The sequence below is a fragment of the Chlorocebus sabaeus genome, chromosome 13 (genome assembly GCF_047675955.1).
Source record: "Chlorocebus sabaeus isolate Y175 chromosome 13, mChlSab1.0.hap1, whole genome shotgun sequence".
Classification (NCBI taxonomy): Eukaryota; Metazoa; Chordata; class Mammalia; order Primates; family Cercopithecidae; genus Chlorocebus; species Chlorocebus sabaeus.
Window position 1 is genome coordinate 66,705,545 of NC_132916.1, and position 237,323 is coordinate 66,942,867.

A 237,323-nucleotide genomic window follows, 5' to 3' on the forward strand; every position below is an offset into this window, starting at 1 on the left:
AATCAGAAATGAAAAAAGAGACATTACAACAGGTACTGTAGAAATCAAAAGGATCATCAGTGGCTATTGTGAGCAACTATATGCCAATAAATTGGAAAATCTAGAAGAAATTGAAAAATGTCTAGATACATACAACCTACCAAGATTGAACCAGGAAGAAATCCAAAACCTGAACACACCAATAACAAGTAACAAGATCAAAGCCTCCCAGTAAAGAAAAGCCATCATGATGGCTTTACTACAGAATTTTACCAAATATGTAAAGAAAAATTAATAACAGTACTACTCAACCAATTCTGGAGGGAATACTTCCAAACTCATTCTATGAGGCCTGTATTACTCTGATACCAAAGCCAGACAAACACACATCAAATAAGAAAACTACAAGCCAATATCTCTGATGAATATTGATGTAGAAATCCTCAAAAATACCAACAAATCAAATTCAATAATATAATGGAAAGATCATTCATCATGACCAAGTGGGATTTATTCCTGGGATGCAAGGATGGTTCAATATAGGCAAATCAATCAATGTAATACATCATATCAACCAAACAAAGGGTAAAAACCATATGATCATTCAACTGCTGTTGAAAAAGCAATTAATGAAATTCAACATCCCTTCATGATAAAAATTCTCAAAAAACTGGGAATAGAAGGAACATAATAAAAACTGTGTATGACAGATCCAGAGCGACTTTTCAATTTTTTCAGAAAAACTGAAAGCCTTTCCTCTAAAATCTGGAACATGACAAGGATGCCCACTTTCACTGCTGTTATTCAACATAGTACTGAAAGTCTCAGCTAGAGCAGCCAGACAAGAGAAATAAATAAAGGGACTTCAAAGGGAAAGAAAGAAGCCAAATTATCTTTGTTTACTTATAAGATCTTATATTTGGAAAAACCTAAAGACTATATAAAAATTATTAGAGCTGATAAACAAATTTGGAAAATTTGCAGGATACAAAATCAACATACAGAAATCAGTACCATTTCTATATGCCAACAGTAAGAAATCTGAAGAAGAAATCAAGAAAGCAATCCCATTTACTGTCATCACACATAAAACTGAACACCTAGGAATTAACTTAACCAAAAAAGAGAAAAACCTCTATAATGGAAATTTGAAAACATTGAGAAAGAAATTGAAATGGACAACAAAAAATGGAAAAGTATTCCATGTTTATGGATTGCAAAAATCAATATTGTTAAAATGTCCACACTCCCCAAAGCAATCTACAGATTCAAAGAAATTCCTATCAAAATACCAATGACATTATTCACAGAAATAGAAAACAATACTAAAATTTACATGTATCGACAAAAGACCCAGAATAGCCAAAGCTATCTTGAGCAAAAAGCACAAATCTGGAGGAATCTCATTACCTGCCTTCAAATTATACTACAGAGCTATAGTAACCAAAACAGGGCGATATTGGCATAAAAACAGACACATAGACCAAGAGAACAAAATAGAGTATTCACAAACAAATCTGCACACCTATAGTGAACTCATTTTCAATAAAAGTGCCAAGAATATACATTGGGATAAAGATCATCTCTTCAACAAATGGTGCTGGGAAAACTGGATATTCAAATGCAGACAAATGAAACTAGACCCCTGTCTATCACTACATACAAAAGTCAAATAAAAGTGGATTATTAAGACTTAAATCTAAGTCCTCAGAATACAAAACTACAATCCAAAAACATTTGGGAAAATCTCTAGGACATTGGTCTGGGCAAAACATTTTTGAGTAATATCTCAAAAGCATAGGCAACTAAAGCAAAAATGGACAAATGGGATCACATCAGGTTAAAAAAACTTCGGCACAGCAAAGGAAACAATCAACAAAGTGAAGAGACAACCCACAGAATGGGAGGAAATATTTGCTTATTCCAAACTACCCATCTGGCAAGAGACTAATGACCAAAATATATAAGGAACTCAAACAACTCCAAAGGAAAAAAATCAAATCATCTGATCAAAAAATGCACAAATGATTTGGATAGACATTTCTCAAAAGAAGACATACAGATGGCAAATAGGTATATGAAAAGGTACTCAACATCATTGATTATCAGATAAATGTAAATCAAAACTACAGTGAGATATCATTTCATGCCAGTTAAAATGGCTTATATCCAAAAGACAGGCAATACCAAATGAACAAATACTGCCAAGGATGTGAAGAGAAGGGAACCCTCACACACTGTTGGCAGAAATGTAAATTAGTATAACCACTACGGAGAACAATTTGCAGGTTCCTCAAAAAAACTAAAAATAGAGCTACCATATGATCCAGCAAACCCACTGCTGGGTGTATACCCAAAAATAAACACATCAGTATTTTGAAGAGGTATCTGCACTCCTGTGTTTGTTGCAGCTCTCTTTACAATAACTAAGATTTGGAAGCAATCTAAGTGTCCATCAACAGATGAATGGATAAAGAAAATATAGTACATATACACAATGGAGTACTATTCAGCCATAAAGAAAGAATGAGATCCTGTCATCTGCAACAACTTGTATGGAACTAGACGTCATTATGTTACATGAAATAAGCCAGGGACAGAAAGACAAATATTGCATGTTCTTACTTATTTCTGGGATCTAAAAATCAGAACAATTGAACTCATGGACATAGAGTAGAATGATGGTTACCAGAGGCTGGGAAAGGTAGCAGAGTGTGGTGGGGAAGGGGAAGGGATGGTTAATGCAAACAAAAAAGAGTTAGAATGAATAAGACCTACTATTTGATAGTGCAACCTGGTAACTGTAGTCAATAATAACTTAATTGTACATTTTTTAAAAGAGTGTATTTAGGTTTTTTGTAATTCAAAGGATAAATGCTTGAGGAGATGGATATACCCCATTCTCCATGATGTGCTCATTTCACATTGCATGCCTGTATCAAAACATCTCATGTATCCCATAAATATATGTACCTACTATGTACCCACGAAAATTAAAAATCAAAATATAAATAAATAGATAAAAATAAACTAGAACCAGACAAACACTGTAATTGGAAAAGAAGAAGCAGTTACTCATGTTAGCCTGGATAGAGGGCTTTGGAGTAATTTCTGTGGCTTTGACAATGCGCATGCTTTGTGTTCAGATATTACTACACCATGGTATAGTTTTTTCTCTGTTCATCCCAGTCACGGCACTGCCTTGTCTGATGTTAATATTTTGCCAAATTGTTTATGTTCAACAGAAGAACACTGAGGTCTAGCTAAGGGCACCTCCTGCATATCAGACAATATTTTTGTCTTTCTCACAAGTTATTCTATATAGTTGCAGTGGATTTCCATAGCTTAGTTAGTTTGTTTGAATATACACAATAAGTTTTCCCCAAAGCCCTGTTAGGACAACAGTGGCTGCCCCTCTTAGAGGTAGGCATATGCACCAAGTCTTATACATAATGTTTAATCACTATTGCACAATTGACACCCAAGAAGAACTTATCAGAGCTCTTCTCAGAGACTATGTCTGGGTGAGGAAATATCTCTCATTCCTCTGATGTTTTTAACCTGGGGCTGCCTGAGATCTTGTGGACTGACACTTAAAAAAAGGATAGCAGTACATTTTTCTTAAAAGAAACAGAGATAAGAAATTAATACTAAGTTTGGAAGTAATCTATAGGCTTGGATACAGCTTTTCCTAAAGTCCTAACCCACCCTTAGATTTCCCAATCATATGAGACAATATGATTTATCAGTAAATTATTTTTAAAATTGCATTTTAATTAAATTTCTGCCATTTGTAGTCAAACACATCTAGAATAAAGTATAAATACCACATACATAAGTAAAAGTTCCCCATTCAAGAACTGAAGGTTAACTGTTAACACTGGTACATAATCTATCAACCAGTACTGGCATATATACTTTCATTTATATCTTATATTTGACCACTTCTCCCTGCATTGCCCCCATGCAGATAAAACACATTAATGATACATCATTTTCATGTGCAGTAGCAGTGGGCTCCTTACTTCACTATTTCTTTCTACTCTATTCTCCACACAGTAGTCAAAATAATCTTTAATAAATATAAATAATAAAAATCCATTGGCTTGGTTAAAATTCTTCAAAACTTCCAATTTCACCTCAAATAGATTCCAAAGTCTGTCATGACCAGATCACTCTTCACCTCCAAAACCTCATTTCTTTTTACCCTTCACCTCATCCACTCTGCCTCAGCCACACTGGGTTCCTTTTGACCCATCAAATATATACTAGTGTTTTTTGCCATCAAGACAGTTCCCTCATCCCCATCTCTATCTGCCTAGGAATCAGTCAGATTTCCTAAAGGTGCAAGTGATGTATAAAGCAATATCGATAACAAAAGGATTTTCAAAACAGCCATACTGTAAGACTTCTTCTCATGCTTCCTCTCGATTTAAACATCAGCATTTTTCCCATCCCCACTCCCACATTGTCATTCTCTTTCACAGCCACAGCACTCTATTTTTTTTTTAAAAGCACCAGTCTCACCTCATAATTATAAATGATATTTTGGGAATTTTTTGGTAATAGTATCTCTCCCACACTTATTTATAAGGTCTGTGAAGACTGGACACTTTAGCTATTTGACATTTGCTTCCATCTATATCTCTTGCCTAGCACTCCAGTTTCCATTTAGTATAGAAATTCTTAATATGTTTGCCAGGGTGTGTTGCTGACAACTAAAGATTCTCTTACTAAGTCTATTTTTTTCACACCGTATACCCAAACTTAATAGAGCACCTATTGTAGACTTTTTGTTCCATAATATTTTGCTGTTTCTTATAGAAAGTGTAAATCTAAGAGTTGTTGCTATAATACTTCACCAAAAAAACCTAGAAAAGTAATTAAATCAACATAGTTGAAGACAGACTCTATGAACAAGTTCAGGCAAAGAAACTCATTATAAGACTTTTTTATCTGAGGCAGAGAGAGATTTTGAAATCCAGGAAACTAGTGATTTTGCATCTGGTCAGGCCTTTTATCATCTGGAGATTTTGAAATTAAAATCAACATGATCAAATATAAGTAGTCATAGTAGACCACTGTGCAGAGTAACAGTTGGTTTTCAAGAATTTCACAGGCTTAAATTGTATGGTTTGTACATGTTTTCCTTACTACTTGAGTCTCCTCAGTAGTTTTATGTTAAAAAAATGTTGTCTTGAGAGATTTAACCTTGGAGTTCCAAAATACAGTGTTTTTTTATCTCTAACATGGATCACAACAAAAGAAAAGGAAAGATGATCTATCAAGAAAAAATGTTCCAGACACTGAAGCTGTACACTATAACATGTTACTAAGAAAGTTGTACAGTGGTTTCTTATGGAGACTTTAAGGGTGAGATACCACAGTTCTCCTACTAGTGGTTTAGGTGTCATCTAACACTCGGATAAAGCCTCACACAGATTATGGTTCTAGAAAACTACAGTTGTTGAAAACCTAATGCAATGAACCTGTAAGTAACCACTGTGCTCAAAATTGTTTATCAAAGCTACAATTTAAATGTCATTTTACCTTGGAAGATTTAAGGATCTGAAGAGGAGACCCTAAGTTAAACTTGCAAAGGACAGACCCTAGTTAATCCTGATGTGTTCTATTTCACATTTATCCCAAGGTTGATTATTTCCCCCTCTTACTAGCATTTTGCCAATGTTTACATCTGGGAAACTTTATTTTTGTGTTTTTCATTACTTAAAACAAGAAAGTATAAAAGAATAACAGACCAGTCATGTTTATCTTCACCTTCATTTTCTGTGAGTTAATGAAACAGTCTCTCTAGATCAAGAACACATCTGGTATCCATATGTTAAAAAGCAAGAATTATAATTTTAGCTGTTCTCACTGCTGTCGCTTTATTATCCCTCAGCATTTTTAGGTAATATGCATCCTAGTGACTAAGAAAACCACATTTCAGTAACAAAAAGTGGTAAATAGTGCAAAGTATGAAACTTACAGCATTCAGAATTTCCTAATTTTGGATACAAGAACTAGATCAGATAGCTAAGTAATCACAACAGCAAATGCCACAGCTGATCTAAGTCTCTGGCCTATGAATTCTAATCAGTCAACAATATTCAACCATAAAACATTTGAACTGGAAAATATATAATAGATTTTTTATAAATTTTATATATTACTTAGAAAGCAGATTGATCAATTTTATGAGTACCTTAACACTATCCTAGATTATATTGCATACTAACTCTTTTTTCCTTTTTTTCACTTTGTAGAACTATCAGAAGAGAATACAGTCGTTTTTTAGTTATAAATCCACAGAAAGGGAAGGGAACCTTCATGCAGGTATAATGGGAATCTGGATTGCCTTCCAGCTTCACGGGAAGCATGATTCCCACATCATAAAGTGACTGCTTTAACCTACACAAAGGATTTTCAGGGGCATAAAAAGTTGCTTCCTGATGAGCAACTGTGAGCTTTCTTTCACTATAAACCACAAAGTATTTAAGAATAAGGCAAATCTAAAGGCAAAAGCTTCTCATGTGGTTTTCAGAACAAAGGTTCCAGTTGCACTTTATGCCCTTATTGTTTCTCCTAAAAGATATCATCCAAATGATATATTCTAAGAAACTTTAAGCTTTGAGAGGCCAAAAAAACAAATCTGTCAAATTCTATGGATTCCTGACCTGAAGGAATCCATGTTTATATCTGCATAGTACTGAAGAGGATATAGGCAGGGTATAAAACAATGATTAACTCAATACTTCATAGAATTGGATCAATTAAATCTAATTTCTATTCAAAAGAAGTGCTTCTGTTTTACATCAGGTAAGAAAGAAGGTTGTAGAATAATCCCTTGAGACATTCCACAAAATGTTTCTATCTTTTATTTTCAGGTTCTTTATCTCCCAATCCAGTACCACTCAACACTTTTTTCTTTTAAATTATACCTTAAGTTCTAGGGTACATGTGCACAACGTGCAGGTTTGTTACATAGGTATACATGTGACATGTTGGTGTGCTGCACCCATTAACTGGTCATTTTCATTAGGTTTATCTCCTAATGCTATCCCTCCCCCGTCTCCCCTCCCCTCACCCCATGACAGTCCCCGGTATGTGATGTTCCCCTTCCTCTGTCCAAGTGTTCTCATTATTCAATTCCCACCTATGAGTGAGAATATGCGGTGTTTGGTTTTCTGTTCTTGCGACAGTTTGCTGAGAATGATGGTTTCCAGCTGCATCCATGTCCCTACAAAGGACATGAACTCATCCTTTTTTATGGCTGCATAGTATCCCATGGTGTATATGTGTCACATTTTCTTAACCCAGTCTATCATTGATGGACATTTGAGTTGGTTCCAAGTATTTGCTATCATGAATAATGCCACAATAAGCATACGTGTGCATGTGTCTTTATAGCAGCATGATTTCTAATCCTTTGGGTATATCCCCAGTAATGGGATGGCTGGGTCAAATGGTATTTCTAATTTTAGATCTTTGAGGAATTGCCACACTGTTTCCACAATGGTTGAACTAGTTTACAGTCCCACCAACAGTGTAAAAGTCAACACTTTATAACATTTACAATTACTTGGTGAGCACCAACTACATTAAACTACATTCCAGGAACTACTTAAGCCTTGGGGATATAGTATACACAGACAAGTCCCTGCTCTTATAGGATTTATATTTAAGATGAAGGAGAAAGACCATACAAGTAAGTAAAGAGACAAGATAAGTGCTATAAGTACATAAATCAGGGCAAAATAATATGATGAAATAATCTGGTTGGGCGCAGTGGCCCACACCTGTAATCCTAGCATTTTGGGAAGCCAAAGTGGGTAGATAACTTGAGCCCAGGAGTTTGAGTCCAGACTGTGCAATATGGTGAAACCCTGTCTCTACAAAAATTACAAAAATTAGCCAAGAGGGATGGCATGCACCTGTAGTCCCAGGTGCTCAGGAAGCTGAGGTCCGAGGATCACCTGAGCCTGGGGAGGTCAATGCTGGACTGAGTCAAGATCACACCACTGCACTCCAGCCTGGGTAACAGAATTAGACCTTGTCTTAATAAAATACACATACGTATTTTACAACTGATGTGAGAGTGCTACTATAGATTGATCATGGATAGCCTTTTTCGCAAGAGTTAGTCATGTGAATATCTGAGCAAAGAGAGCTATAGACACAAGACACAAGTGCCAAGGCATGGAACTGGGAACTTTTTATGTGCTTAAAGAATACAAAAGAGTTGTGGTGAGACTGCCGTTCAGTGAGCTAAGTGGGAAATGAATTTGAAAAGAGAGTCAGGAATCAAAATATGTAGACTAAACAAACAGCTTTCACTTTATTCTAAGTGTATTGAGAAGCAAAAATGTGACGTGCTCTAATTTAGGCTTATCATGATTTTGGTTTGCAGGGTGGAATGTGGATTTAATTTGGGACTGGGTGAAAGCAGGGAGATTAGTTAAAAAGTTGTTGCATTAATCTAGGCAAAAAATAGGTCACTTGTGTGTGACAACCATGGCAATGAAGAGATAGTGAAAATCTCAGGATACACATACTTTGGAAGTAGAGTCAATCAACAGGACTTGCTGATAAATTAGATGTGGAAGGGCAGAAAATGAGGAACTAAAAATGACACTCCTGAACTGAGTTTATATTCCTTCAGTAAAGGGTAGAAGTCATGACATTTACTAAAATACAGAAGAAAGGATCAAGTTTGAGAACAATGAGTTAGCTGTAGACACATTAACTTTGAGATGACTGAAATATTCAGAGCAGATGTCCCAGTAGACAGAGGAATTTGCAGGTCTGAACCACAGTTGTGCCCTCTTCAAGGCTCCACCCAACATCCTTGCCCCTTGCCTCTTGGGCAAATTGGCCTCTGAGCTATAATTTGAAAATGAGTGTTACAATAACTCAACAACCGCAACCCATTTTTTCTCTTCTATTTTCTTACCCTTTAGTGGAAATCTTCCTTTCCTTACTCCCAAAGACTTGAACTGTTCAGCTCAGGACACTGGAACATATTTCAGCATAGCTTTGAGACTTCGAATAATTCATTAGTTGATGCTAAACATACCAACACTATGAAAAAGAGTTCAATCCTATCTCTGTTGTCTTAGTAATGACTGATGGTGAGTGCACTTCTGTTGGACTCCCTTAGTTTATACATTGACTTTGAGAGACCCAAACACAACTCATCTCTAGTTGGTTAATTCTACTTAAGTCTTATGTTCCTCTTCTAAGTCTTCACTACAAATAAAAACAGTAAACAGTGTCTCCTTTATTTGTTTCATAAGTTGTGAGTCATTTTATGAAACAACCTACTGACTGCAATGATAAACAGCAGTTTCTAAAGTTCTCTAGAACCTTCATAAAAGAATACATCAAAGACAGCTAACAGTCTATACTAAAACAAGAGAATGCTCTTTGAAATACATAAAAGCTATCATATACAACATTTTGTATATACTTCCCTGATAAAGAAAAACACCCAATAAAATAAGCTCTCATTAGTTACATTTCTGATTTTTTTACTCTGACTTTTTTTTTTTTTTTTTTGCTTAAAAAAGCCAATTTCTGCCTTTTCACAAGGAATTGTATATATAGAGGCAATTTCTTTGATATACCTGTTCTCGTTTTTGTCTCTTACCTTCTGTATCTAATTAACACATCTACAAAAGCATCACTGATTATTTGTAGTGGTTATTCTTATTCCTAAGAGATCTTACATACTGAATCTTAATTATTTAGATTTTTAAAAATGTATTCTTTATTTTTCTTTAATGATGATTAGCAAGTGACAGAGACATTAAGAAAAAAATTGATTTCGTATACTTTGAGGTAACTGACTCAATTAAGAAAAGAATATAAAACTTATACTAATAAAATAATTTATTTGTATTTAACCTAGCCACTAGGATCTAATAAGAGATTTTAATCTGCATCAACAAGAAAATATTCAGATAAGATGAAAGTTTCAAATAATCATATAGTGGTTTCATATAAACACCAAATATTAAGAAACAGATGATACGTGAATATTTTGTTTTCTAGGCAAGTGTTTTGACTCTCCATCAAAATACTATTGTTTTAAGTCTCTAGAGAACAAGCATGCTATCCTACCATAAAGTATGTGGGCAAAAAGGAATGAAATATTGTCTTTAAAGATCAATCAAGTGCAGCAATTTTTGCTTCAAGATTCCAGACCCATCTTTCACTTTGCAAAGCAATAATTACATTATGAAACTTGAGTTAAGACACCTAAACATTTGTCACCACTTTTGCAGCCTTTCTATTAGAATAGCTTGAGAGTGAGTATACTAATATATATTAAATCCTATAATAATTTTTAAAAGTATACTCCAAGAAATACCTTATCTAACAATAGTTTAATCATTTCAGAAGACAGTTACATCAACACAAAATGATGCAAGTAATCCCTATACTCGACAAAACATGATACATCAATTAAACTGTTGAAGCTGAGTAGATGTCACACATTGAATTAAAAACTCTCAAAAAAGTATGCTGAAAGGGCAAGATTTTCTGTTTTCATAAAATATGCAGTTGAAATCAAACCCAAGATTTTTTCATTCAAAATATTTGTGTCTGAAAAGAGCAACTTCAACTTTATTTCATTTCTCTCTAATCTTTGCAGATTTCAAATTTCCTAAATGTGACTTTTCTCCTGTTTGTAAACAAATAAAAATTTACATTCAAATACAATTTTTTGTAAGTACTTCTCAGATTATATGCCCGTAATGAAGTTTTGTAAACTAATGTTTATAAACTAATGTTTATTACAAGAAAAAATTATTCATGCTACACTAAGATTTTTTATTAAATTAAGAAATACAAAATTAATTACATGTGATTTAAATAAATAGAATAAGTGCAATCAATAACTTCCGTTTTATCAGTGAGGATTAACTCATTAAAAGGCACAATGTCAAAATAAATTCAAGCATATTCATTTCATAAATTTTGGGATGAAAAGGAAAACATGATTCTGAGATAGACAGGGGGAAAAAATCCTGTTGGAATTGCTTCCAATTTTATTTGAATTAAACTTATTATTTATTTAAAATAAAAGGAGACAGCAATGCCAATATATCAAATACAATTATTAATTCCACAATTTCACACAATTCTACAATCCATATGTTGTCAAATATTAAGTCAAAGATTTAAAGACATTTATCATCAAGTCCCATACTTATAAAATCTAATTATTTAAGGTTTAAAATAATGGAAAGAGTATTAATTAAAAACAGAAAAAAATTAAAATCATGTTAGTTTTAAATATCGTAACAATCACAACATGGGTTTGTTTATTATTTATGGTATTGTTTTCCCTCATATGTACTTCAAGTTGCCATTCCTCTACCACCATCACCTTGAAAAACATACAATAAAAGAAGAGCTGCCATCTTAGAACCAAAGGCTCAATTCTTTGGCAAACTGTTCTCATGCATACTTTAGAAATCTAATTGGCATAATATGGTTGAGACAATAACATTAATGCTCTAAATAATTCTAGGATAGGATGGTATGTCACTGAATCGAAATACACCTGAATTTTTAACTTTGAAAAACTTGTGTTCAAATAAAAGAAAATTATTCTATTTTCATTTTTAATTTTTGTGGGTATATATTAGGAGTATATATTTACGGGATACATGAGATAGTATGATATAATCATACAATGCTTAATAATCACATCAGGGTATATGTGATGTCTATCACCTCAAGCATTTATCCTTTCTTTGTTTTACAATCTGATTACACTCTTTTAGTCATTTTTAAATGTACAATAAGTTATCATTGGCTGTAGTCACCCTGTAATGCTCTCAAATAACAGATCTCTTTCATTCTAATTTTATTTTGTACCTATTAACCATCCTCACTTCCCCTTCCCCTTCCACTACCCTTCCCAGTCTCTAGTAACCAACTATTCTACTCTCTAACTCCATGAGTTCAAATATTTTAACTTTTAACTCACACAGAAAAGTGAGAACATGTGAAGTTTGTCTTTCTGTACGCGACTTATTTCATGTAACATAATGACCTCTAGTTCCACCCATGTTGTTAGAAATGACAGAATTTCATTCTTTTGTAAGTCTGTATAGTACTCCATTGTGTACCTGTACCACATTTTGTTTATCCGTTTCATCTGTTGATGGACACTTAGGTTGCTTCCAAATCTTAGTTGTTGTGAACAGTGCTGCAATAAACATGACAGAGTAGATATCTCTTCAACATACTGATTGTCTTTCTTTAGGTTATCTACCAAGAAGTGGGATTGCTGAATTATATAGTAGGTCAAGTTTTAGTTTTTTGAGGACCCTCCAAACTATTTTCCATACTAGTTGTGCTAATTTACATTCCCACCAACAGTGTACCAGGGTTCCCTTTTCTCCACATTCTTGCCAGCATTTGCCTGTCTTTTGGATATAAGCCATTTTAACTGGGGTGAGATGATACCTCATTGCAGTTTTGATTTACATTTCTCTGATGATCATTGACGTTGAGCACCTTTTCATATGCCTGTTTGCCATTTGTATGTCTTCTTTTGAGAAATGTCTATTCATATCTTTTGCTCATTTTTAATCAGATTTCTATTTTTTTTTCCTCTGGAGTTGTTTGAGCTCCTTACATATTCTGGTTATTAATATCTTGTCAGATGAGTAGTTTGCAAATATTTTCTCCTATTCTGTGGGCTGCCTCTTCATTTTGTGGATTGTATCCTTTGCTGTGCAGAAGATTTTTAACTTGATGTGATACCATTTGTCCACTTTTGCTTTGGTTGCTTGCACTTGTGGGGTATTACTCAAGAAATCTTTGCCCACTCCAATGTCCTAGAGTTTCTCCAATGTTTTCTTGTAGTAGTTACATAGTTTGAGGTCTTACATTTAAGTCTGTAAACCATTTTTATTTGATTTTTTTATATGGTGAGAGATATTTGATTTTTATATGCAGTGAGAATCTAGTTTCATTCATCTGCATATGGATATTCAGCTTTCCCATCACCATTTATTGAAGATTATATTGCTGAGAGCTTTCTTACACTTTTTTGCTTGAAGAATCTAACAGAACACCACACATTAGAAGCAAATAGATAGATTTCTAACACCCAGCAGAAAACTAGAAGTTTTAAGTTGCCCATGTTTCTCAATTAAATTTTATCAGCATATGAAAAAAACAATTTGAAGATTCTTATGCTTGTTTTTTTCATATTTGATTATCTACAATACCAAAATACCTCAAATGTTTACAAATTTCCCCTTTAAATAGTTCTGTTAAGTATCATTAAATATTTTGTAACATATGTTTTAGGTTCCTAAGTGGGTTAAATTTGCATTATTCATCCACCATGAAGAATAATGAGTAATTATTATCTCATTCTTGCCCAAAAGGAGAGTTAGTTCCCAGAAATGAAATCTTGGTTAAGTTTTGCTGTATACCATTTCCAACACAAATTGCCCACCACAGATTAAAATTTGGCTCTGTATGTAAGAACATGTCCTGTTTGAAATTGCAGTAAGATACAACATATGGGGAAAAAAAATGGAGCACTTGGAATAACTTGGCAAAATAATTTAGAAAATGAAATGTTATAAAATACAATGTATATGTAATGTTTTCTCTAATGATCACTTAAAGATGCAGTTATGACAAGACATTCTTTTGCTCTCTTCTTTTTACTCTCTTATGGCTTTACAAAAATGACTTTCTACACGAAAGCTGACCTATTTGCTCACACCTTTTCCATTTGTTTTGAAAAAGTCTAAGAAAAACATACATACATACATATATATATAAATTTACTCAAAGTTGAAATACACATGCTTACTCTTTCTTAAGAGAAGCCTAATGGTTGAAACATTTCATTTCTCAGAAACTTTGTGTAAATATTTTCTGAGTGAGCAATGAAGCCAGTAATAAAATATTAATACATGGAAATACATACTTACTCAAAATGTAAATTTAACCCACTTAAAGCTGTATAGGATCGTATAAATATTTAAAACTTGTTCTAACAAGCAAATAGTCAAATGAAATATGTTTCAATATCCAAAACGTTCCATTAATTTTTATTCTCTTCCTCCTTTTTTAATATAGCATGTGCAAAAGGAAGAAAGAAATTTAGGAGCAAAAACTATGCTCCTACCTTTTTACATATGAAATTTATTTCTATAATGATATTCACATGACCCAGAATTTAAGCTGCTATCTTTCCCTAGGAAAGACAAAGGCAAACTGAGAGTACCATTCTTTTTTGTCCTCCATTGTCAGGGAACCTCTGTATTTCAGTGAGGAAAATGTTGACATACATACTCCTGTGCTTCAATGAATTACCTGAATTCCAGACTCCTGAAAGTATTGACTATAGATAAAATATATGAATTTAAAATCAAACAGATAAGAGTTCAACAGCAAGTTCTTCCTTCCTTATCTGCCTCAAACACAGGATGGAAACCAGAATAGCTTCTGCCTTATAAGCTATTATGATGCATCACTATAAAATAATATAGCACAGGGTCTGCTACACAGGATACGTTTAATCAATGTTTATTATTACTTTGTTACACGAGGGACAATAACTTTAAAATATAATGATAAATGCTATATTCACTGAATACTTACTTCAGACATTGAGTAAGTACCTTACAAGTGTTACATAATTTAATTCTACAATGTTATTAATCCATTTTACAAATGCCATGATTCACAGGTAGCAGTCTCTGATTCAAAGTATTCCAACATTTTAATTTGGAAATTAAAACCACAATGAGATACCATCTCACACCAGTTAGAATGGCAATCATTAAAAAATCAGGAAATGACAGGTGCTGGAGAGGTTGTGGAGAAATAGGAACACTTTTACACTGTTGATGGGACTGTAAACTAGCTCAACCATTGTGGAAAACCGTGTGGCGATTCCTCAAGGATCTAGAACTAGAAATACCATTTGACCCAGCCATCCCATTACTGGGTATATGCCTAAAGGATTATAAATCATGCTGCTATAAAGACACATGCACATGTATGTTTATTGCAGCACTGTTCACAATAGCAAAGACTTGGAATCAACCCAAATGTCCATCGGTGACAGACTGGATTAAGAAAATGTGGCACATATACACCATGGAATACTATGCAGCCATAAAAAAAGATGAGTTCGTGTCCTTTGTAGGGACATGGATGCAGCTGGAAACCATCATTCTCAGTAAACTATTGTAAGAACAGAAAACCAGATACTGCATGCTCTCACTCATAGGTGTGAATTGAACAATGAGATCACTTGGACAGAGGAAGGGGAACATCACACACCGGGGCCTATTGTGGGGAGGGGGAAGGGGGGAGGGATAGCACTGGGAGATATACCTAATGTAAATGATGAGTTAATGGGTGCAGCACACCAACATGGCACATGTGTACATATGTAAAAAACCTGCACGTTGTGCACATGTACCCTAGAACTTAAAGTATAATAATAATTTTTTAAAAAGTATTCCAAGGATCCCTTTTTTTTTTTTGTATTTTTTAACAACTCCTGGTTTAAAGAGGAGATTCACATGAAAAGGCATATATATCTTGTATCTACATTAAAAATAATATTTTATAGATATTTATCTTTGTTATGGCAGATATTACCAAATTAGACATGTTTTCTGAAATATTTTCTTGGATTAAAATATTACTAGATTGAGTTACAAAAATCAATAAATTAATTATATTTTTCAAAAGGCTATTTCAATGTATATATGCTTATTTTAACAGATGCTTAGCATTTTTGTTCTATTTCTGACTAATAGGCATCATCAGTTTGATTTACTTCTGTAGTGTGATTTTGTAAATAAATGTGAGATTTATTTCTTTTAATATTATTATTATTATTAGTTTTGAGACAGAGTCTCACTCTGTTGCCAGGCTTGAGTCCAGTGGTGCAATCTCGGCTCACTGAGACCTCCAACTCTGGGACCAAGTGATTCCCCTGCCTCAGCCTCCCAAGTAGCTGGGACTATATTTGTGCGCCACCACATTGGGCTAATTTTTTTTTTTTTTTTTTTTTTTTTTTTGCATTTTTGTAGAGACAGGGTTTCACTATGTTGGCCAGGATGGTCTCGATCTTCTGACCTCGTGATCTGCCCATCTCAGCCTCCCAAAGTGCTGGGACTACAGGCATGAGCCACCACATCCAAATATTATGATTTGATAATAAGAACAATGAAATCTTCAAATACCCAGAAACAAATATAAATATTTATAAAAATAAAGTGTAAAACAAATGTATATGAATATACGTAAAATTCAACAAATGCAGAAGTTTAAAATCTAATTTTAATATGAACTCAACATCATACTGTGTGTGTGTGGGTATGTGATAGTTTGCAAAGCAAAGGAATAATGATATGGTTTGACTGTGTCCCACCCAAATCTCATCTAGAATTCCCATGCATTGTGGGAGGTACACGGTGAGAGGAAATTGAATCATGGGGGCAGGTCCTCTCCATGCTGTTCACATGATAGTGAATAAGTCTCATGACATCCGATGGTTTCATAAGGGTTAATTTCCCTGCACAAGCTCTCTTCTTTTGTCTGCCACCATTTGAGACATGCCTTTTACCTTCCACATGATTGCGAGGACTCACCGGCCAATGGAATTACAAATCCATTAAACCTCTTTCTTTTGCAAATTGCCCAGTCTTGAGTATTTCTTTATCAGCCGTGTGAAAATGGATTAATACAGTAAATTGGTACCAGTTGAGTGGGGTAGTGCTGAAAAGACACCTGAAAATGTGGAAGCATCTTTGGAACTGGGTAACAGGCAGAGGTTGGAATAGTTTGGAGGGCTCAGAAGAAAACAGGGAAATATGGGAAAGTTTGAAACTCCCTAGAGACTTGCTGAATGGCTTTGACAAAAATGCTGATCATGATACATAGGAACAATGAAATCCGGGCTGAGGTGGTCTCAGATGGAGATAAGGAATTAGTTGGGAACTGGAGCAAAGGTGACTCTTGTTATGTTTTAGCAAAGAGACTGGTGGCATTTTGCCCCTGCCCTAGAGATTTGTGGAACTTTGAATTTGAGAGAGATGATTTAGGGTATCTGGTGGAAGAAATTTCTAAACAGCAAAGCATTCAAGAGGTGACTTGGGTGCTGTTAAAGGCATTCAGTTTTAAAAGGGAAACAGCATAAACATTTGGAAAATATGCAGCCTGACAATGTGATAGAATAGATAATCCCATTTTCTGAGGAGAAATTCAAGCTGGCAGCAGAAATTTGCATAGGTAACAAGGAGCCGAATGTGTCACCAAGACAATGGGCAAAATGTTCCCAGGGCATATTAGAGAACTTTGCAGCAGCCCCTCCCATCACAGGCCAGAGGCTTAGGAGGAAAAAACGGTTTTGTGGGCCAGGCCCAGGGTCCCTCTGCTGTGTACAGTCTAGGGACTTGGTGCCCTCCATCCTAGATGCTCCAGCTATGATTAAAAGGGCCAAAGTACAGTTCAGACTATTGCTTCAGAGGGTGGGAGCCTAAAGCCTTGGCAGCTTCCATGTTGTGTTGAGCCTGCGGGTGCACAGAAGTCAAGAACTGAGGTTTGGGAACCTCCGCCTAGACTTCAGAGGATGTATGAACATGCCTGGATGCCCAGGCAAAAATTTGCTGCAGGGGTGAGACCCTTATGGAGAACTTCTGCTAGGGCAGTGCAGAAGGGAAAAGTGGGGTCAGAGCCCCACACAGAGTCCCTACTTGAGCACCACCTAGTGGATCTGTGAGAAGAGGGACACCATCCTCCAGACTCCAGAATGGTAGATCTACCAATAGCTTGCAACATGCTCCTGGAAAAGCCACAGATAGTCAACATCAGCCCATGAAAGCAGCCAGTAGAGGGCTATGCTCTGCAAAGCCACAGAGGCAGAGCTGCCCAAGGCTGTGGGCACACACCTCTGACATCAGCATGACCTGGATGGGAGACATGGAGTCAAAAGGGATCATCTTGGAGCTTTAAGTTTTGACTGCTCTGTTGGATTTTGGACTTGCATGGGGTCTGTAGCCCACCACTTTGTTTTGGTCAATTTCTCCCATCTGGAATAGCTGTATTTACCCAATGTCTGTCTCCCCACTGTATCCAGGAAGTAACTAACTTAAACGTTTAATTTTACAGGCTCATAGGCAGAAGGCACTCGCCTTATCTCTGATGAGACTTTGGACTGTGGACTTTTGAATTAATGCTGAAATGAGTTAAGATTCTGGGGGACTGTTGGGAAGACATGATTGGTTTTGAAATGTGAGGACATGAGATTTGGGAGGGCCTGGGGCAGAATGATATGGTTTGGCTGTGTCCCCACCAAAATCTCATCTTGAATTCCCACATGCCATGGGAGGGACCTGGTGGGAAGTAATTGAATCTTGAGGGCAGATCTTTCCCATGTTGTTCTCGTGGTAGTGAATAAGTGTCATGAGACCTGTTGGTTTTATAAGGGGGAGTTTCCCTGCATGAGTTCTCTTCTCATCTGCTGCTATGTGAGATGTGCCTTTCACTTTACACGTGATTGTGAGGCATCCCCAGCTACGTGGAATTCTCAGTCCATTAAACCTCTTTCTTTTGTAAATTGTCCAGTCTCAGATATATCTTTATCAGCAGTGTGAAAACAGACTAATACAACTAATATGCAGAATCTGTAAGGAACTTAAAACAAATCAATAATAAAAAAACTAATAACCCCATTAAAAAAGTGGGCAAAGACATGAACAGACATTTATCAAAAGAAGACATACAGGCAACCAACAAACATGAGCAAATGTTCAACATCACTAATCATCAGAGAGAGGCAAATCAAAACCATAATGAGATACCATCTCATACCAGTCATAATGGCTATTATTTAAAAAGTCAGAACATAATATGTCAGAGACGTTGAAGAGAAAGGAAACACTTGTAGACTATTGTTGGGAATGCAAATTAGTTTAGCCACTATTGAAAGAAGTTTACAGATTTCCCAAAGAACTGAAAATAAAATTGCTACTTGACACTGTAATCGTATTACTAGGAATATAGCTAAAGGAAAATAAATTGTTCTAACAAAAGGATACCTGCAATCATACGTTTATCACAACAATATTCACGATAACAAAGACATAGAATCAACCCAGGTACACATCAATGGTGGACTAATGACAATGTGGTGCAGATACAACATAGAATACTACATAGCCATGAGAAAAGAATGAAATAATATCCTTTTGTAGCAACATGGATGCAGCTGGGGCCATTATCTTAAGCAAATTAATGCAGAAACAGAAAACCAAATAATTCATGTTCTCACTTACAAGTGGGAACTCAACACTGGGTACACACGAACACAACCATGGGAAAAACAGACACTAGGGATGCCAACAGTGGGGAGGGAGGTGGACAAGGGTTGAAAACTACCTAATGGGTACTATGTTCACTACTCAGGTGATGACATCATTTTGAGCCCAAAGGCAGAATTATGCAATATACTGATGTAACAAGCCTACACATGTACCCTCTGAATCTAAAATTTTTAAAAAGTAATAATTTGCACAGATAATCCTCTACCTGCTTACTTTGTTAACAGAGCTACTAAGTGTTGACTGGATCTCCAAAAACAAAAGCTCCATATTTTTAAGTTATTTAATATCTCTGAACCTCAATTTCCTAATCTATAGAGATAATAACAAGACCTTCTTCAGAGGTAAATTTACAATGAAATTAACAAAGCCTAAGTTCAGGGGTCTCACATGATCTGTTGTTTCTGCAAAATTTTCAAAATCATGTACTCTTTCAAATAAAAATACCCAAAATTGCACAACTTCATACCTTGGCAAAATTAAATCCTTCTCTTGTTCACCTCAGTGATTATATTGATGACTAAATTAGATAGTATATGTAAAGCTTTAGGACTATGCCTATAACATAGAAAACACTTGATTAGTATTCACTATCATTATTATTATCAAATATTTTAATTTGTATTTATTCTAATTGTTATATACAATTGAATATGTTGTATCTTAAATAGCATGAGTTGTGGGTGTTTAAAGAAAAGCTTAGTATACTAATAGAGTCTTCTCAATTCTGGAAAAGGAAATAGTATGAAATATATTTATTTAAATATTAGATTTATTGATACATGCTTTTAAAATGGTAGTTTTTAAAATGTAATCAATACATTTGAATTTTCCTAAAAAAACAAACACATTCATTCAGAGAAAACTGTGGTATCATGCAGGAAAAGCAGAAAAAACTGCCTAAGTGTGATCCCACATACTTGTCAGTTGGATATTGCAAGAGAGGATGAGTAAATGGTTGAACTCACCGGAATTATACAAATCTTATCATATCTATACAAAATCGTCCAAATATTCAAGGATTTAGCAATATACTAAGCTGGCCATGCAAACTTGTGAGTTGTAGTTTTGCAATTTGGGACATATGATACCTATTTTACATTCATAATATAAATCATATTCATATCATACCTATTTTACATTCATAATGTAAATCATATTCATATCATACCTATTTTATAATTCATAATATTAATTTCATTATATCTGTTAATCACATACAAGTTACAGACATGAATTATTTCTATAAATTATGATTAATCACAGAATCACAATAAATACTGATGTGATTAAGCTCCACCTTTGAATTTTTTATTTTCTTCAAATGAAGGATGTGTGTGGGTGTGTACATATATGCATATATATATATACACACACACATACGTGCAATAGTTGTGAATTGAATGAAATTCACCAGGACAATCTGACTTGTATTTCAAATAATAGGAGTTTGAATATTACCTTCACTGAATCATTGAGTCAATATAGACATTTATTTCATGTTTCCAGATAAAATGAAACTTAAGAGAAATATGCTAGAATTGGCTTTAGCAACAGCCTAAATAATAAAGCAATGTTAAATTATACATATTGCTTTGGTTTGGGGATCATTTTTAACGTGAAATACATATAATGTACATGTGTGTATGTGTGCGCAAATACATATATACACACATATATGTATTATATGTAGTAATTTAAAGTCTTTTCTCATATTCTAATAATTAGGAAATGAAAAGAGAAAAAAATAAAGTCTAGTGTAGAGAAAAAATGTCTTGCATTTTCTGAGTCAATCATGCAATTGCCTAATAAATTAGCTAAGCAACAGCAAGAATAGGATAATTATTTAGTTCTGATCTGCTGAAGAGGAATATTAACAGTTACTAAGTTCTCTCCAGGTAGTGAGTTGAATGGCCAAAATCACAGTGCCATTTCCTGCTTCATGCTGTGCCCATTTAGTAAAACAGAATTGGTCACCATGTTCTTAGCATTGCTTTTCAGAGATGTCATACGCACCGCTGAAGAGCTGAGTAGGTAGCTGATTCCGCTCTCTTGATAGGACTTCCTCCCACAGCAGAGTTGGCTGTTGAAATGCTTCCTGAAGCTTTCACTGAGTAGGTAAAGAGCAAATGGGTTGACACAAGAATTGCAAAAACTGAGAACCCGGGCAACTAAGGTGACAATCATGTGGCCTAGAGATGGATCAATCTCATTATAGTTGAAAGACCGATACATGTAAAGGATGTGGTTTGGGAACCAACAGAAGATGAAGCAGCCCACAAAGACAAGCACAATTTTAGCCAGGCGTTTCCGTGTTTCCATCTGCAAATGTAAGAAATTAATCCCATCGGTTAAAGTGAAAATGGAACCAGCCACATCCCAACTTTATCAAGTTGGGAAAGAGCAAAATGTACAGCATGATAATACATCCAAAATACATAAATTATTTATTTTCCTCACCAAAATGATAATGGATTTTAACAGTTTGAGAAAGTTCATTTTGGTCACTACATTATTTGCATTAAAAAATATTTGACAGCTTATACAAAACTAGGTGGTAAATTAATAAATGCTATGTCTTCATATGTCTTCATATTATTTATTTATTTTCTTTTTTCTTAAAGCCTCATTGTGTGTAACATAAATATAAATCATTTCTGTTTGTATTAAATCCACTAAATTAATAAATCATAGAATATATTCAAGCTTTGACTTTTTTTAAAAAAAAAAAAAAGGTGTTTTAAATAGGAAATACTGATCTAATGAGGCAGGGCTTGACTTTTTTTTTTTTTTTTTTTTTTTTTTTTTGAGACAGAGTCTCGCCATGTCGCCCAGGCTAGAGTGCAGTGGAGGGATCTCCGCTCTCTGCAAGCTCCGCCTTCCAGGTTCAAGCCATTCTGCTGCCTCAGCCTCCCAAGTAGCTGGGACTACAGGTGCCGGCCACCACGCCCAGCTAATTTTTTGTATTTTTAGTAGAGATGGGGTTTCACCGTGTTAGCCAGGATGGTCTCGATCTCCTGACCTTGTGATCTGCCCGCCTCGGCCTCCCAAAGTGCTGGGATTACAGGTGTGAGCCACCACGCCCTGCCAGCTTGACTTTTTAAAACTACCACTCCATAGGAAAACAAAACAACTTGAGATTTAAACTCCTGACTTACACAAATCAAAAGCATCTGATATAACTGTGAGTCCTGTAAACATTACTATATTGTCACATTTACAAATAAAAATAAATTTTCCTTCTCCATAAAATTTACATATTATGTTTACTGTTTCTAAGAAGGTATTCAGGAATGTAATAAATAAACAAAATTCAAAGATTGGGCATCAATATTTTTTAATCTAAAAGCAATTTCCTAACATCAGTAGTTCAAGGGGTAGCTTTCATCTGTCTAATTTGTTTAAATGTTTAATTAAGGCAATATGAAAGTGGAATACTAATTTATTGAAAGACATTCATTGTAGGTATCATAATATTTTCTGAGTGATTACTATTGGTCGTCAACTAGAATATTCCAAAGAAGACTGGAAAGGTTTCGGATTGGAACACATCTAATGGTAGGTAGCAGTACAGGGGTGATGGAGGAAGCAGAGAAAGGTGCAACTGAAGAGGAACCCAGGCCAGGAAGCAGAATGTGATATTCCACATGGATCCCAGTGGCATAAGTTACGCAACCCAACAATCAATCCTAAGAAAATCAAATGTGAAATTTATCTTTCTAAGCAGTGTCATCCCTTCCAGGTGGAAGATGAGTGAAAGAATGTCACAGTGGTCTATACTTGGAGATTCAAGTGCACAGGCAGGCTGTTGGCATTGAGATTATTTCTCAGCAGATGTCAAGACCCAGTTGCCCTGCCAGAGTTTATAGGTCCCAATAGGGAAATTCACGAAAACAAGGCAGACAGGCCAAGGCCATTAAAAAATTCAAAAGTGAAGCAAGGGCTGTGTAGATGAGAAAAACTCAACTTTAGAAACCAAAAGCAAATACTCAAATACCTAACTGACATACAAATTGGATCACAGGGCTCAGATAAAATAACTGATTATATAAAATAGAAAGCACAGTGAGACAATGATCTGAATACATTGCCTCACTGATGCCAAATATTTAGATAAAGTCTGTGAATTTATCAATGCCTTCAATAATTGGGTGATTTTTTAAGTCTTTAAAGCTGATGTGGATCTTTGATGCTGATGGCCACCAATTCATAAAGGTTACCTTCCATGCAAGAAATCTTTACTAGTTTCTGCTGCTGCTAACATACCCAAGGCCCCAGCCTAATGCTCCATCTATGTTCCAGTAAATTTTAAATGATCCGTGATTCAATTTCTTTGTTTTTAATTTGGAAACAAGCATCAGTAACTACTCTGTACCTGCAAAATTCATTAGAAGTTCTTTTCTAGCTGTACACAAATGTGTAACCAGACACTCTTTCTCACAAGAACACTATTTCTGTCTCTTTGTGTATTAACAAAGTTGATTTTTACCTTAAATTAGTAGTGCATATTCTTGAAGAAAGAAAAAGTACATAAGGTGCATAATGTAATTTTTAAATGAGCATATTATCTTTGTAGGGAAAGTTACAAATTTGAGTTGGGTCACATATTGCTTCAACACCAGCCCACCTTTGGATTGCACCTTTGGGTTCCTTTTCTGCTACTCCTGCTATTCTCCTCATCTCTCATTCTGACTTCCACCCAAATCCCATCCCCAGATCCCAGGCAGTGTCCTATAGTCCTTTTCTGGTGCATCCTTCTTTTATACTCCCTGCTATCCTTAGTGGGTTAATGGGAGAAGAAACAAGAATTAAATTAATGTACGCTCATATGTGAAATTTTTCTGGTTTATTATGTTGCATTTGCATGCATTACTCTGCATGTAAAACAGGTCTTTCAATACATTAATTTCTAATGGTGGAATGTCAGGTCTTATCACAGATCCAGATAAATGATAAACTGAAACTAAGTGGGCCTTTGCGGGGCTCTGATATGACCATATATTAGAGATCTCCACATATCCCTTCTACTTAAGGCCTGTGAAGGCCCAACTCTGTAATCATCAGTCATAGGATTAAAAACCCACAAAATAAAACAATAATAGCAGTTACTTGTTCTGACCAGCACACCACCAACCCACACCTACCAAGCTTACCTGTTTTTTGGTATGTTCATTGTATTCTCCAGGAAGATTGTGTGCACTCTTAATTAAGGTCTTTGCAATATGATAATAATAAATGCTAATAATAGCAAGTGGTGTGAGGAAATAGACCAAGAAAATGAGTACTGAATGAATCTTTGGATGTAATTCATCTGTTTGAGGGTAGGGGATACATGCTGTGAAGCTGCTATTATCCAAGCCACTGATGCGTGCCACTTCTGAAAACACTGCTTCGGGAACTGCCAACAACACGGAGACCACCCAGATACCCATGGCCTTCACACAGGTCCACAGCACTGCCCCTGACGTCTGCATGTCCATGGGGTTAACGATGGCTCTGTACCTGGGAAAATGATACATCTCAAGTTATTCCAGAAAGAAAGAAAGGAAAGAGAAAAGAGAAAGAAAGAAAAGAAACAAAGAAAAAGAAAGGAAGAAGGGAAAAGAAGTAAAGAAGGAAAGAAGGAAAGAAAGAAAGAGAGAAAGAGAAAAAGAAAGGAAAGGAAAGGAAAGGAAAGGAAAGGAAAGGAAAGGAAAGGGAAAAAAGGAAGGAAGGAAGGAAGGAAGGAAGGAAGGAAGGAAGGAAGGAAGGAAGGAAGGAAGGAAGGAAGGAAGGAAGGAAGGAAGGAAAATGAAGAGAATGACATCCTGCTTAGTAAGAGAGATGCCAACAATATTCTGTCTTTCTAGCTCAAATTTATTTATTCCCTGGCTGCTTAAAAGTGTATGTAAGACCTAAGGTTCCTGGTGTCTCTCAGTCTACAAGTCATTCCACTACTTATTAGCACAGAAAACAGGAAGGGAGAGAAAAATATTTTAAATTGGCATTTCCTAAATCCTAGTTATTTCATTTCCAAAATCCTGGACATTTGTTTACCTCTTAAATTCTTCTAAATCTATATATGTTATATCTATCATAATGTATTGAATGCCAAAATATAAGATGTTCACAAAATAATGTTATTCAATCCTTCCTTGATACTTTTCCATAACTTCTGAGTGTGAACCCTTTCACTCTTTTTCTAAAGACATTAGTGAATTTTAGAAACTAATCTTGATTGGTCATACTATATTTTGACAAAATAAAATAAATAAAAGACTAATCTAGATTGGAATTTTCTCCATAATCCAATAATAAGGACTGAAAAACTTGAAAGCAGAACAATATTTTGTCTTTATAGCTCAAATTTATTTCATGTCAATATCCCATAAAGTTATTTTCTCCTCCAACCTAAAATATTAATGACAATATACCAGCAATGTACTAGTGATAAAGGAATCACACTCCAGGACACAGTAAACAATCCAAAACTTTCTGCAGCTAACTCAAACGCACACATTGAGTAAGGCAATGATGATGCAAATAATTCAAAATGGTATGTAAAACTCAAATTTTTTCTATTTCTCTTTAAAGTATTTCAAATGATAATATACCTATCAAATAAGATGCAGTACCACATGATTTTAGTTAGACAAATCTGAATTATTACTCAATCTCTGATATTTTTTGGAAAATCACATTTATCAAGCACAACTTCACCTTCTTCTTGATTTTAATTTTAAGATATTCTGTAAGTTTTACTTTCCATCATTTTTTCTGAATTTTAAAATTTCTGTCATCTTTTGTTGATATAAGTTCCTATAAGTTTTTTTATGTTTTCAAATTTTTTATAGTGTCCTATTCCTATGTTATATGTGCACATTCTTGCCATATATCTTTTTTTTTTTTTTTTTTTTTTTTTTGACAGGGTCTCACTCTGTCACCCAGGCTGGAGTGCAGTTGCCTAATCTCAGCTCACTGCACCCTCCACCTCCCAGGTTCAAGCAATCCTCCCACCTTAGCCTCCCAAGTAGCTAGGACTACAGGCATGTGCCACCAAGCCTTGCTAATTTTTGTATTTTTGTAGAGACGAGGTTTTACTATGCTGCTCAGGCTGATCTCAAACTCCTCCTGGGCTCAAGTGATCTGCCCACCTAAGCCTCCCAAAGTGCTGGGGTTATAGGTACGAGCTACTGCAACCAGCTCTTGCTATGTATCTATAAAACTAATATAGAAATAAACATTTAATCTCTTTCCAGCCTAGTTCCAGATTTGTTTGTTTGTTTGATCTCTTTGTACTGTAATCTCTCCCAATAAATTTGCATTATTATTGACTGACAATTCATATTTAAGAGGAAAGTACCAAAAAACTAATTGCAATTTCTTTTTTCCATGGAAGAAGACAAGGAAAGGGCAGAGAGGTTATCACTATAAAAAGATCAAGCCTTCCTTCTAGATTATCAAAAACTGTGAAGGGTATTCTGAACTTTCCTCCACATATTTAAAAAGGAGAAGAAAATGTCCCTTCTCTACCTCATATCTAAGCACATATACTATTGTAGAGGTACTGTCGTAGTTTACTTGGGCTGCTCTAATAAAGTACCATACACTGGGCAGCTTATAAACAACAGAAATTTGTCACAATTCTCAAGACAAGGAAATCTAACATAAAGGCGTTGAGAGATTCAGTGTCTGGTGAGGGTCCCCCTTTTTTAACATAGATGGATCTTCTTGCTGCTTATTCAAATGGTGGAAAGGTCAAGGGTCTCTTTGGAGTCTTTTATAAGGGTATGAATCCCATTCATGTGGGCCCCACTCTCATTACCTAATCATCTCCCAAAGGCCCACCTCTTAATGCCATCATCTTGAGGAGTAGGATTTCAACATATGAATTTTGGCCAACATAAACATTCATACCAAACAGGCATTATAACCATAAAATATATAGAGAAATTTTAAATAGAAATTAAAACAATAAATCTCTCATTTTGATAAGATTGCTTGAAATGGATACAGAAATCTTGGTTTAAGGAAAGCAAGAAACCTAGCAGAAATGTTGGCCTTTCCAACAAGGAGGATTATGAACCACCTCCTGCAAGAAAAGGATAGACCCCAATGATAGTCTCTAAATGATACACATTTGAATAAAAGGGCAGAATTGAAAATCCTACAAAAACAGAATTATAGTTGAAAATACTATAAACACTTACCAAAATGTTATTAGTACTGAGACATAGCTTACAATTGTCGAAGAAAATGTTGTATACGAACTGTGTGTATCTTTGAAAGAATTAAAAAGCAAAAATTAAAATGAGATAGTGCAAATTAACGTGGACATGTTTTATCATGCTTCCTTCAAATATTTATAGAAATGTGAGGAAAAGTATTTCTTAGTATAAAAAGTGTTTCACTATGTATATTAGCATAGGAGGTATGTGTAAAAAGGTACATTTTCCCTTACAAATGGTCTCAGGAGGATATCCCTAACTGAAAACTAAATACTAGAGAATTTTGATCAAAAGGCATATAAAGAGAAAAATAATCACTATTCATGTATTAAACCTCAATAAATAAATAGATTTCTTCATCAATTCTTATTTTGGATCTCGTCTGTAACATCTGCATAGTTTAAATTTTAATGTAAAGAGCTAATTACATTTAATCATGAAACAAAATACATAATAAAAATGGGATCTTTTTACCTCTTACAGAGTCATCATAGCATCTCAAAAATCTCCATCTACACTAATCTTTCTAATGACACTACCCAAACTTTCTTTCTTTCTTTCTTTTTTCATTAAACTTTCATTTATCAGGCAAGGAATAGGTCCACAAAAAGTCTGAGTGTAAACTGTATGATAAGAGAAAGGTCTTGCTCACTGTTATATCTCTAATACATAACACAATGCCTGGCCTGGCCAATAGAGTCCATAGGGTCTCAATAAATGGTTGAAACTATAGCCTGAGCAACAAGGAGATCCTTGTTAGGAACAATTGTGGTAGGAGTTGTTGGGTATTATGTTGAAGTGGGAATGGCAATGACAAATGGAGACTGAGTCTAATCCAGTGATGCCTAAGATGCATCAATATTCAGAAAAACCTAGAGAAGTAAAAAAAAAAAAAAAAAAAAAAAAAAGAGAGAGAGAGAGAGAATATGATTAGGCTTCTCTGTAGGCTTACTAATGCAGAGTCCCTAGAATGTGAAGTGTGGGATTCTGCATACTAAGATTTGCAGGTGATTCTGATGATAAGTTGGGTTTAGAAACCATGTTTTAAGAGAGTTGTGTGCAACAGTGAACATCTTTGCCACAGGCTTCCAGCAAGACTGTCCAGTGCAATGGGTGCACATTCAGCAACAGAATGGATAGTATCCAGAATCCAGCAGAAATTAAGTATTTGAAGAATCAGATGCCTGCTCTTTAATTATGATAAGTCACATCATGAGGAAGACATGAGTCTTATTTTGCAAATAAGGAAAACACCACCTTATGGCCATGAGTTTTGTGCTGTTTTATCATTTTTCTCCAACTAAAACATTTGGATGTAATGGATACATGGTCAGCACCCAGGAACCATAAACCCAAGCCTGATGCAATCCCTCCTTATTTGTAGTGTGCCCCAAAAGTTTCAGATCAAGATAGATGGATAATCTTCAAAAGCTATAAGCAACATATAAATTATGGCAATATTATGAATCTTGTGAGAATTATACAGTGCTTTTCTAATTCAGTGTGTGAAATTACTTCTAAGTATAAAAGAAAGAGATAAACTAGAAGTGTTCAAGATCAATGAGTAAAAGATATCTAATTTATTTGAGTCAAATATAATAACATTTATTCAACAATAAGGCCTGTAAATTCAAATTAAAAACTAATAAATTATGTGCAGAAACTACAATGGATTCTGTTTCTATGGTTATATAAAAATAACAACAGAGCATTTGTTATGGAAAGCAATTTTTTCTTTTTGAAAAGGCAACTAGAAAGCTGTCAGAAAAACCTATGACTCGCATTTTGTGAAAGTAAGGGTCATTTTATATTTTCCAACTTTTCTTTTCCCCACCCTTGATTTCCTCCCTTTTTAGTCCTGTGGTGTGTTGTTTGTATCTTTATTTTTAAGCTGCCTTAAATTCTCCTGTCACAAGTTTGATATGGTTTGGCTCTGTATCCCCACCCAAATCTCACGTAGAATTGTAATCCCCAGTGTTGACAGAGGGACCTGATGGGAGGTGACTGGATCATGGGGGCAAATTTCCCTTTTCTGTTCTCGTGGTAGTGAGTGAGTTCTCGTGAGATCTGGTTGTTTGAAAGTTTGTAGCACTTCCCCCTTAGCTCTTTCTCTCCTGCCACCATGTGGAGACATGTTTGCTACCCCTTCACCCTTCTGCCATGATTCTAAGTCTCCTGAGGCCTCCCCAGCCATGCCTCCTGTACAGCCTGTGGAACTGTGAGTCAATTAAACCTCTTTTCTTTATAAGTTACCCAATTTCAGGTAGTTCTTTACAGCAGTGTGAGTAATACAAAGTTGAACAAAAATAAGTTTAACATAAATAAGTCATCACTCTAGTATTATAGGGTGAATGTGAACTATTCTTCTAAAGAGTTAGAAGCACACTCTTGGTGCCAATCTCACTACCAATTAAGAGACTGAGGGGCAAGGGCTATGGAGCAAAGGAGAAAACATCATCTCCATTCAGGGGCAGCTGATTAACCTGAACCTGAGCTTCAGTTAGGAGTTTTGATGAGAAAGCAGCAAACAGATAACAGCATGCCCTCCCACCACTGGATGAAGACTGATGGAAAAGTCCTATTAATCCTAGGGAGTGTTAGACCCAGGGCCTGTATCCAATCTATTTCAGTATCTTAACAAATAATTACACTCAATAGAATATCTGTTTGCATTGATATAATATACAACTAATATTAATGATTCAAGAATTTGTCTACTGACCTAGTTATGGAATAAAATCTGATTATCCTAACCAGCGCACAAAAACTTTGATTTTTTATTAATAATTATTAATACATTAGAAATTTAATCAGATTTGGTAAAATATTATTTTTGCATTTAATCCAACATTGGCTATTTGGTATCAGAAAAAGATGTCACCCAATATGTTAAACTAATATTAGTTTATTTTTTATAGTTTTTATAATTTGTATTTTAAAATTTAATTTATAAGTGCATTTTGGTTAGCATATAAGAAGCCAGAATAAAGAATTGATATCTAATTTTATATTTGTTAATACATGAAATTATAAAGTTTACAGTTTAGCACTAGGAATCTGTGAGAATTTTTCCTATGAAGGAAAAAGGAAAACTCCATTCCTAAGGGTTATTTGCATTTTAATAATGTGCCATCAGAGGCCAAAAGGTCTTCAAGAATCAAAGAAATAACATTCCAAATTTGGAAATGCAGCTACTCGTAGATAGAGAAGGAGATCACTATAACACCAACCATAAGTAAATATGGCTTATGGGGCACCACCAACCTGATGTCACAGCACACACGTCCCAATACTCCACGGTGGAAGGTGGGAATGTGTGTGTGTTTGTGTGTATGCGTGTATGTATAAAACTGTCAGAAACATCATACAACATAGAATATAGAAATACTTTTAATCAACTACTTTATGTAAGCAAGCAAACAATGTACATTTTCAAAATTGTAAGAAAAATGTCTATCAAGATAACAGTAAAAAATGATAATAAATTAAGATCACCACTATCACCACTTCGTACCATGCACTGTCTCTCCTCCAGCCATACTAGTTATGATGATGTGCCTCTGAGGCACGACTACAGTGGGCACAAATGCTGTTGCCTAGGGATGTGTCTGCTGAAACTCCTTGGAAGAGTATGGAAAGTCAAGGATTAATAATCACAGACACCAGTCGGGCGCGGTGGCTCACACCTGTAATCCCAACGCTTTGAGAGGCCGAGAGAGGCAGATCGCTTGAGGTCAGCAGTTCGAGACCAGCCTGGCCAACATGGTGAAATCCTATCTCTACTAAAAATATAAAAATTAGCCAGGCGTAATGGTGTACACCTGTAGTATCAGCTACTCAGGAGGCTGAGACAGGAGATTTGCTTGAACCCAGGAGGCAGAGGTTGCAGTGAGCCAAGATCACGCCCCTACACTCCAGCCTGAGCGACAGAGCAAGATTCTGTCTCAAAAAAGTAAAATATAATAATAATCACAGATACCAGTGTCACCTGACCACTCTTTGGCCTTATCAAACAAAGTGATTTAGGCCTCGAGGTGGATTCAAAATATTTGTGTTTTTCATTTTAGTCTCTGCAATCTAATGATACTGACATCTGACATCACTGAAGTATAGAATAAGAGTGTCCACTTCACGTTAGAATATGCTTTCTGAAATCTAATTACCTTCCTGATTTTTACTATGAACTGTGATCTCTATTTTTTAACTCTCTACTGTTACTTTATTAGCAAAGACACTTAGGCCATGTATGAAGACAGGATACATATACAAATAATTGAATTTATTGTTTAAAGACTCTAATAACAGAGTTTTGTTTATTTGTTTATTATAGTTTTATTTTTGGAACTACTACTTAATTTTGAATTCAGGGCACTTTTTTTATTTTGCAGTTACATTTTATGATGTTTTTTCACTGTAATAAATCTCATGAATCAGCTCCTGTACTCTTTTTTTTTTTTTTTTTTTTTTATGTTTGGGTGCTTTGTTTTAAACTCAATTTTTAAGTCCGCAGGTAAATAAAAAATACTATTAGTAATTTCTTACACCCAGAATTGTAATAATGTGGATTAATGGTGAAGAGTTCAGACTTTAAATGGCGTTCAAATATGTTGGCACCATGATGGCTAGCTGTGTGTTCATAAAAATGGTACTGAATATTTAATCTCAGTTTCCTTAACTTTAAAGTTTTTAATTTAAAAATAATAGTGCCTATCTCACAGCGTTGTGAGGATTGAAAAATCACACACACAAAAAAATAGCACTGTGCTAAGTGCAATTAATCCTACAATTGATTCCACATCCACAAGAAATCATAGCGTTTGGTGAGATGTAGTAAGAGGTTATCAAGTACTAATCAACTACTGATTGCTATGCTCTAGAAGAAAAACAGAAGTGTAGACAATATATAACAAACCATTTCCAACCCATGTTAAGTGAATCATGGAAAATATTGCTAACTTCATCAACAGTTACTCAGGTTTCCTAGTTTATATTTCCTAAACACATTCGTAGACAAGCGTAGCCTACAGACCAAGTAGAAGAGGCATCTCACTTTTCCTTATCATTATTACTAAATTATTCATTCTGTATTCACAGAGTATACGACACACAAATGAAACAGAAAAAGTCAGTAAATATGTGAGGATTATTATTTTTCTCTGAGCTTGGCCAAGGCAAATTTACCTGTGTAAATCGTCATGTGTCGCCATGGCAATAGATTGTAAAACCCAGTGTGAAATAAACTCCAACCCTGGGTCTTGCTACCAATGCCATGTCTTTAAAAGGAAAGCATAATGATAGTAATTTAAACTATTGTGGTTGCTAATCATTAAGTTTTATTCTAATCATTAAGTAGGTTTTTTAAACTTTCCAGGTAAAATAAGATTGCATAAAGAGGGGCAGCTAAACTAGTCATGTTTTTGCTTTGGAATTCAGAGAAAACATTTTAAAAGATAATAGAAATGCTGCCACATAAACAAAATTAGGTACATAATTTATACAAAAGGCACCTAAATTTCCAGGAGTGTGGTTTTTAAGAAAGTGAATCACTTTCAGTTTCTCAAGTCTCTGTTGAATGTCATGTTTCCCTCAATGAAGATTAACTCTTCAATGCCAAAGTAGTATTCCAGTATTATTGCAAATACCAGGAAATTCAGATACAGACTCATTTTTCATCAGCAATTGAATATGTAAATTAAAGAGGAGAGTGAATACCAGCTTAATTATCCAAGTTAATTGTTTATCTAAATAGTTTAAGTCAGTCCTCCACTCCCACTGAGGCAACTAAACCACAGCTCCATGTAAAGATAGTTAACTTTGCATTTTCCCTCATCCCTATCCAAACATTCCCTTCTGCTTAAATGGACCTGGAGTCAGGAGACTTGGATTTTCCTCCTTTGTCTTCCATTAGAAATTACATTCCCTGGGCCTCAATATGCACATCTGAAAAATGACAAAGTTGAACTAGTTGATCTGCAAAAAGACACTTCACACCCTTAAGATATGTGAAAAGCAGATTTAATATCAAAGATGTATTTTGGGTACCTATCTGTGAGGGAAAAAAAAAAATCTCTTAGCTTCAGGTATTAAACAAGAAGGAAGTGAGAAGTCATCTGCTTAAAGAATATTTATTAATGTAATTGGTTTTACTTCTACGAAATAGTAAAATTCAGTTAATAAATGTAAGTTCCCCTCCTACTTGAAAAAAAATCAAAATTAAATATTTCCCTGATATTAAGCAGATATTCTTACCTATTAGATTCTTATTCTACTGCATAAAGGAAAGTACACTTACAAGATTTTAAGCACACAAAACAAGCTTCAACAAGATACTCTTTTGCACACTTTTTCTATAGCTTTTCTATGAAATAATATTCCCTAAGTGTCAGGAGTCAGACTAGGATATGCAATTTTAAATGCAATTTTGTTTTTTAAAACATAGTAATTTTCATATAATTTTCCAAGCCTCACATCTCAGTCCATTTTAACTCTGTTTACTCTGCTTCCCAGGTACACACTCTCTCCCTCTCTTCCTCTCGACACCCAACATTTCCTTGAGTCCTTCTGCCAGTAGGTGCACTCGGGTGAGTCTTCTCTCCCCGCCCCTCTCCACGACTTTTCCAAGCCACCCACAGCTACCTGTGCTCTTACCTGTCGGCGCTGAGGGCAGTGAGAGTGAACACGGAAACCCCCACGGAAGTGAGCTGGATGAGCGGGATCAGTTTGCAGCCCACCTTGCCAAACATCCACTCGTCGAAGAAGTAGCGCGAGGCGTCCACTGGGACGCAGGTGAGCAGCAGTAGCAAGTCCCCGGCCGCCAGGTTAGAGATTAAGATGTTGGGGACGCTCCTCATGGCGCTGTTGGTGACGAAGATCTTCACCAGCATGATGTTGCCCAGCAAGCCCACGGTGATGATGAGCAGGTAGAGGGACGGGATCACACAGCGGATCACCAACTCCGCTGTAGTCCCGTCCGAGGCCGGCAGGAAATCCCTTTCCCACCCCTCTGGAACGGAACCGCTCTTGTTCGCGCTGGAGGTCACCGAGAGGTTGGAAAGAGACTTAGAGGGCATGATCTCCTTTCCAGCAGAGTCCGCTGGAGTTTTCACGCACTCCGGTACCCTGAGGACTGCACGCCCACGATTTGGGTTTAATCGATGTTCCTCCCTTTCCCCCCTGCAAGTTTACTGCCTGCGGGGCGCGCGCCACTGCGCCCCGTCCGTAAGCGTTCAGGACCTGGGGAGGGTTCTGTCCACACACTCGGGAGCTCCGCTTCTAGAGGGAGTAAATGGCTCCGGCTAACTCGGAATTTAAATTAAAAAAAAAAAAAAAAAAAAAAAAAAAAACCCAAAGCGGTTGCGCCTTTGTTCCGTATTCAGTGGTTTGTTCTCACGGTTAGCTAGGGGAAAACAGCCTTTCAGGAACAAGGAGCTGTCCCTCGGGGATCAGTAGAAGCACCTGCCCGACTGTTAGCCCAGAGAAGCGGAAGTCATCCTGGAGCTGTCCAGCGGGCCGCGGCTGAAATCCTGAGAACTAGCGCGGGGCCACCGGCAACCTGCTTTTCCCACAGCTTTGCTCTTGTTTGTGAAGTTCCTGTTGTATTGTGTGGAACAGGACGGGAGCTCAGTTCTCCATGTATGTGTGCGTGCCCCTGTATACGTCCATCCTCACCCGCCTCCAAGCGGGAGGAGCCCCAGGCAAGAACTTTGGAATCTCTGAGAATTTAAGTGCTGAGTTGGCAAGTCCCTAATGCTGAAACACAGAATTTAGGGGGAAATAAATGAGTGCCAAAGAATAAAGTTCATAAATAAAATCCTCTCGCTACTCTTTTTCTGATCATCTACTTTTCTTACCTAAATGTGAAAATTATTTCCTATAGTTGGTGTAGTATTTTTAAATTTACATTTTATTGAATTATATAACATGTATAACGTACACATTTCTTCATCGTTCTGCTAATCTAACCATCATTCAGAGCCCACAATCTAACCACCATCTCCCAAAATAACCACCATTTGGCTTGTTATTAGATACGTGTGCCTCCTATTGAGCATCGTATAAATTGAATCATTCAGCATACCCTCTTGTGTCTAGGTTCTTTCACTCGACACCATATCTATGAGATCCACTCACGTTTTCTCAGGTGGCATTTTTGATTACCGTATACTATATCATTTTATAAATATACCACTGTTTGTTTACCTATTCTATATTGATTAACATTTGGGTTCCTTACAATTTTAGCCAATCTGAGTAATGTTTCTATGAACATTCTTTTACATGTGTTCCGGTGCACATTTGAATAAATCCCAGGTGTGGATTAGTCAGGTCATAGAACTTGAGAACGTTCAGCTTTACTGGAAACTGACAATTTTTCAAAATAAGTTACTATATTATTTTCTCCTTGGGAACCTTGCTTGACAATTTTAATTGTCAATTCTATCTATTAAGACAGAATATATGTATGCTTATGATTGAGTAATGCCATTCGTAGATATATATTCAATAAACATCTGATATGCTGTTTTAAATAGGCCGTCCCTAAAACAAAACAGCTTCCTAAATCACCACCATCTGAGTCTAATGTAAACTGATCAGAAACAGTGGCTCAGTTCTGGAGCTGGCTAAATATCACTCTTCGTTAGGGAAAACATTTGGCTAGTTCTTTGTTATTAAAGGATAAAATTGAATAATAGCATTGTAACTAGCCAGGGACTACCTATGATGATCTAGCCATAAACTGATAAAATGTGTATATATGCAACATCATTTATACATTAAGAAACTTTTTCAGATATTGCCCACTAAGAGCACTGTCACCTTATAATTGAATTAGACTAGGTAAACATTTGCATTGTAATCAATTTTAAGTTTTGTGTTTTCTATCTCAAATGAAAGTCATTTTTGTACTTTTCTGGAATTTCACTACATAAAATAATTCATTATAAAATTAAGATTAGTTAAATAGAATATTCATATATAAATATCTTCAAATATATAAATATTCTATAGTTATAAAAATTATGTACATATGTAGAGGGAGAAGGAACCAGAGAAAGAGGGAGAGCAAGGAAATTAATATTACATATAGGTTGAGAAATGTGTCTAGGAATTTTATCTCCAAAGTTTTTTGTTTTCTTTTTAACATCCAATCTTCCCATACAAAGTAAATTACTAGAGCAATCTTCTAATTATGAAATGTCTAAAATTCAAACTGCAACTATGCGATTTTAATATACTTTATATAAAATGTATTGAAATCGAAATTACTGCATGAATTTTTATATTCTTCTCTGATTGTGCCTGTGTGTTCTTAATCACTTAGATGAGAAAAAAATGTCTAGTCCAAAAGCTGGATTAATAAATATCCAATTGACAGGCATTGTAGAAACAAGACATCTGGATTGAATTTTCTTCATTTTAACTAAATTTATATGTATTTGCTTAAAGATTTGTGTTCATTGTAGTGAAGAATATAATGAATATTTTAATAATATTTATTTTATTGATATTTTATTGAAATACTATAAAGTTATAATAATGTATTATTTAAATTCATCACAAAATTACATATAAGAACACAGTATTGTCTCATATTTATAGAATGCATACACATCAAAGGTAAACATCTACTGGAATGAAATACTATTCGTTTCTTTATGTTTTGAGACAAGGTCTTGCTCTGTCACTCAGGCATATGCAGTGGCATGAAGATGGCTCACTATAGCCTCAACCTCCTGCATTCAAACAATTCTCCGGCCTCACCTTCCCCATGTACCTGGGACTGCAGGTGTGCCAAACCATGCCTCGCTACGTTTTCTAATTTTTTGTAGAAATGGGGTCTCACTTTGCTGCCCAGGTATCTCAAATTCTTGGGATCAAGCAATCTTCTTGCCTCAGCCTCCCAAATTTCTATAATTATAGGCATGAGCCATAGCTCCCAGCTATACAAACCTTTTTGTTGTATTCAATGTGTCATATACCATATTAGGTTCCTTAAACTCATATACTTAATGTTTATCAATATTCTTGGATGAAAATACTTGAGTCTTAATTTAACATGATCCACAGAGACAAGATAAATTGTTTAATTTCAAAGAGACCTCATAAAATTGCATTTTGGAATTTATTGTACTTGAAATCAGTGTGTGTTATGTCTCTTTGTTTCTAGAGAAAACAATTGTGTGAAAAAAAATGTGGTTTTTGTATAAATGAAGTATACACTTTTAAACCTGAGTATTCGATGTTTATAAATACACACTTTATATTTTATTACCCTAATATAGGAACTGTTCAGAACCATATTGATGCCGTTTCAAATCCATTGACATGAGTATTATTGTTGTAAGTGAATATGAAGAATTTGAAATGTAAACCAATTGCATAATCCTCATCTGCTTCAATGTATCTATCCTTCAGTGTATTATGAAAAAATATAAAATATTATACTTATGGAGACATTTTATAGATTTTTCTTAAGATCATGACCAAGGCAAGAATACCCACTATTATCATTGTTATTTAACACAATAGAGGAGATTCCAATCAATGCTATTACAACAGAAATGGAAATGAAAAGCATAAAATTTGAGAGAAAGGAGATACTAACACAAGGATAGAATATTAAAATCAAAATGGAATTGGCAAAAGAACAGAAAACACATCAACAGAAGAGAAAAGAAAGTTCAAAGGCAGTTGAATGTAGATAAGGAAACAACACTAAAATGTGTGTTGCAACAAATACACACTTAGTAGATAATACTGGGAAAACTGGTTCACAGGCAAGGAGAATAAAATGGAGTCTGTATGTATTACTATATGTAGTATTACAATTCTAGTGCATTAAAGGTCACAGTATGAAAAAGTAATTTGGGGAACATAATAGAAGAAAATCTTAAAGAATACATATGAGACCATGTGGGTGGGAAGTGATTCCTACTTCAAGTCAAGATGGAGTAACAGAGAATACACTGAAAAAATAAACACCAGACAAAACATATTAAAGAGTAGCTTTTATACACTGGCAGCACAAAAGAGGCAGCACAAAACAGTGATCCCTAAGACAGGGTTAACAGATGAGATGAGCTCTACCATTGCTCTATCTTACTGCCTAGAGAAAGAGTTTTCAACCCATGCACAAGGATAAGGAATCCACACTGAGCCTGGAATTTTCTCTTACTTGAGATGGAATTAGAATCAGCAGAACAGAGAAAAGTGAGTCATATAGAGAAAGAACTCTGGAGATTCACAGAATTTCCCCTTGGGTTTTCAGCTAAATACATGTTTCTATCTGCATGTGGGAAAATTAACCAATTCTCAGGAAAACACTTAACCAAAAGGGGTCAATTAGTGATTTAAAGAAGCTATGTTCCTACCAGCCAGAGTATAACAACTTTGTAAGGGACATAGTTTCAGGTACATTACTTAGAAGTGTATTGTATCTGTAGTTAGGAAAAATTAACCATAGACCAAAGGCTTCTCTGGTCTTTCCCTCAAAGCTTAAAAGCAAAGATTAAAATGGGAAAACTAGTTCTAAGAAACCTGATGGTATATTAGAACAAACCCTAGGAATATTTAAAGTACTGATGCTCCTTGATTTATATTTGGGCTACATCTCAATAGATGCATCATAAGTTGAAAATATCCTAAATGGAAAATGCATCTAATACCCTAACAAACCCACCATAAATAAAGTTTAAAAATCATAAGTCAAATCATTGTAAGTGCAGATGCTCCTCAACTTAGGATGGAGCTACATCCTGAGAAACCCATGATTAAAGTCAAAATATTGTAAGTTGCACTCTAGTAAACTGGGGCTCTCTATAATGTTTAAACTATGTAGAATCCAATAAGGTAAAATTAAAATGTCTGGCTGACATGCTCTTGGAAATTACCAACCATGAAAATCAGCAGGTAATTACATCTAAAAGTAAGGACAAAAGTCAGTTAATTGAAACTAAACCAATAATGGCACAGATGATATATATGTAAGGACAAAAGTCAGTTAATTGAAACTAAACCAATAATGGCACAGATGATATATATGTATTTAAGAACATTAAAAATGTTAACAAGACTCTGTTCCATGTGTTGAAGAAGGAATTTGCATATTAAGGAGAGACATGAAAAATATAAAAATACATACATTAAATTTTAACAGAAGAAAAAAGTCATAAAAGTAAACTTCATAAAATTAACAGCAGAAAAAAAAAAAACACTGCAGGAGAAAAGGTAAGTGAATTTCTCAATGTAGTAGTAGAAAGTACGCAAAACAGAATATAGAGAGAAAAAGACTGGGGTAAAAATTGAACAAAGCGTTCACTCTGGGAAACTTTAAGTAACTATAGTTGGATCTTCAAAGGACAGAAGAAAAAAGAATGGAAGAAAAAATATTTGAAGAAAAAGCAGCTCCAAATTTTTCATAGTTAATGAAAGCTAAACCCTTCACATCCAAGAGGCTCAACAAACCCCAGGCAGAAGAAACACAAAGAAAAATGTGCCAACATGAGAAACTAGAAACTATTTTGTTAACATCAGGAACAAAGAAAGGATGTGTACTCTCACCTTTCCTTTTCAATTTTGTACCGGAAGTTCTCATCAAAGCAATAAGACAAGAAAAAGACATAGGGTGATAATGATTGTAAAGGAAGAAATAAAATGTCTTTGTTAACAAATGACATGATTATTTATTAGAAAATCTGAAAGAATCAACAAAAGACTTTTGCAACTAATAAGTAACCATGGAGAGGTTGCCAAATAAAAATTAATATACAAAAGTAAATCACTTTCTTACATACCATCAATTACTAAGTGGAATTTGACACTGAGAACACTAAAAAATTTACAGTCACCCCCAAATATGAAGTACTTGACTAACTCTAACAAAATGTGCATGATACATAAAAGGAAAATTAAAAAACTGAAGAAAATTGGAGAACTAAATAAAAAGATATTCCACATTCATGGATCTGAAAACTCAAGTTTTCCTTGTCAAGTTGTAAGTTATTTTCACCTTCATCTATAAATTCAATGCTATCTTAATCATAATCCCAGAAAGGTAATTTGTGGATATCAGCAAAGTGAAAACAGGCACAAGACTCAGAATAGCCAAAGAGAAAACAAAGTTGGAAGATTGACACTACCTTATTTCAAGATTTATTATAAAGCTGTAGTAATCAAAACAGTATGGATATTAATGAAAGAATAGACAAATAGATCAATGGAAGAGACAAGAGAGCCCACAACTGGACCCACATAAATATAGCCAACTGCTCTTTGACAAGGAACCAAAGGCCAAACAATGGAACCAAGAAGTCCTTTCAACAAATGGTGCCTGAAAAAAAGGATGTTCTCATGCAAAGGGAATGAATCTAGACATAGAGTTTAAACCCTCCACAAAAATTCACAAAAAGTAGATCATAGACCTATAGGTAAACTACAAAAATTATAAAATTCCTAGAAGAACACATAGAAGAAAATCCAGATGAACTTGTGTATTTGTCTGTTTTCACAATGCTATAAAGAACTAACTGAAACTGGGTAATTTATAAAGAAAAGAAGTTTAATTGACTCATAGTTTCACAAGCTTAACAGGAAGCATGACTGGGAGGCCTCAGGAAACTTACAATCATGTCATAAGGAGAAAGGGAAAAAAGGACCTTCTTCACATGGTAGCCGAAAAGAGAGAGACTGTGAAGGGGAAGTGTCACACACCTGCAAACAAGCAGATCTTGTGAGAGTTCACTCACTGTCATAAAAACAGCAAGGGGGAAGTCTCCCCCATGATTCAATCATCTCCCACCAGGCCCCTCCCCCAACATGTGCAGATTACAATTCGAGATGGGATTTTGCTGAGGACACAGAGACAAACCATATCAACTTGAGTATATCAATGACTCTTCTTTTTTTTTTTTTTTAATTTTAGAACAAGCTTCTCCAACTGACGTCTCAAAGGTTGCATGAGGCCCAGGATTTGAATGCAGCCCAACATAAATTTGTAAACTTTTTTTTTTTTTCTGAGACAGAGTCTCTCTCTGTCACCCAGACTGGAGTGCAGTGGCGCAATCTCAGCTCACTGCAAGCTCTGCCTCCTGGGTTTATGCCATTCTCCTGTCTCAGTCTCCCTAGTAGCTGGGACTACAGGCACGTGCCACCTCACCCAGAGAATTTGTTTGTATTTTTAGTAGAGATGGGGTTTCACTGTGTTAGCCAGGATGGTCTCGATCTCCTGACCTCAGGATCTGCCCGACTCGGCCTCCCAAAGTGCTGGAATTACAGGCATGAGCCACTGCACCCCGCCACAATGACTCTTAAGATACAAAACTGAAGAGATAATCCATGAAAAAAATAATTGATCAACTATACTTAATAACTTATTCAAAACTAAAAATTCTGCTTTGCAAATGACACTGTTAAGACAATAAGCAGGCTAAAGACTAGGATTTATGATCCAACACATACAAGTATCACAAAGAATTCTTACAACTCAAGATATTCAAAATACACAAAGAATTTTTTAAATTCATCAATAAAAAATAAAAAATCCAATAAAAAATGGACAAAACACTTTAATAGACATCTCACCAAAGAAGATACACAAGTGTAAATAAGCATATTAAAAGTTGTTTACATCATGTCATTAAGCAATTGCAAATTAAGACAACAAGATACCCCTATACATTGATTAAAATGGCACGACATTGCAACTTTATTCAAAACACTGCCAACCTTAAATGCTGAGCAGGATGTAGGACAACAGGAATTCTCATTCACTGATGGTGAAAATACAAAATTTGGAAGACAGTTTGTCAGTTTCTTACAAAATTAAACATGTTCTTACTATGCTATTCATCCATCACACTCCTTTCTATTTACCCAAAAGATTTGAAAGCATATGTCCACACAAAAACCGACACATGGATGTTTATAACAGCTTTATTTGTAATTGCCAAAAGTTGGAAGAAAAGATGTCTTTTAGTAGGTGAATGAACAAATTGTGGTACAACCAGATGATTGGGTATTATTCAGCCCTAAGAAAAATGAGATATCCAGTCATAAAAAGACATGGAAGAAACTTAAATGTATGTTACTAATTGAAATAAGTCAATCTGAAAAGGCTGCATACTGTATGATTTCAACTATATGACATTCTGGGAAAGATCAAACTACAGAGACAGTAAAAAGTGCTTCCCAGGGGAAGGGAGGAGGAAAGGACAAATGTATTTATTGCAGAGGATTTTGCAGTAGTAAAATTACTCTGTATTATACTATAATTCTAGAAATGTGTAATTACACATTGGTTCAAACCCAGAGATTGTACAACAGGAAGATTGAACTCTAATGTAATCTATGACTGAGTGATAATGATGTCTCAATATAGGTTCATCTAATTGTAACAAATGTGCCACTTTCATGAGGAAAGTTGATAATGGGAGACTATGTATGTGTAAGGGTAGAGGGTACATAGGAGACATAACTATACTTTCTTCTTAATTTTGCCATGTCAAAGTAGATTTTACTGTCTTAGTCTGCTCAGACTGCTATAACAAAATACTATAAATTGGGTAGCTTATAGAAAAGAGATTTTTATTTTCTACATTTCTGTTAAAAGAGAATTCTTAGTCAAATTAAATTTTACAGAGTTTAAATGAGCAGAGAACAATTCACAAATCGGGCAGCCTCCTGAGCCAGAGTAGGCTCAAAGAGACTCCAGCTCAGCCATGTGGTGGAAGGAGATTTATGGACAAAAAGAGAAAAGTGATATACAGAAAACAGAAGTGAAGGAAGAAATAACCAGATTGGTTCTAGTTCAGCATCTGCCTTATTTGAACATGGTTTGAATAATTGGGCCCCTTTGATTGGACCAGTCTCAATGATTAGCACAAGAGCAGGTTCCAGTCTTCTATTCAGGTGGTAGTTCACTAGGTACAGAGAAACCTTTATGTCAAACTTAAAATATGTAAGGAAGCAGCTTTCAGCTACACTTGATTTAACAATTCCTTGTTTTGGGTCATCCTCTCAAAATTGATCATTGATCAAAACTTTATCATTGACGTCACTAGCACCATGATAAATATACTTATTTGGTCTCAAACCCCATTGGGAAATGCAGAACAGTGGGTTTTTTAAGGTTAGAACAAGGACTTCAGATTAATTTCTTTGTAGGGGTTAGGTTAGAGGGTAGCTCTTTATGGTGGAATCTCCTGTTTACAGGAGAAAAACAAAACTTGGTTTGTTCTAGGATCTATCTTTTTCTTTAAGGTCTTAGTTTGATAATGTCAGATTTAGCATAAGTGACTCTAATTTGGTTTAAAATGGTCTATTGGGGCCTAGGGCATGAGCTCAGTCCAAAACAATGGCCTCTCATAATTTTGCTTAAAAATAACCCTCTTTGGTCAAGTTCTCACTTAGGTGAGAGAACGACCAAAACTTCAGGCCTTAGCACCACTCTCAGTTACCATCACTTTGGGTTTCTGGTCTCAGCACATCATTTATAGGCTGCAGTGCCCTCATGGTCACAGATTTTTTTTCAGCTCTTGTCATTCCAATTGAAGAGAGACCATTTAACACTCTAAAGATGGCTGTATGCAAACATTTAAAACTTTTAAGAGAACACAGTGCACCAGGGAAACTACTATTATGACTATCTGGGGATAATACCGAGAACTTGGAGTATGCTCCTTAGCCAGGATTGCCATGAACCAAGCCAACTACAATCAAACAGATCAAGGAATGAGCTAACAAGTCTGCTTGCTTTACTAAAGCAGCCTGTTTATTGATCCACTACAACTGAATCTCTATAATACCAGATTTTTTTATCCATGGGAAACAAGAAGTACAAGCAACTGCACAAATACTTCTGCTTAGCCAGTAAGTAATTTAAAGCAATTCTATTATGTAGTATAACTTTCACAAGAGAATTTAAAATCTATTCTGCAACCCTTAAAGCCTCCTAACAATGTTCTCTTTAACCTGTGATGTTGGTTAAGAGGAGTGGAACCTATAATGTAGGTTAAGAGGAGTGAATCAGTGTTTGCTTCTGACTAATTATGAGGCGACAAATGTACCATTAAAATTTCTCACCTACGTTGTCCCTTCGTCTTCCATTTATCAAGGCATAAGGTTGTCCAGGTATAAAGCTGACTGCAAAATTCTTCACAAATAAAGATAGATCCCATGAGTGTACACAACAGACCCCCTTTTCAGTTCTATTGTTCAAAAAGACATAAGCAAGGGAAAAATGGAAAGATAAAAGTCTCATGATAACGGAGAAATCTTGATCCATGATTATGGGGAAGAGCTGTCCATATCAAAGATGCCATCTGCTTCTGGGGAGAAACTTCCCTGGTTAGCTTTACCTTAAGGTTGTAAATGAGTGTACAGTTGCAAAAGCGCAAGACACCTATGTGAATTGTGAGATTATGAACCCAAGGTTCAAGGTGCCGAAGTTTTGCTGCAATGTGCATGGCTCAATGGCAGCCTTTCTCTGATACTCTGAGAAGACCATGGAGTCTAATCCTTGGGTTCTAGATTATGAAGGGGTTGATTGTCCCCAGTCAGTAGACCATGAAATGCATTCATTACCTGGTGAAAATACACTTTGGCAAAATGACCTTCTGTTATAAAAACAGCCCTCTTGAATGGGAAAGCTTTTATACAACCAGAAAACATGCATTAAAAATTGCAATTGAATGAAATCCTTTCATAAATGTTTAAAAGGCCCATCAGGTAACAGAAATGTATATAAAGTTTTAAAACCCAGAAATGGGTTTGATAACAAAACATTGGCCAAAAACTATTTGAGCAATTTAGAACAGTCATCAAAATAATATATTTTTTAATTTGGATAATTTTATTTATTCCATGATGGGTCATGGAATGCAGAGCTTCTAATAGCAAACAGTTGAAGGACTCAGGGTGAGGTGGCTGTCCAGAATCTCCATGAATCCATTCTTAACACTTGATTTACATTTTTTAAAATACCAGTTGTTTCTCCTATTTATATGCATAGCACTGATAACTGATGGGCTATCACAAGCAATTTGACTTGCACTATGGAGTTTATTCAAATTGTATATCTAAGTATTTCAGTACTGCGTGGTTTACTATGAAAATCTCACAAAGTATTTTCTTGGTATTCAGTTAATTTTTGCCCTGCCTGTGTTAGCAGTTTTATAAACCAATCAATCTTTTCATCAAAGTGTTGAAAATTCTTACCCAGTCCAAATCATGTATTTCTAAAGTTATCAGAAACTTGTATTCAAGAGTGCTTGTCAGGGTTCTTTCTATACTTTCATGAAACTCCTTAAAGATAACATACTCTGGGATTTTGTGAGCAAAACCAGAAACTGCATTAGAAACTGCATTAGAATTAGACAATCAACTGTGAAGATAACTGACATGGAGTCTCACTATGTTGGCCAGGTTGGTTTGAGCTCCTGGCCTTAAGGTATTCTACCGCCTCTGCCTCCCAAAGTGTTGGGTTTACAGGCATGAGCCACCACACCTAGCATAAATGGTCATAGTTAAAGACACAACTGACTAGGAAATGTGGTCGTTTCTGTGGCCTGCAAAAACTAAACCATAATTACGGTTGATAGCATATAGCTAAACATATTAGAATTTTAGAAATTTTATACAATTTTGGAACATCTATTAATAATTTCATTAAAATATAACTTGAAGAAGGTTGAAGTCATTTTTTATTTGGCAGTGGTTTCCATGTAATTTAACATGTCAAAAAATCGGCCTGTCTCTCCTTTGGATGTTTTAGGGCCTTCTGCAGCATCCCAAAGTTAGAGATCAAAAAAGACTTAACTTTGAATCTGAAACTTGATTTTGGAAAGCTCATCAAATATTTCAAAGTATTAAAACACTTGACCAAAATAGAATCACAGGTCACCATAAAAATAAGTCATTCATTTAGCCAAAGTGATAATTAAAAGATATTTAAAAATCAAAAACCTGTACTCTTTAATAGAGAAGGCTGCTTTCCAAATAAGGAAAAGACTTAAGACAGTGTAAGAGAATCTCTCTCTTCTTCTCTCCTCTCTCTCTTTTTTTCTTTTTACAGTTTACTCAAAAAGTGAGGAAAAATGTTTGAATATGTCTGATTAATGTCATGCACATCCATTCGAAGAGACCACCCAACAGGCTTTGCGTGAGTGATAAAGCTTTTTAATCACCTGGTTGTAGGCGGGCTGAGTCCAAAAAGAGAGTCAGCATAGGGTGGTGGGATTTTCATTAGTTCTTATATGTTTGGGATAGGCAGTGGAGTTAGGAGCAATTTTTTGCGGGTGGGGGTGGATCTCACAAAGTACATTCTCAAGGGTGGGGAGAATATTACAAAGTACCTTCTCAAGGGTGAGGAGGGTGTATTGTACAAAGTACATTCACAAGGGCAGGGGAATATCACAAAGCACATTATTGAAAGGGCGGGGAGGGTGTATTGTCACAAAATCAATTGATCAGTTAGGGTGTGGCAGGAACAAATCACAATGGTGGAATGTCATCAGTTAAGGCAGGAACTGGCTATTTTCACTTCCTTTGTGGATCTTTAGTTGCTTCAGGCCATCTGGATGTTTAGGTGCAGGTCACAGGGGATATGATGGCTTAGCTTGGGCTCAGAGGCCTGATAATTAATACTGTGTAAAATTTTCGTTCAAAAGAGAAAACCAAACTTTAGTTTCGTCTTGTGTATTATCAATGCTAAAGCTTATTTTAATAAAACCCTATAAATAAATTTATAAAATCTGTCATCTTTTAACCACACAAGATTTCCATAAAACTTTTGTTTTACATTTTCTCCAACTTTATATAGATTTATCTATTTTTTTACTCCTTCAATTTGAAACCTGTAACTTCAAACTAGACAAAATTTTTAAACAAGCACACATTTTTATGCCTTTATATATTTTCTCATCAAAAACATATTTTTGTTTATACTTTTGTTTATATATTCTGTATACAGAATTGTTTCTCTAATATTTAGTAGTTTTAGTTATGTATATTAACTGCAGTTTTAACTCAGCAATCCCAATTTGTAGTGAAAACTCTAGAAAGTAATTTTGAACTGTTTGTTTTATATCACCATTTGTAGATAAAAAACATTTTATAATTTTTTTAGAAGGATAGTTTTTCAAATTATTGTTTATTGACAGTTTTTTATAGCATTTAAAAATAGCATGTGAAGGTATATAGACTTAAACTCAAGTTTAATAATTAATATTTCAGCATTTTAACTTACAAATGATTCAGACATTTTATGATTATCTATTACTTAATCTAACATAATATGACTTTAAGATTTTAAATTACTGAAAATGATTTGGAACTAAACACAAGAACCCTCCCAAGTGTCTTCCGCAGTCATCCAGGGTCCCAAGTAACCATGCGGCATCCAGGAAGGTCAGGACTATGAAGGTCATGAACTGTCTGAGTCCTGAATTCATGTGCTAGGTCTAAAAGGATCAGAACAGAAGACAGAGCTGTGAAGACTACAACTGCACAATCTAACTCTTCCTAAAATAGCCAGGAGGCAAAACAGGGACAGCAGGGAAGAATGGCCTTATTGGGCTTGATTCTGGCTTGCAGTTGCTAGTCTGGGTACTGAGAACTTGCCTTGTCTCTAGACCTCATGTCCACCTATCCAGACCTCCAAATCCCGAGGCTCTAATCTGAAAACATAAACTCAAAATCAAATCAAGCGAGTTTCTAATTATCTTTAACTGGTAATTTTGAAACCATTCCTGTTTACCAAAAAATTTTTAAGCGGCTTTATTTACTAAATAATATCACATACACATAACACATACAGACATACAAACACAGAGAAGCAATTCTTATAGCTTTTATAAAGGATTGCAATTTGCTGGCTTTTAAATAGCTTTTCTTTTCCCCGTTCAGACTATCAATCTCCCAATTACTGCCCTAAGCAATTGTTAACTAGACAACAAATTTGCATTTCTAAAAAGACAACTCTTAAGTGAAACTAAAAGAATTATATTTTGTAAGCACAGAGCTAAGATTTTAGGCTTAAATATTGTATCATCATTTGCTCAAACTAAGGGAAAAATACAGTGCCCAACTAAAAGTTAAGTCGAGAAAAGATGGCCAGAAAAGCACCTTAAACAAAGGTATGACTTGTGAAGTAAATTTAAAACAATGGTAAGAGTTTCTAAGGTATACCAACACACATCCTTAAAAATGGAGACTTCCTTTATAGAAGCAAATTTCTTGTACCAAGGTGTTTCAAGATTGCCAGTTAAATTCCAGAAAGGTGTATTTTAGGTTCATAAGTGTTCTTGTTAACTTAGCTACTGTTTGTTAGCTAGAATTACAAGTTCAGGACAGAGCTCATCAGGAATAGGGCAAGATATTCTCTGCCTGAACTCAGCATGGATAGATCTGAAAAAGAAGCAAGCCTAGTTTACCTGAGGGCCTATATTTTATAAGCACTGTCTAGGAGACCTTTTTTTCCTCTTGGGGCAGAATAATAACTAAGCCAAAATGTTAGCAGATTTAACTTTCCTTATCAATGAGTCGTTTAAGCTTTTTATTTACCTTTTATAAGGAGTCTTTAAATAAAAATGTTGAAATCTTTTTAGAAGATTCTGCATATCAATAGGCATTCCTAGATGAGACTAATTTGGGAGCCCTCATTTTCAAATGCACTTTTTTAAGTGCAGTGTTGTTCATTTGGAACATTCCCTTGTAACTTTATTTTTTTTAATTATTTTGTAACGGTTTTCTGTTTTTGTTTTGTTTTGTTTTGTTTTTGTTTTGTTTTGAGACAAGGTCTCACTCACTCTGTCACCCAGGCTAAAGCGCAGTGGCATAATCTCAGCTCACTGCAACTTCTGCCTCCTGAGCTCAAGTGATCCTCCTTGCCTCAGCCTCCTGAGTAGCTGGGACTACAGGCATGTACCACCATGCCTATCTAATTTTTGTATTTTTTGTAGAGATGGGGTTTTGCCATGCTGCCCAGGCTTGTCTTGAACTCCTGGACAAAAGCAATCCACCCACCTCAGCCTCCCATAGTGCTGGGATTACAGGTATGAGCCACCATGCCTTGCCTCCATGGTAACATTAAATTATCTTTAGTAAGAGTTTGCCATTTCTATAAGTCTTTGCTGCTTCTGGAATTTAATACTTATGCATGTGTAAGCCAGGACATAGTCCACTGAGAAATTCAGGATCCCATTTGTACCTCAGATATTGGCTTTGGCTCTCAGATCTCCTTAACCAACTTAACCAATTATTCATTTCCCTACCTAAGTGTTCAAGAACAAAGAAAGGCGATAGGGAGCACAAAAATCCCTTCAAATTTCCAAAAGCCAAAGTTCACAGCCCCTGCAATATTGCCACTTAACTACCAGTTTCTTTCTGACCTAGTTAAACATAAGAGGACTCTAACTGGATCCAAGCCAGTTAATTATCAGAACCAATCTGATCTTAGACCCAGTCTAATTTCCACTGGAACTTCCAAATCCAGTTAGTATCAGAAATTTGCTCAAACAAACCTGGAGAGTTCAAAACAAATCCATGGAGCTTGGGAACCCAAGAGAGAATTTACCATGATTCCCAGCTGCTGCAAGAGAATAATGAACACAATGGGCCCGGCAGGTACCTCACTCGGTTACTTGATGATCCTGGGGGTCATTAGAAGCTCTAATTTGGATCTCACTTCTGATGCCATCTGTTAAAAGGAAATCCTTAGCCAAATTAAATTTAACAGAGTTTAATAGAGCAAAGAAAAATTCACGAATCAGGTAGTTTCCTGAGCCAGAGAAGGTTCAGAGAGACTCCAGCGCAGTCACATGTTGGAAGAAGATTTATATACAGAAAAAGGAAAGTGACGCTCAGAAAATGAAAGTAAGGTACAGAAACAGCAATTGGGCTGGGCGAGGTGGCTTACGCCTGTAATCCCTGAAATTTGGGAGGCCGAGGCGGGCAGATCACCTGTGGTCAGGAGTTCGAGACTAGCCTGGCCAGCAAGATGAAACCCAATCTCTACTAACAATACAAAAATTTGCTGGGTGTGGTGGTGCATACCTGTAATCCCATCTACTCAGGAGGCTGAGGCAGGACAATCACTTGAACCCAGGAACTGGAGGCTGCGGTGAGCTGAGATTGTGCCATTGCCTTCCAGCCTGAGCAACGAACAAAATTCCACCTCAAAAAATAAAAGCATAAAAAGAAACAGCAGATTGGATACAACTCAGTGTTTGCCTCTTTTGAACACGATTTAAATAACTGTTCCCCTTTGATTGTCCAAAACTTGGTGATTGGCATAAGAGTAGACTATTGTCTGTTTACACTTTCATTTAGGTTGTAATTCACTGTGTACGGAGAAATCTTTAGACTAAACTTGAAATATGTAAGGAGGCAGCTTTAGGCTAAACTTGATTTAACACTTCTGAAGGTTGAGAGGTCCCAGGTTAAGTCACCAGCAGATTTGCCATCTAGTGAAAGGTCATTCTTCACAGATGCTGCCTTCTTCCAACATCTTTACATGGTGGAAGGAACCAACAAGCTTCCTCAGGCCTCTTTTTTAAGGGCACTAATTCTACCCATGAGGTTTCTGCCCTTATGACCTAATCACCTCCCAGAGGCCCCCCAACCGTCACACTAGGAATTAGGTTTCAACATATAAATTTGAAGGAAACAAAACATTCACATCATGGCAGTTACCTTTTTTTGTTTTTTAAGAACAAAATGTAGAGATACTGAAGCATAAAATTCCCCATGACAATGTGGAAATCACGAATGGAGTCACGTACTCGGTACTACAGCACCTATAACCCAGTTGACCTATGAAAGGCCCTCAGGCAAAAACAGTTAAAGGTATATTGGGGTAGTCTTTACCACTTAAATATGTCTTGAGAAACACAACATTTATGTGTGTAAATAATGTTTCCTAATTGCCCCAGGCAGTTAGCAAACAATGGATAAAGCATATATATGGTAGATAAAACAAAGCCATACTACCAGATTAAAGAGATATTTTAGGGAAATAGAACATGGCATAGGAAAATTAAGGCAAATAGAATTTACCTTTAAGGTAAAGAGACATTCAGGGGATAGAAGATTCTTGCAAGAATGTGATGGCTATCCTATTGCAGAAGGAAGGCAAATAGTGGCAAGCTTCTTAGTCTGATAAAAAAGTTTAACTACATGTTTTTTCCAAAATGAAAATAAAATGTGAAAACAACATAGCCAAATGATAGAAAGGAGATTGTACTCTAAATTAAGCAGGAATTTTATATATACTATTACAAAAAAAGAAGCAGAAGTAGCCCAGGGTGAAAGAACTAATTCTGAAATGGCAGCATAAAGAACTCCACAAGCACCATCCCCAGTGAAAGAATTGTAACTGGTGAAAATTATAAACATGCTTAACCATTTAAAAGCTTTAGAAATTGTCCAAAGAGCATACAGCAAATGAAGAAATGTTTTTCAATAATATCTATTAAAATCAGCCAAAGTCTATGGCATTTGAGACTTGACCCACTCTCTTTATTCCACACAACCCCAGCTCAGCATGACAGAAGCTTCTATTCATGTGTGTTCAGCCAAGAACACAGGACTCTCTCTCCCCTCAACCCTCAGATATATACTGTAGTATCCCCCGGGGAGGGGAGGGGCAGCCACCACCAATTCTCATTCTCCCTCGATCTATGCTCTATTCCAGGCAAAATCAGTTGAGTGGTTTGGGCTTTCTTACTGTATACAAACAACATTAATAGGCCAAAAGTTCTACTGCAGGTACAGTAGCCCATTAATCAGCCTCACCCCAACTCACTTGTAGCGGGTAGATTCCATGCTGGGAGAGACAAGCTGAGGAGACGGGAGGCTACCACCCTAGCCTGTGACTCTATTTGTAAAGCAGTGGTGTCACTCAGAGAAAACAAGTCACTAACCCTGCCCCCAGGGTTGTAGCAGAAATTTTGTGGGAGGGTGGGCAGGAGCAAGTTCTAAAAGCAGAGAGTTCCAAAGCTCTCTCCAAGAGAACTGACTTTATTTGAAACAGCGTGGGGAAGTTCAAACTGAACACCACTCTTAAAAACAATGAAGATTATGGTGGCAAGAAATTTTGAAGAAACTGGTAGTTCCATGAGAAGAACTACCTAAATTATAAACCAGCTATATGTTTGTCAGAGAGAATTAAAGAAAAAGATAGCTAAGAAGAGCCCTCCTATGGTTGGAGCAAATGTCAAAGAAAGGCCTCACAAACCAGTCTTTCAAAGGGAGCTGAATTTAATTGGATTACACTGTGGAACAATTAATGCCCCCAAGGCACTATTGAAAACTATGAAGCAATCAGTCAGCAATTCAAGGAGGCTAATAACTGGATGTAATACAGTGGCAGACAAATTAATAACGAAATTAGAGAAAGAAAGAATCAAAGATAATATTGCTAAAACCACTTCATCCCAGGGTAACTATGCACACACCCAAGGTTTCACCCTCTGAGTAGTGACATCAGAGGTTGAACATTGTGGGAAAAAATAGATATCATTGAAATGGTACACCATGTTACTAAAAAAAATCCAACAAGTTTTAAGGGATCCACATACAGATTTACTACAGTATGTTTTCTAAAATGTCTAGGTTTCAACCCAAAATTATGAAACATACAATGAAACTGAGTGTGACCCTTATACTGAAACAAAGTAGACAACAAAAACTGCCTTTGAGAGAATCCAAATGTCAAACTTAGCGGAAAAAAGACTTCAAAGCATCTAATATAAATATATTTTTAAAAACTTAAGAATACCATAAAGAAGTGAAGAAACGTATGAGGACAATGTCTCAAAAAATAGAGACTATCCATAAAAAAGTAAAAGTTATTTTAAAAAACAAATGGAAATCCTGCAGTTTAAAACTACAGTACTTGGAATGAAACATTTACTAGAGTGCTCAGCAGTAGATTTGAACTGGCAGAAGAATCAGTGAAATTAAAGATGGATTGACAGAGATTATATAATCTGAAAAACAGAGAAGAAAAGAAAAAAATAAACAGAGCCTCATAGAAATGTAGAACATAATTAAGCAAACCAAATATGCATAATGAAAGTAACAGAAGTAGAGGACAAAGAGGAATGAGCACAAACGTTATTCAAAAAAGTAATGACTGAAAACCTTCCAAATTTGACTTAAAACAATCTATACATCAAAGAAACTCAATAAATTCCAAATAGGACAAAGAAACCTACACTTAGACATAACAAAGTAAAAATATTCACGGACAATGATAATAAAAGCAGCATGATAAAAATGACTTCTTACATAAAAGGGAACACCAGTAAGGTTATGTACTAGTCTGTTCTCACACTGCTATAAAGAAATACCTGAGATTAGGTAATTTATAAAGGAAAGAGGTTTAATTGACTCATAGTTGTGCATGGCTAGGGAGGTCTCAGGAAACTTACAATAATGGCAGAAAAGGAAGCAAACACATCCTTCTTCACAGAACAGCAGGAGAGAGAAGTGTCAAGCAAAGGAGGAAAAGCCTCTTATAAAACCATCAGATCTCGTGAGAACAATTGCAGGAACAGCATGGGTGCAACCACTCCATGATTCAATTGCCTCCCCCCAGGTCCCTCCCACAACATGTGGAGATTATGGGAAGTACAATTCAAGATGAGATTTGAGTGGGGACACAGCCACACCATATCATTCTGCTCCTGGCCCCTCCCAAATATCATGTCCTCACATTTCAAAACCAATCATGCCTTTCCAACAGTCCCCCAAATTCTTAGCTCATTCAGCATTAATCAAAAAGTCTACGTCCAAAGTCGCATCTAAGACAAGGCAAGTTCCTTCCTCCTATGAACCTGTTAAATCAAAAGCAAATTAGTTACTTCCTAGATACAATTAGAATACAGGCATTGGATAAACACACTCATTCCAAATGGGTGAAATTGACCAAAACGAAGGGGCTGTAGGCCCCATGCAAGTCTGAAATCTAATAGGGCAGTCATTAAACCTTAAAGTTCTGAAATGATCTCCTTTGACTCCAGGTCTCACATCCAGGTCACGCTGATGCATGAGGTGGGCTTCCACAGCGTTGGGCAGTTCCAACCTGTGGCTTTACAGGGTACAGCTCCCTGCTTCAGCTGTTTCCATGGCTTGCATTGAGGGTCTGAGGCTTTTTCAGGCACATGGTGCAAGCCATTGGTGGATCTACCATTCCAGGCTCTGGAGGACAGTGGCCGCCTTCTCGTAATTCCATTAAGCAGTGCCCCACCGGGGACTTTGTGTTGGGGCTCTGACCCCACATTTCCCTTCCACACTTGCACCCATGGTCAGCAACTGCAAAAGTCACTGGGATTCAAGGATATAAGGTCAGAAGTAAGAAAAATATGCCTTTTTTTTTTAATCTCCTTCACGTACCCCAGGTATTACTTGGAAAGAGAAAGAAATACATTTCTCCAAAGAATATACATAAATGGCCAATCAGCACATGAAAAGATGCTCAACCTTATTACCCATCATGAAAATGCAAATCAAACTCACAGTGAATTACCATGTCACACTCATTAGTATGACTACAGGGATGAAATGCTATGGTCTGAATGTTTGTTACTCTCTTAAAATTCATACATTGAAACCTAATGCATAGGGGTATTGTATTAAGAGGTGGGGCCTTTGAGAAGTGATTCAGTCATAAAGGTAGAAACCTTATGAATGGGATTGATGCCCTTATAAAAGAGGCCCAAGGGAGTTTATTTGCCCTTTCCCACATGTCAGAACGCAGCAAAATGGCACCATACATAGATATGAGCCTTCACCAGACACCAGAAGTCGCCTTGATGTTGGACTTCCCAGGCTTCAGAACTGTGAAAAATAAGTTACTCTTGTTTATAAATTACTCAGTCTAAGATATTTAGTTAGAGCAGTTTGAATGAACTAAGACAGATGGCTACAACCAAATACGTGGACACACACACAAAAAGCGTTGGTAAGCATATAAAGAAATTCAATCCCTTACACATTGCTAGTGGAAATTTAAAGTGGTGCAGCCACTTTGAAAAACAGTCTGGCCATTCCTCATAAGGCTAAACATAAAATTACTATATTATCCAACAATTTCGCTCCTAGGTGTATACCCAATACAATTAAAACTTTATGTCTACACAAAACTATATACAAATCATCACAGAATTGTTCCTAATAGCCAAAAAGTAGAAACAACCCAAAAATCCAATCAACTAATGAATGGATTAAATAAAACGTGTTAAATTCATACAATGGAATATTGGCTGTCATTAAAAAGGAATCAATAAGCAATAATATAGGTGTATCTTGAGAGTATTATGCTAAGTAAAAGAAGCTAATTTTGAAAGGTCACTACTGTATGATTACATTTATATGAAATGGAGTGCATGAAATTTATATGAAATGTTATAAGAGGCAAATCTAGAGAGACAGAAAGATTAGTGGTTGCCTACGACTAGGCGAGTTGGGGGGAAATGCTTACAGATGTGGATTTTCTTTTGAGGTTGATAATACATTTAAACTTACTATGGTGACAGTTGCACACTCTGAACATACCAAAAACTATTTAATTATACACTTTAAATGGGTAAATGGCATTTGATATGAATTATGTATCAACAAAGGTGTTAACTAAAGGAAGAAAGAGAAGGAGGTGGAGGAGGACCTGCCCAGATCATTAGCTTTTCGTCTTAACTGCCAAACTCAATTATAGAATGTCTATCAGAAACCCCTAATAATGGAGGTTTCCAAATGAGTAATATAGCTTAAAGTGTAATTAGACATAGATCAAATAAGACATACTGGCTGGGCACGGTGGCTCACACCTGTAATGCCAGCACTTTGGGAGGCCAAGGTGCATGGATCACTTGAGGTCAGGAGCTTGAGACCAGCCTGGCCAACATGGTGAAATCCCATCTCTACTAAAAAACAAAAATTAGCAAGAAGTGGTGGCGTACGTGTGTATTCCCAACTACTCAGGAGTCTGAGGCAGGAGAATTGCTTGAACCTGTGAGGCAGAGTTTTCAGTGAGCAGAGATCGCGTCACTGCACTCCTGCCTGGCCAACAGAGTGAGACTCCATCTCAAAAAAAAAAAAAAAAAAAAACAATGTCTTACACATTGAAATCACTAAATCACTGAGACACAGGCTTAGCCTTTATACCACCCTACACAACAAAACCTGGTACCTAAGAAGAGGTCATTTCTATTAGCAAGGGGCAATGAATACAACAATCATAATTTCTGATTTATTGATAAAACCCAAACAAAATTAAATGATTTTCTTAGTGAGAAAAGTTGTTTTGGTTATATAATAATATGATTTCTATGAATTTTCCAGTTATTAATATTACTTGTAAAAAAAACCACTAGCTTGTCACTTATGTATTCATCTCTTAACCTTAGTCATATTTGAGGGAACTTCTTTAAAATAGTTTTATCCATCCACCAGTTTCAAATACAATTATAAAAAAGTGAATAAATCATTTTATGCAAATTGAAACATAGAACTGAGATGAGATTGGTTTTTACTGGATGAAAATTGAATAGTGAAAAACTTAGGATACCAGAAATGTCAATGCTGATTTAATCTGTGTAGAAAGGTGACCAGAGAACATGCATTAGTATGCTCTAAGTAAATGCCTCTGAATTCCCATTTAAAACGTAGCCGTTTCTTTCTTGGTGAGATGGCACCCAAATAGCTTGTTCAGGAACCATCAGGGCACTCCCCAACACAAAAGCCAATGTCATGTTTGCAGCTTAATTCTTAAATTGACAAGGTAAGCAAATACTTCAACCCTGTCTAATTAGGTAGCATTTGCTTATTCAAAATATGTATTTAATAGCCATAGTACATCTGATTTTCATTCCAAATGTTTAACAGAGTCAAAAAACGGTAATTTTCTGGCTAGGCGCGGTGGGTCACACCTGTAATCCCAACATTTTGAGAGGCTGTCAGGAAAATCACTTAAGGCTGGGAGTTCGAGACCAGCATGGGCAAAACGAAAAAGAAAATAGTAATTTTTAAACTTGGAACACTTGGCCTGAATGGGAAACTGGTAAATAACCTGCTAGGTATTTTTCAAAGATAAGCAGGAGTCTAATTTCTAAGCAATTAGTAGTTCCCAATAATCTCATTTGAATTCGATATTTCATGTTTAACAGAATCACCACAATATAATCTAGTTTTTCTCCTCTTGCAGCATATGTCAGGGAAGCACTTCATTTAGGTGAAAAATCTAGGCTTAGTTTTCAGTGGAAAAAGATGCTTTTTTTTTTTTTTTTTTTTTCCCAAACATTATGAAGTAGACAAGAAACAATAAACATTATGCTCAAATTAATATAAAGCATGGATTGGATAAATCTCTCAAATAATTTGATGTGGCATCTGCACTCCTCAAATGAGAGACAGTACAATCAGCCTGCCTTTACTCCCAACATCCTTATTACTAAACTCAGTGATAAACCTCTGTGGCAATAGAATTTGACAATTCGATATTGTGCGTCTCGTGAGCGCCACCTACTGAGCGCTGGTCACATTTTGTAAATCTCAGTTACAAATCACTGGCTGAAAATGCAAAACGAAACAAATCAAAGTAACAAAAGGATGACAATAGAATGATGACATTTCCAGCTTTTTATTTTCATCAGTGTTATTTCAGTATAGGTACAGTTACCAGAGCAGTGAATGTCATATCAGAAAAAGAATTCGTTATAAATTACAGTTATATAAATATGACTGTTACTTTGATTAAAAGAGGATTTACATTGACAAAAGCAAATATTATTAAGCCGTATCTGCCTTACCCATCTCACAACGTATAACAAAAATTATACAAAATAATTTATGTGAAAAATCCTTGGGAACCACAAAACATTAAAAATGTAAAAGCATTATTCCATAATGCAATAGCATTTTCATTTTATACATTTTTTCAAAAATTTTTTAAAAGCCACAACTGAATTTGTGACACATGCTAGATGCTACTTTTAGGTGCAATTAAGCTTAGCATTCGGAAAAGCTGAAATACGTACTTTCAAAGGCTGAAGATGTTCTACATTAAATGATTTAGAATCCCTTTTATACTGTTTTCTCATTTCTATAAAAATAGACAAGCTATTTTATAGTCTAAAGTCATACTTATTTTTCAGTTCTGAAAATAGATTGAATCATACACACTGAGAGTGGCATATGAAGACTTCATTAATAAAAATAAAGTTGGTGATTCAAACTTCTGGTTTTGCTGAAACTGCTAAAGTATTCATGAAGCGCATGAGGAACTTAATGTGATTAAGTATCAAGTTTACTGACATTCAACTGTTGGTGAGGTCTATAAAATAGATTTATTCTATATAAGAAATGTTCCTCTCACAAGCTTTGACTCTTTCATCACCTTTCTGTAGGTCTTATCTGAAATAATAAAACAATATAAAATAATTAAAAATAAAATAGAAATTAGGTGATTCCATATATCTGATTAAATACATTCACTACATTTATTCTTTGTATCATATGCATAGGGCAGGTAGAGCACAAGTTTTCAAGTATCAAATGATGCTCACTTTGCATGTTTTCTTATCCACAATATACAAGAATATCAAGCAGCCTTACCAAATTTGGAAACATCTAAATATCTGCAAACCTCTAAATGATTGTCATAAACATAAAAGATAACTGCCTGAAATGTTACCCTTATGTGGAGGCTTTGACATTTTGTAAATATAAATGTAGCCAAAATATTGAAGTCAATCCCACTTCCCACATGCAAATATATTAATGTGTAACAGAAATCATCCTTTTGCCCAATTCCCTGTACATGGCATCTTCGTGGCCATCCCTCCTGAACCCCAAGAGTTTCTCAGCATGAAGAGCCCAATTACCAAGTAGGAAAAGCGCCACTCAAAGCCTATATATACATGCAGTTGCAAAGTGTTCTGGAGAGGTTAAAAGACTGGTATAAATTTGGTCCACTGCATATAAGCTGCGGCAATATTGCCAGAAAAGAGAATTTGAATGAGCCCAGGTTGGAAAAATAAATTACCTTTATGCCTTGAAGGCAATCTCCATGGGTCAAGGCTAATGCCTTTTTCTTTGCTATTGTGTGAGATAATCATCTCTATCACCTTTTTTTCTTTTCATTTTTTAAGATAACTAGGTGGTTTTGACATTTTTGTGGTTGGTAATCTAATACTTTTTCACAAATTTTCTTTCAGGAAATGGAAATTTTTTTCAGTAATTGAATGAGAATGATGGATCATGCTAATAAATGTCTTTCTCAAAACCTGTCATAACTTTAAATCAAAGTCAGGGTATTAATATGAGACTCCTATATTCCTCATATTTATTTCATGTGTCTAGCTGATGTCAACAGCAGAGGAAAATAACATCAGGGTTCAAGAAATGTGGTACTGTTAATATTTACATGAGATATTGACTTGATAATGAACTTCAGTAAACATTTCAGTCAAATATAAATAAAAATGTATTTGTGTCTCTAACTATATTTAATATACAGAAACTTTAAGGAGAAAAACAAGTGAGCCTTGAGAGTAAAGGTGGTAACGTAACACATAATTGTTGTAATAGTCAGTGCAATTTAATGATTAGAGTTTATGAGCCAGATATCAAGCTGCTAATTTACCTGCATTATCTCTTATCATATTCATGGCAACACTGTGAACTCCATATTATTATTCCCATTTTACAGATGACAAAAGTAAATCTAGAGCAGTAAAATAATATATTCAAGTCCACTAAGTTAGTGACAGTAAAGAGAACTGAACCTTAGCAGATCTCTAATCAATAACTCATACATACTAGCAAGGAGCTAAATCTGCAAAGATTGAGAGAGACTCCTTTCTAATTCACTCAGAGTGATTATTTGCTCACCAAGCTGTGTGCCTTCAGGACTTTCTGCTCAAATCGAGTGGTGTTTCTAATTTATACAAATATGTCAAGTGACCTCATATTAGCCTGTGTGTTGCCAAATGTTCTAAAATTTCAAAAAATTTGCTTTTACTCAGTTACCAGGAATGAGATCATAGAGAAAAGAAATTTAAATTCAACCTAAAAAATAAATAGGATTTTAATGGGGAAGATGGAGAGTACATTGGGAAGGTAAAATAGGATCTTTTAGAACATGCAAAGGATCCACATGCAGAAAAAAATAAGGCATATTTGAGGTATAGGAGTTAGGATTGGCTGAAGCATAGATTTTCTAGAAAGATGGGAGATCAGACTAGAAAGGCCAACTTGTAGAACACTCAGAATGCTAAGTTAAGGTGTGTAATCTATTGTCATGAAGCTCTGGAGAATTAGGAAGGAAACGGCAAAGTCAAAAATAGGATTATTACTCTGGTGGTGGGTGTAGATATTTTTGAGCAGGTAATATGACAATAAGAAGACAATGGAGAAACTTTTAAGGCTAGACCTGAATTACACTAGTGTAGAAGTAGTAGAAATGGAGAAGAGAGGTAATCTATCACTAAACATAGAAGTATTATTCTTTCTTCCTGTGAACAATAGCTGTTTTTCAGTTCTTAGACTTAATGTTTGCTTCTGTGGTCATCAAATTTAAACACTAAAATGTTTTGGTATTTGATAATAGTTGTGAAAATTATCTAACGACTTTGCTTTTATTTTATTTTTATTTTTATTTATTTATTTTTTTGAGATGGAGTCTCACTCTGTCACCCAGGTTGGAGTGCAGTGGCCAGATCTCAGCTCACTGCAAGCTCCACGTCCCGGGTTCACGCCATTCTCCTGCCTCAGCCTCCCGAGCAGCTGGGACTACAGGCGCCCGCCACCTCGCCCTGCTAGTTTTTTGTATTTTTTAGTAGAGACGAGGTTTCACCGTGTTAGCCATGATGGTCTGGATCTCCTGACCTCGTGATCCGCCCGTCTCGGCCTCCCAAAGTGCTGGGATTACAGGCTTGAGCCACCGCGCCCGGCCAACTTTGAATTATGATTTTAAGAGTTCAATCAAAGAATGAACTTTAATAACTGATACGTTTTGGCTGTGTCCCCACCCAAATTGGAATTCCCACAATTCCCACATGGTATGGGAGGAACCCGGTGGGAGGTGATTGAATTATGGGGGTGGGTCTTTCCTGCATCATTCTCTGATAGTGAAATAGTCTCATGAGAACTGATGGTTTTAAAAATGGGAGTTTCCCTACACAAGCTCTCCTTTTTTACCTGCCGCCATCCAAGTAAGATGTGATTTGCTCCTGTTTGTCTTCCACCATGATTGTGAGGCCTCCCCAGCATTGTAGAACTGTAAGTCCAATTAAATCTCTTTCTTTTGTAAATTACCCAGTCTTGGGTATGTCTTTATCAGCAGCGTGACAATGGACTAATACAATACCCATTCCTCTCTTCACCCTCTTAGTCTCCCAAAAAGATACCCAAACACATATGCCCACATTGACACAAAAATACCTCTTCAGCCTGCAGTTACTGTAGGATGTAGTATATAAAATGGCTCTAAGAGGATATGTAAGTTATTAACATCTTGTTTGGACACAAATAGAGGCCCTCAAGGAGCTCTATTTTCAGTCTTTTAGGAAGAACTCAAGGATAAATTACTAGGACCATACATCCACGAAATAGCAGTATTGAAACCCTACACGGGTATTGATGCTTTTGAGTACTGACATCTTGATATCAAGAGAAGTCCCTTATATCATATCTGTAATATCATTCGATTCCAAATTGTTCTGTCTACCACTTCAGGGAATTCATTCCAGCAGAATCTTCCTTTTCGTAAAGATCTTTTTGTATCATTTGACAACTGATAAGCAATTTTTAGCCAGGTATTATTTAGGCACATTCTTTTTATTTCTTACCTGTTCATGTTTCATTAAAATTTGTTATAAATTTTTGCCAACTGATTTATTGGTATAAATCATCTTTCAGCTTATTATTACTGTAAATGTTATTCACTGTTAGACAAATAAGTCATAATTATTATTATTGCCATTAGCATAATTGCGCTAGTATGATCATGATTAATATTATTAGAAACCTGCCACCCACCTCACTGAAAATGTTAAGAAATCCTATGTTTATTTTATAGATAAAAACTGTTATTAAAAACTTTCAGCACCTTAAACTCATGTCTTAAATTGTTTCCATTCCCATCCCAATAACATAAATAGTAGGACCGGCTTCCATTTATTTGTGTGTACAATAATGCTTGATGAGGTCACTAAAGGTCACCAAGACATTTACAGAAACTTTCACTACTCCTTGAAAAGTATATAGTCCTAATATATAGAGCTAGAGAAATCACTTCTTTTGGAACTATCAGAAAATATGTGATGGTTTTAATAGTTTTAGTTCATATGACTCCAAAAAGTCAAATAATTGTAGTTAGCAGCATATTAATATAATCACCTCGCATATGGTTTTATATTTTGCCAGCTCCAATAAATCTACACCCTTATATCTATACTTATATTTTAAATATAAATTAGCACATCTCAATACTTAATAAGTATAAATTCAAGGAATAATGGACATCAACTTTTCCTTATAAAAGGAAGCAAAGGTGTCTCATAAATTAGGTGTTCACAACAGGAAAAGGCATTAATCAGCTTTCAAAAGCTAAATTTGTCTCAAGTTCATTATTATTCAAAGCAGTGAATTTTCCCTGGTAACATGTCACAAAGGGAATAAGTAACGGAAATTCTAATGATAGCCCAGCAATTTAGCATGAGGTTTTAATTAATTAATCTGGAGTTTATGCACATAAGACTGATTATATGAACCAAAGTTCAATTCTACAAGTATTTCCTAAATTAAAGGAATGCTATGTATTTCAATGATGTCAAATATGAAAAAATAGTACAAAATATGATTCAGTATGTACCAAAATTAAGAAGTAGTTATAGTACACTGCTTTGCCAAACAAGGCAATCATTAATTTTTCTCACACTAAAGTATGCAATAAAAGCATTTACAATTTCTCATTATATCTAACATTGAAAAATGATAACAAATTGATGATGTATGGGATTTATATTGATGAAAATTGGGATGACATGAGGAATAAGCACTGATATAGGAGTAGTATTAAACCTGGGCTTTCTGAGTTTGACTCTGGTTACAAATAACTTCACAAAAACCATTGACTATTAGATGTATCTGTCCCTACACAGAAAAAAAGAAAAGAAAACTGGGCATGCACAAATTTTAAAATCAGTATTTTCCAGAAAGATGAGTATAATCTTCCTACCAATAAATCTAATTGATTCAGTTCTGGTGCCATAATGTTCATTAACTCCTTTTGTATTAAAATGATTTGAAATAACATAAAAACCTGAGCATGTTGAATCTTATATGCTAACAGTCCAGTTCTAATACACTTATATTTGTGGTCATTACTAATAACATTCATCACATACACATAGCCAACCTTAATGCAAATGTTTCCCATTTGCTAATGACAGTTTTTGATTACTTCAGATGAGAGCTCCCAAAGTTAGGTTTATATGATGCAGATTGTCTTATAATGGAAGAACTTGTTAATTGAAGAATCACACTTATATCCCTTCAGTTTTAGGTAGGAATATCTGAAGGACTGACCTCTAAGTTGCTTAGAGCTATCATTTTTTTAATTTCAGAAGGCACTGTGCTAGTTGCCTCTGCTTCTACACTTTTTCTATAACCTTTCTTTAATCTTTCTTTAAGCTCTTACTCAGCAGGCATGAAACGTATTTAGGAACACATGTTTTGTAAAAGTCTTTCAGTTTAAAATTAGAAAACATTTACAGACTTGTTAAGGCAATAGAAGGTTTTGGTTAAGAAACCCATGGAAGGAAGGACATAGAAACCATCTTAGCAGTTGTACAACTTTTTATCTCAGTACTTCTAATTGGCCTATGTCAAGTCTCACGAAGGGTGAGAGTAGCGGATTGTCAGCATTCAGAATACAGCGTTCTCTTATTTGTGTGTGTCTAACATTCATGCTCCCCAAGGGCATTAGATTGGGTTCTGTAGGAAAAGATTCTGAGATAATAAGCTCTCTGCAGAAACTTTATTGAAAAGTATTCTCAGGAATTGCCTGCATAAAGAAATGAGGAAGGCAGGACTGAACAGAGAAAGAAACACCTGCAATGTCATTGCAACGGAGGTGTTAGGCAATGCCAAGGGCAAATGGAATGAACCCTGAGTATTGTTCCGAATTGAGATGGGAGTAGGCCGTTTAGCACCACATCAGCCAGTTACTGGTTATGTGTCAGCCTCTAGGAAGTGACATAAACTGGCTGAAATATTTCCCTGCAATGGAGGGTTATTCTCAGTGAGTGAAATAGTTGTACACTGTCACAGCCAATATTCCCAGCAGTAGAGAAATGGCGCTTAGGTGAAGGATCAGAGCATTCATCACACCAGGAAGGGACATATGACTGGGTCAGGATACCCTCATCTAAATAGGACCATCTCATTAGGCTTGGCTTATTATACCAAGTCTATTCATGGTTGCCATTGGTTGGTGCCCTAAGAGCTGGTCTAACCAGTTATGCGAAGTAAATTGGTCTGTTCTCACCCAAAACATAAAGTGTGAAGGATTGCCAAAGAGTCTACATGTGGCAGGGATGTAAAGGTTTACAAATTCATCTTCAATATAACAAATTACCAGCTTCTCAATAACAACACAGAAAGAGCAACAATATAATATTGTATGTTAATTTGGCATCTACAGTCTAAATATTATGCTAAATACTTTACACAATTTATCTAATTTAATCGTAACAGGAACCCTATGAGGTAAGTGTTATTTTACTGTTACAGAAGGAAAATTGAAACCCAGAAAAAAACAGAAAACGTATCCAGTAACATACAAACAGTAAATCACCAGCCTTGAAACAAAGAGTTTCAGAGTCTTTCATTTTAAGAATTTTACTAAACAACCCACAGAGTCTGGCTTATTAATGACTTTATACTACTTGCCACTTGCATGGAAATCTGTTGGCTTCATTTTACATATAAATCATTTTAAGTGTAAAGCCATGTGTACTATATTACAAATATTATAAAATTGACATTGTATTTATTCAGAGGTCCTATATCCAATGATCTTAACTCTTCAGAACATTATTGAGAACCACAAGACCAGTTTAAGAGACTTTTGCGTTCTGGAAGAAATGGAATAATAGGGATTGAATAATCTCTTCTGTCCTAAACAACCAGATGATTGGACAAAACCTATAACAGTCATTATAAAAGATGAGACTGCTATTGGAAAACAAGTAGCACAGGACTGTAATCTCTGAGAAAAGGGAAACAAATTGAGTGATCCCTGAATGTATCAGCTTACTCCAGAGGCAGTTTTCACACCACCTTTTAGGAAGATGGAACCCTAACAGAGCCCAGTGGTCTCACTGAATTGAGGAACCAGAGATCAACGTTGGAGGAGTAAAGATAGTTAGAATTTGCTAAGAATATGGTACTGTAGAGGTAGAAGCTAAACAGGGAGAACTTCAGAGATCTGCAGAGAGGTCTACTTGAGGCTCTGAGTATTGACCTGTTCATGTGTGACAAGTAAATACCCAAGGCCAGAGAGACACTTGAAAACATTTGAAATACAAACAGGGCTGAAAGTAATTTGTCTCCAGAGCAGAGTGGAAAGGCCTTGCAATGTAAGGTCTATCCTGTAGAATGCTCACAAATATGTTACTTTGGTTGTGAGCCTAAATTTGCCCTATATGACAAGCTAATCTAGACCTACCTTGCCAATGTTTAAATAAAGCTTCAAAGATATCTACCTGATTCCTGTAAACTACTGCATGCCAGAACAAATTCTAACATTATTTAAAATTCAGCAAACAACAAAATAAAATTTACAACATCGGACATCCAGTCAAAAATTACCTGTTACAGAATTACCTCATTTTATTGTGTTTCATTTTATTGTCCTTTGCAGATAGCGCATTTTTTACAAATTAAAAGTGGGTATCAACCCTGCATCCAGCAAGTCCATCAGCACCATTTTCCCAATGGCATGTGCTCATTTTGTGTCTCTGTGTCACATTGGGGGAATTCTCACAAAATTTCAAAAGTTTTCATGATTATTACATCTTTTATGATGATCTGTGATCAGTGACCTTTGATGATACTATTGTAATTTTTTTGGGACACCTCAGAAACTGCCTATACAAAATGGTGAATTTCATTGACAAGTGTTGTGTGTGTTCTTACTGCTCTACCAATTGGCTATTTACCCATGTCTCTACATCTCCTAGGGCTCCCTATTCCTGAAGACTCAACAATGTTCGAATTAGGCCAAATAATAACCCAACAAAGGCCTCTAAGTGTTCAAGCAAAAGAAAGAGTCACGGGTCTCTCATTTGAAATAAAAAACTAGAAATGATTAAGCCAAGTGAAGAAGGCATGACCAAAGCCAAGCCAAGATAGACTGAAAGCTCGATCTCTTGCTCTAGTTAGCCAACTTGTGAATGCAAAGGATAAGTTCCTGAGGGAAATTAAAAGTGCTACTACAATTAATACAAGAATGATAAGAAAGCAACAAAACCTTATTGTTGACATGGGGAAAATAATAGAGGTCTAGATAGAAGATCAAACTGTAACTCAGTAGCTTAGTTTCAAAACACATTTTAAAACCTTTTTTTCATTTTCTATTTTCTCCCAAGTCTCAAGATATAACCTTGAAGCAAATGACAGAAATCTTTTATTCCCTTCTTAGTCTTAAAAAAAAAAAAATGATTAAAACATGCTTTAAAGCTCTTTGTTTCCCTCCGTTTCCCACTCTACACTCTGTTACACCATGCACATTTACCTAACTATATACTTGTTTTTAATTTTGTGCTTACTTAGAAGTTCCAGGGGCTAATTTTGAGACAGGCCAGGAATGGAGATCTAAGCTGCAAAATTCTAGAGATTACCTCAAGGTGGTAGTCAATACCCAGCCATTGTTGATATGACCCCAGACCACACTCCAGGTGGACCATGACTCAAGACAGCTGCCAGAATAAGACACACAGACCCTGTACCCAGCACTACTCCCCACATGCCTCTCACTCCCAATTCCCTTTTTAAGTCCCTCTCCTTAGCATAAAGTTTGAAATGGTTCCTTTAAGGCATGAGCCTTGGCCATTTCTCCCATTGTTAGCTCTGGAATAAAGTCACTTTCCTTTCACTGAATTTTGTCCATGTTATTGGCTTTGCAAGAAGTGAGCAGCTGAGTTTGTATTGGGTTACAAAACCAGCCACAACATTCCCTTAAGCCAAAACCTAATCCAGAAAATACCCTCTCTTCAGTCCTATGAAGGCTAAGAGAGGTAAAGAAGCTGCAAAAGAAAAGTTTGAGGCTAGCAGAGATTGGTTTATGAGGATTGAAGAAAGCAGCCATAAAAATAACCATGCAATGCAAGATGGTATATTGCCATACCATATTGTCATACCATAAAAATGCAAAATGAAGTGGCAAGTGCTAGTGTAGAAGCTATAGCAAGTTATGCAGAAGATCCAAAATAATTGATGAAGGTGGCAACACAAAACAACAGATTTTCCATGTATATCAAATAGCCTTACACTGGGAGAAGATGCCATTTAAAACTTTCATAGCTAGAAAGAAGTCAATACCTGGGCTCAATGCTTCAGCAGACAGGCCTGACTCTTGTTAGGAGCTAATACAGTTGGTAACTTAAAGTTGAAGCTAATATTCATTTGGAATTCACAAAAATCTTATAACCCTTAAGAATTATGCTAAATCTACTCTGCTTGCATTCTATAAATAGAATCACAAAACCTAGATGAGACAACATCTGTTTATGGCATAGTTTACTGAATATTTTAAATGCACTATTGAGACTTACTGCTCAAAAAAAGGGATTCCTTTCAAAATATTATTGCTGATTGACAATGCACCTAGTCACCCAATAGCTCTGGTGTAGAGGTACAAAAAGATTCATGTTGTCTTTATGCCTGCTAACACAATATCTATTCTGCAGCCAATGGAACAACGAGTAATTTCAACTTTTAAGTCTTATTACTTAAGAAATACATGTAATAAAGCTATAGATAGTGATTCTTCTGACAGATCTGGTCGACGTAAATTGAAAATATTCTGGAAAGAATTCATCATTCTAGATGCCATTAAGAATATTTGTGATTCATAGAAGGAGGTCAAAATATCAACAGGAATTTGAAAGAAGTTGATTCCAAACCTTGTGGAAAACTTGGAAAGTTTCAAGACTTCAGGAGAGGAAGTAACTGCAGATGGGATGGAAAGAGCAAGAGAATTAGAATTAGAAGTGGGGTCTGAAGTTGTGACTGAATTGCTGTGATCTCATGATAAAACCAGGAGTTGCTGCTTATGGATGAGGAAAGAAAGTATTTCTTGAGATAGAATCTACTCCTGGTGAAAATGCTGTGAATATTGTTGAAATAACAACAAAGGATGTAGAATATCCCATAAACTTAGTGGATAAAGCAGCAGCAGGGTTTGAGAAGATTGGCTCCAGTTTTGAAAAAAGTTCTACTGTGGGTAAAATACTGTCAAAAAGCGTTGCATGCTACAGAGAGATATTTTATGAAAGGAAGAGTCAGTTGATGTGGCAGACTTCATTGTCTTACACTAAGAAATTGCCACAGTTACCCCAAAGTTTGGCAGCCAACATCCTGATCTGTCAGCAGCCATCTACATCAAGGCAAGATCCTCCACAGTGAAAATGTTACAACTCCCTGAAGCCTCGGGTGATCATTAGCATTTTTAAACAATAAACTATTCAATTCTGACCTTGTGACAAAAAGCAATCATAGACAATACGTAAATGAAAGGATATGGCTAGGCTACAGTTAAACCTTATTTCACAGAAGAGGTGGCACCCCCATGAGCTATAGTTTGTGGAACCCCTTCCTAGAGCTAAAAGTACCACATTGGATATTTTTTTAAAAGCCATGAATAGTATTAACTTCAGATGAGATTCTATAGCGAAGAGATTAGTGAAATTAACACAGTAACTCTTCATAATGAAATATAATGAGAATGAAGATGGAAAAGGAGGAATATAGAGAGGATCAGTTACCTTTGAAACCATATGAAGCAGTCTAGCTGAAAAATTGGAGTCCCTGAAGACAGAAAGGGGACAGAAAAAATATTTTAAAAAATAATGGCTGATTATTTTTCCCAAAATTTATTGAAAACAAACCCACAGATCAAGACAACTCCAGAAACTCCAAGAAGATGAGGAAAGTAGGCTTAGACATGTTAGGTAATTTTTCCAAAGTTTTTTTATTACAAGGTATGTACCTATTCATGTTTGTTTATTCAAGAACTCAAGTTTATACCTCTTTGGTACACTTTCTCCCAAGCTTGCCAGAATGAGTCTAGTCTCCATAATAAGAGTGAAAATACTGCTTTTGGAGAAACCCATATGTATCGGTCACTGTACAAGATATTATCTCATGTACTATCTCATTTGGTCACAACATATCTAGTAGGTAAGAATCATTTTCTCCATTTTACAGATGGAAGAACTGAAACTAGCAAAATGAATATTGTGTGTTTAAATAATTGCCAGTAAAGTAGCGAAAAAAAATGCACTCTCAAGTCTTCTGGATTTCCAGGCAGGGCTTTCCTATGGAGATATGTGGATGGCATATCGCTCGCCAAAAATAATAGCTGTAGATATGTGGGTGACCTATCCAAAAAAGAAACTGTTTTATGTGTTATACAACTAGAAATCATTCAGTTTAGGAATATTTTAAACACGAACTCATTGAAAAAGGAGGAAAATAAGACCTTCAATTTAACCATTAGGTCAAGCAATTGCTGGCACCGTCTAAATTACTGACAATAAATCTCAGAGCAAGTACAATACTTCTAAGTATGGTTATAAGAATTAGAATCATAAAACCATAGAATTGTGAAATTACTTACACATCATAGAATCCAATCCCTTCTTTTTGGAGAAATGGAAACATACCCCAGAAGGTTAAATCATTTGTCCAAAATAACATGATTGGTTATTGACCCTTTCTACTAAGCCATCCCCAGTTTCATTCCAGAAAATATAAATTATTCATGCAGAAAGACAAACCTAATTTTGGCAGGTCAGAGATTTCAGTGAGATGTGAATTGGCTAAGGGTTGTGATTTATGAATCTAGGCAGCTATTCAGATTGCCTTATCTCAGCTGTCCCTCTGTGAAACATACTATTCTGAGTACCTAAATTGACCTCTATTCAACCCCACTTTACCATCATTGGGTATGTCATGAGAAGAAGGGTAAATTACTCTGACACAATGCAAAATACTGAGAATCAAAAAATGGTAGAGAGGAAACATATATACAGATTACTTTCCCTTGTTTTCCAGATGTAAAATAAGCCAAGACAGCTTGTGACCATACTCTGAAGGATTAAATATAAATCATGCTTTATTTTAAGCAAATTATCAGCAGCATACATTTCAACCATATACACATATACATGTATATGCACATACACATATACATACATACACAAGTACTCATGCTATTATGTAAGCCCCATGGAGGCAAGGGCTACACTGTACTCACAAATTTCTAACACCTCGTACAGCAGCTAGTATTATAGATATTCAAAATTTATTTAAATGAAAAAATGGGTGAATAAGGACAAACACATAGAAAAGCACAGCTCTAAAGCAATGAATGTAACTTGCTTTTTTATTTTCAGATTTATTGTGGTATAGCTAACAAACAATTGTGTGTATTTAGGGTGTACAACTTCATGTTTTGATATTCATATACATTGTGAAATAATCACCACAGTAAAGCTAATTGACATATCCATCACCTCCCATAATTATCTTCATGTGTGTGTGCACACATATTCACAGTAAGAATATGTAATATGTAAGAGTTACCTCTTACCAAATTTCAAGTATACAATACAGTATAGTTAACTATAGTCACATTGCTGTACATTTGATTTCCAGAAGCTATTCATCTTGCATAACTGAAACTTTCTAGTCTTTGACTATCTCCCCATTTCCCATTCCCCACTAGCTTCTGGCAATCACCATTCTACTCTCTGCTTCTATAAGTTTGACTATTTTACAGATTCCATATATAGTGAAATCATATAGTATCTGTCTTTCTGTTTCTGGCTTATTTCCCTTAAACATAATGTCCTTCATTTTTATTCATGTTACAAACGGCAGGATTTTCCTCATTTTAAAGCCTTAATAATATTCCTCTCTCTCTCTCTCTCTCTCTCTCTCTCTCTCACTCTCTCTCTCTCTGTGTGTGTGTGTGTCTCTCTCTCTCTCTGTGTGTGTGTGTGTGTGTGTGTGTGTGTGATTTCTTTATACATTAATCTGTGGATGGACATTTAGGTTGTTTCCATACCTTGGCTATTGTTGAATCAGGCTATAGTGAACACTGCAGTGCAGATAGCTCTATGAGATAATAATTTCATTCCCTTCAAGTGTATACCTAGAAGTAAGATTGCTGAATTATTAGGGTAGCTCTATTTTTAATTTTTTGAGGAATCTCCCTACTGTTTTCCTTAATTACTATATCAATTTACACTCCCACCAACAGTATGTACAAGTGCTCTCTTTTCTCCACATTCGACCAACACATCTTTTTTTTAATAATAGCTATCCTAACAGGTGTGAAGTGATATCTTATTGTGATTTTGATTTGTGTTTTTCTGATAATAAGAGATGTTGAGCACTTTTTAATATACTTATTGGCCATCTATGGTTCTTCTTTTGAGAAATGTCTATTCTTCTGCCCATTTTTGAGTCAGGTTATTTGGGGGAATTTTTTTTTTCTGTTGAGTTGTATGAGTTCTTTATATATTTTGGATATTAACCCTTATCAGATATACAGTTTGCAAATAATGTTCTCCCAATCTGTAGGTTGCTCATTCAATGTTGGGTTTTGGGTGTGTGGGGGAGGTTATTTGGTTTTGGGTTTGAAGGTTTTTTACTTTTGTGTGTATGTGGTTTTTGTTTTGTTCTGTTTTGTTTTGTTTTTGCTGTGCAGGAGCTTTTTAATTCAAATAACTTATCTTTTTTTTTTTGTTTCTGTTGTCTGGCTTTAAGTGTCCTATCCAAAAATCCATGCTCAGACCAACGTAAAGAAGCTTTTGCTTTATGTTTCCTTCCAGTAGTTTTATGTTCTCAAGTCTTACACTTAAAACTTTAATTTATTTGGAGTTGATTTTTGTATAGGGGATGAAATAAAGGTCCAGTTTCATTTTTCTGCATGTGGATATCCAGTTTTCCCAGCATGATTTGTTGAAGAAACTATCACTTCCCCCAATGGATTTTCTTTACATTCTTGTTGAAGATAAGTTGACCTTCTGGTGGACTTATTTTGGGGCTCCCTTAAGTTCCATTTGTCTATATGTCTGTTTTTATGCCAATACTATACTATTTTGATTATTGTAGTCCTTATAGTATATTTTGAAATCAGGAAGTATGATGCCTCCAGCTTTGTTTTTCTTGATCAATATCGCTTCGATTATTTGGGGTCTTTTGTAGTTTCATATAAATTTTAGGATTATTTTTTCAATTTCTGTATAAAATGCATTGAGATTTTAATAGAGATTGCATTGACTCTGTAGATCACTTTGGATAGTGTGGACACTTTAATAATATTAATTTTTCCAATACATGCGTATGAATGTCTTTCCATTTATCTTTTTTCTTCATCCGTGTTTTATAATTTTCATTGTACAAGTCTTTCACCTCTTTGGATAAGTTAATTCATAAGTATTTTTTTTCTTTTTACAGCTACTGTAAATAAGATTGTTTTATTAATTTCTTTTTCAGATAGCTCATTTTTTGTTTGTGTGCAGATATGTCACTGATTTTTGTGTGTAGATTTTGTGTTCTGCAACTTTACTGAACTCATTTGTTGGTTCTAACAGGATTTTTTTGGTTGAGTCTTTAGTGTTTCCTACTTGTATAATTATGTTATCTGCAAACAGAGATAATTTTACTTCTTTTTTGTGATTTAGATGTTGATATGGTTTGTATTTGTGTTCGTGTCCAAATCTCGTTGAATTATAATCCTCAGTGTTGGAAGTGGGGCCTGTGGGAGATGTTTGGCTCATGGGGGCAGATTTCCTCCTCAGTGCTACTCTTGTGATAGTGAGTGCTCGTGAGATCTGGTTGTTTAAAAGTGTGTAGCAGCTCCCCACTCTTTCTCTCTCTCTTCCTCCTACTCTGGCTATGCAAAGATGTGCCTGCTTCTCCTTCGCCTTCTGCCATGATTTTAAGTTTTCCCCAGCCATGCTTCCTAAAAAATCTTTAGGGCTGAAAGAACAGAGGTATATTTTGATGATTAAATTAACTAATAGCCATAAGCCTTTCTGGGGTTCAATCCCACTAGTCCTTACTGACAAGTAGATGTCTTGGTATCCTGATAGACTCAGAAGGAAAATGTACTCAGTTTCCAAGTACAGAGACAGAGAGAGAGAGAGAAAAGATATTGAAAACAGACATGGAATTTGTATGTATTATTTATTCTTCCAAAAAACACTCTTACTCTGGCTAACACAAAGGTTCTTTACCCTCAAGGAAGTAGTGACTTTTCTTTGCTTAAGGAGTATTAATTTGTTAATATATTGTAGCCTGTATAACAAGGAGACCATAGCTGGTCCAGGCTCTCATTAACGACAGGATAAATGTTTTCCAAATCCTTTAATAATCCACATACAACAATCATTTGAGGTAAATACAATTTTCATTGCCAGTTTGAGAAACTGAGATTCAAAGGTGTGAAATAATCTGCCTGAGACCTCAAATCTCTGATTCCAGAGCCCGTGATCTTAGGTACTGTGTGCTCCCTCCCACTCACATTGATGCCATTCATTTATATGAGGTCCTTTGTATTTCTCAACTACACCCCTGGTATATATTGTACTTGGTTAGTTCTCTGCTTGGCCTTTGTTCTTCATATTGAGATCTGACGAGGAGTGTAGATAAGGGTCAAGCTCTGCAGCACCATCCAGGTGCTATGTACCCCAATAATTTTCTGAGCTCTTCAGAGGAGAAAATAAGGTCAAAGTTTATTTCCCCCTCACTTACCCATGTTTCAGCAATCAATCAACATTACCTTGTAAAGAGACCTAGAAATGAGTTTGCAGGAAAAACTTGGAGAAAATATAGAGAGGTCGGGACTGGCTACATGTGAATGTTTTTTCTCATTTCTAGTCTCCCTAGCCAATAAAACTTTCTAATGTAATAAACGGTCTTAGGGTAAAAGTCAAATCAATGGTGTGGCTACAATGTCCTTTGATTAGACTTTTTAAATATTTAAGGCATGACTAATGACTATCTCAATTAGACAAAAGATTTCTAAATATCTTAAGAGCACTTCAGAAAAGTCTAATCCAAAAACAGTCGTAAATATATTTGTAGAGAGAGATATTTATTTAATTATATGACTCTTACTAAAACTAAGTATATTAAATCTATTACACAGAAAGCCAAAGAGTTATTAAGAGGTTTGTATCAGCAAAACAGCTATTACTTTGGCTTAAAAGGCCAGATATTGGTCAAATTATAAAAAAGCTTCTGGCCCCCCAGCTTTTATCTAGCAAGAAGCAGCCTGAGCAAGTTATTTATTCAAGCATAATCTTTTCTTTTTTTAAAGAAAAAGGGAAGATGCTTTCAGCTAAGAACACAGAGAATGGAACTACAGGCCACTGACAACAATGGACCAGGGAACCACTTCCATTAAGGAGAGTATAATATACTGTGGAACAGCTTTCAGGGTAATACAACCATGCCTCAATCATGGAATGTTCCCTGCCTCCAGAGTAGGGACAACAGGCAATATTTTTCCTTGCAAGATTTCAGAATTGTTACGGACCAGTGACAGTTACATATCTCCTGTTCTTCTATTTTTGGAGTGGAAGTGTCTATTGTAGTCATCCTATTCCTGTATCACCATTGTATATTGATGTCATGTAGAATGTAACTTTTTCCTTTGTTTCTCCAGATTCTAGATCAAGAGTAGCCACATCCAGATATAATGCAAATCACAAAATCCTGGACTTCAATTTTAATTCTACAATTAGATGATAGTTTTGGCATCCTGTAATGAAAGTGAAGACATGCGGGAGGGATGTTAATATTTATAATCAGTGGGCACATTGTGATAGAATATAAAGTTGGCCACAAATACTTTCTTTTCATACATTCACACCTCTGCAACGTGACTTCACAGATCCATCAAGAGGTAGATGATGTTTCTCAAACCTGGGTTCATTTTGAAACTTTCTTTGCCTAATGTAACATTAGCAAACATGAAGCAAGCTGAGTGCTAAACAATGCTTGTGCTTTGAGAATATTGAGAATCGCCCTTTTTCTGCTTTTGGAACCTGCGGCTATGGAACCTGCAGCCATTAGCATGCAAGAAACCCAGGTTGTCACTCGAATAAACACCCTTACCAATTGCCATACATTTGAGGCCAGTCTCACTAAAGATCACACTTTCCTAAAAAGATAAGCAACATCCCTCCTCAGCCTAATCTTTATGTGTGATATGTTGGCCCACATATGGTTTATTCCTTTGTCTTATTACCCAATTGGATCAGAACATGTAAGAGAAAGATTGGTATTAATTATTTGGCCCCTTGTAGATCTCAGCAATGACAATGATGCTACACTCCCTTCTTCTACACATGCAATTAAGGTTCAAGACAATTTTATACACTCCTGAAAAGAGGCACTGATGATTTCTACATGTCTGACAATTGTATACAGTTGACTAAACAATAGCATTCACTACTGTACAATGGTAAAAGCCAAAGCACTATTCCTTCTTATGCAAATAGTTGTTAGGGCTTTTGGATGTCCCTTCTTGGGAATCAACACAAAGTAAACCTGAAATTCTGATTCTGAGAAGATGGGAATATACACAAATATCTTTTATCTAACCATTCTGAGGGATCATTAAGCTGTCTATTTTTATTTCTTCCTATCCAGCACAGCACTCCTATTCAACAAGAACACTGTCCCTTGTTTATTGGTTACAAATACATGTATCATGCAGTCATTTCTCCACTTGCTAGAAGAAGGCAATGACATTGTCTGAAGTTACAACCTTTGGTAGATCACAAGAAAATGAGAAAGGCAAGTAAAAAAAGCAAATATAATCAACAATTAGCTGTATGACATTATAGGTGGATGGAAGATAGTAAGCAGATATGTAAGTCAGAAGGTAATTACTGGTCTTGGTGCCTGCTGGTCCTCAACACCCATAACAATGTCTAATAGATGATGTATCTACTGAAGGACAAAAGAAAGGATGGGAAGGATTGTTCTCATGATATGTGCTAGCTCCTGGTCTTGCCTTAATTAGCAGTTTGCTATCTTTTTCCTTAGCCCAGAGATCTAATTACAGATTTTTCCATGTCTGTGGCAAGCATTCAACAACTAGACAAATATAGCAATACATCAATAATATTCAATAATGCAATAGTTATTATATCCTGTGTTACAATTTCTTAAGACTTCCCAGAAATTAGTTATACTCTATGGAAGTAAACAATAAAGAATCAGGAATATTTCCCATGTACTTATCCTTTAGGACGCACCTAAATAAAATAAAAAGGAAAATAAAAAGATTACTTCAACATTATCAGAGAAAACTCCAAGCTAAAGAGCCCACTAATTTAGATACAGTCCATTTTTACATAATTGTAGAAGCGTTGAGTGCTCAGAACCTTTGTGGGGCTGGTCTCTTGCTTTGCTGGCACTCCTGGCTGGCTATGCCGACAGTGTAAGTCAAGGGATTATTAGATTGGCCACATGCTCTCTGCTTTTGTTTCTTTGTTTTTGTTTTGTTTTGGGACAGAGATAGGAAAGTTGAATGGGGCCCCAGAGATCTAAGAGAAAAGGAAGAGGGGAGAGAAACTTGTAGTGATGAGTGTTTTCTGCTGTAAGAGTCCTGAGAGAATAAAAGAGCTTGATTCTGGCAGAAGCAAACTGGCAATGTGGGTCGAGAATTAACCTGCAGTAATGCCAGGATAACATCTCCTGAGACATGTCTCTAAATTACATCAAAAACTTCTATAAAGGATGTGTAAGTATTATACAAACAGAAAAGCAATTGTATGAGTCTTTTCTGAGTATTTTAACCTGAATTGCATAAGTCTTGGTGAATAAATTCTCTACATCTATGGAGAATACTGTGTCAACCATATACTTCAAAATATTCTGAATTTAAAACTCTAAAGAGAAAAATTCAGAAAGTATCTTTAGATGTTGTTGTTTTAGTGTGGCTCACGCTCTCAATTCCATAATTAAGAAGTAGGGAAAAAAGCTTTAATTACAATTAATAAACATTATTTGGTTATTAAGGTAGTATATGGATTGAGCTTACTACTGGATTTGTTATCTAATTTTCAAAAAGAAGTATTTGATATTCTGATTTTACTGCAAATGGATTACGGTGGTGGGGATATTAATTGAGTTCAAAGCTGTTTAAATATTTCCAAAATTACACATTTGATTAGCAACATGTCCCTATCAAATGTTGCTTTTCATATTTTAAGAGTGAGAAATCTCATAATGCAGGAATTATATTTGATTTGATGATCTCTAAGGGTCAATTTGGCTTCAAAACTTCTTGAATCTTACATTTTTTAAATATGATATAAGGATTTTTTTTTAAATGTACTCCTTTAATGTTTGTGTTTAAAAGATTTTTTTTTCTCCTAAAACCATAACAGGTTAAACCTCCAACTGTGATTGGTCAATTCCACTCCCTTTTCTTCTGATCAATCCGAATGTTCTTCCTCGGGGTGCTAGGCTTTGCAGTTTATGGGAATGAGACCTAGCACTTCAGTTGCGATACAGACAAAAGAGAAATTAATCTCTTCTGTTACAATCAGTTCAGGCCAATCACTCCACAAGCAAGTTTTTCTGTGTGCACATAAACATTAACTCTACAACAAACTCATTTTCTCTTTAAATGTAAAATAATGTCATAATATGAAAAATACCCTAACGGGTTTGTTTGTTTTTTTTAAGGATTATGTTACTTTTTCTTTAATTAGCTGTATATTTCAGATAAATTGAGTTTTGGGGAGTTTCTTCCAATTCTGGCATTTTGTTATCTACTAATGTTATCATTATTCTCCAGACCTATATTTGGAATATAGAAATTAACTGGCTAATAAAATAAACTACTTCATCATTATCAGTCATTAAGAGGCAGTTACAGTAATATATGACTATGTTTTCACAATAAATATGTTTGACATTACTATCTTCATTATATTAAGACATATATACGATATTTATGAAACTTGGACTTTTTAGGTTAGTCTCTGTTGAGAGTTAGTGGCGTTTTAGGTGTATTTTTAGTTACATATTGATTAATTGATTTACTAAGATATTTCTGACATACTTTAGGTGTTCTGGGCATTACAACTAGTGATTGTCCTGGTTCCTGGAGCTATTTTTCATCTTTATGCTGCATGTAAAAGCATCAATCAAGAATGCATTCTTCAAAAGCCTATTTGCACTGTAATTTATATACTCTCTGTTTTATTAAGAATTAGTCTAGAGGCAGTAGCATTTTGGCTTCAGATTTACCTCTTTGGTTTCCAAGTAAAATCTCTTTACCTGTGTGATGCTAGATTTCTTGGGGAAAACATGATTGTAAGATGCATGGTTCCAGAACACTTTGAAAAAACCATTTTTCTCATTGCAATGTATACATTTACAGCAATTACAATGGTATTATGTGTTGCTGAGATTTTTGAGATCATATTTAGAAGATTATACTTTCCATTCAGACAATGACCAAAGAACGGATTACCTATCGTCATGCTACCGTTCTTTATCATTTTTATTTAGTTTTATTGTACTTAGTGAGTACCAAAATTTCAAAACAAACTTACTTCAATGTGTCTGAAATTTACATCTACTATAAAATATAATGCCTGGTTGTAAGATAAGGATTCTTGAAGAAATATTTCATTTTATTTTAATTTTGATCAGTTTTATTAGAAAATGTACACAGAACTACTGTTAATTTATTTTTAAATGGTGCTTTTACAGAGCTCTCTCACATACATCTTAATTGATCAGTTTTTTGTGGCCAGAGAAACTTTTATTGTCTTGTTTTACGAAGTGGAAAATTGATGCTCAGGTAGGTTAATTTGGGTGGCCAAAGTCATAATCCAGATCTTCATATTTTCCTTTCTGTGGAACTATACAGTTTTAAATTTGAGGGTGTAATTATTTTGCATTCATGTAAAATATAACTTATTTAAGCACAAAAGTTATAAATTAATTATTAAGGAGTAATTCTATAGTTTGACCATTACTTTGAAGAAATTGAACAATTACATTTTTAAAATTTTATTCAATCGTTTTCTTGAAAGTTTCAATATTAAAATGCTATAGAAATATAGTTACCAAATAAATAAAAAATGCTATGGATAATACTGCACATGGGATCGTTGTTTCTTCTCAGGAAAAATAAACCTTTCTGTGCCCACAGATGTTCTGTAACTATAACTTCTATATTTATCAAAAGGGAACACTGTGTTTATATTAAGTTAGACTTCCTCAATAGCTATGAAATTATTTCAGAGAGAATTGTATATTGATTTAGTGCATTTCTTTTTATCTGCCTGCCTTACCAGCAATCATTTGATTCATTTGATATTATTTAAAATCCTTATGTATTACTGCTTTATACTGGCAACTTAGTAGGGAAATGAGTATACTCGGATACTAAGGTTTTCCATTTTTCCTTAAGCTTTATGCAGCCTATGTTTGATATCATGAATTTCTGGATCTAAGGTTTTCATCATTGAGGTTTTCTCTGCATGAGAGCACAGGAGAAAATCCAACTTATCTTCATTCCACAAATAGCTGCTGATATCTATTTGTTAACAAGTACTGCATTAAAAATTCATATAAAAAAAGATCATCAAGGTTTAATACATTTATAAAATCATAATCTAGCACGTGAGCTATAAAATCATACTATAGCAGTGGCATGCCAACAGGGTGGGGACTGGTAAAAATTGTCCACTCTACAAAGGATATGTATTGACTTTCTTTGTTTAGAATAACTAACCGTTGGTGTTAATAAACAGCAACCATGTTTAATATTTTATCCTTATTTTTAAATTCTATATAGATAACATGCCCTTTGATTGCCCGCATTCAAGGTGGAATGCTCCTGCCAATCTGCTGGCAAACATACACATTTTCATTACGGGTCCTATTTTTGCTGCATCTTTCCAAGGTTGGTAATTTTTTATTGAATATCAGGCAATGTGTGTTTTATCCTGTTGGATGCCAGTTATTTTTCTTCTCATAAATATTCTTCAACTTAATTCTGGAGCACAGTTAAGTTACTTGGAAACAGATGATCCTTTCTGCTTCCTTTCAAGCTTTGTTATATATGACCAGGGTAGTACTTATGGAAAGGCCAGTTTTGCCCCAATACTAAGGAAGAACCTTTCTGAGTGCTCTATCAGATGTCTCTTTTGTGGTTTGGAAATACTACCCTTTCACTAGTCTCAAAAATCTTGAATTCTTCCCTCCTGCTGGTTGACTTGTGGTGGTGACACAAATTGCCATTGCTACAGGAAACAGGTTCTCTCTGTCCAAGGCAAGAAGGGAGATAGGGCAAAAGGACCTTATTCTGGTTTGCCTCTCAGGATTCTTTCCCAGGGAAGATCATTTTTCCAAAAAATCCCACGGAAGACTTCCCCTTAATATTATTGCCCAATCATAGATAAACACTTGGATTTATTCTCACTCTGATTCATCTTTTAGGGTAGGGCATGGTCAACATATATCTCTTTATTAAGAGATTTTTCCACTCTGACTTTGGGAACAGCAAATATTCTCAGTGTTGTATGAATCGTGAGTATTGTTCCTTTTGATCCTTTCAATTAGTTATTTTTCTGGAAAGATATTTAAAGATGTTGCACTGATCAGGACTCACTGAAAGGCCCTTTGCAGATCTCTGGAGCTCTCTCATTTTCCAGCTCTCACCTTACTGTAGTATCCGTTAAAATCTAGCTTCCTCAGCCTCCCTGAGCTCTTGATCTCTTCAACTGACAAGGTGGAAGGATGGCATCTCTAAGCCACCAAAGAAACCTTGCTTGCCTCTACTTCTTTGAACTAAACACTACATATTGTTATGTTTAAAGACAGAGATAAGATGAGAGAGGTGGTTTAGACAGTCTTGGAAATTCACTACCGACCTACTATGATTTCATTTTATTAGTAATTATATCAGAATTGTTAGCACACAGCTATATAGTCCTGAATATATAAAAATTCATATTCCAATATGAAAACTAATTTTTCTGACTAAATGTGTTTTTTAAAAGCCAGACCAAATTATTAACAAGAACTCCACTTTAAACATTTTTAAATATTTTAAGGTTTAATATTTTAAAATCTTAAATATTTTATAGAAAATAAATAGGAAAAGATGTATCATGCAAACCCTAAGCATCAGAGAGCTCAATTGACTATATTAATATGAGAAAACTCATGTCAATTTTACAGCAAGGAATGATGACAGAGATTAAAGAGACATTTCATAATGTTTAAAGTATAATTTCATCATGAAGCATAATAGTTGTAATATGTATGCCACCAGTTAATAGAGATTCAGAATGCATGAAGCAATACCTGGTAGATTGAAAAAAGAAATACATCCTATTATAGCTAAAGATTTCAACACTTCTCTCTCAGTAATAGCATCTAAACTGACAAAGTAAATAGAAAATCAGAAAGGATATAGAAGATTATAAATTATTAATACATAACTTGAACTAATTGATATTTATAGAATACTCCACTCAGCAACAACGGAACAGACATTCTTTTCAAGTGTGTGTGTAACATTCACCAAAAGAGCTCATTGTAACATTCACCAAAAGAAGTCCATAAGAAAGTCTCAAGGATTGAATTCATACAGACTATAGTCTCTGGTCACAATGGAATTAAACTAGAAATTAATAAAATTAAGATATCAGGGATACATCCGAATGTTTGAAAAATTAACAACGTACTTTTATTAACCCATGGATCAAAGAAAAAAAATACCTGGGAAATTAAAAACTACTTTAAACAAAATTGCAATTACAACTTATCAAAATAAGTGGAAAGCAGTTAAAACAGTGTTTGGCAGAATATTGGAAGTTCTAAATATTATGTTAGAAAAGACATTATATAGTAATTTTTACTGTTCATTTTCTGAAGTTGTTGGGTTTTTTTGTTTTTGTTTTTGTTTTTTTTTTGAGAAGGAGTCTCACTCTATCATCAGGGCTGGAGTGCACTGGCGCGATCACAACTCACTGCAACCTCTGCCTCCTGGGTTCAAGCGATTCTCCTGCCTCAGCCTCCTGAATAGCTGGGATTACAGGCACCCACCACTACACCCAGCTAATTTTTTGTATTTTTAATAGAGATGAGTTTTCACCATGTTGGCCAGGCTGGTCTTGAACTCCTGATCACGCAATTCACCCGCCTCGGCCTCCCAAAGTGCTGAGATTACAGGCATGAGCCACCATGCCCAGCCTGAAGTTTTTAAAAGATACTTCAAATTCCAATTAAATAGAAGGATGCAAATAAAAATACGAATATAAAACACAGCAATATAAAACCCAAAGACAATAGAGAAAATCAGTTAAACCAAAATCTCGTTCTTTGAAAAGATTAATAAAACTTATAAATTTCTGGTTTGATAATATGAGATAATAAGGGAGAAAATGAAAATCATAAGATAAATCAGAAAAGGGACATTATAGTAAAACCTTGAAACAATTATAAGGAAACATCCAGAACAATGTTAGGTCAGTAAGTTTTTGATACTTAGATGAAAACATTTCTAAATTCCAAACTACTAAAAATCGACAGATATAAATAAAAAATATAATATCCATATATGGATTTTTAAAATTTTAAATCCAAAACTTTCCCATAAAGAAATGTCAGGCCCTGATGAATTCAGCAGTGAATTCCATTAAATCTTTAAGGAAGAAATAATACTCCAAAATCATTTTTAGGAATTAGAAGAGAATATTTGCCATTTCATGTAAGGAGGCCAGCATAATGTTGATATTAAAAATTCTTAGCAAAAATATATTTACAAATAGAATCCAGCAATATATATATATAAATAATACAGCATGTTAGGTGGGATTTATCCCTGAAATGAAAAGTTATAAACACCCATTTATAATGAAACAAACCAAAAACCCTAAACCTCTCACTTTAAACGAGATCTACCTAAGCTTGATAAATAGCATCTAAAGAAACCTACAGGAATTAACAATTTCCCCTGTAGTCTCAAAACAGGCAAGGCTCTCTACTTTTCCCACTTGTGTTTAACGTTGAACTAAAATTCAATAAGACAAAAATAAAATAAACATATACATACTAAATATATATTTATTCAATAAGTACAATAACACAAACAATATATAAATTGCAAAATAATAAATATCTTTATTCACAGACGTGATCACGTACATAGAAAATTCTAAAGAATGTTCCAGAAAATTAAATTTATAAGCCAAGCACTGTGGTTCATGCCTGTAGTCCCAGAACTTTTGGAGGTGGAGCCAGGAGGATCACTTGAGTCTAGGAGTTTGAGATTAGCCTGGACAATACAGCAAGACCCCCCCGGCAAAAGATAAGGAAATTAGCTAGGCATGGTGGTGCCTGCCTGTAGTCCCAGCTACTCCAGAGGCTGAGGTGAGAGAATGATTTGAGCCTAAGAGATTGGGGCGGCAGTAAGCTATGATTGTGCCACTGCCCGCTAGCCTGGCTGGCGGAGCAAGACTCTGCCTCTTAAATAAATAAACTTATGAAGAATAATTTTTCTATAGAGTAATAAAAAATAAAATTTAAATGTAAAAAAAATCATTTACACTAGAATCAAAAAATATGAAGTGCATAGCGATAAACTTTTCAAAATATGTGCTAGACCTGCACAATGAAAACTACAAAATAGTGATGAAAATAATTAAAGATTTTTTATTTTAATTTTTATTTAATTTTTATTTTTTACTTTTTGAGGTGGAGTCTCGTTCTGTCGCGCAGGCTGGAGTGCAGTGGCACAATCTTGGCTCACTGCCACCTCCACCTCCCAGGTTCAAACGATTCTCCTGCCTCAGCCTCCCAAGTAGCTGGGATTACAGGAATGTGCCACCACACCCTGCTAATTTTGTGTTTTTAGTAGATACGGGGTTTCACCTTGTTGGCCAGGCTGATCACAAACTCCTGACCTCAGGTGATCCACCCACCTTGGCTTCCCAAAGTGCTGGAATTACAGGCGTGAGCCACTGTACCATTTTAAGTGGAAAAATTAACCATGTCACATCCATGGCTTGGAAGTCTTACTTATTTGTAACTTTGGTCACTATAAACTGATCTATAAATTCAATATAATTCCAGTCAAAATCCTAGGAAACTTATATAAAAATTGACGAGATGTTTCTAAAATTTATATGGAAATACAGGAGATCTAGAATAGCCAACACAATTTTGAAAAAGCAAAGGAAACAAAAACAAGAACAAAAACTGACAGAGGACTTACATTACATACTCTGAAGACTTCTTTAAAGGTACAATAATCAAAATCATGTAGACCAGGCATGAAGATAGGCATATGGAATGGGAACAATCAAGAGACTGGAAATATGTTTGCTCGCATATAGTTAGCTTATCGTTTTAAACGTGCTAATGTAATTCAATGGTGCCGAACAACTAAATATCCATGTTTAAAACATAAAATGTAATGTTTATAATGTCTGCATGTCCCAGCCATGGGCGGATCTGGTGGCAAATGGTCCTGACCAAGTTTTCAGGGTCTTCCCTATCATTCTTCTGCTGGAACTTTTAAGGAAAAATTATTTCTACTTGTGGGGATGCTAAAATAATAGGATGTAAGTCTCATGATACTGGAAGCCAAATTTCTACTACATACAGTATATTAAAAAGATACAGCTATAGATATATTATCCTGATTACATTGACTGATGCCCTGTCATTTGCCACCAAGATGGTTCTGACCAAACTGACACAGAATATTATTATTGCCAGATGATCACAACATGGAGTCTAGGGAATGGTACAAAAAGTTTTTTCCCATCGAAACACCTGTCAGCTCTAGTTCCTCTCCCTTTTCTTCTCCCTATGGTTGCCCTCACCCCCTATTTTGTCCTATAGCTCTGCCCTCCCCTTACTTGCCAAGGTTCTAGCCCAGTTCTGGAGGGTGATGTCAGATCCTTCAGAAACTGGTCTGAGATGAATGGAGAAGAATAATTTAGGTCTTTGTAGTAAAATATCATAGTAAAACAAGAAAAAGCAACCTCATAGTCATTAATATTTACTTTGTTTCATAGCCTAATTTCAATGTGTGTTACACTATCTCTGTACTGTTCTCCATCAAATCTATTATCATCTCATGAAAGGGGTAGCATATTTAGAAAGAAGAGAGTATGAGGCTCTTGTCTGTAATCTCAGCACTTTGGGAGGCCGAGGCAGGAGTATCACTTGAGCCTAGGAGTTCAAGACCTGCCCAGGCAACAAAATAATAATTATTAGCCATGGTGGTATGTGCCTGTGGTGCCAGCTACTCAGGAGGCTGAGGCAAGAGGATCCTTGAGCCCAGTAGTTCAAGGCTGCAGCGAGCTCTGATAGTGTGCTGCACTCTAGCTTAGGTGACAGAGTGAGAACCTGTCTAAAAAAAAAAGAAAGAAAGAAAAAAAGAAAAGAAGGAAGGAGAAAAGAAAGGAAAGGAAAAGAAAAGAAAAGAGCATATATTGGCAGATCAGAGAGTAAAATCCAATTCCAACCACTTCACTTTCTCATTTTTCCCTCAGCCCTGCTCATGAGGGTATGCAAATAAGAGTACGCATGAATGTATGCAAATGAGAAAGAGACTGGCAAACTTTAGTCCTGAAGACAGAACTGAGTAAAAAAGCCCCACCCAGAATAAGATGATGGACTTTACAAATAGGTCTAGACAACGTATGTGGAGTGGGATAATATAAGGACATGGAGCGGTTTCTTCTGGGCATGAGAGAGTGATCAGAAAATAGTAGGCAGAGGGGAATTTCCGAGCTGGAGATTCTGGCTCTTGGGGATAGTGTGATTTTAGTGCAAACTAGTTTTAAGATGAATCCTCAAAACTGAGGACTGAGATAAAATAAAGAAGAAGGTTATTTGAGGAAGTAAATAAAGTATACAGTTCTGAAGGATATAAGTATGGGATGGAGAGGAGTGGAAGAGAATTGAAGTCATTGAGGGTAGAAGGAAAAATTGATGCCTACTGTACAATGGTTAAGAGTTACCAGCGTTGAAAAAGTCCCAAACACCCTATCTTACATTAAAACACCCTATCTTACATTAAGAAAAGATAATAAATATGAAAATATTTTGCAAATTGTTAATCACTTTCCAAGAAAAAAAAAAAAGGTGATCTACAGGTTATTCATTCAGTAAAATACATACTAGACAGCTGAGAACAAAAGTTCAATCTTCTTTACGCTTCATGTGTTTAGTGTTTAAGTTGGGGCGAAATCTGATTATTTTATCCAGTATGTCAACACAGAAAAATTTAATTTACAATTTAAACACATTATTTCTCTCTCATGCAATTACTGAAATTAAAGCTTCTAAAATCAAAAAGGCTTCTAACGGACACTATTATATGGAATATTAACATGGAATATTAATTGGAAGTGGTAATTCCAGAATGACACCAAAGGCGATTTTTGCCGTTACACTTTCTCCCAGTCAACATACATTATTTTCTTGTTTTTCCTTTTCTATCCTTCCTTTTGCCACAAACGAAAAACCAAACAAAAAGCGAAACAAAACAAAAACCCTTCCTCCTACCAGCAGAGAGCGCTAGCGCCATGCGCGGCATAGGCGCCAAAATGCTCAGTGTTTTGTGGGCTCTAACCGCCGAGAACCGAGCACACTGAGGTTGTCCCAGCTGGGGATCCGTAGTTGTCTTGACGTCGCTGAGCAACGGAAGAGCGGGCAGGATTTGCTCTGAACGCTCGTGTGCGCTACCGCCCAGGCGGAAGCGGAAGTGTCGGTGGCGCGCGAGTAGGAAGTGGTGAGTTCTGAGTAGAGATGGCCGCGCTTGCACCGCTGCCCCCGCTGCCCGCACAGTTTAAGAGCATACAGCATCATCTGAGGACGGCTCAGGAGCATGACAAGCGGGACGCTGTGGTGGCTTATTACTGTGAGTCTTTTCGAGTGGCCGCGCCCCTCTTTTCCCAGTCGCATTTTAGGGCCCACACACCTCTCCGAGGTTCTTGGTGCATGCCCCGCCCCCCTGGCTTTAAACCTGAGCTTTGACCTCGAACCTACCCAGGGAACTCCCTGGGTCCCCACCCACTGGCAGTAGGAATCCCAAAGCACCGGGGCATCCACCGCTTCCCCTATCTTGTGCTTAAATACTCCAGTACTGACTACTCGGGCTCTTGAACTGTGGAATACGATCTTCCAAGGTTTTATCTCTGTGTGTAACACACAAGAGCCTCCTGTCTCAAATAGGAATCCTGAAAATAAATCGAGTTAGGTTTAAAACGAAGGTGAGTGTCCGAAAGAAGTAGTGATGTGGATAAAAGGACGATAGACTAGTTGAAAACATAGTAATAAGTGAAAGTTATTTATGACAGCATGCAAGCCCATTCAAAAACTCAGATGGTTAAATGGGGAGTATCTGCTACTAAATAAGCAGTTGAATTTGACCATTCCCCTTTCCCCACCCAACTGCTCTCTCCTACCGTACAGAATTTTTAGTTTTGACTTCTTTGAATAATACTTGCTGTTGAGACCTTTGAAAGCAGTATTTTCACTTTGAGTGTTATACATTTGATTTACAGTTTGGTTAAAAAAATACATAGGTTAACTCTACTCAAACTTGCAGTGAGTAAAGGGAATAGTTCCAGTAATTCTGTGTTAACTTTATTTTGTATTCTGTACTCTTTACTGCAAAATAAAACAAGTAACTGAACAACTATAATTCGGAAAATGATTTTTAGAGTTGAGAAGTTGGATATAATGCGTCCTTTGTTGTGTATATTGTAAGGTTAGCTAAAATCTGGTCACTGTTATGTGTGCCATTCTCCAAATGTACCTTCTTTCTCAAATGTGCAAGGCCCTTTCAGACCTCCCATGTTCCACTCTTGGAATGTGCACCTTTTTCTTGCACTTCGCATACTCATGATTCAAGATTTAACCCAAATGTCACCTCTTCTGTGGGCAACAAATTGATTATTCTTTGTGCGTTACTTCATTTTGTTCAAATCTTACAGCGTCATTTCCTTTATACTTTTTCTTCAGTTTCCTCAAGCAGGGTCCATATTCATTCAGTATGTGTTAATTGAGCTACTTTTGTGTCAAGCATTAGTAGGCGCTGTGACTGCAGTTGCCGCATTTTTGGAGCTTATATACAATGGAGGTAGAGAGTTTCAACAATATAAAGTCTATCATGTGTAGAGTATTAAGAGCTTATGAAGGCAAATAGAGCAAGGAAAAGGAATAAGAGTATCAAGAGTAGTGGTGGCAGGGAGTGCAGATGGGATTTCAGTTTCATAGTGGTCAGGGAACACTTCACTGAGTTGACATTTGGGGAAAGAAAAGAGTGAAAGGCAAGCCTTGCACCATCTGGGGAAGAGTATTCTCCGTAGAGGATATAGAAGTCCCGAGGTAGAGGCTTGCTGGAAGGAGGAGCAAGTAGACCATTGTGACTGGAGTGGATGGGGCTTAGGAATGATGGGATAAGGACAAAGTATCTCTCATCCCTAAAGGAAATACCTGTTCCTGATCCCTGTATTATGTATCTTTGTGACAAACCAGGGACACTTTATTCATTGTCGTCCTTTCCCTCTAGATGTTTCTAAACCTAATCCAGTTTCCTTTATTTAAAAATAAAACAGAAACTCTCACCATGACATTCCCTAAAGTTGCAGCTCTGCCTTTCCAGCCTCATAGGTAAGCTTGAAATAGTTGTCTGTAAGTTAGCTTTACGCCTTTATCTTGTAGAGCCTTTCAGCCTGTGCAGTCTGGTGTTCATGCCCAGTATTTCACTGAAACTGCTCTCATCAGGCTTACGAAGAAATATTTTTATTGCTCAGGTGACACTTAACAATTTTAGTTATGAAACATGTGCATATGAAAGCGTATATAATGTGCAGTTTAAGGAATAATAAAATGAACACTAATATGTCCACCACATTTGATTTATTAAACTTTTTAATTTTTGACAGTCTGGTGAGTGTGAAATGGTAGTGTCTCATTGGAGCGAAATTTGCAATTTTCTGAGTCTTAATGAGGTTTAGCATCTTTTCATATGTTAATTAACCATTTGTGATTCGCTTTTGAAATGCTTGTTTATTGCTTTTGCCCATTTATCTGTCACAGTCTTGTCTTAATGTTAGATGTTAATCCTTTGTTACATGTGTTGTAAATATCTTCCCCCATTTCAGTTTGATTTTTCACTCTATGAAGACCTTTGATGTTCCAAAGTTCTTAATTTAAAAATGTTATCAATGTATGAATTTCTTAGGACTTAACCTTCTGATTTTATATGCTTTCATTTCTTTTTGTGTATTTGTTTGGGACTTTGGCGTTCTAAATCTGTAGATGGGTGTTTTTAATCAATTTTGGAAAATTTTCTCTACTATTATTTGTTCAAATGTTGCTTCTATTTCTATTCTTGTGAAAGTTTGATTAGACATGTTTTGCACTTCTCCCATTTAACTTCCTTGTCTTTTGATTCTGTCATTTTTTTTTTTATCTCTTTGTTTTTCTGTGCTGCATTCTGTGTAATTTCTTGAGGTCTATCTTCACCTCCCTGTATATTATTGTTTAACCCTTTTAATTTTTTATTTGAGTGCTCTCTTTTTGTTTTCATATTGACCTGGCCATTTCTGATAGTTTCTTGTTACTGATGTTTTTAAACACTCTATTTCTTTGAACACTTTAAATATATCGATTCATATTTGCTGTTTGATAACATCTGTAGCTGCTGTATTTGTGAGTCTGATTCTACTTTTCAACAGAACACTGCTCATGGTGACTTCTTTCCTTACAATTGTGGGCTAGTCGGGCTAGACTAGCACTCTTCAAACTGGAGTAGGCAAATAATTCCAAAGGAATCAATTTTCCAATTCTTGACTTCCGTGTTTTCTTTCCAAAAACTGGTCTTGACAAAGCTCCTGTGATCAGGGTAGCAAAGTAGTATATAATATGCTGCTTATCTTTTCCTACATCCTGTTCACAATTGTGTTTCTCCCACTTTAATGGAGAACGGCATACTCTCAGGCATCCTGAGTGTTTTTATGTTGTATTGCCTTGAAAGAGAAGGTGGAAAATCCTCCAAGGTATCCAGACAAAAGAAACAATTCAAATTACCGATGTCAGTGAAGCCTCCATTAATTAAGGCATTGGATAGACCTTCCTATCTTTCCTGGTCTTACATTGAAGAAAACCAGCCAGAGCAAAGAATAAATACTTCATTCGAGAGTTCAACACCAGCCTGACCAACATGGAGAAACCCTGCCTCTACTAAAATTACAAAATTAGCCGGGTGTGGTGGCGCGTGCCTGTAATCCTACCTACTTGGGAGGGTGAGGCAGGAGAATCACTTGAACCCAGGAGGCAGAGGTCGCAGTGAGCCGAAATCATGCCATTGCACTCCAGCCTGGCCAACAAGAGCGAAACTCCGTCTCAAAAAAAAAAAAAAGCTAAGCATGAAAGGTTCCAAAAGAGCATTCTAATTTGGGGGAAAGGGGGTGGAACTTTGTATGAGGGGGATGCTGGGAGTCACCTGGAGTTGTATATGGGGGATGCAGGGAGTCACCTGGAGTTTGTCTCTTTTCAGGAGCAGTTGGTCAGTGGATCTCAGAAGAGGGAGGAGTTATTCTGGGATATTAGCAGCCGTTGTTAGGTCATTTTGGATTTTATCAGGAGGGTGAGGAGGAACAGTTTGGGGCCAAGGTCATGTGCAAGAAGATGTGAGGAAGATTAGCTGTAGGGACAGGGACATGGAGGGACCACAGTGGGAAATCTCAGACTTTCAGAGTCTCTTACATTTATACATATATCTGTTAAGGGTAATGCCTCATGTTAAAAAACTGTCCTGTGTTGCAGTATTCTGAATTCTCAAAATGATAAAAATTTTCATGAGTTGACCTTACCGCCTCATTCTGCATGCCTTTTAAAGAATACCATTCTTGAGTTGAGAGCAAAACCAAGAACAAAGGAGAAATACTGAAGGTGAGAGAGTACCTTGTTTCATCCAAGCAAGCTCCTGCAAGGCTCTGCAGCTTATTGCTGTTTTAGAATTAGAATTCAGAAATAAAATGGGGACATGAATTGACATTCCAACTGGAATATTAACTTGTATTTCTCTGAAAAAGTAACTCTTACTTGGCTGATAGGTTTGGCGTTAGCAACTGACAGTGCCTTTTAAACAGTATGGTAGACATTCTCTTTAAATTAAATGAGCTAAAATCTTCAGCTCTGAGTTTTTTTGTTTTATTCTTCTGGAAATACATTTAAAACAGCTTGGCCGGGCGTGGTGGCTCACGCCTGTAATCCCAGCACTTTGGGAGACCGAGGTAGGTGGTTCACCCAAGGTCAGGAGTTCAAGACCAGCCTGGCCAACATGGTGAAACCCCGTTTCTACTAAAAATACAAAAATTAGCTGGGCGTGGTGCAGGTGCCTGTAATCCCAGCTACTACGGAGGCTGAGGTGGGAGAATCGCTTGAACCTGGAGGTGGAGGTTGCGGTGAGCTGAGATTGTGCCATTGCACTCCAGCCTGGGGAACAAGAGCAAGGTTTTGTCTCTAAATAAATAAATAAATAAATAAATAAATAAAATAAAAAGAAGAAGGAGAAGGAGAAAGAAGAAGAAAGAAGAAGAAAATAAAGTCGCTGATAAGATTAAACCTTATTTGTTACAATTTTTTTTTTTTTTTTGCTGAGAGACGTTGGAACAAGTATTTCAAGTTTTCCCAATCTTTTCTGCATCCTACAATAAATAAGAAGGCTCTGATTGAAAGATGATGATGAAACTTTGTAATATATTTTTGCATACATCACAGGAATTGAGAAAATGAGTAATGGTGGGGTAAAAAATCCTTTTTAATTTTTAAACAAATTTTAAAGTGGGCCTAATTTGTCAGCTTATAAATTATTTAAAATATTCGATGATAGATGATTATATGGTTTTTAGCCTATAACCCAGAAATAATTTAAAGAATTTGGTGATTTTTCTGTGTAACGTCAGAAAAACTGGGATTTCGGGGAGATTATTTTTTGTGAATTTAATTTATAAAAATAAAAATAACAATAGAACCCCAATAGTCTCCTCTTCTTCATTATGGGAGTAAATAATATTAATACATAAATATTTGATTTAATTCATTGTAAGCTGTATTGCCAATACAATTTTATTTTTTATATTTAATGATTATTGAAATGTGTGTTATTTTTGTTGTTTTGATCAATTATGTGTTATAACAATTGCAGACTCAATTTTGGAAGAAGATTTTAACACTTAGCACCTTATTTCACAGGAAATTTTGTAAAAATTTAAATTTCAATTTTCAATCTTTTGTTGCAGAGAAATGTGTTATGTTAATCAAGTAAAAATTTGAGCATACAAATCTATTCCTTTAAAGTGAAATTCTGTAGGCTAAGTAAATGGAAATATGGGTTAAAAGAAGAAAATAGTGTAAAATTTCTGACTCTTAGAAAAGAACTTTTTTGTATTTTAAAACATGATAAATATCAAGTTGCTATGATATTTTAGTTTGAAAGGTATAACTTTTGTCAATATTTGATGAAGTATAGAAATCACATTTTTTGTACCTGTGAAACCTTCTTGTGAAAAGATGTAGACATCAACATAAAAACGTATTAAGGGATACATTTCTATACTCTTAGAGCATATAATAATTTTATAAATTCCTAGAGCAAGGGAACCTTTTTTTTTTTGGTGAGAAAAAAATTCAAGATTATTTTGCAGAACTACTTGCTGATTCATAAAAGCTCCATGGGCTATGTGCTACCCTCTGCCAGGAATCCTTCTGCATTCCTATTAATTTGACTAACTTTCTGACTAGTACAAATTTTACTTCCTACAGATTATTTTTCATGACCTCTTAAAGATGATCTAGGAATTGTTCCTGTGTGCCCCTCATCACATGTGTTATAATATAGACATCTGTTTATCTTTCTATCTTGATTCTCCTGGAGGACAGGGATTATCTTTTTCTTTTCTTACCAACTGACACATAAATGGAATTTATAAATTCTTAATGAATGCCTCCTCTCTAAATATTACTAATAGTCCACTAAAATGTAAACTCTATGAGAACAAGAGTATGTCTTACGATGATCATTGAATTTCCAACTCCTAATGTAGCATCTAAGACATGATAGATAACCTGTAAAACCTACCTGTTGATTGAATAAATGAACTATACAGTAATTCACAGCTTTTTTTGTTGTTGTTAATGTTCTACCACAGATCAGTGACAAAAAATAATGGAAACAATCCCAGTACTCTGTCTTAACTCATTACCTTACTATGTTTATAATAAATTTGTGATTGAGTCATAGGTCATTATCATATGATTTACACCTTGTGCCCTCTCCTTTCTAATATTTACATCATTTCCAAAAATGATTCACTTCTGGCCTTAATGGGAATTTTCTAGTGTTTTATCACTTTTTAAAATTACCTTAATATTCCTACATTTCGAAGTTGTTTGGTCTTGTTTTCTTTTTAAATCAAGAATGAATGTTGAAATAATGTATATCAAATTACTTTTGACCATTTTTTTTTACTGTAGTTTTTACTTTTTAATGTAGTTAATGTTTTTAACTTTTTAATGTAGTAAGTAGCAAAATAGTAAATTTTCTCATATTTGAAACATCCCTCCATTTCTGGAAAGAATTCCATTAGTTTTTGCATTTTTTTTTGTAATTAAAGTTTTACCCTTGAAATAGTTGTAGGTCCACATGCAGCACATGTAGTTGTAAGAAATATTGCGGAGAGATTCTGTGTACCCTTTACCCAATGTCCCCCAGTGATAATATCTTAAAAAACTAATAATATACCCTAAGCAGAATATTGACATTGGTACAATTCACTGGTTTATTCAGGCTTCCTCAGTTTTACATGTATTTGTGTGTGTGAATGTATTTAGTTCTAAACAGCTTTGTCAGGTGTTGATTTCTGTACCCATTACCATAGTCAAGATAGAGAATAGTTAAGAATTCCTCTTGTAGCCCTTTTATTAATACAACCTACCTTCTCCCTTTCGCTACCTCACCCCCATCCCCTGGTAGCCAATAACTAGTTGTCCATTTCTAAAATTTTATCATTTAAAATGTGCTGTTGGCTTTTTTCATTTGGCATACACTCTGGAGATTTATCCAAGTTTATTCCTTTTTTAATGCTCAGCAGAATTTCACAGTATGTGTGTACTATAGTGTAACAGTTCAATCATTGAAGACATTTAATTTGTTTTCAATTTGTGACAATTATGAATAAAGTGAATATAATCACATATAGCTTTTGTGCGGCCCTAGTTTCCATTTCCCTGGGATAAATGCCCAAAAATGCAATTGCTAGATCATATGGTAATTGCATATTTAGTTTCATAAGAAACCGTCAAACTGTTTTCTAGAGCAGCTGTACCATTTTACACTCTTATTGGCAACACGTGCATGATAAGTGATCCAGTTTCTCTTCATTCTCACCAGCATTTTCTGTCACTATTTTTAATTTTAGTGTTAATAGGTACAGTGATACCTCATTGTGGTTTCAATTTTTCTTTCCCTGATAGCTGATAAAGTTGAAAACTTCTTCATGTACATAATTATTTACCATATGGGTATCATCTTCAGTAAAATGCCTGCATGTCTTTGCTCATTATTGTTGAGTTTGAGAGTTCTTAATATATTGTAGTTATGTTATCATTTTGAGATTTTTACTAACAACGTTACTCTGGTTTCTTAGATATTGTTGAGAAAATTATTCTTTTTCCTCAAATGTGAGTTGGGTTAAAAAGGCAGCAGATTTATCGCTTTTTTTAGATTTAAAAAAAATCATTGATTCAACACAACTTTGGACTTTTGGGGGAAGTTACATTTCTCAATTTCTTCCATTAGAAAAATATTTTCCTCTTGAGCCATTGTTGATATAGTAGAGTTTTCTAGGAAATCTTTCATTTCTACTGTATTTTGAAATTTATTAGCTGAAAGTTAAAAACTTAATCTTTCTTTTCTTCTTTCATATGTCTCATAATCAACCAATCATAAAAGTTTTAAAATTGTTTTTATTTTCTCATTTTCTCTGTTACTGTATCCATACCTTAGGCATTCTAAGCTAATGTCATAGCTTCCCAGTTTTTGCTTCAAACATGTAATCCCTCTTGCCACTAGAATGATATGCTTCTAATGCTTAGTGAAAATAACACGGAGTAAATGATGGAGTGGACTGTGAACGTTTAGAAATTGTGTGTGACACAAGCAGTACAAATTAACAAGTACTGTATCAGGAAAAAACATTTCCAGTAGATGAGTGACAAAGAGCCAATATCCCCAATATATAAAATGCTTATAAATATTCCTTAAAAATAAAAAAGATCCCCATAGACTAAAAATAGGTGCATACAACTACTTAAAGAGGGAATACTAATCATTAGCATTCATCCTAGTTAGTAATAATTGTAAATTAAAATGGAATAACAATTTTTGACTAAAAATATGACTCAGTACAAATGAGTATGTGGTCAGATCCTTGCTGTCATGGTTGTGTGATTGGTACAAAGTTTGGAAAGCATTTAGCAAAACGTAGAGTATCTAATTCGGTAATTCCAATTTGGGGAAACGTGTTCAGGAAATAACCATACATTTAGTAAGACCTTTATGCAGAATTTCCTGAATGATTATTTATACATTTGTGATAAGCTCAAAATAACCTAAAATATATATCATTATGGAAATGGCTAAGTAAATTATGTTATATCCGCTGCATAGAAAGTAATGTAATTGTTTAAACATTACAAAGCATCTTTTATAACATGGGAAGTTTACATGAAAGTGTAGGATACGGAATTATTATACATGCAGTTCCATATGTCTATCTGAAGAAATCTTTGTCTTCAGTGACCCCTCATGATTTGAGTTCTGAATCACCTTTTGTAGTTTTACAAATTAATTTCACTTTGCTACTAAAACATTAGGCACTTTGTGTTGTCTCCAAGCCTTTTAACATTCTACTTTCTCTGCCTTGACACCTCTTCTCTTCCCACTACACTCACTAGATTTTTATCCTTTGGGTACTAGCTTGAATGTCACTTTCTCTGGGAGGCCTTTTCTTAAGTCTCCTGGTTTTAAGGTGTTTCTTTTTGTTCTTTGTACCTTGGTGTAGCTTTACCATAATTGCTTTTTCATTTGCTTGTCTTTCTTCTAGACTGTAAACTGAGGAAGGCTTACACTCTGCTCCAGTCTTTATTCATTTACTCTGCCTGGTAGTGCTAGGCCACTGGAGATATTTACATATTAAAGAACAGGTGCTCAAAAAATGTTAGCCAAATTGACCTGAATTTTAAGGCAGTTGTGGTCCCTAGAGGGAAGCATGGCCATATAGTTGTCACCTAATAAGGAAGGCAAACAACTAGCATTCTTATAGCTGATTGGCATTTTAACAGTGCTTTCTTTCAGGATGTCGGATTTGATCCTTACAATCTTTGTAGTCCTTCTGTTACTAAGTGATTGAACCAGGACCCGAATAACCGAAGTCAGATAAAAAAAAGGTTAAATGAAAAATTGTTGGTAGTAGCTAGTAATTAGAGAACCAGTTATTGAGTGAGCCACAGAGTAACTAAGGGGAAAGGGAATAGTACAATCCATGACAAAAGAAAAAGGCAAAAAAGCCAGTGAAATAATCTGGGAGATTCCCTAAGTGGAGAGTGGAAAATGAAGGAGATGCTTTCTCTTTACAGTATGTCTCTGAGCTCCATCTCTTTATTTTTCTTTAATGAAGCCCGAAAATATTTGAATCTGTACTAAAAGTGGGTACTCTTACATGAATATTTTGATTCTGCCCGGTTTAGTACTGTGGATAAAGCTAAACTCGGAAAGAACTTTCCCCTTCCTTTTTCATTTTGCCATGAGTAAATGTGTAAAATCTCAAGTTTCAATTTTTAAAGCTTCCTCTAGGGGGTGACATTGTAAAGTTAATAAAGGTTTAGTGAAAGTATATACACAGTCTCAAGAGTCTTCATTTGTTTATATCATCAGAAAATTAAATATAGTACAGTTGTTCAGGAAGCTGTAAGTATAAATAAAGTTATTTCAGTTCTGAGATGTTACAGGACATTCAAGTAGAAAATATTAATTTAGTGTAAATGCTAAATAATGGATTTCTTTATTGATAGATGGTAAACTACATGGATATTAGCATTAATAATCACTTGCTCATGTCTGTAATCCTGGCACTGTGGAAGGCCCAGGTGGGTGGACCACGAGGTCAGAAGTTCAAGACCAGCCTGGCCAATATGGTGAAACCCTGTCTCTACTAAAAATACAAAAATTAGCCAGGCATGGTAGCGTGCGCCTGTAGTCCCAGCTACTCGGGAGGCCGAGGCAGAAGAATCTCATGAACCCAGGAGGCGGAGGTTGCAGTGAGCCGAGATTGTGCCACTGTACTCCAGCCTGGTGAGAGAGCGAGACTCCATCTCAAAAAAAAAAAAAAAAAAAAAAAAAAAAAAAACTTGCTTTTTATTATTTTTTGTTGTGGTTAATCACATAGAAATTGGATTTTAAATTCATTCAGACAGATTTAACTAAACCAATAAAGAGAAGCAGTTCCTTTCAGTCTTTGCTGGTTCCTAAATGATAAACTAGAGTCTATAGTCTTATTGCTTGAGTACTTACTTTTTTTTTAATTAATAAGCTTTCTCAGGGTACTTTACTGTAGCAAAGACAATAAACACACAGAATGTTGGACTGCTGATTTATCCGTTAGCCTTCCATTCCTCTTATGTTTTGTGAACATACATGCAAACATAAATTTTATTTTTTTTAAATTGTCATTTAATACTTTCCTTTTTGAGTAATGTCAACTCATTTTACATCTCTTTAGAAAAAAACGTAAAGTCAAAGGGGCTATGGAGTCAAATAACACATTCTTAACTTTCATTTCTTTTTTAGCATTCATAGAAGTTTAAGCATCTTTGATAAGGTTTGTCTTCTATGACAATTATATTTGGCTACTGAATACCCAGTGTAACACATAGGACTTTTCACTCTCTCTTATTGGAACTTGAATGCGTTCTAGCCCTGTGTGCGCATTGGGAACATTTCAGCTTATTGAACAGGTTTTGTTCATTCTTTGGCCTTGAGGAGCTTCCCCCTGCACACCACATGTTAGTATTCAGCTGGGTCTCCAGGTTACCCTTATTCAGATTTCTGGGTTTTTTCCTGCACAGCTCTCTTCTCTTGAGAACTCTACCCCTTAATGTACAACTGCGTCAGTCTCCCTGAATTCACTCCAGTGTTTTTTCAGCCCAAGAGGACTGTTTTCTGCTTGGGACTCCTCTTCCTTGGCCTTAGTTTGGCATGTGCTTCCAGGCAGAATGCTGGGTTGATCATTGGTGCCACCTCATTTGTTTCCTTTCTCCAGGTATCATGGTCTTCCTCTGTCTCTGTTGTCTGAAAGCTTGTTTCATATATTTTGTCCAGATTTTTTTCTGTTTACACTGGGATGATAACCATAGTTACTTCATTAAGTCCAGAAGTAGAATCCGTGTTCTCATTTTAATAATCAGATCATCACTTAGTGTTTGCTATGTGTCAGCACAGTGCTAATATCCAGAATCCCAGTGATTATCTGTTTATTCTGTGGACAATGAAAAAGCCAGATATTCTTACCCTATACTTTGATTTTCATTACATCATTTAATAGGAAGTCAGGAGTGACTTTTTCTTAAAATCACTGTTATGATAGGAGTTCCAAAAGTTATCTGTTTAATGAAGGGACGAGTGAAGTAAGTATTCTTCATTAGCAGGCATTCATTCATGCTTCCTTCCTTTTTCCTTTTTTTTTTTTTTTTTTTTTTTGGTCAAATAGTGTGCTTAAATTATTTAATTTGGAAAGTAGTTGGATATATTTTGTGTAAAAACTGTGTAATAATCATTGACTCAGAAAGCCCTTCACAAAGGATGATACTAACCATATAGAAGAGATCTGCAATATACTTAGGAATAGAATAAGATTCAGTTCTATTTTTTGGAATAAAATTTGCTTTTATGTATCAATATGTATTCTATTGAGTGCCACATTTTTTAACCTATCAAAGCCTCACTCCTCACAGTTGCTTTTATATCTTTTTGCATGTGATTTTATCATGCATATTTCATAGTTTTATGTTCTTATGGATAAGCAAGGATGTGTTAGAATGTCAGTGTTCAAATTCTGAGGAACTCTGGATTACACATACCTTCAGAATTAGTAAATGTTTGTTTTCTAAATGTCTCACATTAAATTAAAGTCATGTTGGAAAGTATTTAATCCTTTTGCAAATATGCTTCATTACTCATCAAATATATTTATTCATAAAAATAAACACATTTCCTTGATGAAATAAATCAAATATATTTTTGTATAGATGATTTTAGCTACATGTTTATTTGTTCTGTTTTTGTAGGTATTTTCCATGTTAGACATTAATTTTTCATCCTATTGCTGCTGCTAGAATGAATTACTTGTCTCAGAGTTCTTTATGAAAGAGATCCTTTTTTCATCCCTGTGGCAAAAAGATGTTTTAGTGTACTTAAACTGAATTTTCTTAAATGAATTCAAGGAATTTTCCTTTTTATTAATAGTAGAAAATGTATCTTATGGTAAATTTTTTGTACTTAAGAATTCTTTGCAACATAAGGTATTTAGAAATATAAAAGCCAGGCCGATTTTTGTCCTAAATCTTTTAATGCTGAGAGGATCCAATTCTTCAATTAAAGTTATTACCATATAATAATGTCCTTGCAATTGCAACTACTAAATATGCACACAAACTAAGAAAGAAATGAATGTGGGCCAGGCTAATTAAACTATATTATTATTACACTGTATTTAACTATTAGTTATCTGGATTAGGTTAACTTCAAAAGGACAAGAAGTGGAAATTTTGTTTATATTTGTATGTGCTGTATTAATTATCTGCATGTTTGCTTAATGGTTACATCCTGAAATGGCTGTCACTAAAGCCAAGGACAGTCTTGGAATCAACCTTATTTCTTTACTGACTGAGTTGTTCCCTATATTTCTTCCCAAAATTGATCTATCAAGTAGCTAACTCTGCTCCATGAATGGTAGGCCTCACATAGTGTTCACTACTGTGGTTAAAGAAAAAAAAAGAGAGAGAAAGACCTGTGGGGAGATGACACTGTTGGTACCATCCTTCAAATTATCATTTTTTTATATTGGTCAGTGCACATTTAGTTCATGAGTAATTACCTAATTTATATGTATGTTTGGGTAAGACAGTTGTCTTAGAGATTAAAGTGTGTTTGAAATAGTCAATTGGGGTGTTGGGAAAGCAAGTATCAAGCCCATTTGAGATTGATAATTATGATATTTGTAATGAAGACAATCTGTCATCAGTTTCTGCTACTTGGATGCAGGTACAGAGAAAGAGGATAATTGGGTTTATGTATAAGTATGCTTTTGCCAGAGGGATGTAATAAAAAAAATTTAGAGGTAGAAGGAGATAGTAAAAGTTCTTAAAATGTAACATCAAAGCTAGTTGCAGAGAGAAGTTAAAGGAGAGAAGACTGATAGTAATGAAGAAGTAGTAAGAAGCCAATGAACTGGAAACCTATAGTAATGCACATAGTTGAATGTTGGAAGAAGAGATTATGTTTAGAGAGTGGGTGCTTGATGTATTGATTTTGGCAGTAGTTTGAGATGGCAGTTTATTTATAGAATGACCACTGAGTGAAAGAGAGCACATAAAATTATTGGAGGTCAAGGGTCAATAAGAACTGAGAATATGGGCTGTGTTTACATTTGAATTTGATTTACTCTCTTATTGCAGAAAATCCAAAATAACAATGGGTAAGTAAAATAAGGATTTACTCTATAATTTAAAGGAAGTCTGATGTTGGCAGTACCCTGTGCTAGTGTACCAATTCCAGTAAGTCATCAGGGACCCCAGCTGATTCCAGTTTCAAGTCTACCAGCCAGCACACGGTTACCATTTGCAAGGTTGCTTTGTAGCCTAAGATAGGTACTAGGGCTTCAGTCATCTAGTATTTATATTCTAGGTAGTAGGGAACAAAAAAGGGAGAGGGTCTGCAAGATATTTCCCTGCTGTCATTCCCCCTTTTGTGGAGACATTACAACAGTCTTTCCTAACTATTTCTGGGTACATAATATTAGTGTTGGTTACATGGCCATACTTTGCTTTGGAGAATACTGGGAAATGTACTCTTTGGGCTAGGTACATTACAACTCCTTAGTAATATAGCAGCTTGCCAGTCCTATGGAGGTATGTGATGGATTTTTTTTTTTAAGTTACTAAAGAGGACTGCAAATACAGTGATTTCTTCAAGTGATATCTGCTTTTAGTTAAGAGAGAGAAGGAGAAGGAATCAGAAAATATAGAGGAGTATGCTGATGAAAAGCAGTGGTTCCATGGGATTTTGGTAGAAGATCTGGGGGTGTGGGGAAGAGGCATGGACTAGGTTGGGGCAAGAAAACATGGTTCATAGTTGAGAGGGGTGAGGATGCCATAAAGCAGCAATTCTCGACCTTTTGATCACCTATCCATATGAGTTAGAAAAAACATTGAACACAAATCTGCAATATGTAAACTATTCATGAATTACATTTACATATTGATGTACTAATACTGAGATACATAAAATATAAATTTTTAAAGAATTAGATAAAATATCAATAGAAATGCTAATATTTTATTTTCCATACTCTAGCCAATTGTTTTGCCAATCCCTGGGATCATATGGGTCTCAAGGACCTAGCTAGCTTCAGTATAACTTAGGGTGGTGGCTCTCTTAGGGGAATATGAGCCACCTGGCATGGAACCGATCCCACTTTCTGCTAGAAGTATCCTCTTAAAAATAAGATAAAGGATACCTAATATTCTTTGGGAAATTTTGGCAATACAGTAAAATACAGTAAGCTTAAATTTGAGGAGGAAAGAGCATATTAAGATTTATAGATACTGTCTTGTGAGAAGGTAACATTTAATCTGAGATCAAATTAGAATCCCTTTGTATGTCAAAGTGATCTCCAGTGCTAGTTAGTGTGCAGTGAAAGCAACATGCACTACACTGGGTAGCAGTAAATCTCGGTGACACTTTTGGAACTCTGTTTTTTTCTCTCTCTCTCCTTAATATCTAGATGGATCGAATCCTTAAAATTGATATGTGGTTATGAATACATTATTAAATGAAACTTCAAGCTCTGTAATGTGACGCCCTCAAAGCCTAAGCACTAAAAAGCAGTTCCTCCGGATAAAACCATTAAAATTAAAATTAAAAACACACAGATATGATAAATAGGTAACTGTTTCACGCATGTATTAATTTTTAAAGAGAATTTTTGACATGTAAACATAATTGTATTGGAAATTCTGAGAGTTACAGATATTCAGCTTTGTTATAAAGCTCTAGTAAATCAAACAACAATAGACCCGTAGAATAGCACAGCAGGGTAGGCAGTATACAGAGCTGGGCCCTATTATACCATGGAAACTTAATATATGATAATGAATGATAAAAATGACATTTAAATCAGTAAGACAAAATGAGCTATTCTTTCATTCTTGTGTTTATCTATTCAGAAAATGTTTATCAAGGGCCAACCTCTATCATAGATGCCAGGGATACATCAGCAAACCAAATAGACTAACATCCTTGTCATCATGGAGTGTAAATTCTAGTTAGGATAGAGACAGAATAAACATGTAGAAGTTTTCATTTGGTGGGGGAACATTATATCTCTACTTCATACTGTGTAAGGAATTGCTACAAGTCAGTTTGTTTAAAAGCAAACCAATTTGGCAGAAGATTATTTTATTTTGATAGCTATCCTTAATTCATAAATGAGAATATAGGGCTATTCAGTAAATGCCTAATAGTTTTTTAGTGGTTAGGAAAGAAAATGTAAAATCAAACAGAGTGCTTTTAGTCTTCAGGTTGATAGGAATGTAAGTTTAATAAGTTTTTTTTGAGTTTAGGCAAAATGAGTGCTTGTATATGTTGCAGATACAACTGTGTATTGATACTTTTGTTTTGGGAGCACAGCTTAACAGTAGGTCTCAAAATGAAAAAGGGACAGAGACTATGACCCAGGAATCTCACCTCTTGGTTCCCCTGGGAACTCTCTTGCATTGTGCACAAGGAGGTATTTTGCAATTCATGAGTTTTACCATCAGTCTTCATTCAAAAATTTCATTGCATTTTGTTGTTGCATTTATGCACAACATTGGTTATAATGAAATTTTGAGAGCTGCCTGAATGTGCTTTTGTTACCTTGATGCAGTCATACTGTAGAACATTAGCACTGACACAGATCTCCAGGACATATTGTTGAATGTAAGGGGTAAATTACAGACATCGTATGTATACATCATCGTATGTATACATCAGTGGTAACAGCAGTTACCACCAGAACTGTTCACAGTTCTTATCACTGGGAAAGCAACAAAAATTTAGGTCAGCTATTTAGGTTTAGCCTTATCTCAGTTGTTTTTATTGACTCTTTAAAGAGAAGATATATTTATTCAAAGAGAGAGTATATGTAAAATTACTGTAGCAATTCTTTCTATAAACCGCAGTTCAAGTCTCATTTCCCACTATCCCAACCCATTTTGTATATTTTGTCAGTATCACTTATTTGGCACTTGGCAGGTGCTCTTGTACATATGGTTGTTTGCTGTGTGCTTTGTCCTACCAATTAAATTATAGTTGCCTTTGACAGCTTAGGACTACCTAGACATTTTTTTTTTTTTTTAACATAATGCCAGAAGAGAAAGCCTTACTTGATTAAAAAAAAAAAAAAAAATTATCATTATGGATATCTTGCATTCTTTGAATAATATTTTTGTGCTTTTTAGGTTTATAACTTCCAAAGTAAATCAGTTTTATTTCAAAATGTACTTGAATTTTAAATTATTTATTAGCAATTATATTTTAAACACTTGTAAATATGGATTTTTAAAAATGAAATTGTTCAAATTATCTTTTCTTTCTAGGTCGTTTATATGCAATGCAAACTGGAATGAAGATCGATAGTAAAACTCCTGAATGTCGCAAATTTTTATCAAAGTTAATGGATCAGTTAGAAGCTGTAAGTTGAACACTAATCATTTATTTTCTGGTTATGATTAAAATACCATTTTATTCATTTGTGTGTCTGTGTTGTCATTTTAGTTCTTTCCCTTGGCAACAATCAACAATGCCATTATACCTGAGGAAAAACTAGACATAAGTTTTTTTCAATTATTTGCTGTATACTTCCAGAGGAGTTATGAGTGTTAATTAAAATATGTTCAAGTATCTTTGCATATACCATCATATCTTGTTCCACATTATTATAGATAGCCTTTGGCTCATCCTTTTATAAGTGAAAAACCTTTTCTTTTTTTTTTTTTTAAATTGAGACAGGGTCTCGCTCTGTCACCCAGGCTGGAGTGCGTTGCAGTGGCGTGATCTCTCAGCTTGCTGCAACCTCCACCTCCCAGGTTCAAGCAATTCTCCTACGTCAGCCTCCCAGGTAGCTAGGACTACAGGCACACACTAAACGCACCCAGCTAGTTTTTTTGTATATTTTGGTAGAGACGGAGTTTGACCTTGTTGACCAGGCTGGTCTCCCACTCCTGACCTCAAGTTATACACTCACCTCATCCTTCCAAAGTGCTGGGATTACCGGCATGAGCCACCATGCCCAACCGTGAAAAACCCTTTCTAACCTTCCCTTGCAGTTACATGGGTGATTAATTTGGGAATCTTAATATTTCTTGTAATAATGAAATAATAGGGTGTGTTTTTAGTGAAAGGAACAATGAAGGAAATGATGCCAATTACTTATCTTTTCTTCCTCCCTCTCTGGGGTCCCAGGGCAAGATATTCTTAGGGTTTAGGCATCCTTCCCTCCTAGCAGGAAAGTGGTAGGTGACTAATTAGTCACCTTCTTGAACCTAATATAACTTCACAGATCACTGTAGAGGTACTTACTGAGAAGTGCCTATTGGATTGGATGTCAGTGCACAAAGACGTCAGTGCCAACCTTAGTAGTCTACAGTGCCTACCTGTAACTCCTGGACTCAGCCATACCTGGTTTCTCTTCTAACAAAGTCAGGGTGCACTCATTAATTCATCTCTTCCAAGACTGTTACATTAATAGTCGTGACTTACTTTTTATTTGCTTATTTAGGTATCCAACCTTAGGAGAATTAGAAACCTATTTATTCTATCAGTTGTATTATTTTGCTTTGAGAAAATTTAGGCAAAAACCAAAATGAAAACACTTATACTAGTCAGCCCAGAGCTTTTCATTTTTTTCATTGTTTTTATGTATTTTTAGGAGGTTATCATTCAAACAAGACTTACGCGAAGACAGAACTTCCTACCTAGTTGTATAAAGCAGCCATGGGCAGTAGTGTTCTCTCACTTGGTGTGGCTCTCTGGCTTATTGACTCCTGTCATCTGCTACTGTTAACTACCCAAAATCAGCCTCATGGCAACACTGAGGAAATTCAGCTGTTCCTGGAGCCTATCTGGCCTTCCCTTTCTACAGCTGCTTCTGTGGATACAAGATAAATTTCAGTACTCTCTGTTTAGGGAATGGGTGGGGGTAGAAGGGAGAATGTTTCTCACACATAGCAGTATATTTGTAAAATCCAACTCTAGCATTTTGTATAGTATAATGTCTCTTTTTTAACTTCACTGTATAGCAGTAGTAGCTCGGATAATAGTTCTTGGATAAGACAAAATTCAAACAGTTTTCTGAAGTGTAAAATCACATTTATAAAGGGACTCATCAGGAATTTATCACTACGTACATTAAATGACAGGTAGGGTAAGTTTATTCCATGGTGAGGGCACACTGTAATGTTTGCATTACAGTTCTAAAACTTCAAATATATTATGTTTTGCTGTCAGATATTTTCTGATGAAGATGAGATGAAGTGGCCTACTCTCACTAAAATTATTCTATAACAAAATCTGCCTTTACAAATGATTTTGCAGTTTAGATACATAAATTACTGTTATCTGTGGGGATTTTTTTTTCTTTTTTCTGTTTTGTTCAGGATAAACATAGATAAAATTGCCTTAAATTTCAGCGTTAAATCTCTTCTGGACCATAAGTTATTCTGTTTAATTATGAAAGTATTTACTTTGCTGATTTTATGAAGAGTCCTGGGGCTTCTTTTAATTTTAATTTTTTACTTTAAAAAAAAAAGCAGGTTTTCATCAACTAGTATGATGCTCAGATCTGATACTCCAGGGAGTTATTTTATTCCTGTATTGTAGTCTGAGTAAAAATTAGGAACTTTTTTTTAATGCTTTAAATTATTTTGTCTATAGAAAAGGGCTAAAAATTCACAGATATAAGTTGCATTGATTGCAAGTATATATTTGTCTAAATTTTAAAAGCTTCCATAATTTGATTCTGAGTTTGTTGTCTTATACCTTACTTAGAATTAGATCTTTTTTGTTTTTTACATGATGTGCTGTGAGAGACATTATTATATTATTATTATTTATTTATTTATTTATTTTTGAGACATAGTGTAGCTCATTCGCCCAGGCTGGAGTGCAGTGGCACGATCTCGGCTCACTGCAAGCTCCTCCTCCCGGGTTCATGCCATTCTCCTGCCTCAGCCTCCCGTGTAGCTGGGACTACAGCTGCCCGCCAGCATGCCCAGCTAATTTCTTTTTGTATTTTTAGTAGAGATGGGGTTTCTCCGTGTTAGCCAGGATGGTGTTGATTTCCTGACCTCGTGACCCGCCCCCTTGGCCTCCCAAAGTGCTGGGATTACAGGCATGAGTCGCTGTGGCCAGCCGAGAGATACTATTTTAGGACATGATGAACCTTCTAGTCTTTTTTTTTTAAGATTTGACAGAAGAAGTGGGAATAAATTAAAATGTTAAGTTATATATGCCTAGAAATTATTTTCTAATTCTGTTTTTAGGATAACTCATAGTTTGGGTAATAAAACATCATTTTGAAGTATTTGATGCTTCCTTCATATGGATAATTGGATATGTTGTCGTTTTATGCTTGGTTATTTTGATTGTTAGAGCTAAATTATATTTTCAGTTTATCATAAGTGTGTTTCTTCAAAGTTGTAAGCATTGGATTTTGTTTTAAATGCATTGGGCTGAGGCATAGCAACTCTTTTTGCAAGATTTCATTGATAACATCTTTTATTGAAATGAATGTAAAATAATTTACTTAAAATGATTATTAGAATTATTTGTAATTAAGCCAACACTTCTAAGAATCCAAAATCATAAGCTATGTATCTGATTTCATTTTAGCTAAAGAAGCAGTTGGGTGATAATGAAGCTATTACTCAAGAAATAGTGGGTTGTGCCCATTTGGAGAATTATGCTTTGAAAATGTTTTTGTATGCAGACAATGAAGATCGTGCTGGGCGATTTCACAAGTAAGTAAAGAGAAAAATAAAAATTATTTTATTAATTTTGTAACTGTATAACCAAAAGTAACTAGTTTTCTCTGGAACACTTTCTAACCTGCTGATTGATTTAGGTTTTTTTAGAAAAAATTATCGAACCTCACAGTGATTTTAGGTTACAAATTCTGGCCTTTCTCTTAAAAGAAAATGGCTGAAAGAAGAAATACCCAAGGCAGATTTATTTACTTAGTAAATATATTCTACTTAGCTGTTTTTTAACATTTTGTAAAATCTGAGTTGATTTTAGCCAAAGTCACAGCCTCGCCTCATGATTTTGATTTTGATTTTGATTTTGAAGGTACCCACCCCAGTCAATTCAAATGATTTTTCAGTATAATATTTGCATGTAAAGAAATACATTATGGTTTCATATGGAGTCAGATAATACTATAATTACATTTTTCTAAAATCAAAAACATACAAAAAGTTTTGCTGTGGCACATTTACTTATAATATGAGCCTCGTTACTTTCTCATAGTAACAGATTATAAAACCATTTTTGTTACTTTCTTGAAATCTGATTTTATTTAAAACATTAATTTCAGAGTGCTTTTATAAAGATAGGAATTTTTTTTTCTTATAGCTACATGACAAAACTACATTTTAATGTGTTTCATATTTAAACTAGATCGACTCTCTTTTCTCTTCCAGAAACATGATCAAGTCCTTCTATACTGCAAGCCTTTTGATAGATGTCATAACAGTATTTGGAGAACTCACTGATGAAGTGAGTGTACATTCTTTATTGTCTTAGCCGAAGATCAGTAACGTTTCTGTTTATCAATATTGTTATTGCATTGTTTATTTACCGCAGAATGTCTGTCAGAAATTAATGCAAGCAAAAAATGTAATTTTGCATTTTTTATTGGCCATTTTCAAAAAATAAATTATTTCCAATAATATACTTTAATTTTGTACTAAGTTCTCTATTTTTATTTTTGTGTTTGTTTTTTGAGACAGGTTATTGCTCTGTTGCCCAGGCTGGAGTACAGTAGTTTGATCTCAGCTCACTGCAGCCTCACCCTCCCCGGGCTCAAGCAATTCTCCTGCCTCAGACTCCTGAGTATCTGGGACAACAGGCACAAGCCACCATAGCTGGCTAATTTTGTATTTTTTTGTAGAGACATGGTTTTACCAAGCTGCTCTCGAACTCTTGAGCTCAAGCAATCTTGCCTGCCTCAGCCTCCCAAAGTGCTGGAATTACAGGTGTGAACCCCACTGCACCTGGCCTGTAATAAGTTCTTTAAATCCAGCATGTATTTTACCCTTCAGCATATGTGTGACTACAGTATTAGACAGCATAGGTTTAGAGTTTGATCTTATTAAGTATTAACATATTACTAATCCTGTATGTTGTTAAGTTGTTACACTGTAATTTGTTGAACATAGTGGAGGTAGAATCTTTTTTTTTTTTTTTTTTTGAGATGGAGTTTTGCTCTTGTTGCCCAGGCTGGAGTGTAATGGTGCGATCTCAGCTCACTGCAATCTCTGCCTCTTGGGTTCAAGCGATTTTTCTCCCTCAGTCTCCCTAGTAGCTGGGATTACAGGCAGATGCCATGACACCCAGCTAATTTTTGTATTTTTACTAGAGACGGGGTTTCACCATGTGGTCAGGCTGGTTTCGAACTCCTTATCTCAGGTGATGTGTCTGCCTTGACCTCCCAAAGTGCTGGGATTACAGGTGTGAGCCAACACACTGGCACTGGAGGTAGAATCTTTTTATGATCTTTTTTTCTGTTTCATTTCTAGTCAGCATTATTGTTAATGGTTTGTTTCCCTTGTAAAATGCATATAGGACTTAATATTTTATAACATACTTCCTGTTCATTTTATCAATTTGATTCCCATAATGACTCTAAGGTAAGCAAAGCATAACCATTTTATACATGGGCAAATGGGGTCTCAATGACGAATTTACTGCCTTAAGTTCAGTATTATTTTCACCATAATAGGCTTTACCATTCAGGTGGAGAATTTATTTTCTGAGAGGGAATGTATTAATCTAGAAAAAGAAAGAGTTATAAATGAGATTGATACATATGTGTATATGAATGATTTGAACACTACGGGCAATGTTGTTTTCTGTGATAGAATTTTTTTTTTCAAAATGATGACTAGCTCTTAGTAAAGTCCCAAACAAAACAAAGTACAATCAGTGTATAAGGCATGTTTATAAAAGATTGTATAGCAAAACTGCAAAAAGTTATTTTTTCTTTATATTCAAAATGAAGTTGCTCTCTAAGCTTGATGAGTATAAGCAGAGGTTTTGCCAGCACGAAAGTTGTTCAGGACATTTCAAAGTTGTGACAAATGAAGGACTGTTTTGTTTTGTTTTGTTTTGTTTTTTTGTGAGACAGAGTCTCACTCTGTCACCAGGCTGGAGTGCAGTGGCACAATCTCGGCTCACTGCATCCTCTACCTCCTGGGTTCAAGCGATTACCCTGCCTCAGCCTCCCAAGTAGCTGGGCCTACAGGTGTGCGCCACCACACCTGGCTAATTTTTTGTATTTTAGTAGAGACAGGGTTTCACTATGTTTGTTAGGATGGTCTCAATCTCCTGATCTCGTGATCTGCCTGCCTCGGCCTCCCACACTGCTGGGATTACAGACATGAGCCACCACTCCCAGCCGGGATTTTTATTTTTTTAATGTGATTGTCCCTTTTATTCCAAAACATAAAGCAGTTTTGGCCCTTGCCCACACACTGCCAGTGTCATTTCCCAGTAACTGAGCTAACCAGAAACCACCTGAGATATTTTCAGGTATGGAGCAATGCCCATTCAGAGCCACTGCTCTCAGATGTTTTAACTCTTGTACAGAGTCGTATAAAGGAGAACTGATAACCTGGAGTGTGAAAACCTGAACTGTTATTCAGTGGGTATTACCTTTTTATATTCTGATGGCCTCATGGATCCACGTTTTTAACTCCCTTTCACCTCATCTCCTGTTATTAATGATCCAAATTTTCTTTTCTTCTCTGTTTTACTAGTGTGAGGAACTATGCTAAATACTTGGGAATACAGAGGTAATATAAATATGACATGATGGAAAGCTTTGAGTGGTTCAGTAGAACTTTGGAGAGTACCAGGTAGGTGAAGGAGAATGGTGAGAATTCAGAGTAGAAGAGTAAGTCATAAGCCAGGTCAGACAGATGATGGAAGACCTGCAATCTTCAATTTGTATTTTTGAGTAAAGAATTATGCCTTGGGGTGCTTCGTATCATAGGAGTCTGTACAATGAACTGTATTGAGGGAGAACTACAAAACCATTTGACAAAAAAAGAAAGAAAAAAAGAAAAAAAAAACTGGTTGATGATTAACTGTGGGCCTTAGTTGAGAGGTAGAGAACCATACATGATGAGTTGTTTTTGATTTGAGAAACAATAATTTATTGAAACTTAGATTTTAAAATTAGAGTTGCAAGTTTGACAACTAAAAAGGAATCACCAGAAGCCTCTTGGAAATAAATAAGCAAAAGACAGCAAAGTAGAGGGGACAATTCAAGTTATAAGATTAGACCAACCCTTCAGGTAAGTGGATTGTTTTGAATGAGAGAGAAGATGACTAAGTAAAAACCCTTGGTAAACACCTATTTTTGCAATGTAAGAGGAAGAAGTTAATAAAGAAACACATTTGTAGATGTGAATGGAAATTCAAGATACGAGAGGAGAGGATCATGATAAGGCAAAGTAGCAGATCAGAATGCCACATGGTTTATTGTGCTCTCCTTGCCTTCTCCTACTTCTTACTTAGGGAAGCTACCTTTGCCTATGTATTTTAGAAGCAAGCACATAATCCTTTAAAGTTATAACTGCTAACAATGGTGAACCCAGCTAACAGGTTAAGTAATAGTCATAGGAAAAAGAACAAAATTTCCAGAAATCTTAAGTGAGTAATAGATTCTTTTCACTTAAAGAATATGTAACACTTCCACGTACATAAACTACATGATTTATCTGTATTTCAGGAGAAAAATCTAGGTTTACTTTTAGCTACTTTTAGCTACCATTAATGAAGAACCAGCTTCCTTAGTTTTTTGAACATAGAAACTAGGGCAAACACTGTAAATGAGGCCAATGAGAAGGCTTCAGGTGAGATTGGGGTGATGGGATGGGATTTGTGTAGATATTAGAGTTACTAAAGAGTAAGGGTAAAGGGATTTTTTTTTACCCCCTATCTCACTACGTAACCTGCTCCCTAAGCCCTTTTGCCTTGCACTAGTGCTAGAATAAAGTAGGAGATTGCGTCTTTGTTGGTAGATAAAGGATTCTAGATAGTTGGAGGGGTCTGGAATAGGATGGAAAGAAATTAAACCTATATGGCCAGAGTGGAAAGGGACGTCTCTGTGGTCATATGCTTTGGGCTGAAGTATATTCTTGGGCCTTCCATAAATCCTGCATGTCTGTGTTGAAAAATGTGTGTATACACAGTTAATATGTAATTATGTAGGTGCTTTTTACTAAAATTTGTTATATATCAAGTTTGCACTTTCAGCAAAAATTGTGTATATGTACATATTTGTACATTTGTAGAAGTGTACAAATTGCTTGACACTCAAAATACTAACTTTTCTCGTATGCAATATATTACGGTGATCTTACCCTTACATGGCTAGTAAACTGATTTTTGACTACAAACTAAGGTTGATTAACTGTATAAAGTCAGCCAAGGAAAGGAAAATACTGTTAAAGTCTATCCATATGCCTCAGGCCAACCAGTGTGATCAGCCTTATTCAGACTTGTTTTCTCTTATTTTCAGTATTGTATTTTGTTCCATCGTTTTCCATTTTAGAAACAGAGCCTTCATGGTGATTACTGAGGTTTTTAAAAAATGATGATTTAGGCCGGGTGCAGTGGCTCACGCCTATAATCCCAGCACTTTGGGAGGCTGAGGCAGGTGGATTGCCTGAGCTCACAAATTTGAGAACAGCCCGGGCAACACGGTGAAACCCCTTCTCTATTAAAATACAAAAAATTAGCCAGATGTGGCAGCCTGCACCTATAGTCCCAGCTACTTGGGAGGATGAGGCAGAGAATTGCTGAACCCAGAAGGCAGAGGTTGCAGTGAGCTGGGATTGTGCCACTGCACTCCAGCATGGGTGATAGAGCAAGATTCTGTTTAAAATAATAATAATAATAATAATAATAATAATTTAAAATGCCAGGAGTTTTCAGTAATGCTTGTTTAGGTGGAAAAGGGAGAAGTACACTTCAGCTGTGATTTTACTACCCCTTAAAAATATTGATAAGCAAGATAGTTAGCGGCATCAGCCCTCTCACAGGTCCTCATTGTTGTCTAAGAACATGTAAGTTTTTTTACTTACCTGTCATTTAAGCACTATATGCCTAAAACAAGACACAAACTATTATAACCTTTATTTCAAAAACTATAAAAAGATGAGTTGTTCCAAAACCATGAATATAAACTGGTCTTCAAATCATTTAGCAGTGTTAACTCATTTCCTCCTTTACAATTCCACTTTAGTTTCATTGTGTAATTTGAAAACACTGGTAGAGACAAAGACAGGAAACAGAAAAGTGGGAAAAGAATGAGTTTGAAGATTTCAGGTAGACAAGATTTTTTTTTTTTTGATATATACTCATTAGATACATTTAGATATAGTTCAAGACTCACCATAACTGGTTTGTTTGTTGATAAGGAAAGGCACTGGTGTTATTTAACTGCTTGATATTCCGTAGCTTTTTAACAAAGCTGAAACTTTCTTCAAAAGTGGTTGTTTTCCTTCTCATAGAATGTGTTTTGGGAAACACTGAAATCTAAAATAAAAAAAGAAAATGGGCAAGGGAATGGCAAATTTTTATTTGTATATTTGTCTTTTAATTTAAACATCTTTATAATGCAGACAATTATTTTTAATTGATTTAAAGTTTGAAAATTTTTATGGTTGTCCCAGCTGCTCCAGTTCTAGCTGTGCCTCAGAGGGCCGCAGGCATACCTTGGGCCACTGGTCCAGAGTGCATAAGCTGTAAGCCTTGGCAGCTTCCACATGGTGTGTTAAGTCTGCAAGTGCACAGAATGCGAGAGTGAAGGAGGCTTGACAGTTTCCATCTAGATTTCAGAGGATGTGTGGGAAAGCCTGTATGCCCAGGCAGAAGCCTGCCTCAGGGGTAGAGTCCTCACAAAGAGATCCTAGTAGGGCAGTGCTAAGGGAAATGTGAGGTTGGAGCTCCCACACAGAGTCCTACCTGGATCACTGCTTAGTGGAGCTGTAGGAGTGGGGCTGCCACCACCCAGGCCTGCATGAGTGGTAGAGCCACTGACAGCTTGCACCCTGAACCTGGAAAAGGTGCAGGCTTTCAACTCCAACCTATGAGAGCAGCCACAGGGGCTGCACCCTGCAAAGCCATAGGGGCAGAGCTGCCCAGGGCCACCACTTGTACCAGTGTTCCCTGGGTGCTGGTCATGGAGTGAAGCATTATTTTGAAACTTTGAAGTTTAATGTCTACCCTGTTGGTTTTTGGACGTGTATGGGGCGTATTGCGCGTTTTTTGGGGTAGTTTCTCCCTTTTAGACTGGGGATGCTTACCCGATGCCTGTACCACCATTCTTTCTTAGAAGTAAATAATTTGCTTTTAATCATACAGGCTCACAGGTGAAAGGAAGGTGCCTTGATTGTTAGATGAGATTTCAGACTTTTGAGTTGATGCTGCAATTAGTTAAAACTTTAGGGGACTCTTGGGAAGGGATGATTATATTTTGCAATGTGAGAAGGACGTGAGATTTGAGGGAGGCGGGAAGCAGAGGTGGAATTACATAGTTTGGATGTTCGTCCCCCTCGAATCTCATGTTAAAATGGGATCCTCAGTGTGGGAGGTGAGGCCTGGTGGGAAGAGTGGTCATGGGGGTGGATCTTTTATGAATGGCTTGGTGCCCTCCCCATGGTAATAAGTGAGTTCTCGCCCTGTTATTTCATGTGGGAAGTGGTGGTTTAAAAGAGTCTGGCGTCTCTCTTGCTGCCTCTCGTACCTTGTGACACGCTGGCTTCCTTTTGCCTTCCATCATGAGTAAGAGCTTCCTGGGCCTCACCAGAAGCCAAGCAGATGCTCAGCCCTTGCTTGAACAGCCTGCGGAACTGTGAAGCCTCTTTTCTGTATAAATTAGCCAACATCAGGTATTCCTTTATAGCAGTGAAAATAGACTAATACAAGATGTAAACAATCTGAATAACAGAAGCCTTCTGTATGATATCTGTATGTGATGATTTGGGGTATTCTAATTAAGTTCTTTTTACTTAAAATTCCATCCCTTTTCAAAAAGGCCACTGATTCACAAGATGAATTATGCAATTTGCATAACTAATGCATCCTATTTTGAGCTTTTTTTTCCCTGCAATTTATTCTTCTGTCATTGAAGAACCTACAGGAACCTCTTATTTCCTAACACTGCAAGTCCATGCTCCTCTGTCAGATTTTCAGGTTTTCTGTCATGCTCTGTACTCTGCTTGCAGCACTATTTGCCAGTCCTACTTTCTTTGTAGATCAGGCTGCTCACTGTCTTCTCATTTTTCACCCTTGGAAATGTTGTGTTTCTAGCCGGCTTTGCCTAAGTTTTATCTTCTCTTCAAGTCTCACCTACATTATTCTAGTCCTTACATGAATTTCTCCATTCTCTCAGCTCTCCCCACCTGTATTTAGAGTTCTGACTTTATGAATGTTACACTATGAATGTATTAACTACATTTTTGTGTATTATATTTTTGAATAAATTATATTGCAAGTACTTGAAGAGGGGGCTTTGTCTTCTTGATTAGTTTCTGCTTGAAAAGTTGTGGTAGTGTTTCATTTTTTTAATCTGTAGATGGAAAAATGCCTTATACTTGTTTATATATAACTTATATTTCATAACTTTTCTAAAATGTAATAGATCTCATTTACTCAATGATATTTTTCTTGGTCAATCTTGATTTTTTTTTTCCTTTTAATTTCATGTCATTATTCACTTGTATAAAACTAAAGTCTGTTTTCTCTAGTGCTTCAACATTTTTGTTTTTTTATTTTTTAATATTTTGTCTGCCACTGTTCTATTTCTGAGTTATCTGTATACTGTTTATAGCAGGTACTGTTCAAATACAAAGATAAATATTTTGAAAATGAAAATATGGAAAAAGATGCTCAATGCAGCTACTAAGTAAATAGAATCCCAGTGGCCATAGATAAAATAGACTTTGAGTAGATGTGTTACTAGAAATAAAAGGGAACATTTTATAATAATAAAGGAGTCAGTTCATCAAGAAAACAATACAGTTACAAATATCTGTGCACCTAAGAATAAGACTTTCAAACTATATGAAACAAATTGACAAAAAGAAAAGAAAAATAAAAAATTTATAATCATAGTTGGAAATTTTAACACCCCCCGTTAGTCATTGATAGAATAGTTTTTAAAAATCAATAAAATAACACGAATAAAGAGTGGCCACATAAACTGTTGTCTAGAATGTGAAAAACCAAGAGCTTTCATACATTGCTTGATGGAGATGTTAGATGTTACATCCACTTTAGGAAAAGAGTTGGCCAGTTTTTTTTTTTTTTTTAATGCTAAACATACTCCCTTTTACCCAGCAATTCCTTTTCTGTTTTTTTCCCAAGAGAAATAAAAATGTATTTCCAGAAAAAGACTAGTTCAGGAGCACTTATGGGAAGTTTATTCATAATAGCCCAATGCTAGAAACAACCCTGATATCTACCAACAGGGGCACTGGCAAACACATTGGGGTGTTAGATACAAAAAGGAACTGACTACTGATATAACCTGCAACATGGATGAATCTAGTAGACATTATACTGAGGAAAAAAGCCAGAAGAATGCAAACTATACAACTGCCTTCATACACATGTGTGTGTATGTGTGTGTACATGCATGCACACCAAAGGAAGTTGCTCTAGGAAGGGATATAATTAGAAGTATGGTTTACCCAGGTATACTAATCTGTTTGTCAAAATATTGTGCACTGAAGATGTATACATCTCAAAGTATGTTCATTTTACTGCAGAAGTTAAATATTGAACTATTTTGTTTATAGGTTTGATTTGTCTTAGTATGGGTTGGCAGTTCTAAACCTGCTTATTCTGTATTCTAGGAGTGACCAAATGATTAAATATATTGAGGAAGACAGTCTTCTCACTTTTGGGGAATTTAGTAACGATGTGGAATGAGAGAAGACTAGATTGTGTTATGCTGTTAGGTTGGAATTGTTGTAATCTTATTAATTCATGCTTTTAAATATATTAGATGAATAGATATATAGGTATAATATGTATACTGTATGTGTGCTATTTGTATGTCTCTGTGCTCTCCTAGGAGCAATGATGCACCAGTAGCAGTGAGTGCACAGTGAGCATCCCTAGTACCTGATTTTCTATTCTAATTTTATTCTGCATAAGGAACCAGGACTTTCACAGAAAGCGCTTAATCTAGGACTGAGTCCAGGAAAGCTATAGATAAGGCCGGACCTTCTTGTGACAGAAAGTAGGAAAGTGTTATCATAATCATAGGACCCAGAAGCCGACTTGAAAGGGTTCCCATTGTCCAAGCCAGGGACAGTTTGAGCATAAAAATTAGAAAGATAGTAATGAATGATAACTCATTGAATAAAGAATCTGTATAGGTCCATACTGATACATATGAAGAAATAAATAAATGAATAAATAATAGAAGAGCAGAGAAGGCTCTTTTTCATAGGATTCTAACTGTAAATGTACAAATAATGATAAAATTAGAAAATTATTAGTGAGCTTTAAAAGTTTTTAAAAAAATAATTTTTTTAAAAATTATTAAAAGCTTTAAAAGTAGGTGGAAAGTTTGATAAAAAGTAAATTTACATGTCTATGAATATCTTACCAAATTGCTCATTTCTTTCAGAGGAAAATAGTAATTCAATAATGAGAAAACTTGTCACACACCTCTTTAGGCCAAGTCATTAAACCTAACACCACTGATGTTGGCACAACCCACATCATGTGCATCCTAATAAGATGATCTGAAAAAGACAAATATCGCTTCAGTGATAATGCTGCCAAAAATGTATAACCCAAACCTAATCATGAGGTGACATCAGACAAATCAATAGACATTTTACAGCTTGGTTGGTATTTTTTAAAAAGTCAAGGTTGAGGTGGTTCCAAGATAACCGAATAGGAACAGCTATAGGCTACAGCTCCTGGCATGAGCAACACAGAAGACGGGTGATTTCTGCAACTGAGGTACCAGGTTCATCTCACTGGGGTGTGTCAGACAGTGGGTGCAGGATGTTAGGTGCAGCCCACCGAGTGAGAGCTGAAGCAGGGCAAGGCATCGCCTCTCCCGGGAAGCACAAGGGGTAAGGGAATTCCCTTTCCTGGCCAAGGGAAACCGTAACACACAGCACCTGGAAAATCGGATTACTCTCACCCTAATTCTGCACTTTTCCAAGGGTCTTAGCAAACGGCACACCAGGAGATTATATTCCATGCCTGCCTTGGAGGGTCCCACACCCATGGGGCCTCCCTCATTACTAGCACAGCAGTCTTGAGATCTAACTGCAAGGCAGCAGCGAGGCTGGGGGAGGGGCGCCCACCATTGCTGAGGCTTGAGTAGGTAAACAAAGCAGCCAGGAAGCTCGAACTGGGTGGGGCCCACCGCAGCTCAAGGAGGCCTGCCTGCCTCTATAGACTCCACCTCTGGGGACAGGGCATAGCCAAACAAATTGCAGCAGAAACCTCTGCAGATTTAAATGTCCCTCTCTGTCAGCTTTGAAGAGAGTAGTGGCTCTCCCAGCATGGAGTTTGAGATCTGAGAACGGACAGACTGCCTCCTCAAGTGGGTCCCTGAACCCCAAGTAGCCTAACTGGAGGCACCCCCAGTAGGGGCAGACTGACACCTCACACAGCTGGGTACCCCTCTGAGACGAAGCTTCCAGAGGAACAATCAGACAGCAACATTGCTGTTGAGCAATATTCACTCTTCTGCAGCCTCTGCTGCTGATACCTAGGCAAATAGGGTATGGAGTGGACCTGCAGCAAACTCCAACAGACCTGCAGCTGAGGGTCCTGACTGTTAGAAGGAAAACTAGCAAACGGAAAGGACATCCGCACCAAAACCCCATCTGTATGTCACCATCATCAAAGACCAAACATAGATAAAACCACAAAGAAGGGGAAAAAACAGAGCAGAAAAGCTGAAAATTCTAAAAATCAGAGTGCCTCTCCCCCTCCAAAGGAACATAGCTCCTCACCAGCAACGGAACAAAGCTGGACGGAGAATGAGTTTGACGAGTTGAGAGAAGAAGGTTTCAGACGATCAAACTTCTCCAAGCTAAAGGAGAAGTTCGAACCCATTGCAAAGAAGCTAAAAACCTTAAAAAAAGATTAGACGAATGGCTAACTAGCATAACCAATGTAGAGAGAAGGCCTTAAATGACCTGATAGAGCTGAAAACCATGGTACGAGAACTACATGACAAATGCACAAGCTCCAGTAACCAATTCAATCAACTGGAAGAAAGAGTGTCAGTGATTGAAGATCAAATGAATGAAATGAAGCAAGAAGAGAAGTTTAGAGAAAAAAGAGTAAAAAGAAATGAACAGAGCCTCCAAGAAATATCGGACTGTGTGAAAAGACCGAATCTACGTCTGATTGGTGTACCTGAAAGTGACGGGGAGAATGGAACCAAGCTGGAAAACACTCTGCAGGATATTATCCAGGAGAACTTTCCCAACCTAGCAAGGCAGGCCAACATTCAAATTCAGGAAACACAGAGAATGCCACAAAGATACTCCTTGAGAAGAGCAATTCCAAGACACATAATTTTCAGATTCACCAAAGTTGAAACGAAGGGAAAAAGGCTAAGGGCAGCCAGAGAGAAAGGTCGGGTTACCCACAAAGGGAAGCCCATCAGACTAACAGCAGATCTCTCGGCAGAAACTCTACAAGCCAGAAGAGATTCAGCATTCTTAAAGAAAAGAATTTTCAAACCAGAATTTCATATAGAGCCAAAGTAAGTTTCATGAGTGAAGAAGAAATAAAATCCTTTACAGACAAGCAAATGCTGAGAGATTTTGTCACCACCAGGCCTGCCCTGCAAGAGCTTCTGAAGGAAGCACTAAACATGGAAGGGAACAACTGCTATCAGCCACTGCAAAAACATGCCAAAATGTAAAGACCATAGATGCTAGGAAGAAACTGCATCAACTAACAAGCAAAATAACCAGCTAACATCATAATGACAGGATCAGATTCGCACATAACAATGCTAACCTTATATGTAAATGGAGTAAATGCTCCAATTAGAAGACACAGACTGGCAAATTGGATAAAGAGTCAAGACCAATCAGTGTGCTTTATTCAGGAGACCCATTTCACATGCGGAGACTCACATAGGCTCAAAATAAAGTGATGGAGGAAGATCTACCAAGCAAATGGAAAACAAAAAAAAGGCAAGAGTTGCAATCCTAGTCTCTGATAAAACAGACTTTAAACCAACAAAGATCAAAAGAGACAAGGCCATTACATAATGGTAAAAGGATCAATTCAACAAGAAGAGCTAATGATATATCCTAAATATATATGCACCCAATACAGGAGCACCCAGATTCATAAAGCAAGTCCTTAGAGACTTACAAAGAGACTTAGACTCCCATACAATACTAATGGGAGACTTTAACACCCCACTGTCACCATTAGACAGATCAACAAGACAGGAAGTTAACAAGGATACCCAGGAATTGAACTCAGCTCTGCACCAAGCGGACCTAATAGACATCTACAGAACTCTCCACTCCAAATCAACAGAATGTACATTCTTCTCAGCACCACACTGCACTTACTCCAAAATTGACCACATAGTTGGAAGTAAAGCACTCCTCAGCAAATGTAAAAGAACAGAAATGATAACAAACTGTCTCTCAGACCACAGTGCAATCAAACTAGAACTCAGGACTAAGAATCTCTGTCACAACCATCCAACTACATGGAAACTCAACAACCTGCTCCTGAATGACTACTGGGTATATAATGAAATGAAGGCAGAAATAAAGATGTTCTTTGAAACCAATGAGAACAAAGATACAACATACCAGAATCTCTGGGACACATTTAAAGCAGTGTGTAGAGGGAAATTTATAGCACTAAATGCCCTCAAGAGAAAGCAGGAAGGATCTAAAAGTGACACCCTAACATGACAATTAAAAGAACTAGAGAGGCAAGAGCAAACACATTCAAAAGCTAGCAGAAGGCAAGAAATAACTAAGATCAGAACAGAACTGAAGGAGATAGAGACACAAAAAACCCTTCAAAAAATCAATGAATCCAGGAGCTGGTTTTCTGAAAAGACCAACAAAATTTGTAGACCACTGGCAAGACAAATAAAAAAGAAAAGAGAGAAGCATCATATAGATGCAATAAAAAATGATAAAGGGGATACCACCACCGACCCCACAGAAATACAAACTACCATCAGAGAATACTATAAACAACTCTACGCAAATAAACAAGAAAATCTAGAAGAAATGGATAAATTCTTGGACACATATGCTCTGCCAAGACCAAACCAGGAAGAAGTTGAATCCCTGAATAGACCAATAACAGGCTCTGAAATTGAGACAATAATTATTAGCCTACCAACCAAAAATAGTCCAGGACCAGACGGATTCACAGACAAATTCTACCAGAGGTACAAGGAGGAGCTGATACCATTCCTTCTGAAACTATTCCAATCAATAGAAAAAGAGGGAATCGTCCCTAACTCATTTTATGAGGCCAAAATCATCCTGATACCAAAGCCTGGCAGAGACACAACAAAAAAAGAATTTTAGACCAATATCCCCGATGAACGTGAATGCAAAAATCCTCAATAAAGTACTGGTAAACCGAATCCAGCAGCCCATCAAAAAGCTTATCCACCATGATCAAGTGGGCTTCATCCCTGGGATGCAAGACTGGTTCAACATATCCAAATCAATTAATGTAATCCAGCATATAAACAGAACCAAAGACAAAAAAAATATGATTATCTCAATAGATGTAGAAAAGGCCTTTGACAAAATTCAACAGCCCTTCATGCTAAAAACTCTCAATAAATTCAGTATTGATGGAACGTATCTCAAAATAATAAGAGCTATTTATGACAAACCCACAGCCAATATCATACTGAATGGGCAAAAACTGGACGCCTTCCCTTTGAAAACTGGCACAAGACAGGAATGCCCTTTATCACCACTCCTATTCAGCATAGTGTTGGAAGTTCTGGCCATGGCAACACGCAGGAGAAAGAAATGAGGGGTATTCAGGTAGGAAAAGAGGAAGTCAAATTGTCCCTGTTTACAGATGACATGGTTGTATATTTAGAAAACCCCATTGTTTCAGCCCAAAATCTCCCTGAGCTGATAAGCAAGTTCAGTAAAGTCTCAGGATACAAAATCAATGTGGAAAAATCACAAACATTCTTATACACCAGTAACAGACAAACAGCCAAATCATGAGTGAACTCCCATTCACAATTGCTTCAAAGGGAATAAAATACCTAGGAATACAACTTACAACAGATGTGCAGGACCTCTTCAAGGAGAACTACAAACCACTGCTCAATGAAATAAAAGAGGACACAAACAAATGGAAGAACGTTCCGTACTCATGGGTAGGAAGAATCAATATTGTGAAAGTGGCCATACCACCCAAGGTAATTTGTAGATTCAGTGCCACCCTCATTAAGCTACCAATGACTTTCTTCACAGAATTGGGAAAAAAAAAAAACTAAAGTTCAATTGGAACGAAAAAAGAGCCCACATTGCCAAGACAATCCTAAGCCAAAAGAATAAAACTGGAGGCATCATGCTGCCTGACTTCAAACTGTACTACAAGGCTATAGTAACCAAAACAGCGTGGTACCAAAACAGAGATGTAGACCTGTGGAACAGAACAGAGCCCTCAGAAATAATACCACACATCTACAACCATCTGAATTTTGACAAACCTGACAAAAACAAGAAATGGGGAAAGGATTCCCTATTTAGTAAATGGTGCTGGGAAAACTTGCTAGCCATATGTAGAAAGCTGAAACTGGATCCCTTTCTTACACCTTACACAAAAATTAATTCAAGATGGATTAGAGGCTTAAATGGTAGACCTAAAGCCATAAAAACCCTAGAAGAAAACCCAGGCAGTACCACTTAGGACATAGGCATGGGCAAGGACTTCATGTCTAAAACATCAAAAGCCATGTCAACAAAAACCAAAATTGACAAATGGGATCTAATTAAACTACAGAGCTTCTGCACAGCAAAGGAAACTACCATCAGAGTGAACGGGCAACCTACAAAATGGGAGAAAACTTTTGCAAGCTACTTATCTGACAAATGGCTCATATCCAGAACCTGCAAAGAACTCAAACAAATTTACAAGAAAAAACTCCATCAAAAAGTGGACAAAGGATATGAGCAGACAATTCTCAAGACATTTATGTATCCAACAGACATACGAAAAAATGCTCATCATCCGTGGCCATCAGAGAAATGCAAATCAAAACCACAATGAGATACCATCTCACACCGGTTAGAATGGTGATCATTAAAAAGTCAGGAAACAACAGGTGCTGGAGAGGATGTGCAGAAATAGGAACACTTTTACACTGTTGGTAGGACTGTAAACTAGTTTAACCATTGTGGAAGACAGTGTGGCAATTCCTCAAGGATCTAGAACTAGAAATACCATTTGACCCAGCCATCCCATTACTGGGTATATACCCAAAGGATTATAAATCATACTGCTATAAAGACACATGCACACGTATGTTTATTGCAGCGCTATTCACAATAGCAAAGACTTGGAACCAACCCAAATGTCCATCAGTGACAGACTGGATTAAGAAAATGTGGCACATATATACCATGGAATGCTATGCAGCCAAAGAAAAGGATGAGTTCGTGTCCTTTGTAGGGACATGGATGAAACTGGAAACCATCATTCTCAGCAAACTATCGCAAGATCAGAAAACCAAACACCGCATGTTCTCACTCATAGGTGGGAATTGAACAATGAGAACACCTGGACACAGGAAGGGGAACATCACACACCGGGGCCTGTAGGGGGGTGGGGGCAGTGGGAGGGATAGCGTTAGGAGATATACCTAATGTAAATGACGAGTTAATGGGTGCAGCACACCAACATGGCACATATATACATATGTAACAAACCTGCACGTTGTGCACATGTACCCTAGAACTTAAAGTATAATAAAAATTAAATAAATAAATAAATGAAAGAAAACAGGCACCTTAGTCCTACAACCATATGATGACCTGAAGGAGCAGGAAGTGTTTCTCCTATTGAGCCTCCAGAAGGGCTACAGACTGCTGAAAGCTTTATTTTATTCTGATGAGATGAAGCAGACCTACTGAACTATAAGATAATAACTTTGTGTTGTTTAAAAAACAAACAACACAAAGTAAGTTCAAGGAATACTAATCATGCTCCTTAGATTAGATCTGGGCCTGGGGGGAAAATAACTACAAAGGACATGATTGGGACAATTGACAAAATTTCTTTGGACTGTGGATCAGACAGTAGTGTTGTTGAAATATTAAATTTTCTGATTTTTGAGATTGTCCTAGATTTTGGAAAGTGAAATGAAAGGGAAAGGGGACACAGTGTCTTCTATTTACTCTTAAATGGTACAGAAAAAAAATAGATACATACAGACACACAAGCTTTTTTTTTTTTTTTTTTTTTTTTTTTTTGAGACGGAGTCTCGCTATGTCACCCAGGCTAGAGTGCAGTGGCGTGATCTCAGCTCACTGAATGTTCTGCCTCCCGGGTTCATGCCATTCTCCTGCGTTAGCCTCCTGAGTAGCTGGGACTACAGGCGCCCCCCACCACACCCAGCTAATTTTTTGTATTTTTAGTAGGGATGGGGTTTCACTCTGTTAGCCAGGATGGTCTCAATCTCCTGACCTCATGATCCACCCGCCTCGGCCTCCCAAAGTGCTGGGATTACAGGCGTAAGCCACCGCACCTGGCCCGACACACACACTTTTTATATTTATATATATATTTTTTTATACATTTATATATAGAAATAAATGAATAAAACAAAAATTAAATAGTTGGAGAATCTGAGTAGAAGACATGTGGTGGGAGTATGTTGTCCTATTTTTAAAACTTCCTGTAAGTTTGATGAAAACTATATATAATTTTTTTTTTTCAAAAAATAATTAACATTGGTTTCTTGTCTTACCCCAGTAGATTAAGTATTAAACAGTTACCTACCACACCTTGTTTGGAAATCTTTTGTTTACTTGGAACGTATATTCCAATGTTATGATATTTTAAAAATAGAGGAGTTATATTTAAGTATTTGTATATTAAGTTATAGTTTTGATTTTGGGAGTATAGTTTTGCTCTCCATTTTAAAAACTTGTTTGATGAAATTATAGTTGCTTTGAAAAATATAAAGGGATTAAAATGTTGAATAAATATCAGGAAATACATGTAATCTGTGACTATGAATATTTCAGTATCTGAATCATTTTGGTAATACATTTGTTTAATATGTGTTTTTCAAGCATTTCTCATTATACCACTTCTCAGTGTTCTCGGAGTTATGTGGAAGTCTTGTTTATATAATAACTTGGGAGGTTGAGGGACTAAGAGTATAAATGTATTTGTGATGTTGCCACGAAGTTAGAGATTATTAATCCCATTGTTATCACTGGCTACTTTGAAAGTGTTATGAAAGCTGTGGATTCTCCGGCTAATGCGTATTGCATTTTTGCATGTAATCTGGGGAGTGTTCCAGGAAGAGGCAAGATAAAGTGCTACATTTTTGAGACTACAGTACAAGCTACCTATTCTTGTTGAAGAAATAACAAGGAGAACAATGTGGCAGAATCCAGAATGAGAAGGAGTGATAGGATAGGAGATGAGGATGAGGGTGTTGGGGGGGAGGATTCAAACAGAATTGATAAATTTTGACTTGTATTTTTAAAGTATTTTTCCTTTCTGTAATGGACAAGATTGGAAAAGGCAAACTCATTAGTACATTATTAAATAATCAAAGTAAAAGATCTTGCTAGGATCAGAGTTTGCAGAAGAGGACATGGTGAGTAGTGGTTGGATTCTGGATGTATTTTGAATGTAGAGCTGACAAAATATAACAGATTCATTGGCAAACTGTAAAAGATACAGAGAACTCAAAAATGACTCCCAAGAGTTGGACCTGACAACTGTAAGATCATTCTTAACCACTTTAGTCATTTATAGACTTGTGGGGGAAAATCAGGAGTTGGTTTTGAACTTATCAAATATACAGAAGAAATGTGGAATTGGATATATACTTATACAAAATCCTAAGGTTCGGAGAAGTCTGAACAGAAGATATAAATTTGGAAGTTAGCAAATACACCTCATGGTATTTAAAGGTGGTATATTTATTAGACTGCATGAGGTCATCAAGTGTAGAAAGAGGAGACAAGGAATCAAGAGCTGAAGCCTGAGGTACTCCTGACACTGGGACATGAAAATGAACCAGTATAAAGGACTGAAGGAGCACAGCAAGGGAGAAGGAAAACCAGGAGGTCTTGATAACCAGGAAAGCAAGTGTAAAGTGGGGCATCAAGGAATGGGGTGGGAAATAATCACCTGTTCATGCTGATAGGGGTCAAGGAAGATGGCATGTAAGCCTTGAATTTAGGTGGCAAAAACCACAATTGCTTTCACACCAACCTAATAGGAATATAGAAGTAATCTGTGACCTTGACGAAAACTGTTGCAGTGAGTAGTGCGATTAAAAACTTGCCTAGGATGGGTTCAATATAAAATCAAAGAGGAAGAATTAGAGACAGCTAGTATAAAACTTTGTCTTTCAAGGTAACTTTTTGGTATGCTAATGGAGAATAATTTATATCAAATTTTTCATCGTTCTAGCCAGGAATTTATTATTACAGTCTTGTGATTCTTAAAGGTACTAAGTTTGAAAATCCCTGCTCCAGCCTGCAGTTGCTGTTCTCTAACCAGTCATGCTTCAGTGTAGCAAGTGATTTAAAAATTAAATGAAAATTCATGGTAATTCTTAAGTGGCCAAAATTTGCAGTTGTCAGTGATTCTCATCAATCCAGTACCAAAACAGGAACTTAGAGGCCAAGGACAAAAGTAAAAGTTCTTTTTGCAGTTCCTGTTTCTTAGAAAGGATGTCTAATCAGCAAAAAGGAGTTAATGTATTTCAAAAATACATCTTGAAAGTTTCCTTTTAAAATATTGTTTAGTATCCAGCATCCTTTACATCCTTTATTTTAAATAAAACAACATTGAAAAGTGAATTAGTGGAGTTACAACTGCCGGAAATTTCTGCTAAATAGTATATGCATCAGTTTCTAGGAATAGGGATGTTTTGGAAACAGTATGAAATAAAAAATAGTTGCTTTACTAAAATGAACCCTTTTCAACTTAGTTTCTTAAATTTCGCTTACTAATGCAGAAACCCAAATTGTTTTAAACTTCTCTACACTGCTAATACTTAGATATTAAGACTGAAAGAACCTTCTAAAGTCATTACAACTTTTCCACTAAGTCTTTAGACAGGATTAAATTATTTCAGATAGAAAAAATTTTGGCCCAATTTTAAAGACCCTCACAGAAGGCAGTTTAAACTTTCCTTAGCAATTTATTCATCTACTTTTAAAATAGTTTTCTTTGTAACTACCAAAAGGTACATTCTACATTGATAAACACTTAAGTAGCTGACCTTTAAGGCTTATTTTCTATTATTTCATATATTTTAATCTGAGTTGCAAATTGCAGTGTGGTAATTGTAGTTTACCAAGATAGACCCGAATGAGTGGCTAACTTTACTACTAAAACAGTATGACCTTCAGTAAATTACTTTATTTTTGTAATGATCTTTCTTCGTCTCTAAAATGATAGGATTATAGAATCCCAAGAAAGAAGGATGAAGAAATATGGGACTTCAGATAAGACATGTGCCAGATTTAGGAATGTCAGTTATTGCCTGGTTTCACATTAGACTGTAAAGCTCATGCTTGACTCATTCATCTCATGGATCCCCAGCACTTAGCATAGTACCTGACTTGAGTAAATAATAAATAACTGTTGACTTAGTGGAAATGAGGGCGCTTCATAGGGAGTAAGCGTTTGCACTTAGCCTTGGAGGAAAGGAGACTGGGCAGAAAGGAAATCATGTTAGATAAGAGAGAATAACATGAGAAGAGAATGCAGGTAAGACAGGAATCCAATCTTGATTGAGGGAAATGGAAATAAGACTGAGTGTCCACAATGTGGAGGGCCTTGAATGCCAGATTAAACTGTATTTACACTGAACAGTCCTATAATGTCTCAAAGCCTTAGTGTGAGTACAATGTGACCTGCTTAAATTTTGAGGTTCTGATGAGGACCAAGTAGAGGAAAATGTGTGGAAATGCTTTATAACCTGTAGGATGTTCTAAAGATGTTAGTCCAGTACTTTAATCTTGTCTTTGATTTATCTTACCCAACTAGCATTTAATATGTGTCTTCTATCCATGGCATATTGATTTCTTTATCTTTATTCCCCAAATATTTCCTTATTTCTACCTTTGCTTGTACTTGTCCTTCTCTCCAGAATCTTGTTACCACTTCAGTTTTTTCATAACTTACCCATCCTGCATGGCCAAACTAAAGCATCGTTTCCTTTACCTTATTCTGTTTTTTCTTTATTCTCTGAACTGTTCCATGTACTTACTATAGGAAACAAGTTTAATACTTCCTACTAAGTGTATTTTTATAGTAATAGTTCTTTGTATTTTAATTTCATATCCCTAGCCAGATGATTAGCTCCCTAAAGGCAGAAATAACGTAATGACTTACTTTATATATCCTGTATTGCTAATTAAAGGTCTTAATTAATAGCAGACTTTTTCAGAGCCTAAAAGTATGTTGAGGTTAACTATACATATCTTATGTTTTCCCCCAAAGAGAGAAAGTTTAAACCACTAAGCATATAGAGTAGTTAATTACCTTCATTAGTTTTCATTGCTGGAGCATAGGTTAATAATAAACATTTTAAAAGAATGTCATTTTGCAGATACTGAATTCAAGTGGACATGTGAACATAGAGATTCAAATCTGATAATCTAGCATTTGTAGCCCTTCAGTTCTAATTGCTCAAGATTTTGAAAAATTAAAAATCTGGAAAAGTCAATGCTTTAGCATATATTCTTTGCTCTGAAAGAATGAAAACAGAAGAAAAAGGTGAACCACAGGTTATTGCTGTTTCTATAGGACTAAAACAAACACTGGAAATTTCAAGTCATTCTATCTAACTGTATCATAAATGTAACAGAACTTGCTAAATCCAATAGCCCCTTACATACGACAGAAATAATGATCTCTTGTACTACCACAGAAACTTCAGTTAGAATCAGTTAAGCTGTCATACGTTGGAGATGTGTATGCATCTTGAGCAACTACTACATACTGGTCACAAAGCCAAGTGGTTGGTATAAACAACAGATAGACTCTTCTTTTAATGAGTTTATATTGTAACGTATGTGTGTGTTTTGAGGGTCAGAGAGGACACTTTGTCAGCATCTTTATGTAATTACAAACTGTGATAAATGTTGTTGTAAAAAAAGATGCGAGATTACTGGAGTGTCTGACCTTAGATTGGGAACATCAGGAAAACCTTTCTTAGGAAGTGGCATTTGATCTGGCATATGAGGAATGAGCTGAGTAGGAGTGAGTTAGCTGGGTGAGGAAGAAAAAAGACAACAGGCAAACAGGTTGTATGGGCCATGACATGTGTAGTAACAGAAAAAAAAATGCATAGCTGGATAGTAGTCAGTGAATGGGATAGGGACATTAAGAAGAGGTTGGACAATCAAGAATCAGGTAGAGTAGATCCTTGTATCCAAACTTAGAATTGATTTTGCATTTTACCTGAAAAGATTCATACAAGTGGATTTATATTTTAGAAAGATCCCTGAACTCGGAGTACTAGATGAGGAAGATGTGGTAGGGGCTAGGGCAAGAATGGAAGTTGGGACAAATTAGGGGGCTATTGCAGCAAAAATGGGGAGATGAAGACCAATCAAGGTATGTTTCAGAAGGAAAATCAACTGGATTCTTGGTAAATTAGGTAAGGGAGTGGGGAGAGAGGCAAAGCATAGGGAGAACTGTTAAAAATGACTCCTCCCGTTTACTTGAGAGTGAAGTTCCCAGAGGAAAGGAAAGGTGGTAGGGGGATCAAAAGAACAGTTTTAATTTTAATTGTATGTGAGACATCCAGGTGGTGATGTCACATAGTGAGTTGGATATTTGTCCAAGCAGATTCTGGCTAGATTCATAAATTTAAGAATAATAAATTTATCAATAGTGCTTAAAGCTATGGGAAGGCATATGAAGAGGTAGAAAAAAAAAAAAAAATGACCTAGATGGCAGGATCATGATGCTTGTATGAATCTGGTAGGTGGTATAATGACTTAAGACAGCCCACTGTAAGATAACAAATGACAACTGATATGTTGTATGGACTTGAGATGGGGGAGAGGGAGAATGAATGAATGTACATTATCTGAAGGGTGTATTCATTCAGCTCAGATGATTATTACTAAATGTGGGCCCAGATCTTTCATTTTTAAAAGAGAAGTTAGGAATTTGGCTCTCTGTAACTTTTCCCATATTTGAATATAGAAAACATAATTCTTATTTAAAATTCTAAATGTGTTATTATTGATTGCGCCCACTATTTTGCACTCTCTGCTAGGACAGAGTATTTAAAATTACTTGAAGGTCAGCTAGAAGATTAGGAGCCAAAGGAGGTAGGAAAGAAACCAAGAGAATTGAGTGTCACAAAAACGAGATAGAGAATGTTTCCCAAAGATTGGCATAGTCCAGGGCTTTTAATATATTTACAGAGTATAGCAGTTTGGTAAGATGATACCTAAAAAGTGTGCCTTGGATTTTCTAGAGTGGACTAGGCAGTTGATATTATTAGCAAGATCAGTTCTTCAAATGAACTGACAACTTAAGTGAGGTACAGGCTGACACATGTGGGCTCCCTACCAGTAAAAGACACAGGCATATTCAGATTCCCTAACCTTTTGTGTTACTAGAGAATATGAAGTAAACAGAAAAGAAATACACCCTCCTCAGCCCCAGAGTGAACTGAATGGTAAAGAAGTGAAGACTTTAAATGTGGATACTTCTGTTGGAAAGCTCATTTGTGAAGTGGAGCAAAATGTCATACCTGGAAGAAAATCAGAATCCATGTATAGATTTTTTAATTGAATATGTAAGAGGAGTGTTTGATAAGAAGGAAATGTGATACAAATTCAGTAATTTAGGGGTTAATTTTTTTAGTTTTCTATATAGAAGCTACCTCTAGTAGTATCTAGAGACTCACATTATAGAATACTCAACTAAGTATCTGGACCACATGCTGCATTTGTACTCATCAGTGACCTAGTGGATCTTTGCAAAAGGTTACTCTATTTCTTTTTTTTTTTTTTTTTTTTTTTTTTGGCCAGGAAGAGGTCCGGAGCCGGGCGGGTGCAGTGGCGCAGTCTTGGCTCACTGCAACGTCTGCCTCCTGGGTTCACATGACTCTCGTGCCTCAGCCTCTTGAGTAGCTGGGATTACAGGTGTCTGCCACCATGCCCGGCTAATTTTTTGTGTTTTTTGTAGAGATGGGGTTTCACCATTTTGGCCAGGCTGGTCTCCAACTCCTGAGCTCAGGCCATCCACCCTCTTTGGCCTCCCAGAGTGCTAGGATTACAGACATGAGTCACTGCGCCTAGCTCTCTATTTCTCTTCTTCTTCTTCTTCCTTCTTCCTTCTTCCTTCTTCTTCCTTCTTCCTTCTTCCTTCTTCCTTCTTCCTTCTTCCTCCTTCCTCCTTCCTCCTTCCTCCTTCTCCTTCTCCTTCTCCTTCTTCTTCCTTCTTCCTTCTTCTTCTTCTTCTTCTTCCTTCTTCCTTCTTCCTTCTTCCTTCTTCTTCCTTCTTCCTTCTTCCTTCTTCTTCCTTCTTCCTTCTTCTTCTTCTTCCTTCTTCTTCTTCCTCCACAGACTCTTGCTCTGTTGCCCAGGCTGAAGTGCTGTGTCATGGTCTTGGCTCACCACAACCTCTGCCGCCCGGGTTCAAGTGATTCTCCTGCCTCAGCCTCCCGAGTAGCTGCGATTACAGGCGCTTGCCACCGCACCCAGCTAATATTTGTATTTTCGGTAGAGACAGGGTTTCACTATGTTGGCCAGGCTGGTCTCGAACTCCTGACCTCATGATCTGCCTGCCTCAGCCTCCCAAAGTACTGGGATTACAGATGTGAGCCACCATGCCTGTTTTCAGATAGTAAAACCACATTCGCTCTCAAACTCTAATGTGCATATTTTGTTCTCAAACTATATAATGTGCACCTGGGGTTCTTGTAGTGCAGGTGCAGACTGGCACTTGTAGATCAAGTTCAGTAGATCTGGGGTGGGCTTGAAGATTCTGCATTTCTGACAAGTTCCCAAGTTATAACGATACCACTCTAAAGGTCAGTTGAAAATATAAACTAAAAATCACTAGCACATCCAAAATTCTAAGAGGTTTTTATATTTTTTAAAGCAAATTTTAATCTTATATCCTGTAACATTAGCATATCATGTAAAATTAGGTTTAAGACATAGAAGAGGCAACTAACAGGTTCTTCATGATCTTTTCAGTTCTTCTTACAATAACCAATCAGGTATTATTTTTCCCTTTTTAGAATCAGTGTGACTGAGGTTCAGAGCTGTTAACTAGCACGTGACTAGTTAAAAAGTCAGGTTTGCCTATCAATCTAGCGTTTGCTTTAACCACTACATCATCTTAATTTTTTTTTTTCTTGATTTGTACAGGTCTTTTTTTGTCTTTAGTGAAAATAATTCAATCTATTGTTATTTTTATATTTAGTCTTAGAATTCTACTTTAGCCTGTTTCTCCCCTGTGCAGAAGAGATACAAATTTTGCTGGAAGGACACTCCTGTTTTTACCTTGCATATCCTTTCTGAAATGTTAAATGATAAAAGAGAACTGGGCATGCGTTTTGAGGACAATAGCTTTTTATGAATTCTGTCAGGCCTTAAATACTTGGTGGATTCTAGCAATAGGGTGGGAGTTGCCAGTTTCTTTCAGAGCTGTAATCTGCATAAATAGGTTTTATCTCAGAAATATGATATAGATCATCATAAATGTTTACTTTTTACTTCTTTACTGTAGTCCAATGTTGATATAAAAATGCTCTCTTTTAGAATGTGAAACACAGGAAGTATGCCAGATGGAAGGCAACATACATCCATAATTGTTTAAAGAATGGGGAGACTCCTCAAGCAGGCCCTGTTGGAATTGAAGAAGATAATGGTATGTATTTATTTATTCTGAGTAAAAGGACTTAGTAGAATCATAATTATTCAGTAGATTATTCAGAGTTTTTGGAGGGAACAATACAATTTTGTTTTCATCAGGCCCAGAATCTATGAAAGTTAAGTATAAAATCATAAACTTAGGGACAGTGAGAAACAGAAATAAAGGTCAAACTTGTAATACCTGTCCATGTCAACAAAATGACTTATCTGTCTCCTACTTTTAATCAGATTTCATTCCTGTTATATAGGAAAGGCAATCCATTTATAATTTATAAAATGTTTTCAAACCGCAAAGAATACTGTATAATTTTTTGTAAATCTCTTTGAGTTGTGTAGGTTATTTGGGGAGTTAGTAATACATTCACATGGTTCAAAAAAAATCATAGAGTATATAAAAAATATGAAGTGAATTTCTCCTGTCTACCACATCTCCTATCTTCCCAGATCCTACCAAAACTCAAGTAAGTGTTGTTTTTAGTTTTTTTGTGTATCTTTACAGACATCATTTTTTATGAATTTACTACCGAGTAGAAACATATATGCTCCCGTTTTTCATACAACTGGTAATATACATGCTGTTCTGTACCTGGCTGTGTTTTTTTTTAAACTTCATATGTACAGGAAAATTTTACCATCACATAGTGTGTTTTACAAATTCTAATCATTAAAAAATAAAGGTCTTATTATTTTACTTGGCCTTTCAGTTAATGTATAATAGAAAAGGGAAACCTTTTTTCACTTACTTGTTTTTTATGTATTAGACGTAGTAAATAGATGGTTATAAAGAGAATGACCACTGTTCTTGGAACTGGGAAAATTCCAAACGATCCTTGCATTTTGCTACCCACTTTTAGGCATATGTGAAGATAATTATCCATTCCAGGCATCAGTAAACTTTCTTAAAGGATCAGATAATAAATATTTTCAGTTTATGAATGATACTGTCTTTGTTGCAGCTGTTTAGCTCTGCTGTTATAGTACAGAAGGAGCCATAGATAATATGTAAAAAAATGAGTGTGGTTGTGTTCCAGTAAAGTTTTATTTACAATAACAGGCCACCAGCCCACTGGCCATCGTTGGCTAACCCCAATCTGATTAATCTGTTTAGATCTAGTATTATAATGAATTATGTTGAAATATTGCCTATTATTGAACCAACTTTACATTGTGTAATAAACCCCACTTGGTGATGATATATATATTGTTTTTTATTATAATGATAGGTTCATTTCACTACTATATCATTTAGGATTTTTACATTGACATTTATAACCAAAAATGGTCTACAGTTTTCCTTTTTGGTGTCAATGTTATGATGTTATGCTTACTTCATAAATATAATCAGAATGTTTCTAGTCTTTTTCTATGCTTTGGAACAGTGGAATTATCTAGTCTTTAAATTCACCCTAGACATTATTTTGTGAAACCAACTAGCCATTTTACTTTTCAGGACTATTTTAGATGTTTCATTTTAGGTATATTGAAATACCTAATAAATTGTCAATTTGGGGTTTTTTTGGCTTTCTTTCAATATCAGTGACTTCTTTAAAAAAACTAACATTTTGCCTTTGAAAGTAGGAAATGTGCATTTTGATTATCACGATCTGTTTTGTTCTGAAATGGTTATTGTAGGTCCTTACTATTAATAATACCAAATAGATTATTAAATATAGATAGTTTTTGTTTTCCATAAGTCAGCTTAAATGGAAGTTGTCATTTCTGTTATTTTCATACAGATTTGATGGAGTTTCTGGATAGTAGAAAATTGTAAGCTACAGAATATTAATAATAAATCCTCTACAATATAAAGAAGAATATGTTCACTGCATACTTTTTCAACTCATTAACTTAAAACATAACCTGGTGTCATAATCAGGGCTTAATGTCATAACATCTAATAATATCTTCTCAAAGATAGCCTATATATCTACAAGATATACTGTCATTAAATCTGAATTTGTGTGAGAAAACTCTTAAGACTTTGATTTGTTTTCTTTTTCTGAGTGTAGAATTATATTCTGTTGTGTTTTAGGATTAACTCTTGCATCATAGTCTTAAGTGTAAAAGGTAGTATATTTCACAAAAACCTAATTTTCTATTGTTCTGGAATTGAATTTCTAGTAAAACCAGTATAAAATAATAGATACTGTACTATAGTTAACTTAGATAAAGAACAAGAGTATATACTTTTGAAGACAGTACTGTGTATTAAGTTCTAGCTGAATACCACATCACCATGACATTTTAATAGATACTACAAACAGGCTTCAACTTATCGTTTAATGTATACTTTTTCACCTTTAAGAAGATAGCAAAGCAATATGCATTCAATAGAAACTGTACTTCGAGAACCCTTACAAAGTCATCGTTTTTCACTTTCAGTACAGTATTTATTAAATTACATAAAGGCTTTGTGTTAGATGATTTTCCACTAATGTAAGTGCTCTGAGCATGTTTCATGTAGGCCAGGCTAAGCTATGATCTTCAGTAGGTTAGGTATTTTAAATGCATTTTTTACTTAGATTTTTGACTTACAGTGGGTTTATTGGGATGTAACACCATCATATGTTGGTGAGCATCTGTAGAATTAATGATAAAAAAAAGAACAATAGATCATTGAAACCACTCATTTTATATGGTAAATTTGTTTTGATACAATGTCAAATTTACTGGAAAGTTGCCAGAATGATATAAAGAATTCCGATATGCCTTTGATTCCGAATTAAACATTCTCTCATTGATTCATAGTCTCTCTCTCTTTCTCACCCCTTGTCCTCTTTTGTCTCTCCCCACTCCCCCTACCACTATTTTATAGATTGTGTGTGTGTGTGTGTGTGTGTGTGTAAAATTTTAATATACAACTTGGTATCATAATCTGGTGTTAATGTCATGATTTTTAGCTGTATCTCCTTAGAAATGGCTTATGGCTTCACAAGACGATATATATATATATATTTTTCTATATATGTATTTATTTTCTATATATATATTTATTTTCCATATTTTATATATATATAGAAGTCTTTGTTAGTAAATTAGAGATATGCTTTTTTACTCCTGAATACTTCTGTGTTTCCTAAGAATAGTGGCATTCTTTTTACTACAGTGTACTTATCAAAATTGAGAAGTGTAGTATTTATTCAGTGTATCAACTGATCTCCGTCTGTGTTCAGATTTCAGCAATTGACTCAGTAATACCCTTTGTAGTTTTCTTCCTCATGCAAGTAGATCATACGTCGCATCTGGGTGCCATATCTCTTTAGTGTCCTTAATCTGGAGTAGCTCCTCAGGATTTCCGGTGTTTCTTTGCCTTGATGTTTTTGAAAAGTACAATTACTTGTTAACTGTTCCTCAATTTGTTTGTCTGATGTTGCCTCATAATTAGTTTAACCCTATGCGTTTTTTGCAGAATAGCCCAAAATAAGGTTTTGTCCTCCCTGCCTTACATTAGAATATACGATTTTGGTGAAATATTGGTGATGTTAAGTGATCACTTGGGTAATGTGGTGTCTTCTGAGTTATTCCCCATTAAAGTTATTTTTCCCTTTGCTATTTAAGGAAGATACTTTGATATTACATAGATATCCTGTATTTTTTATGCAACTTCACCCCGTGGGTTGATGATTTATCATTCTTTTTGTTTTAATTAGTTGGCACTCTACCATGAGGATAGACTTTCCAGTCTATACATAAATAAATGTGTGTGTTTATTCATTTAATTATTTACATCAATATGGGCTCATGAATTTATATTCAGTGATTATAATTCATTACCCATTATTCTTTATTATGTTCCTTTATGTGACTCCTGTTGCAGCTTCTGCACCAGTTGTGGTTTCATTACTTGAGCAAATTAACATTCTTTGGTACCCAGTATACAGCTGTTGATCTGGCCTTTTTCTTCATAGCTGTCCGTAAGGTTCACTAGAAGCAGTTTGCTTTCAGCTGGCACGGCCCCAGTACACCTTCACTGTCCTACCTCTGGGGTGTATCAGCTCTCCAGCTCTATGTCACAGTTTAGTTTGCAGGGATCTTAATAGCCTTCTTACCCTTCCACAAGATATTACACTGGTCCATTATATTGATGACATTATGCTGACTGGACCTAGTGAGCAACTAATCTGGACTTAGTGGTAAGACATTTGCTTCTCAGAGAATGGGAAATCAATCTGACTAAAATTCAGGAACCTCAGTGAAATTTCTGAAGTTCTAGTAATATGGGGCATGTCAAGATATTCATACTAAGGTGATATTGTTGTATCTAGGCACTCCTACAACCAAGAATAGAGGTACAGTACCTAGTGGGCCTATTTGGATTTTGGAGTCCATACGTTCCTCATTTGGGTGTATTACTCTCACCCATCTGCTGAGTAACTCAGTCTTTTCTTTTTCCTTTATCTTAGCTATTCTGTCCTTTGAGTGTCCACATAAATTTTAGAATTAGATTTTCAGTTTCTCTTTTTTAGAAAAAATGCCTACTGGGATTATGATTAGTATTAAACTTAGGGAGAATTATCTTTCAGTACATGAACATAATATATCTTTCCTTTTATTTAAGCTTCCTGTAATTTCTTTCAGTGGCATTTTAGATTTTTTGGAGTAGAGGTTTTATACTTCTTTTGTTAAATTCAAGTATTTTGTGTCCTTTCATTCTCTTGTAAATGAAATTAATTTTATAATTTAGTTTTCCAGTCGTTTGCTTCTAATATAAATTACAGTTGATTTTTGTATAATCTTTTATCTTGCAATCTTGCTAAATTTACCTGTTGATTCTGATAATTACTTTGTAAATTCATTGAGAGTTTGTATGTAGATAATTATGTCATCTGCAAGGAGAGACAGTTTTGCTTCTTCCTTTCCAATCCTCATTTCTTTTTCCTGCCTATTGTGCCAGTGGCAATAAATATGTCCATTGTTTTGTTTGGTTTTTGCCCTATGCAATACTAAGAAATTTTCTTTATTTCTAGGGTGCTGAGAAGTTTTGTTATAAATAATGAATTTTGTCAAGTGCTTTTTATGCACTTATTGAAATCGTCATAGGACTTTTTTTCTTCTGTTAATATGAGTTACATTGATTGATTTTTCAAATGTTGAACCAACCCTGCACTCATTGGTAAACTTAGTCATGATGAGGCCTTGTATTATATGACTGGATTTGATTCTGATATTAAGAATTTGTATGTCTACATTTCAGGATTTGTGAGGTTTGGTATCAGGGTTACACTGGCCTCATAAAACAAGGTGAAAGTAATCCCTTCTGTTTTCTGAAAGTGTTTGCATAAGATTGGTATTTTTTCTTACTTGAATGTTTGATATAAGTCACTGCTTATTCCATTTAGGCCCTGCATTTTCTTTGTAGGAGGGTTTTTAACCATGAATTCAATTTCCCCAATAGATTTAGGACTATTCAGATCATCTCTTTTTGGGTGAGTTATGGTATTTTGTATCTTCAAGTGGTTTGTTCATTTCCCTGAGGTAGTGCCGTTTATTGGCATAATATTTTCTTATTGTTTTAACTAACCTTTTAATGTCTGTAGGATGTATTTGATATCACCTCCTTCATTTGTCATATTCATAATAGCTGTTTCCTCTTTTTCCCCCCAACCTCTTGACAGAGATGTTTTAATTTTTTTTTTATTATTTCAACAAGTACTTAGTAAATTTTTTTCTTTTTTATTTTCTATTCCTTTTATTTTTTCCTGCACCACACTTGGAGTTTAATTTGCTTTTGTTTTATTTAGCTTCTTAGGGAGGAAATGTGGATCTTTGATCTTTAAATCTTTCTTTTCTGATAGAAGAATTTAAATCTATCAGTTTCTCTCTAAGCATTGGTTTTTAGTGACATCCTGCAAATTTTGGTATCACTCAGTTCACCATAATTACAGTTTTCTTTGTGATTTCTTCTTTGAGTAATGGATTATTTATAAATATATTAATTTCAGGATGTTGGAGGTGTTTCTAGATATCTTATTGATTTCTAATTCAGTTCCATTTTAGTTGGAGAACATACTATAAAAGATTTCGGTATTTTGTAGTTTACCAAGATTTATTTTATGGCCCAGCATATGATCTGTCTTGGTGAATGTCCTATGTGCAGTTGAAAAGAATGTATTCTGCAGTTATTGGTTATGATGTTCTATGTTAAGTCTCCAACTATAGTGGTTTTACTAGTTCTGTCAGTTTGTTTCATTTTCAGACTCTGTTATTATATTAGGCACATGTACCTTTATAGTTATTTTTTATGAACTAACCTTTTTATTATTATGGAACATCCCACTATATCTTGCTGATATTTGAGGTTATTAATTCTGTTTGTCCTCATTTTAAAGTTTACCACCCCAGCTTTTGTCAGCTTGATATTTATGTGACTTTTTTATCATTATAAAATGGTCCTTTTTATCTCAGCTAATATTCCTTGTCATTGATTCTGTTTGTTTATTATTAAAATTAGTCACCAGCTTTTGTCTACTGGATATTCGCATGGTATGTCAATTTTCATCCTTTTAGTTTAAACAAATCTAGGTCTTTGTGTTTTAAAGTACTTTTCCTGCAAAAAGCATAAAGGCACTTTTTTATTCTGACTCTCAACCCCTGTGTGAGAAATAGTGTTTAGTTCATACATTTGATGTAATTGCTATAGCTAGATTTAAACTTATTTTGCCATTTCCTTTCTGTTAATCCCATCTGTTTTTTTTCTCCTCTTACAATTTTTCCCCCCTCTGGTTAGTTTTTTTTTTCTCTTTCATTTGTTATGTCTATGTTTTTCTTTATGGCCTTGAACAAATTTATCATAGTTGCTTTAAAGTGCTTTTCTGCTGATTTCAGTATCAGGGTCATTTTGAGGTCTTTTTTGTAGACTCTTTTTTTTTACATTTTCCTTTTCTTCCCTAGTTTTTAATAACTTCTGTTGTTGATAACATGTTGAAGCTCCTCTGCAGCCTGTTATCTTTCTCTGCAAAGTCTTGATTCTTGTTCAAGCAGACCATTGACTTGCCAGAACTCAAACTTTGTCCCCCACTTTCAGCTGTAAGTTGTTGCTTTTCTCCAGGGCCCCCTAGAGTCTTACCTGAGTGTGCATAATTCAGGAACTTGTAGGTATTTAGTTGGGATTCATACAAACATGTCATGGCTCACTTCTTGGCAACTCTTTCTTTTGTGTAGACTATTGAGTGCCCTCAGATGAAAAGCCACATAAAATCAAATGTTACCTGGTAAGATTTCCTCTTACCCTTACTCTCGTTTCTACCAACTTTTGGTCGTGCTCTAGTGCTTTTATGTTGTGGAGCTTTTTTCTTTCTCAGAATGTATAAATGTTAGAGTTCTCCAGTATTGGGGAAAGTCATGTTAATGTGTGTAAAGTATAAATACATACACAAGGTTGCTTGATAAAATGCTCATCTCAGATTAGTAAGTAAATTTAACTTTTTTTCTATTTGAAATTAACTACATTGAATAACCTGTTTATAATCAGACAAAAAAGTTATTTAAAGATGTGGTAGGAAACAATAAGATCTATTCTCTTTGATGAACTTGTAGCTCTAGCTTGCTTTTATTTTAAGTTATTATGATTACCAATAGTGGCTGATTGTCATTTTATACTCAAAGTTCAGTTTTTCAAAGTAGTTTTCAAATTCGGTTCATGATACAGTATATTTTAAAAGTTTACATTTCAGGACTTTTCCAAATGAAATATCTCATTTCTTTCTACATAGCTAAATGCAAAATTTTATTCCTGTTTTTGTTTATTAGCTAAATGCATTGAACAACTCACAATCATTTAGTAACTACTACACAGTAAATCTTAAGTAAAAGTCAGCTTTCAGAAAATGGAGTTCTTATTGGATAGCATAAATGTGACATGTTTTGCCAGAAATATCCTTGAGTCTTCATAAGTTTAAAGAAAGTTTATTTTAAAGAAAAATACAGATCAGGCGCGGTGGCTCACACCTTTAATCCCAGCACTTTGGGAGGCCGAGGCAAGCAGATCACGAGGTCAGGAGATCGAGACCATCCTGGCTAACACGGTGAAAGCCCGTCTCTACTAAAAATACAAAAAAAAAAAAAAAAAAAAATAGCTGGGCGTGGTAGTGGGCCCCTGTAGTCCCAGCTACTTAGGAGCCTGAGGCAGGAGAATGGTGTGAACCCAGTAGGTGGAGTTTGCAGTGAGCTCAGATCATGCCACTGCACTCCAGCCTGGGCGACAGAGCAAGACTCCGTCTCAAAAAAAAAAAAATATATGTTTGTGTATATATATATATAAAAACATATATATACACATGCACACACACTATATGCAGAGATTTTATAGAATTAGAAAATATTAACCTGAAAGAAGTGATAATCATATTGTCAGGTACGTTTACATTTTTTAAGAAAATAAAAAAATTAAAAATATTGTTTTAAGAATAGAGAGCCTGCTTCTCCACTGCATTAAATAGAGTTGCATTTAAAGATTCCATTTGTCATGTGTATAGTGAAATAAGAATACTTAGCATTTGTATTTCAAAATACCTAGTATAACATTGTGTATATGTGATCTGATAGATGTTGAAGAAAATGAAGATGCTGGAGCAGCCTCTCTGCCCACTCAGCCAACTCAGCCATCATCATCTTCAACTTATGACCCAAGCAACATGCCATCAGGCAACTATACTGGAATACAGATTCCTCCGGGTGCACACGCTCCAGCTAATACACCAGCAGAAGTGCCTCACAGCACAGGTAGGAAACTATAACTGAATGATTTATTTAATTCCCCTTTTATAAATAAGAACTGCATTTCTTATCATATATGTGCCTCATAATGATGGTCGTGAAACATGACAAGTTCCTTGAATTCCATTTGAACCCACAAGAAACATTAAATTATTTTCATTAAAGTTTTAATAAAAGTTGTGTTCTAGTTATTTGAGAAATGACAAGTATTATGTGCATTGATTATTAACCTTATATTTTATTAATAAGATTAGTTTCTATGCTTTTCATATATATGCTGTTTCTCTTTTTCTTCTCTTCCCTTTCTTTTCCCCTCACTGTTGTTTTAGAATGGCTCAGAGGTGAATGGGGTTGATTATAGGATGTGTCAGTTAGGGTCTCACTGTGATACCTAGGTTTGTTTCATTCCTTTGGGACTATGCCTCTGCCCGTGATAGGGAGTGGGCTTTAAGGCATAAAATCTCAGTAACAAAGAAATCATAAGACAAGTGAAAGGAGGGATTTGGGTTATTTTTTTTTTAACCTTACAAATGTGACACTTTAAAAAACCAACAGGAAAGAGAGACCTATCTTTGAATAAATCAGTGCTGTATGTATATGTTTTTATTTTTAAAAATCTGACAAAATTAGTCCTCAGTAGTTAAGTCAGGGTCAGTAAAGACACTTTGACAAAATTTCAGTTACTCTTCCCTTTAATTGCATTGTTGACAAAGTGTCACCTTTATCTCCAAGTAGGACACTTAATTTAAATTTTACATTTAATTTAATTTTTTCAAAAACTTTTCTTAAAAATTTACTTTTATCCCAGGTGACTTATGGTCTAAACTATATAAATGCTTTAAAATACTTAATGAATGGAATGATAGTCATCCTTCGAGCCCTGATTTCTACTGTTCCTATTATGCAACACACTGTTACTTTATTGACTTTCATTTGTCAGCCTTATTTTACCCAAACCTTGTAAGTTATTTTACGTGAATTACATTATATGCAAGTTTTCTATTTTGACCATCGTAACATCAAGTATGATTAGTGTCTTTCCTCTTATTTTAAACTTTCAAGTTTATATTATCTGCAAAAATATTGCTGACATTTTCTTTAAGATTATTGATGAAATGATAATTTTAGCACTGATCTCTTTTTGTGTCTTCATTCAGCATATTTTACCCTGACATTTCAATATTTTGTGGCCTGTGTGATGACATTATTAGACAAACCTATTTGCATTTGTTTTGGAAGTAAAATTTCTTGGAACACTATTAAGTATTTTGTTATATTTAGAAATATTCGTTAGTTCCAGTGTAGAATAATGTAAGTGAAACCAGCTACTTAGATCTGTTTGCCTTAGATGAATACTGTTCAAATTATACTTGAAGGTTTAAATACGATCAAGAGTTCCAGACACAAGCATTCTATAGAGGAGCCAAGAGGAAATAAAATGCAATTAGGAGGCAAATCATATTGGTTATTTGTTTCTACCCCGTGCTAAAGCATAAACTCAGCTGATATTTAACTTCTCATGACCTTAATTTTTCCTCTTTCTAATATGAAATTAATCATACTTCTCACGGTTATTTTAATTATTAAAAGGGAAAAACTATAAAAATGGACTAGTAGTAGGCCTATCACAAAATCAGTGTTCAGCAAATTAGCCTCCTTTCCCTCTTTTTTTTCCTCTTCCTTCCTGTTTCTGTGCCAAGCAGAGACAAGGTATTTAATGGCAAGTTAATGATCACTTAAAATTATTATGCAAATCAAGAGAAGTATCACAACTGGGGGTAGGATATTAACCTTATAGAAAGACTATCCAAAAAGTTTTGTTTTAGACAGTATATCTCCAGGCAGAGTTGTGGCATAGGCATATCAGTGTATATTTTATATATAGGTAAACTCTATGAGTATACGAAAGAAAAAGCACTTTTAGTAGGAGGGCTATGGTAGATTGATCCATATGAAATTGCTAGTTTTGTGTAACAAAAACGATGAAGTATTGGTAGTCTTATATGTTCAAACTAATACACAATGTATCTCCTGGCTAGAATAGTCATGACATAAAGATAAATATTAGGTGGTTTTCCATTAGAAAGTTTTCTGTCATAAACAGTTCAATTTGATCCAGTTAACTGTAGCATGAGCCTCTTGTTTTCTCTCTCTTCTGTTCCTTAGAGGGAAGAATAAAACTAAAAAACTTAAAACTTTTATAGAATGAGATCCAATCATATTTTATACACTCTTGTAGCCTTACCAGTCAAATGATTATCATAGGTAATTTCCACACTTATTCTCGCTCAACTATATTATATGTTACTGTCTTTAATTCACAAACTCTCAAGAGGCTAAGCAGTTATTCTAAGAAAACAAACATACCCAGTAATGACAGAACCAGGATTTGAATCCAAGTTTTTTTGACTTCATGTTTTGGCCACCTGCCTTCTATGTTCCTTCCTCCAAGGAACTCAAATCCTCTCAAAATCTACTTTTCTGATAGTATATTTCCCCTTAAGATTGGTTTGAGATGTTGAAATCTCCTTTTAGCCCCAGATTTTTTTTTCTATTATATTTGAAACGGTAAAAAAAAAGAAGTTCATAGTTGCCTAATAGAAAACAAAATAATGTTTTTAATGTATAAATAATAGCAAATGTTTCCCTTCTTACTCACTTTAAGAATGATTTATTTTCTCTCATATAAAGGTCCAGGATGCCCTTTTATCAAAGGGAAATCCTTAAGATAGCTGAAAAGAATAGTATGTACTAATTTGCAGTTTTTAGTTCTTCCACAAAAAAGCAAAGGGGGTGCAATGAGGACAGGGATAGTGATTGTTTAAACAGGCGAAATGTTTGCTTCTTGTGCTTTCACCACTGCACAGATATCACATGTAGTTGATACAGTGTGTTTTTTTCTTTCTCAGGAAACATAAGCTTTTTATAGTTCGTATTACAGGAGAAGATTTTAGTAATAAAGCTAGATTAAATAATAAAGTTATTTTATGATCAAAGCTAGCCTTTCATTGTAAAATGCAACTCACTTCATAGATCAAAATACAGGCTGTGTACTTGTGTCAGAAGTACCGTGTTTGCATTCTTCTGTAAGCTTTGATATCCTATTGTTGATACTCTGGCCTACGCATTTCTGTCAACACTATTTCTCATGATTAAGGTTTCACTCATTCTTTGCTTATGCTGTTCCTCATAGGTAATGTAGGTAACATGTCTTTCTCTCTTTTTCTGTGTCTCTCCAAATGTTATGTTCTTTCAGGAGTCTGTTTAATCACACTTTCTGGATAGCCTTCTCTATTTAGAGATTTGTTTGGAGTATTTTAATTTAGGCAGAAATGCAAATTACTTAGCAACGAATGGCATTGATCTATAGATTGGACCATTAAAGTGTAGTAGATTTACCTTGTTTATAAAGATGTATATGAAAAATATATGTAATCTACATAAGCTATAGGTACACCTGTTTCAAAGCACTAGACACGACTAGTCTCTGAAGATCCATCTCAGATTTTACATTCTAGCATTTTTAAAATAATATATATTTATGTGCCTTTCAGTGTTTGGCAACTTTTATGGAGAAAATTGTCAAATGTTTATAATTTAAATACGTTCGGTGAGTATTTATCAAAATCAAGCAAAAAATAGTCGTTGAATAGATCAGCCTAAAATTGGTCTGTCTCCTCACTTTGGATTTATATTTTATACAGTTTTCTATAAATGTATTCATATACACAGTATATAAGAATATTTACTGTAGCATTATTTGTAATAGCAAAAGATTGGAAATTAAAACTTAAATGTCCATCAGTAATGGATTGCTTTATAAACTATGCATGCAGAGAATGGGACACTAATCATTAAAAACAGCACGACTTATATGTATTAATCTGGAATTATTGCTAGGACACATTAAGTGAAAAATGCATAAAGCAGTATAGTATGCAGAACTTACTACCATTTGCAAAACACACACACAAAGTATGCCTTCTGGAAGATTTTGGTTTAGACAAGTACACAAATTTCTCAGCAGAGAATAGCATTAACATATATATGGATTGGATTGGACACAGTTATTTGTAGGTGGGTGGAAAGGTGTCATAGAAACTGGTGCTAGCCCTAAAGTGCTTTGGAGTAGGAGAGGCAGGCTTTCTCCTTTATATTTTTTTGTACTATATAACATTTGTACTTCACTGTTCATCTGTATCCCTATGTACTTTAAAATTTTTCAATTTTTAGTTAAAAAACAAGATTGTATGGCTTTTAATAGTTCCAAAGGGTATAAATACGGAGCGAGTTTGTCCCTAAGCACAATTAAGTGAGGTAAATAATGTATATTTAAACCATTTTTTCTCTTAGGTTAGGAATGAGAAAAATCTTAAAAGTTAAAACTTCACACCAGAAGAACTTTGGAACTTCATACCAGAAAAAACTTTAGATCTTTAGAAAATTTTAGAACTTCAGCCATCTTTTGTGAAACCTTTATTCTAGAACTCTCAGTGGATACATATCCATTCCCCTAGAAACTTCCTCTTTATTTAACCTTTTTCTCTGTTTCCTTTTTCTTATTCCAGTGTTTTTCCCACTTTACCCTTTCTACAAATTGCCTATTCGAATTCAGTGTATTAGTTTGGCAAACAGTCCATTTTGAAAGACTGTTTAACTCCATTGATTTGCCATAATCAACTTTTCCTCATTTTATTTTCCTGCTGATAGAATCATTTCAGTCCTTTTTTTGGGGGGAACTTTTAACACTTTTTGTTAGTTTTTTAGATGATTAATAAATAATCTTCAACTTTAGTATATTCCTTACCATTAATCAAGAATGCTAAGTTACTCATTAATATGACAGTTTTGAAACATTCTAACAAAGTCAAAACTGTTATTTATTGGATAATTGTTATGATGTATAAAAATATCTTAAAATGTGTAAACTAGAGAATTACAAATATTAATTTGGAATTTCATGCACAGTGATGAAACTGGATTCATCTTCTAAGTTAAACTAAATTAGAATTTTTTCCTACTTTATCACCAAATTAAATTGGCTGAGAAATTGAAAGGTAGAAAGTCTGTTAATTCTACAGAATTTGGTAAGCTTTAATTCAGAAGTAATCTGAAGCATTAGACAAAATATATATTAGGAAAGCATAACCCATACACATATGTAAACACTCGATACCCTCCAACATCAAATAAGTATATCCAATTAAAATCCATTGATGTTTCAAGAAAATAAACAAAGTAATGAAATTGCCTCATGATTTTTAAGTGCTGCCCTACTGTATAATTAAAAAGTGTAATACTTTTATACTCATTTATGCTTTTCTGATTTGCAGGTGTAGCAAGTAATACTATCCAACCTACTCCACAGACTATACCTGCCATTGATCCCGCACTTTTCAATACAATTTCCCAGGGTAAGTCAGCTGACTGTTTTGTGAGATACATTTATCTCCTGTTTGGGGTTGCTGTTTTGTAATTTTACCTTGACAGTACCATATATTTAAATATTGTTACTTAAATTTGCATTTCTAGGTAATTTGAAATAAATTTCCTTGAATGCCTATGTTCACTAGATTCTCAAACGAGCCAGGATTGTTTGATATTAAAAATACCAACATCCAAAGGTGTCCTCTTTTGTTACAGTTCTTTTCTTCATACAGTACCGAATAAATATAGAAGAACAAACGTATAGCCAAGGCTGCCATGGAAGCCTATGCTAGATTATATTAATTTAGTTCAAGATTATTGTGAGTTCTGATTGTGACTTATCTACAGTGTTATTAAATTATCTAAAAAGAAAGGAACTGACCATTATTGAAAATAAAAATCTCTGAGGTTATTTTGGTTGCTTGGTTTACAGGCTAAATGATTGGTTTAAGTATAATCTTTACTTCTCTGTTTTTTAGCCCAAATCAGGCATTGTGTTTATTTTGGTCTTTCTCATTCAGATCTTTGTTTTCTTCATATGTCAGATGATATTTAATCCTTTTATATTCAAAGTAAAGATCTTTTTTGTTTTGTTTTGTTTTGTTTTTTGAGATGGAGTCTCGTTCTGTCGCCAGTCTGGAGTGCAGTGGCGCAATCTCAGCTCACTACAACGTCTGCCTCCCGGGTTCAAGCAGTTCTCCTACCTCAGCTTCCCCAGTAGCTGGGACTACAGGCATACGCCACCATGCCCAGCTAATTTTTATATTTTTAGTAGAAATGGAGTTTCACCATGTTGGCCAGGGGATGGTCTCGATCTCTTGACCTCATGATCCGGCTGCCTCAGCCTGCCATAGTGCTGGGATATTTGGTAAGCTTTAATTGAGCTACCGTGCCCAGCCATTTATTTCTAATAGCTGTTATTTAGTTTCCTCTGATACTGTCGGTCGGTGTGTTTTCACCTCGAATTTTCTGTTCTCCCTATATGAGTGGGAACTGGCTAATTAAGCCTTCCTGCCTCTCAGCCATGGAATGAGGAGAGCCTTTTGTGGGTGAGCTGGATATCATACCTACCTTAAGAGTCCTAACACTGTCTGGGCAGTTTGTTACACAGTTTTAGGGGGATGTTCTTTAAATCTCTTGTCAATTTTCCCTTTTCAGTTTTTTCATTCTTTTTCTCTTCTCTTCTCCTTTTCAATTTTGTAGATTTATTTCCTTTTGTGTTACTTTATCATTTCGTTATGGTTTCAGGTGGAAGAATAGTTAATTATATATGCTTAGTCTACCACATAGAACCAGAACCCTAGAATTCTTTACCCATCTAAACTGTCAGGCAGGTGTTAGGGCAAAATAATTTTTATATATGTAAGAACTCTCACCTTTTGCCTAGCACATACCTTTTTTAAGGAACTTAACTCAGGATGTACTCCATCAAGATAAGGGTGGTAATCAAGCAAAAGAGAAATATGAAATATAAGAAATGGTGAAATATACTTCTTTAGATACTCTAAAGAAGAAAGATTCTATGATAGCTTTCCCACATGCTTGGAAAGCAATTGCTCCAAAATTAGAATAGGAAATTGGAGAACTCCCCTCCTTTAAGAAAAGTGACATGAATTTCATGTAATATATAGAATAGAAGCTTCACAATATGAAAGACATAGATAAGAAGCCATAGAATCCTGCCAGTAAGAAAAAAAAAAACTAAAACAAAACATCTAAGAAAAATTTTGATATTATATAAGAAATCTCAATTTGGAAACAAACAAAAATATGCCATGATTTTGAACAGTAATAGAATTATGGAATATAAAAGAAAAGGATTTCATTTGACTTAGACACAAAGAACATTCTCCTTCAAAAGGTACCAGGCTTATGACAAAACATAGAGTACTTCATTCAGGATGAAATATAAACATCAACACTGACATTTTAACATTATACTGGAAGTCCTAGCTAGTGCAGTAAGAAAGGAAAAAGAAAAGCTATAAAGATAGGGAAAGAAAAAATAACACTATTTTTGTCATAGATGACATGATAGTCTGTAGAAAATCTGGAAGAATCAATCAAAAAACTGATAAGCAATTATAGCTGGATTGCTGTATACATGATTAATATGCAAAAATTAATTGCTTTCCACATAGCACAAAACAAGTGGGATTTCAAATTAAAATACACTGCCATTGTGTTTGTATTTACATAAACACAACAATCGAAAACAAAGTACCATTTACATTAGCATTCCACCAAAAATATTCAGGCATAAATGTAACAAAACCCATTACAAGATCTATATGAGGAAAACTACAAAATGCTGATGAAAGAATCAAAGAATTACATAAATGGAGATTTCATAATCATGCATAAGAAGACTCTGTATTCTCAAGATGTTCTTCCCAGCTTGATCTATAGATTATGGACAGTTCCCATCAAAATCCCAGCAAGTTATTTGGTGCATATGAACTCCAACTATCAAAAGTTTATATGGGGTGGTAGAAGACCCAGAATAGTCCATATAGTATTGAAGGAGAAGAACAAAGTTGGAGGACTGACACCACCTAGACTTCAAAACATAAATCTGCAGTAAATTAGACAGTATGGTATTGGCGGAAGAACAGACAAATAGATCAGTGAGACAGAGTCCAAAAAATAGACCCATATAGAAAAAGTCATATGATCTTTGGCAAAGGAGCAAAGGGAATACCGTTGAAAAAAGATACTCTTTTCAACAAATGGTGCTGGAATAACAGGACAGTCACATACAGCAAAAAAAAAAAAGTGAATCTAGACACAGACCTTCCACTCATCTCAAAATTTAACTCAAAATGGTATGATGCCTAAATTTGAACTCCAAAACTAGGGACTTCTGGTTCCAAAATGGCAATGTAGAAGCATACTGACTTCATTCCCCACCAACAGAAAACAAAAAAAACAAATATACAGCACCGAGATCGACACCAGCAACAACCAGCCCAAGTATGAGGATGAAATAGTTCCTGGGGCCACAGAGAAGTGGAAAAACTCCAGTAGGAGAATCGGACTTCCACTTTCATGATGCTTCTGCCCTGCCCTTATGCCCACACAGAAAATCTCCGCGACCTCATAATTTCTACACTGGAAGAAGTAAAATTGAAGTGGCCAACCATCGTCGCCACCTTCTTTGGTTCCTTGGCAGGAGACCTGTCCTTGCCTTAACCCACAAGTAGCATCATGACTGCCTGGAGGGAAAATATCACTGAAGACCAGCAGCGACTATTATTCCCAGCCCCAGGAACTTCACTCTGCATCTTGGCCAAAGGAGACACCAAATCAGAGTGGCTGTTCAGCAGTACCAAGCTGCAGGAGGTATATTTTCTAGGTCCTGTAAGCACAAACACCTATCTCGTCTGCCTTCCCACACAGCCAGTGTAATCCATTTGGGACATTCAGTGCTCCAAACATTTACTAGAACTGAGGGAAACCTGGGCTTACGGCGCCACCTAGAGCGGAAAAGGAGGTAGCGACATAGCAGTGAAGATTGTCAGCAAATACATGCAATAAAAACCAAAACAAGCTGGACAGAGAAAACTGGAATAAATAACTAATTCTTCCAGTGCAAAGACATGGGAAAGACCCACAAGAAACAACAGCAAACAGGGAATCATGACCTTCTCAAAAGGACAAAGCAAAAATCCTGGCCGAGCATGGTGGCTCAAGCCTGTAATCCCAGCACTTTGGGAGGCTGAGGTGGGTGGATTACCTGAGGTCAGGAGTTCAAGACCAGCCTGGCCAACATGGTGAAACCCTATCTCTCTACTGAAAATACAAACAAAAAAAATTAGCTAAGCGTGGTGATGCATGCCTATAATCCCAGCTACTTGAGAGGGTGAGGCAGGAGACTCACTTGAACCTGGGAGGCAGAGAGTGCAGTGAGCCAAGATCACCCCACTGCTCTCCAACCTGGGTGGCAGAATGAGACTCCGTCAAAAAAAAAAAAAAAAAATCCCAAAACTGACCCTAACAAAACAGCAGTTTGTGAGCTCTCTGACCAAGACTTCAGAATAACAATTTTAAGAAAACTCATTGACCTCTAAGATAATACAGAAAAGTCATAAAGAAATTTGACAGATATTGGAATAATTTTTCAAAACAAAAAATAAAATATTGGAACTGATAAATACATTTGCTGAACTGGAAAAGTCTTTTGAGGCTCTCAACAGCAGAATGAACTAAGCAGAGGAAAAAAATCGGTGAGCTCAAAGACCAGCTATTTGAAAATACACAGTCAGAGGAGGGAAAAAAGAGAATGAAAATGACTGACTACAAGATATAGATATCTACCTCAGAAGACCAAATCTAAGAGCCATTGATGTTCAAAAGGGAGCTGAACAGGAAATAGAAAGCTTATTCAAAGAAATAACAACTGAAAACTTTTCAAAACTTGAGAAAGATATAAATATCCAGGTACAGGAAGGTCTTTTAACACCGAACAGATTCAACCCCCAAATAAGACTACCTAAAGGCATGTAGTAATCAAATGCTAAAGGCCAAGGACAAAGAGAAGGTCCTTAAAACAGCAAAAGATAAGAAGCAAATAGCATATAAAGGAGCCCCAAGTCATCTGGCAACAGCCTTCTCAACAGGCCAGGAGGGATTGGAACAACATTTTCAAAAAAAACCTGTCATCTAAGAATATTTTATCCAGCAAAATCATCACTCAAATATGAAGGAGAGATACAGTCTTTCCTAAACACAGAAGCCAACCCATCTTGCAAGAAAAGCTAAGGGGAGTTCTTCAGTCTGAAAGAAAACACTAATGTGCAGAAGAAAACATTTCAAGGTATAAAATCCACTGGTAGAATTAATACTTTGTGTAGAATTTTTTAGTATAGAGCAATTTTATAATACAGAGAATAGAGCAGTTAGGCAAAAGAAAGAAAGTTCATCCAAATTGAAAAGGAAGAAAACAAATTAGCCTTGCTCACAGATGACATGATTTTATGCCTATAAAAACCTGAAGACTCCACCAAAAAACTGTTGGAACTGATAAATTTAGTGAAGTTACAGGATACAGAATCAACATACAAAAATCAGTAGCATTTATAAACACCAACAGGAGATAATCTGAAAAACAAATTAAGAAAGCAATCCCATTTACCACAGCTACAAAAAATATAAAATACCTGGGAATTGATCTAACTAAAGAAGTGAGATAGCTATGTAAGAAAAACTATATAAAGTTCTGATGAATGTAATAGAAGTAGACACATAAAAAATGTAAAGATACTCCATGCTTATGGATTAGAATAATTAATATTATTAAAATGACAATGCTACCCAAAGCAATCTACAGATTCCGTGCAATCCCTATCAAAATGCCAATGACAGTCTTCACAGAATGACATTTCACCAAAAAATAAGAACCCTAAGATTTATACAGAATGATAAAAGATCCTGAATAGCAAAAGCAGAACTGAGCAAAAAGAGCAAAGCTAAAGACATCACACACTGTCTGATTTCAAAATTGACTACAACGCTATGATAACCAAAACAACATGGTACTCACATAAAACCATGCACATGGAGCAGTGGAACAGAACAGAGAATCCTGATATACATTTATCCATTTACAACCAACTCATTTTTGACAAAGGTGCCAAGAACCTACAATGGGGAAAGAACAGTCTTTTCAATAAATAGTGCTGGGAAAACTGGATAACTATATGCAAAAGAATGGAAGTAGACCCCCATCTCTCGTGATACACAAAAATCAAATCAAAATGAATTAAAGACTTACATCTGAAACTTCAACAAGAAAACATTAGAGAAATGCTCCAGGACATTGGTCTATGCAAAGATTTTTTTGTGGAAGACCTCGAAAGCATAGGCAAATAAAGCAGAAATGGCCAAATAGGATTAGATCCAGCTAAAATGTTTCAGCATGGCAAAGGAAAAAACCAACAAAGTGAAAAGACAACCCATGGAATGGGAGAAAATATTCACAATCCATCTATCTGACAAGGGATTAATAACCAGAATATGTAAGGAGCTCAGACAACTCAATAGCAAAAAACAAATAATACAATTTAAAAATGGACAAAAGATCTAACATTTCATATATGAAATGTCAAGTATATGAAAAAATGCTCAGCATCACTAATCGTCAGAGAAATACAAATCAAAATCACATTGCAGTATCATTTTACCCTAGTTAAAATGGCTCATACCAAAAGACAGGCATAGAGAACAGTGCAGAGGTTTCTCAAATAACTAAAAATAGAAGTACCATATGATTCAACAATTCCAAAAGAAAATCCAAAAGAAAGGAAATCAATATGCTGCAAGAAATCTACACTCTCATGTTTATTGCAGCACTATTCACAGTAGTCAAAAATGGAATCAACCTAAATGACAATCAGTGGATGAATGAATAAAGAAAATGTGGTATATATACACAATGGAATATTATTCAACCAAAAAAATAAAAGAATTATATTATTTGCAGCAAAATGGATAGAACTACAGGTCATTGTTTTAAATAAAATAAGCCAAGCCCAGAAAGACACATATCATATGTTCTCACTCACATGTGGGAGCAAAAAAAGGTGGATCTCATGAAAATAGAGAGTAGATTGGTGGTTACCAAAGGCCAGGAAGGAAAGGGGGAAGGCGTGGAGGATGAAAATGGAAAAAAAAGAATATATGTGTTTTTATTACCACTGAAATGTATGCTTTGAAATTGTAAAGATGGCAAATTATATATGATTACTTTACCTTAATAAAAATAAGTTTCAGAAGTAAAATGCAAAACTATAAAACCTCTAAAAGATAGCAAAGAGAAAATCCAGATGATCTTGGACTGAGCAATGACTTTTTAAATGCATGATCCATAAAAGAAAGAAATGATAAGGCAGATTTCATTAAGATTAAAATTTTCTACTCTTCTAAAGATACTGTCAAGAAAATGAAAAGACAAGCCACAGACTGAGAGAAAACATTGCAAAAGGCTTATCTGATTAAGGACTATTAACAAAATATACATAGAACTCCTAAAAAACAATAACACAGACAACCCTCTTTTAAAATTAGCAAAAGGCCTTTACAGTCACCTCACCAAAGAGGATATACAAATGGAAAGCAGACATATGAGAAGATACTTCACCGCATATATCATCAGGAAAATGCAAATTAAAACAATGAGATACCACTACACACCTGTTAGAATGGCCAAAATGTACAACATTGACAACACCAAATGCTGGTGACGATGTGGAACCACAGAAACTCTCATTCATTGCTGGTGGGAATGCAAAACGATACAGCCACTTTAATAGTTTGGCAGTTTCTTACATAACTAAATGTATTTACTTTAGGATCCTGCAGTTGTGTCCTTGGTATTTACCTGAATGAGTTTCAAACATATACTCACATGAAAACCTGCAAGCAAAGGTTTATAACAGCTCTGTTTATAATTGCCAAAACATGGATGGAACCAAGATTATCTTGCTGTAGGTGAATGGATAAATAAACTGCAGTACATGTAGACAATGGGGTATTATTCAGTGCTAGAAGGAAATGAGCTATCAAGCTATGAAAAGACATGGAGGAAACTTAAATGCATATTACAAAGTGAAAGGAACCAATTTTAAAAAGCTATATACTGTATAATTTCAAGTATGTGACATTCTGAAAAAGGCAAACAATAGAGGAGTTAGAAGATCAGCAGGTGCCAAGAGTTAGGGGGAGAGGGAGGGATGAATGAGTGGGTCACAGAGAAGTTTTAGGGCAGTGAATCTGTTTTGCATGACACTGTGTATTAGTCTGTTCTCATATTGCTATAAAGAACTACCTGAGACTGGGTAATTTGTGAAGAATAGAGGTTTAAGATTCACAGTTAGGCCGGGCGCGGTGGCTCAAGCCTGTAATCCCAGCACTTTGGGAGGCCGAGGCGGGCGGATCACGAGGTCAGGAGATCGAGACCATCCTGGCTAACACAGTGAAACCCCGTCTCTACTAAAAATACAAGAAAAAAATTAGCCGGGCGTGGTGGCGGGCGCCTGTAGTCCCAGCTACCCGGGAGGCTGAGGTAGGAGAATGGCGTAAACCCGGGAGGCGGAGCTTGCAGTGAGCCGAGATCGCGCCACTGCACTCCAGCCTGGGGCACAGAGCGAGACTCTGTCTCAAAAAAAAAAAAAAAAAAAAAAAAAGATTCACAGTTACACAGGCTTAACAGTAAGCATGACTGGGAGGCCTCAGGAAACTTAAATCATGGCGAAAGGTGAAGGAGAAGCAGGCATCTTCCTCACATGGCAGCAGGAGACAGGGAAGGGGGAAGTGCCACACACTTTTAAACCATCAGATCTCATGAGACCTCACTATCACAAGAACAGCAAGGGGGACATCCACCCCCATGATCCAGTTACCTCTCACCAGGCCCCTCCTTCAGTTCAACATGAGGTTTGGGCAGGGACACAAGTCCAAATCATATCATTCTGTTCCTGGCTCCTCCCAAATCTCATGCCCTTCTCATATTGCAAAATACAAGTATCTCTTCTCAATAGTGCACCAGTCTTAACTTGTTTCAGCATTAACTCAAAAGTTTATAGTCCAGACTCTCACCTGAGACAAGGTAAGTCCTTTCCACCTATGAGCCTGTAAAATCAAAAGCAAGTTAGTTAGTTCCAAGATACAGTGAGGATGCAGGCATTGGGTAAATGCTCCCATTCCTAATGGGAGAAATTGGCCAAAACAAAGGGGCTACAGGCACCAGGCAAATCTGAAACCGACCAGGGCAGTCATTCAATCGTAAAGCTCCAAAATAATCTCCTTTGACTCCGTGTCTCACATCCAGGTCATGCCGATGCAAGGGGTGGGCTCCCAAGGCCTTGGGCAGCTCCACCCCTTTGGCTGTGCAGGGTACAGCCCCCTTGGCTGCTTTCACAGGCTGGTGTTGAGTGTCTGTGGCTTTTCCAGGTGCATGATGTAAGTTGTCAGTAGGTCTACCATTCTGGGGTCTAGAGGATGGTGGCCCTCTTCTCACAGCTCCACTAGGCAGTGCCCCAGAGGGGATGCTGCATGGGGGCTCCAACCCCACATTTATTGTCTGCACTCCTATGATAGAAGTGCTCCATGAGTGCTCCAGCAGTGCAGCACACTTTTGCCTGAACATCCAGGCATTTCCATACATTCTTTGAAATCTAGGCAGAGGTTCTCAAACCTCTACTCTTGCCTTCTGCACACCTATAGGCCCAACACCATGTGGATGCCACCAAGGCTTGGGGCTTGTACGCTCTAAAACCATGGCCCAAGCCACACCTTGGCCCCTTTTAGCCATGGCTGGAGCTGGACCAGCTGGGGTGCCATGTCCCAGGGCTGCACAGAGCAGCTGGCCCTGTATCTGGCTCATGAAACCATTTTTTCTTTCTAGGTCTCCAAGCCTGTGATGGCAGGGTCTGCCGTGATGGTCTGTGAAATGCCCTAGAGACATTTTCCCCCACTGTCTTGGCTGTTAACATTTGGCCCCTATTTACTTATGCACATTTGGGTGATAGGCTTATATTTTGCCCCAGAAAATAGGTTTTTCTTTTGTACCACATGGTCAGGCTGCAAATTTCCAAACTTTTATGCTCTGCTTTTTAAATATAAGCTCCAGTTTCGGATAATCACTTTGTTCATGCATATGAGCGTACACTTTTAGAAACAGCCAGGTCACCTCTTGAATGCTTTGCTGCTTAGAAATTTCTTCTGCCAGATACCCTAAATCATCTCTCTCAATTTCCAAGTTCCACAGATCTCTAGGGCAGGGGCAAAATGCCTCTAGCCTCTTGGCTAAAGCATAGCAAAAATGACCTTCCTCCAGTTCCCAGTAAGTTCCTCATCTCCATCTGAGACCACCTGAGGCTGGATGGACGTCATTGTCCATATCATTATCAGCATTTTGGTCAAAATCATTCAACAAGTCTCTAGGAAGTTTCACACTTCCCCACATCTTCCTGTCTTCTTCTGAGCCTTCCACACTGTTCCAGCCTCTGCCTGTTACTCAGTTCCAACATTGCTTCTACATTTTCAGGTATCTTTATAGCAGTGCCTCACTCCCTGTACCAATTTTCTGTATCAGTCTGTTTTCACAGTGCTATAAAGAAGTACCTAAGACTGGGTAGTTTATGAAGAAAAGAGATTTAATTGACTCACAGTTCCACAGGCTGCACAGGAAGCATGACTGGGAGGCCTCAGGAAACTTACAGTCATGTGGAAGGCGAAGGGGAAGCAGGCACCTTCATCAAATGGCAATAGGAGAATGAAGGGGGAGGTGCCACACACTTTTAAACCATTGGATTTCATGAGAACTCACTGTCACAAGAACAGCAAGGGGGACATCCACCCCCATGATCCACTCACCTCCTACCAGGCCTCTCCTCCTATTCAACAGGAGATTTGAGTGGAGACACAAATCCAAACCATATCACACTATAACAATAGATATATGTCATTATAAATTTGTCCAAACTCATGGAATGCACAACATCAAGAGTAAACCCTAACATGGACTCTGGGTAATACTGATGGATCAATGCAGGTTCATCAATTGTGATTAATGTGCCACTCAAGTTGGGAAGTTTAATAATGGAGGAAGCTATGCATGGTGGGGAAGAGAAGATAAGGGAAATCTCTGTACCTTCCTCTCAACTTTTCTGTGAACTTAAAACTGCTCTAAAAAATAGTATTTTTTAAAAAATAGTACATTTATAACCACTGTCACTACCATTACCACCGCTTCTAGTACTTCTTATATCCCTTTTCTGCTACATATTTCTCCTTAGTGCTTAGTACTTAATCACCTTTTAATGCATATATGTGTGATATTAATGGTTATTAAATATATTGTAATGAATTTGGGGCTGACTCTGGAGAGTGGGATTGCATAGTTAGGTATTTGAAGCACAGTGTTTACTTTTTTACTTTTACATCTCTGAATAGTATTAGAGTGTGAATGACAACTTACCTCATAAAGTTTTTTGAGCATTGGCGGGGCGTGGTGGCTCACACCTGTAATCCCAGCACTTTGGGAGGCCGAGGCGGGCAGATCACAAGGTCAGGAGATCAAGACCTTCCTGGCTAACATGGTGAAACCTCGTGTCTACTAAAAAAAATTACAAAAAACATTAGCCAGGTATGGTGGCGGGCGCCTGTAGTCCCAGCTACTCAGGAGACTGAGACAGGAGAATGGTGTGAACCCAGGAGGTGGAGCTTGCAGTGAGCCGAGATTGCGCCACTGCACTCCAGCCTGGGTGACAGAGCGAAACTCTGTCTCAAAAAAAAAAAAAACAAAAAAAAGGTTTTTGAGCATTAAGTGATATAATATCTGAATAGTATTTAGCACAGCCCTTGACATAATGAAATTCTGCCTGTATGCATTACTACTATCGTTGGAATTGTTAAGTGACATCTCTTAGCAATGCCTGTATGTATGAAGGTTCTGTCTGTGTCCTGTGCGTTCCATCCAAGTCAAAGGATAATAGAGTATACCAGAATGAGATTATCCAAGGCCCTTGACATAAGAATTTCTAGAACTATCTAGTAAAATTGGAAAGAGCCTCTAAAGACTCATTTTGGAGATTATTTACAAGTGTTCTATCCTCTCTTATGACGTTAGATATATCAGCTTTGGAAATGAATGCTTATGTCAACTGGGCACGCAATGTTTTCTCTTCACACCAAGTGATGTTATATTTGATCCAGTGCTGACCCAGGCTCTCTTTGCCACTGTAGTAGAGAATTTAACTGATAGTTCTAGCTCTCTTCTGCCTGATCTTGTCCTGACCTCTGAAGAGATGAAGCCCTCTTATATATAGATGGTCCTGTCTGCAACTCATCTGGAACTTCTAAGATTTCAGAAGAGAGATACATTAGACAACCCCTCTAATCTTTGAAACATCTTTTAGGTCCACTTGCACACACTGTGGTTCTGATTATGGCCTCTAGTAAATGTTAATGATAGAAAAAACAGTTTTTCTTTTGGTGCATTAAGCTTATATTGACCATTTTGAGTATAAAATCAGATAAACTGAAATTTAACACTTGTTCTCTTTCTGAAATGTGTTTACCCTTATATATTTTTTGTTTGTTGAGTTTTTAAATGCTAATTTTAAAGACTCATAATTAGGTGACATTTTATTTTTACTCAGTTTAAGAATTCAATTCATATTTTATTAATGAATTGTAGACTACTATATTTTTAAAATAAAGGAGAGCCTATGTGTTACAAAATAGCAAGTAACATGGTTTTTTAGCTTATATTTTTCATTGTTGAAAATAAATCTAATATCTTTATGTCTATAAATTACATTTTGGATCTAAATCTATACACCGGTTGTTATTTAGTTCTTGTATTTTATATATGAGTTATAATTAGTTATGCATGTCTGTGAACTTTATATATTTTGTATCTAATTATATTTTTCTGGTAATATATTTTCATTCACGTTTTATAAATATTGAAATTATTTCACAAAAATACAATATTTGTGTTTTAAAATAATTTAATCCTTAGTAGATAAGTTTATAAAACAAAAATAGTAACAGAGATCTTGCTGTTATACACATTTTACCTTATTAATAAGTGATATGTCAGCCAAACAGTGCTAAAGCTAATGCTGTAGAAATAAGATTAATCTGACCATTGCGGCCTTCTTTCAGCACGTCCAGTAAATTCTGGATGGATGCCCTGTATATTTAAAAGAGTGCCTTGAGAGAGGAGAGACTTAAAGCACAAAAAGTAGCCTTAAAGTAAACTCAATTTTCAACGATGCTTTCTCACCTAGACAGCATATGTAGGGTAAATATATTTTGTAAAACCATTAAAGAATCTGGTAGGTATTTTTCAAGATGAGAAATATGAACTGGAGCATACCTGACTAAATTGTAAACAGAACTGCAGGATAGCTGATGTTTACGTTTAATGGGCAACAAACGCCAAGTCAGTAACCTCTGTTAAAATTGGAATCGGTAATCCCTGATTCACAACAGTGAAGGCCAAATTTTATGTAATCTTAAATACTACTAGTTCAACAAATATTTGAAGACTTACTATAGCACCCTACACTAGTAAATATATGTGTATTTTAAAATCTGCAATTTAATTAATGTTTCATTCTATATGAACTTAGTTTTAAAATAGGCTAAATAATTTAAAATACAACTTTTTCATATTCATGCAGTGAAGTTATTGAGTACCTAGAGATGCCTGGCACTGTGCTGGAAACTGTAGCATATATTGTTTCAGTACTCTTTTTTGAAAATTTTAGAAAGTAATAATTTGGATCAGAATATTGTATCAGCTTGCCTGGAGTTGCTACCTACTTTGAAATCTTTGATATATAAAATATATACATATGGCAAAATTAAAAGCAACTAAATGAAGTCATTCTATTTATCAGTACAGTCTTGCACTTATTTCAAACAGAATTGAAATATGTTATCTGCTTGTTATATTCTATGCCTCCCAGTCTTCTGATTAGTACTCCTTAGAATTCTCATAAAAATTTCCAAAGAAAATGGTGGTTATTTCAAAAGACAAGATATAATGTCCATTTTTAATTTTGTCTTTAGAAGTATACAAGGAAATTTGTATCTTAGATTAAATGAAATGTTTTTAATTTTTTGTTACTGAAATTGTTTAGTTGGGCCCTACATATTAATCATACGTATAACTAGAAAACTTGCTAAGAATAAATTTTAGAGAACTAATATGTAATGGTTGTTTAAAACACATGTTTAATTGCATATTTCAGTGATATAAAATTTAAGAAACCTTAAGAGATTTTTACATAGATGGCACAAAAATGTAAAATATTTTCATGCTTAAAATAAGCTAAGCAACCTGGTTTTCTTTACATAAAGTTTGTTATTCACTTTTTTTTTATTGAAGGTGATATTTATATTCCAGCTCAAATGAGGGTTGAATTGGTTTAGTCTGTGTGTATTGTTCCATGAAGAGAAAGGCTAAGTGATTCTAGCATAGACACTAAAGCTACTTTCCTTGTTTGTCCTTATTGCTTCTTGAAGGAAAATCTTGTTCATCTAAGTTATTACATATTGGTGTGTCTATGGTTTATATTAGTAATAAAAAGACAATTGAAAAGAATGAAGAAAATGTATCAAAGTTCTTAAGAGATTGACTAAAACTACTGTTTTTACATAGCCTTAAATATATTTTTTAATCTTAAACATAAGCATTTGCCCAACCTTACAGAACACTTTTTATATTCTTATAAATATCTTAATTGTTTTTTTTCTTCTAGGGGATATTCGTCTAACCCCAGAGGACTTTGCTAGAGCTCAAAAGTACTGCAAATATGCTGGCAGTGCTCTGCAGTATGAAGATGTAAGCACTGCTGTACAGAATCTACAAAAGGCGCTCAAGTTACTGACGACAGGCAGAGAATGAAGCCTTTGTATAACAGACCCATGTATTTTTGGCATGAGGAACTAACAGTCCATTACTCTTTCTTCAGCCTATCAGGATCACAGTTTTAAGGAAGACTTGGTTTCATTTAATATGACAATGAAATCTGTGTGTATCAGATTTTTATTGAAGCATTCATCAGCAGCCTCAACCAGTTTTCGTTGTCCATTTAGTAGATTCAGTCATCTCTGAGTATATAGGGCTGATGTCAGCAAGACCCTAAAAATTCTCATTGAACCCCGCTTCAACAAATGAAAACACACCTCTCTAAAATGTATACTGGGAATAACCTTTGTATTTACATACATTAGGGGAATTTTTTTAAATCTGTAATGTTTGGACAAACAGATGATATTACTTTGCTATAAAATTATAAATGTAACTTTTAATAAAGATTGCCAGAATATTCTAAATTAGAAATTATGTTTTTGTTTCCCTCAAGACATAAAACAAATATGAACATTCTAAACTGGTGGATTAATCTGAAAAGACATTCAGTTCCAATTTTAATTTATTCTCATGTTAATTATAACTCCATTAAAAGTTTAATATTTCATGGGAGAAAATATCAGGTAAAGAGGTAGAATCACTTTCAGATTTAAGAATAATGTTGATTTCCCAACTGCTTTACCTGATCTATTAAAGCGTAAGATGAATTGGTATTTGCTTCATAGGCAGTTTGACTGCATGTAGTAGAGAATGAAAAGAAGATATTTGCCTGGAAACTTGGTGCTTTAAATTAAGGTACTCCTCTGCTGCTGTAGAATGGATTCCACACAGTGGATAGCTATGGATGATTCAGAATATTATGTTTAGATTCCCATTTGTTAAGTTTATAAGTTTTGTGGGGAATTATGAACTTACTGTGTACCACCTGCATTTGTACTGTGTGAAAAATAAATACAAGGATTCGTTTAGCTAATTCAACTTACTACAAAGACAGATGTCTGTTTTTATTTGCCTGCTAGAATTGTCTTTTTTAAAAGTCATTTTTATTTATAGGAATATGGGTATTTCTATAGGAAGAAACAGTTTTTTGTTGTTGTTGCTATTTTTAAAGATAAATTTGACAAAGTTACCTGAAATTTATCTGGTCCATTTTATTCATGCTACTAAGATGGAAATCTTTAAACACAAGGGTGAGCAAGCTTTGGCCCATGGATTGGCCACCTGTTAATGTAAATAAAGTTTCTTTGAAACAAGCCTATACTCATTCATTTATGTTTTGTCTGTGGTTGCTTCCACAACTGCAGAGTTGTATGGCTTGCAAGTCTGAAAACATTTACTGTTTGGCCCTCTAAGAAAAAGTTAGACTACCTAGTCTATTGGCCTGTTTGAGGAAAAAAACGCATCACAAACTCATAATCATTTATATCCATTACTTTCTGCATAAATGTAATGCTATTGTACAAGATTTGGTAGAATAAATATTCAGACTGACTATTCTAAATTATCACAAAAATATCCCCAAAAAACATGCCTCCTAAAAAATATTTTCCTATGTTTTACAAGATGTATGAACATTTGTAGGGTTCCACATTTGCATCTAGAAATCCAGTGCTCTTCAGAATGTTACTAGATCGCCAGGATGACCTTTAGTATTATACGATATTCAGCAAATTTTAATTTAAACCTTGGTATGTCTGGACACTAAAAAGGAAACCCATCACCTCCTATTTCATACCGTACCTTTTGGTTCCCAGTTGGGAGAGCACATGGAGGGAAGGAGATGATATAGAAACTATGGAGTCCACTGATAGTGGGCTGCATGTGTGACAGAGCCCTTCTCTGTGAAATGGAAATGACACCTCTAGCCATCTCAATAGTCATGAGAATTAAAAGAGATACAGTACCCAAAGTGCTTAAGCACCTTGGTAGCATTTCATAAATGTTTAGTGTCAATACTAATGCTCTAGTAATGTAAATTGTTAATTTATTTCCCAAGTATCAGGAAATCCCAGTTGTCTGTGTGGCCCAGTGCTTAAAAATGCCTTCTTGCATGAGGGGATTGAACTATACAATGTTTGTTAACTTTGTATTTGTATTTTTTCCTATAAAATGTTACAGTAAAATTAGGAGATGTGTTCTGATGTAACAATAGGATGAGCAATTTTCATTTATTCCTTCAATATATATTTACTGAATAGCTACTATGTGCCTGGTATTGTTCTTTACAAGCAGAAACGGCAGGGAAAAAAAAGTCCCTCCGTCACAGAGTTTAACATTCTAAAAGGGAGGAAATAGATAATAAAATATACAGTACATTTCATCAGTGGCTCTCCGAGTGTGATTGGAAATAGAAATCTTGGGCCCCACCTGTCCTACCCAATCAGAAACTCTAGGAATGGGTCTCAGCCTTCTGAGTTTTAAGAGACACTTAAGGTGGTCCCCAAAGTTTGAGTGGTTTAGTTCTACCCAAATCAGAAATACTGCAAGCCTGAGAACAGATTCTCCTGAAACTGGTTCTCAAAGATGTGGTGTCTGGATGACCGGCATCAGCATCACCTGCGAACTTGCTAGAAAGTTCTGGGGACCACACTATGGGAACTTCTGTATTAAATAGTGATAAATGCTATGGAGGAAACATTGAGAACAGGATAGGAGATGTTTAGGTGTGTACAGACATATGCATATTTCAATAGGATAGCCAGCGTAGACCTCCCCAACGTAACATTAGAGCAAAGAAGGAAAAGAGTAGTTAGGCAGATACATACATAGAGGAAGAGCATTCCCAACAGGTAGACAGAAATCAGGTCAGAGGGTATAAGTGGGAGAAAAGCTGGTGAGGGAGCTAAAAGCTTAGGATCATACAGCTTTTTTGTTAGGGACTTGACTGGGAGCTATATGGAAAGGTTTTCAGCAGAAGCGTAGTCTGATGTGACTTGACTTTTCAAATAATCATATTGGCTCCTATGTTGAGAATAGACCATAAGGAGGGTGATAAGTAAGGAAGGAAGCTGGGAGACCAGTTAAAAGAGTATTAACAACAGGCCGGGGGTGGTGGTTCGCACCTGCAATTCTAGCGCTTTGGGAGCCGAGGCAGGCAGATTACCTGAGGGCAGGAGTTTGAGACCAGCATGGCCAACATGGGGAAACCCCGTCTCTAGTAAATATATATGAATATATATTTATTAATATATAAATGTATGTATATAAAAATCATATATATTAGCCTGGCGTGGTGGCATGCACGTGTAATCCCAGCTACTCAAGAGGCTGAGGCAGAAGAATCACTTGAACCCAGGAGGCGGAGGTTGCAGTGAGCAGAGATGGCGCCACTGCACTCCAGCCTGGACGATAGAGCGAGACTCCTTCTCAGAAAAAAAAGTATTACAATAATCAAGGTGAGATGTTACGATGTCTTAGTCCAGGAGTAGCCTTGGGGGTAATAAAATGGGATTGGTTTCTGGCAGCTTTTTTTTAAGTAGAGCCACAGGATTTCTGTAAACTGGATATGAGGTATGAACATAAGAGGAGTAAAGGTCGACTCCACATTTTTCACCTGAATGCCTGCAAGGAATAAGTAATCACGTACTGCAGTAGGGAAAGTTGCGAAATTCCTCTCACACTTAGATTGAAGTGCAATGTTTCCAAGTTGTGACCATTCCAAGTGAAACTGATAACAGTGTTTTGTCAATGCGGCAGAGGGAGAAGAAAAAATAAGGTTCTGTTGACAATGATTACCACAGATATCTCACCAAATCACTGCTGAATGGAGCTGCAAGCCAACAATAGTTCCCACGGTTCACATGGCCGAGGAAGTTGACTGACATCAGGACTACACCAAGAAAAAGACTCCCGTTACGGGTCTTGAAAATTAATATCCTCATATGTTTGTAGAATTTATATATGACTTGTAATTCTAGAAATGTGAGAATTCTATGTATACATTAAAAGGTTATATGCTGTCTTTTCTAAAGAAACGCCCTAATAGCAGCATTGTACAAATATTTTCAACTCTCAAAGAATAATAGCTAATGGAGTTGATGGGTTTTGGTTATCGGCACTGCTTCCTCTCTTCACCCATTTCTTTCTTTTCTTTTCTTTTCTTTTTTTTTTTCTTTAACTTGACTCATTTTGGAACATTTGGATCAGATCTTCTAGTTTGGCCCATAAACAAAGCTTCATCAGTAGAAAAGTTAAGACATCCTTCATATGAGAAGTATCCTTCCCTGGTTGGTTGTAGTCGTTGAAGTCTATGTGGAATTCTAAGACTGCAGGCTTGTGCATTGGAGTATACTTAAGTAGGACCAATTCTAAGTAAGCACTACTTCAATAATAATCATAATAGCTAACATTTTAGTGTTTACTAAATGTCAGATACTATTCTAAGTATTTTGCATATATTAATTCATTTAATATTGCCAGTGGTCCTGAGAAGTAGGCTTTATTTCTGTTTTAAGATGAGGAAAGTGAGCCACAGAGTAACAAATTTGCCTAAGGTAACACAGCTAATATTTACTTCTAAGCTTAGACTGCCTGTTTCAGATCATAAGAAGTACCATCCATATAAGTAAGTCACCTGTTACATTATGAGTACAATGAGACTTTATGAGTTCCACATTATCAAGGTCGTTGGACAGTTCCTTTTATTAGTGAGAGGTGTTAGCAGCTAAATTTTTCTATTATCTGGGCCATATGTCCCAATTGATAGTGAGTGCTAGGCAATTAACACAGGGTATGAACTTGAAAATCTGATTGCACCCTCAATATCTGGAATATACACTGGTCTATGACCTGAAATTGTCTGGACTGCAGCAATCCAAGGGAATAATAAGCAGGGTTTGAGTGATGCTACAATGGAGTCATAAGTCATTTTGGAGAAGCTGTTCCACATCATTAGGGAGTCTGGGTTTCACAGATGTGCCAGTTTTATCCTTTTTATTTTAAATAACATCACTGTCTTTCCTAACTAAAAATTCTTCATCTTCAGGAACTAAGATTAAGATACAGACTGAAAATATAAAATTAGCAATAATGTTTATTATTAGATATTTCCTCAATTAAATTTCTCCCTGAAAATCTTAGGCAAAAGCCCCTGTCTCTTACTTCATATATCAAGTTTGGAGGGAAAGACATATATTCCATGAATATAACTTAATGGAGAATTGGCTTCAGAATTCCGCAACATTGGGAAGTCTTATCAAATATTAAGTCATTCATATGTTCAAAAATATTCATATTTATTGAGCATCTACCATCAAATATTTCATATGATAACACCATACTGGAGATTATATACAAGATACAATAATTCTTCCTAAAGAAAGTCAGGGAAAGCTTCACAGATAAGGTTGAGCTGAAGGTTTGGCAGGCGGGGAAGCAAGGAGAAGTAAGCAGAGAGAAAAGCACAAGCAACGCCATGGAGGAAAAAAACGTGGGCAATTCAGGGAACTCAAGGAATTCAGTGTTGCTATGCATACGGCCTATGGGGGCCAGAAGTGTAAGTGTGTTATGGCTGGGGCGGGGAGGTTGGGGGGAATGTGTATGACTAAATTGTATCCCTTCAAAATTCACATTTTGAAGCACTGATCTCCAGTGTGACTGTGTTCAGAGATAGGTCCTAAAGGGAGTCAATTAAGGTTACAAGAGATCATAAAGGTGAGGCCCTAATCCTAAAGGTCTGCTGTCCTTATAGGAAGAGGAAGAGCCACCGGAGCTGGCTCATTCTGTACGTGTACAGAAGAAGAGGCCATGTGAGGACATGGAGAGGCTCGAATATGCTCTTAATCCTATCAGTTTCCTGCTTTAATTCATCCCGTGGAATTGTTTTGTCTTTTCGACCCCTCAGCTATATTATTTATACTGTGATATAGGGGATAATCAGAGTCTCCTGAGAAGGAACAAGGACATTGGCTTGTCTATTGTGCTATGCTTATATACTTTCTGTGTATAATGCTTTCTGTATAAAACCAGTAATACCCCAGAAACAACAGTAACTTGGCAAAAATTACTATTTACCACTTCACTTTTTATATCACGTAAGTTAAACTTTATTTATTTACATGTGTCTTCCTCATTAGATGCTAAGTTCCTTGATATTTTATACATTTGTGAATTCCTGGTAATTCACATAAAGCCTGATGTATTATAAGTATTCTGAACTGGTGAAATAAATATATGAATGGGCAAAAAATACATATACTAAAATGATCAAATAAAGGTTATGTTCAGAAACCTCTGTTCTGTTATATGGTAGTGTGATTTAAGATTATAATAATTGCATCAAAAAGTTCTGAAATCACTTGTTAATCTTACTTATCAAAAACATCCAGTCCGTGCCACCCAGCAAGTCTCGATTCTTAATTCAAATGCATGGTTCTTTTTCTTTTGACCCCATGAAGCATGACGTCAGGTATGCTCAGGACATTCTTAGAATCTACACTAATAACATCCTAGTCTCAGACATACATGATGTTTGTTAGCAGCTTATATGTTCTTGGTTTGTCTATACTCTGACAGAGATTAATATATTCAAGCTCAATGGAATGAAGAAGTAGCAAGGTGTATCTTAAAAACAGGGAAAAAATATTTAGACCACAGTGAAAATGGAAAATATTTACAATGTCTGAGGAAATTGTAACTGGAAGGTTATTTCTCCAGATGAAGGGGAAGTGGAATTTTAAAATGAAAGCCACCGTTGACATATGAACATTTTGGGAAAGTCAGAACTCATTTGATTTTTTTTCCTCAATATTTAATCTTTTCTTCTGTCTACTGGTTCAAAGATAAAAAACTGAAACAAAGGTGTGAAGGTGATAAAACCATAGGCACAGGACGCTGCCACTCAGAGGGGTCTGTTCTGAATCAGGAAGCTGGTGTTCTGGTATACTCATTGTGGCAATCTGTTATTTCTACCAGAAAATCGGCCCTTCTGAACCTCCTGTGAGCTTTAGTTTTCCCACAAAAACCATGAGCAGGCAAAACTAGATTTCTATCTTGTTTTGAAGATCTGAAATTCAAGTCTCTGAATAATACTTAGACTTCTGCAAGCAAAATTTGGGATTAGGTCTGTGGCCCTTGAAACGCCCTCATTTTAACTAGACACAACATGTTTTTAAAACTTAAATCTTGACATTCATCCTATTCTGTGAGTAAATATCCCCTGAACATCTTCTGTTAATATACCAAGAATTCAGTAAACAAATCCCTTTGAACTAAGTTAAATGAAAGACCATAGTAGCAAAAGAACTTCTGTTCCTTTGGGCAGGGAATATTCTTCTGCCAGTGTAAAGACTGTCAATGAGCACAAACCTGAAGAAGGTTTAAGAGCAAAGAGCATTACCAAGGATAAACAGTCATTTCATAATGATAAAGTGGCTCAGTCAAGAGGATATAACAATCTTAAAGGTTTATGTGCCTACCCACAGAGGTTTAAAATAGGTGAAGCAAAAGCTAATACAACTTCAAGGAGAAAAATAGATTTTGACACCCTCTCAATAATTGCTGGAACCATTAAAAAATGACTAGTGCCTTGGATCCAAACTAAATTGGCCCTTACGACCCTGAATGACACGGTGGTTTTTTTTCTCTTCAGTGAACTCCTTTTGGGGGTGACTCCTACATAGAATGGTATGAAAATGATTCACTGATGTTTTTCTCCTGAATGGAGATTTTATTTCTACGCTGATGAAGATTGTGAACAACATGCTTGCCTTTTTTAGTCCTGAATTTAAAAGGAGACACAAGATGTGTTTAGTTATTTACAAACGAGTATATATTCTTGTTGATCCTTTTTTCAATACTGTCTTGAGATACTGTTTGTAAGCATCCCCCTATAAGTATTTCCAAAAGTCTGCCAACCACGCAGCTTAGAAGAATTTATTCCAAGTTCTTATAGCAAAAACTCTGAGATGAATTTATTATTTTCTGGTACAATTTATGAGAAAAATCTCAGCTTTGAAGGTAGAATAGCATACAGAATCCTGTTAAATAGTACATTTGTATATGTCTCTGTATGATATATATCAGATATACACATATGTGTCACTAACCCCTCTGAAAATATTGTTTTAATTGTGTGGAACAAAAAGCAAAGTAAATCAGAAAATAACTTATTTTCTAATCTCATCTGCCAATGTTGGAGATGACTTTTTGTTCCTGTCATACGAGGTAGTTATGTCTCCACAAAATCACTGCAAATGATTGAACCATTTCTGATGAATGATCTTTGACCTACTGCATAGACACAGTAGATATTCAATTAATATCAATTCAACACACTTTGGTTAAGTGCAAAGCACTGAGAACATAAAGTTTTCTTTGGAGGTGTCTGCCACTCAGGAGCTTAATGTCTATTTAGGGACACAGATGTGCACAAACATAATTGAAGGCATAGTTTAAATGCCAAAAAGAAGACACATTAATGCATTGCTGTTGAAACTTAATTTTTTTTTTCAAACTGTGGTAACTGCATCACTATATTTCACTGGGATGACAGCATTTGAGTTGCATGTTACAGAATGAGTAGAATTTCAATAGGTAAAGTGAAATGGGTAATTAACGTAAGAGGAGGCATAAGAGGAAAAATATGATTGTGGGAAAGCAAGTAACTTGTGTCAATAGCAGCGAAATGGCCATGTTAGTCCTAAGGAGAGGCTGTTTAGTTTATATATCTATTCAATGTATCAATGAATATATTTTTGAAACAAATTACTACTTGTTTGCATGTTTTACTAATTTGAATTTTAAAGTTTAGCCTACTGCCTTGTCTTAGTCCATTCAGGCTACAACAAAATACCTTAGACTGGGTAATTTATAAACAATACAAATGTACTGCTTACAGTTCTGGAGGCTGGGAAGTACAAAATCAAGGCACCAGCAGATTCGGTATCTGGTGAGCGCTCTCTGCTTTATAGATGGTGCCTTCTTGCTGTGTCCCCACATGGCAGAAGGGGTAAACAAGTTCACTCCGGCCTCTTTTATAAGGGCACTAACCCCATTCACGAAGGCTCTGCCCTCATGACTTAAGCACTTCCCAGAAGCCCCTGCCTCTTTTTTTTCTTCTTCAACTGTTACTTTAAGTTCAGGGGTACATGAACAAGATGTTCAGATTTGTTACATAGGTGAAAATGTGCCATGGTGGTTTGCTGCCCAGATCATCCCATCACGTAGATATTAAGCCCAGCATCCATTAGCTATTCTTCCTGATGCTCTCTCTATCCCCAGCCTTCCACCATCAGCAGGCCCTAGTGTGTGTTGTCCCCTGCCCCCAATATGTCCATGTGTTCTCATCATTTGGTTCCCACTTATAAGTGAGAACATGCAGTGTTTGGTTTTCTGTTCCTGCATTAGTTTGCTCAGGATAACAGCTTCCAGCTCCATCCTTGTCCCTACAAAGGACGTGATAGTGTTCTTTTTATGACTGCATAGTATTCCATGGTGTATATGTACTATGCTTTCTTTATCCAGTCTATCATTGATGGGCATTTGAGTTGATTCCATGTATTTGCTGTTGCGAATAGTGCTGGAATGAACATATGCATCCATGTATCTTTATAATAGAATGATTTATATTACTTTTGATATAGACCCAGTAATGGGATTCCTGGGTCAAATGGTATTTCTGGTTCTAGGTCTTTGAGGAATCAACATACTGTCTTCCACAATGGTTGAACTAGTTTACACTCCCCCAACAGTGTAAAAGTGTTCCTTTTTCTCCACAGCCTTGTCAGAATCTGTTATTTGTTGACTTTATAATAATTGCCATTCTGACTGGCATTAGATGGTATCTCATTGTGGCTTTGCTTTGCATATCTCTAATGATCAGTGGTGGTGACCTTTTTTTCATATGTTTGTTGGCCACATGTATGTCTTATTTTGAGAAGTGTCCTGTTCATGTCCTTTGCCCACTTTTAAAGGAGGTTGTCTGGTTTTTCTTGGAAATCTGTTTAAGTTCCTTGTAAACTCTGGGTATTAGACCTTTGTCCGATAGATAGAGTGCAAAAATTTTCTCCTATTCTGTAGGTTGTCTGTTCATTCTTTTACTGTGCAAAAACTCTTTAGTTTAATTAGATACCGTTTGTCAATTTTTCCTTTTGTTGCAATTGCTTTTGGTGTTTTTGTCATGAAATCTTTGCCTGCACTTATGTCCTGAATGGTATTTCCTGGGTTTTCTTCTAGGGTTTTTATAGTTTTGGGTTTTACCTTTAAGTCTTTAATCCATCTTGAGTTGATTTTTGTATATGGTGTAACAAAGGAGTCCAGTTTCAATTTTCTGCATGTGACTAGCCAGCACTTCCAGCATCATTTAGTAAAAAGGGAATCCTCTCTCCGTTGCTTGTTTTTGTCAACTTTATTGAAGATCAGATGGTTGTAGGAGTGCGGTCTTATTTCTCAGTTCTCTATCCTGTTCCATTGGTCTCTATGTCTGTTCTTGTACCAGTACCATGCTGTTTTGGTCACTGTAGCCTTGTAGTAGAGTTTGAAGTCATGTACTATGATGCCTCCAGCTTTGTTCTTTTTGCTTAGGATTGTCTTGGCTATTCAGACTCTTTTTTGCTTCCATATAGTTTTAAAATAGTTTTTTCTAATTCTGTGAAGAATGTCAATGGCAGCTTAATGTGAATAGCATTGAATCTATAAATTACTTTGGGCAGTATGGCCATTTTCACCATATCGATTCTTCCTATGCATGAGCAAAAAACACTTCTCCATTTGTTTTTGTCCTTGCTGATTTCTTTGAGCAGTGGTTTGTAGTTCACCCTAAAGAGGTCCTTTATGTCCCTTGTTGGCTGTACTCCTAGGTATTTTATTATTTTTGTAGCAATTGTGAATGGGAGTTCATTCATGATTTGGTCTCTGCTTGCCTGTTTTTGGTGTATAGGAATGCTACTAATTTTTGCATATTGATTTTTTTTATACTTTAAGTTCTAAGGTACACGTGCACAACATGCAGGTTTGTTACATAGGTATACACCTGCCATGTAGGTTTGCTGCACGCATCAACTCATCACTTATATTAGGTATTTCTCCCAATGCTATCCTGCCCCCTACTCCCGCCCTCTGATAGGCCCCGGTATGTGATATTCCCTGCCCTGTGTCCATGTGTTCTTGTTGTTCAACTCCCACCTATGAGTGAGAACATATGGTGTTTGGTTTTCTGTTGTTGTGATAGTTTGCTTAGAATGATGGTTTCCAGCTTCATCCATGTCCCTGCAAAGGACATGAATTCATACTTTTTTAAGGTTGCATAGTATTCCACAGTGTATATGTGCCACATTTTCTTAATCCAGTCTATCATTGATATACATTTAGTTGGTTCCAAGTCTTTTGCTATTGTGAATAGTGCCGCAATAAACATACGTGTGCATGTGTCTCTATAGTAGCATGATTTATAATCCTTTGGGTATATACCCAGTAATGGGATTGCTGGGTCAAATGGTATTTCTAGTTCTATATCCCTGAGGAATCATCACGCTGTCTTCCACAATGGTTGAACTAACTTATACTCCCACCAACAGTGTAAAAGCATTCCTATTTCTCCACATCCTCTCCAGCATCTGATGTTTCCTGACTTTTTAATGATCACCATTCTAACTGGTGTGAGATGGTATCTCATTGTGGTTTTTATTGGCATTTCTCTGATGACAAGTGATGATGAGCATTTTTTCATGTGTCTGTTGGCTGCATAAATGTCTTCTTTTGCAAAGTGTCTGTTTATATCCTTTGCCCACTTTTTGATGGGGTTATATGTTTTTTTCTTGTGAATTTGTTTAAGTTATTTGTAGATTCTGGATATTAGCCCTTTGTCAGATGGGTAGATTGCAAAGATTTTCTCCCATTCTGTAGGTTGCCTGTTCACTCTGATGATAGTTTCTTTTGCTGTGCAGAAGCTCTTTAGTTTAATTAGATCCCATTTGTCTATTTCAGCTTTCGTTGCCACTGCTTTTAGCGTTTTATTCATGAAGTCTTTGCCCATGCCTATGTCCTGAATGGTATTGCCTAGGTTTTTTTCTAGGGTTTTTCTGGTGTTAGGTCTTACATTTAAGTCTTTAATCCATATTGAGTTAATTTTTGTATAAGGTGTAAGGAAGGGATCCAGTTTCAGCTTTCTACATATGGCTAGCAAGTTTTCCCAGCAATGTTTATTAAATAGGGAATCCTTTCCCCATTGTTTATTTTTATCAGGATGGTCAAAGATCAGGTGGTTGCAGATGTGTGGTGTTATTTCTGAGGCCTCTGTTCTGTTCCATTGGTCTATATACCTGTTTTGGTATCAGTATCATCCTGTTTTGGCTATTGTAGGCTTGTAGTATAGTTTGAAGTCAGGTGGTGTGATGCCTCCAGCTTTGTTCTTTTTGCTTAGAATTGTCTTGGCTATGCGGGCTCTTTTTTGGTTCCCTATGAACTTTAAAGTCATTTTTTCCAATTTTGTGAAGGAAGTCAGTAGTAGCTTGATGGGGATAGCATTGAATGTATAAATTACCTTGGACAGTAGGGCCATTTTCATGATGTTGATTCTTCCTATCCATGAGCATGAAACGTTCTTCCATTTGTCTGTGTCCTCATTTATTTCATTGAGCAGTGGTTTGTAGTTCTCTTTGACGAGGTCTTTCACATCCCTTGTAAGTTGGATTCCTAGGTATTTTATTCTCTTTGTAGTAGTTGTGAATGGGAGCTCACTCATGATTTGGCTCTCTGTTTGTCTATTATTGGTGTATAGGAATGCTTGTAATTTTTGCACATTGATTTTGTATCCTGAGACTTTGCTGATGTTGCTTATCAGCTTAAGATTTTGGGCTGAGACGATGGGGTTTTCTAAATATACAATCATGTCATCTGCAAACAGAGACAATTTGACTTATTTTCCTAATTGAATACCTTTAATCTCGTGCCTGATTGCCCTAGCCAGAACTTCCAACACTATGTTGAATAGGAGTGGTGAGAGAGGGCATACTTGTCTTGTGCCGGTTTTCGTAGAGATGGTTTTTTGTTTTTTTTTTTGTTTTTGTTTTGCTTTTGGAGACGGAGTCTCACTCTGTCGCCCAGGCTGGAGTGCAGTGGCCAGACCTCAGCTCACTGCAAGCTCTGCCTCCCGGATTTACGCCATTCTCCTACCTCAGCCTCTCGAGTAGCTGGGACTACAGGCATCCGCCACCGCACCCGGCTAGTTTTTTTATATATTTTTTTTTTTTGGTAGAGACGGGGTTTCACCATGTTAGTCAGGATGGTCTCGATCTCCTGACCTCGTGATCCGTCCATCTCGGCCTCCCAAAGTGCTGGGATTACAGGCTTGAGCCACTGCACCCAGCTCTTGTGCCGGTTTTCAAAGGGAATAACGCGTCCAGTTTTTGCCCATTCAGTATTATATTGGCTGTGGGTTTGTCATAAATAGCTCTTATTATTTTGAGATATATTCCATCAATACCTAGTTTATTGAAAGTTTTTAGCATGAAGGGCTGTTGAATTTTGTCGAAGGCCTTTTATTAGGCTGACATCATCCTGATACCAAAGCCTGGGAGAGACACAACAAAAAAAGACAATTTTAGGCAAATATTTCTGATGAACATCAATGCAAAAATCCTCAATAAAATACTGGCAGACTGAATCCAGCAGCACATCAACACGCTTATTCATGACAATCAAGTTGGCCTCATCCCTCGGATGCAAAGCTGGTTAAATATATGCAAATCAATAAACGTAATCCATCACATAAAAAGAACCAGTGACAAAAACCACATGATTACCGCAATAGAAGCAGAAAAGCCCAAAAGCTTCTTAAGCTGATAAGCAACTTCAGGAAAGTCTCAGGATATAAAATCAATGTGTGCTGGGCATGGTGGCTCACGCCTATAATCCTAGCACTTTGGGAGGCCAAGGCGGGTGGATCACCTGAGGTCAGGAGTTAGAGACCAGCCTGGCCAATGTGGAGAACCACGTCTCTACTGAAAATACAAAAATTGGCCAGGCATGGCAGTGGGTGCCTGTAGTCCCAGCTAATCAGGAAGTTGAGGCAAGAGAATCACTTGAACCCAGGAGGCAGAGATTGTGGTGAGTTGAGATCAGGCCACTGCACTCCAGCCTGGGTGACAGAGCAAGACTCCATGCCAAAATAAAACAAAAGGAGTCACTTCCAAGATGGCCAAATAGAAACAGCTCTGGTCTGCAGCTTTTAGTGAGATCAAGGGCAAGCTGAAGCAGGGCAGGGCATCTCCTCACCTGGGAAGTGCAAGGGGCTGGGGAATTTCCCTTTCCTAGCCAAGGGAAGCTGTGACAGACTGTACCTGAAGAAATGGTACACTCCTACCAAATACTGTGCTTTTCCCACAGTCATAGCAACTGGCAGAATAAGAGATACCCTCCTGTGCCTGGCTTGGCAGGTCCCATGCCCATGGGGCCTTGCTCATTGCTAGCACCACAGTCAGAGATCAACCTTTGATGCTGCAGCTTGACAGGGGGAGGAGCGTCTGCCATTGCTGAGGCTTGAGTAGCTCACAGTGTAAAAAAAGAGGCCAGGAACTGTGAACTGGGCATAGCGCACCACAGCTCAGCAAGGCCTACTGCCTCTACAGATTCCACCTCTGGGGGCAGGGCATAGTAGAAAAAAAGGCAGCAGACAGCTTCTGTGTACTTAAATGTCCTTGTCTGACAGCTCTGAAGAGAACAGTGGTTCTCTCAGCATGACGTTCAAGCTCCAAGAATGATAGACTGCCTCCTCAAGTGGGTCCCTGACCTCTGTGTAGGCTGACTGGGAAAAACCTCCCAGTAGAGGCCGACAGACACCTCAAACAGGCAGGCGCCTCTCTGGGATGAAGCATCCAAAGGAAGGATGAGGCAGCAATATTTGCTGTTTTGCAGCTTCCACTGGTGATACCCAGGCAAATAGGGTCTGGAGTGGATCTCCAGCAAACTCCAACAGACCTGCAGCTGAGGGGTCTGTTAGAAGGAAAACTAACAAACAGAAAGGAATAGCATTAACATCAACAAAAACGACATCCACACCAAAACCCCATCTGTAGGTGACCAACATCAAAGACCAAAGCTAGATAAAACCACAAAGATGGGGAGAAACCAGAGCAGAAAAGCTGAAAATTCCAAAAAACAGAGTGCCTCTTCTCCTCCAAAGGATTGCATCTCCTTATGAACAAGGGAACAAAACTGGATGGAGAATGAGTTTAACGAGTTGACAGAAGTAGGATTCAGAAGATCGGTAATAACAAACTTCTCTGTGCTAAAGGAGCATGTTATAACCCATCTCAAGGAAGTTAACAACCTTGAAAAAAGGTTAGATGAATGGCTAACTAGAATAAACAGTGTAGAGGAGGCCTCAAATGACCTTACGGAGCTGAAATCCACAGCACAAGAGCTTTGTGATGCACACACAAGCTTCAATAGCTAATTTGATCAAGTGGAAGAAAGGGTATCAGTGATTGAAGATCAAATTAATGAAATAAAGTGAGAAGACAAGATTAGAGAAAGAAGAGTGAAAAGAGATAAACAAAGCCTCCAAGAAATATGGGACTATGTGAAAAGACCAAATACATGTTTGATTGGTGTACTGGAAAGTGATGGAGAGAATGGTACCAAGTTAGAAAACACTCTTCAGGATATTATCCAGGAGAACTTCCCTAACCTAGCAAGGCAGGCTAACATTCAAATTCAAGAAATACAGAGAACACCACAAAGATACTCCTTGAGAAGAGCAACCCCAAGATACATAATTGTCAGATTCACCAAGGTTGAAATGAAGGAAAAATTGTTAAGGGTAACCAGGGAGAAAACTTGGGTTACCCATAAAGGGAAGCCTGTGAGACTAACAGCAGATTTCTCAGCAGAAACCCTACAAGCCAGAAGAGCGGAGGCCAACATGAAACATTCTTAAAGAAAAGATTTTCATCCCAGAATCTCATATCTATCCAAATCAAGCTTCATAAGTGAAGAAGAAATAAAATCCTTTACAGACAAGCAAATGCTCAGAGATTTTGTCACCACCAGGCCTGCCTTACAAGAGCTCCTGAAGGAAGCACTAAACATGGAAAGGAACAACCGGTACTAGCAACTGCAAAAACATGCCAAATGGTAAAGACCATCGATCCTACGAAGAAACTGCATCAATTAACAGGCAAAATAACCAGCTAACATCATAATGACGGGATCAAATTCAAACATAACAATATTAACCTTAAATGTAAATGGGTTAAATGCCCCCAATTAAAAGACACAGACTGGCAAATTGGATAAAGAGTCAAGACCCATCAATGTGCTGTATTCAGGAGACTCATCTGATGTGCAAAGCTGCACATAGGCTCCAAATAAAGGAATGGAGGAAGATCTACCAAGCAAATGGAAAGCAAAAAAAAAAGCAGAGGTTGCAAACCTAGTCTCTGATAAAACGGACTTTAAACCAACAAAGATCAAAAGAGACAAAGAACGCCACTACATAATGGTAAAGGAATCAATTCACCAAGAAGAGCTAAGTATCCTAAATATATATGCACCCAATACAGCAGCACCCAGATTCATAAGGCAAGTCCTTAGAGACCCACAAAGAGACTTAGACTCCCACACAACAATAATGGGAGATTTTAACACCCCACTGTCAATATTAGACATATCAACAAGGCAGAAGGTTATCAAGGATATCAAGGACATGAACTCAGCTCTGGACCAAGCAGACCTAATAGACATCTACAGAACTCTACACCCCAAATCAACAGAATATACATTCTTCTCAGCATCACATGACACTTATTCTAAAACTGACCACATAATTGGTAGTAAAACACTCCTCAGCAAATGTAAAAGAACAGAAATCACAAGAAACTGTCTCTCAGACCACAGTACAATTGAATTAGAACTCAGGATTAAGAAACTCACTCAAAACCACACAACTACATGGAAAATGAACAACCTGCTCCTAAATGACTACTGGGTATATAACTAAATAAAGATGTGCTTTGAAATCAATGAGAATAAAGATACAACATACCTGAATCTCTGGGACACATTTAAAGCAGTGTGTAGAGGGAAATTTATAGCACTAAGTGCCCACAGAGGAGGCAGAAAAGATCTAAAATTGACACCCTAACATCACAATGAAAAGAACTAGGGAAGCAAGAGCAAACAAATTCAAAAGCTAGCAGAAGGCAAGAAAAAACTAAGATCAGAAAAGAACTGAAGCAGACAGAGATACAGAAAACCCCTCAAAAATCAATGAATCCAGAAGTTGGTTTTTTGAAACAATCAACAAAATAGATAGACTACTAGTAAGACTAGCAAAGATCAAAAGAGAGAAGAATCAAATAGACACAATACAAAATGATAAAGGGGATATCACCACTGATCCCACAGAAATACAAACTACCATCAGAGAATACTATAACCAACTCTATGCAAATAAACTAGAAAATCAAGAAGAAATGGATAAATTCCTGGACACATACACCCTCCTAAGACTAACCCAGGAAGAAGTTGAATCTCTGAGTAGACCAATAACAGGATCTGAAATTGAGGCAATAATTAAGAGCCTAACAACCAAAAAAAGTACAGGACCAGACAGATTCACAACCAAATTCTACCACAAGTACAAAGAGGGCTGATACCATTCCTCCTGAAACTATTCCAATCAATAGAAAAAAACAGAATCCTCCCTATCTCATTTTATGAGGCTAGCATCATCCTGATACCAAAGCCTGGTAGAGACACACACAGAAAAGAGAATTTTAGGTGAATATCCCTGATGAACGTTGATGTGAAAACTCTCAACAAAATATTGCCAAACCAAATCCAGCAGCAAATAAATCAAAAAGCTGATCCATCGTGATCAAGTCGGCTTCATCCCTGGGGTGCAAGGCTGGTTCAATGTATGCAAATCAATCAATGTAATCCATGACATAAATAGAACCAAAGACAAAAGCCACATGATTATCTCAACAGATGCAGAAAAAGCCTTTGAAAAAATTCAACAGCCCTTCATGCTAAAAACACTCAATAAAGTAGGTATTGATGGAACGTACCTCGAAATAATAAGAACTATTTATAACAAACCCACAGGCACTATCATACTGAGTGGGCAAAAACTGGAAGCATTATTCCCTCTGAAAACCAGCACAAGACAAGGATGCCCTCTCTCACCACTCCTATTCAACATAGTGTTGGAAGTTCTGGCTAGGGCAATCAGGCACGAGATTAAAGGTATTCAATTAGGAAAATAAGTCAAATTGTCTCTGTTTGCAGATGACATGATTGTATATTTAGAAAACCCCATCGTCTCAGCCCAAAATCTCCTTAAGCTGATAAGCAACATCAGCAAAGTCTCAGGATACAAAATCAATGTGCAAATTTACAAGCATTCCTATACACCAATAATAGACAAATAGAGAGCCAAATCATGAGTGAGCTCCCATTCACAACTACTACAAAGAGAATAAAATACCTAGGAATCCAACTTACAAGGGATGTGAAGGACCTCTTTAAGGAGAACTACAAACCACTGCTCAATGAAATAAACGAGGACACAAACAAACGGAAGAACATTTCACACTCATGGATAGGAAAAATCAACATCATAAAAATGGCCCTACTGTCCAAGGTAATTTATACATTCAATGCTATCCCCATCAAGCTACCACTGACTTCCTTCACAGAATAGGAAAAAACGACTTTAAAGTTCATAGGGAACCAAAAAGGAACCCACATAGCCAAGACAATTCTAAGCAAAAAGAACAAAGCTGGAGGCATCATGCTACCTAACTTCAAACTATACTACAAAGCTACAGTAACCAAAATTCCATGGTACTGGTACCAAAACAGATATATAGACCAATGGAACAGAACAGAGGCCTCAGAAATAACACCACACATCTACAACCATCTGATCTTTGACCATCCTGACAAAAACAAACAATGGGGAAATGATTCCCTATTTAATAAATGGTGCTGGGAAAACTTGCTAGCCATATGGAGAAAGCTGAAACTGGATCCCTTCCTTACACCTTATACAAAAATTAACTCAATATGGATTAAAGACTTAAATGTAAGACCTAACACCAGAAAAACCCTAGAAGAAATCCTAGGCAATACCATTCAGGACATAGGCATGGGCAAAGACTTCATGACTAAAATACCAAAAGCAATGGCAACAAATTTGAAATAGACAAATGGGATCTAATTAAACTAAAGAGCTTCTGCACAGCAAAAGAAACTATCATCAGAGTGAACAGGCAACCTACAGAATGGGAGAAAATCTTTGCAATCTACCCATCTGACAAAGGGCTAATATCCAGACTCTACAAAGAACTGAAACATATTTACAAGAAAAAAAACCAAATAACCCCATCAAAAAGTGGGCAAAGGACATAAACAGACACTTCTCAAAAGAAGACATCTGTGCAACCAACAGACATATGAAAAAATACTCATTATCACTTGTCATCAGAGAAATGCCAATAAAAACCACAATGAGATACCATCTCACACCAGTTAGAATGGTGATCATTAAAAAGTCAGGAAACATCAGATGCTGGAGAGGATGTGGAGAAATAGGAATGCTTTTACACTGTTGGTGGGAGTATAAGTTAGTTCAACCATTGTGGAAGACAGTGTGACGATTCCTCAAGAATATAGAACTAGAAATACCATTTGACCCAGCAATCCCATTACTGGGTATATACCCAAAGGATTATAAATCATGCTACTATAGAGACACATGCACACGTATGTTTATTGCGGCACTATTCACAATAGCAAAAGACTTGGAACTAACCCAAATGTCCATCAATGATAGACTGGATTAAGAAAATGTGGCACATATACACCATGGAACACTATGCAGCTAATTTAAAGTATGAGTTCATGTCCTTTGCAGGGACATGGATGAAGCTGGAAACCATCATTCTAAGCAAAGTATCACAAGGACAGAAAACCAACCACCATGTGTTCTCACTCATAGGTGGGAGGTGAACGAGAACACACGGACACAGGGCGGGGAGCATCACACACTGGGGCCTGTCAGGGGGTTGGGGAGTGGGGTAGGGATATCATTAGGAGAAATACTTAATATAAGTGATGAGTTGATGGGTGCAGCAAACCAACGTGGCACATGTATACCTATGTAACAAACCTGCACGTTGTGCACATGTACCCTAGAACTTAAAGTAAAAAAAAAAAAAAAAAAAAAGAAGTTGTTTTTGGGCTAAGACAATGGGGTTTTCTAGATATAGGACCATGTCATCTGCAAACAAAGATAATTTGACTTCCTCACTTTCTATTAGAATATGCTTTATTTCTTTCTCTTGCCTAATTGTCCTGACCAGAACTTTCATTACTTTGTTGAATAGGAGATGTGACAGAGGACATCCTTGTCTTAAGCCAGTTTTCAAGGGGAATAGTTTCAGCTTTTTCCCATTCAGTATGATATTGGCTGTGGGTTTGTCATATATGGCTCTTATTATTTTGAGGTGTTTTCCTTCAATACCTACTTTTTTGAGAGTTTTAACATGAAGGGACGCTGGATTTTATTGAAGGCTCTTTCTGCATCTATCAAGATCATCATGTAGTTTTTGTCTTCACTTCTGTTTATGTGATGAATTACATTTATTGGTTTGTGTACGTTGAACCAACATTGCGTCCCAGGGATAAAGCCAACTTGATTGTGGTGAACAAACTTTTAGATGTGCTGCTAGATTCAGCTTGCCAGTATTTGGACAAGGATTTTTGCATTGATGTTCATCAAAGATATTGGCCTGAAGTTTTCTTTTTTTGTCATATTTCTGCCAGGTTTTGGTATCAGGATGATGCTGGCATCATAGAATGAGTTATGGAAAAGTCCCTCCTTTTCAATTTTTTGCTCAGAGGATCATTGGTGATTATTGCTGCCATGGTCTGTGCTGTGAATGTTTAGGGTAAATCATGAAAATACTACAGTGCTTGTTAGAAAGTTGTGGAAAAGTTCACAATATGCTTTCATTTAAAAAGTTTCCAAGGCCTTCACCACCGAATCCTGCTTTGATCTAGATGTAAAACTGTTTAACTAGGACTGGAGACAGAGTATCACTCCAAATGAGTCTTGACAAGAAGGAGCACATATTATTAGAGGCGTGTTTAATTTAGTCACAATTTACCTTCTCAGGAAGGTAAACTTCTTAGTGTTTAGGCATTTAAATTCCTATACTACTTGGGGAATGGATTAGTCAGGGTTCTCTAGAGGGACAGAACTAATAGGATAGATAGACAGATATAAAGGGGAGTTCATTAAGTATTAACTCACATGATCACAAGATTCCACAATAGGCCATCTGCAAGCTTAAGGAGGAAAGAGAGCCAGTCCGAGTCTCAAAAGTGAAGAACTTGGAGTCCCATGTTCGAGGGCAGGAAGCATCCAGCATGGGAGAAAGATGTAGGCTGGGAGGCTAGGCCAGTCTCTCCTTTTCCCTTTTTTCTGCCACTTTATATTCACTGGCAGCAGATTAGATGGTGCCCACCCAATTAAGGGTGGGTCTGCCTTTCCCAGACCACTGACTCAAATGTTAATCTCCTTTGGCAATGCCCTCACAGACACCCCCAGGACCAATACTTTGCATCCTTCAATCCAATCAAATTGACACTCAGTATTAACCATCACAGGGAAGATGAATAATCCTGGAAACTTGAGTTCAGTACTAATGAAGTATAAAAAGCTTTAGTAATGTTGATGAAGGTGATCTAAACTCTTTGATTCACAAACTCTTAAAGAAGGAAGGGACCTCAAAGATGATATTATCCAGTCCTTCCATTTTACAAAGGATGGACTTGAGACCCAGGAGAGATGCAGTTATTTACTCAGGATCACATAGCTGGTTAGTGAAAGAGAAAAAAACAAAACACCTCTGGCTCTTTTCTTATATCACGTTCCGAAGACTATTTCAAAGTGATTCAGCTAGCTAAGCACATTTTGAAATTTGACATTTTCCCCAAAATATACGTGTAAGTCCAGTGGGGATCATCAATTGATTAGTCAATTCCTTCATAAATATTCACTAATTATTACTCTAAAATGCCCTCAAAACTCCACAAAAGTGCAAAGATGTATATCACTTCTGCTTACAGAGCTTCCAATCTCCCTAGAGCAGTAAGAAACATACAGTAAAATGATACCTAATGTCCCAAGATAAAATGTCAAATTGAGATGTTGTATAATAACATGTTAAATTGAGACATTGTGTAATAACATGTCAAATCGTAGGATAAAATGTCAAATTCAGAGAGAAAACAACAAGAGTGTAGGCTGTCATTGTGTCCTTAAAAATGTCCAAGAAGGCTTTGTAGAGTAAGCAGAGCTTGAAGATATTTGGATTTTCCTGGCATTATGGAAACTCTCACCCTTCCTGTTCAAGATAATTTGCATGACTTGTAGAACAGGGTCTGTACTCTTTTTGCCATTCCCAGGGCAACATCAGTGTTTTAATTCCTGATGTCTCCTTAGAACAAGAAGTTCTTAACTTGGAAAAGGGTCGATGATCTTGGATAGGATAGGAGAAAAAACTGTATCTTTACTTTTTTATATCTAGCTGAAATTTAGCATTATCTTTCCCTTTCTCTCCCTTCCCTCCCCTCCCCTTCCTTCCCCTCCCCTTCCTTCCCCTCCCCTCCCCTTCCCTTCCCCCACTTCCCTTCTTTTGAGTTTCACTCTTGTCGCCCAGGCTGGAGTGCAATGGCACGATCTCCGCTCACCACTACTTCCGTCTACCAGGTTCAAGCGATTCTCCCACTTCAGCCTCCCCCCGAGTGACTGGGATTACAGGCATGCATCACCACGCCCACCTAATTTTGTATTTTTAGTAGAGACGGGGTTGCTCCATGTTAGTCAGGCTGGTCTCGAACTCAAACTCCCGATCTCAGGTGATCCGCCCGCCTAGGCCTCCCAAAGTGCTGGGATTATAGGCATGAGCCACCGCGCCTGGCCAAAATTTAGCATTTTCTACAATTATGAATATAAACAACAAACCACAGTAGTATTAGCAATTTCTGTGACCATCACCAATAGAAATTAATTACAGATATTTTCAAACCTCATTACAGTCATTGCAGAAAAATAATTTATGTTCATCACTGTTTTGAACATATGGACATTGTTAGATCTGTTCTAGATCTTGTTATTTAACGTGATAATAAAGACGAACATTTATTATTATATCAAAAATTTGGCTTTTAATATAGTTTTATTACTGATTTCCACATAATTATTTTATCTATAGTTCTACTAGGTAAAACAATGGCCACCAAAGGAGTCTAAACCCTAATCCCCAGTACCTGTGGATATGATCTTATAAATGGCAAAAGAGACTGTACAAATATAATTAAGGTTAAGGAAACCGCTGGGGAGATTCCACCAGGTGGGGAGATTCTACCAGGTGGGGAGATTATACTGAATCGCGCAGATGGGCTCATCTAATGTGTTTATAGAAGCAAAGAACCTTTCCAAGCTGTGATCAAAGACAGCTATGGAAATGACTTGATCACCTTTGCAGCCTTTGAAGATGAAAAAAGGGAACCATGAACCAAGGAATGTTGGTGGCCTCGAGAAGCTTGGACAGGCAAGGAAACACAGCCTCCCTTAGATCTTACAAAAAGGAATGCAGCCTTCTCAACACCTTAATTTTAGTCCAGTGTGACCTCTATCAGACTTCTGACCTCTAGAACTGTAAAATAAATTTGTATTCATTCCCCAAATTTGTGGTATTTTGGTACAGCAGCAGTAGAAAATGAATACTCATATTTACTTTATTTTACTTTATCCATTTCAAAATATTATTCTGAGAAACTTCACTAGACAAAGCTGCTCAGGCACAAAAATATATATATATAGTTAAAAAAAAAAAAAAAAAAGAAAGAAAACCCTGCTTAAGTAGTGTATGCAGCTGCCCTTACAAGGAAAACCTTATGTAATTCGACATTGACACCAGTCAATGTCTAGTGGGACCTAAAAGGAAAAACTCTGTTTTCACAATTATCCAGATGCTCCAGTAAAAATTTTTGTCGCAAAATCACAAGTTAAGTTTTCACTCAAGCTTGGCTTTTCCCTTGACTTTCTTTTTCAGTGGTTCTTATTTTTTCTGGCTTCCACCATTTCCAAATTTGGATTACATTCATACAGGCAATTCATTCATGCAGGAATGACAGCCAAGGGAAGTGTTTTTAATCCTTTTGATTGACATTATTACTTTATGAGCCTTCAAATGAACCCAGCAGTTACTAAAATATCATGCTAGGGAATCGTAGGAAAATGATAACCCAATAAAGAGGGCAAATGGGAAAGGAACCGTGTTTCTCCTTCCCAAGGGTGATTGGGTCTCTGGAGATTTCTTGATTGGAATTCTCAGGATAAATTACTAATCCTGTTATAAAATGTTAATGCCAAAACAATTTTTACAATAGTTTTAATTTCCTGTCTGTTAAATGTAAATAACACTTTTTGAAGTATCTGACTGACTAAAATTGCTAGTGATATTTAAGTTTTGTCGAGTTCTGGGGAAAGGCCTTATATAATTTAAAAGTACATTCTTAACTATTATTTTAGAGTCTGTCAGTCAGTTTAAAAAAAAAAAACAAATTATTTGTAATCGAAAAGAATTGTTTCTTTCCTTATGAACAACCACAACCATGAAATAACCAAACGCGAGTCTGTCTTTGTCAACAGCAGCCCAGTCTGTCTGCTATTAGGCATAATTTGCCATATACTTCCCAGCAAAACATCCACATCTTCTGGTAGCAAGCAGTTTTGTTTAAAGCATGCACTCAGATCTTAAGAGAATACAAAATTAAAACTGTCGATGCAAACAATGTAAAATTCCAAATTTTTGATCAATTTGCTTTTGAAAATATGCATGAAGGAATACAATCATTCTTTCCCAGGACTAGCTCCTTTGAGTAATGAAAGACAGATGTGCTAAAGACGTCTGTCTCTAGTCTAGGTAGAGAGTTACATATAGTGTATAATAAAGTATGGTATCTGGATCTTAGACAAAACACAATGCCAAAACCAGAATGTTGCCAGCTTTCCACTGTTCAAGGTCTAATTTAGTTGATAAATCTGCTTTCTATCCTTCATGGATCTCAATGTGTTTTCAGGAATTCAAAAGTAATATTTCTCAGTATTTAGGATGTGCAGTCATTGTGGCCTCAAGTACATGAAGTTGTATTAAATGACAACTATTTTAACATTGGAGATTTTAGAATATCTTACAGAGAGTTTTCTCATATGTGAAAAAAAAGTTGTGACGTTAAAATTCAGTTGAAAAATTCTAAAAATTTAAATTGTGCATCATAGAGTTTTCAATTACTTTTTCATTGAAGCAATTGCATTTCCCCACACCTGAAAAACATACCTCTAACAGTAACCCTCAGCTAAGACCAGCATTTTATTGGTGTTTTCACATACTAAACAAATCATAAATGCCTGTGCATTGTAGTGACAATTTTTTTTTTTTTTTTTTTGAGACAGGGTCTTGCTCTGTCACCCAGACTGGAGTGCAGTGGTGCAATCTCTGCTCACTGCAACCTCCATCTCCCGGGTTCAAGCAATTCTCCTGCCTCAGCCTCCCAAGTAGCTGAGATTACAGCCACCCACCACCATGCCTGGATAATTTTTGTATTTATAGTAGAGACGGGGTTTCACCATGTTGGCCAGTCTGTTCTCAAACTTCTGACCTCAGACGATCCTCCCACCTCGGCTTCCCAAAGTGTTGGGATTACAGGTGTGACCCATTGAGCCTGGCCGACAAATAGGTTTTTAAAAAGGCAGAAAATATTTGCTGGTGATGCAAATGGTTTGCAGTTAGTAGATCTGATTTTTTAAAATTAATTTTAATCTAATAGAGAATGTCTACAATTTCATGCTACTAAAGAAAACCTGTAGGGGTTCACAATACCCGAAGTGGATTATACTACTGTAACATATGTACTCCAAAATGCGTAATAGCAAAAACAAAATATAAGTTTGTTTTTCACTATTATGAAAGTCCAAGGAAGGTATATCTGGTCAGAGGGTGGCTCTCTTGCAGGTGGTGATCAATGAAGCCGGGTTCCTTCTCTCTTGTGGCTCCATCATCACCCAAAGTTGTTTCATTATCCACATCCAGTGGGAGGAATGGGAAAGAGCCCTTGGAGGTGGTATGCCATCTCCTTAAGGCCTTTCCCCAGAGATTGTACTCATCACTTCTACTTCAATTTCATTGGAAAGACAGTCATATGGCTATATCTGGCAGCAGAGGAGATTGAGAAATAGAGCATAGCCATCTGCACAGAAATAAAGGGGAGCAGATTTTGTGAGAAGCTTTGCTTGGGGTAATTTCTAATATTCAAATCATTTTAGGTTGATTTTCGTGGATATGAATGAGATACACAGCTTCTTAGAAAAACAATTCATTCTCAGGGGGAAAAAATCCAAAAACCATAGGAAAAAAAGCAAAAAAAGTAAAAAATCCCCTCAAGCCCAGAGACAATCACTGTAAACACTTTGTATTATGTATAGAAAACATGGGTATATTTGGATCTATGCAAAACAGTCAAACTATGCATACCCATTAACCTATGTTTACATTCTCAGGAAGATAATCTTCCCTCTTTTAATTATGAGATGCAATTAAAATCAAACAGAAAACAAGTTAATTTTGATGGGACATATCTCAAAATAATAAGAGCTATTTATGACAAACCCACAGCCAATATCATACTGAATGGGCAAAAACTGGAAGCATTCCCTTTGAAAACTGGCACAAGACAGGGATGCCCTCTCTCAGCACTCCTATTCAACATAGTGTTGGAAGTTCTGGCTAGGGCAATCAGGCAAGAGAAAGAAATAAAGGGTATTCAATCAGGAAAAGAGGAAGTCAAATTGTCCCTGTTTGCAGATGACATGATTGTATATTTAGAAAACCCCATCATCTCAGCCCAAAATCTCTTAAGCTGATAAGCAACGTCAGCAAAGTCTCAGGATACAAAATCAATGTACAAAAATCACAAGCATTCCTATACACCAATAACAGACAAACAGAGAGCCAAATCATGAGTGAACTCCCATTCACAATTGCTTCAAAGAGAATAAAATACCTAGGAATACAACTTACAACGGATGTGCAGGACCTCTTCAAGGAGAACTACAAACCACTGCTCAACGAAATAAAAGAGGACACAAACAAATGGAAGAACATTCCATGCTCATGGATAGGAAGAATCAATATCGTGAAAATGGCCATACTGTCCAAGGTAATTTATAGTTTCAATGAAATCCACATCAAGCTACCAATGACTTTCTTCACAGAATTGGAAAAAACTACTTTAAAGTTCACATGGAATGAAAAAAGAGCCCACATTGCCAAGACAATCCTAAGCCAAAAGAACAAAACTGGAGGCATCACACTACCTGACTTCAAACTATACTAAAAGGCTACAGTAACCAAAATACCATGGTACTGGTACCAAAACAGAGATATAGACCAATGGAACAGAACAGAGCCCTCAGAAAAAATACCACACATCTACAGCCATCTGATCTTTGACAAACCTGACAAAAACAAGAAATGGGGAAAGGATTCCCTATTTAATAAATGGTGTTGGGAAAACTGGCTAGCCATATGGAGAAAGCTGAAACTGGATCCCTTCCTTACACCTTATACAAAAACTAATTCAAGATGGACTAAAGACTTAAATGTTAGACCTAAAACCACAAAAACCCTAGAAGAAAACCTAGGCAATACCACTCAGGACATAGGCATGGGCAAGGACTTCATGTCTAAAACATCAAAAGCCATGGCAACAAAAACCAAAATTGACAAATGGGATCTAATTAAACTAAAGAGCTTCTGCACAGCAGAAGAAACTACCATCAGAGTGAACAGGCAACCTACAGAATGGGAGAAAATTTTTGCAAGCTACTTATCTGTCAAAGGGCTAATATCCAGAACCTACAAAGAACTGAAACAAATTTACAAGAAAAAAACCACCCCATCAAAAAGTGTGCAAAAGATATGAACAGACACTTCTCAAAAGGAGACATTTATGCAGCCAACAGACACATGAAAAAATGCTCATTATCACTCGCCAGCAGAGAAATGCAAATCAAAACCACAATGAGATACCATCCCTCACACCAGTTAGAATGGCGATCATTAAAGAGTCAGGGAACAATAGATGCTGGAAAGGATACGGAGAAATAGAAACACTTTTACACTGTTGGTGGGACTGTAAACTAGTTCAACCATTGTGGAAGACAGTGTGGTGATTCCTCAAGGATCTAGAACTAGAAATACCATTTGACCCAGCCATCCCATTACTGGGTATATACCCAAAGGATTATAAATCATGCTGCTATAAAGACACGTGCACACGTATATTTATTGCGGCACCATTCACAATAGCAAGGACTTGGAACCAACCCAAATGTCCATCAATGATAGACTGGATTAAGAAAATGTGGCACATATACACCAAGGAATACTATGCAGCCATAAAAAAGGATGAGTTCGTATCCTTTGTAGGGACATGGATGAAGCTGGAAACCATCATTCTTAGCAAACTATCAAAGGAACAGAAAACCAAACACTGCATGTTCTCTCTCATAGGTGGGAATTGAACAATGAGAACACTTAGACACCAGAAGGGGAATATCATGCACTGGGGCCTGTTGTGGGGTGGGGGGCTGGGGGAGGTATAGCATTAGGAGATATACCTAATGTAAATGACGAATTAATGGGTGCAGCACACCAACACGGCACATGTATACATATGTAACAAACCTGTACATTGTGCACAGGTACCCTAGGACTTAAAGTATAATAATTAAAAAAAAAAACAACACATATTTTAAAAAGGACATCTTTGTTAAAATAGTATCCATGATGGTATTATTTGGCTAATTCTAATTGACTATTCTGGACTTTAATGGCTAAAATAATTCAAAGAGTTGTAGGAATCTTGCTCTCTGAATATACTAAATAAAAATAAGGCGTCACCTTGCCACCAAAGGCGTTGGCCTAAAGGGCACTGGGCTTCATGATCAAGGTTCTGCCATCATGAATCACATGACATTAGCCTCCTGTCTTTCGGTTTTCTTGAGGCCCACAACATCCAGTTAGATCTGTTGTTTTTCTAAAACATTACAACATATTTGTGAAATAAGTCTTCCTCTCTCCCTCTTTTCAGCATTCAGTACTAAGTATCCCGGAACAAAGAACTACAGGATGATAACGTTGCTTTCAGCTATATCTATTACATGTGATGCCCTGATTCTGGGACAGGCCCTCTACAAAATGCATGATGTGTTCTTTCATAATCTTGTAATAACTCTGGAAGGTAACTGGTTTCTATTTCCATCAAAGGACATAAAGCCGAAGAAAGCGATTAACTTACCAAGTCCATACACCTAACAAGGATGTGATGTAGGATTTAAATCATATCGCTGTGACTGCAAAGCCTGAACTTTACTGTTAGGCATCCCCGTGTTCTTGTCACTTGGTGCCATCGATATTTCCTGGGCAGTAAGAGTGTGTCATAGTCGCAGGAACAACTCTGGTTCTTCTAAGATGTAAGATTAAAATTTCTCTAAAAGGTTGCTGTAGCTTAACTATTTAGTTGTTTTGATATGTATGTGTGATGTGCCTTGGGTGAATTTTTTCGAAAAGTTTTTTTTCTGATTATAAAAATACATTTTTTCATTTTAGAAAGTTAAGAAAGGAGTCGGGTGCAGTGGCTTATGCCTGTAATCCCAGCACTTTGGGAGGCCGAGGCAGGTGGATCCCCTGAGGTCAGGAGTTCGAGACCAGCCTGGCCAACATGGCAAAACCTTGTCTCTACTAAAAATACAAAAATTAGCCAGACCTGGTGGTGGGTGCCTGTAATCCCAGCTACTTGGGAGGCTGAGACAGGAGAGTCACTTGAATCTGGGAGGCAGAGGTTGTAGTGAAGCAAGATTATGTCATTGCATGCCAGCCTGGGTGACCAGAGCAAAACTCTGTCTCGAAAAAAAAAAAAAAGCGAAGAAAGTTAACAAAGGGTAGAAAAAGCTATATAATAAACAGTAAGGATCACCCATAATCTCACTACTCAGAGAGATTCCTTGATGACATCAATGTCCACTCCTCAGACCTAGGGAGGAAGGGCAGGTTAGCCTAACTAATACAGTTCCTGCCTGGTCCTCTACAGAAAATGATTTGTGACATACATCATGAAACATTACAGCAAATATTTTAGCCCAGAGAGTTCAATACTGGGTAGTACTAGTAATCAGAGAGATGTTCAATATCGCTCACTCATATATTCACAATTCTTTAGAATATCTGGTTTAAACTGCACTCTAGTTTGATGGCTCTGCCAGGAGTTAGCTGCAAAATTTACCAAACTAGCAGAATCAATTGATTTATCTGAAGAGTGACTTGGAATTGTACATTCGAACATTAGAAAATGTCTACCAAATTTGTGTGTGTGTGTGTTTATAGAAGTTAATGTTATGATGTTGAGCTGTTCTTTCAGCAAGTAATTAGTAATCAGGCCCTATTCTTAAGAACATCATGGTTTATGATAGAAAAATTGCATCGCCATTGAAGAACATAATGTTTTTTTATTGCATCGACAAGTTGGCATGTGTCCAACTTATCTAAAAATTGAATCATTTAGATATGTTAGAGGAGAGGTACGCAGAGCTTGTCCAACATCTTTTCTATGCTTAACATTGAATTTTGATCTGCCAAAAGACTATTTCTTTAATTTCCAGGGACAGCAGTAGCATTTTGATACTTTCTGTGAAACATGGTTGTTAAAAGTATGTCTTCTTCCTCTCTCCCAGTGTTAAGTATAAACAGTAATTGCATGCTTGTGTGCATAAACCAACTTCTAATTATGTATTTTAGAGGTTTGGCAAATGTTAGTAATGATTCTTTGTGGGAAAAAATAAACAAATAATAAAAATACAGTTCCTGATATTCCACCACCATAATAAAATCGGGCTCTACAACTTGCTAACCATGTTGCCATTGACAAGTTACTTGGAACCCACACAACTTCCTTGTCCTTATCCACAAAATGGGGGAAATAAGATTACTTGAATAACAAACTGAATACTTGTGAAGCACTTATATGACGTCTAGTGTGGAGTAAAACATAAATGGGAGTGTTTCCGCCTACACTTACGATGATTGATGCAGGTGTCCTTATAAGCCTTTTCCATCTCTGGACATTAAAGTTTGTGATAGATCAATAAATGGTGCAAAGTGTCTTAATCAATGATTTGGGTAAAAAGTACTGCATCTTCTGAATTTCCTCAACGAGAAGAAAAAGCACAGTAATAATCACTTGTGGAAAAGTGACACCTAAAGTCTGTTTCCTCCTTATTCAAGGTCCCCAGAACTGTAGCATCTTAAGAAAAGGAAGTTAAAATACGAAAGAATGTCTAAAGTGGAAGCATAATTTGTAAAACACAGAAGATTACTTTTTTTGAAAATAGGGAAGGCAAATGCTTCAAACATGTTCCTCTCAAGAAGTCAAAAGAGAATGAATGGATGCCTGCCAAGTGTTCTGAAATAAAGGAGATACACAGGCCATGTCTCTGAAATCATGAGATGTATCTTATGATTCATGCTAATGTTATATTCTCTATCTTATTTTTATGTTTGTTACCTTCAAATGTTCTTAAAAATCTCAATGACAAGGTGCACTGTGTGTGTTTGAAGGCTTTTTGCCACACTACTGTTTATCAGATGGGAAGTACAAGGGCACAGGAGTTTGTTTACAGTCTACAGACGTTATTGCTAAGGAATACATTAACATAGGAGAGAAAAGAACCCGTCACCTTGAACAGCAATCAAACAGTCATAATGATAATTTATGGAGTTAATGTGATATTGACAAGTCACTATTAAAATAATCCTTTGGGAAAATTGTTAGATATCTGCTGTAAGGTTTTATTTCAAGGGAATCAGTGACAACCTTCATCTTAGGAAACTAGTTATGTAATGAAAAGCATGAGGATTTTGCAGTTAATGTATTCTAAACCTAGGTCTGCCATTTACTAGTTGAAGGAAAGTTATATAATTTCTCTGAGTCTCTTCATCTACAAATGGGAGTACCAATAAAGAGTTATTTAGAGGATCAGAAATAATGAGTATAAAATGCTTAGCTTGAAGTGGGGTGTGGTGACTCACACCTGTAATCCAAGCACTTTGGGAGACTGAGGCGGGTGTATCACTTGAGGTCAAGAGTTCCAGACCAGCCTGGCCAACATGGTGAAACCCCGTCTCTACTAAAAACACAAAAGTAAGCTGGGCGTGGTGGCACACACCTGTAGTCCTGGCTACTCGGGAGGCCAAGGCAACAGCATTGCTTGAACCTGGGAGGTGGAGGTTGCAGTGAGCCGAGATCATGCCACTGCACTCCAGTCTGGGCAATAGAGCTAGACTCCGTATCCAAAAAAAAAAAACAAAAAGTAAAAGAAATGCCTAGCTTTGTTACTGTGTATACTGGATGCTCAATATAATATAATTATACTCTATAAGGTTTTAATCATTCATTCATATATTCACTTACTCATTTTGGCAGAATTGTGTGTTCCTGAGACAAGGTGAAAAATATAGTCTGAATTCCATTCTTGACACACATTTTATTCATATCTACACACAGAAGTTTCTTCAGATGATCAGTATAGATCTTAGTGCTCACTGGCCACTAAATAACCCAGAGCAGTTTGAGGAATTTATTTTCTATAAAGCAATGAGGTTAGAATTCCAGTAGGTTGTGTGTGCATATAGGTCTATCTCAAACTAGTTATTGAGCTTTCAGTATGGAAAAAAAAAAAAAAAAAAGCCTCATACTAGCTTACAGAATGAACAGGGCTGGCATAAAATGGAATAAAATTGCTGCTTCTAGTGTATAAGGGGCTCACCTCTAAAGAGGATAAAACAGTAAGTATGCAGGAATGCTAGTGTATTTTTTTTTGAAAAATAGAATGAATGTAGGCTCTAGGAATAGATATTCTCAAAGTTTATGAATAAAATGTCAACATAAATGGAACACTTGCTAGAAACATGAAGCCTCCAAATAAAACTCTGCAGTGTCAGCTCCAAAATTGCTATGTGGGAGGAGTCTAAGACCATCTGGGAGGAAGGACGGCCAAACAGACTTCCCTTGAAGCTTTGTTTACCTGTACACAGATTTTACTTGTGGTGGTTGTGGTGGTGAAGGAGATTTGGAGAATGTTTAACCACAAACACTATCCACCACTCCCACCCAATGTCCCCTTAAAATGTGGATTTTAGAATTGGTTTTATCCTTATATTTGGAAGCTGAAGTTTGTTATTTTAATATATGTTGAGCACCTTATAAGTAAGGTGCCAGCCGAAGACACAATATCTTTTCCTGGGGGACACGAGTTCCAGTCTATGGGATAGAGACCTGAAAACAAGTAAGTATAGCACATCATAAGCATCTGTCTGGACTTGTTTCTTTCTAACACCCGATAAACTGGGTAGAAATCAAGTTCTATCCAGAACAGGCAATATAGTTTTCACAGAATTGGGGTTGTTGAAATCAACTTTGAAGGAAATCTTTCTCCACGGTACAATTTCTGTAGAAGAAAGCTAAATTTCAAAGCACATGTTCCCTATAAATACTATCTTCACTAGTAAATTTTAAAAATGACTCAAAATTACAAAAACTTGTACATAACTCTCCTGAAAACCCACAGATTGAAAAAAAATCACTGGTGCCTTAACATTCCACTGAAAGAAAAAGAAAAATACTTTGGCTGATCATAGCTAATTTAGTTAATAAGGGCCCAATGAAAGCTAAACCTTATTTTGTAAAATGCTGAGAATACTGAGTGATTACCATAAACCAAGATAGCAGTGGGTGATTTACACACATTACATTTATCAGAATTCTACAGAATGCTTCTTATACAAATGTATATGTTAAAGGCCTAAATTATTCTTCCCAATGACAGTTTTCATTTCCAGGATTGCCCTTCCCTTCAGCTACCAACTATCAATCCAAGAGCAGGCCTTAGAAAACAAGGCCCTAAAACATTTAATTTCCTTTTGGTTTTGGTTTTATGTGTGATCACAAATATTTGGCTTAGAATTCATAGCTTCTACTGTGCCTTAAAAGAGTTAAATTCTAATGTGAGTCTCTGTGAAATGTTTTCCAAAGACTTGACGCTCTCAGTATAATATTGACTAGATAAAGAAAGAAACTTAACAGAAGTATAAATGTGCTTTTCTCCTTTTGCTAAAAAGTAGTTAGTTCAATGGTATTGGGCTGCTAGTAAACAAAAATCAAAGAAAAGGAAAATAAGGAAGAAGTATTTAGTTCAAGAAGAAAATGCTTAATGATATATTGAATAGAACATTTACATCTCAGGTTTAACCAATACCAAATCAAATAGATTTCAGATTTCAAGAGATCAAGATCATCCTGGCCAACATGGTGAAACCCCCACTCTACTAAAAATATAAAAATTAGCTGGGTGCGGTGGTGGGCACCAGTAGTCCCAGCTACTGGGGAGGCTGAGGCAGGAGAATCGCTTGAACCCGGGAGGTGGAGCTTGCAGTGAGCCAAGATTGTGCCACTGCACTCCGGCCTGGCGACAGAGCAAGACTTCGTCTCGAAAACAAACAAACAAATAAAACAACAACGACAACAGCAGCAAAATAAACACCTCAGATCATGTACTGTAATGAACAGAACTATAGGGACAGGGTATCCCAGTATGCTCACTTTATGGATGAGGCAGCAAATCCAAAGAAGAGAAGAGTCTCCACAGACTGTGCAGTGCAAAGACAAATGCGGGTAGGGCTAGAGTACATTCCACACTCCATTCCATTGCCTTTTCCACTGCACTTGTTTTTCTTTTTGCTGGTGTATGTGGTATTTTTATGCAGAGTTCCCAAGGACCACTCTCAAAATGTATGATGCTGGCTATACCTCTGCATTTTCCTCATTCTATTGTTTTTCTCAAGTATCTCTAAACTTCAGTGAAGGTCACTCAAGATTGCAAAAACATGCCGTCATTTCTCTACAGCAGGAATGCCCTTATTCCATTGGATACCAGAAAGTTCCAATTTGTAATGACAATAACAAATAATTCATTGTAAAGCCAGGATAAAACATGACCAGAGTTTAGTGGGGGGATGGGCATGCCAACCTTGGGAATACCTAAGAGTTGATAATGGCATAAGCTCAAAAGAGTATGCTCCCGTTTTTATTAATTGATAGGGGCACACAACTAATAAATAATAAAAGACAATGATTAACCTATTAGTTACCAAATGCATAAATTTATTTAGTTTTCTGGGTTTTATTTTTTTATTTATAACATTGTGTATAACTAACTGTCCTCCCCTTTTGAGTTTGTTTTCCCTTGACTTCCTAGATACTTCATTACCAGTTGTCCCATTTTCCCCACAGATTTCTCCTTTCATCTCTCTCCTTCAGGTGCCTCATCTAGGTACTGCTGAATATTATATTTCTCGGATGCTCTTGTTTTCTACTCTCTCTCTCTCCTTCTCTGTCCTGATTTATCTGTGGAACAATAATTTTGCATATTAAACACCCACAGAGAGCTTCCACTATGTGTTTCCAAGACTTCTCAAACTTTGTGTGTCAAAAATGAACTCATTTTATGTACAAACGCCACCCTCAAGGAAGTGGTGCATAATTCCCCATTTCTTAAGTGCAGGTTGTGCATAGAGACTTCCTTCCAAAGAGCACAGTAGAATAAAGTTGGGGGGAGTGTAACTTTATGTGGAGAAACCTGACAAACCCTGCCACAGCTTGGTGACCAAGATCAACACCAACAGTGATAAGTCATGATAAGTCATATTGACACATATACCCTTACTATTCTGTGATGAACATGGTACCCTTACTGCCCTGTGATCTCCAGAAACCCTTACCCAGACTCATCATGAGAAAAATGTGAGACAAATTCCAGTTGAAGGACTTTCTACAAAATACCTGACCAGTACTCCTCAACACTGACAAGGTCACTGAAAACAAGGAGAGTCTGAAAAACTGTCACAGCTGAGAGGAAACTAAGAAGACATGACAATTAAACATAACCCACTATCTTAGGTGGGATTCTGGAGGAGAAAAAAGTGATGCTAAATGAAAATTAAGACAATATGAGTAAAGTATGAACTTCAGCTAATTACAATGTATTGATATTGGTTCATTAATTTTGTAAGAAATGCACCACACTAATATAAGACTTTAATAACAAAGGAACTGGGTGTAGGGTAAAAGAAAGCTTTCTGTGCTACCATTACTATTTTTCTGTAACTCAAAAACTATTCTAAAATAAAAATTTTATTTTAAAAAAATTTATCAGGTTGCCTTCCCAGACTTTTTTTCTCTTTTTATATTCCCTATTTCTGCCCATGTAATTATGATGGAGCAAGTGGGGCTTTGCCCCAAGGATCCACGTTTATAAGGCACACAGGTGTTAGTGAATGAAGTTTTATTAATTTTGGAACTTAACATCTAAGTTAAATTCCACATCAATTAAAAAACAGTTAAAATAGGAAACTTCCAGATAGTCCCTATTGTTAACAACAAAAATCTGGGTACCATACCATGAAATACAGAATTGATTTGAGGCAATCTAGACTGGAGAGGTCAAAGTGGACCCACTGTGATTCTGATTCAGAAAACTGTAAATTTATTTCTCTATAACTTAACTGGACTGACTCATTAGGACCACCTCACAGGGCCTTCTGCCTCTTTTGCTTGCCATTTTACATTTATTAGTTTTTCCAATTAAATTCTATACTCATTTCCCTGGTTAAATAAGTGCCTATTGAATACATACAGTCTTCACCTTTTTCTTCTTTCTACTTGTTTTCTCAGATTTAATGTCTCAAGCAGGCTCAGTGACCAGTTGCATGAAGTAGCACCTGGTCTGCCACCCTCCCCTGTCTTGGTGGCCCCTGCTGTGGTCTGGTTGCACCCATTTGGTCACAAACATGCTGAGCCTGTGTTCATCCCACAAGGCACTGCTGAGTTCATCTATTCTCTCAGGTTCTATATTTCTCCCCTGCTGAGCTCCCAGCTGTGGCCTCTAGTGCTGGTGTTCTGCTCACTCTTCAACCTCTGCTTCCTGATCTCTGGTCTCTTCCAGTTCTCTTACCACATCTACATTACTTCCAGGGCATGCAGAAACTTCCAGAACTCTTGCACTCCAAATATAGGCCCTGGAAATCAAGAATAGTATCTCAGGCCCATATACTTAAACCTCTTCTTTAACATTGGCTTAATGTTTAATCATCCACTGCTGTATTTCCAGGTTGCCATGTTGCTCTAGAATGATGCTAAATGGAAGCATTCCTGAAGGGGCCATGCCATAGGAAAGAAGGAGCAAATCCTCTGGCTTTGGGGTTATTCCAAAGCGATTGGGGTTCTTCTACCACTGTGACTATCATCAATAAGTCCCTCTTCACCTTTGTAAGACAGCAGCAGAGCGTGGACTAGACTCCCCAAATTGGTCAGCTTTTGTTCTTGTCTTCACGCTTCATCATGCTCACATGCTCTCTCTGTCCTTGTTCTCATTCTCCTCTCCCACCAGACTCAACTCCTCCCCTTAGATATAGAAAGGACTTTTATTTCCTTTACCTCCTTCATAGGAATTGCTCTCACTTATGTCATAGCCGTATCCTTCCCTAATGTGTAGTTATATTAAATCTTCATGCCTTTGGGGAGGCCTAGGAGGGAGAATCATTTGAACCAAGGAATTCGAGACCAGCCTGGGCATCATGGTGAAACCCCACCTTTACAAAAGATACAAAACTTAGCCAGTTGTGGTGAAAGGCACCTGTAAGTGCCAGCTACTTGGGAGGCTAAGGTGGGAAGACTGCTTGAGTAACCTCCACAACTGCAACCTCTGTTGTGGAGGTTGTGCTTTAGTCCTCTGTATATTACTTAATATTCAAAGCCTAGATTTGGAAATTCTGGAAAAACCAGTTTAGTGATCATTAAGCCAGGATCTTACAAATAATAATAATAAAAAAAGACTTCTTTTGAGATTATCATCTCACCATAGACTTCAAAAATACCTATGTTGAAATTCAAAGCAGACCATTGCTTTCTTTGGTCTGGGCAGTGTCTGCCCTCTGCTGCCCTTAGAAATAAGATCAGGCTTAGATCTGAATCTTCATGGTAGAAGGGCTGCCAGGGACAAACCTCCATTACTCAGAGGAATAATGCCATAGGTTATACTTAAGTTATTATTTCAAAATAAATGTCTGTATTCTCCTTGGCTCAGATTCCAGCAATGAAGGTGATGGCTTTGGACAGAACTCCCATTGTCCTAGTTACCAAGGCAAGTAACAATGGCGTTTTGTTTAACTGCTTTCTCTGATTTCATATTCAACTAAATATCAAGTATTGTCAATTCCATCACTATACTTTTTCTACCACTTTTCCCTCCTCCCAATTTCCATTAATTCTCCCCTTACTTCTCACCTAGAAGTCTTTACACTTTCAGTTTATTTCAGAGATTCTTTCTTTAGGTTTGGAACATGCAACTTGGGGTTCTGTAAACCTTAGATCCAATTCTACTTCTACATTTGCTAGTTTGTGAATTTGAGCAAGTTTTTAAACCTGTATTTCCTCGCCCTTATAAGGCTATCAGGAGGATAAAATAAGATAATGCATCATGGTGTCTAGTACAGAGCAAGGCAAATGGTTGCCATTGTTACTGTTAACTATTATTCTGCTCAAATGTCAAAATGTTTCATACAATCCAAGAAAGAGATCGATGTTAAAGGCAAGGTAGGCTTCAGAAGAGTGTAGCAGTGGGGAAAGATCATGCACATGGGTGTCACCGGAAGTACAGAGTGGTAAAAAAACAATTAAATGGAAGCAGACAGGGTCAGGGAGGAAGGGAGAGAAATGTTGAAGAGGTAGACTCAGAATTGGTATTTTATTTCACAGGCATTGAAGAGATGTTTCCTTTATACAACAAAGTTGTGCATGTGTAGTGTAAGTGTGTGTGTGCGAGACTCTAAAATTAAAAATAAAAGCTAGAGGTTCAAAAGATAGCAAAAATGAATGGTTCTAACAATTAAACATGCTTATATTTTCTAAATCTGAAGCAAACTTCAGATTTTCTAGAAGAGATAAATCTTTACAGGTGAAAGTTAACTATCAAAATCTCACCACCCCATTCTATCAACAAAATATTTCATTTAGTTTGTACGTAATGTCTGTTAAATATTTTAATTTTTTAACCTTAATTTTAGTTTTGCAATTAGGCCCTCCTGCCTTCAAATATGTTTACTGTTAACAACAAAAAGGGAGAAAGAGAGACATACGTCAAAACCCAAGAGAAAGGGAGAAAGAAATTACCAGCAGAATGAGACTTGGAAAAAGCTAAGGATAAAATCTTAAGGATGAGAGGCATGAAAAGAAAGTATGCTTACGCAGAATGCAATAAATGAACGCACATACTTAGAATAAACATTCGATAACTGCCCCACCCCCAGACAACAAATAACCCAAAAAGAGGAATAAGACATACAATTAGTCAAGTAAGAAACTGCATCTATTTCACATTCAGAAGCAAAAGGCTCCAAGTGAACATGGTTCATTGACAGTCACGCTGGGAAGAATTCCAGACTCTGCTCATCAGGTGATCAACTGCCAAGATCTTAGCAGAAAGGAACTGTATCTTATTTACTGTATCAGCTCTGGTTATCAACACAAAATCGGCCTTCAGTAAATTTATTGAACTAAACGAAACACCTGAAGGTTAGAGAATATGAACTCTAACCATGGGACTGAGCTGGCTTTTCACCAACCTTTGAAAACAGGTCTATATTATCCTCCCTCAGCTAAATGATACCGTAGAACTGGTTGAGGCGAGTGTTGCATCACTTTACATTCTGTCTGAGGAAAGTTTATGGGCTTGTTTTTTCTTTTGTTGACCCTCCATTGTAAAGAGAATTTATCACAACTTTATTTATTTATTTATTTTTTATTATACTTTAAGTTCTAGGGTACATGTGCACAACGTGCAGGTTTGTGACATGTGTATACATGTGCCATGTTGGTGTGCTGCACCCATTAACTCATGGGTTCCAGTTGTTTCCTTCTGCTCAGGTTATCAGGAGTTGCACAAAATGGGCTGGTACCTGGGACACTTTGCTGTCCCAAAAGGGTGATATTCAAAGTCTGGTTCTACTAACTCCACTCTCCTTCCTGTAAGACCCTTCCTAAGAGACTGTCAGCTGTTCCGCAAGGAGTTCAGAATTACTAATTATGAGTGACTGAAGAAAATGAGAAAGGTTGAGAATGCTAGGATGGGCAGACTAATAAAAATTAAAAATTTCAAATAATGTTTTGTATCTTTTACCCCATGTCCTCCAGGCTATTAATTAATTACCTGTTTCAGTGTATAAGAAAAATAGGACCTAACTCCCAGTGGATGAGCATCCTTTGAACCTTTGTGATGCACTTGAATTATAGCTATTAATAGCAAGCTCCTGGAACAATGAGTAAGACATTCCTACTCATTAAAGTTCTCCCAAATGATATATTCAAAATTTTAAGTTCCTTAAGTGGCTGTAACTTTCCATTAATAGTGAAGAAAGTTTCCTTTTTAAAAAATTTATAGGAAATGGGGTCATCTTCTCTTTAAAAAAAGGTCAATTCCTTTGTGACTAATTGTCTAAGGTATTTTTCTCTTTTCTTTTCTTCTCTCCCATTATTGGAGTGGAAGAAGGAGTGTGAATAGCGTCCTATCCTTTATTTCTAGGCTTCTCCAGGAGTTTATGTGGATCGGTGAAGACTAGTAAGGATTCAAAAAACGTGAAGACATAACAAGTGTTGAAACCATCGTTATTTATATCTTTTTTGCTACTGCTGTTACCTTGCTAATTTCCATTTCACATGTTAACTTTCCATTTTCAGTCAGTGGTTTTCACCTGCTCAAAAGTCTTACTTTCTATCAATGCTCACTGTTAAATATCAGATAAATAACAAAAGTTCTTACATTTACATGGAGGTAAAAATAAAATAGTAAAGAAGGGCCAGGTGCTGTGGCTCACGCCTGTAATCTCAGCACTTTGGGAGGCTGAGGCAGGCGGATTGCTTGAGGCCAGGAGTTTGAGACCAGCCTGGCCAACATGGTGAAACTCCGTCTCTACTAAAATTACAAAAATTAGCTGGTCATGGCGGTGCATGCCGGTAGTCCCAGCTATGTCAGGAGGCTGAGACATGAGAATTGTTTGAACCCAGGAGGCAGAGGTTGCAATGAGCCAGGATCGCAGCACTGTACTCCAGCCTGGGCAACAGAGTAATACTCTGTCTCAAAAAATATAATGTAATATAATATAATATAGAAGGAGGGGGAGAGATATGCTCCTTGAAGAACTATCAAACACATTTTGGGGATGTCTTCATCCAAGGACAACTCTGATTACCTGAATCTTTCACCAGAAAGATCTAAAGAGAAAACCAAATTTTATTATTTATTTTTTGCAAGTTCTATTTTGGATTCAGGTTTGTGCAGGTTTGTTACCTGAGTGTATTGCATGATGCAGAGATTTGGGGTACAAATGATCCTGTGACCCAGGTAGTGAGCATAATGCCCAATAGTTTTTCAGCCCATGTCCTCCCCTGAGTAATCCTTAGTATCTGTTGTTCCCATCTTTATGTCCATGTGTAATCAACGTTTAGCTCCCACTCATAAGTGAAACATGTAGTATTTGCCTTTCTGTTTTTGCATTAATTTGCTTAGGATAATGGGCTCCAGCTGCATCTATGTCAATGCAAAAGACATAATTTCTTTCTTTTTATGGCTGTTTAGTATTCCATGGTGTATATATACCACGTTTTCTTTACCCAGTCCACTGTTACTGGGCACCTAGGTTGATTCCATGTCTTTCCTATTGTGAATAGTGCTGTGATGAACATGTGAGTGCATGTGTCTTTTGATAGAACTATTTATTTTACTTTGGGTATATACTCAATAATGGGATTGCTGGGGCAAACAGTAGCTCAATTTTAGGGTCTGCAAACCTAGTTTTCTTAGTTTGAAAAGCAGTCATATAATTTTATTATTATTCAGTTTGTAAATCTGGAATCATTTCTCATTAGGCTGATAGTGTGTTAAAAAAAAAAAAAAAAGACAAAGAAAATCAGAACATTTAAATTCTAGGCTGCTGAGCTCTTAAAAGAGCCCAGTTCAATTTGTTTTGTTTTGCTTTCTCACACAACTGAGATACCACAGCTTTGTAGCATCTACAAAAGATTATTAAGGTAAGCTGCGGAAGTTGTTGATTGGAAAGGAGGACTTTCCAGTTTTATTTTTATTCAGATTCCTGATGGATTAGGCTGCAGCACAACCTGGTTGGTCACTGTGTAAGTTGAAGGAATCCTGCAGAGAAAATGAGTAAAAATCAGAGCCCAAACCAAATCCACATGTTTTCTATACACTAATCCCCAGGAGCTTTAAATACATAAAACATGTGGAAAAACATAATCAAGTAGCTACAAATTCCATCATAAAAGTTTTCCAGTGGAACTGGGCAATAAGTCCATTCAAAATAAACCACAACAGGGATTCCTGATGGTGGAAAACATTACGAGTAACTTGCAAGCTGGCAAGAAATTACAGCCAATAAGTGTGCTCTAAGAATAGTAGATACCTATAATAAATGATTTCCAAAGGAAATTCCAGCTATTAGAAGAAGGCCAGCAAAAGATGTGGAGATGACTTTAGTTCCAGCATGCTCTGTTTCTCTCCACTGGCTTGTGTTAAAGGGAAGAACTGTTTTTCAATTCCCCATTTCAAGTAGTTGCCATGCTTTAATATAGTCAGAAACTGTACATGTTTTCCCCAAAATGTAAAAGACAGCCTCATTCTTTAAGAAAAGAATGGGAATTGCAAACAATTATTACCATTAGCATGTCTAGAGAGGATCATATTTATATATCTTGAAAGACACATCCACGGAGTTTATAGATGAAGCCAGGTGGTAGAAATAAGGACTAGTCCTTTAAGAAATATAGGCATTTGGCCGGGTGTGTTGGCTCATGCCTGTAATCCCAGCACTTTGGGAGGCTGAGCAGATGGATCACCTGGGGTCAGGAGTTTGAGAGCAGCGTGACTAACATGGCAAAACCTCATCTCTACTAAAAATACAAAAAATTAGCCAGGCGTGGTGGCAGGCACCTGTAATTCCAGCTACTTGGGAGGCTGAGGCAGGAAAATCGCTTGAACCCAGGAGGTGGAGGTTGTAGTGAGCTGAGATCTCACCACTGCACTCCAACCTGGGCAACAAGAGTGAAATTCCATCTCAAAAAAAAAAAAAAAAAAAAAGAAAGAAAGAAAGAAAGAAAGAAAGAAAAGAAAAGAAAAAAAAGAAATATAGGCATATAAGGCATAAACTTGCTTTGATTGCCCACTAACAGGCCCTAGGGATTCGAAGTCAGACAAGACCCTGGCCTTTCCATCAGTGATTATGCCTGAGTGGAGGATGGGGATAAATACATACATTATCATGTTACCATATCATTTGTACAATAAAAGAGGTAAGCAAAAAAGCTCCAAGGAGAGAAATCTAAAACATACTGGGAGGCAAATTGCTTAAAATCCTGTGACCTGGATTTTCTCATCTGAAAAATAGAAACAAGGATAACCAAACTGTGGAAATATTGAAAGGATCAGATGAATCATATTACAATGAAGAATGCTATACAAATGTGATCTATTGTTAATATACTTCTAAAACAGGGGTGTCCAATCTTTTGGCTTCTCTGGTCCACATTGGAAGAAGAATTGTCTTGAACCACACATGAAATACACCAACACTAACAACAGCTGATGAGCTAAAAAAAAAAAAAAAAAAAAAAATCACTAAAAACCTCATAATTTAAGAAAGTTTACAAATTTGGCCAGGCATGGTGGCTCACGCCTGGTGGCTTGAGCTCACGCTAATCCCAGCATTTTGGGAGGCCGACATGGGAGGATCATGATCAGGAGATCGAGATCATCCTGGCTAACACGGTGAAACCCCTTCTCTACTAAAAATACAAAAAATTAGCCAGGCGTGGTGGCAGGCATCTGTAGTCCCAGCTACTAGGGAGGCTGAGGCAGGAGAATGGTGTGAACCCGGGAGGCGGAGCTTGCAGTGAGCCGAGATGGCGCCACTGCACTCCAGCCTAGGTGACAGAGTGAGACTCAGTCTCAAAAAAAAAAAAAGGTTTACAAATTTATGTTGGGCCGCATTCAAATCCATCCTGGACTGCATGCTGCCTTTGAGATGTGAGTTGGAGAAGCTTGTTCTAAAATAAAAAGCCTTTAATATGTGCTAAGCACTGTTATTGCTATTTGCATATAGAAATCAATCTTCTCAACCACCCTGTGAGGTAGATACTTCACAAATGAGGAAACTGAGGCCCAGAAAGATTAGGTAGCTTCTGCACAGTTACACAGCTAAGTTTCAAACCCAGGCATCTGGCTCCAAGCAGAGGATTTACATCGAAGCTATTGATGCTTAAGCTTTGGGACTTCTCCTTTACATGTGTCACACCAAGACTCTAGGTGGGGTCCCAGTAGTGTCTTCATGTGGCCATATGTACTTGTAAAATTTGCAAAAGTAGACATTTTATCCAATTCGTTCAGAATATTCTCCTTTTTGATTCCAACTTCAGATGCCTCATGTTTGCCCCCTTGCCAGGTAGAGTTAGAGTAAACATGTCATTTTTGAAATACAGCTAAGGGCTAGTTGAGTTGATGTTGATGACACATTCACTTTGGGTTTAGTGAGGTCTCTTTATGCAGCTTGCAGTCACTCCCATTACTGGTTGTTGGGGAGGCCTCACATGCCAGTCAGGGTAGAGACGGAATCCAGAGGTTTGTCTGACTCTATTGAAAATTCTCCTGACCCTACACTCCTTTCATGTGTTCAGTAATCCATAAACAGTTTTCTTAACTGAGACATGATAGTCTATCCTCAGCCACCAACAGCATTTGGTACTACAACTCGTGTCCACCCTGGCTTTAACACACCTTTTTAGTCTATGTCCCCTCTAGATCTCCCTTTACACCATGCTCCAGCCAAAGGGCACTTCTTCCTTTGCTGGGCCATACTCTTCGCTCTTGCTTAGGCTTTTATTAATTTCTTGCTGACATGGCATGAAATCTGATATCAGCAAAGATAACATACACTCCTAATTCACCATAAAAAAAATCAGTGTCACATTGGTTAGTGGGCATTAACATTTAAAATAAGTCACTACACAAGAAAACTTGAAATGGCAGAAAAATTACAGCTTATATATAAAAAAGGAACTACAGTGTTTTTAGATTTGACGAGAATTCTAAAAATATATATGTCATTACTAATAATGGAGTTTGAAGCTGAAGTTTTCTAAACTATCAGTAACTATAAATATGGGCTAATAATATTTCCCTCACAATGGTGGAAAGACTGAATTTGCACACTATTCTTGCCAAAATAGTGATATAAACGTTGTTAAAGGTCAGGCACAGTAACTCACACCTGTAATTCCTTTGAGAGGCTGAGGTAAGAAGATTGCTTGAGGTCAGGAGTTCAAGACCAGCCTGGGCAACATAGTGAGACCTCCATCTCTACAAAAAAGAATGTTGTTATGTACAGCAAAAGTTACAGTAGAAGTAGTATAAGGTGTATCAGAGGTTAATAAATGAAATATTTTTTCTGGATTCTCTGATTTGCAGAAAGTCTTTTGAAAATTGTTCTTTTGTAACCTTTAATAAATATTTGTTTCATACCTAATTTTTTTCTATCCTTAAAGAGAGTTCCACAAAATGTATAAGATTTAGGCCTGACCAGGCATGGTGGCTCACACCTGTAATCCCAGCACCTTGGGAAGCTAAGTCATGAGGATTGCTTGAACCCAGCATTCGAGTCCAACCTGGACAGCATAGCAAGACTCCATCTCTACAAAAAATAATTTTAAAAACGAGCTGGGTGTGGTGAACATGTGCCTGTAGTCCCGGTTATTCAGGAGGCTGAGGTTGAGGATCACTTGAGCCCAGGAAGTCAAAGCTGCAGTGAACCATGACTGCACCACTGCAACACATCAAGACCCTGTCTCAAAAAAAAAAAAAAAAAAACCAAAAAAAAAAATCAGGGCCCAAAAACTTCGGTTTGTCTCTCGTGTTTTTTCCCCTAACCCGTTTCCCCAATCCATTTTCTGTAACCCATTTTTTTCTAACCCAATAGCTTTTGGTTTAAGCTGTTCTGTTAGTTACATACTGCTTTGAATGAACATATTGCTTTGTTATATGAATTTTGAGTAGTTACATTAATGCTCTAAATGAACCAGAGGGTGACAGGAGCACAGACTGGATAGAGTTCTGCTGGGAGTGACCGGGTTTGTATTCCTACCTCTAGCTGTGTGTGTCTTGAATCCTAGTGCCTCTTTCCACTAGGTAAGTAAAGTAGTGCCTTCCACTATATGCTGTGCAGTGATTGTTCTGTGGCTCTGGGTTCTGTGGGCCTCTGATAACTATATGAAAAATATTCTCTCTCTTTACTCTGTTATTTTTAGTTTGGCTAATAGGAAATGAATGTGGTTATTGGAACAGCAGAAAGCAAATAACCAATGACTTCTTGCCTTACTGCTTAAATTTGCTTATCACTCTATTACCTGCATCATTGAGGCTTCCTTATCAGTATTGTTAAGTATTAAATATATTAATAGAAACTCTAACAAAATCAATTGCTGTGAGTTAAAGAAAAGCAAAGGAAGTTTCTGGGGCCAAAGGAGCCCAAGCAAAAATCAGAATGCAATAGTAAATGTGGCTCCGGGAAGTAACAAGCCAGGTTGATGGATTACATTACACCTAAAGCAAAATTATCATCATCAGAGACCTAGCCATCCCAAGTAACAGCTTAGGTCTGTGGTTTTCAATGCCAACTGAATATTAGAATCACCTGGACTTTAAAAATTAAGTGTCCTGCCCTGCTCCCTTCTGAGAGTCTGACTGCGTTTCCCAGGTGATCTTATGTGCAATTAGATCTGAGCACCTCTGATCTAGGTGTTATGCTTTCTGGGGCAGTGGAGAGGCTGGATGCTTATAAACCTTCTCTTAAACAAAGGCTAATATCAGAGCTGGATCCATTTAGTAAAAGAATTCAGTTAAATATAGCTCTCCCAGAAGGAAAAGTATTTTAAGCTATTATTAGTCATTTATACTTCAGTGCAACTCTGTTCAATAAATAGAAGTTTCTGTGATGATGGAAATGTTCTATATTTATGCTGTCTACTTTCTTAGTCCACTAGCCTCATGTGTCCATTGAACACTTGAAATGGGGCTAGAACAACCGAGTGACTGAATTTTAAAATTTGTTTTAATTCATTTAAATTTTAATTGTTGCATGTGGCTAGTGGCTACCATGTTGGTCAGTGCAGTTCCCGTGTGAATGGGTAATGAGTAAAGCGATAAAGTAGGGGTTACTGTATGCCTGTTGAGAGGAGTCAGAAGGACACCAGAGGATGGAAAAAAAAGGGAGTAAATGAGGTCAGGTTCACTGTGAAAACTCCATAGGGAGAGCAGAGGAGAAGCTATAGCAAAATGTGGCTTTGGGATTGCCTATCACTCTTGGTGCCACCCCAAAATAATGTTGAAGAGGAATTTCTGAGCTGGGGACTTTGGCTCTGATCTGCCCCACCTCTCTTCTACAGACCAGTGACTGACCAAATAATAAAGCTCACACAAGCCTTTGCTGCTGGGAACTGTTACTAGGAAAGCAGCAAAGAGAAATGGAAAGAGTAAGGCACTGGTGCTTACAAGCCAATAAAAAGTCACCTAGTATCTCGGAATCACTGTTGTTTCATAGCACAAGTGGTAAGATATAAGTGTCTACTCAGTGCCATTCAACACATATTATGTTGCCAGATTGTATCAGGCTATAGATGGAAGCCCCTTGGACCCTAAGAGAACCACTGAAATTATTGATTATTCCTGTGGAAAAAGCTGATCCCACTTAAATACTATCCCTTCCAGAGGTATTGTGGAAGAACTTCCATAGGTGCATAGTGGTTCAGTGGTAGCGTTTTTACCTGCCATGCGGGAGGTTCAGGTTTGTTTCCTGGCCCATCCAACATGTCATCCCATTTTGGCTGGGTGCGGTGGCTCACGCCTGTAATCCCAGCACTTTGGGAAGTCAAGGCAGGCAGATCACTTGAGGCCAGGTATTCGAGATCAGCCTGGCCAACATGGTAAAACCCTCTGTCTACTAAAAATTAGCCAGGCCTGGTGGTGCCCTCATGTAGTCCCAGCTACTCAGGAGGCTGAGGCATGAGAATTGCTTGAACCTGGGAGGCAGAGGTTGCAGTGAGCCGAGATTGCACCACTGCACTCCAGCCTGGAGGACAGAGTGAGGCTCTGTCTCCAAAAAACAGAGAGAGAAAAAAAAGAACTTCCAGGCAGGGTGCGGTGGCTCATGCCTGTAATCCTAGCACTTTGGGAGGCCAAGGCGGGTGGATCACGAGGTCAGGAGATCTAGACCATCCTGGCTAACATGGTGAAACCCATTTCTACTAAAAATACAAAAAATTAGCCAGGCGTGGGGGCGGGCCCCTGTAGTCCCAGCTATTCGGGAGGCTGAGGCAGGAGAATGTCGTGAACCTGGGAGATGGAGCTTGCAGTGAGCAGAGATAGCACCACTGCATTCCAGCCTGGGCGACAGCAGGAGAGTCTGTCTCAAAAAAACAAAACAAAACAAAAACCAAAGAATTTCCAGAGACATGAAGAACACGAAGTCTGTAGATGTCAAGACTGGAAGGAATTTTCTAAGCATAAATCTTGGTCCTATGATGTTACAGGCCAAAAGAATGAGGCTCATGATCAACTCAGTATACCACTGGAGGCTATATGAGTAAGCAACAAAACTGTTTCTCATAAATGCAGAATGTTGGCAAACTGACAAAACTGCGTCTGCCACCCAGAAGGAATGGTGAGGGCAGTCACGCCCCAAGTGCAGTGTTTCTTGTGATTAGGTATATCTGAAGCGTGTTAGTAACAATACGAACCTGTGATCAATTAAGCAGCTGACCAGTCCTTACCTCCTCCTCCTTGCTCTTGTTACCCAATAAATAGGAGTGGCTGTGGAAGCTCAGGGACTGCCTTTGCTCACTAGAAGTGTGGAGCTCTCTTTTTCTTCCCTGGCTCCCCTTCCTTTAAAAGTTTCTTTTGTTTTTTGTTATAATTTCTACGTTTGTCCCTTGGTTCAGTTTGTAATGACAATCTCAGGCAGTAACAACAGTAACTGCTATAATCACGGTCTCAAGTAGTAACCATGGCAGTCGGCTACACTAAGACAGAGCCTATGGCAGGCCAGTCGGTAACACTTTGTAGATGGCTACCTACGCTATTAATTCTCATGAACTGTTCTTTGACTCTAGTCTTTACCCTATTCCATAACTAGGGAGTTGATTGCATCAGTCTCTGCAAAACATTTTTTAAAACTTGACAATATGCATTGACAATGAGTTTAGTTAAATCATTCCTATTTAAATACCTGGTTAATGATATTTGGGTCTTACATCTACCCTCAAATCAATTTTATATTTTTAATGACACTACAGGTCAATTCCTTTTAAGAAAAATTGGCAAAGAAAATATTTTCATGTTTTATTTGGATAATGGTCCCAGAGCGCCCTGGCACACATTTTGACAGAGTGAAAAAAGTTCAGGAAAAAACCCACAAGCATACTTAAAACAGAGGAAAAGGTAAAATAAACAATAAGTCTTGGATAGAAGCGAAAGTGTGACCATTTGCAATAGCAAAGAGTATACCTGGCCGTCTTTCACAATTCACCTAAGGAGTTGCTAACAGATCTTGCACGGTGGCTTGAACTCTAGCATATTCCTTCTGATCTTGACCATGCAGCAGTCCTCCTCAGTCTCAATAGCCTCACATTACATGTGTGAGGTCCAGTCCCAAACCAACGATCTAGAGTCCTTAGGTGCAGCACCCTTCCTACTTCCTCTTTCTGATTCCAGAACTCTGACCTCTTCTTCCTCAGCTGAGTAGGGCCACAGTGTTCTTTCTGGTTGCATTCTACCTTTTTGTGCTCTGCTCAGAAAATTTTCTCCAGGCACAGAGCTAGCATGAAGTGGGAGTCATCTCATGAGATTCTCTTCTGTTAGGGATTGAAAGCTTGCACTGTCAATGTCCAAAGTCCACTGTTTGGAAATCATTGCTTCACATATTTTGTCCAGTCTTTTAGCTTTATGTTTCGTATGGGTAAAAGTGAAAGTCATTACTGTTTGATAAGATTTTTAACAAACCATTGCAATGTTTATAAGAGACATCAAAATACAGTGAATACAATAAAGAGATAGAAGATGATAGATTAAAAAAAAGACTACCAAGCAAAGCTATTGAAGCCTTATTAATAAAATATACATTCCAGCAGCATAATGATAAGCAAAAGGATTACTTATATATTGCTAACGGGAAAAGTTTATAGCAAAATATAACAAAGATGAACTTGTATGAGCTTAAAAACATAGCCCCGTGCAAAAAACAAAATATTTAAACACATAGAGAAATTCCATCAGAGTTGGACATTTTAGCCCACCTCTTCCCATAATTAATTGATAAAGTAGATGAATAATTAATTGATATGAACATATATTTGAAAAATATGATTTATAAGCTTTATCTAATGAACAGATGCACAACTCTGCACCCAGAAATTGAGGGTACACATTCTTTAAAAACACACATGGAATATATATAAATGTTGAACACTTAATAATTAATAGTAAGTTTTATCAAACAATATAATCATTTATATTTATTAATTTAATATATATCAGAATCAAAACCCTCCTCTAGATTTTGACTCTAAGGAAAAATTATAATATACATTAGAAACTAGAGCAAAACAATGATGACCATATTATATTAAAAAATGTAACCTGCAGCTATAAAAGTGTCCATAGAAAAAGGCATAATGTTAAATACTAGCATGAAAAGAAAGGCTGAAAACCATGAGTAATCAACAACTCATAGTTTAGAAACAAAACAACCCCAAATGTAGGAGAAAGAAAATATTGACAAGAGAAAAAGAAAGTAAACAAAACAAAATAGATAGGACCAACCAACAAATACAAACCCCAAACATTGTCTACAAAGATGAACAAACCTCTGTTCATTCACATCAAAAGTGATTGATGAAAAGGGTGCATTATATTTAAAATAGAGATTTTTTTAAACACAGAAGACTACATGAATAATTTTATCTTTGATAAATTTTAATACTTAGATAACAGATAAACAGTTTCTTGGAAAAATATTAATTTAACTTTAAAAAACTAAACTTGTATTTTTAAATCCACTTATCATTAACAAAAGAGAAAAAGTCCTGAAAAACACCACACAACAATGTTTTTCTTGGCAAATTACATGTAATCTTCAGGTAACATATAATACCTGTCTGAAAAAACTGTTACAGAGGATAAAAATAAGGCATAACTCCCTAATTTATATCAAGAAGTTAGGGTGGAGTGGACAAAGAGAATATGAAGTAAAACATTCTAAAGTTCTCATAGGGGTAGGAAGAAAAGTTACAGGAAAAGGATGGTGAAAGTTTTCTAACATTTTTATGATATTGGGATGGCAGAAAAATAAGGAAAAATGAGCATATTAAATGGTAAACTGAAATTTAGGGGGACATGTTTGGGTTATTTTTGATTGATAATGTGAGCAAAGAAAGAAAAGTCAGCCATTGATGAAATGTAAAATTACATCAGAAATTCTAAAACAAGGTAATTAAAAAATATTTAAAAAATACAAATACAAATTTGATCAACCCACAGCAATAATAAGCAATAAAGATATGAGAAAATAATACAAGTAATAAACCTGAAGAAAGAAGGAATACATTAAGAATAATCCAAATCTCATGTTGAAATGTAATCCCCAGTGTTAGAGATGGGGCCCGGTGGGAGGTGTTTGGGTCAAGAGAGTGGATTCTTCATGAATGGCTTGGTGCCATCCGCACAGTAATGAGTTCACCCAAGAGCCAGTTGTTGCTCTTGCTCCCTCTCCCACTCCCGCTCTTGCCATGTGAATGTGTCTGCTCCTCCTTTGCCTTCTGTCATAAGTAAAAGCTCCCTGAGGCCCTTACCAGAAGCAGGTGCTGGTGCCACACTTCTTGTACAGCCTGCAGACCTGAGAGCCAATTCAACCTCTTTTCTTTATAAATTACCCCATCTTGAGTATTCTTTTATAGCAATGCTAGAATGGCCTAACACAACCATGCATAAAATATGCATGTCATGTATAAAATGTAATTATAAGCAAAAGGATTACTTATATACTGCTAACAAAAAATTCATAGGAAAATATAACAAAGCTGAACTTGTGTGTGTTTAAAAACACAGCCCCCAAATGCAAAAAACAAAATATTTAATTAAACACAAAGAGAAATTTATAAATAGTGCATTCCATCAGAGTTTATCACATGAACAGACATTTCTCAAGAGAAGACATACAAGTGGACAAAAAACATAAAATCAACATCACTAATCATCAGAGAAATGCAAATTAAAACCACAATGAGATATCATCTCACACTGGTCAGAATGGCTATTACTAAAAAGTCAAAAAATAATAGATACTGGTAAGGCTGTGTAGAAAAGGTAACACTGCTGGTGGGAAAGCAAACCAGTTCAGCCACTGAGGAAAGCAGTTCAGAGATTTCTCAAAAAACTTGTAACTATTAGGTTGGTGCAAAAGTAATTGAAGCTTTTGCTATGATTTGCAATGGTAAAACATGCAATTACTTTTGCACCAATTTATACTATTCAACCCAGCAATCCCATTACTGAGTGTATATCCAAAAGAAAAGGAATTGTTCTACCAAAAAGACACATGCACTCACATTTTCATCACAGCACAATTCACAATAGCAAAGACATGGAATCAACCTACATGCCCATCAGAGGTGGACTGGGTAAAGAAAATGTGCTGTGTCTACATCATGGAATACTACACAGCAATAAAAAAGAATAAAATCATATCCTTTGCAACAACATTGATGCAGCTGGAGACCATAATCCTAAGCAAATTAACTCAGGAACAGAAAACTAAATACCATATGTTCTTATTTACAAGTGGGTGTTAAACATTGGGTACTCATGGACAAAGAAGGCAACAATAGATTCTGGGGAATATTAGAGGTGGGAGAAGGAGGCAGACAAGGGTTGAAAAACTTCTGGGTACTACAGTCACTTCCTGGGTGATGAGATCAATTGTACTCCAAACCTCAGCATCACACACTATCCATGTAGCAAACTGGCATATATATCCCCTGAATCTAAAATAAAGGTTGAAATTACAAAAACCAACAAACAAAAAACAGGAATACCTGTCATCACACTAAAATTAAATGGAACACACTCAATTCTTCTGTTAGAGAGAGTATTTCAGGTTACATCTTACAAGAAGTCCGCAGAGTTAGGAAACACAGAATCAGCTTATTTTTAAGCAGTATATTAGTTGTATTGTTTTAAGCAGTATATTAGTAAGTTTTTTTTTTTAACTTAAAAAAAAAACCCTTCCAACACATTTTCAAGTGATGCATGTCTGGATTAAAAGCGCTGGCTTTAATTTTGAATATGAACTGTTCAAAAGTTTAGAAACACAACAAAAGTAATATATTTATTGTACCTTTTTCAGATTAACAATTAAAATTTGGATGTAAACTTTTAATGAGAAAACTTTTGTAAGAAAATCTAGGAGCAGAGAAAATTTTCTTAACCAACACTGAAAATTCAGAATTATATAACAATTTCAAAATTAAAAGCTTCTGCTAGGCACAGTGGCTCAGTGCCTGTAATGCGACTCTTTGAGAGACCAAAGCAGGTGGATCACTTGAGCCCCGAAGTTCCAGACCAGCCTGGGCAATATGGCAAAACCCTGTTTTTACAAAAAATTAGCTGGGCATGGTGGCACACACCTGTGGTCACAGCTACTCAGGAGGCTGAGATGGGGGGATCAGTTGAACCTGGGAGGTTGAGGCTGCAGTGAACCGAGATCATGCCACTGTACTCTTGCCTGGGTGACATAGCCAGATCCTGTCTCAAAACAAAACAAAACAAAACAAAACAAAAAAATTAAAAGCTTTTATATAACAAAACTGTTACAAATAAAATCAAGAGGTGATTATAATGATGGAGAATGTTCGTAATGTGGATGTTAAAGCATTAATGTATACTCATACAAAGAGCTATTAAAATTGACAAGAAAAGGCCGGGCGCGGTGGCTCAAGCCTGTAATCCCAGCACTTTGGGAGGCGGAGACGGGTGGATCACGAGGTCAGGAGATCAAGACCATCGTGGCTAACACGGTGAAACCCCGTCTCTACTAAAAAACACAAAAAACTAGCCGGGCGAGGTGGAGGGCGTTTGTAGTCCCAGCTACTCGGGAGGCTGAGACAGGAGAATGGCGGGAACCCGGGAGGCGGAGCTTGCAGTGAGCTGAGATCATGCCGCTGCACTCCAGCCTCGGCTACAGAGCGAGACTCCGTCTCAAAAAAAAAAAAAAAAAAAAAAAAAAAAAAAGCAAGAAAATGACAGCTCAATAGAATATCCAATAGCATAACCTAGGAGTGCATCATAAACCACAGAGGAGTTAACCTAAATGGGCAAGAAACACTTAAAAGAAATGCTTATTTGAAAAACAAAAACAAAAACAAAAACAAAAAACCTAAAAAAAAAAAACCCAGAAAGAACACTTTGTACCCATCAGGCTAGTAAAATTTAACAATGAGCTACAACATCCCATTGTTGTCAAAATGAATATAAAGATTACTTTCATACTTTCAATGTTAATATGATGTGTTACAACTTCTTGGAAAGCAATCTGGCAAGATACACTAAAATTAAAAATAAGTATATTCTTGACCTAGCCATCTCTCTTGTGGGACTCTCTCCTAATGAAATATAAGCACTAACATGTAGGAACAGATGTATAAAACTATTTATTGCAACCATGTTTTAGTGGCAAGAAAACAAGCAAAATGTTAATATCCCTTAACAGGGGAGTGAATGAAGAAATTATAGAACACTTACTCTTGTAAACCCTTCTTTATAAAATATTATTCAACCATTAAAAATTATTGCTATACTAGTTTACTTGGAAGTATTTTCATGAGCTACTATTGAGTAGAAAAAAATGATGCAGAAAATATATATAACAATATGATCTCATTTTTGTAAAACAATGATGTTTTTTAAAAAATCTTTCTGCACATGTGTTTATACTATATAGAGAGAGAAAAAAAGAAAGGTGTCTCAGCTCATGCTTCTAGTCCAAGAGTCTAGTATAGTGACAGCTTGATGTATTACAGATCAGAAGGGCATTACAGCAAAGCATTATAGATCAGTAGAGAAACGATGAATGTTTAGGAAATTGTTCTGGAATAATTAACTGGGGGAGGTGGAAAAATGAAAGTAGATGTGTAGTGCACATCAAATAGACATAAAAATTCTGGAAAAAAAAATCAAGACCAAAACTTTAAAACTAAAAGTTGTGGTTTTTTTGCATGAACATGGAAAAACTGTTATGCTATTAGGCAAAATATTTGCTTTTAAAAAACAAGGACAAAAAGCACAATCCATAAAGGAAAATATTAATTAAAATGGCAATTTTAATTAAAAACTATGCTTCACAGTGGGGGAAAGGTGGTCCAGATTTGGAGAAGGTATTTGAAACTTTATACATCCACATTTTTTTAAAAAAAGCTACTAAACATTAATACAAAAATATTTCAACAGAATAATAGGTAAAGGATTTGTATTAGCTAAGGCAATGCTGCCAGCTTCTGTAATAAACAAACCTCCAAATTTGATAATTTAAAATACAGGAACATGAATAAAAATTAATGAAATAACTATTGCCATATATTAATAAAATGATTCATATGTAATACTTATATTTTCCTCTCTAAATGTATTTGACAAAACCTATAGTTTTAGCCTTAGTGCGAGGTAGCAGTTCTTATTCTGTCAATGAAATATTTACATCATTAACTAAAGGACTTAAGTAACAACTAAGAAATGGTAAATTTGATATCTGAATCCCAGTTTATCTTGTTTCCAATTCTTATTATTAAACACTAAGTAATACTCTCTTAATTTCCTTATCTTTAACACACAAAGGATTAAATGAGAAAGTCACTGGACCGATACATTGCAGTTTCTCAAAGTGGTTGATTGTCTTTGTTCTCAGTGGCCAATTTATAGCGATTGTTCTTGCCCAAGGTCTTGATAAAAATGTATAGTGATGGGCTCACTTCTATCTAATATTGTGCTCCTAAACAGGAATGACAAGTATGTATATTCAAAGACACCAGTGTATTATCAAAAATTGTGCTGAAGCTATTTTGTGTGTGTGTCGAGTTCTCAAGTTAATTTTCCTTCTTGAATACTAATAAAAACGTAATATGTGTTTAAAAAGAATTATCATAACATACTAGATGAAAACACTTTCTCATGTGACTTTAAATGATGGCTGTAAACTCGCCTGTTTAATTGACTGAGAAGACCCATCCCCCATCTTGGTATTCTAACACAAATTTAATCTTGCAAATAATACCCTGTTCTTTTACAAAACACATCTGTAAGTGAGAATAGTTAATAGGGACAAATTAAGATTTTTTAAAAACTATGATCAATAAAATATGACAGAGCAGTCAGAGTCTGATCATGATGAGAAATTTGAAGATTAATAGCGCTATTGTCTGTATAAAAGCCATTTTATTCCTGAAAATTACCATATCAAAAAAGAGACCACCACTCACTACCTCCTTATAAATTCATAGTTCCATGTAAATAGGAATACAGTAAACTTTGCAAAATTTCAGACTAAGTGAATTTAAATTTTTTAATACAGGACTTCTCAGAGCCTTTATTTTGTTATTCTGATTTATGATCCTTCAAGAGAGGGGTTTACTGTACATGACTATGTGACTCCCCCATTTTATTCAGATTCTCTTACTAGATAAATGTTTCTAGGAATATTGAGGACTTCTGCCCGTGAAAGCGATGTATTTTAATGTCCTGTATTGCCTTCAATTTAGTATATATTTGTTTCTTTATTGAGTTTCTGCTGTGTACCTTATACTATGTTGAAGGCTGGAGAGGTAGTGAAGTTCAAAGTCTGGTTGGAAAAGCAGATATGCAAACAAAGTGTTATATGATAGGCTTAGTTCAAGGTTGGCTCTGGGTTAGAACAGTGGAATATGAGAAGGAAGAACAAACTATTGTCTCTATAGTGGAGAGTAAAGTTCTTCAATTGCAGGTAGTCAGAGGAGAAGTAAAATTTAGAACTGGTCCCACACCAGACTGAGAAGTAGCGAGTTTACTTTTAGTGTCTATAATGAGACTGAAACTCCACTCGAGACAAACCTTGATTTCTTTTTCTTTTCTGCAACATCTCTCAAGTGCCTCCCACCTTAGGCTCAAATCCCTACCAGGAACTCATCTAGAACACTCTTCTCTGGAACTCATAAGTCTAACTCTTTGTTTTCAAACTCACTCCTTCAGGGCTGGACATCTCCTGAAACTCTGTTCTTACTCATAGTTGAAGATCTCTTTCCTGAACCCATTAAAAGATGACTTCCTTTAGCTTCTCCAGCAATTTGTTTTCTTATCCTATCTCTCAAAGTCAGACTTTTTCTATCGCCTAAGAAAATGGTTACTATATCTGATATTCTGATTCTTACTAATGTGTTGATGGGGGTGTGTCAGTTTTAGACCTCAGAGAAACAGATGCCAAAACGGGATTAGAAGTGCAAGAGAGATATTGGGGGAAATGCTTACGAAGGGTTAAGGGAAGAGAATAGAAGAGGAGGGGAGTTGGGTCTGCAGCGCAGTTCTGATGCCTGTGGAGGAAAAGGACTGGGTAGGAAGACGTGCAGTCAGCAGCACAGCTCTAAGAAGACACCCTCTCATGACAAGTATGAGGTGGTGGTTGTTATTTTCAAAATTACTAGAACTCATGAATATGAGCATAAATGATATGCTTTCATCTATTGTATTTTTTTTTATAGATGTCGCATCTTTGGTTGGTAGGACCATGTTAGATTGGATCCTGATTCATTCTGATGCAATTATAGTCTTTGATAAATTCATTGCCATCTGATATGATAACAGATTTCAAACTCATTTCATACAATTCCTACTCCAGACCTCAGAATTATGCATATCTCTAAGATATGTTTCTTTTAGTGGGAAATATGATTTAGGAACTGGAATCCATTCCTTAAGGATATTGTGGTTATTCCTGATCATTTCTAGGCCTTTTCAGTGGACAGAGCTATAAAATATACATTAATTTTGATACATTCAATGCAAATTCAGAACTGTATTGTTTCTGCTTACCCTAAACTGTCTTACGATTACAGAATTTTTTCTTTTATCCAATGCCAAGTGTCCTGGTTTTCAAAGACAATGGTGACACTAAAATTTGAGTAGTACATAACTGTTCATTTGATTTAGTACACTTGAGTCACAGAACACTCTAGAATAACATTAGTACCACTAATAACATAATTGCTAAAATAACTAAATATTTAGTAGCTCTTTTGTTCTCTGTATACCCCACTGAAACTATACAAATTTCTGTGTTTTAAAAACATAGGAAATAATTCTACTTAGTGTGGTTGTGCCACCAATTGGTACAAAATTGGTTCATTAAAAAATTTATTTTTAATATTTAGAAATTTTTAAAATTTTAAACTTTTTAAATAATTATGTTAAATAACATGTATATTTCAAAAAACAAATCTACAAGTAGAAGATATACTCAAAGAACTGTAGCTCCCCTCCCTGTCCCTTCTACCTGAGTTCCCCTCTTCACGTGTTGCTAACTAAAATAAGTAAGATTTATCTTTCCTTTGTTCTTTTAGTAATATAGTACAAAATATAATAAGATATTATATTACAAAATATACATATTTTATGTTACCAAAAGAACAAAGGAAGGATAAACCTTACTTAGTTTACATGCATTTTCTTTTTGATAAATAATAGCATTCTAAACACATTTTATCTTGCTTTTTGGGCTTAAATCTTGGAGACCATCCCATAGTAGTATATATAGATATTCCCCATTCCTTTTTTACATCTCCGTAATATTCTATTGTGGTTTATATTTTATTCAACCAGTCTCTTGATGACAATTTGAGGTGTTTTCAGTCTTTTGCTGTAACAATGGCCCAACCATCTAGATTGTTATACCTGTATAATTTTTCCCAGGGTAATAGGTGAGAAATTGTATTCAGTAGAGTTTTAATGTGCATGTCTCTTGTGAGAGAGTTCGTGTGTCTTTTTTATATAAGTAAGAACCATATCCCTTTCTTTTTGTGTGAGCTGTTCATTTTGCTAGCCTAATTTTCCTACAGTATCAGTCTTCTCTGTTGCATAAATGAAGCAGGAAAGGGATTGAGAGATATGGAGAAATAAAAAATAAATTGTAATTTGGCTGATGATGATGAATGAATCCCAGAACAGCTTTCTTACTGTGGCTGTAGACATCTATTAGACCACAATTCAAACTTTCAACAACCACAAAAACACTGAATTGTTAGCATGGGTAATTCTCTGAGTCCTAGTGAGGCCTCCAATGCTTCACTTAAGTGATCTAAGATACAGAGTACCTAAGATTTTGTTCTTACGCATATTCCTCTTATTATCTGCTGGCTAAAAGTAGTACTCTATAAGGAATTACTTCCCATCCTTTTTCAAATAATGGCAAAATAGACAATTAATAGTGTTTACATAGTACACCGAGATAAGCTACTAGTAGTTTGGGGATGTTTATATGAGACTTTCTGAAATTATCTTTACATTACTTAACTATCATAAAAGCACAAATTATTACAGATGATATTAAAAGTTGAATTTGTATATAACCTCAAAATTACATTTTTTGAATTGGTTAATGAGAAACTTAAGCTTGATTTTGTGAATACATCTTTTTAAAGTTAATCTGAAATAGCGATATGAAATTCTTAATTTTCCACGAAGAGATACTTTGTTAACAAAATGAAGTGACGAAAATATTGCAACCTCATGTTTTAATCATTCCCAAATTTATAACTTTTGAAATTGTATTCATAAAACGAATGCTTCTCACTCTTCTTTCAATAGTAAATGTCATATGAAAATTTCCTAAGATCTGTGAAAACTAACATTTGGAACTACCCCCTGGTGCTGCTACTGCCAGTGCACCTGGCCAAGCTTCCTTAGACCAGCTCACCTCGGTCTATGGGCCTTTTCCTCGGCCACGAACTCTTCCCGTGGCTCCCCTAGTGTAGAAACATGATGGGTAAAAAGGCATTCTCTGAGACGAGTTGCTCAAAAAGTTGTCCAGGTGGTGGATCATCAATTTGGCTTCCCCAGTCATTTCACTGAGGAGAGGTAGTGTTAGATGCGGCTCACCATGCTTGTCACCTGCAGCGGTAGCAAGACACACCATTAGACCTTGTGCCACCAGTTACTACCAAGGAGCTCCAAACATGCCTTCTTTGGTAAGAAATGACCATCCCTAGGGCTCCATCTACCTGACAACTGAAGGGTCAGTATCTCCTGACACACAGGTGACCCACACAAGTTGAGAAGAGCTGCTACCATGCAGTATGAATAAAATGCATTGGTTAGAAATAACCATTTCTAAATTCTTTCCTTACCACTCCTTAGTGGGTGATATAAGGGAAATAAAAGTTTCAAAGGGTTGTTTTTAAATGGAATGTTTGCTAAATTAAAAACAAATTGAGAAGCGACTCTGCTGAAGATTTTATCTTACTCATTTGTCTGGAAATGAGAGTTTTTAAGTAGAAAAAAATTATATATGTGTAAGAACTGTGTTTCCTGGCTTACTTCTCACATTATCAGAAAACCGTACTTAAGTGACAGGCTATCCCAAGGCACCCTCAGATTCCAAAACTCACCATGGCTTTGCCTAACATTCAATTCACTTAGACAAGTGTACAAGTTAGAGGAAGAACAAGAAACATCATTGATATGGGTTGGCTGTGTCCTCACCTAAATCTCATCTTGAATTCTAGCTCCATAATTCCCATGTGTTGTGGGAGGGACCCGGTGGGAGATAAATGAATCATGGGGGTGGTTTCCCCCATACTGTTCTCATGGTAGTGAATAAGACTCACAAGATCTGATGTTTTTTTTAAAGTTTTTGCTTGGCTCTCATTCTCTCTTGTCTGCTGCCATGTAAGACTTGTCTTTCGCCTTCCACCATGATTGTGAGACCTCCCCAGCCATGGGGAACTGTGAGTCCACTAAACTTTTTTTCTTTATAAATTACCCAGTCTCAGGCATGTCTTTATCAGCAGCATGAAAATGAACTAATATAATCATCTTACCAAACTTGACTTTCTCTGGCTTATAATAGATATATTTGCCCATAATGTTATACTCTTTGAAGAAGATATTCTAAATCAACTGGTCTATAGACATCCAAATTCTGTGGTTAAGGACAGCATGACTTATATTTCTTATGTGTTCAGCAGATGTAAAGAATATTGTCAAGATCTCTCTCTCTCTCTCTTTCTCTGTGTGTGTGTGTGTGTGTGTGAGAGAGAGAGAGAGAGATGGGCAGTCCAATAACAAGAGGGAATGATGGGAAGAGAGAAAAAGTAAAGACAGGGAAGAAGCACAGAGAGGGAAAGGATTGGATGACCAGGATAGAGGAATAAATAGAGATAGGTGGTTAAAGATAGAGATTGTTATAGCACAGAAGCACCCAAGTTATAAATTATTACCTACTTAATTCCATGAAAATTTAAGTGCCTACTGTAACAGGAGCTGGGATACAACAGTGGATAAAACCAGATAAAACTCCTACCATTCATAGTTTACATTCTGGCTGATTCTGTGCAGCTGCCAAGACTCAGTAAATAACTTTCTTAAAATACATTCAGGAAACATCTCTATTCATAGATAGTACATCTTGAGGGTCTGAAAAGGAACATTCAATCTTTTTTTTTTTGTCTTTTTAAAATCTTATTTTCAATTGACAAATCATAATTGCATATATTTGTGGAGTACAATGTAATATTTTGATATAGGTATATATTGTAGATGATAACATCTAGCTAATTAACAAATGCGTTACCTCACATACTGTATCATTTTTTGAGATGCAAACATTTAAAATCTACTCTCTTAGCAATTTTCAATATAATGCATTATTATTAACTATATCCATTATGCTGTGCAATAGGCCTCGAAAACGTATTCCTTTTATCTAACTGCAGCCGTCCCCTGTGACCAACATCTTCCCCTTCCCCCCCCAGCACCACACCACTTCAGTCTCTGCCATTCTACTCCACTTCTCTGAGCTGAACATTTCTAGATTCTATATATAAATAAGATAATGTAGTATTTGTCTTTCCGTATCTGGCTTATTTCACTTAGCATAATGTCAGCCAGGTTTATTCCTGTTGTTGGAAATGACAGAATTTCTTTTTTAAGGCTGAATAGTGTTATATTGTGCACATATAACACATTTATCCATTGATGGACATCTACACTGATTCCATGTCTCAGCTACTGTGAAAAACACTTCAATAAACATGGGAGTGCTGACACCTCTTTAACATACTGATTTTAATTCCGTTGGATATATATCCAGGAGTAGGACGGCTGGATTATATGGCAGTTCTATTTTTAGTTTTCTGAGGAACTTCCATACTGTTTTCCATAATGGCTGTACTAATTTACATTCCCACCAACAATGTACTAGGGTTCCCTTCACTCCACATCCTCACCAACATTTATCTTTGTTTTTAACAACAGTCATTCAAACTGGTGTGTGGCAATACTCACTGTGGTTTTAACTTGCATTTATCTGATGATTAGTCAAAGATACATACAATTTTTATTTTCAATTTTGAGAAATGTAGCAGATAACCAAGTAGTATACAACTGTCTTAATTTCATGATATATAATGATTTTTTAAAAATGCATAAAACAGCACAAGTGGTTTAATGAAAAGTTATAAAAACAAAGCTGTACATTTTATTACCACTATCTATTTCCATTTCTCTATTTTCAATAGGAATTGTGTGAGATCTGTGTTTTCAGGGAATTCATTTTCAGATTGTAAAATTCCTTCATAGACTATCAAATTATATACAAATGAGTGGTGACAAATTGTATTTTCTATTCCTCATATTTCAGAGAGTTTCTCTACCCTCTTCCTGAGGCCCTGACCCACATCAAGCCAGGTCAAACAAAGATGACCATCTTGTCACTCTTTAATAAGTGGCATAATAGACCTAGGGGTCTTGTTGATATAATGAAGTATCAGGGATGTTATGATGGGCAAACTGTGTCTGGAAGCTGTTTAATGCATAAGATTCCAGGAAGAACCGGTTTCTGCCACTACTGGATACACATAGGACCTGAAGCATCTGTGACCATCCACTTCACCATCAAAAGAAAAACCACATGGAACAATTCAATTGTTAGCTAAAACCTAGAAGCAGCAGCACACCACTGGGAAGCAGAAAGAAAAGGGAGTAGGGCCGGGTACAGTGGTTCATGCCTATAATCCCAGCACTTTGGAAGGCCAAGGCAGGTGGATCACGAGGCTGTGAGATCAAGACCATCCTGGCCAACATGGTGAAATCCTATCTCTACTAAAAATACAAAACTTAGCTGGGTATGGTGGCACGTGCCTGTAGTCTCAACTACTCAGGAGGCTAAGGCACAATAATCGCTTGAACCCAGGAAGCGAAGGTTGCAGTGAGTCAAGATTGCACCATTGCACTCCAGCCTGGCAACAGAGCGAGACTCCATCTTAAATTAAAAAAAAAAAAAAAAAAAAAAAAAGGAAAGAAAAGAAAAGAAAAGAAAAGAAAAGAAAAGAAAAGGGAGTGGAGTCAGAAAAAGATGAGGAGGACACTGTGATGCCCACACAAATGTACTGATTTGCCCCATGCTCTAAACTACAAAAATAAGATTTCTTTCCTGTCCTGGAAGCCATTAAGCACATGCATGAGGGGCTTCACAAAGATTTATTATTAACTATTATTATTACTATTATTGCTGCTGCTGTTGTTGTCGATATGGTGACAGACTATAAACATGCCTGTCTTTCACACACCTCCAATGCTATTAACGCCTGCCATTAGGATTCAGAGCTACTGATTTCATGTTTCATTATAAAATAACAGTGGGGCCAGCATGGATATCGTATGCAAGTCCACTTTCCCATGCTCATGGGAAGCAGGAGGCAGCAAACCTGTGCCTGTCCAAGGACCATATCCTGGTCTTTTTCTTTCTCCATGGATTCCCAGCAGGCCGCTCGGCTTCCCACTTTCAGATTAGAATAAAACTGTAAGCTGCTGTCTGTTTTAAAATAAGAACTACTCAAGGGCAGTGAACAAAACCACTGAGTAAGTGCTATACGCCGTAAGTTTTATTACTCTCATTTAATCCTACCAACAAAACTACATGTTGTTGTTGTTATTATTGAGACAGGGTCTCTCTCGGTCTCCTAGACTGCAGCAATCACAGCCCACTGCAATCTCCGCCTCCCAGGCTCAGGCAAGCCTCCCACCTCAGCCTCCTAAGTAGCTGGGACTATAGGCACGAGCCACCACTCCTGGGTAACTTTTTGATTTTTAGTAGAGACAGGGTTTTGCCATATTACCCAGGCTGTTCTCAAACTCCAGGACTTTGGCAATCTGCCCCCTAGGCCTCTCAAAGTGCTGGGATTATAGGCATGAGCCACTGTGCCCAGCTTGTTATTTTTTAATTACCATTAGTTTACAGATGGGCAAACAGAGGCTTGGGAAAGTTAAGTAGATTGTACCATATCACATTTGCTAATAAGTAGTAAAAACAGAATCCAGATCTAAATCTATCTAATGTCAGACTATATATTTTGCACTGTATATCATTTCTAGAGCCTGCTGTTATTTCTGTTGGGTGTGGTAACAAGGCATATGGATTAAAATGCTCCCTTATAAGTCAGACAAGATTTAGGTTTAAAAGCTAGTTTCATCACTTTCCACTAGCATGATTTTAGCCTACTCATCTGTACAATGGGGATAAGAGCAGTATCTACTTGTGGAGTAACTCTGAGGATTAAATAATGTCCCTAAAAACATGGCTCAGTGTGTTATGTAGTAAGCACGATAGCTGAATGAGTCTACTTGGACCAGCATATAACAGCATTTAACTTTCACTGCCAACGGCACTCATTCTGACTTATTTTAAAAAGCTCTTTTTTGCTCCTCTCTCTGTTTATAATGTCATAATTTCCCTTGGATGACTCTTTCTCTTCTGGAAAAGATAATTTCCTCATGAATAATAGTCCTGCAAGAACTTGGTGTCTTTCTAATTTTAGCTGTAGGGAAAGGGCATATTTATAGACAGTGATGATAACTCTCCATCTTAATTTTCCATGGTGAAATTGTACAACCCTTTTCTTCAGCCAGACCACCAAAAACATAAAGGCTGTTAGCTATAGGTGTTAATCAAATATGTGTCAGACATGTTTAAAATGTCTATTTCTCTAAAAAACATGGCTCCATCCTGAAAGCAAGGCATGGAAAGAACTCAATTTTTAAATTAGGAACGTGCTTTGGGTGATACCTTTAATTGGCCAAATTCTTCTTTTCTAAGTAATTTGGTAATCTTGAATGGATTTGTATGTAATTTCACCTAATCCAGAGATTTTCAATTAGAAATTTCAAAGTTCAGCCCCAAAAATGCCTTGTGGGGGAAGTGATACCCAGACATCATTATTTCCAGTGATACGTGGAGATCTGGGGAAGGGAGAAGGTGGCTGCCGATATTCAGATGATGTGGGAGGCAAATAGGTCAAAAGGCTGCCTGCAATTCTTTTGCTCTAAAGAGCCAGGACATCTCATTTAACAAGCTTCTGAGACTTGTATGTTATATTCTAAAGAGCATGTCCTTCCTCCCCCCTGTAAGTGGCAGATCTAAGTCCATAATGTGTATGCTGAACAGATGTTTTATTTGTGTCCCACGTGTTCCTGGTAGGCTGCTGGGTGAGCCAGAGGCGAGGAAGAAAGATAAGTGAAAGGCATAAACTCTGCCTTTGGAATTTATACTCCCGTTGAATTGAATTAGAATGACCTATCCTTATGCTGAGCTTGTAAGAATTATCCCTCAAGAACAAAAAGTTGGTAGCACTTACTATAAAGTCAAATGCATTTAGACTCTTGGATGATGAAGTGTGGCCATGAGAAATGAATGGGAAATTCTCACATGGATTTGAAGTCAGTTACCTGGACTTTTAGTGCCAGTTTGTCTCTAATTTTGTAGGTCTTATATTCAATCACTATTAAATCTAACTTTTAATTTCTTTGTTGATAAAGCCTAGATTAAATCACCTTTAAGTCTCTTTCAGAAACATGTTTCTACAATTTTAAGTGGAGGTTATAAGAATCAAGGCAACAAAACTGTCTTCAGGAACCACTAAGTGCTCTGCACTATGTCCGCTGGTGTGGAGGAGTGAATGAGGAGTGAGTCATGGATCCTAAGGACAAGGGATTATTTTCTATGGAGGAAACTAGATATGCATCCAGCATGGATATGTGACTATGCAACAAATGAGTTAATGCTCAAACAGGTCCAAGAAAGGTAAGATAAACGTGCCTGGGTATATTTATTAATTTTACTCTCTAAGGCACTGGAAAAAAGGCAAAAGACCTGCCAGACCAGACTGACAACTTCTTCTCCCTGATCTGAACCCCCATTTGTTATTATTTTAATCTGTATATAGGTATCTCACATACACACACATTGTGTTGTGTGTAATGCGCTTAGTTTGTTACATTAATTTACATTCTAGATGCACTAGGAGAACTAATGCATTCATCAAGGTTCTTCAGTTTCAAGCAATGTAAACAGACTCTAGATAATGTAAGTGAAAAGGGAGTTTGCTGCGAGTTGCTGAGTGAGATCACAGAGTGAAGGGAAAGCACTAGAACCAGCATAAGAAAGTTCAGGAAGCAGCTAGCTCCAAGGGTTTCAGTGGCAACAGAACTCTGTTGCTTTTATCAGTCAGTGAGCCATCAGAAGTAGAAGACATTCATTCCAACCATCTTTCCTAACTTTAGGCTCAAGATTCAAAATCCTGGGAGACAAAAAATCTGATTCGCTTAGCTTTGGCTTTATGCTTACCTTTTAAACAGTTGAGGGAAGATTCCTCATTTTTCGGTACTCTAAGACTGCACACAACGGGAGGCAGTAGGAAACTGGGAGATGTAAATTAGATGCTCAAAAGGAAAGACAGCATGGATGCTGAATAGTCAACACCAAAAACACCTATTATAGCTAGCTATTGTCAAAAAGGCTGAATTTCTCTTAAAGAGCAATTAATTATCATTGAAGTCTTCTTAAAGGCTGAGTTTGGGTTAATTTCTAATTTATTTTTAAAATTAATATTTTAAAAATATATCTGTGATTTTTAAGATTATTTTGGGGGATAAAATAGATATTCCAGGAATATATAGCATGTTTATTCTTTGGCTATAAGTAACCTCTGACACATCCTTTGAAACTCCAGGAAACAATTATAGCTGTCTAGAGGAAGGCAAAGTTGGAAAGAGCTGTTGATAGTGTCAGGGAGACCAGATTTGTATCTTCATTATGTACTATATGCACAATTTTAGACAAACCCTTTGACTTCTCGGTATCTCAAATTCCTAAACCATAAAGTGGAAATAATCTGTGACGAGTGCACAGTGAGTGGAAAACAACTTAGAACAGTGCCTGGAACACAGAGAATGTTAATTGTGGTGTTGCTGTGATTGAATAGATATGCTATGCGGGCCACAGGACATCTGTAAAATAGAATGTTTTACTTTCTAAGGGACTCAAAAAGACTTGTGAGACCAGATGAATAACTTACCTGTTTTAAAATGCTCCATAAAAATCAGGTATTATCATTATTTTCTATTCTTCTTAGGTTGATTTTGCCACTTGAGCCAGGAAATTGTCTCATGATTCCTAATTATTTCTGCTAAAAATAAAACTTTCGTAATGATAGTACCTTTGCCTGTAAATTTATATTTCCTTCCCCCTTTTTTATATGTATTCAATTCCTGTCTTCAGTTAATGCCCATCTCATTCCCCTTCTTCTCCATGATGCTTTTCTCAGCCCTAAATAAGGGTTTCTCTTTTCTCAGAATTCCTGCATTATCTTTGCACAGGTCACTCATTTTGTCACCTACTTATCCATTATTTTGAAATGTTATTGTTACTTGTTGCTTTATGCATCTGGGAGACTTGGCTGTAAAATTCAACCAATATTTGGTACCTAACATGTGCCCGGCCCAGTGCCAGATCCTTCAGAGATTTCAAGGATGAGTAACAAGGGTCCAGACCTCAAGAAATTTGTAGTCAGGTAGGAAAATGAGGATGAGCACTGTAGAAAGAAGAGAAGGCTTTTGAATGTCTGGATCAGTTTGGGTTGCTCTGACAAAGTGCCATAGACGGTGGCTTATAAAAAACAGAATTCGTTTCTCAGAGTTCTGGAGACTGGAATCCAAAATGAGGGTGCCTGCATGGTTGGGTTCTGGTGAGGATCCTCTTCCAAGCTGCAGATGGCTGTCTTCTGGTTGTATCCTCACATGGCAGAAAGAGGGTGACAGAGCTCTCTGGGGTCTGTTTTATAAGGGCACTAATCGCATTCACCAGCTCTGCACGCTTATGAACTAATTATCTCCCAAAGGCCCAGCCTCATAATACCATCACGTTGAGGGTTAAGATTTCAACTTATGAATTTGGAGACAGGACACAAACATTCATTCATCTGGTGGAGAAATTAGGATTTGAGAATTATTTTCCTCATCAAGAAATAATGGTGAAGGCTAGGTAAGGACCAGGTAGGCAGGAAGGACTTTCCAGTCAGAAGGAAGAAAGCACACGAGAATCACATCATTCATCTCTTTCTAGCCTTCTACAGAATGTGACCTGTGCTAAGTACATTGGTGGAACTTTAATAACTAGCAGTTACATTTCAGAGAAAGAAAGAAAGAAATTGAGAAAGAACTATGCTTAAGGAATCTGAAAACTCAATATTGTTCTGAGCCTTTTTTTTGGGAAAGCAAATCAAGCTTGAATTTGTCTCTGTTTTAGCCAGAGTGTTCATGGAACAGAGATGAGAGTGACCATGGAGATGGTCATTACTTATAATTTATGTCCTGCTTCAGAAACCTGGGGACCTCCCTGAGCTAGTCCGTGTAACTTACCAATATGCTATCAACAGCTCTGATGAAAGGCTGTGTTAATCTGTTCTCATGCTGTTAATGAAGACATACCTAACACTGGTAATTTATAAAGGCAAGAGGTTTAATGGATTCACTCACAGTTCCACATGACTGGGGAGGCCTCAGAATAATGGCAGAAGATGAAGGAAGGGTAAAGGGATATCTCACATGGTGGCAGGCAAGACAGCACATGCAGAGAAACTCCCCTTTATAGAACCATCAGATCTGATGAGACTTATTCACTATCAAGAGAACAGAATGGGACCCCCCACCCACCATGATTCAACTACCTGCCATCCGGTCTCTCCCACGACACGTGGGAATTATGGGAGCTACAATTCAAGATGAGATGTGGGTGGGGATCCAGCCAAACCGTATCAGAAGTTGTATCTTCAGTAGCTCTGGAGTAATTCACAACTTTGATTTCTCTCAGGAACTTCAGAGGTAAGGGGAATCAGAGCTGAGATTTCTTTAACTCAGCAGTGAACACAAGAGACTCAATCCCAGAGAAACAACCATGTCAACAGGGGGCTGTGGATTTCACGTCTTTGTATTTGGGTAGAATTATGCTTGGATGATTATCTTTACCCATGTCATCATTCTTGTTTTTAAAAACAAGTACATTATTCTACTTCCTCTCCTGATTTACAAATTTAGCTCAATGACAATTTATGCTTTCTTCTACCAATTTTTGTTGCTGTTGCTTACATTTCAAGCCAAAGCACTAAAAACTTGTTCTGAGCCTACCTTAAGTTTACTTATTTTCGACATAGAAACTCACTGCCCCAACGGAGTCTTTACATATTTTTTCCTCTACACATACACAAAGTGTTTTCCACAAGGATCTTTTCAAGTTGTTCTGGTTTCCATTGTGACTACTACATTGTACTGTCCACCCAAGAGTTCCTTGTTTTTCATGCATAATAATATTTAAAACCACATATTTCAGCCAATATTTCTGGTAGAAACTCCTACCTCAACAGGAGGAAATTAGGTATTCTTTTTGATTTATTAATTGACCATTAGGCATAGGCATTTACATGCATGCAGAGAAACAAGGGGTGCAATGAAGTCCAAGTGTTCAAAGAATAAAGTTTCCTGTAAACAAAACGAAGTGAAACAAAATGCTATTCCAAGAGAAACCCTATTCAGGGAGATTCCAGAGGGCATATCTTTTCAGCCTCAGGCAGAGAAACAGTACAAACATTTCTAGAGAAATTCTGGGCACTTATCAAAATATTCCCCTCACTAAAGCAAGAGGGCATTTCAAGGAAAAATTGAGTAATGATTTGGCAATGGCATGTGTACTACAGGGCTTCCAATTCAATATTCAGGTTTCTCAACAGTCCAAATACCAAGTATTCCTGACTCACATTTCTATATACCTCTAAGGTATGTAAGTGATATTTTTCTTTGACCAGCATTCACTCAAGACACAATAAGGAAAGCTCTCTCTAGTCATTTTTTTCACATCCTCTTAAAAATTCTTTGGATTCTGTCCTGACATTGGCATGTTGCACAATAATAAAGTGCTACTCTCTTCTGATCTTTTTAAAGATGAACAAAAAAAGGGGTCATGTTTCAGTTGCCATTCTGTTACTTTTCTGATTCATACTTTTGGAATGTACTTATAGATTGTGGGTCATTTAAAATCGATAGGCAGAGCTGATTTCCCAGCTGCTGACACGGGCCTTATCCTGAAAATTATCTTTACTACTATTGTAAATTTCTGAAATTCTACCCCTGGGTATGTATTAATGTGTTCCCTACATGTTAAACTACAAATATCCAGGAAAGAAGGTAACTATAATAGCTCTAGTTCTAATGTTTATTTACAACTTTCTCAACCTTTTAGTTGGCAGCCCATTTTGATGAGGGTTAGAGAGAGAACAGAAAGCCCATAAGGGAGCCTGTACCTGAGGGAACAGAAAGCCCATGAGGTGCCATAAACGAAAGGAGAGAAAAAAAGGAGGGGACTTTCAAGGGAGGTTAAGCATGAAGGGTCACATGTTTAAGAGCCAACTTAATGTCACTTTCACCCTAAAGTCTTCCCTGTGTGCTCCAGTAGAAAGCAAGAATGTTTCCTCGTTCCTATTAACTGTGGTAGGATTCAGCACTAATATCAGGATATCCCCACATACTACCTTGCATTGTGGTAGTTTTTACAAATGCTTAATCTCCTGTTTTGTGTAAAAATATATTTTATAAACTTCTCTAATTTTTTCCCCTACTTACTCTTAAGCTGGTTTGCCTAAACCTGAAGCAAGTTACTTTATACGGCAGCTAAATCTGGAGTGAAAGGTGAGAGAGGAAAACAAGGACTGACTAGGACGGACTTCCTTCCTGGGACAAATGATGCTCTCCTGAACTATGACCTCAGAGCACCTTTAGACACACAGAGCCTGCCTTTGGTTACAGGAAAAACATGCTCTAAAAAAAGATAGCAGTATAGTTTAAGCAAATATTCTATGTGAATAGAGTATGTGTTATTTGAATAATAACAGAGCTATTTATATTTGCATAGGTGAGGTCTTTATCCTTACTGCAATATAGCAACATTGTGATAATGTTATGATGTCAGGCTTTTGGTTAATTTCTCACACACACACACACACACACACACACACATACACACTCTTTTTCTGTCTCAAATAGAAATGTCATCTAAAGCTAATAGAAGTTAAATGATTTCCCTAAAGAACAGAAAGTCCCCTGTGGGAGGCCAAGGTGGGTGGATCACGAGGTCAGGCGTTCAAGACCAGTCTGGCCAACATAGTGAAACCTCGTCTCTACTAAAAATACAAAAAATTAGCCAGGTGTGGTGGTGGGCACCTGTAATCCCAGCTACTCAGGAGGCTGAGGCAGGAGAATCTCTTGAACCCAGAAGGCGGAGGTTGCCGTGAGCCAAGATCATGCCCTGCACTTCAGCTTGGGTGACAGCGTGAGACTCAGTCTCAAAAACAAAACAACAACAACAACAACAACAACAAAAGAACAGAAAGTCCCAGTGGGTGCTGAGAATACTATATCAAGAAAGGAAGAGTTTGGTCACTACACTTTAGTATCATAAATGCCTTACTGATCCTCTTCTAGAAAAGAATGCCTACACTTTGTTCCCAATCTCATTTTGGAATTATTATCCTTCTGTTCATTCAGATACAAACCCCAGAACCACTTAATAGCCTCCTTTATCCCCAGAATCCAAATACCCTCAATTCTACTTTGGCAATGTTAAAAACATTCATTTTCACTGAAAATACCTTAATTTCAGTTTTCTATTCTACACACAAATATTTTAAACATCCAACCATTTCTACAATGTCAGAATTATTTCTCCTTTCAGTTTTGTCAGTTTTGGGAGGTTTTCTATTAGGTGCATATACATTTACAACTGCTGTATCTTCTTGTTGTATTGACCTTTTTAATTTTATGATATGTTTGATGTCTCCTGTAGAAATATTCCTTTGCTGGATGCCCTCTCTCACCACTCCTATTCAACATAGTGTTGGAAGTTCTGGCTAGGGCAATCAGGAAAGAGAAAGAAATAAAGGGTATTCAATTAGGAAAAGAGGAACTCAAATTGTCTCTGTTTGCAGATGACGATTGTATATTTAGAAAACCCCATTGTCTCAGCCCAAAATCTCCTTAAGCTGATAAGCAATTTCAGAAAAGTCTCAGGATACAAAATCAATGTGCAAAAATCACAAGCATTCCTATACACCAATAATAGAGAGTCAAATCATGAGTGAACTCCCATTCACAATTACTACAAAGAGAATAAAACACCTAGGAATCCAACTTACAAGGGATGTGAAGGACCTCTTCGAGGAGAACTACAAACCACTGCTCAACAAAATAAAAGAGGACACAAACAAATGGAAGGACATTCTATGCTCATGGATAGGAAGAATCAATATCATGAAAATGGCCACAGTGCCCAAGGTAACTTATACATTCAAGGCCTCCCCATCAAGCTACCACGGACTTTCTTCACAGAATTGGAAAAAACGACTTTAAAGTTCATATGGAACCAAGAAAGAGCATGCATAACCAAGACAATTCTAAGCGAAAAGAACAAAGCTGGAGGCATCATGCTACCTGACTTCAAACTATACTACAAGGCTACAGTAACCAAAACTGCATGGTACTGATACCAAAACGGATATATACACCAATGGAACAGAATATTGGCATCAGAAATAACACCACACATCTACAACCATCTGATCTTTGACCATCCTGACAAAAACAAGCAATGGGGAAAGGATTCCCTATTTAATAAATGGTGCTGGGAAAACTGGCTAGCCATATGTAGAAAGCTGAAACTGGATCCCTTCCTTACACCATATACAAAAATTAACTCAAGATGGATTAAAGACTTAAATGTAAGACCTAACACCATAAAAATCCTAGAAGAAAACCTAGGCAATACCATTCAGGACATAGGCATTGGCAAAGACTTCATGACTAAAACACCAAAAGCAATGGCAACAAAAACCCAAATAGACAAATGGGATCTAACTAAACTAAAGAGCTTCTGCACAGCCAAAGAAACCATCATCAGAGTGAACAGGCAACCTACAGAATGGGAGAAGATCTTTGTAATCTACCCATCTGACAAAGGGCTAATATCCAGAATCTACAAAGAACTTAAATTTACAAGTAAAAAACTAACAATTCCATCAAAAAGTGGGCAAAAGATATGAAAAGACACTTCTCAAGAGAAGACATTTACACAGCCAACAGTCATATGAAAGAATGCTCATCATCACTCGTCATCAGAGAAATGCAAGTCAAAACCACAATGAGATAGCATCTCATGCCAGTTAGAATGGCAATCATTAAAAAGTCAGGAAACAACAGATGGCTGGCGAGGATGTGGAGAAATAGGAACGCTTTTACGCTGTTGGTGGGTGTGTAAATTAGTTCAACCATTGTGGAAGACAATGTGGCAATTTCTCAAGGATCTAGAACTAGAAATACCATTTGATCCAGCAATCTCATTACTGGAATATACCCAAAGGATTAGAAATCATGCTACTATAAAGACACATGCACACGTCTGTTTATTGTGGCACTATTCACAATAGCAAAGACTTGGAACTAACCCAAATGTCCATCAATGATAGACTGGATTAAGAAAATGTGGCACATATACACCATGGAATACCATGTAGCCATAAAAAAGGGTGAGTTGATGTGTTCATGTCCTTTGCAGGGACATGGATGAAACTGGAAACCATCATTCTAAGCAAACTATCACAAGGTCAGAAAACCAAACACCGCTTGTTCTCACTTATAGGTGGGAGTTGAACAACGAGAACACATGGACACAGGTCAGGGAACATCACACACCAGGGCCTGTCAGGGGGTAGGGGGTTGGGGGAGGGATAGCATTAAGAGAAATACCTAATGTAAATGACAAGTTGATGGGGGCAGCTAACCAACATGGCACATGTATACCTATGTAACAAACCTGCACGTTGTGTACATGTACCCTAGAACTTAAAGTATAACAAAAAAAGAGAAATATTCCTTTGCTAAAAATTTTGGTCATATGTTAACATAACAACTCTAGCTTTCTTATGCTTACTTCTAAATTTACACTGTTTTCTATCCTTTTTCTTTCAACTTGCTAGTGTTTCTGTATTTCATTTGTGTCTCTTTTAGACAGCAGTAGAGTTCTGCTTTTAAATCCAGTTTGGCATTTTTTTGACTTTTATTTTGTGTGTTTAGTCAATTCACATTTAATAAAATTATTTATAGTGTGGGTTTCAAGTCTGTCATTTTGCTGTGTTTTTAAATTTGTTTCATTTCTGTTT

At 36.4% G+C, this 237,323-nt stretch overlaps 3 protein-coding genes across 5 annotated transcripts; 2 read left to right on the forward strand and 1 right to left on the reverse strand.

Annotated features, from left to right (window-relative positions):
• Positions 1-20,118: 20,118 nt before the first annotated feature.
• Positions 20,119-87,514, reverse strand: NMBR (neuromedin B receptor). 3 transcript variants are annotated; one of them, XM_008006841.3, is made up of 4 exons: positions 87,437-87,514; positions 34,220-35,320; positions 24,518-24,866; positions 20,119-21,686 (listed from the first exon to the last, which is right to left on the reverse strand). In XM_008006841.3, exons 2-4 carry the CDS (start codon positions 34,639-34,641, stop codon positions 21,285-21,287), a joined length of 1,173 nt encoding a protein of 390 aa, XP_008005032.1. In that variant the 5' UTR covers positions 34,642-35,320; positions 87,437-87,514; the 3' UTR covers positions 20,119-21,284. The 3 variants fall into 3 exon arrangements, with proteins under 3 accessions (XP_008005032.1, XP_037856738.1, XP_037856740.1); XM_038000810.2 differs by lacking the exon at positions 34,220-35,320 and adding an exon at positions 83,853-83,927; XM_038000812.2 differs by lacking the exon at positions 34,220-35,320.
• Positions 77,586-79,351, forward strand: GJE1 (gap junction protein epsilon 1). The gene is given in 3 exon segments (XM_038000814.1): positions 77,586-77,624; positions 78,274-78,468; positions 78,959-79,351. Coding segments are annotated over 3 exon segments (627 nt in total).
• A 119-nt stretch (positions 87,515-87,633) lies between the features above and the next one.
• Positions 87,634-164,523, forward strand: VTA1 (vesicle trafficking 1). The gene is made up of 8 exons (XM_038000813.2): positions 87,634-87,791; positions 104,861-104,955; positions 108,153-108,280; positions 108,962-109,037; positions 133,559-133,667; positions 142,217-142,393; positions 147,721-147,801; positions 162,091-164,523. Exons 1-8 carry the CDS (start codon positions 87,680-87,682, stop codon positions 162,234-162,236), a joined length of 924 nt encoding a protein of 307 aa, XP_037856741.1. The 5' UTR covers positions 87,634-87,679; the 3' UTR covers positions 162,237-164,523.
• The last annotated feature ends 72,800 nt before the right edge of the window (positions 164,524-237,323 follow it).

Excerpts from the sequence above, each read along its gene's own strand:
- VTA1 (XM_038000813.2), top strand. The coding sequence starts at position 87,680 with ATGGCCGCGCTTGCACCGCTGCCCCCGCTGCCCGCACAGTTTAAGAGC. Across the intron at positions 104,956-108,152 it reads TAATGGATCAGTTAGAAGCT|CTAAAGAAGCAGTTGGGTGA; the intron begins GTAAGTTGAACA and ends ATTTCATTTTAG. Across the intron at positions 142,394-147,720 it reads AGAAGTGCCTCACAGCACAG|GTGTAGCAAGTAATACTATC; the intron begins GTAGGAAACTAT and ends TCTGATTTGCAG.
- NMBR (XM_008006841.3), bottom strand. The coding sequence starts at position 34,641 with ATGCCCTCTAAGTCTCTTTCCAACCTCTCGGTGACCTCCAGCGCGAAC. Across the intron at positions 24,867-34,219 it reads ACTGCCCTCAGCGCCGACAG|GTACAGAGCCATCGTTAACC; the intron begins GTAAGAGCACAG and ends TCATTTTCCCAG. Across the intron at positions 21,687-24,517 it reads ATGAACATACCAAAAAACAG|ATGGAAACACGGAAACGCCT; the intron begins GTAAGCTTGGTA and ends TTACATTTGCAG.